The sequence below is a fragment of the Aedes albopictus genome, chromosome 2, assembly GCF_035046485.1.
Source record: "Aedes albopictus strain Foshan chromosome 2, AalbF5, whole genome shotgun sequence".
NCBI lineage: Eukaryota > Metazoa > Arthropoda > Insecta > Diptera > Culicidae > Aedes > Aedes albopictus.
The window spans coordinates 59,917,632-60,165,449 of record NC_085137.1 but is presented as its reverse complement, the minus strand read 5'-3'; the positions used below and the strand labels follow the sequence as shown (position 1 = coordinate 60,165,449).

General features: G+C 38.5%; 6 protein-coding genes across 18 annotated transcripts; 5 read left to right on the top strand and 1 right to left on the bottom strand.

The window, feature by feature from the left end:
• Nucleotides 1–9,520: 9,520 nt before the first annotated feature.
• Nucleotides 9,521–61,353, bottom strand: LOC109407327 (suppressor of hairless protein). Its single transcript, XM_019680320.3, has 5 exons — nt 60,837–61,353; nt 50,288–51,230; nt 33,533–34,081; nt 22,927–23,469; nt 9,521–10,906 (listed from the first exon to the last, which is right to left on the bottom strand). Exons 2-5 carry the CDS (start codon nt 50,543–50,545, stop codon nt 10,625–10,627), a joined length of 1,632 nt encoding a protein of 543 aa, XP_019535865.2. The 5' UTR covers nt 50,546–51,230; nt 60,837–61,353; the 3' UTR covers nt 9,521–10,624.
• LOC109407329 (uncharacterized) lies at nt 18,358–22,913 on the top strand. Of its 2 annotated transcripts, none has more exons than XM_029871288.2 (3): nt 18,358–19,063; nt 19,150–19,601; nt 22,330–22,913. In XM_029871288.2, the coding sequence occupies exons 2-3, from the start codon at nt 19,231–19,233 to the stop codon at nt 22,781–22,783; spliced, it is 825 nt and encodes a 274-aa protein (XP_029727148.2). In that variant the 5' UTR covers nt 18,358–19,063; nt 19,150–19,230; the 3' UTR covers nt 22,784–22,913. The 2 variants fall into 2 exon arrangements, with proteins under 2 accessions (XP_029727148.2, XP_029727147.2); XM_029871287.2 differs by having other exon boundaries at nt 19,132–19,601.
• Nucleotides 61,354–106,418: 45,065 nt separating the features above from the next.
• On the top strand, nt 106,419–107,298 carry LOC134288655 (DNA excision repair protein ERCC-5 homolog). Its single transcript, XM_062854097.1, has 2 exons — nt 106,419–106,572; nt 106,909–107,298. Exons 1-2 carry the CDS (start codon nt 106,504–106,506, stop codon nt 107,296–107,298), a joined length of 459 nt encoding a protein of 152 aa, XP_062710081.1. The 5' UTR covers nt 106,419–106,503.
• Nucleotides 107,299–108,247: 949 nt separating this feature from the next.
• Nucleotides 108,248–109,142, top strand: LOC134288653 (DNA excision repair protein ERCC-5 homolog). The gene is made up of 2 exons (XM_062854094.1): nt 108,248–108,401; nt 108,753–109,142. Exons 1-2 carry the CDS (start codon nt 108,333–108,335, stop codon nt 109,140–109,142), a joined length of 459 nt encoding a protein of 152 aa, XP_062710078.1. The 5' UTR covers nt 108,248–108,332.
• An 11,366-nt stretch (nt 109,143–120,508) lies between these two features.
• Nucleotides 120,509–132,290, top strand: LOC109407326 (DNA excision repair protein ERCC-5 homolog). Its single transcript, XM_019680319.3, has 5 exons — nt 120,509–120,789; nt 120,841–121,016; nt 121,353–122,831; nt 129,893–131,111; nt 131,183–132,290. The coding sequence occupies exons 1-5, from the start codon at nt 120,702–120,704 to the stop codon at nt 132,193–132,195; spliced, it is 3,975 nt and encodes a 1,324-aa protein (XP_019535864.3). The 5' UTR covers nt 120,509–120,701; the 3' UTR covers nt 132,196–132,290.
• Nucleotides 132,291–143,080: 10,790 nt separating this feature from the next.
• Nucleotides 143,081–247,246, top strand: LOC109421643 (sodium- and chloride-dependent GABA transporter ine). Of its 12 annotated transcripts, XM_062849731.1 has the most exons (11): nt 143,374–144,744; nt 170,262–170,891; nt 170,976–171,204; nt 211,977–212,164; nt 212,304–212,438; nt 232,554–232,776; nt 232,841–233,108; nt 233,179–233,520; nt 245,850–246,191; nt 246,250–246,426; nt 246,492–247,246. In XM_062849731.1, the coding sequence occupies exons 2-11, from the start codon at nt 170,423–170,425 to the stop codon at nt 246,729–246,731; spliced, it is 2,613 nt and encodes an 870-aa protein (XP_062705715.1). In that variant the 5' UTR covers nt 143,374–144,744; nt 170,262–170,422; the 3' UTR covers nt 246,732–247,246. The 12 variants fall into 12 exon arrangements, with proteins under 12 accessions (XP_062705713.1, XP_062705711.1, XP_062705712.1 ...); XM_062849729.1 differs by lacking the exon at nt 246,492–247,246 and adding an exon at nt 143,081–143,216 and having other exon boundaries at nt 144,487–144,744; nt 245,850–246,426; XM_062849727.1 differs by lacking the exon at nt 246,492–247,246 and adding an exon at nt 143,101–143,216 and having other exon boundaries at nt 144,317–144,744; nt 245,850–246,426.
• Nucleotides 247,247–247,818: the final 572 nt, after the last annotated feature.

The following is a 247,818-nucleotide window of genomic DNA, read 5'->3' as shown; positions in this document are numbered from 1 at the left end:
GTCAGTGTCAGAAAAACGAATGATAAGTGAAAAAAACATTCACCAAAATGAATTTTGTTTTGATCCCTCAGTTGAGAATTTTCAAAATTCTCGTTGATTTTACGCATTGAAAGTGAAAATTTTAAACCCTGCTCCAATATTTTCTCCAGGAATTCCTCCAGGAATTCCTCCAGAATTTCCTCCAAGATTTATTACAGGAAGTATTCCTACAAGGTATATACCAGGAATTTCTCCTGAAATTACTCCAGGAAATAAAAATTACAAAAAAAAATAACTTCGAAAATTCCTCCAAGAGTTCCTTCAGGACTTCTTCAAGTAAATCCTTCAGGAATTCCTCTAAGAATTTCCCCAGGATGCTCTTTTAAAATTCCTACACATGAATTCCACAATACTACATGAATTCTTCCAGAAAGTACTCCAGGAATTCCTGCAGGATTTATACAGAAATTTCTTCAAGACATTCTTGGACAAATTCCTGGTAGAATTCTTGGAGGAACTCCAGAAAGAATTTTTCAAGGATTTCCTGAACAAATTCATAGATAAAATCTTGGTGGTCCTGAATTAATTCATGGAAAGGAATTATGGACTTTTGGAGCAATTCCTAGAGGAGTTCTTGGATGATTTCTTGATGGAATCCCTGGGAGGAATTTCACAAGGATTTCCTGGAAGAATTCCTGAAAGTATTTATTGAAAAATCCCTAGAGGTATTCCTAGAGTAATTTATAAAGGAATCCCTGCCCAAATTCCTGGAGTAATTCTTGGAGGAATTTTTGACAGAAGCATTGGAGCAGGTTTTGGAGAAATTCTTAACAGAGTTACTGTCGGAATTCCTGAAAGAATTTCTGGAGGAATTCCTGGAGGAATTCCTGGACGGATTCTTGGAGAAATTCTTAGTAGAAGTTTTTTTAGGAATAACTTAAGAAATTCTTGGAAAAAATCCTGGAGGAATTTTTGGAGGAATTTCTGGAGAAGTCTCGGAGCATTTCCTCGGAGAAATGCCTAGAGTTGTCCCAGGAGTATTTTCTTGAGGAATTTCTGAAGGTTTCCTGAAGAGTCTTAGAGGTATTCATGAAGAAATTGGTATTAGATTTTTTAGATGAATTCTTGAAGGAGTTTCTTGAAAAAATCCTGGAGAAATTCCTGAAGGGATTCTTGGCAGAAGCCATAGAGGGACCCTTGTTAAAATCTTGGGAAAGGTTCAGTACTACCCTACTGTAGGGTTTTTTGGAGGAATTCCTGGAAGAATTCTTGGAAGAATTCTAGGAAGATTCATTTCATTTATTTAGTATTGCATCAAATTCAAGAAAAAACTGAATCAACAATATTTCTACTAATACACGGTTCGTGGCTGCCACTCTCCATCCTCGGTCGCGCCCGATGCTCGCCAAGTCACGCTCCACCTGGTCCGCCCATCGTGCTCTCTGCGCTCCACGCCTTCTTGTGCCAACCGGATCAGTTTCTAGGAAGATGTCTTGGAGGAATTCCTGTATGAATTCTTGGAGAAATTTCTTGAGGAATTATTGGTGGAATTCCTGGAGGAATTCTTGGGGGGAATTCCTGAAGATATTATAAGAGGAGTTCCTGAAGAACTTCCTGGTGGAATTCCAGGAAGAGTTTATCAAGGAATTCCTGACAGAGTTTCTGGAGTAATTCCTGTAGGAGCTCCTTGAGCAATTTTGGGAGAAATTTTGCCGTAATTCCTTAAGAAGTTCTGGAGGAATTTCTGGGGATATCTCTGAAGAAATTTTCGTACGAATTCTTAGAGTATATTCCTGTGGAATTAATAAAGGTTTCCTGGGGATCCTGGAGGTATTCATGAAGGAATTTCTGCAGGATTTCCTGAAGTAATTTCTGTTGGAATTCCTTTAAACAATTCTTCACGAATTCCTGGTGGAATTTCTGGAGAAATGCCTGAAAGTAATCTCGGATGAAACTGTGGAGTAATTTTTGAAAGAATTTCTGGACGATTACTTGCGAATTACTGGAGAAATTCTTTGAGGAATTCCTGGAGAAACTCTTGTAGGAATGCCTCTGCAATTTCATCTAAATGTTAGTTCGAAATTTCTTCATGGCCTACTTAGTAGTTCCTCCAAGAATTCTAAAAGACGGGCTTGATGGTCTAATGGCTACCGCTTCTGATTCATATGCAAAAGGTCCTGGGTTCAATTCCTGGCTCGTCCATTTCCTCCTAGTTTGTATCTTTCTATCAACTTTCTTTCTCTGCTACATATACATCTCATGTATATTCGTATGTTCGTAGTGATCGCTAGAACCAGAAACGAATGGGAATAAAAACCAATGCCCTGTCTTCCAACTTTCATCACAGCACAGCACAGTGTCAATCTATCATATAATCAGATAATCTTTACAATCATCTTCACACAATCTACTACTTTACGCTTGACATCTATGCACCAATGCATGAACCCTGTGCCAAACGGTTCCGGGTCATTTGGCCGAACGCCATTTGGCCGAAAGGGTCATTTGGCCGAATGCCGTTTGGCCGAAAATAAATGATGAACTTAAGTGACCATGTCACTATTCCTCGCATCAGTATAACTCGAAAGAACAGCCTATGATTCAAGGAAGGAAAAATCTTTGATAAAATATTGACAGATTCAACGCCAACTCATCCCTGAATGTCAAAACTAGAAAGAATAGCCTATGATTAAAAGAAGGAAATATTTCTGATGATCATATTGGTAATTGGAATGTCAAAAACTTCCTTTGATTATTTTGAACACAATTCGGCCAAACGGCTTTCGGCCAAACGACCATTCGGCCAAATGGCGTTCGGCCAAAGGGCATTTGGTCAAATGTCCGGACACCGGCATGACCTTGTGCAGGCGCAGAGAACTCATCGACCTCTTGGCAACAAGCGATTGCAAGCGATTCCCCACATTGATCTGCGACCTTATTGCCTACACTAAAATGCAAGATCACCAACGCTCTTTTTTCCATTCTGAAACTGAAATTTTTAATAAATTATACTGATTTACAAAAGAAAGAGAAGTCATGAACTTCTATAAACAATAAAAATTTGTCAGCATAATCACGTGGTGATTTCGAAGGGTGCTACAAAAATTTAGGTGAAACAGTTGAGTTGAAGCAGAAAATCGAGACTAATTGTCTAAAAATAGGGAATTTACTAAAACACAAATATCTTGCATTAGTTCACTTGAGGAGTTCTTGTACATAGCAATTCTTGAAAAAAAAATCCTACAGAAATACCAGCAAAAATTTCTGCAGGAATCTCAACAGGACTTCCTGGAGGAAACCCAGCAAAAACTTCCGGAGATGTCACAGAGGAATGCCTGGAAAACTATCTGAAGGGGTTATTATAGAAATCTCCAAAAGAATCCCAGCAGGAATTCCTGAAGGAGCACCAAGAGAAATTCCTAAATCAGTCGTAGAACGAGTTTCTGGAGGAATCTCGCCGGAATTCTTGAATGAATCTTAAAATGGCTTCCCGAAAGGCTTTTTAGAAAAAGCCCTATTATATAAATTCCTGAAAAAATCCACGAAGTAATTCTAGGAAGGGCTATTGGAGATATCGCTGCGGAAATCTCTGGATGCGTCTCTTGAAGAGTTCCTTAGAAATTCCTGAAAAAGGTTCAGCACGAATACCAGCAAGAATTTCTGGGGAATCCCAACAAAAACTTCTGGGGATGTCACAGGAGGAATGCTTGGAAAATATTTTGGGGAAATACCTGAAAAGGATCTTTTGAAAATCCCCGGAAGAATTACTTGATGGAGATGGGTACTGCACCATCTAAAGCCCTAGACGCGTTGTCAAATATTCTTCCTTTACAGGATGCTGTTAAAAGTGCTCTGAGACTAAGAAGGTCCTCGATAGCCACCGGTAGTGATCTAAGAGGACGTATGACCATTTTAAAAACTTTTAATATCCGTCCAATATATCTAATGAATGAAGATTTCATGGTAAAACGTAAATTTTTTTGATCATTCATTTCGAGTTCCCGACGTGATTCGTCAGGATTAGGTAGCTGGAAAACCAAGTTTTCTATCTGGCTCAACCAACTTTTTACTGATGTTTCGAAACAAGATAACATGGTAGGGCTGGAATACATGGCCCTGGAGTTAACGTTTCACTACCATTAGGAAGGTGGCCGACAGTTTTTCAGGCCGAAGTTTATGCCATTTTGGAATGTGCCGACATCTGTCTCAAGTATTTACACTGAACTAGTAACAGGCCACTGCCCTTGCAAATATTACCTAAATATAATTGGGAAATTACAAGATAACAAATGTCGTTTCTGTAAATTTGAAAGCGAAAGCTCTGAGCATTTATTGTGAGAGTGTGCTGCACTTTATCAAAAGTACCGCGGTTACCTTGATAAGGGCTTGATGGAGCCTTGGGAAATCTGGGGCTCTTATCCCAAGCAGGTATTGGATTTCATACGAAATGCAGTACCTGATTTGGAAACACGCCAATAGCTGTGAGGATGATCATTTCTCCATAGTGATGAGTCTTTTCAGTACGGCAAAAATAAAGGGGATGACATCACAACAGATTAAATTAATGGTCGCAGTAGTACTATGTCCAAAACAGGAAAAAAAACTATTTTTTGTATGTACTAACGTCTACGAGGGGAAGGGAGGTGGTTCGAGATGAGCACAATTTAGACGACCCCAACAGAAATTCTTAGAGGAATCCTAAGAGGAATTTTTGAAAGAAGTTTTGAAAACCCTCCGGAGGATTCTCTGGTAGAAATTTTGGAGAATTCCCAGGGAGAAACTTGGGAAATCTACAGCTGTGATTTATCAGAATAAATTCCTGAAGCAATCTCTGTAACTATTCCCGGAAGAAATCCCTGGAGGCATCCCTTGAGAGAAAAAGCAAATTTTGCATTGGGACAAGATTCACTTAACCCTCTAATACCCGAATTTTTTATTTTGATCTAAATATCATTTTTCGTCATCTAAAATCGATTTAACCATGTTTTGGAAGGTAATTCTTTTGAATTCGCGTTTTTGATTTTTCTTTTTTTTCAACTTTTCTTAACTTTTATGTTTTTTCCTGAAAGCCTACTTGGCATACCGATTTTTGAGACAAAAACATTTGAAGATGTTATGGTTATTGTTAATATATTTTTATTTTTTTTTAATGCAACATTGTATTTTCCGTGTAATTTTATGGAAAATCATTTTAGCGTGTATTCAACTCCTTTAAACTCATTTACTGTAATAGAATGATCGAGAAAAAAAAAATTAAATATGCTACTTGTTGCGTTTCAATACAAAAGCAACAATGACATCTAAAAGGTGACCAGTACATTTATTTTTCAATAATTTTTATAAAATGTAAATACGCATTTAAAAACACCAAAAACCATTTTGATATATACAAAACAGTCCTAAATAGCAGCCTAAAAATTATAAAAGTTTTGATTGCAAAAAGAGAAAAAAAATATAAAAACTGCTCAAACTATGCCCCGTCTAAAGGAGGTGTTGGGTATTAGCGGGTTAAAGAAGTGATTTCTACCACGGCGTCACATGTTTGGGAATATTCTTGTTATAATCACATCGACAGGCAACGTTTGATGTTTGTTGTATTACTCGTTGGACTGGTAAAATTGAGATTTTTTTTCCATCAGCTTTTAACTACAAATAAAAGTTTAGTTCCGTTAAAAGTAAGTAAAGAGAAACAGGGATGAATCAACATGGGAGTGATTGTTAAAGGACTAGTCTTGTTGAACAAAAGGGTCATCAAATTCCAACAATATTGTAGTTTGCAACTTATCCGTAAAGGTGGCAACACCATCTGCAATAATAATTGTATAATAATTGTTCTACAAACTTACGTTGGGTGATAATAATGTTCAAAAAAAAATTCAACGTAGGTTTGTAGAACAATTTTTATACCACACGAACTAATTTAAATTTCCCAACAGACATTCAGCTTAACAAAGACTACAGACAAACCAAATGATTGTAAGCTTACACAATGACGAAAAACAAAAATCAAGAGCTAACATTTTATAATAAAACCCCCCAGTTTCCCCTGAACATGGCAGTAAACATTGTCGAAACGTAGAGACGAATTAAAACCGTTGTCGTACCAAGGAGTTTGGTGACTGCATAGCTGAGAAATCCAACATCTAGTGCATCCAAACAGTCAAACACTCAAACCTCCAGACCACAGCACAATAGTTATAGTTTTGATTAGTTTTTATAAAATTATTTGATGCAAGAATATTGAAAGGGGAATATATTCTTGTGCACATAAAAACCCACGAATGGTCCACAAAAAATTGTCCAAAAATCAATTGATAACTGTTAAATACTTTCATACCACTATGTGTAGAATGATCCACAAAAATAGGAAAGGATCAACGAAAAAATAGAAAATAGGACAACGCTCCTTTGAAAATATAATAACAATCCATAAGATATGAAAAATGATCCATAGAAAATGGGGGAACGATCCACAAAATACAGAAAATGATCCATAAAATTTTGAAAAAGATCCATATTTATTTTGAAATAAACCATAAAATTAGGGAAATGATCCATTCAAATATGGACCCGATAATTCCATGGACGACTTTTTCATAAAATTCACATTAAAAGGCTTATTTCAGTATCATTACCTAAATGCTATGGTTCATTTCTAAAATATTATAAATCGTTACCAAAATTTTATTGATCGTTTCCTATGTTTTATGGATCATTCTCCTATTTTTCATGGATCATTTTTCCTATTTTATTGATCGTTCTCATATTTTCTTCGAGTCGTTTTCCTGTTTTCTACGGATCATTTTCTATTTTTTTAATTGATGGTTTGCCATTTTTTATGGATTTCAGTATACATGGCAGTATATGAAATTCTGGAATTTTTTATTGCTAAATTTTACGAAAAGAAGGAACAAATACAAAATTTTTAATGGATCCAAGTGACTGCTTTATGTTTTTTTTGGTATATAGGGTATCGGGATGCTTCGTTGGCATAGCCCCCTCGTTCGGCCTATCTCAACGTTAACCAAAAACTCAAACAAACACGCATATCTGGATATCGGAAAAGCTATGCGGCAAACAACTGTAACATTTCGTTTCAATTTTAGCACTTTTGAGCGTTAAAAATGAATGAAAATGTCACTTTGTTTAGCTTTTGTAGACGCCATGATTCTTCGGCTTAGTGGGTAGTCTATACACATGATCATAAATGGCATGATTCTGGAACATTTCGAACTGACTTTTCAATAACTGAACATTTGATGCGACGGTCAAAGACGCTATTTTGAACTTGTATATTTGTTTTCAACGAATAATAAATATTTTACAAGTTGAATGTGGGCCGAAAATTGAGGACATTTTTTTTTACTATGTACCCAAATCTTGGCCCATCAGTAAAGTGACGTCAACAACACCGATAAAGTGACGTCAACAACATTGCTTGCGTAAAAACCAGAAAGAACGAACAGGAAGAAAGATTTTGTGTACGGTGACTGTAAAAATATAACACAATAATAGGGTTGCGTTGTTTTCGTTAATACATCAAGGAAGAACTAAAGTTTAAGTAATTTATTTACAGTTTTTTGAAAATTTGGCTCCAAAATGTAATGTACAAGTAAGATTGGTGAACAAACAGAGAAAATACTTCAGTAGAAATATTGGAAAAATGAGATAATAAGTGGTTCTAGTGCATGGCAAGCAATAGGCCAACGTTGTATCCACTAATAGGCCAATTTTTGTACCATAGACCAACGTTGCATACCATCGCATCGAGTCTTTTCAACTTTATAAAGTAAATTCTTGAATATTTACGTTAGTTTACTTCCAATTGGAGAAACATGCATTACCTAGAGTGTGTAATAGGGTCAACATATTATTTCTAGTGCTATTAATTCATGAGTTATGGTCAAAATTGTCAATGCGGCTTGCAAATTAGGCCAAGGAATGGTACATATACCCTATACCTACTTCAATAGAACATTGAAAATTTATCATTGAATCATTTGGCGAACTTTCATGGATCGTTTTATAAGTTTAACGGCGCAAACAATGGGCTGCTTTATGTAAGTCTTTGTCGTATCTTTTGTGAGCGAGGGTTAGATATGTTATGCAACTTGAAATTCTCAAAATTTGTCGAAAAACTTCATGTCTTTAGAGTTGTATACCTCACCTTCGTATAGCAAAACCAAGTGGTTTCGAAGTTGATAATCTGCATAAATATCTTCCAAATACCATAAGCAAAGCAAACAAATTGGCCAGATTTCGTAAAAAGTCATTCATTTTTTTTTTTGTTACACTCCTCGTCGGAATGGCAGTTCATCCGAGTCTTTACCGCAGTCTTCCATACCGTTCAGCGTTAAAAAAGTTTTGTTCAAAGCCAACTAATTTATGCTTTTTAGGATTGTAATCCTGTTATGTGGTAAAAATTGCGAAGCTACTTGGAGATGAACCAGCCTCGGGCTGAAAATCTCCCTAATAAAACTAATAATAACAATAATGCGAAGCTACCTGATGCTATTACATCCAGTCATTCAAGATTTCAAAACAACTCAACCGAGTTTAGAATGATCATGGTTCTCTCTAGCCGAGGTCAATGGAACGACTCCACCGCGTGTTGTCGTGATTCCTCACCGTAATGAGTTCGTTGCCGTAAGCGGAACTTTGCTAGCGTCTGCTATTCCTGTTCTTCCGAATAACTTGTACCTCTGCCATAATTATTACTGTTTCTGTCGTCGGCGAAAAGAAATCCTCCCTCCCCCACAGCACAAGGAGCCCAATCGACGATTTGCACTCCGACATTTGCCACTTGCGGTTATTACCTACTAGATTTCACTACAATGGGTGGGAAAATCCGTCTCATGCTTAACGTTCTTGTTCTTGTTGCTCCACTCTCCCAGAAATAATTGTTTCTTGATTGTTTTCAAAATATATAAATTATAGTCTTGACTACTACCGGCTGCTCATTCAGTTTTAATAGAAGGTGCATATTTACATATAATTCATTGGATCTTCTTCGTTATTGCAATCAACGCTCATTGTTTGCTCAGTAATAGTTAACTCTTCTTGGATGATTCCATTTCTTCTTGGTAGAGCCTTTTTTCAAGCCCCTACAAATTAAGACCCACAACTACCACCACCAACACCGAAGTCTGATCTTCATGCTTCACGGTGGCTGACTGCGTTCGTCGCTGTTGTGATAACTAATCTGCAATACTAATTAGATCGCACGCTCTTCTGTCCCATCGCAGTAATTTTCCCACCATTTGGAGTCGATGAGAACAATAGCTATGAGTGAACGTAAAAAAAAGATGAACTTGTCCATAAACCAAAGCTTTATCACAGTGTTAATTTTAAATTTCCCGTTATGGTTTAGTGTATAAAAAAACTCTGACATCGAATCTGTTCTATAGTTATAATCTCATTAGGATCGACTACCAAGCTAGTTATAGAATATGAAACCATTCATAAAATAACATTTTTAGAATATCAGTGAGAGATGGAAAAACAAAACTTGCTACCAATTCCAGAACAACTATGCAAAAAATACCCGAAAACAATAACAAAACAATAAAACAAAAGCACAGTGACATAACAACTTCACCTTTGAGAAATTTAAGACATTCAATCCGAGCAATCACCAGAGGAGGAAATGCAACAAAAAAGGGCACCTGAGTTGACCTCTGTTCGACACTGGCACTTAAGTACCTCACACGAGATTGCAGCGCTTTTGCCGCTAACAGTAGGTAATTGGCGCCTGATTGAAAATCTGTGTAACCAGTTATTGCAAATGATGAATAGAAAAGGGGTGATGGCGAAAGGGTAGATTGGGGATACAGCAAACGGTAAAACAAAACAGAAAAATTCTTTCAGTGCGTAAAAGATAGGTTTTTTGTCTCTACTTCTTTGGCAATTTTATTCCCAGTTTAAAATGCTTAGACATTTTTCAGTTGGTTGTCTTTTATCTAGAAAAGAACGATTATCTGAACGGTAAAAGTGTGTCTTTCTTAGTGTAGTTACGCTAGTTTTATAGAAAAAAATGTTCGTTGTCAGATTGTTCCTTCTTGAAAAATAATAATAATATAGTCACTATGTTTCCGACGATTTTCAATTTTAAATACTTTCACTTTTTATTCTTTAAAACCTGCATATATCACTTGTTTTCAATGTCTGTCTGTGTGATCAATCACGTAATCTCTCGTCTTAAAAATAGTAATCTTCTTACAAAAAATCTGTCAAAATACGACTTTCCTTTAAAAATAGAGCAGGAAATGATAGTCTACATATTTTATTCTCTCACCGCTAATACGAGAGAAAACTTCTTAGGAAAAATATACTTGAATGTGTCCGATTCTCCTGCACGCGCACACTAAATATATAGAAATTTGTTCATTGACCTATACATGCTTTCTTACACTCACGACCCTCGTTCAGTTTTGTAGGAATAAAAGTTTGAGATTACTCACTGTTTGTGTTACTCATACGGTGTGCTCGTAAAATACTGTATATAAATTAGCAAATATGTATACGATAGGTAAATCACCGGATCCGAACCGGATCGGGACCAAAAGTATAAAACAATAAATAGTTGTTGTTACCCTCTCCTGTTTTCCTGGATACCGGAAAGTGCTAGTGTAGATACGGCTTGAGTTTACGGAATTCCACCACCATGCGTGCTCCAGGCCACGTCCGAGATCGGCGGGAGGGATCCGGTGGAACCGGGCCCGGCACCCGCCGCCGTTACGCTGTTCGCGCCGGCACTGTTGCTGTTGGTGTTGTTATTTGCACTGTTGGTTCGTCGCAGGACGTCCTCGGCTCCCGAGCAGGGCTGCCGCGGTCCGGGTTCCGGTGTGTACGTAAAGGTTAGGCCCGTAGCATAGATGATACCGTCGTTTCGTACCAGCGAGATAGGCACTTGCGTGGGCTGGCGGACCTGGGGAGGGAAGCAGGGAGAATAAGATCATTAGTGGATTGCGAAAATCAATTATTGTACAAGAAGGAGCAGTAAAATACAGCGACCAGGCAAAGTACCCAATACAGTCATTGCACAATTATGGGTCACTCTGTCACAATTATTAGTCAGTCAGTTTACCATGTTAATCAAATGGAAATGACCCATAATTGTGGGTGACCCATGATTGTGCTATGACTGTACCAGAAATTATTGAAATGCTTTTTTTTTTGGTTTTGTGTATTATCGAAATGTATTAAACTCCTGCTGGAGATTATTCTAGATTATGTCTTCCTTCTATAAATAGGGTAATTGTTCCCTTCGTTGTGGTAGTACCTAATGTTGCGGTAGTGGCGTTTGAGCACTTTTACGACTGAAATGTTACCAAAAGACATTTTTAATAGATGTATTATGCTTAAATTATGAGATTGTACTATTTGTGTGCTTAAGATTTGCCCAAAAATCTATTAAAAAAAAAATTGTCCTTAATATTTCTGCTGCAGTGTTCCTATTGTTGCGGTAGTGTTCCTAATGTTGCGGTATCCCATATGATTTCAATGGGATACCGCAACATTAGGAACCGAAATTAAATTTTACCTCCATAATAGGAACAGGGTGCCTATTGTTGTGGTATGCGATTTTTGATCGAAAACAGAGAGAAACGATAGTTATCATATTTTTCCGGGCAAATTTGGATAGAAAACTACCTACTAACGTTTTGAAACCCTTCATTAAATAAAAAGATCATATTTTTTAAAATTAATTTACCTTATTACCACAACGATCGGCACACTTACCCTAATAAATATATTCATGAAATCCTTCAGAAGCTCATTTAGAGATTCATATAGGATCTGGGATTTCTTCGGGAGTAGGGATTAGTTTTAGGATTTTTATCTAGCAATTTCATCAAATTTTTTTTAAGTATTCTCAAAAGAAACTACTGGAGGAAAATCAGATCAGACGAATATCAAGGGAACTTCCATAATGAAGCCACAGACAAACAGACATACTACTCAAATCGGAATCATCGCACGATTTAACGGTCATTTTGAAAATATAGTGTGGTTCGGACTGTGCTCGCATGTGTCATGGTGGCGCTGCTGTGCCTCAATTTTGCAGAGAAATGAACGCGACGCCGATCAATGTTTACATAAAATGAATCAGTCATGAACCTTCATTCATGTTTTATGAATGGATGACGCCACGGGGGAGTCGTCACCTGCTAAATTGTTACATCCAGCCGAGGGAAACAACACCTGCGAATGAATGCTTCGGATTGAGCATTATAGAGGGTGCTAGTGAGATGCCAAACGATATTTTTGAAACAAATTTCTTGTAAGTAATATGTCTGTTTGTCTGTGATGAAACTCTTGGAGAAACTCCTCATTGGAGATGAATCAGCCGCGGGCTGAAAATCTCCTTAATAAAGCTAATAACAATAATAATAATAATAAGAAACTCCTCAAAGGCTCCAAATAGGAAAGGAAATCCTGAAGCGTTTCTAGAACTCCTGGAAGGTTCATTCTATAAGGAATACTTGCAATAAATTGGTATGTAATTCTTGAGAAATCCTAGATCAAAGTCATTCTTGGAAAAAGGACTCCTGGAGAAATCCCACAAGAATTTCCCGGAGAAAATCCTGGACCTATCCCTGAAGGATTTGCAAATAGAGTGCTGAAACATCTTGGTATACCAGATGTAACTCTTGAAGAAATATAAGGTTTCTAGCAAAATGCCAAGAATCAGGAACTCTTCTAAGTATCCTGACGAAAACTTATCATGGATTAACTATAAGAATCCAAGAAACATTATTGGAGGATCCCAGAAGAAACCCCTTAGGGAAACATGATCCTAGTTTTGAAGAAATTCTTAGAGATTACAGGGACAAATCCTATGAGATTTCCTAAAAGCATCCAACTTGTTTTGTTAGTTTCAATAACAACTTAATAACAGTGAATTCGGAAAATATTTCAATAACAAATTTTGATATTAATATGTTATTAATAATAATCGGAGATCAGATTTTGCTATGATATCAAACTCGTTACTAAATAAGCTATAATAATTATTATATAAATTCATTCGCTTTGTCTCACAAACCCGCCAGTGACATGAGGTTCATCACTCTGACGTATGAAATATTTTCAAATGATCGAACAATACTATATTCAGCTTTAAATTCATTCTAAGAGATTTGAAGTCGCAAGATAATCGAACTTTAGTAATTTCTCTATTATCAAATACGACGAGCTTCGATTTCCACCTGTAGATAATTTATAAACTGTTATACTTTAATTGTTTTCGGAGCACTTGTGACCTTTGTTTTTTTTTCAGCATATAAACTGAAGAAATTTTTGAATGCTCAAAAGTTTTGCAGAAAATTTTTGGGATATTGGAAATATTGTACAGATTATTTCAATTTTCCTGAAAGATTGTTTTAAACCCTCCGATTTTTCCCTGGATTCAAGAATTTTGCTATAATTTCTCATTAACTTCCTCTGATGATTCCTACAGGACTTTCACCAGAATTTTTTGCAACTTTTATTCTAAAATTCCTCTAATTATTTCTCTAAGGATACCGTCAAAAACTCCTTTTATGTTTATCAAATGACTTTGTCATAAAATTCTTCCAAATATTTGTCGACAGATTTGGTCATAAACTTTTCCATAAATGACTCCAAAAATCTTTCAGAAATTTCTCCGAGAGTTTTTTGACGGAATCTTTCATGGATTTTCAAAGACTCCACCAGAATTCTGCATAGAACCCCTTCAAGGGATTCTTCACAATTTCCTGTGATCATATGTCCTGAAGTTCATCTTAAGATTCCTCTGAAAATTTCTTTGAGGATTTCACCATGAGTTTTTCCGAAGAATTCTCCAGGAGTTTTTCAAAAGATTCTGCCAAGAATCCTAATAATCGCTCAGAAGAATTAACTTCGGAATTTCTAAGAAAATTGCGCCTGCAGTTCTCTTGAAGACTTCTCCAGGGATTTATCGAAAGGTTCCTCCAGAACTTCCAAGTACTTATCCGAAAATTATTTAAGGAATTCTTAAAAGGAGTCGTTCAGGAATTTCCCTTTTAACTGAATACAAAAATAGAAAAACACAAAGGGACAGGTCATAATTGTCGGATTGTTGCAGTGATTTCAAAATTTGTTACTGTTGTGCTATTGCTGATAAGTTGTTCAATAGTACATCAATAACTAAACTTATACTTCAACAAAACATGTTATTTAAATGTAATTTAGTTAATGTATATCAATAGCTTTATTATAACAAAATGAGATTGTCCAACAAAATTTGTTATAGTAAAGCTATGCCTTGATAATTTAATAATAACAAAACAAGATATAAAAACAGGTTATGTGATTTCGCAGTTATTAACTTGCTATTCTCTTCTGCTCGGGTTTTTCTTTTCTTGATTCAAATGGGTGAACATAATGTTTACCTTACTATCGCTCTTCTTACAAAACTAAGTTCAAACCTTCTGCCGGAACGATTCCAGGGTACATACTACACATATTATACATATACAGTAGTTTCTATACGAAATCACCATTGCTTCAAAGATTCTGTAATTATATTGATGTTCTAGATTCAGAAATCTACTGCGAACTTTTGCCCCACTGTCAAGGTTTTAACAATGTCCCTTTCTGCAAGATACACTAGTAGTTTATTATTTACTCGAGTGCACCTGTCGAACTACTATGGAATAACGATTCTCCGACATCAAGAGGGGTTGAGATTCTTCTTCTTCCTGTTACTACAAATTCTTATTTCAAAAGGTCTTAAAATTCTATCAAAACACTTAGAAACACATTTTTTCGCATAACTCTGCCACACCATAACGAAATCGTTCCAGTTTTTATTGACGAGTAACTGACCTGATTATTTGTCGAACCCACACAGATTTGTTTGGATGCTCAGAAAAAGACCCACTGCGAACTTTTGCCCCGTGCAAACTTTTGCCCCGCATTAGAGTAAGGTGGGGCAAAAGTTCGACCTTAGTTGAAAATTCAACTTTTTTCAGGAAATCAAAGCAGATAAAAATAAATGAATACCATGTGGTGATTCTGCCATCCATGAGCTAAAAATTTGCTGAACAAAGTTACGCCAACCGTCTTTTCAATTTTGAGTTACAACACTTTTTGTATGTGTGTGTCTTATTCGAACTCTTGCCCCACCACTGGGGCAAAAGTTCGATTCTAGTGTTTGTTGAATTTCACTAACCGTAGCATACTATTTCGACACATTGGTAATCTGAATACCTAAAACCAATTAATATTTTATGTTGGAACTGAAATACACTTTAAAGTTCGATCTGGATTTTACCCAAATCAGGGTTAAATTTACTACACCAAAAATTAGTAGTTTTCCGCCAAATTCAGATGAAACAACATTTTTTTTTCAACTTTGATCGAATTTTCTCATTAATTCCATCATTTTTAGAGATAATGTACATATTTTGCAGAATTTTAGGTTTTTACCTAAAGTTGCTACATGACTCGAACTTTTGCCCCACAATTCGAACTTTTGCCCCACTATGTGTAAAATACGATTTTCAAATCTTTTTTGCAAAAAGTTATACATGCTAAAACATTTTCAAAATATACCTAGTTACGCCCCAAAATAAAATATCGAATTCGATTTCATTACAATTCCATTCCATGCGTTGGAAGGACCATCGTATATTACAATTTTTTGATCTAAAACCAACATTTTGTCATAACTTTTCGAAATATTGATCAATTTTCATAATTTTTGGAGTGAAAGACTCTTTTTCAAAAAGGCTTCGAACAACCTTGATACCCGAAAGAAATAATTTGAATTGAGCTCAAAAACTTCAAAAGAAACTCTTGCCCCACTCGAACTTTTGCCCCACTTTACTCTACTCTACGCAGTTGCGAAGAAATGGTAAGTGAAATGGCAATTACTGTAGAAGATTTCTACCAGGAATCGGCAAAGAATTTTCTTGAGCGATTGCTTTCAAACACGAAACTAGGATTATTATCAAATCCTTCTAAACTCGGGATAGGAGAATGTATTGAAAATCTTATTTTGCTATGTGCTAATTCAATTGTCCCTAGTAAGAAATGTTTATGTTGACGTTTTGGAATTCGAAAGTTTTGACATTCAACGGTTTAGCATTCGACATTTTGTCCCTGAGCCAATCCGTGCAGGATAAAACTAAGGGAGATCTTCGACGGTGTTCAGGAGGGTTGCGTGACAAAACGCCAAAATATATAACGTCTAAAGACAAAACGTTGAGTGCCACAATGTCAAAAGGAACAACTTAGTTAGCGAAAAATTGTAACCTGTTCTTATCATTTTTCTTGTCTTCAAAACCAATCTATGACAAAAGATAGAAAACCAAAGGTCGAAGCACAAAAGGTCGAAATTTCAAAAGGTCAAATGAACAGAAGGTCAAATGGACAGAAGCACGAAAGGACAAAATATTGAGTGGACAAAAGGTCCAAAGAACAGAACGTCGAATGGACAAAAGGTTGAAAGTAGTACAAAATATACTATGAAAGAAAGTAATGTTAGTGACAGTATTGCGAAGTTCAAAACATTAGCCTACATTTCAAGCTGAAATCGAAGTAGGCAACAACTCATTTTTCCAATTTGTGTCATAGGTGTGAAGCTTGGTTAGTTATTATGGCGTCAAAGTTGGACCCGCCTTTGACCCAACATCCGAAACTTTTTCAGTCAGGCGGATTTTTTCATGGATATTCGTTCCGTGCCGAGCTAGTCATTCGAGTGACAAGCATACACAATGAACGAATGCTGAGTTGAAGTATAATATTGAAAACAATAATACTTGAAATAATAGCCTATGGATAAAAAAGGAAGAAATGGATTGAAATTTTCTCATTTCAAATTACAATATTTTAAAAATAAAGTAGAAGAATGGCCTATGTATTGAAAAAGGACTCATCTCTGGGTGATATAGCAACAGTCCAAACAAAATTATTTACTAATGCAGTATAATTCGGAGGAACTACTCATCAACTCAAGAAGGGATGATCATACATTAGTATCTGAAGTGTCAATAATTACTTTAGCAACAAAACTGAAAAAAACAAGCTGTGAATTGAAGAAGGAAAAAGTCCTGGAAAAAATAAGCTAAAATGCCAATAAATATCAATTTAAAGAACAGTCTATGAACAAAAGAAGGATAAATTGGCTATGAAAATGATTAGCCGCTGCAAAAAAAATCTATAACAACATTACATTGTTTCTGTTTATGGGCGATGATCCACAAAAAAGATTTTTTCGTAAAAGCGAGACATACCCCATGCCATTCGATCTTTTGTCCTTCGACCTTTTGTCATAAAGCCCTTCCTAGCGTATGTATTATTGAGGGATTACGTGTTTTTTTTACGAATAAAGAACGTTGGAAATATACAATTTTAGCGCTACGTTCTGCCAAAGCCATCAATCAAATAATACCAATTTATTGTAATTTTAACCAGGACAACAGGACAAAAATGGAATCAAATTGTTTAATTTTCGGAAATGATACAATCACCAATGTAGGCAACGTTCACCCAAGAGATAATCTTCATTCTAGAATGCTGCCAATTGCAAGCCGAGTTTGTACAGGTGGTGGCCAAAATATTTGGGATTGGTATTTTTTGTCAAAATTAAGATTGACATAACTTTGCGGAAAATGAAACCAGTTCATAAATTTAAAAAGCAATTGACGGGAAATTTAGTTTAGTTTTAAGGTATTGTTTATTATTTTAAAACCGGATCTCAATTGATCCCCTTTGAGCACATGGTTAATTTAAAGGGAAAATAACTCCAGAAGCTTCTTATTCATTTCCTTTTCGAATTTTCTTGTATTTTTGATGAATATGGTGTATTTGAAAATAAAAGGTTTCCTTAAATTTTTAAGAATATACCGTATTTTGAAAATGGGGAGACTTGATTCCCCCTTTTATGGTCTGTAATAAAATAATCATTATCTGACAAGTTTTATCATTGAATATACTAGAATCCCCCAAGTAAATAGAGCCTTCGAATAGAATTTTATTTTTCACATATATAATGTGTGTGTTACCCTCAAGGGATCAAGTCTCCCCATGTCACTGTTGTATATACTACGTTGTATTAAAAAATATTATAACAGCCTAATTTGGATAAATACGTTTGATAGTATTCTATTTATACTATGTGCTGTGAAATTTGGACACGATATGGTTCAATTTTTACAAAGTTCTTGAGATTTTTCGGAATCGCCTAAAAGATTTCTGAAGAACTGAAAACAAACATCAGCCATCAAAAAATAATGCAATGCACAATCGAAACCATTTGTAGCCAAAACATTGTCGTTTGTCCAGATGTAGATTTTGAAAACAAATAGGTATGCTAGAAGAAAATTGTTTTTGATTCCGAGAAAATATGGGGGAAACAAGTCTCCCCAGTCTCCCCTACTTTTACTGTATTTTTTTTAATCGGTGCATTTTTCGCAAAGTTGCGTTAATTTGAATTTAAACAAAAAAAAAATGCCTATCCCAAACATTTTGGCCACCCCCTGCATATTGCTTTAAATACTGGTGATCATAGGATCACAGGTCAGAGCGTATACGAGTTTTATATTTCATTTGCAGGATACAAAAACTAATAAATCCACTAAGTCATGTCAAAAATTATAAGCCGACTCATTTCCCACCATTCAAACCTAATCATTAGTTCCGCTAGTGGTTGCCAGAGCGCTTCGAGTCCAAAGTTCAAACAAGAGGGACTGATACCTACAGTCAGCGATGAAGCTTCCACCGACGTCATTGATAATAAACTGATTTGGATGCCACACATTCACTGCTATAGCAACAGGTTTTCCCATTATTAAATCGATAACATCGGAACAACCACCCCGGCGGCAGCTAGTTGGCGCATCAACAATGCTAACTTACCTATTAGTAGTCAGTCTTACTTACTATCTACTATCGGCGAAAGAGTGTTTCCTTTGAGACGCAGTATTAGCGCAGTCAACATCGTTACCACACGCCACTGCACTGCACAAAGTAGTTGTTACTGTAGATCTAAGTTCTCTTATGAATATTTAATTTCCTCCGACAGCAGCGATTGTCGATTGTTTCCACGCTGTTTTTCTTCCCCCCAGCGAGGAGGGTAAGTTAACGTGAGAAAAAAAAACTTGGTATCTTCATCGCCAGCGCGAAGCTCCATTTGCCGCATAGTTATAATTTACATTGTAGGGCACGAAGGAGCTAGAATTGTTCGTCAGTTTTCCCACTGTGTGTAAGTACTTTCTAAGTTAGAAAGAAAAACACAGAAACATGGATGATTTATTCGGGAAGAAAAAAGAAGTGGTTCCCATACTTGACCTGTCCCGGTCAACGGCCGCCAGCCGCGAGGAGTTCAAGAGGATGTACGAGAAAGTTCCGGACTACAAGATGCGCCCCATCAAGGTGCGGTCCGACGAGATTCGCTTCAAGGACAAGGACTCGAGCTACAAGATGCCCAAGAAGGAGCTCAAAATGTTGCTGAAGAACGGGGGCGACCGGGACAAGTTGTACACCTACATGGATCCGATTCCGTCGGAGATGCGGAACCTGGTCATTATGGAGCTGTGCAGTGTGTCGATCGATTGGAAAATGTTAACACCGCAGCGACCGAAGACCAAGATCGAGGAGGAGTACTTCAGCAAGTGAGATGTTTTTTTTTAAGTTTAATAACTAGGACACTTGCATACTCCAAATTAGGTCTATTGAACTCATGTTTCTATGCATGTGTTATATTCGGCACAATCGATGTTCTCTCGTACAGTATGATTTAATATATGCAGAACAGACGTGCATAATATCGATAACATCTCAATTATGAGTAACCAAACCATACGATATACCAATGCAAAATTTGCGAAGAAATAATAGTTGTAGGACAATAATTGTCCTAATATTTTTCGGTTGACTGGCCGAAGTGATAAGTTATGAAGATACGTAAAATCTGAAGATCATAACCACAAAACACATTCTGGAGTTTGGAAGACACTTGTTCGATCTTAAAATATAAAGACTGAAATTCGATTTACGTTCACTGGTTATAAATTGAAATTACACCGTGTCCAATAAGTTCTCATACAAAATTCAAATTAAGAAAATATCATTTAATTTCATATATGTGATTCATATTTTCAAAGTGAATACATGTATTGAAAGGCCACATAATACTGATTAAATAAAGCATACGGTTTGGAATAATTTAATTTTCTATTTGTTTTTATAAGCCTAGCAGTACACTTCTGTTTTATGAAATCCGTTTTCTCCGGCACGCATGAAAAATGTTCGAAAAGTTTTTCATTCTACAGTAGCAAAATAGAGCCCATACGGATAAATTTTGAATTTGTAACTCAAGTTATATACCAAATGCATATACTAAGGCTTAAACAATACCGTTTTAGTGATGATATGGTAAGAAATTTGCAAGTAAGCTCAACTTGGGCTGATTTTCATGAAAATAATCGTTATATCAAAGATAAACATCATAAAACCTAAATTTTGGATAAAATTTACTGCAATAGGAATACAAGCATTTTTTAAAAGTGAGAATGATGTGAATCAATCAAATAAGATGCACGCATGCTTCTTCAACACAACAAATTTCATTAAAACAGATAAATGGGCATTTTTGTTTAATTTACGTTTTATTTTATACAAAATAAAACGGCTTCGTGCTTTACCAATACAGGATCTCCTATTTTTTCTCTGTTGGTCATAGTTGCTACTAGCAATGGGGAGGACAGTTTTAACTTATAACCATTACTCGTTAAAATACGATGAAATACCAATGAAGTGGCGTGCGTGCCAGCTGAAATGGACTTACGACACATAAGCGATCAGCAGAGAGGGATAAAGGACAGTTAGTTCCAAAACATATGCTGTATTTGATGTGTGTTAGTTGGCCTTTCAATAAATAAATTTACCGTCAAGGCGTCATTCACCGTTGGGGCTCCATTCACCGTGTGCCTTCGAATATTTTTTCATTATTTCCATATTATGATTGAATGATATGACAGTTTCCCTTCAATTTCACCAATACAACACTAATGTATTGTTACCATGTCAAAACACTCATTAGAAACATTTAAAAGTATCATTTTGACACTAAAGTGAGTTTACATGAAGCGGGTTTCTGCTCGTTCACTGCATTCATAGTGAAAAAACGAAAACTGCGCTAAGGTGATTTAAGCGATAAACTAAATGTAGTAACGTTTTTATTCCACCAAGAAGCAGTTAAATTCACATATCAGGTATGTATTTTGCATTATCGAAGTAAGTTTAACAAGAAAGTACGATTACTCGTACTTTTTAATTGAAACAAAAAGGCACGGTGAATGGGTACCCTAAAAATCAATGATCTCCATTCACCGTGCCCCATATTGTCCCATACATGATGATGATGATGATCAGTCTGGCCACCCCACGAACATTTGCCCGGAAACCAGTTCATTTAACTTCCTTAGGCTACCCCTCCGAAATCCCCATATATGTCATGTTCAAATATAAAAAGTAATAATAAGGAACGAACTCACCGGATAATCCTGACCAGCTGGTTTTCTGTTTAGCTTTGGTCTCAGCATTTCCGAACTCGGAATAACGACGGACGCGAGCACCACGATGCGGGCAATGTGGTCTCTTGCCACCGAGCCATCGTCGATCGTTTACACAAAGTGCGAACAAAAAACACAAAGAAAAATACGAAAACGCGGGAACGACGAAATGCGGCATGTTTCAGCCTCCGCGCCCTGCTTGTCACTGCCGTGCCCCATATTGTCCCATACATCTAGAAAAATGGAAAATTTGAATATTCGTTTTTCTAATAAAATCTTGCAAGTTATTACTTGAAATGAATTTAAACGAAGAAAATTCCCTTGGCTGGGTTGTTTTGATCATTTTTAAACAAAGTAGAATAAAATTTCTCATACACGGTGAATGGGTCCCTACTACCACGGTGAATTGTGATCTACCACGGAATTAGGCGACCCTACTACGTTTTACTAATTGTACTATATCACCAAAATTTTCTACTTCTGTGGATATTGCTTTAGTTTTAACCTGTAATGAAGGCAATTAAAAGCGGCACCAACAATGTTTATATGACTGGTGTCAAATGACAGCCCTTATTTGCACCGAATCCTCTTAGATCCACGGTGAATGGTGCCTTGACAGTACTTTGAAAATCCTAATTACAGATGTGAAATGACTTGAATTTGATTTTGTATGAGAACTTATTGGACACGGTGTAGTAACCAACTATTAAATGAATTAGGTACAAATTGTTTGGTGAAGATTCTATTAAAAATGACCATTTGAATAAACTTCTGTGTACATATTTAACTGTAATTTTCCATTTTTGTTTTCTCACGCAACCGCTAGACTAATCGAGCTGGGAAAGTTGCAGATCAAAACCGAGCAGCGTGACAAACGTGAGAACCAACTGTCGTCATCGGTCCGAAAGGTGAAGAACAAATCCGGAATCATCGAGTCACGTGTTTTCACCTGTAACGAGTGCCTCGAAGAATTCTGCAACGGAAAAGTCTGCTTGGATTTCAACTACGACCTCTACACACGGGTGGCTCCCAAACCACCCATTCAGAAGACCAACTCGCAGCAGCAGATTGCAACGACTAAAATGCTGGCCGATTTGAATCAGAAAAGTATTGACAGTGGTAGTGGCAGCTCCAAGAAGGGGCGCAAACCGGTGCGAAGGAAATCTAAATCCAAATCAAAATCAACCGAGGAGGATGATGGCAATCAGAGCGGTGGAGGTGGAGTTACCGGAGGAAAGAAGAAGAGTAAGAAATCCACTAGGAGTAAGAGCAAAGATTAGACGAACAATAACCCATGAGTATCACGAAAAGTATCAAATTATTAAAAGTTACCTCTTCCAGTTGCAAGCGAAATAAATTCATGCTTTTTAGCTTATTGAAATAAATATGTTTTCAAAAACATAGAAACAGAAAGAACACTTACCCATGACCACTCCCCTCGAAACTGTGAGATGTCCGGTACCACACAGAGTAATGATTCCGCACATCGGTACATGGTTTCCGCTTCCACGTCGCCGAACCACGCCTGCAGCGACGGCGTAAAGTTGTCACCGGTAATCTCGAGCATCGCCACATCGGCACCGCCGTTCAGGTGTAGCGAATTGACTATTGGCACTGGGGTGACCGGTGTCCGCACCGGTCCCATCCCCTCGTAGAACTGGTACTCAGCCTTATCGGTGGAGATGATCGTCCAACAGGCACCGTCGTTGATCATCTCCTTGTTGGGTTCCTTCGGACAGGGCGTCGCCTGGAACTGGATGATTTTCTCCTGCGACAGGCACAGGTACATCCGTTCGGTGTCTTTCATATGGAATGCACATTTGTGTAGCTGAGATACGGGATCGTCCGCTTCGAGCAGGGCCATCTGTTTGTCCACCTTCCGGATCACTAACCGGGGCAGGGCCATCCCTGTCACGGAGCAGACTAGCTTAACCGTCGCACCATAGTGCACATACCCGTCGCGAACCTGCAATAGACGGTTGGAGAAAGTGACGGAAAGTTGATGAATACATATTACTAATAGTTATATAACATTCATTATGTAGTATGCAACCCAAATTAGTTGTATTGAAAACAAAAACATGGCATAATAGTTAGCTTTTAAGCTTAATAATGGTATGAAAAGATGCCTACAAGTAAGCTAATTTCAGAGAAATTGCAGAAGGAATTCCTTAAATTAGAGGAATTCCAGATAAATGAACGGAGTTATTCTTGAAACAATACTTAAAAAGGGCCTACAAGCACCCTTAATGAAACTCTTACCATTTTATATGAATAAACAGATCCTGCTAGCATACTTGGAGGTATTTTTTGGGGGTTCTTCTGAAGTAAATTCTAAAAGCAATCCCACAGAAATGGCAGAATACTGGAGAAACGTGTGTTTGAGCGTATGAATTTGCTTACGAAAATGAAAAACTCTGATTTTCATCTTGTACCGACTTTTCGAACCCTCTAAGCAGAATACCCTCTTCAGTGGATAACTGACACTGAGGAAGATTACAAGTGGTAGTCGAAATACGCGTATCTGTCAAAGGATAAGCAACATAGGGCGGAATTAAAAGTTACGAAATCTGATTTTCAGTTTTTTTGGATTCTTTGACTAAACTCCAAAAGATAATACCTACTCATAAATCCACTTGAGAACCGTTCATAAACCATTTAGACTAAATATAGCTCATCTCAGACTTTTTACAAAAAAAAATGAAAATTTGTAAATAGTTTATCCAGAACCATTCCTCTCCCACTCCCTCTACGTATGGACGGTCCTTGTTTAAATATAACTGCAAAACTTCAATTCTTTAGCGGTTTTAATAGAGAGCATTTCACCGAACATCTATAAAAACTTGAATGTTTTCCAAAAGGTGCTTTTTATTGAACTCTATGGTTCATCTTCTTTTGTTATTGGCATTACGACTCAATTAGACAAAACCGGCTACTCAGTTTAGTATTCTATGCACACTTTCACAGTTTTTTTTTTGTCTTTATTAAAGAGATTTTCAGCCCTAGGCTGGTTCATCTCCGACTTCCACAGTTATTAAATGTCACGCCTAAAAACCCACGCCTTTACAGCTGTGGCTATACGGGCTCTTAACAAACTAATGGTGTAATTCGGATTAAAAAAATGTGTTCTTTATGAAAAAAGTGTATCAATTTCTTGTCGCATCCGATTTTTTTTTTTTATTTTTTTCGATGTTGTGCGAATCGGAACAGTGTAGTTTCCCAAAAAAAAAATCGATCAAAGTTTAGACCAGCTCTACAAAATTATTAGCAAAAAACGCTTCCACGAAATCGAAAGAAAATTCATCCAAGTTTCCGCAATAAATCCATGATAATTTGTTGTGATTTGGAACAGAAGTTTGCTAGATTTGTAATGTATCATCCCTAGCAAGGATCAAGATAAGAAAGGGACTAGGAAGCTGATTTAACACAACCAACTATATTTTGTGCAGCTAAATGTTGATCAAACGTATTTTTTGCACTTTACCCTTCCACTAACAAAAACCAAATTCCTGTGACATCTAGGCCTGAAAGGATGTAAATGTCCTCTATGTACTTTTTTACGTGTCCAAGACTGAACCAGCTACGAATTTGTGCGACTTGCTTAATGCTAATGAAAATTTGCAACATAAATTAGGTTTTTCTCTATATTATGTTTCAAGAAATTCGACATTTCGTTTTTCAGGAAATCTATTCTACCTCAATGATAATGTAAGTGTTGAAGAGTGAACAGAGATGCCATATTCACAGATTTTTATGCTCTATGATTGAGAATTACGAAAACGGCACAATAAGAGTTACCTCTGAGCTTCCCCCAAGAAGTCGTTCTGATAATTCCTCCAATGATTCCTTCGGAAATTTTTCCTGATTTCTTTATAACTCCCATCAAAGGATTTATCTAGGAACACCTTCAGGAGAAATCAATTCTGGTGCAAATCCAACAACAGCTTTTGAAAGCAAGAACGATGTCATGGATAAACTCCAGAAGGAACACTTGAGAGGAATCTTCGACAAAAATCCCTAAATTAATTTCTAGTAGGGAATCACAGAAGGTACTCCTGAAGAAACTCTTTAACGAATTTAAGAAGAATTTCCTTAAAGAATGTCTGAAAGAACTGATCAAAGAATTCAAGAAGAAACTGATCATTTAAACCCAGAAAAACTGTTGGTCGATCCTCATGAAGATGTCCAGAGGAAACTCCAGACGAAACTCATGGAGAACAGCGTTTCTGGAGAAATTGCAAAACACTTTGTAAAAGCTCCCATAGGAACATGTAAAGAAATCCCGGAAAAATTCTTGGAGGAATTTTAGAAAGAACAGCTGGATAAATCTACAAAGAAACTGCCTGAGAAACTTCAAGAGTATCTCTTGGGGCAAATCGAATTTCATAAGGAATTCCAATCAATGAAGAAACTTCTGAATCTCCATGGAATTTTGCGGAGGAAACCTTGGTCAGAGCAGGGATGAGAAATGTACTGGAAAAAACGGTTACCGGTTGTACATTTGACATTTTTTCCAAATGAACATCACAGGCCCAGCCAAACTCAAACTGTTCGAAAAATAAATGTCATAACATTTTTTTTCCTGCAGCCTTCTTCCTCGAAACGGTTTCCAAGTGCGAGAGCGCCAGTACTCGAGCACAACGACGACAGAAATTTCTGTCTTTCCCATTTTCGCATTTTTCTGCGTTCCAAACCGCTTCTAGACAAACTTCTTTACATGCATCACAAGGCTAAGAGTGTGCTCTAGCTATTTGTGCAAATCGAATTAAGTTATTTATTAAAACAAGTGAGTTATTAGCAGTTGAAAATATTTGACATTTTTCGCAATCACCCGCCTCAGCATGACTGCTCATAAAAATTTTCGTGGGGAAGCGAAAACCGTCAAGCGTCTGCTCGACTGCCGTCGGCGCAGCGTCTGATGGTATTGGTGCTGCCGTTGTTTTGTTTTTATTTTACTGCCAGTATCGATGAACGGTAAACAGAAAAAAGTCTTATTCCCATGCCTGGGTCAGAGTTTAAAATCTTCATTTTTAATGAATGAAATTCAACGTGAATTGTGAAAATTCTCAACTGAGGGATCAAAATAAAATTCATTTTGGTGAATGAATTTTCTCACTTATTCATTCATTTTTCTGTCACTGACAATTTTTACTGAGGAATATAACTAGATCGTAACTCCCGATTATACTTCCAATCACCTCAAAACTTGTGTATAGTAGTTAATTAGAATACAAATTATGTGCTCTATTTGTCCATTAAGACGGATTATGCGTCTGTTAACAGGAATTGGACATTTTACCACGTGCGAAAAAATATTCGTGACAGAGAATTTAATGAAAAAAGGAAGGCATTCAGCTGACAATGAATGCAATTAAACACGAATGAAAAAATGTGAATGTCAATCTTCATTTTCAATGTTCGATTTTTTACACTCTGACCTTGGTTAATTATTTACGGAAATTCCATTCCGGAAAGAGCGCATTAAGATCCCATGAGACAAGAAAAATGTTTGGCCAAACATGCACAACAAACGACCAACACAACGTGAATCATGGCAACCTCGGATGAATGTCGGACTACAATGACAAATATTTGTCGTTATGACAAACAACACTAGTTTACAAAATAAAACGAAAGTCGTGAACTTCTATCAATGACCAAAATTTTTGAGGCATAACTTAGCGCTGATTTCGAAACCGTGCTTCAAAAAATTTTAAGTAGAACAGTTTTTGAGTTTTAGCTCAATTTCGAGTTTTACCACTTTTCAAAATATGGAATTTAATGAAATCCAAATATCTTGCGTTTTGTTCAACTAATTTTAAATCTTTTTCCATAAATTAACAACTGAATATAATACCATTCGATCATTTGAATGCAGGTTTTGCGTCAGATTGATGAAATTCAAGATATTGGCGAGTTTTGGGGACGATGTCTTTAAATTTTAGCAAAATTTACAAAAATATATGAAGAAATGTATTTTTTTCTATGAAAAAAAAAAACAATTTAAAAAAATTTTCTCAACGTTTATTTGACATACCATATGTAGGCGAGTTACAGTAAAAAATTCAGCTTTATCGGAGCATTGGTTACGGAGAATGAGATGTATGAAGTGAGCGACATTGCTTAAAAATAGAACAAAAATCGATTTCAAATAATCAACCTTGTGTGGAAAGTCAAAAAAAATTTCGCTGTTGTAATTTTTTTTTCTCGCGTTTTCGAACTCAGGGCATGATTCTACACCAAAAAACGATCATCAGCTTACCGAGTTCAAAAATGCTGTAAACTAGTGCAATCTAATGACACCTTCAGACAGACAATTATATTTGTCATTGTAGTCCGACATTTATCAAAGGTGGCCATGATCCACGTTGTGTTGGTCATTTGTTGGGCTTGTTTGGCCAAATATTTGTCATCATAGTAAACAGTCTAATGGCACCTTAACATTCATGGAGTAATTATAGAAGCCACCCATTGAAGAATTTCTATAGTACATCACATAAAGATGGTACATCATATAAAGAATGCCATGATATTCCCAAAAAGGATTCCCAAAAAAATCCCCACAAATACACTTCTTAACGAATTTTTAGAGATGAACAAGTAAACCTTATTGGAGGAATTCCAGAAGAAACCCCTCCCAAGCAGCACATATGTTACAGAAACAGTCAAGGAAGCGAACGTTTTCGTTGCTCAGAAGTCACTCACTCTGACTTTTACTTTTTATGTAACGAGGTAATTCACAATGACTTCTATGCATCCAAAATTTTCTTAGGCTTGAGTAATCTCAAAAGAACATCTGAGTCCCTATATGTTACTTTGAAGAATTCCATGAGGTATGCTAAAGTTGCCTCCTACACCCAATTATCCCATGTTATATGGGAATCTCATATAACATGGCACAATTATGCGTAGAACGGCAGCATAGTTTTCACGGTTCAGTGGCATGTTTATGAAATACAAAGCAGCATAAAAAAATAAACCGAGCCTTTTTCGTCGTATAATCGAATCACGGGTAATCGAACTCCCGGATAGTTGAACCCCCGGATAATCGATTCCGACCAGTAATGGCTGGTATGTATTGAATTAGGGGGACCCGTGCCCACCCCTAGCAGAAAGTACATAGGTATACATAGTCAGCTTGCACTGAATGTGCTATGTTACAGTCATGCAATAACTTGTTTGTTTGTTCAGAATATGTTCCAAATGTGTTGCGCAAAACTTACGCGTCTTTTAATTTTGACAGTTCTCTAACTTGTCACAAGAAGCTGCAATGAAGTAACTAGTAACTTCAGTAGCTTTTATGGTGTGTTGAGCAGCAATTCTCTCATAGAGCATTTGGTGTAATATGTAAGGTTAGAAGTTAATACTCCCGGTATCCATGGTTCGAGTCTGGACAAAATCTTTTTTCTTTTTATTCAAGTTGCATAACGATTCAGAATCTGCGCTTTTTGGGTTTCAAAGGAGAAGCAATTGTGTTCTATCGTCTATAATACGGACAGTGAATAAATTGCACTAAGGTTGCTATTACTGGGTTTGAAGCAAGTCGTGTTGCTTGGTACATTTAGAAATGTCACCAAAACTCCTCATATAAATAAAATAAAGTAATTACTCCTCACGAAATTCTTCCCGGTTTTATTCTAGTTATATTTGCTTGGAAAATAACAGTATCCTAACAATTATCTTCCTACAAACATCCCCCCCCCCCCCTCAAACCATCTATATTCGACATTTTATTTACAAACAATGCCGAAGCCGCCTTTTTTAATATATTTATCCAAGTATTTAGTTTGTCTAAAATCCCTCAAAGGATAATACTACAAATACCATGATAGATTTATTCCAAATAGAAACCTAGAATATTTCTAAATGTTGGGATATTTTCAAGGACGAACGATTTAGAATCCCAGGTCAACAATGCATCAGAACCTCAAATGCATAAACCTCAAAAAGTAAATTTCTAACAATCGAGTAATTTTTATTTTATTCTTGCTCACTTGTAATAAGCTCAAAATAAGAAAATCCAGTGCGCCTAATTAATTTTTGCATTACTCAATCGTAGTAGGCTACTTTACACCACGTGATAGTGCGCCATAACGGCCTACTTTTCCTCATTTCATTACGCAACCAGCACATTATGCAACACTTTCTTGGTTTTATAGTATAGTACATTATGCAACATCTTTCGGTTGTATAATGATATGCCTATCCAGTAAATAGCCGTTCATAAAAGACGTATAGACGTAGACTTAAGCTACACCTTCTTCCCCCTGTGAAGTCTACGTGGTTTACGGTCCTTAAGGCCTTTTCTTGTGTCATCACAAAATGGCTTCTTCAGAATCATCATCCAAATTCAACTTTACACAGTATTGCACTAATACATTTACGTAAGAAAATCGACGCTTACCTTTTCCCTAAAATTCTCCACTTTACGCCAGATATTTTGAAAAGAAATATAGAACACACTATTCCAATTAAAATTCTCTTTCGAACTATCTATACCACAAAGAAATATTTTCACTCAAACTTGAAAATTATTCAAATTTGTCTCAATCGCACCAAGAGTTCGATGGCAATGTTTACCACCCACCACAGTACAACGACGACGGCAGCAGCGCAACGCGACGGTGCCGTCCGGCGCACAATCATCGATCATTGAACGCAGTGATGTCGATCTTGCGGGCCAATTCATCAATAAAACCAATCAAAATCATTGAAATAGTCAACTCAAATTTATCGATTATGCGTCGTAAAATCAAAAACTATTCTTCGAATGATTATTGTTGTACTTTGAATCACATATGATAGTAATAAAAGCAAATAATTTTTATTTGTGGAATCTCCTCCGCACTGTCCGCCAACACTGCTGCTGCTTGCAAACATCAACAACGGAAGAACATACTAAGAGTATTTGATCATTTTTAGCTTATTACACATAAAATTCGGTGTTTTTCGTAATATTGAGACATGTTTCATTGTTGTTTAGCAAAACAGAGTAGTCTACTGCTTGAATTGCTTTTAAATGATTAATAATCTTGAAATGTTTACATTGGTGAAAGCGAGACAAAGAGGTGCTATTTTTGTTTGTTTGTTTATAGAACAAATGTAAAAAGGCAATACCACTACTGTTGCGCTCGATGATTGTTAGAAATAAGAATCGAAAAAGAAGTGCTGAAATAGGAGTGATACGGGGAGTCACCTTAATTGTAACAGAAGCAGCTGTAGTCGATTAGCTGATAGCTTTCCAAACATTTCGCGACCCCGACCACTTGCAGATGCGGTTTGATTGTTTTATAAAGACTGAGGTGTCTACTGCCTGAGGGATCATAAGTTTCAAGTTTAGGAATCGATGCACTTGCCCATTCAGCTGTACCTACCGCACCGCTAATGGTTGGTCTAGTATGTCATGAATCAAATCCTTTCTAAGTTGCACCCACTGATTGTGTTTTTCGTACTTAGTTACATATCCCTTGGGCCTTTTGGCGGTTGGAACATAATCGAACCAACAAATCACTAAAAAAGCTTTTGGACGACGAAGATTGAAAACTTGTGACAGTCATTGCTTCGTTCTGAATCGCTCATTTGATCAAATAACCCTTCGATAATAGGCTCCACATGCTCTTTCTCGTGGAAAGCACTTATGTAGCAATAAAATATCAAACTTCACAGTAGTTTTCAGTAGTTGCAAAAAATGTTGTATGCAACAAGTTACAAAATGAGGATTTTTTCAGCAATCATCGTATATAAATGTACAACACTTGTGCTGGAAAAATTCTCATGTTGCAACTTGTTGCATAAACAACTATTTTTATGAGTTGTGAATCCTTTAAACCGTGAGTAGGAACAAAAGTTGGCCATTGTGGCGGCCATATTGGGATTGTTACAAACTTGTCCTTAAAAGGATGTTTGAAGAAGTTCTTTGAAACAAACTGGAATACATGGCATTTTTGCAGACTTATCAATTTACGGAACTGTATTATGAAGCAAGAAATTACAATTAGACCAACATTTGAAAAGAGCGGAACAACCATTGCACGTCTCAGCTTCTTCCGTTCCTCCTAGGTATACTTCAAATTATTCATACAAATATAGCCCGTTATCAGATGGAGAGGAGACTGCTCTACCTGTTACTGGTCAGAGATTACATGAATAATGGGACATACGCTCAGAAGGAACGGGTGCCGCGGAAGCATGAACAAATTACATCACGCTTTCAGGAGGGAGAGGGGGTTTTTCAGAACTTAATGATCCATACAAAAAAAATGTAGGGTCCCATACAAAAAGTGCGACATAGGGGGAGGGGAGGTTGAACAATGTCGATTTTTGCGTGACATAATTTGTGTAACATCCCAGACTAAAAAGCCAGAATTAAGAATCAGGTAAGAGTTTTGTCAACCAGTTTTCGACCATATCATGGAATTAGATCACATTAGAAGCTGTATCACGATGAACAAGTCAGTGCAGTGGAAGTTCAGTACCGGCATTAATTTACAAATATTTGGAATTGCAACGTTGGAGAATAAGAAGTTTATGGACACAAATAAAAACACTGCAGAAGGAACAATGAGATCACTGATTTTCTATTCGCGCCTTTTGATCGGAAATGGATACACTGCATTATTTATTATTTAAGTCGGTAAACTAATGATCATATTATGGCGAAACTGGACCCATTCCCTTAATTTTTGGTATTTGATGTTTTATTCAATCAATATTTCTAAAATCAGTTTACATACAGAGTAACATGAAGAATCAAAATATCCCTTCAATTTCTTGAGATTTGTGCTAACGTTAGGGGCTTCCCATAAACCACGTGGTCATTTTTTGGGAGATTCCGAACTACACCACACAACGTTTTTTTCTCTCACAAAAAAGTTCAACAATCTATAACTTTTCATAGAACGCATCAAAAAATCTCAAATTTTGACTGTTTGTCAACCTATTATGTGTGCATCATTGGTACAAATTTGGGCTCGATTGATTAATATTTCGCAAACTTAGAACCGTTCGGGTAAAACACTATTTTTCAGACAACTCATTTTTGAGCTGTCATATCTCGGAAACCAGTGAACCGAATTGAATGAAAATTTGAACGTACACTACCAATATGTAAATGCTTCACAAACTATTAAAACATAGGTAATTTTTAAACGTTGAAAAAAAAATGATCATGGATTGACACTTTTTGGATTTTTCTCGAAAAATTATATTTTTTTTTACATCAATGTCAATAAATTTTAGTGTTGATATCCTAAGATTTTCCACTTCTGTTCTCAAGTTATCTTCAATCAGATATATTAGAGCCTATTTAGATTGAAGGAAGAACACATTTAGTAATTTTGGTGTGGCTTTGTAAATTTGACTTATTTTCCTCTATATGGGTAAAAATTTCAACCCGGTATAACTTTATTCGCCGTAAGAAAATATTACATTTTATAACGTCGTATTAAGTATCAATATATTGTTGCTAAACGTTAAAAAATTCATTCAATTCGGTTCACTGGTTTCCGAGATACCCGAATGGTTCTAACTTTGCGAAAAATTAATCAATCGAGCCCAAATTTTTACCAATGATGCATATATAATAGGTTGACAAACAGTCAAAATTTGAGATTTTTTGATGCCCTCTATGAAAAGTTCCAGCATGTAGATTTTTTTTTGTGGGAGAAAAAAAGTTGCCTATCCCAAACATTTTGGCCATCCCCTGTACATGTTTATAATTTGTATGGACCGTGATCTTTGCCCGAACCCCCTCTCCCCCTCCCCCCTACATGACCACGTGGTTTATGGATGGCCCCTTAGAACCTCGACATACATTGTTATTTTTTGGCGTCGACGCAATGTTACAAAAACTAGACAAAATCACATAGAACAAAATAACGAAAAACGTATCTTTCCCCTGAAGAAGACACCATTCAAAGCGTCGAAACGTCGGGTTAGATAACAACTCGGCAAATCGGAGTTGCACAGAATACAGTCGATTCTTCCCATCGATAAAAATAAAAATCCCCAAAATTTCATAAACTACCCACCTGAAACTCCTCCGACTCGCTCTCGTTGTCGTCGAGCAGGTGTATCGTAAACGCACCCCACTGTGTCGAGCTGGCGTGAAAGTGACCATCCTCCACGTGCAAGTACCTCGTCGAGACCGTTTGTGACCGCAACCGATTGAACAGTGCCACTTTTGTACCACTGGCTATACACAAATCAGCATTTTTGAGCGATTGTTTCTTCTTCGACGGTTTCGATATCACTTTGATCCGCTTCGACTGAAACACCCCGATATCGTGCCCACTACCGTAGAACATTTTCACCGAGAGCATAAAGTGTTTTCGTTTGTCCGAGTCGGAAATGAATAGCGTTTTGGCGGCACAGTACTGTTTCGAGTTGTTCAGATCGAGCGGTTGCATGTCCTGATCGGAACTTCCGATACCGATGAAGGCACATAGTTGGGTAGATTGTTCACTTTCGCCGCGGCGCAGCATCTGCTCCTTGCGTAACCGCCAGCCTTCGCCGAACAGGTATATACAGGGCGGTGGGCAGAAGAACCGTTTTTCGTTGCCGTAGGATTTTTGGGCGACCTGGAAGGAGGGGAAATGAAAGTGGAGTCGAGTTAATACAATAGTTTTACTGAAAGGGCCAATTAGCCGTATGAATAAATAGGCTCGTCCATAAACTACGTAGATTCTTAGGAAGAGGGGGTTATGGTCAAAGTCAACGGACAGCGGCATGAATCCATAGATTAGAATGTTGTCATAATTTGAATTCGATTTTTTTTTAAATTGCTTGGCATTGCAATACTTGTGCAGCAAAAGATTATAGAAATGGATTTTTTTTTTATAAAGCAATTCATATTTTATGTGATGCAGTTTGATAATAGTTATGGAGCATAATATTCTCAATAAATTTTATCTATTTTCTATGATGCAATTTTATTTTTTTTATTGTGCATTTTGATTTTTCTATGGAGCAATATTCAACTTATTATAGGTACAATTCCATATTTAATGGAGCATTTTCATTTTATTATGAAGCATTTGTGATTTATTATGGAACATTCCAGTATTATTTATTGGTGCAAAATTTCATTTTTTATGAGATTTTTGTTTTACCGGACATTTTCATAAAATATGGAACGTTTTCAATTATGTATAGAATGTCTTGCCCATTTTCATGGAACATATATTCAGGGATTGGCGGCATGCACCGTGCGGTGCGAAAAAAGCGTGTGCTTCACACAATCGCAAGTGCTCGTCTCCCGTTTTGCCGAGAGACAAGAGACGTATGAGTGAGAGCTTTCGTAATTGTGCGAGAGACAATCGCAGCACTAGCTCAACGGCGTAGGGAGTAATGCACGGTGCTTGGGACTGCGCTTGTCTCCAAACAGAAAAAAATCAATTAATATATTAATTGAAGTGTTTGTGTTTTCGGCAAAGTTGTTAAGCTTGTCAAGGGTTAACAAGTGATGGGTCGTTTGATTCGAAATTTTTCCAATCATGCGTAGTATCAAGCCAAGTGCAAAGTACGGAGACAAGCACCGAGAGGGTGCATACGACAGAGCGTGAGAGCTCCAGCGCGCGGCAAAGTAAGCGAGCAACACACAACCGATTGCGCGTACTCGTCTCCTTTTAGTTTGTTGTGCTGTCTCGTAGCAGAGTGTGCGGCACGCAATGAGTTTTGAGTCGCACCCTATCCCTGCATATATTCATTCTTCGCAATAAGCGCAATCAGCTTTTGCCGAATAATACCTTCTAAGAAGAATTTGAAAGCATTTGCGTTTCAACTTCGTATGAGTTTATTTGGTACTGTATTACAATATTCATATCACTGTGACTTGACTTTCATTTGAGCCAGTTATAAAAAACACAATGAATGGTGTTTCTATTAAAAATAACGTAGACTTTCAAACTGGATGCACTCCAGCAATATGAAAACAAAGCACCTTCGAATGCCCATCTGTCTGCCGTTGCCTGTAATAATTTAATTCAATCAACCCAATCTAGCACTGTTTCCTCTGTGTCGTGGCCTCCTCACACATACCACTGAAAACTAACTATGGGATCATTGTAAATTTTAACGCAGCAGTGATTCAATCAACCACAGCAAGTCTTGCGTGTTGTACGCACCAAATGCTCATCCCCAAGCCACGCCATGGAGCCCCTACAATGCGATCCCTAATGAGATTAGTGATGCCCCAGCTCAGTGGGTATAATTTCCAGTTCCATCTACCGGGTGGCCCACATGTCCCGGGCGCGGTTCCCGGATTCCCAATTTCGCGCGCATTATTTCGGTCGTCCAATTATCATTCGCCGAATGGTGGATAGGAACAATTTTGCTGCTAAATCTCCTAGAAAATGACGCTGTAAAAAGGGAACGGGACGTTAATATGTCTCCCGAAGGCGGATAGATTTACCAAAGTGCGGTATCTACCGAAATAAAAAAAACACGGCAAAGACACATCCAACCTGAACCATCTCGATGGAAGCAATTTTTCAATTATTTGATCATTTTTCTTAATTTTTGATTGCTTGCTTCGGTGGTGGATAGAAGATTCGTGGGAAAACCAATCTAGCACTATGAATGCAAAGGGTAGCTAACCAAGGCATGATCAACACGGCACGGAGATGAAAACGCGGAAAAGCAACAAGCAAAGAGAAATGGAGGCCGCGGGAATCGTGGGGTGTTTATGACTGGCTTATAAAATATCTCGTTGATGATCGTTTGATGATGATCTGTTCTGGGCTCATTTGAAGGTATTGCGGTTGTTGGGGCGAGGGAGACCTGGTTAAAGTCTACGCTTCATAAAACATAGATTTTTTGTATGAACAAATTACTACGAGACCAAAATTCGGTCTACATGGTTGATGAAAGCCCCCCTTCAAAGATTCAAATGAACCTTCAGGCCTACGTAAATTGTAACTACAACTGTATAAATAATATAGGAGTAACTTCTCTCGATGCACCACTTTTTAATATATTTGTACGTACTACTTGAAAATGTGGAGGCCAAATATTTAGGATGATTTTTGTAACATTTCTAAGATCTATAACCAGGTAACCAATAAGCATTTGAGTAAGCCGTATTTCTGTTTTACTTCTGCATTCGACCTGTTTACTACCGTATCATAGCAGTTTAACGGCTAAACTGTCCTAAATTAGCAATTGAAATGCTACTTTTTCTATTCCCGATCAGCCTAGATAGCCGTGTAGTGGCAGTAGCAGTTCCCTCAACTGGCTAAGAATATCACTACGGATTGCCTAATCCGGTGGTAAAAGTCCACCAAACAAGCGACCCCTAATTCATGGTGTTAAGCGTACCGTGCCTAGGAATGAATGGTTAGGGGGGTCTTATAAAAACTTAGCCGTGAACGGAGCCTGTGGAGTACCAGGGCACCCTCCACAGTATGTTGCCCTTACTGTGTTAAACGGAGCAATGACGCAGTGGACCTTATTTGTCTCCGGGATAATCGGCCACTTTTCTTACGTCTCAATTCCGAGGCTTAATAAAAGTGGGTAAATGATTTTTTTTTTATGACAGGAATTAAGTTCGTACAGGTAAACCTTCATCACGCAAAAGGTGCTTCTGCTGTGTTGAGTCGAAGGTTTAAAAAAGAAGGACTGGAAGTGGCGCTTATTCAAGAGCCATGGTCCAATAAACGAAAGATTCTTGGAGTTCTGACACAAAATAGTAAAATATTTTATTATGAGCAACAAGATTCACCCAGAACCGCTGTCTTAGTACGCAAAACGTTAAAATGCTATCCTATTACAGAGTTTATCAGAAAGGACATTGTTGCGATCATGGTAGAGGTACCAACCACTAGGGGTAAAACTGAGATCGCTGTGGCTTCTGCTTACTTTCCTGGTGATGTTCCTGAGGCACCTCCTCCTGAGATCGCATCATTTGTCCAATTCTGTAAAGAAAACAACAAATCGTTTATCATTGGCTGTGACGCCAATGCACATCACACGGTTTGGGGTAGTACGGATATTAACAGTCGAGGTGAGTCACTATTAGAGTATATGTCCTCGAACAATATAGACATTTGCAATAATGGTGATAAACCTACTTTCTCAAATGTAATCAGACAAGAGGTCTTGGATCTAACACTGTGCAATGCTGCAATCTTTGACAAGATCACAAACTGGCACGTGTCAGATGAGATTTCTGTATCTGATCATAAACACATAATCTTCAATTGGAGTCGTGGAGATTATTCTAGAACCGCATTTAGAAATCCCAGGAGGACAAACTGGGATCAATATGTAGAATTGTTGAATACGCATCCATTTACAATGGGAGAAACTATTGATTCAACCCAAAAGTTAGAATCATTTTCTCAAAGGGTAAATGAAAGTATCATCAATTCCTTTAACAGAAGTTGTCCCACCATACAATCGTCTTCTACTAGAGACGTGCCATGGTGGAACTTAAAACTGGATCGCCTTAGAAAATTTTCTCGCAAAATGTTCAATAGAGCGAAACAAACGGGAGATTGGACTCAGTACAGGAAAGCCCTGACTGATTACAACAACGAAATACGAAAAACGAAAAGAAAATCTTGGATGCTGACATGTGAAAACATAAACAGCACTCCTGTAGTTGCAAGACTACAGAAAACGCTTGCAAAGGATCATTCAAATGAATTGGGAAATCTGAAGCGCGACGATGGAGCTTTTACCAAAACTCCTCGTGAAACTTTGGATTTAATGATGGAAACCCATTTTCCAGGTTCGGTTCTAAGTGTGGATTCCAATGATACTATATCTGAGGAAGGTGAAGGATGTCCTAGTATAAACTCATCGGAGTCAACTAGTACAATAAACACCGCCTCAGATTTAGCTGATGAAATCTTCACGAAGACCAGCCTTTTAAATCTGCAGGAGTTGATGGAATATTTCCAGCACTGATTCAAAATGGAGAAGCGGTGTTGGTTCCACCACTAATTGAGATGTTCAAGGCTATTTTAAGATTGAATTACGTTCCATCAAAATGGAGACTTGTAAAAGTTATCTTTATACCAAAAAAGGGGAAGCGAGACAAGACGCATCCCAAAGCATACAGGCCAATTAGTCTTTCTTCAGTTTTGTTGAAGACTATGGAAAAGGTTTTGAAGGATTTTATCAATTCTTCTTACATAAAAGAACATCCCCTATCTGACTTCCAGTTTGCTTATCAATCTGGGAAGTCTGCGGTTACGGCACTTCATTCGCTAGTAACAAAGGTGGAAAAAACGTTTTCAGCAAAAGAAATAGCTCAATGTGCCTTTTTAGACATAGAAGGAGCATTTGATAATGCCTCCTATTCATCTATGAAGCGTGCCATGGAGAACAAAAACTTCGACCAATGTATCATACATTGGGTTTATACTGTGCTTGCAAAAAGAGAAATCACCTCTGAGCTGGGAAGTTCTTCTATAACAGTAAGGGCAACGAAAGGTTGCCCTCAAGGAGGAGTCCTCTCACCACTATTGTGGTCCTTGGTTGTAGACGATCTTCTAAGAAGCTTGAAGGAAAAAGGTTTCGAAGTTGTGGGCTTTGCAGACGATATAGTCATAATAGTGAGAGGAAAGTATGACGAAACTGTTACGGAGAGAATGCAAAGGGCTCTAAACTATACACATTCATGGTGTATTAAGGAGGGCCTTAGCATCAACCCGTCAAAAGTCGTAATTGTCCCTTTCACTAGGAGAAGGAAGATCAACCTAAAAGCTTTTCGGCTTGGAGGGATACAAATTCATCCTAGTGATCGAGTCAAATACTTAGGCTTGATACTGGATGCTAAACTGAACTGGAATGCTCAAATTGAGTCCGTGATCGGTAAGGCAACAAGTGCGTTCTGGTTATGCTCCAAAACTATTGGCAGGAAGTGGGGCTTGAAACCAAAAATGACAATGTGGATTTATACTGCCATAATCCGCCCAAAAGTGACGTATGCTTCGTTTGTCTGGTGGCCAAAAACAAAAGAGGCTACCACGCAATCAAAGCTTGCGAAAATTCAACGTCTTGCGTCCATTGCTGTTACAGGAGCGATGCGAAGCACACCATCAAAAGCTTTAGATGCGATTCTCAATCTGCTACCTTTGCACGAGTACGTGCAATTAGAAGCAGAGAAGGAATTGCTGAGATTTGAACGGGTTGAAAAGTTTATGCCAGGTGATCTTGTAGGTCACCTGAGCATTTCACAATACTTCCAAAATAGGCCAGTAATGAAAATGATTAAAGACTGGATGAAACCTGTGGAGAACCATGATGTTCCTTACAAGTTGCACGAAACAACTCGTGCAGATTGGGAAGTCGGAGGTCCCACTGTTCGTCAAGGGTCAATCAAATTCTATACAGATGGCTCAAAAGTTGGAATAAAAACGGGAGCAGGAATCTACGGCCCTGGAATACAAATTTCAGTGGCGATGGGACACTATCCTACGGTGTTTCAAGCAGAGATTCTTACTATTTTGAAATGCGCAAGTATCTGCCTTGAGAGAAAATACAGATATGCAAATATTTGTATTTTCTCAGATAGTCAAGCTCCACTAAAAGCATTGTGCGCTTACAAATGTACTTCAAAGCTTGTCTGGGAATGCATTCTTTCACTGCGCAGGCTGTGCCAAGGGAATTCAGTAAACTTATACTGGGTTCCAGGTCACTGTGGCATTGAAGGGAATGAAATGGCAGACGAGCTTGCTAAAAGTGGTTCCAATTTACAGTTTGCTGGCCCAGAACCATTCTGTGGTATTTCAAACTGTACAATTAAAATGGACCTGAAACGCTGGGCTGAGCAGAGGGTGATATCCAATTGGATGGACGTCAGAAATTGCAATCAGTAAAAACGATTTATAACACCAAATGCTTATAAAACCAAAAAGCTCTTAGAGCTCAACAAGAGAGCTCTATGTATATACACTGGCCTAGTAACTGGACACTGCCCGAGCAGGTATCACTTGAAAAATATTGGCCATATTCAGAGTGATATCTGTCGTTTCTGTAATACGGAACGTGAAACCTCGGAACATCTGCTTTGCAGTTGTGGTGCTTTATACACGCGCAGGCAAAGATTTCTAAATAGTGGTTTCTTGCAACCCAGTGAGATCTGGTCTGCAAAACCTGGGAAGGTCTTGGAGTTTATCAATTCCATTGCACCTGACTGGGAGACGACGCGTCGTGGCAGTAGCTGATTACTTGACACATGGTAATTAGCTGGCTAGATGCGAATATCAAAACGGGACATGCCACAAAAGTTCAGCCTATTGGACGCAGTGGCTTAATTTCCCAAACAGGGGAGGAAAAAAAAAAAAAAAGCTACTTAAAATTTGACAGCAGATATGTAGCATTTCAGATGCACGGTATGTTTTGGTCAACAAGCAGCATAACTGCTACTTTATTGCTATAAAACTGCTAAGTAAGTAAACCCACAACACTTTCTAATTCACGTGCCCCGGCTGTATTTAGATGCCATTACTATTCGCATGTCCTTTCATTTATAGAATAGCAGCCAAAAAAACAATGGAAAAAAATATGCTCTGGCAAAAAAATTCCATGGTTTTGGTTAGCTTCGTATACTCGATATAATTATCAGCACATGCCGAACCCATAGCATCTCTAACGAAGCAACTTGCGGTGTAATATTCAAGCAATAAATAGATCAAAAAACCAACGCATATTATCTTATTATCTTTAGCTTACGTCGTAGCGCGGTTCAGCACCATCGTCAACCCGAGTCAACCAACTGGGATCTCTTTCCCGATTTGGTTGCAGACAAATTTCATGGATACTCACCATCCATTGACACTCCAAGTGATTTAGATGATGCCGTTGATACTACAACGGCCTTCATCATGGAAGCTTTTGAGGAAGCTTGCCCTCTGAGGTCTGTGAAGATCCAGGAACCCCTTGGTGGAACTCTGATCTGGCTCAGGAAACAATGTAGAAAGAGTAGGAACACACGACGTTCTGCTGGATCGGAGGCTTTCAGGTTGGCTCGCAAGGCTAAGCTCTTCGGTCTGCTGTACGATCCGGCCGGATAAACCTTTTAACAAATGTTTCCAGGCTGAGTGAAGCCAGTCGAATGAACAAAATCCTTGCAAAATCTAAAGATCTTCAAGTGAACGAACTTCGTTTGCCAAATGATTATTTCACTTCCTCTGATGAGGACGTTTTGGAATGTTTATTCAGTATACACTTCCCCGGATGTGTCGATATTACATCTTCGGATGATGTTTTTTCTTGTAGCTATGATTCTTTAGCTTCGGCTCGGAGTATCATAAGTTTAGAATCGATTAAATGGGCACTAAATAGCTTTGCTCCTTACAAATCTCCTGGGGCAGATGAGATTTATCCTATTTTGTTTCAGAAGGGATTTGATCATTTCAAACATGTTTTGAAACAACTACCTGTTTGCAGTTTTGCTACAGGGTATATTACCAAATCCTGGCGGGATATTACTGTAAAGTTTATTTCGAAAGTGGGTCGTGCGTCGTATGAAGAAGCAAAGAGCTTCAGACCTATCAGATTGACCTCTTTTCTTCTGATATGCTTAGAACGCATTTTCGATCATCACATCCGTGATGTTCATCTGGCCAATGTGCCTCTTCATGTGAACCAACATGCTTACCAATCTGGAAAGTCAACTGTGACTTTTTTACACAAAGTTGTTTACGATATCGAGAAGGCATTCGCTCAAGAGCTGTCCTGCTTGGGTGTTTTCTTAGATATCGAGGGTGCCTTTGACAACGTGCCTTTCGATGCCATATTGGAAGCCGCACGGGGTCATGGTATATCACCTATGATTTCAATTGGATTCACCAAATGCTCAAAACCGACATCTCTTCTCTACATTGCGTCAAGCGGCGATTAGGAAATTGAGTGTTTGTGGATGCCCCCAAGGGGGAGTCTTCTCACCACTTTTGTGGAATCTTGTAGCAGATACGCGCTATTGAGGCAACTCAATAATAGCGGTTTTCCTACTTATGGTTTTGCCAACGACGACCTAACATTGTTAGTCGGTATGTGTATCAGTACCCTTTTCGACCTGATGCAAAACGCTCTTCAGGTAGTTGAGGGTTGGTGTCGCCAATATGGCCTTTCGGTAAATCCGAGTAAAACATCTTTTGTTCTTTTCACGGAAAAGCGAAACCGTAATGATGTTCGACTTTTACGTCTTTTTGATTCTGGAATCAATGTGACTGAACAGGTAAAGTACGTTGGAGTCATTCTTGATTCCAAGCTTTGCTGGACACCTCATGTTGAGTTCAGAATCAAGAAAGCTTGTATGGCCTTCGGGCAATGCCGGCGAATCTTTGTTACAACTTGGGGTCTAAAACCCAAGTATATCTAATGGCTTGTGTGGCAAAAGAGCGTAGTGAGAACGGCCCAATCAAAATTAGGCCATCTCCAAAAGATTTGCTTAATGGCTATGTCTGGAGCGTTCGCTTCAACTCCCACGGCAGCGCTCGAAGCTCTCTTTGACGTTTCCTCACTGCACATTCATCTCAAACAAGAAGCACTTTCTTGCACTTACCGTCTATGGGTACTCGGTTTACTAGAGGAAACTCCTGTGAACCACAGTTCAACACACACCTCGTTGTTTCCTCTTTTGGTGAATTGGGACAAAGTTGTCCTTGCGCCAAGTGATCTTGCAATTGCTTGTAATTTTCCATATAGGACATTTTCCACGAAATCCCCTTCTCGGGAAGAGTGGACATCTGGTTATCTGGAGAGAAGTATTTCAAACGGCATTGTATGTTACTCTGATGGCTCCCTTCTCGAAGGTCGAGCAGGTGCTGGTGTTTATTCTCGTGAGCTAAGGCTGCATCAGTCTTACTCACTTGGTAGACACTGCACCGTTTTTCAGGCCGAAATCTTTGCTCTTATGTACGGAGTGCAATCACCACTTCAGCAGCACGTAATGGGCAAAGTAGTATACTTCTGTTCAGATAGCCAGGCTACTATTGGAGCATTTGCTTCGGCCAACTCTAGGTCGAAGATAGATATCGCTTGTCGAACTCAAATCGAGGTGCTGAATTCAGCAACACTGTTCACCTTGTATGGGTATCTGGCCATTCTTCCATCGCTGGAAATGAATTGGCTAATGAGTTAGCTCGCACTGGAGCATCACATGACTTTATTGGCCCTGAGCCAGCTATTCCGATACCCAAGTGTTGGGTAAAGCTTCAGATTGACACCTGGGCTGCCACTCAGTACAAACAATACTGGAATAGTTTAGAGTCATGTCGTCAAACATTGTATTGTACTGAGCCATCTCTAGGGGTGGCAAAGTATCTAACAAATCTGTTAAAGCAGAATTGCAACATTCTGGTCAAAGCATTATTGACTGGCCACTGCCGACTCAGCTATCACATGCAAATATTCAGCAAGCTGATTCGTTTGCCTGTGATAGCTGTGAATCCGATTATGGAACTTCGTAGCATTTAATATGTAACTGTCCAGTTTTCGCGCAACTGCGTTTCCGAGTACTCGGAAAACACTTATTAAGTGAAACTGACTTCAGAAACCTGAATCTTCAGGACGTTCTGTTGTTCTTGACCCGCTGTGGTAAATAGCTAGGTATAGGCTCTTTTGAACCCATTGTGGTACGCTTATGCGTTATTACAGTGTCCTTTTCAGGACGCTATGTGAACCCATTGTGGTACGCTTTTGCGTGGATGTCGATCCTATTCCCTTACCTGTTCTTTCCCCTGTCCTATCCTTTTTCCTTCCCTTCGCAGTCAGGTAAAGGATGAACGAACAGGCCCGTGTTCATGGCGATGGCACAAATTTCCCAAATGGAAGAGAACGTGCCTCTGGAGCCGACATACTGATATCTGATACCTGTATTTAGATGCCATTAACATTCCCATATTCTGTCATTTATAGAGTAGCAACTAAAAAAACCTGCTCTGGCAAATATGTTATTAACTGAGAGCTTCCTCTGCCAATGAATATTTTGCATATGTATATTGTATGGAAGGCACGAAAATGCCAAAAAAAGGCAAGGGAATTTCCATTACGAAAAGTTCCTGTGAACCCGTCACCCTCTGCTTGGCCATGCTGAATACCCACGCATTCACAGTTGTACATATATGGGCAATCAATGCATAAGAATAGTTTTTTTTTTCTTAAGTAATTTTTTTCGATCTCCGGGTCATAACCTGTTCGAACTTTTCTTGGCAATGTCTATCATATTGTGTCCGGAAGTAAATTCATAAAAGGATTGATCTACATATCTAGCGGATACACCAGCTTTTTACTGTCCAACCAATTTTGATTGCACTCTACCAGCTACTGTTGTCTATTATTCATCAAAACAGATGACTGAACTTCATGGAGCATGACTCGAAAGCAGGAAGCTCAAGTGCGCGTGATGAACAGCATCGCAGGGGTTTTGTTACAGCAGAAGCCAAATACCAGACATACACACAAATCGTGCAGCATCATGTGAATCCACGGCTGGCTGGGACGGAAAAGACGAGGGAAATGATTGAATTTGGTTTAATCACACTCCGCCCGATGCACCACATACTATACGTGATACATGTATGTACACATCGGCATCGGCAGCAGCGGCGGTAGCGGGCGGCGGCCACCACCAGAGAGATTGGTTCCCAGCCATCAACCCAACCGAGTCTCATCCATCCACCCATCCATCCATCTCTTTCGCTCTTGATTAGTTTGGAGGAATTTTCTCACGGTCGATTCTTCTCGTTGTCGTCGTTGTTGTCGTCATCGTTGCTCTCTTCACTGTTGGCCGCGCCGCGCGGACTTCGACTGGAGCTGGCTGGGTGATGTTTGATCGTTTGGTGCTGGCTGTTGTTTGCTGTTGGTGTCGCGCTTTTGTTGCGGCTTTCTGATGTCTGGTCGGAGCCTCTTCAGTACTGACCAGCACCACTACCACCACGATAACCTCCTAGCGGCGTGCTGGGGTGTAGACTGATGGAGACCGAGTGGATCCCAGCACTAAACTGAACGACAACCGGCTTTCCGCCACCGGTCGTCCGTCCCCATTCGTCCGGGTTGGATAGAGCAATAAACTACTTAAATTCGATTTATGTGCGGAACTTTTATCGTCTCAGCGCGCATTTTATGGGGAAAATATTTCGGTATAGTGTGAGAACGCACAGCCGGTAGCTGATCGAAAGGTGAATTTTGGTCAAGAGAAAAAGAAGGTTCGCATCATTTATGCAATAGATATCGTCGCTGTAACTGTGCGAAACATTTATTTGGCTAGACTGAAGTGAAGACTTTCTTCAGGATGTAACTGGGACTCACTTTCAACTCTTCAATATTCTATTACAAAATTGAAGAATGTTTCAATTTTATTGTACGTCTGAGTAAGGTCAACTTATCAGAAAGCTGGCTCCAGCGGCACGTTATCCTCCATTTGAGATATTTGTGCCATCGTCAACCCAGGCCAACTTAACTTCAGCATGTACGATTTTTGAATGAGCAATTTCAATTGTGATCATTTTCAAAAGTAGGGAAGTGGAACCATTTCGGCAGGGTTCCTATTTTGGTCATTTTTCTGCTATAACTCAGCCAATTCTGAACCAATTGGCACAATTGTTGGAACGCGATGAGATACGTATAGTATCTAACAGTGTACAAAATTTCAAGTCAATTGGTTTAGAATTGACTGAGTTATAGCGAAGAGTGCCCAAAACACCGGCCGCTGCCCAAATGGTTCGCTACCCTATTGGTTCTCCATGTGGAACACCAACTAGCATTGGGCAAATCTGGTTGAGACATCGATTTTTGTGAATAGATTCGAATCCGATCAGCAGAACCGATTCACCGATTTAATCAAATGCTTTGAATCGATGTTTTCACATTCATTCGATATTATAAAATATTACAAAACTATAAATGATTCGTTTACTGCATGTAGTTCAAGTTCATGGTATGTTTTATTTTTCGAAATAAATTCAATATCCAAATTTGAGATTGCACATCGAACATTTCGCGACACTGATTCGAAAATGGATATAACGTTGAGACAGTGCATACTGAACAAAAAGTTAATATTTTTGCATCGAAAGAAAAATCCTGAGAATCCCCAGAACTCTGAGAAGTATTCCCATATAGTTCTGAGATAAATTCTCACAGACTGCTGAGTGAAATTCCCCCAAAATCTTTAAAGAGACTCCTCCAGAGTTCTGAAACTCGAGTTTCTCTACAATTATTTGAGAGATTTCTCCAGAGTTCTGAAAATGATTACACCAGAATTTGAGCGACATTAGCTAGAAAAGAAAGCAAGACTTTTTCGGTATCCTGGTAGGAATTCTCTCTGAATTAAGGATTTTCATAGAACCCTGAGAGAGATTACTCCATATCTGTGAGATGAATTGTCTCAGAATCCCGAAAGGAATTCTCCCAGAATGCTGTGATAGCTTGTCTCAGAATCCTAAGAGAAGCTTTCCTTGGGATGCTCCATGCTCCCAAAATGTTCCAGAATCCTAAGAAGGATTAGCCCACAATCGTAAGATGAATTCTCCCAGAATCTTGTGAGGATTTCCAAGAGCGGTTCTTCCACATTCTTGAGATAAATCCATCAAGAAATAAGATTTTCGAAATTATAAGATGAATTTCCAAAGAAACTAAAAAGATATGACCCAGAATCCTGAAAAGGGTAGCTTAGAACTCCTGAATTCTAAGAAAGGTTCCCTCCAAATACTGGACGGGATTGCCAAAGAAACCTGAGAAATACTCTATCAGAAATCTGGAAGATAGGATTCCCCAGAAGTCCCCTAAAATCCTGGGTTGAATCCTTTAGAATGCTGAGAATAATTCTGGCAGACCCCCGAAAGGTATTCCTCAGAATTCTACGAGAGATTCCCTCAGAATCCTGAGAGGGATCATGAGAGGAGTTCTACTACACTACACTACTAGAATCATATGTGGGATTCCCCCCAGAATCCTAAGAAACATGCCCCCAGAATTCTGAGAGTAACTTCGCCACAATTTTGAGTATGATTCTCCAAGAAGTCTGAGAGGAGTTTCTGAGATTGCTGAGAAAGATTTCCTCAGAATTCTGAGTGGGATCCTAAGTGAAGGTCTTCCAGAATGCTTAGAGGAATCAACCCAGATCATCCAGAATTTTTTTAGAATTCTGAAAGTGATTTCACCCTTGGTAGGAAACCCTGGTAGGAAATACTCCAAAATCGTGAAATGAATCCCCTTAGAATCCAAAGATTCCCTAGAATTCTTTTAGGTAATCCCATATAATACTGCTGAGAAAAAATCCTCCAAATTTTTTAAAGGGACTCTCCCATAACTCTGAGGATACCGCTAAAGTTCTGTGGAATATTCCTTCAAAATGCGGAAAATTATCACACCAGCATCCTGAGAGACCTTATCTTAGACAAGGGAGAAAGACTCTTCCAATAGAAATACTTCCTGAATTCTATTAAGGATTTTCCTAGAATCCTGGTAGAGATTACTCTAGTTTTCTGGTATGGATTTTCTCAGAATCTTTAGAGGTATTCTTCCAGTATCCTGAAGGATTTCTTCAGATTCCCGAAATGGATTCTCCTTGAATCCTGTGACGGATTGCTTCAGAATTCTGTGAGTAGTTTTTCCCGAGAAAAATTCTTCTGCAGTAATGAAAGACATCCATTGGCGTAAATAAGAGGTGGCCAGGGGGGCCCTGCAGAATAATCCATTCCGGAAAAATCACGAGATTCAGGCGATAAATATTGTTTAAGCAGTTCTTGTAATCTTCCTCAGTGTCAGTTATCAGTTGTCAGTGTCCGGAAGATTACAAGTGGTAATCTAAATACGTGTATCTGTCAAAGGGTAAGCAAAAGAGGGTGGAATTAAATCACAGACAAACAGACATACTACTCACATCTAAATCATCGCACGATTTAACGGTTATTTTGAAAATAACGTGTGGTTCGAACTGTGCTCGCATGTGTCATGGTGGCGCTGATGTGCCTACATCACCTCTCAATTTTGGAGAGAAATGAATGCCGAAACGATGCCGATCAATGTTTACATAAAATGACTCAATCATGAACCTTCATTCATATTTTATGAATGGGTGACGTCACGGGGGAGTCGTCACCTGCAAAATTGTTACAACGAGCCGAGGGAAACAACACCTGCAAATGAATGCTTCAGATTGAGCATTATAGAGGGTGCTAGTGAATGCCAAACGTTTTTGAAGCAATTTTCTTCTAAGTAATATGTCTGTTTGTCTGTGAGTAAATGGTACAATAACTGATTACACTCATTCGAAGTAATCAAAGCTAGTTGTTTTGAGAATGTGTAACTAGAGGCCCCAGATGCAACAGCTTTGAACATCTTTTATAGGAAATTTGTTAATTTTATAAAATTCCCCCTAAAACCATTCACCAGAATTCATTATCCATGATTCCATATCTTACAATGAAAAATCAATAAACGAACTCCCTTCTACAGGAAACCTACGCGTCCTTATATTTATATCTCATCCAAAGTATTCGGAGGAATGGTACATTCTGGTAAATGGGTCTTTGTAGAATAGAAATATGGGAAAGAGTTTTTAGAGGGCATGTTTTCACTTCAAGTGTGAATAAAGCATTTCATATGCTCTTTTCTCAAAGCCATAACCAATTTTATAATCTGATCTGATCTGATACTATTAAAACTCAAACCTGTACGCTAAAAAGTTCCTCAGCACCTCCGTGTTTCCCCTTTGACACCGACTAACGGAGCAAAAACTGTCATTAAAAATAAATCTCTCCATTCTACCACCGCGCGCGCGGGGATACGGCCCTATGACCCCAGTCAGTGGTAAAAGCTAACCGCAGCTGAAACACGTGTATATATATAATGGGCTAACGATAGCCTCATCAGACAAGCAAGTACCGACGACGAGAAGCTTTTTGATATGTAGAATCGTATTGTATAGGAATATAAGTGAACACACAGTAAAAATAAGAAAACTAATTCATAACACCACTTAATGATCCATGATAACTAAAGGACCTTAACTGAAGTAATGAGTAAAATCATTTCTGGAAAATTTCCAAGGAAAATCTGAAATATTGCCTAGCAAAATTCCATGCATCCTAAATTTCAAGAAATTTTTTACCGAAATTTTAAAAGAATTTCTCAATGCAATTCATGGCAAATTTTCTGGGGAAATTGATGAATAATTTCCGAAAGAGTGCTTCTAGAAAGCAATTCAGGTATTAGAAGGAGAGTAATATAATAGCTTCCTAGAGGTATTCCTGTACATATTCTGATAAATTTCTTGAGCAACAGTTGCTCTTTGTTATACTTTACAGCTTAATCCACGTAGGAGTTCCTTCAATAATTTAATGAAATTTAATAATTTCTCACCTGCAACCTGAGCCAAAATTGCTTCATTGGGTATTAGAAAGGCAATATGAAATGTTGTAGTTAATTTCCAACATGGTTTTCGTTACAATTTCTATAAGGCTTTGGTCTTTAAATTAGAGCATCAAAAAATCACTGACTTACTAAAAATGATGATATCCAAAGCAAAGAAGGCTAATCTATTGTGTTCACATTAATTACATACCTAATTTCGAAGTTAATAAATGCGTACTTTGTATAACATACTCAAAATATTCAGTCTTCTGTGTACGCTTTAATGAAATACACTGTACTGTTGATTCGACCTATGAAGTAACAGGAAGGCACATTTCACCTCAAAGTGACACCGCGCGCAACCCAAAATGGCATTTTTGCTCCGGCACCCGAGAAGCTGAGCTCACAGACTAACGTACGATATACGGGTGCTGCTGTTGATGATAATGATGATTGAGAGATGAATAAATAATTACCTTTGCATGCAGTATTACAATGACCATGTTGTTGCGATCCCGCAGGTACTTCTCCATCGCTTCCCGCGTCAGCCGTCGCTCCTCGATGGGACCCCGGAAGAGCGAATTGCCGGATGGTCCCATACTGCCAGCGTTCGTGTTGGCCGAAACCGGTATCACAGCACCGCCACCGAGCCGTGGAATGAGCGCACCGCCGTGGTGCGTAGGTGGACTCGGTGGCGTCTGGCCGTACCCCGGAATTCCGTACTGATGTGGCATGGTGGTGGATTGGAATGCGAGAGTATATGTGTGTGGTTGAACTAGTTTTTTTTTCTTCTGCTTTTGTATCCTGATGTATGGAGGGCAAAGGGGGACAAATCAAGGCCGCTATTCTGTGTCGCCTTCGCAGTTCGTGGGAACCAACTAATGGATCTCTAGCAATGGCAAATTATCTCACTGGAATGGCTTCTCTAAGAATTCCACCACCATCAGCAGCATTTTAACACTTTTGACATTTTTGCTCATTCATTCATCTTTTTCACACACTACGTATGGGAACACCACCCCAAGACACGATGAGACAGACGGACGAGATCCGGATCATGGCTTCTCGCTACCAGCATCGGCAGTCACCGCAAACTCTTCCTGCAGCTTTCACGAACACCATTTCTCTAGCACTACTGTTCGCGGAGGTACGAGCCTATGATAGACTCCCTATATTGTTCATTCATAAAAAAAAATCCTACGCACGCACTATGTAAACCACTCCCGAGATCTATTCCGATTATCAGTCTTTTAAACTTGGGCAAAAAACTACACTTTTGTTCATTACAGTTCTTGAACGTCTCTGCAGATGACGGGGTCCTTTTCTCTACATACTACACACAGCTTCTGTTGCGCAGGGTATTCCAGAGCATGCACACAGTGAAAATCGATGCTGGCCAGCAATGTTGTTTGTCAAAACCTGCAGAGAAACAAGAAGCGAAAAAATAAAACATTTACGATTCTGCTGAATGAAGTAGAGAGTGTGTTCATTCTTCTCTCTGGAGGGTTTTGTTCCGAGCAAACCGGAGGAAGTGATGCCAAAAAATGTTAATAGTTAGTGGATGTTATAAAACTTTTTAAGAGAATTTCTACAATGGTTGTTTAGTACTTAATGATATAAGGTGAATCATGAAATTTGGATATGCTGATGACAAAGTTGGAAAAATTGACGCATAACTTCATTAGACACCAATGGAAATTTTAGCAAAGTTGCTAGTACATGTCTGTACTTTAAGTTTCTGGCGGCAAAACATTAACGAAAGCAATATATAAGTTGAGAAAATCACGATTTTCAATCGCCTATAGAAATGCAATTTGCACACCGAATATGTGTTTTGGACATCCTCAGATAAACATAATTTGGACAAGGCTATTACAAAGTTTTTAGGAAGAGTTATTAGCAGTCTGAAAAAATCTAACCCTTCATTGCCAAGAATAAAAGGACTTCCTAAAGTTCATCTACACTCAAAACAAAATTGCGAAATGTTAAGAACAAGAATTCCAAAACATGTCTGAAATTCCACGGTAGATCTGTCAAGAACTCCCAACAATTTTCAAAACTAATGTAGAAATTAACCGTTAACAACGATGAAATTTTTTTAGTAACATTCGAGGTTAAAGCACTATTTCAAAGCATTCCAGTTAAAGATACTATCAACCTATTAGAAGATTGGCTACTAAACCAATATAAAGATTCAGATAGGATTAAAAAAGTTCGTAAATACATCAAATTAACCAAACTTTGTATGGAAAACTAGTCTTTGTTCAACATGTCTACAAGGGACCATCCATAAAAGACGTAGCTTTTTAGGAGGGGAAGGGGTCACAGATTTTACAACGAGCCATGTATTAGATACGTAAAAATAGACTACGAGGCGGGAAGGCCAAAATCTGCCATTTATGAACGCTCCCCAAACAACTTAATGGCGTCCCCATAGGCAAACCTCTTCCTCCATTTTTTAGTGTAAATTTTATGGCAAATTTGAAAAAAAAAACGCTTAGAAAACAACAAATAGCTTCCTGAAATCTAGTGGAGATATGTTCAAGATGTCTTTAGTATTGTTAAGAAAAATGTTTGACCTGACATTTGAACAATATCAATAGTTCACATAAAATATTGAATTCACTTGCGAAATTCAACAGAACAATCAATTACCATTTGGACATACTTATAGCAAAACAAGAATAAACACTTTCTTTCGAAATTTACAGGAAACCCTCTCACACACAATGCACTGTTTCAAATTAATCAAATCACTGACATCAACACTAAATTGCAACCTGTAACCACATGAAAAGGAAAAACCCGATACAATCCACCTATGGTGAACAGAACCCTTCTTACACTTATTAAAACTATTGTTGTATTATTTGTATTTAACATATTTATTTTGTGCGATGGACCAAAAGTTCTAGAAAATATTGTGGATTTGGCATCTAGTGGATTGGTTTCCAAAATAGCATCATGGACCATGGACTAAACTACCAGAAATGCCAGACACCTTCTAGAACCTTGTGTGAAATTTAAAAAAAAATAGCTTACATATTCTGGAATATTGTATCTTTTGTTAACTGCCAAAAGATCTTGAATCGATTAACAAATGGATAAGAAAATCAGCGAGATACACTTTGTCTAATATCTCTTAATCAGTCGAATAAATTAGCTCAGAAGTACTTGGTATTCATGGTTATGGTGTAAAAAGGACAAAAATAATATATCTACTATGCTAATCAGTTTTGGAATTAGCTAGTTATTTTGGCTGTCAATAAATTCAAAGCTTTCATTTAACATATTGTTAGTTTTCATAGAATTCCTGTTTATTTGTAATTTGTTATTTATAATTTTATTGAAAACGATGACCTGCTAGTATACACTTTATATGAGGTCAGCATTATTGATTGAACAATAATTTCCCATAGACTGGTCAAAAGCTCATGCAAGATAACAAACGAATATAATAATAAAAAAGAAATTTATTGAAATACTCTTCGAAAGATATCTCAGTTACCAAATGTACAATCGAAATAAAATTTCAGGGCCTTTTACAAGGATACTGTAGCTTTCATTTGGTGCTAAGAGAACCCAAATCGGTTGACAGACGGCTGAGATATTTATTATGATACACTTGGTCAAAAATCTCTCAAAAGGTTAACCTGTATTACTGCCAAGTACTCTTTGAAAGATATCTCGATAACCAAATGTCAAATCCTAATAAAATTGTATAGGGTTCTACTAGGATGTTATAGCTTTCATTTGGTGCCAGGAGAACCGAAATCGGTTGACAGACGGTTGAGATATTTATTATGATACACTTGGTCAAAAATCTCAAAAAGTTTAGTTGAATAAATCCTAAGCACACTTCGAAAGATATCTTTGTAACCAAATGTCCAATCCTAATAAAATTTCTGAGCAGTCTACGAGGATGTTGTAGCTTTAATTTGGTGCCAAGAGAACCCTAATCAATTGACACACGGCTGAGATATTTAGTATGATATACTTTGTTAAAAATCTCAAAAAGTTTAGTTGTATAACTCCTAAGTACTCTTCGAAAGATATCTCAGTAACCAAATGTCCAATCGAAATAAAATTTCAGAGCGTTCTACTAGGATGTTGTAGCTTTCATTTGCTGCCAAGAGAACTCAAATCGGTTGACAGACGGCTGAGATATTCATCAATATGCTAAATGTCAAAAATCTCTCAAAAAGCTAACCAATATTACTTTAAAGTACTCTTCGAAAGATATCTCGGTAACCAAATGTCCGATCGTAATAAAATTCAATAGGGTTCTACTAGGATGTTGTAGCTTTCATTTGCAACTAAGAGAATCCAAATCGGATATCAGACGGCTGAGAAACGTGCGTGACTTTTTTGTAACATACGCACACACACATACACACACACACACATACACACACACATACATACACACACAGACATTTGCTCAGTTCGTCGAGCTGAGTTGATTGGTATATGAGACTCGACCCTGCGGGCCTCGGATCGAAAGTCGGTTTTTCGAGCGGTATTTATACCCTTCTTATGGGTGTAAGAAGGGTAAAAATGAACTGTTACACAAAACAAATAACACAACAGATCATCAATAAATAGGCACAAAAACTATACAGTTGTTCTTTGACTACTCTGACACAGAGAGAACCTACATTTAAACGTGGAGCTGGGAACTACAACAATGACGACGAAAAATTCCGATGAATTATTCAAATGTTTGATTTTGAGTTGTTTTTCACAAGTAAAACTAACCAATTTCGAACTCTTTTAGGATCTACGAAAAACCCGAAAGACAACCTAACAAAATCCGGTGTAACGTGTAATCACTGTGACAAAATATAAGTAGGATAAACTCTCAATACACGATTAAAAAAATACGTAGCGGAACTATCAAAAGCACACAAAGACACAGTCAAAGGGCTCACTCGTCATTTTTTAATCTACAGTTGCTGAACATATTTTTAATGAAGGACATTTGCTGAATGCTTCGAACATTAAACTCTTGAACAATTTGAAGAACTTGACGTTGTAAAGGTTTAGAATTTTTCTTAATTCCTTCCTTTTGAAAACGAATCCAAATTAATTTAAGATTCAAGACAAGTCAGTTTTTTAAGGATCATTTGGCGCCATTTATTGATTTTTTTATGCCATTTCGTCCGATCAGGAAAAAAAATCTCATCGAAAACATGCTATGCATCGGGTTGAGACAAGTGAATGGCTTCTTGAACGGTAACGGTAGGCTTCTGGATCTCGTGTTTGTCAATCTACCGGAACACTTGGATCTGGTAGAACCCCCCGTTCCGTTGCTACCGATAGACGATCATCACCCTCCCTTAGTTCTGCTTTTGGAAGTGGGTAGCTACAACTCCACTCGGCTAGATGAAAGCACAGACAAACAGACATATTACTTAGAAGAAATTTGTTTCAAAAATATCGTTTGGCATCTCACTAGCACCCTCTATAATGCTCAATCCGAAGCATTCATTCGCAGGTGTTGTTTCCCTCGGCTGGATGTAACAATTTAGCAGGTGACGACTCCCCCGTAGCGTCATCCATTCATAAAACATGAATGAAGGTTCATGATTGATTCATTTTATGTAAACATTGATCAGCGTCGCGTTCATTTCTCTGCAAAATTGAGGCACAGCAGCGCCACCATGACAAATGCGAGCACAGTCCGAACCACACTATATTTTCAAAATGATCGTTAAATCGTGCGATGATTCCGATTTGAGTAGTATGTCTGTTTGTCTGTGATGAAAGTTTGGACAACTTCAACTACGACTTCAACCGGTGTGACTTCAACGAATTGCGTGAAGCATTTGCCGCAACTGATTGGGATGTAGTGCTGCGCAACGCAACAGTGGACGGAACTGTCTCAGCATTCTACGGAAGACTACATGCTGTTTGTAACGATTTCCTGCCTCGTAGACGACGAACTTCCAGTTCACTCTTCAACAAGCCGTGGTGGACTTCTGAGCTTCGACATCTCCGGAACCTACTCAGAAAAGCACGAGGCCGCTATTTCCTCTCTAAATCTGAAAGCGATAGAGTCAGCCTACGTGAGTTAGAGTCAACCTACAAAACAGTCATGCTATCGACCTACGAGAACTACTTGTTGATGGTCCAAGAGGATATCAAACAGAATCCCTCGCGTTTCTGGGATTTCGTGAAGAAGCGGAAATCGTCGGCTCGTATCCCTTCCAACATCAGCTACGACAATGTCCAAGCCGGTTCAAACGAGGAAGCCGCTAACCTTTTCGCGCGGTTCTTCGAGGGTGTATACAGTAAAGTGTCGCCTGTAGTACGTCGTGATTGCTTCTCTCATATTCCTACGCACGATATCAATCTTCCTGTCATCCAATTTTCTGCTGAAGAAGTTTTGGAAGCAATGAGAGACCTCGACACTAAGAAGGCATCAGGAACGGACGGCATACCTTCACTCCTCCTAAGAGAATGCGCCGCTGAACTCGCGACCCCGGTTTCAAAATTGTTCAACCGCTCGCTTCGTGATAGAACGTTTCCGTTAGCATGGAAAGTTGCATCCATTGTTCCCATCCATAAATCTGGCAACGTTAACCGGGTAACAAATTACCGCGGTGTCTCCATACTGTGTAGTGTGGCCAAGGTTTTCGAAAAACTTATGCATAACGTCTTATACTCTGTCGCATCGCCGTTAGTATCTGACTGTCAGCATGGGTTCATGAAACACCGTTCGACAGCAACAAATCTCATGTGCTACGTTTCTCTGCTGTCCCGGAACATTGAAATGAGGCGGCAAGTCGATGCAGTGTATGTCGATTTTGCCAAAGCATTCGATACCGTACCTCACTTATTAACAGTCGAAAAACTCAAACATATCGGCTTTCCAAGTTGGATAACCGAGTGGGTTATGTCTTACCTATCAGACCGTACCGCGCATGTAGTGGTTAACTCGGCACAATCTCGCATGTTTTGCATTACGTCTGGAGTCCCACAAGGAAGTGTTCTTGGACCACTGATCTTCAACATTTTTGTTAACGACTTGTGTTTGTTGCTTTCGTCCTTTAAACTTTCGTTTGCTGACGACCTTAAATTCTTCCGTGTGGTGTGTTCACCCCTCGACTCTGCCGACCTCCAGGAGGACATCAACACAGTGTTAGTTTGGTGCAGTGATAACGGCATGCGTGTAAATAACAAAAAATGTAAAATCATATCGTTTACTCGCTCCCACAATCCCCGTCACTACCGTTACAATATGGATGGAGAACAACTGGAACGTGTAACGTCAATCTGCGACCTTGGAGTCGTCGTGGATGAAAAGCTCAGCTTCAATGAACATGTAGGAATTGTAACAGCAAAAGCGTATTCTGTGTTAGGTTTTATACGTCGGCATGCTTCAGAATTCACCGACGTGTATGTCCTTAAAACACTGTACTGTTCGTTAGTGCGGAACATACTAGAGTACGCATCACAGGTTTGGTCTCCACACTATGTGCTCCATATCACTAGCGTAGAGCGCGTGCAGAAGAAGTTTCTCCGTTTTGCACTGCGGCTACTTCCGTGGAATGATCCAATTAATCTCCCTCCTTATTCGGAAAGATGCAAACTGATAGGTTTGGAAACACTATCGTCCAGGCGAGAGAACACGCAACGTTTATTTGTCTTCGACATAATCACGGGAGCAATTGACTGCTCCTCGCTTCTTGAGCAGATTCCGCTCAACATTCCACCCCGTCGGTTCCGGCATTCTTCTCTTTTGGCTGTCCCCTATCACCGAACAAACTACGGTTACAATAATCCACTTGACTCTTGCATTCGCTTGTTTAATGATGTTTGTGATGTGTTCGATTTTAATATGTCAAAATCTGTTTTTAAAGCCCGACTTAGAAGAATTGTTTAGATCTTAAGATAAGTTAATTGTTTTAGTATATAAGTTCAGTCTGTACGATGTATGTCGAAGACGGTGATATAAATAAATAAATAAATAAATATTGTTTGATAGGTGTGTACTAAAATTTCCGGAGGAAATTTTGTCATAAATGAAAAAACGCGATTTTTACACATTCTTGGCAGTATTCTATAGAGAATGACGAGTCTCAAAAGTGTTTGAAAAATTAAAGGAAGAAAACAGCGCTCTTTTGGAATATCTAAGTAATGACGAAAATATTAGCTGGAATTCTAGCAAAATTTTATTATTTTACTTCTCCTATTTAAAGAATTCTTAGGTTCGAACGAACCATCATGTTGTACTCAATCGGACGTTTCGATGTATTTAACATCTTCTTCGGGGATTTAGAAGAGCTGTGAACATGAAATTCAAACATTGGAAACAATTTCTCAAACAAACAGTTAACATTTTCCTTTTCTCAGTTCTTAACAGATTTGAAGAACTAAATCACTGTTCGCACTGTAAAGATAATCGAATGGTTAGCCACTGCTGCAAGTGACCAATCGATCAATATTTCATTTCCCAAACTATCTTTAAGTTCTTCAGATATGTGTTGTTGAAAATTCGAGGTGTGGCTACATCACATCTTCACCTTAACGGATGCAAAAGAAAATATTATGGTTCGATATCCCTAACCATATTTTCTGGACAAACCAAGTCCTGGATAAATTTTAGTGTGGAAATAATGTTCCAGCAGATATCATCTCAAATATTTCTCAACGAATTTTATTATAAATCTTTCAGAAATACTATCCCTTCAGGAGTTCCTGCCTAGGTTACTCAAGCCTTTTCTGTCGGTATTTATCCAGGTGTTTAAGGCTAGTTTCTACTTCATAAGTACATTTGTTATAATCGCCACTCGCATGCACGCGATTCCGTCGATCCCGTTATCGCACTATCAGATGACTGCGTGAGAATGTATGGCAAAATGGGAAGTTCGCTCACGTTTTCATCGATATCTCATTGTTGCGGTCAATGCACACCTAAATATTTGCATGTTTTGAAAAGCCCAGACTCTCAGCTTCCTAATGATGAGTTCAGATTTGAAATCGGTAGTTGCGAACACAGCGAAAATCGTGATTTAATGATAAAATTGAAAATGGCAGTTAAATCTAAGATGGCTGCCAAAAATGTTTCAACTTCAAATGAAAGGTCTATACTTTCCCTTCATAGATATGTAAGGTTTGTCATGTTACAACCAGTGCACAAAATTTTCGAGCAGACGCGTTGAAGGTAACCGGGCGGCAATTGTCATTCACTTGCCTGCATATTCATAGTCAGCTGCTCGATACTCGTTTGTCAACTGAATGAAAGTCAATAAATATGTGTTAACATCTTACGAAGTGTTCAATTGCTAATAAAGTATTAACGTTTTGATTTCATTTGATAGCGCTGTACATAGATCTTGTCCCATTCGATTGTTGTAAAGTGTTTTTGGTGGGAATCGTAGCCATAAACGTTATGAAGATGTTTCTCGATCGCTGACTACGAATTGACTGACTGTGAGAAGAGGAAAATCAACAATGAATATTTTTGTTTCGAATATTGAGTGCAGAATTAATCAAATTCGTGCTGTTTCCTGTCGAAGACTGTGAACATTTTGCACCCTGGTTACAACATGAATTATCAAGATATTACGCGATAAATTAGGTGCAATTTGATGAAAAATCGTCATTTTCGTCACCTTGTCAGCCCCTTGGCAAGCAAGAAGTCCATCAATTTAACTCAACCAAAGTGCTTTTCATCATTTTTATCATTTTCTAGCGAAAAAGCAAGAAAAATTTAAAATCTCAGACTTTATGTGAATGGCAGCCTGGTTTCAGCGAGAATTACCCAGAAGTTCTCGAAAAATTCTTGCAGCATTTTTATTGGAAAATTTTGCTGGAATTCTTCCGGGAGTTTTTCCTCCGGGAATTCTACGAGGATTTCTTAAGTAATTTTCCAGAGATTTCCCTGAGAGTTTCTACAGAATTTTCTTCTGGTATTCCACCAGGACTTGCTTTTGGGATTCATTCGGTAATCGGTGCTGGTATTCTTTTATAAATTCCTGCAGGGATTTCTCCTACAATTCGTCCAGAAATTCCAGCAGAGTTTTGTTCCATGAGCTCCTCTATTAATTCTTGCAGGGATTTTTCCAGAAATTCTTGTATGGATTTCTTTAGAAATTCCTTCAGGTATTTCCCTAGTATTTCTTTAGGGATTTCTTTGGACATTCCTCCTAACATTGCCTCAGGGTTTTGTGTATTCCTCTAAAGATTTCTCTAGAGAATTTTCCAGGATACTTCTATAAATTCTTCCAGAGACAACCAGAGCAGAAACGAATGACTACCATTATACCAAGACAAGAAATTGACAGGTTATGGTGGTAGTAAAATACCTTATTTTGATGTTGTGTATGTATTGAACTACCGATATTCGTAGAATACTGCTGAACAGATATGCAACTGAACAGCTCACTGCTTTTGAAAGTAATAATCTAACGTTAGTTTATGAGGATAATGAGTACTATTTGGGTTTCGATGGGTCCTATCTGCCGTTCTACACCCGATTGTCCCATGTTATATGGGAATCCCATACTCGAGCAAAAGCTTTATATTTAACAGGCTATCGTTTTTGAATAAATTATAATTACAATTCACGATTTCGTTTCAGTTGCTTTCGTCGCTGTTTCTACTTATAAACACAGCCACCACCTTGGAGACGAATTGAACCATGCAACAATCAAAGCTTATCGGTTCATACGTTCGTGAGTTAAAAAGCTCCAAAGGGAATACAATGTCATCTTCATATATAGAAAAAATTTATGAATGAGATTTAGTGGGTTACTTGATTTAGCATCAAAGGGATAAACAATTTCGAAGAACAAAACTAAAGATAAAATTTGTAGCCAATTAAAAAGAGACATGTTGGAAATAATTGTGTAATTTCTAAATCTTTTATAATGAAGTTTACTAAATTTTGCACCCAGCACCTGGCACCACTACCGTCGGGATACTTCATTCAGCAGGTCTACTGGATGGGGTATCTACTCGAAAAATCGCCTCTGCTCAACACACATACAAAACATAATAGATAGGTGTTTAACTTACCAGTGAACACTGCTCTCCAGAAACGCGTAGCAGCATTCGTTCGAGTGTCAAATTGTAAAAAATAAACAGAAAACACTATGCAACATAACCTAACTTTAGTTTATCCGTCGTCTGTAGGCTATACACTTTCTTCGATTGAGTGGAATGCTTCAAACCAACAACCACTGAACGAACGGCAGATGTCTGTGGCTAGAGAGGATGCATCTCCCCCCGGCAATCAATGTTTATACGCACAATCTGGTCACTGTTTTAAACTTCTATACAATGGTCAAGTTCAAGGCTTCGCCACTAATCCATTCATAAATTCCATTTGATCCAAAAGGGCAAACGCCGTGCGAAAGTTTTCATTAATCAATTCACCAAATTTCACCGTGTCAGCACACTCAATTTTTACCGTCCATCAACGCATAAATTTCCACACCGAATTTATTATTTTCACTCCGATGAGAAGGAAAACAGCGCTTTCTGTGAGAGCCGAAACCCGCAAAACCCGTCGTCGTCGTACGCGCGACTACACTCAACAGCACTCAACGCATCCACGATAACGTATGAACGAACGAACGGGAGCGGTGGCGGTTTCGGTTACCTTGGCTTGCAACTCGCGTCGTAAAACCAAACAAAACCTCTCTCCAGTCGTCGCGCATCGACCGATCGACCGACCATGTCGTAAACACAACCGAACCAACACCAACACCAACATCACCGCACGCAATTTCTCTCGCGTACGCACACCATCCAACAGACAGCGGCAGTGTCGGCCAGCTACAAAATACCAAAATAGCAAAATACCGCTTTTTGCCGACGACTGCGACGGCAGCACAAAACGGAGTTTGTTGTAAAACACCCTGCTAGTGCGTGTGTACGCGCGAGCGTTTATGAATGGTAGTGAGATCGGATCGCGGTTCCGAATGAAATGAATCGAGAGAGCGAATGAACACCTGTGTTGATTCCCATGCACACTGTTGCCGTATTTGTCGGATTGTTTTGACATGGTGTGACCCGAGTAGAAAAGTGGGATAATTTCAAATCTCTATCGCGGATCTCCGCCTTCTGATTTTGTTTTGACAATTTTTGTAATTGTATTTGTAATTTATTATCATAAACGAAAGCCTGGCGGTGTAACCATTAATCAGGTCATTTAGTATTTATAGTATTTATTGTTTAGTATTTTTAGTAATTATTGTTTTGTTATTAATAAAGTGTTATTTTAACATAAGTATAATGTTGTTTGCTCAAACTTAATTCAAAAATCCCTCTATTCTAAATCCTGCTTTTTTTGCAAGAATCGGTATTAATTTGAAAAAAAAAAGAAAATTGTGCCAGATATTTGTGTGTGAGTACATTTAGGATTTTGAAATACTTATGAACTCTAGAATGCACAATAATCTCTTCCAGGGAGGAATAAGTTCAATAAATCTTTAAGTAGGTCAAAATAAATATAAAGAACATTGTAATGATTTTTTTTTTCAAAAGTTTCTCTACAAGCTTTTTTAAATTACTAAATATATAATCAACCCATAATTCACATGTCTTAAGTATAATTGCAATGCCCTTGAACCGCAGACTATATAACTGTGCATGGACGGTACACCTTTCTCTTAAAAAATAAAATCATGAATTGGGATTAAATACAATTAAGTCCAATAAAATCTAAAACATTCGCCAAGTTGCAGATTTTTCAGGGAATTCCAGTACAAAATTCGTACTTGATTTAATCCACCTATGGTGAACAGAGCCCTTCTTCTTCTCTACGTCCCCACTGGGACTTGGTCTGCCTCTCTTCAACTTAGTGTTCTTTAGAGCACTTCCACAGTTATTAACTGAAGGGCTTTCTTTGCCTGTCATTGCATGAATTTGTACATTGTGTGGAAAGTACAATGATACACTATGCCCAGGGAGTCGAGAAAATTTTCCCGATCGGAACGGGAATCGAACCCGCCGTCTTCGGATTGGCGGTCTATAGCCTTTACCATTAGGCTAACTGGAGACTCTGAACCTCTTACACGAATTGAAATTATAATTTTGGTCATTCAACAAAATAATGTGAATTTGGCACTAAATTAGTTTCCAAAATAGTACCATTGACCTTGAGTGATCTTCAATCAACCTAGATCCCTTTGCATCATTCATTGTCGTGCATGTAAAATAGCAAGTAAATATAATAATAGAATAAAAAAGCTAGGATTTACTTACATGTAATAGTATTTTTATTACTTGCCTGCAGTGCTGAAAATGTCATTCCGACATATCTAAATTCAGTTACATCCAGCTCATTTTAAAAGCTCAACCTGAGAATATGTTATATGAAAAACTTGTGCGTCTAAACTAGCTCTACAAGAAAGTCACGAAAAACCGATCTTTTTCGAATATTTAAGGTAAATGTCACGGACTACCTTCGAAAAATGCAAATTATATTCATGGTGAATATCAATTGGCATTTTTCGAAGGTAATCCGTGACATTTATTTTAAATTTTCAAAAAGAATGGTTTTTCCGTGACTTTCTTGTAGAACTGGTCTAGCCGCACAAGTTTTTCATATACCATATTCTCAAGTTTAGCTTCTAAAATGTGCTGGATGTGGTTGAATTTAGATATGACGAAGTGATATTTTCAGGACTGCTTGCCTGTACCACAGACAAACAGACATATTACTTAGAAGAAATTTGTTTCAAAAATATCGTTTGGCATCTCACTAGCACCCTCTATAATGGTCAATCCGAAGCATTCATTCGCAGGTGTTGTTTCCCTCGGCTGGATGTAACAATTTAGCAGGTGACGACTCCCCCGTAGCGTCATCCATTCATAAAACATGAATGAAGGTTCATGATTGATTCATTTTATGTAAACATTGATCAGCGTCGCGTTCATTTCTCTGCAAAATTGAGGCACAGCAGCGCCACCATGACAAATGCGAGCACAGTCCGAACCACACTATATTTTCAAAATGATCGTTAAATCGTGCGATGATTCCGATTTGAGTAGTATGTCTGTTTGTCTGTGCCTGTACTATATTATCTGAGAGTTCTACTAGAGTGTTATGGCTTTAATTTGGTGCTAAAATAATCTGAATCAGTTGACAGACGGGTGAGAAGATAATTATGATACACTTTGTCAGCAATCTCTCAAAAAGTTAAGTTGTATTACTCCCAAGCACTCCTCGAGAGATATGTCGGTAACCAAATGTCAAATCGAAATGAAATTTCAGAGCATTCTACCAGAATGTTGTAGCTTTCATGTGGCGTTAAGTGAACCCAAATCGGTTGACAGACGGCTGAGAAATTTATTATGATACGCTTTTGTAGGAAGAATAATTGAATTGAAAATTAGAAATAGTTGAGGTGTTAGGAATTTCATTGGAACATTCATATCAGTGTAATAGGGATTGTTGGATTCTGCAATATGGACTTATCCACCGATGAACCGAATTCATCGCGGTCCGAGAATTTTGACACTAGAGCGGGGTCTGTTCCAATCAGAATCGTCCAATTCTGATTGGAAACGGCCCCGCTCTAGTGTCAAAATTCTCGGACCGCGATGAATTCGATTCAGAGCCGATGCACACGAGCGTTACTTGACGCTGCGTGAATTCACGCTGCGTCGCCGCAGCGTTCCTGTGGGGCATGCGTTGACATTGCGTGACGCACACGGTGCGGCGCGGTTGCGGTGCGGTAGCGTTGCGTTCTCGTGTGCATCCTCCCATTTGATTGTGTGTAACTCAGGACGCACTTGCGTGCACGCTGCGTGGACGCGCCGCCCGTGTGCATCGGCTCTCACATCGGTGGATAAGTCCATACCAACATCCGAACTGTCGGCAACGTCGACGGTGCGGTGGGTAGGCATCCGAGTGGCGCGCTTGCATGAATCTGAGCGAGAGAGAAACTTCAGCGACGGGAGAACGAAAAGAATAGCAACAGAAAGAAGGCTTGTGAATGGAAGGAGTGTGCATTGAGTTCAGTTTGGAAACGGAATTTGTGGGAGAATAATGTGATGGTGTTCAAGTGAGTTTGTGATACAAGTGCGGAATAAAAGAAAAAAAATGAGAAACGCAAATAAATTTAATTGTTTAATTTATTCGCCGAATCCTACAATGGCGCAAATCGGTAGGTACAAGTTACTTATATTCATGAACGGAATGACAGAGGACCTGAATGATTGCTGTGTTAACCCGAGATTAATTGTTTAGTGTTCGGTAAAGAGGGATCAAAATGGCGGGTTTTCGGCATATTTATTTCTAGTAGTTGAGTTGTTTTCCAGCTGTTGTAATGTGGCTGGATGTTTCCTAGTTTGAGGAGGTAAACAACAGAAGAATTGGGAGCAGGATTGTGAATTGTGGTGACTGGTTCATTGACAGGGTTGTATTTTATTTGGGTGATTTTCGTGAAATTTGATGGGCGGTCGCGTGCGGATGTTGTGATTTTTTTTCCAGGCGATCCGCAAGCGGCAAGGTAGGCGTACTGCTCATCTTTTGCAAGTGTGTTGTTAGCACAGACAAACAGACATACTACTCAAATCGGAATCATCGCACGATTTAACGATCATTTTGAAAATATAGTGTGGTTCGGACTGTGCTCGCATTTGTCATGGTGGCGCTGCTGTGCCTCAATTTTGCAGAGAAATGAACGCGACGCCGATCAATGTTTACATAAAATGAATCAATCATGAACCTTCATTCATATTTTATGAATGGATGACGCTACGGGGGAGTCGTCACCTGCTAAATTGTTACATCCAGCCGAGGGAAACAACACCTGCGAATGAATGCTTCGGATTGAGCATTATAGAGGGTGCTAGTGAGATGCCAAACGATATTTTTGAAACAAATTTCTTCTAAGTAATATCATAGACAAACAGACATACTACTCAAATCGGAATCATCGCACGATTTAACGATCATTTTGAAAATATAGTGTGGTTCGGACTGTGCTCGCATTTGTCATGGTGGCGCTGCTGTGCCTCAATTTTGCAGAGAAATGAACGCGACGCCGATCAATGTTTACATAAAATGAATCAATCATGAACCTTCATTCATGTTTTATGAATGGATGACGCTACGGGGGAGTCGTCACCTGCTAAATTGTTACATCCAGCCGAGGGAAACAACACCTGCGAATGAATGCTTCGGATTGAGCATTATAGAGGGTGCTAGTGAGATACCAAACGATATTTTTGAAACAAATTTCTTCTAAGTAATATGTCTGTTTGTCTGTGGTAATATGTCTGTTTGTCTGTGTTGTTAGTGTCGAGTTGTGCTCAATAAATACTAGACTGGTTTGACTCGGAGCCATTTTAGCGTCGAAAATCGGGATAAGCTGGGCGAGCTGTGACATGATTTTTATCATACCAGTGATGTGCTTAGGGTCCATAAAGGAGCGTGAGCAGCAACGATTTGTTTAGGGATTGTCGTTATGAAAACTTTCAGGATCGTGGATTTGTTGAGGTAAATAAACGAGTTGCATTCGGCCACAAGCTGCATTGATTGTTATGTATCAAATTTATGAACAAGAATTACGATCCCGCATCAAACAGTCGTTCAAGGCAAAAGTTTTCAATCAAATTGTGAGATGTTTATATATTGGGATTTATTTCCGATAGATGAACACTGAATGTTTATCTACTTGTTTTTATTTGACCAATATTTTAACATAATGAACCTCAATCCAAGAATTGACATAATTAATCCCAGCACGATCGGAGGTTGTGAATGAACAAACGAATGGCAAGAAATACTTAATGAAGGAATGGGATATTTTCTGGTTTTGATGCTTTATTGGAAAGTTTGTGCTTGGAAACCTCAATCCAAGAAAGTTTTAAGATCGGAGATTGTATGTGAACAAACCAATAACAAGAAATACTGACTGAAGAAAAGGAATATTGTCTGGTTTTGTTGCTTTATTGGAAATTTGGAGTTTGAAAACCTTAATCCAAGAAAATTTTGAGATCGGAGATTGTGAATGGACAAACCAATGACAAGAAATACTGAATGAAGAAATAAAATATATTCTAGATTTGATTTCGCTTTAAAACCTCAATCCAAGAAAGTTTTGAGATCGGAGATTGTGAATGGACAAACCAATGACAAGGAATACTGACTGAAGAAATGAAATATTTTCTGGTTTTGATCTTTATTGGAAACATTGAGCTTGAAAACCTCAATTCAAGAAAGTTTTGAGATCACATATCGTGAATGGACAAACCAATGACAAGAAATACTGAATAAATAAATGGAATATTTTCTGGCTTTGATGCTTTATTGGAAACATTGAGCTTGAAAACCTCAATCCAAGAAAGTTTTGAGATCGGAGATTGTGAATGGACAAACCAATGACAAGGAATACTGACTGAAGAAATAGAATATTTTCTGGGTTTGGTGCTTTATTGGAAACATTGAGCTTGAAAACCTCAATCCAAGAAAGTTTTGAGATCACATATCGTGAATGGACAAACCAATGACAAGAAATACTGAATAAATAAATGGAATATTTTCTGGTTTTGATGCTTTATTGGAAACATTGAGCTTGATAACCTCAATCCAAGAAAGTTTTGAGATCACATATCGTGAATGGACCAACCAATGACAAGAATTATTGAATAAATAAATGGAGTATTTTCTGGTTTTGATGCTTTATTGGAAACATTGAGCTTGAAAACCTCAATCCAAGAAAGTTTTGAGATCGGAGATTGTGAATGGACAAACCAATGACAAGGAATACTGACTGAAGAAATGGAATATTTTCTGGTTTTGATCTTTATTGGAAACATTGAGCTTGAAAACCTCAATCCAAGAAAGTTTAGAGATCACATATCGTGAATGGACAAACCAATGACAAGAAATACTGAATAAATAAATGGGATTTTTTTTTTGGTTTTGATCTTTATTGGAAACATTGAGCTTGAAAACCTCAATCCAAGAAAGTTTTGAGATCGGAGATTGTGAATGGACAAACCAATGACAAGGAATACTGACTGAAGAAATGGAATATTTTCTGGGTTTGGTGCTGTAGACAGGATCACATATCGTGAATGGACAAACCAATGACAAGAAATACTGAATAAATAAATGGAATATTTTCTGGTTTTGATCTTTATTGGAAACATTGAGCTTGAAAACCTCAATCCAAGAAAGTTTTGAGATCGGAGATTGTGAATGGACAAACCAATGACAAGGAATACTGACTGAAGAAATGGAATATTTTCTGGGTTTGGTGCTTTATTGGAAACATTGAGCTTGAAAACCTCAATCCAAGAAAGTTTAGAGATCACATATCGTGAATGGACAAACCAATGACAAGAAATACTGAATAAATAAATGGAATATTTTCTGGTTTTAATGCTTTATTGGAAACATTGAGCTTGAAAACCTCAATCCAAGAAAGTTTTGAGATCGGAGATTGTGAATGGACAAACCAATGACAAGGAATACTGACTGAAGAAATGGAATATTTTCTGGGTTTGGTGCTTTATTGGAAACATTGAGCTTGAAAACCTCAATCCAAGAAAGTTTAGAGATCACATATCGTGAATGGACAAACCAATGACAAGAAATACTGAATAAATAAATGGAATATTTTCTGGTTTTGATCTTTATTGGAATTATTGAGCTTGAAAACCTCAATCCAAGAAAGTTTTGAGATCGGAGATTGTGAATGGACAAACCAATGACAAGGAATACTGACTGAAGAAATGGAATATTTTCTGGGTTTGGTGCTTTATTGGATACATTGAGCTTGAAAACCTCAATCCAAGAAAGTTTTGAGATCGGAGATTGTGAATGGACAAACCAATGACAAGAAATACTGAATAAATAAATGAAATATTTTCTGGTTTTGATGCTTTATTGGAAACATTGAGCTTGATAACCTCAATCCAAGAAAGTTTTGAGATCACATATCGTGAATGGACCAACCAATGACAAGAATTATTGAATAAATAAATGGAGTATTTTCTGGTTTTGATGCTTTATTGGAAACATTGAGCTTGAAAACCTCAATCCAAGAAAGTTTTGAGATCGGAGATTGTGAATGGACAAACCAATGACAAGGAATACTGACTGAAGAAATGGAATATTTTCTGGTTTTGATCTTTATTGGAAACATTGAGCTTGAAAACCTCAATCCAAGAAAGTTTTGAGATCGGAGATTGTGAATGGACAAACCAATGACAAGGAATACTGACTGAAGAAATAGAATATTTTCTGGGTTTGGTGCTTTATTGGAAACATTGAGCTTGAAAACCTCAATCCAAGAAAGTTTTGAGATCACATATCGTGAATGGACAAACCAATGACAAGAAATACTGAATAAATAAATGGAATATTTTCTGGTTTTGATGCTTTATTGGAAACATTGAGCTTGAAAACCTCAATCCAAGAAAGTTTTGAGATCACATATCGTGAATGGACAAGCCAATGACAAGAAATACTGAATAAATAAATGGAATATTTTCTGGTTTTGATGCTTTATTGGAAACATTGAGCTTGAAAACCTCAATCCAAGAAAGTTTTGAGATCGGATATTGTAAATGGACAAACCAATTGCAAGGAATATTGAATGAAGCAAAGCGTGTCTGAAAGATGACACTAGGTATGTCGGAAAGATGGCATGAGATATGTCTGAAAGATGACATGAGATGTGTCTGAAAGATGGCGCTAGATATGTCTGAAAGATGGCATTAGATATGTCTGAAAGATGACATGAGATGTGTCTGAAAGATGACACTAGGTATGTCTGAAAGATGACATGATATGTCTGAAAGATGGCATTAGATATGTCTGAAAGATGACATGAGATGTGTCTGAAAGATGACACTAGGTATGTCTGAAAGATGACATGATATGTCTGAAAGATGGCATGAGATGTGTCTGAAAGATGACATGAGATGTGTCTGAAAGATGACACTAGACATGCCTGAAAGATGACATGAGATATGTCTGAAAGATGGCATGAGATATGTCTGAAAGATGACATGAGATATGTCTGAAAGATGACATGAGATGTGTCTGAAAGATGGCACTAGATATGTCTGAAAGATGGCATGAGATGTGTCTGAAAGATGACATGAGATGTGTCTCAAAGATGGCACTAAATAGGTCTGAAAGATGACATGAGATGTGTCTGAAAGATGACACTACGTATGTCTGAAAGATGACATGACATGACTGAAAGATGGCATGAGATGTGTCTGAAAGATGGCACTGGATATGTCTGAAAGAGTGCACTGGATATGTCTGAAAGATGGCATGAGATATGTCTAAAAGATGACATGCGATATGTCTGAAAGATGACATGAGATGTGTCTGAAAGATGGCACTAGATATGTCTGAAAGATGGCATGAGATATGTCTAAAAGATGACATAAGATGTGTCAGAATGATGACACTAGATATGTCTGAAAGATGGCATGAGATGTGTCTGAAAGATGACATGAGATGTGTCTGAAAGATGGCACTAGATATGTCTGAAAGATGGCATGAGATATGTCTAAAAGATGACATAAGATGTGTCTGAATGACGACACTAGATATGTCTGAAAGATGGCATGAGATGTGTTTGAAAGATGGCATGAGATGTGTTTGAAAGATGACATGAGATGTGTTTGAAAGATGGCACTAGATAGGTCTGAAAGATGACATGATATGACTGGAAGATGACATGAGATATGCCAGAAATATGCCATGAGATGTGTCTGAAAGATGGCACTAGATATGTCTGAAAGATGGCATGAGATGTGTCTGAAAGATGACACTAGGTATGTCTGAAAGATGACATGAGATATGTCTGAAAGATGGCATGAGATATGTCTAAAAGATGACATGCGATATGTCTGAAAGATGACATGAGATGTGTCTGAAAGATGGCACTAGATATGTCTGAAAGATGGCATGAGATATGTCTAAAAGATGACATAAGATGTGTCTGAATGACGACACTAGATATGTCTGAAAGATGGCATGAGATGTGTTTGAAAGATGGCATGAGATGTGTTTGAAAGATGACATGAGATGTGTTTGAAAGATGGCACTAGATAGGTCTGAAAGATGACATGATATGACTGGAAGATGACATGAGATATGCCAGAAATATGCCATGAGATGTGTCTGAAAGATGGCACTAGATATGTCTGAAAGATGGCATGAGATGTGTCTGAAAGATGACACTAGGTATGTCTGAAAGATGACATGAGATGTGTCTGAAAGATGGCACTAGATATGTCTGAAAGATGGCATGAGATATGTCTGAAAGATGACATGAGATGTGTCTGAAAGAAGACACTAGGTATGTCTGAAAGATGACATGAGATATGTCTGAAAGATGGCATGAGATATGTCTAAAGGATGGCATGAGATATGTCTGAAAGATGACATGAGATGTATCTGAAAGATGACACTAGATATGGCTGACATTAGATATGGCTGACATTAGGTATGTCTGAAATATGCTGTGACATGTGTCTGAAAGATGGCACTAGATATGTCTGAAAGATGGCATGAGATATGTCTCAAAGATGACATGAGATGTATCTGAAAGGTGACACTAGATATGGCTAAAAGATGACATGAGGTATGTTTGAAAGATGACATAAGATGTGTCTGAAAGATGGCACTAGATATGTCTGAAAGATGACACTAGATATGTCTGAAAGATAGCATGAGATATGTCTGAAAGATGACATGATATGACTGGAAGATGGCATGAGATATGCCAGAAATATGCCATGAGATGTGTCTGAAAGATGGCACTAGATATGTCTGAAAGATGGCATGAGATGTGTCTGAAAGATGACACTAGGTATGTCTGAAAGATGACATGAGATGTGTCTGAAAGATGGCACTAGATATGTCTGAAAGATGGCATGAGATATGTCTGAAAGATGACATGAGATGTGTCTGAAAGAAGACACTAGGTATGTCTGAAAGATGACATGAGATATGTCTGAAAGATGGCATGAGATATGTCTAAAGGATGGCATGAGATATGTCTGAAAGATGACATGAGATGTATCTGAAAGATGACACTAGATATGGCTGACATTAGATATGGCTGACATTAGGTATGTCTGAAATATGATGTGACATGTGTCTGAAAGATGGCACTAGATATGTCTGAAAGATGGCATGAGATATGTCTCAAAGATGACATGAGATGTATCTGAAAGGTGACACTAGATATGGCTAAAAGATGACATGAGGTATGTTTGAAAGATGACATAAGATGTGTCTGAAAGATGGCACTAGATATGTCTGAAAGATGACACTAGATATGTCTGAAAGATAGCATGAGATATGTCTGAAAGATGACATGAGGTATGTCTGAAAGATGACATGAGATGTGTCTGAAAGATGGCATGGGATGTGTCTGAAAGATGGCACTAGATATGCCTGAAAGATGACACTGGATATGTCTGAAAAATGACATGCGATGTGTCTGAAATATGACACTAGATATGTCTGAAAAATGGCATGAGATATGTCTAAAAGATGACGTGAGGTATGTCTGAAAGATGACATGAGGTATGTCTGAAATATGATGTGACATGTGTCTAAAAGATGAAACTAGATATATCTGAAATACGACATTAGGTATGTCTGAAAGATGACATGAGATGTGTCTGAAAGATGACTTGAGATGTGTCTGAAAGATGGCACTAGATATGTCTGAAAGATGACATGACATGTTCCTGAAAGATGACATGACATGTGTCTGAAAAATAACATGCGATGTGTCTGAAAGATGACACTAGATATGTCTGAAAGATGGCATGAGATTTGTCTGAAAGATAACATGAGGTATGTCTGAAATATGACGTGACATGTGTCTGAAAGATAACATGCGATGTGTCTGAAAGATGGCACTAGATATGTCTGAAAGATGGTAGTGTAAAAGATGACATGAGATGTGTCTAAAAGATGACATGAGACGTGTCTGAAAAATGACATGCGATGTGTCTGAAAGATGACACTAGATATGGCTGAAAGATAGCATGAGATATGTCTGAAAGATGACATGAGGTATATCTGAAATATGACGTGACATGTGTCTGAAAATGATATCTAGTATGTCTGGAAGATGGAATGAGATGTGTCTGAAAGATGACACTACAGTAGACGTTCGGTCGGTGCAAACGGTTTAACTGCAATGCTTTTTAACTGCAAGTCCGGTAAGTGCAACAAATTTGCAGTTATCGCACTGCCAAGCGTCAAAATGGTGCGCCATGTTAGCCCTAATGAACAGTCGAATGAATTTTTCGTTCATTTTACGTCAATTGATGGCTTGTTGACACTGTCAGGCGTTGCAGTAATCGGATTTTGTTCGCTAAGTGAAACGTAAACATGTTGCAGTTATCGAACGTCTACTGTACTTATGTCTGAAAGATGACATGAGAAGTGTCTGAAAGTTGACACTACACACCATAAAAAAAAATCTCAATTTTAATAATGACACAAAAGACTAAGCTGACGGAATTAGCTTGTACATAAACTTAAATGTGACACATTTTTACAAGTTTGATGTTGAGCTTACAAAAAAAATTTTTTTCAAGTTGGCAATGTTTGAGTTATTCTGCCTATAATATTCAAACACATGACCAATATATCAGTACTTTGCGTAGTGAATTTACACGATTTGTGACAGAAACATGCAATGTTTACTGATACTGAACTGTCAAACAGCATCTACCAAAATCAGTGTTGGGTCTTGTGTTGGGCCATATGAAAATTGGATAACTGCCGTCGTGGAGTAGTGAGATTTTAGTGTTATATATATTATACATATAAACAACTGGATTCCATTTATTAAAATTAAGAGTTTGTCATGTAAGTTGATAGCGATAGTTGAATATTTTCTGAGTATGTGCTCTGAACATAGTTTTGTAGTCAGTGATAAAAAAAGCAAAATATTGCGTTGATTATTTTGAAGAAAAATTAATATGTGAGCGCTGATGTATGACAATTATATGCGAAAAAGTCTGATCTATGTAGAACAACTACTAAACAAATGTTATTTCTAAGCAAAACAGCTTAATTGTTATTTTGACTATATTATGGATTCATAAAACACGTTAAATACAACCTTTTGTCTAGTGGGAAATTTGTTAAGTTTGTGCCTAGATCGGTGCAGTCTCTGGTTGAAAACGGTATGTAGTCTTCTCTCATATCTTTACTCGTGTCCTTCTTTTGAGTTTCAAAAATAGTGTAAGTATGTTCCAAAAAATACAATTATCTTAATTTTTTATTGATTTTTTTAAAGATCATTATTATTTTTCTCCACAGGTTCATTTTGTTTTTTATATTTAGGTGGAATCGGAGCATCTAGCATTAAGATTTTGCGGAAGATACTGAAAATACTATACTATAAGCACAATGCTATGTTATGTAAGATCAAATAATTAAAAAAAAAATCAAAAAAATTCAAAGAAAAGCGAAATGATCATAAGAATTAAAAACATCAACATAGAGTAGGGAAGAAGGAGGATGTAGGAAGAATAATTGAATTGAAAATTAGAAATAGTTGAGGTGTTAGGAATTTCATTGGAACATTCATATCAGTGTAATAGGGATAGTTGGATTCTGCAATATACCAACATCCGAACTGTCGGCAACGTCGACGGTGCGGTGGGTAGGCATCCGAGTGGCGCGCTTGCATGAATCTGAGCGAGAGAGAAACTTCAGCGACGGGAGAACGAAAAGAATAGCAACAGAAAGAAGGCTTGTGAATGGAAGGAGTGTGCATTGAGTTCGGTTTGGAAACGGAATTTGTGGGAGAATAATGTGATGGTGTTCAAGTGAGTTTGTGATACAAGTGCGGAATAAAAGAAAAAAAATGAGAAACGCAAATAAATTTAATTGTTTAATTTATTCGCCGAATCCTACAGCTTTGTCAAAAAACTCAAAAAATTGAGTTGTCTAACTCCAGAGTACTCTTCGAAAGATATCTCGGTAACCAAATATCCAATCAAAATCAACTCAATAGCATTCTACTAGGATGCTGAAGCTTTCATTTGGCGCTAAGAAAATCCAAATCGGTTGACAGACGGCTGAGAAATTTATTATGAGACACTTTGTCAAAAATCTCTTAAAAACCCAAATTGTAGTACTCTTAAACACTCTTCGAAAGATATCTCGATAACCAAATGTCCAATCAAAATAAAATTCAATAGCGTTCTACTAGGATGTTCTAGCTTTCATTTGGTGCTGAGAGAACTCAAATCGGTTGACAAACGGCTGAGAAACGTGCGCAAATATTTTGTAACGCACACACATACACATACACACAGGCACACATACAGACATTTGCTCAGTTCGTCGAGCTTAGTTGATTGGTATATCGGCTCTCCGGGCCTCGGTTCGGTTTTACGAGCGGCCTCGAAATTCGAATTTACGAGCGATATTATACCACAGACAAACAGACATACTACTTAGAATAAAATTGCTTCAAAAACATCGTTTGGCATCTCACTAGCACCCTCTATAATGCTCAATCCTAAGCATTCATTTGCAGGTGTTGTTTCCCTCGGCTCGATGTAAAAATTTAGCAGGTGACCACTCCCCCGTGGCGTCATCCATTCATAAAGTATGAATGAAGGTTCATGTTTGAGTCATTTTATGTAAACATTGATCGTCGTCGCGTTCATTTCTCTCCAAAATTGAGAGGTGATGTAGGCACAGCAGCGCCACCATGACACATGCGAGCACAGTCCGAACCACACATTATTTTCAAAATGACCGTTAAATCGTGCGATGATTTCTATTTGAGTAGTATGTCTGTTTGTCTGTGATTATACCCTTCTTATGAGTGTAAGAAGGGTAAAAACAAAAATTTTCCCGGAGCTTCATCTAGAATTACAAAAAAACAGTTGAATAATACAACCTAATTATGAAATATAAATCTTAAACTTTTTGACAGAAATACCTTTAAATTCTTCCAAAATAGTAAAAGGAACTTTGGCTGATCAGTTAGGTTTTCTATTCTACAGAAAAGTTACTTTTTCTGTGGCTTAGCTGGTTAAAGCGTCGGTCTAGCGAATATGAAATCGTGGGTTTAAAAACAACGAGAACGCAATTTCTTTCACAAATTACTCCTACAATTTGGCAATAAGAGAATTGAAGAAGGCTGAAGAGAATTGTAGAAGGCTTAGAATGTTGCTAATTGACAAATTGAGAGATTACCCAAGTAATCACGTTGTTGAAGCTGTACGTATTGCATAAATATCGCACATATCCCTTTCGAGACGGAGCGCAAAAAAGCGAAATTTTCATACAAATTGCTCAACTTTGGCTCTCCAGAACTCTTAGACTTCCCAACAAAACAGCAATTATTTTCCCTTATTTGAAAGAACTACTCTTTATCTTCCGATTTTTAGCTTTGACTACCTAGATAAATCGGAAATAAAAAATATGCGACAGATAAAACTTTTTCATGTTTTACGGTTTTTGCCCACTTTTTGTTTACTTTGTTGTGGTAAATCTCACAAGCAACGTAAACAAAAGTTTTTTGCACACATACAACTATAAGTAATGGCTGAATTATTGAAACAGTTTACATCACATAAAACAAAGTCTAAACAGATGAAAAAAATATGCAAAACTGTTACCACAGACAAACAGACATACTACTCAAATCGGAATCATCGCACGATTTAACGATCATTTTGAAAATATAGTGTGGTTCGGACTGTGCTCGCATTTGTCATGGTGGCGCTGCTGTGCCTCAATTTTGCAGAGAAATGAACGCGACGCTGATCAATGTTTACATAAAATGAATCAATCATGAACCTTCATTCATGTTTTATGAATGGATGACGCTACGGGGGAGTCGTCACCTGCTAAATTGTTACATCCAGCCGAGGGAAACAACACCTGCGAATGAATGCTTCGGATTGAGCATTATAGAGGGTGCTAGTGAGATGCCAAACGATATTTTTGAAACAAATTTCTTCTAAGTAATATGTCTGTTTGTCTGTGCTGTTACCGCTCAACAGCACAATTGTGCTGGTTCGTCACGAAAGGAATATATTGACATGCATTACTTCATATAAACCATTAAAGTTGAATCAAAGTGGGAAGTGGCGCCACTAATGTTGAATTACGATTATACCAGTATAATCGTAGGTCAGCTGTTGGGATGATTTAGTTCCGGGGTGACTACATACACATTGAGAGCAGCCTTTTTTGTGGTCAGCTTCAATGCTGTAATTTTATTAATTTCGTTTTAAATACATTCTTAAAAAAATATCTTAAATATTACTTACATTATAATATTTTTCTACCATCCCCAGAAACAAACTTCCCAACACTTTCACTTCTAATTCACTTCTGTTTGTACTGCTATATACATCAGACGATACCAGTGCTGCCAGTTTCACAAAAGGCAAAAACCACCACAACATCAGCCATAGTGGCGCCACTTGCCACTTTATTTAATTCAACTTTAATGGCAATGCATGTCAATATATGCGCTTTATATATGCAATACGTACAGCTTCAAAGCATGGTTACTTGGGTAATTATCAATTTTTAAGTATACAGTCAGGTCTTTTCTTACGCGGTTTTCATTTACGCGGCCGCGTAAATGAAAACTCCATACAAAAAAAAAATCATCGTCTTATTTTTGCATGATTCGTCGAGAAATGGTGAGACTTTTTTTACGCGGTTTTTTGAAATTTGAACTGAGTTTTTTTTACGCGGTACGTATCGCGTAAAAAACCCTGACTGTAATAGGAACCTCTTGCTGCTCTACGTAATAATAAGTATACTATTGTAAGGACGGAGGAAACTGAGCTGGGATGAGTTTCAAACCTATAGGAGAACCCATCACAATTCCATACAAAACTCGAATTCTTTGGGAATTATTTTCTTTTAATGCTTATGATGTTCAGGACCTATAAGTATTTGGAAAGCTTTTGTGGAGCACGTTGGCACTGAATAGCTGTTGAATGACCTTTAAAACACTTATAACAATCCCACCTAACCAAGAGCTCATCCGTTCGAGGTATGGAACCTAGCCTTTATGATTTTAATACCCTATACTTAAAATCATAGGCGAAACTACCGGGGGTGCCGGGGTTGCCAGGCACCCCCTAGAATTTTAATACATTGCTGTCAAATATGGGGCGATGAATGTTGAATGGATGAACTAATGAATATTTGTTTGTAGTGCACCCCCTGGCAAAAACCCATAGTTTCGCCCATGCTTAAAATATCACATAAGAACCTTAATCGCAAAGGTTTCAAAGTAGTATACAATAAGTACTCATTTAAGACACCAATTGGCGATATGCGATTGGCTTGACGATTGGTGGTCACAATCAGGAAGAACGAAAAAACAAAAGAATGTTCGCGAGCGAAGCGTGTTCACAAGTGCGGAAGACAGATATTTTCCCACGCCTGTTCTCCGCACACACCACAAACCTGTCGCGCATACGAACGAAGCCTTCTTTCCCCGATTTGCCGAAGAGGGATCTCTTCATTACAAAACAATGAAACTCCATTAGCTGGCCAAGTGATTTGAATTAAGTCATCGCATATTTTAAGGTCAAATAAAAAAAATATTTCAAAAATTCAAAAACACTGTAAAGTATTTTTTGAACAAGAAATTATATATTTACATATTTACAAAGGTATTAGTAATAGCTTACCAAGTTAAACTTATTGTAAAGTTTTTCCAGTAAAATAATTTATCAAAATAAACAAGTTAATCAATGTTATGTTCAATCTTTCACTTTGCATAAAATCTTTTCGATTGCCTCTCAAAACTAAGAAGGCTCGTCTAAGGAAAATAGGGTAATCTCACGCCACGTAACCTGCAAGTTCTTTACAAAGGCATTTAAATTTTAAAAACCCTCACTTTCTGCATCATTTATTCATAAATACATATAACTTGACTCTACTCCTGCCACGGAGCGGAACCGAAGGCAGCTCAAAAAATACGACGTACTTATATCTGCCTGTGCCCCTTTTAACTGCTCGTCAGGAGTCCTCTCAAGTTTTTGTCCAAAAAATACACTCCTCTTGCGTCCTCGCTCGTCCGTCCGCGCGAATCGTCGTATCTCATGCACGTAAACCGTATTCTGCTGGTTGGTTGGTTGGTTGGTAGGTCCATCATCCATCCACCACACTACTGACTGACTGCTGCGCTGCTGAGAGCAACGAGACGTACAGACAGAGCCAATACATTTACACATTCAGCACGCAGTTGGCAGAAATTCCCACGGTTCCCACAATGTAAATTTATACGGCCAAGAATATTTCCACACGAAGCCAACTGTGAAACGATTTCGTCGCAAGGGGGGATTCGGGGTGTGATGCTCCACTGTTTGGATGATCTACCCGGCTAATATTAATGTTTGTATGATAATGAGCGATTCAGTGGCTCATGTCCACATAAATCGGATATTTTGAAACAAACTAAGTAAGTATCAAGGTTCTGAATCCAAACTTCTGATACTACACCTCAAACTAAATACATGTTCTCGAAACGTTCTCCAAATGGTACTAAAAATGATGAAATTTAAAATTTAGGTTAATTTTGTGGTAAGGATTAAGATAATGTGAAAATCTGGATATCCTTGAAGTTAATTTCCGACCAAAGCAACCTTCAAAGGTCACATTTTACCCCATTCTCACCAAAATGTATCCCTTCTCTTTGGTCTCTGTATGCGGACGAAGTACGGGAAGGCGAGGGAGTACCATGGCTGCTGTCGGATGATGGTGTGATGGATATTTGTAGCTTGGCTCGATATGACCGACCATGGTATAGGATGCTAAAGGTAACACATTCTGGGTGCACCACCGAAAAGCAGTCAACACACAGCAAATGCGAGATATGGAGCCGCACCACCATCGATCGCATCATTTATGTTGGGCCGTGGTGGTCGGTGGCGGCAATCTTCCTATGACGTGTATTTAGCCTTTATCGATACCGTGTGGGGGTGGGTTCAAGTTGCGGCAGGATGTGCCTTACAGTTCAATAATTTGATGGGGTGAGCGTGGGCTGGGCATGAATCAATATCGGGAAGTGAATCAGTAGCAACAGATACTCTTGATTGATATGCTGGTATGGAAAGTGAATTATTAGTGTATTAATATGTAGCACAATCGCATAATCTATTTTGTGCTAAAAAAGTTTTATTAATGAAAACGAAAAAATGATTCAGAACCTAGATTTTTTTATAAGTATGTATATATGTTCAGAGATATCCTCCTCCTCTTCTTGGCGTAACGTCCTCACTGGGACAAAGCCTGCTTCTCAGCTTAGTGTTCAATAAGCACTTCCACAGTTTTTAACTGAGAGCTTCCTCTGCCAATGACCATTTTGCATGTGTATATCGTGTGGCAGGCACGAAGATACTCTATGCCCAAGGAAGTCAAGGAAATTTCCTTTACGAAAAGATCCTGGACTGACCGGGAATCGAACCCGTCACCCTCAGCATGGTCATGCTGAATACCCGTGCGTTTACCGCCTCGGCTATATGTTCAGAGATATCTTATAATTATATAGGATCCATTGATATTATACACAGCGAAAGTTCTTGAAGTTGCAACCTAGAATACTCATAAGTTTCATAATTATTAGCATGACTACATTTTTTTTTCTTAGTGAAGCCTAGAAGATGCGAGGCTGCAAAATGGTGGGCCTTCAACCTGGAAGGAGCGTCCAACATTGATCTGGTCATCATAAGTTCCGACCTCATACTTTTACGGGTCAATCGGTGAAAAAGATCGCCAGCTAAGAGTTATGTGCATGGCTGGTAGTGCAACCTAGGGACTGTCGTCCTTCTGACTTTAGCTAGATTGAGGAAGTACGACATCTATTCACGTGGCCTTGGTGTGGCTCAAACAGCGTATGTTATGGCATCCAGCGACTGAGTATGAAAATGCTGTATCACGTTAGCTTTACCTAAGGTGGCATCCCACCAGCGCACTTTAGGTTGCACAACCCCGGTAAGGTAGTACCCAAGTAACCAAAATTTCGGATAGGAATGTTTTCTTTTCCTCATCTGTAGAGCCTTTTAGCCACTGTGTCCATTATTTAGGAATATTGTGGTATGACCCATATTTAATTTGGTGCTAGTCAAATATCCTGTCACAATTGAGCTGTGATGGACAATGGTTCATGTAACACCTTATCCCAACTAGGCACAACTCGTTTTATAAAGTTTATTACCCTGTTGGGGTTACTTCTCCAAATTTCCAAGGGCTCTAGAAACCCTTTACCTTCATTAATTACGTCCATCATTTTTCGGGATTTCTAGATCCCCCTCGCACCCCTCTGTCACGCTATTTTGCTATACCTTATGCATTAGCGTGGTTCAAAAAATCGTTTTTGCTCCACACCGCTTATTCGAATCGTAACCAGATTCTATGCCTTCTCCCAAAATATGAGCTCCTTTGGAAGTAAATTGAGACTGCACAAGCCCTTCAAAGTTTGTATGGGAATTACTATGGGTAAACAATGTTTTTCATTCAATCGACCATAGCATTTCCCCAAGTGCCCTAGAGGATTAGTTGATCCTTAGTACTCCTAGGCTACTCTATCAGCTACAACTTTGCCGAAGATCGCATTCAAATCGGACGCCTTATTAATTAGTTATCGATTTGTATCCAACTGGACAAACGTTAGCAATGATCCTCCAGCTTCCCAGCAGGCAACATTGCTGCATATGGTGCCAAAGATAGCACACTGAAGTCATGGTTACTATATTTCACTGCACAATGCAGTGATGCCCATCGAATAGTTTAACTATCATGAGTAAAGATTTCGATTCTGGATAAAAATAAATAACTAATTAATGAGGCATGCGGTTTGAATGCGGTCTTCGGCAAAGTTGCAGCTGATAGAGTAACCTAGAAATACCAAGGGCGAACTAACGCTCTAGGGCACTTGGGGAAATAATACGGTCGATTTAATGAAAAACTTCGTTTTCTCATAGTAATTCCCATACAAACTTTGAAAAGCTTGTGCAGTCTCAACTTTCAACCAAATGAGCTCAAATTTTGGGAGAAGGCATAGAATCTGGTTTCGGATGGAATAAGCGGTGTGGAGCAAAAACGATTTTTTGAACCACGCTATTATGCATGTACTGTCACACTTTCCTGGACCGCTCTCCCCATCTCCAAATGTAGGACGTAATTAATGACATTCTCTTGTAACAAATAAAGACATTGGAACCTTATAAATGCCTCTCCTCCTCTTCTTGGCGTAACGTTCTCACTGGGACAAAGCCTGCTTCTCAGCTTAGTGTTCAATGAGCACTTCCACAGTTTTTAACTGACAAGGGAAGGTTACGATGATGTCCCCCGGGGATTTCAACCGGACTATTTTTGTTGCATTCTACATGTGGAAATATGAATAAAGCCAAAGCCTTTCGGGTGATGGGCCAGTGGTGTAGTCAGGAGGGGCCCTCAAAGGGGCAATTTAGGCCAAATATAACATTATTGAAAATGCTCAATCGTCATCAAAATGCAAATTTCAAAATGTATTGTAGTAGAAACAGGCAGAATATGCATGGATACTTGATTTCGTAATAAACTTTATCTACCATAGGCGTTGTCAGGGTGAGATGGGTGATAAATAAAGTGATACATTTTTAATCAAATAGCTTCAACTGGTTCTTACCCTGGCAACGCCTATATTAGATTAAATTTGATACGAAATTTTTATGTATTCATGCATATTCTGCCTGTTTCTACTACAATACATTTTGAAATTTGTATTTTGATGACGTTTGAGCATTTTCAATGATGTTATATTTTGCCTAAATTGCCCCTTTGAGGGCCCCTCCTGACTACACCACTGGCCCATCACCCGAAAGGCTTTGGATTTATTCATGTTTCCACATGTAGAATGCAACAAAAATAGTCCGGTTGAAATCCCCGGGGGACACCATCGTAACCTTCCCTTGTGAGAGCTTCCTCTGCCAATGGCCATTTTGCATGTGTATATCGTGTGGCAGGCACGAAGATACTCTATGCCCAAGGAAGTCAAGGAAATTTCCTTTACGAAAAGATCCTGGACCGACTGGGAATCGAACCCGTCACCCTCAGCATGGTCATGCTGAATACCCGTGCGTTTACCGCCTCGGCTATATGGGCCCCTATAACCTTATAAATGCACACTTTGGTTTTCGTATCGGGCCCCACGTTGGACGCCAGTGTAACAAATAAAGTTTTGCGGAACACTACAAATGCATCGTGTCCCACGTTGGACGACACATTACTGACAACTGTTAACAGAAGCCTACAGATGTTCATTTATAGTTCTCGTGTCACTCCCTTTTGTGGGCTGATACAAAAATAAAACGGAACATTACAAATGCACAAAACACAACATGCAAAACATAACATAATTTATGCCCAGTCATCCATATGGATAACGAAGTCCGAAGACAGAATGACGAGGTTTCATAATTGTTCTTGGTCCACCACTCATCCTAGAATTGTATTTTGTTTGGCAGTTCACCTTTTAGTTCGCCGCATCTGTTGCTGCATTCATAGCTTGTTTTGGTCTAGGAATTTCTAATCCTAAGGAGCACCCTGATTCGGGCTATAATACAAGACCGTCTACATTTTGATGTCCATGCTAGGGAACGATTTGCGCGTCTTATACTTGATCGTTGCCCGAAACGGTCTGAGCACTACAAATGCTAAATAAATACTGGGGACAGATTCACAAACCAGAGTATAATGTTTAGCGCAAACTAACAAAACGTACACAAATAAATTCAAAGGTAACATCCATGCAACAATCGAAGAATTTTCCATGAATTTGAGAATGTAATTCATGGAAAATTCTTAAACTATTTTAAAAACGTAACACCCTATATAAGCTAAGCAGTTTGCTAGAAATTGCTCTTTAGCCTTCTAAGCAGTGTATAAAATTGTCATTTTCAATGAGTACAATCAATATGAATATTCAGAATTCTAAACCGAGGGATCAAAATCAAATATATTTTGGTGAATGAATTTTCTCACTTATTCATTCATTTTTCTGTCACTGACAATTCTCACTGGGAAATGTAACAAAACCGTAGCTATCGATTATACTTCCAATCATCACAAAACTTATGTTTAGTAGTTAATTACCCAACTAACAATCGCCAGCCGCAAACAAGCATGTATGCTGAGTTGTTGCTTTATACTAGTAATTATAGCTGAACTAAAATTATGCTGTACACATTACTGTACAAATGCTATTTCAATTGAAAAAGTAGCCAATATTGTTATTAACAATGATAATTTCAAACACTTTTCAAGCGTTTAATAAGATTTTTATTCGACTCGCAGTAATTCCTCAACAACATAGTTTAACAAGACTTTTTTCTGCTTCTTGTTGAGTTCATGTAAAAATTAGGACATGTATCTGTATAATGTGTTTTTCACAAGTCAAATAAGCACTTTCGACTCATCATACTTCGACTCAGAGTACATGATGAAAAACACGTGTTTTTTACTGAACAACAGCTTAATTAATCTGTTGTTCAGTCGTTAACCATAATGTTGTGCTAATTCACCACTGCTGAATAGGAGTCGAAGCCTTATCAATATTAAACCACGGGAAGTTTACGTTTTGATTTGAGCGCTGCAATTCATCATCTCTAGGATGGCGCAGATAGGAAGCATGCGGCTGGCAATCGACGGGTCTCGAGTTCGAATCTGCATTTATGTGTAGAAATTATTTCACATATTTGTTCACTTAATCATTTTTGCTAAAGCTGAATAACAGCTTTACTATATAGTTGTAAAACGGTTTAACAACAAACAGTTCAGTTGGTACACAACACTATGCTTTATAGTTTCTCCAAATTTGTGTGAACAAAACCCGAATAAAGGTTGTGCCTGAACATTATCCAAATGTTATTCAGCATCATGCTGAATCAATTCGTCGTAAAGGTGCTTGTAAAATGAGTGATTGTTAGTTGGGTAGAATACTAATTATCTGCTCTATTTGTTCATTAAGTCAGATTGTGCGTCTGTTAACAGTCCGTGAGATACACGGAGACAAATTTCGTTCGTTTGAAACAAAAATATTCATGTTTATTCGGTAAACTGATAAAATATTTAAAACTAAAATATTAATTTTTAAAACTAACTCAATTACATATTGATTTCTACAATACCCAGGCCCGGATTTAAGGGGGGGGGGGCAAAGGGGGCAAGTGCCCCAGGCCCCCCGATTGAGGGGGCCCCCAATAATTCCGAAGCACTATATATATTGAGTTCTACGAAACCATATAAAATCCACTTATTCTAGACTAGTTGTAATTGGGTTTCTTAAGGTATCCTGATTATTTCATAATCTAAATTTGGACTTAAGAGCAAATCAAAATCCTAAACTTCATAATTTTTGGTGCACTGGAACTATTTTTAGAATGGATATACAGTTTCTGTGTGATTTTTTCTTCAGTATGAGCTACCATTATAAAATCATTAAACTGTTTTGCCAATTAATTCATCAATGCAAAATAATTTTGCCCTTTCATCGGAAATAAAAAAAAAACAAACAATAGAATTGTTCAGTATTGAAGTATATTTCCCATAATGACTATTTTGAGGAATTAGTTTTAACACTTAATTGCAGCAAATTCATCTCTAGGTAGTATTCAACAATTAGAAAAAAAAGATGCTTCTTGCTAGTTTTGGTGTGCGCTAGTTTCTTTAAAACCTCGTGAAAGTTTGTATTTGGTTTAATAGAAAAAATAAAAGTGTTTCTAAACAATACAAATGTTTTTCAGAGTAAATTAAACGGTATTTTTGGGTAAAAAGAAATGTCATTTCATTGATAATTTAATAACTCAATCACTTATTTGACAATGATTATGCATACATCTGCTGATTTTACGATTATATTCTAAAAACATTTTGAACCCACCTGCATCATGTTCGTCGAAGACAGATGTTATCATGGGATGATAATGATTCCTGGAGATGTTTGGGAAATTCGGATCAATTTTGCGAACATAGTTTCCAAAAATATCTCGGAGCAGCGGTTATACATATCTATATTTTGTGGTTCACCGAAGTTTTAGAAAATTTTTTGCTACATGTTCCTCCTATAGCCCTAACGCAAAGATACACTTTTTATAGAACATCAAAAGTACGCAAAATTTGGCCTGAATATTTCAAAGAACAATACTACATCATAAAAGCATTTTCAAATGAAAGAAATGAAAGAAACGTAAATATTTGAATGAACAAAACAAATGCGTAACAGTAGCATAGTTTCTTCTGAAATCACAAAAAAAAACAGTTAAAATTTTAAAAAAAATACGAATTACACAACATTGACAAAAAAAGTTAAAGATTGGTTTATATCTTTAAAATCTTGCTTTTGGGGGGCCACTCTATAGGGTTTGCCCCGGGCCCCCCGAAGCCTAAATCCGGTACTGACAATACCCATTGAAGAGCCCCCCGTTCCGCCATCGAGAACATAAACAAAACTCTCAAGTTCCAGCTGCAGCACCAAACAAGATTTCCTCTTGCAAAAAAAGTCAAGTTTCACCTAAAGTTTCCACGAAATCCAATTGATTTCGGGAGCGTATGTTATCTACATGATGTTGGCATTGAAAAAGCCACGCGGGAAGTGGGTTTTCCTAGAGAAGGAAATGACTTTGTAAATTTAATTGGAAAACAAATATTTCCGTAGGGGCCGACCTGCCACAAAAAAAAAACAAAAAAATTTACATTTGTTTCTAACATAACCTGTGAGAAGATGCATGTTTGTTTCAAAAATGGATTGAATTTGCTTCAAATGTGACGTTCGATTTGCTCCAAACAGTTTTATTTTTGTTGCCAGAACAAATTGACAATTTATTTGAGTTTACCTGAAATATTTTTGATTTTACCATTCTTTTTTCTGCGTGTATTGTACATTTTACGGCTTGCAAGTTCCGATTCCCGTTCCGGTCGGAAAAAAATTCGCGACTCCCTGGGAATAGTGTATCATTGTACTTGCCTCACAATATACAAATTCATGCAATGGCAGGCAAAGAAAGTCCCTCAATTAATAACTGTGGAAGTGCTCAAAGAGCACTAAGTTGAAGCGAGGCAGGCCAAGTCCCAGTGGGGACGTAAAGCCATAAAAGAAGAAGAAGAAGACTATTTGCAAGGAGATATTCATGACAGAAAATTGAATGAATAAAGGGAAGCATTCAGCTGAAATGAATGTGGCCAAACACGAATGAAAAAATGAGAATGTCAAACTTCACTTTGATTCTTCGTTTTTTTTTACACTGTGCTTCTAATCAGCTTCATTTCTAAGTAATTTCGGAACCTTAAGTTCACATAAGTAAGCTGGATAGCCTTCTAAGCAGCTTCTGATGGAATTTTCTCAAAATGAATGTAAAAACAAAAATGTACCTTTAAGATTTACCACGGCCTTTGTTGTTTGGTGACATGACCAACTCATTTTATATGACACACTCCCATGAAAGATTTGAACCGGGTCCTTCTGAGTGATAACCTGCTGTCGTACCGCTACGCTGCTATAGACTCCTGAAATAATGAGTGTATCTGCGCTACTGTACAAGTGTGCAAACCCACTGTGAATTTCATAGCAATTGCGGTGTTGAGGTAGAGTATAGGGCTCTTACGCAAAGGATGCCGGTTTGAAACCAGTTGGCGCAATCTTTTTTTTTTTCATCTACCCTTCAGTTCATTTCTTTTGTAAATTCAAATTTGCTGTTCATAAAATATTAGACTTTAAATGCAAATACATCCATAAACACAACTAAATGCACCCATATGGAGAAACTTGCAATGTTAAGACTTCAGAGGACCGAATATTAACTCTGATCACTATCTCGATGTCAGTAAGATTCAAGCACGGTTATCAACCGTGGTGAACTCAAGAATTCCGCAACCGTTGTGTTTCAATATCCAGCGCTTCTCAGCAGATGCTGCGACAAATGAGTACAACCAGAAGCGTGATGAGCGAAAAAGGGAAATCATCGTAGATGACAAAGTGTAAACGATCAATGCGGTGACGCGTTTAATATAGAACGATCGTTGACGTATGTGCATTACTCTTACTATCGCGACCAAATAAATCATAATTGGGATGAAGACCGTATCGTGTATTTTCATATAACTAGTGGATCATATCACCTACCAAAGGTGGCTCCAAGATCCACACCTTCCCTACCTTATTAACAAATACTCCTTCCCGAGGCAACTGTGGGGATGCTGTGGATTCCACGGTTTCTAGTAACAACGGTTGTCGAACTAACATTCCTTCCCCTTTCCGGATGACCGTAAGGACGTGGCCGGCGCCGTTATTGACTTTAAAATATTGAATTCTCGAATTGTGCACATTGAGAGTGTGTACACACTGTGTAGCTAGTCCCAAGCACCATTCATTAGATTTCTATGTAACTTCGATTGTTCTGGTCAATCACGGAGTAGCAACTGCGAAGTGTACGATTATCTTTGCTCTGCTTTGCTGTGATTGCGAAGTGTGCATGTGTATCCCTGTCTAGTTTGGGTAGTGGCTACGATTAGGATACCTCAGATCAATTTTCAGCGTAAAAATAGAATGACTACGGTCTTTACTCTTACAAATTCATGCCAAATAGTGTAGCCCAAGTGCAGTCATGGCTCTCGTTCGTAGGGTAACTTCTGTAAAGTTTACGTTGTAAACACAGTTTTGCTTCATTCATTATACATGAAATGATAAATTCGCGTGTCGTGCCTCGAGCATGCTATACTTCAGGATAACGTCAACATTAGGTTGAATCTTTACTTGCGGATGCCTTCAAACAAGTTGTTGCATAATGTTTTCAGCACCTTTATGCTGATTTTTGGCAGTGTTGCTTTGATAATTTCATCATCTGAAGTAACTCAAATATTAGTTTGAGAGGCTTCAGTTAGATGAAATGCTTAGGTACTACAGTTCATGCGGATACTTAGCTTAACATACAATTGCACATAACCTAACTCTGCTTGTGCAGAATTTGCCAAGTTGACTGATTGGCATGTGTCAAATGAGAAATCTCTATGCACATTTGAGTGTTCAGTCGCAAATTTTGCGTATTCAGGCATCCCTGCTCAATAGACCTGGAAACCTGTACTAATTTGGTTGCGACTACATTTCATGAATAACTTGCATCCATTATAGGCACTCCAAGTGAGGTTCATTATAGTTTTGTTACTATTGCTTTAAAGGTAGCTTGTCCTCTGCGGTCTGTGAGGACCGCAAGAGGTATTCCCGAATGGAACTCTGATCTGGTGAAGATCAAATAGGGTTTCCCTTCTCCTTTTCGGCTGTTCGAGTCCGTATGAAGTTGATCATCATCAATATTAACTTCTTTTCTCGATCAGCCTAGCTAGCTGTGTAGTGTCGGTAGCGATTGTCTCAATTGGCTAAGAATAACACTACGGACCGCCTGTTCCGGTGGTAAGAATCCACCAACAAGTGACCCCTAATTCATGGTGTGATGCGGCTTTATGCTTACCGTGCCTAGGAATGAATGGCTAGGGGGGTCTAATAAAAACCTAACCGCTAACGGAGCCTGTGGAGTACCAGGGCGCCCTCCACAGTATGTAGCCCTTACTGCGCTAACCGGAGCAATGGTGCAGTGGACCTTGTGTTTCTCCGAGACAATCAGCTGCCCTTCTTTAGTCTCACTTGAGGCTAAATAAGGGCGGGATTATGGAGATGTTGTTAATTAGTTTAAATTTTCACCTATATGGTTTCGCATTATGCGATTTACACAGTGTATTCTGTGTATCCTCGCCTTTGGCGTTTTCCAATCGATACCGATTTGGTTTTATTGTTGCTGTTCTTTGTTGTGCTGCTGTTGCGAAGAGTTTAATCTTACCTAGTTTGGGTAGTGGCTACGGTTAGGATAGCTCAGATCAATCTTCAGCATAAAAGAACAGCAACGATCAATCTTTGCAGACTTATGCAAAATGGTACAGCCCAAGTGGCCTTGGTACAAGAACCTTACTTTCGTAAGGGAAATTTCTATCTAGGAAACCTTGTGAACCCGGTGTTTGCCACTTTCAGTAAACATGAAATGGCAAACTCGCGTGTCATGCCTCGAGCCTGTGTGCTTGTCAACAACGCAATAGTTGCTACACTCATCTCTGAACTAACCACCAGAGATGTATGTGCTATCACAATTGATGTATCTGTTGGAAACCTCAACAGGAAATACGTCTATTGTTCTGTGTATTTACCACATGATGAACCATCCCCTACGGATGCTTTCAAACAAGTCATCGCATACTGCACTTCAAAAGGCCTTCCGCTAATTGTTGGCAGTGATGCTAATGCTCACCATATCATCTGGGGCAGCTCAGACATTAACTTGAGAGGCTCCAGTTTGATGGAGTACTTAAGTAGTACAGATCTTGCATTACTTAACATAGGCAACCGCCCAACCTTCATGGTATCTGCTAGAGAGGAAGTGTTAGATATAACGCTTTGCTCTAGCAGAATTAGTCACGAGCTGACCAATTGGCATGTGTCAGATGAAGAATCTTTATCTGACCATCGCTATATCTTTTTTGAACATTTAAATGTTACTTCGCAAACATTGCGTTTCAGGAATCCTCGGTCAACAAACTGGGATCTTTCTACTGATTTGGTTGCAGCCAAATTTCATGGATATTCACCATCCATTGACACTCCAAGTGATTTAGATTAGGGGTCGCAGTACCGACCACTTTTGGTGAGTACCGGTATTTCGGTACTGGGGCTTACAGTACCGGTAGTACCGGTAAATTACCGGTACTGGGAAATTTTTCACTAAAATGAAGAGTAATCTACTTTGCACAGAAAATCAACAATTTACCAGGCATTTGTGAATTACGGTTTTCAGGGATTTCAGAAAAGCTATCCAGAAAACAAGAAATTAAACAAAAATTATAGATAAATAAAAAGGATAGAAAGTAATTAGTTGTATGAAACTTATTTTGGAGCTATTGTTTAGCTTCTGTGCAGTTTCACAAGCAGTATTTTGGTCAGTTCAAAATGAAACAGGAACAACCTTACATGTACAAAAATCAAATAGCTGCAAGGTGAAGACAGAAGAAGATATAAATAATTTTTCTTGATGATGCTATCAACGGATTATAAAAACTGCAGAAATAACAAGAAACCCTGATCTAACAAATTTTATTCTAAGCAAGTAAATCCAATTCCAACATTCAACGTTTATCAAACCAATCATTGCTATGATACCCTGTATTTGCAGAATTGTTGCATATATAAAATGTTTGTTTGTCAAAGTACTTGGTTTCAATTGTTTTCATTCAATAATTCCATTGTATATTGGCTATACTAATGATCGGATTTCAGTACTTCGAGAGAGATTTCGCGGTACCGAAAGTACCGGTACCAATGCTCAGTCAGTACCGGTATTTCGGTTCCAAAAATTGGTCGGTAATACCGGTATTTTCGATACCGGTACTACCGGTACTACATCCCTAATTTAGATGATGCCGTTGATACTACAACGACCTTCATCATGGAAGCTTTTGAAGAAGCATGCCCTCTACGGTCTGTGAAGATCACAAGAGGAACCCCTTGGTGGAACTCTGATCTGGCGAAACTCAGGAAACAATGTAGAAAGAGTTGGAACACACGACGTTCGGCTGGTTCGGAGGCTTTCAGGTCGGCTCGCAAGGCCTACAGGAAAGCTCTCCGGTCTGCTGAACGATCCGGCTGGAAAAACCTTTGTACAAATGTTTCCAGCTTGAGTGAAGTCAGTCGGTTAAACAAAATCCTTGCGAAATCTAAGGATTTCCGGGTGAACGAACTTCGTTTGCCAAATGGCGATCTGACTTCCTCTGATGAGGAAGTTCTGGAATGCTTATTCAGCACACACTTCCCTGGATGTGTGGATATTACATCTTCGGATGATCCTGATGTCTTTTCTTGTAGTTATGATTCTTTAGCTTCGGCTCAGAGTATTGTAACTATAGAATCGATTGAGTGGGCTCTTAATAGCTTTGCTCCTTTCAAATCTCCTGGGGCAGATGGGATTTATCCTATTTTGCTTCAGAAGGGATTTGATTATTTCAAACATGTTTTGAAAAAACTACTTGTTTGCAGTTTTGCTACGGGGTATATTCCCAAATCCTGGAGGGATATTACTGTAAAGTTTATTCCGAAAGTGGGTCGTGCGTCGTATGAAGAAGCAAAGAGTTTCAGACCTATCAGTTTGACCTCTTTTCTTCTGAAATGCTTAGAACGCATTGTGGATCATCATATCCGTGATGTTCATCTGGCCAACGTGCCTCTTCATGTGAACCAACATGCCTACCAATCTGGTAAGTCCACTGTGACTCTTTTACACAAGGTTGTTTACGATATCGAGAAAGCATTCGCTCAAAAGCAATCTTGTTTGGGTGTTTTCTTAGATATCGAGGGTGCCTTTGACAACGTGCCTTTCGATGCCATATTGGAAGCCGCACGGAGTCATGGTATATCTCCAATGATTTCCAATTGGATTCACCAAATGCTCAAAAGCCGATATCTCTTCTCGACATTGCGTCTAGCAGGGATTAGGAAATTGAGTGTTTGTGGATGCCCCCAAGGGGGAGTCTTATCACCGCTTTTGTGGAATCTCGTAGCAGATACGCTATTGAGGCAACTCAATAATAGCGGTTTCCCTACTTATGGTTTTGCCGACGACTACCTAACATTGTTAGTTGGTATGTGCATCATCACCCTTTTCGACCTGATGCAAAGCGCCCTTCAGGTAGTTGAGGGTTGGTGTCGCCAATATGGCCTTTCGGTTAATCCGAGTAAAACATCTATTGTTCTTTTCACGGAAAGGCGAAACCGTAATGGCGTTCGACCTTTGCGTCTCTTTGATTCTGAAATCGATGTGACTGAACAGGTAAAGTACGTTGGAGTCATTCTTGATTCCAAGCTTTCCTGGACACCTCACATTGAGTTCAGAATCAAGAAAGCTTGTATGGCCTTCGGGCAATGCCGGCGTACTTTTGGTACAACTTGGGGTCTAACTTGGGGTCTAAAACCCAAGTATATCAAATGGATTTACACAACTGTGGTTCGGCCAATATTGGCTTATGGATGTCTTGTGTGGTGGCAAAAGGGTGAAGTGAGAACGGTCCAATCAAAATTAGGCCATCTCCAAAGGATGTGCTTAATGGCGATGTCTGGAGCGTTCTCTTCAACTCCTACGGCAGCGCTAGAAGTTCTCTTTGACGTTGCCCCACTACACATTCATCTCAAACAAGAAGCCCTTTCTTGCACTTACCGGTTACGGGTACTCGGTCTACTAGAGGAAACTCCTGTGAACCGCAGTTCAACACACACCTCGTTGTTTCCACTTTTGGTGAATTGGGACAAAATTGTCCTTGCTCCAAGTGATCTTACAATTGCTTGTAATTTTCCATATAGGACATTTTCCACGAAATTCCCTTCCCGGGAAGAGTGGACATCTGGTTATCTGGAAAGAAGTATTTCAGACGGCATCGTATGTTACACTGATGGCTCCCTTCTCGAAGGTCGCGCAGGTGCTGGTGTTTATTCTCGTGAGCTAAGGCTGTATCAGTCTTATTCACTTGGTAGACACTGTACCGTTTTTCAGGCCGAAATCTTTGCTCTTATGTGCGGAGTGCAATCAGCACTTCAGCAGCACGTAATGGGCAAAGTAATATACTTCTGTTCAGATAGCCAGGCTGCTATTAAAGCACTTGCTTCGGCCAACTCCAGGTCGAAGATAGTTATCGCTTGTCGAACTCAAATCGAGGAGCTGAATTCAGCAAACGCTGTTCACCTTCTATGGGTACCTGGTCATTCTTCCATCGCTGGAAATGAATTGGCTGATGAGTTAGCTCGCTCTGGAGCATCACATGACTTCATTGGCCCCGAGCCAGCTATTCCGATATCGAAGTGTTGGATTAAGCTTCAGATTCACACCTGGGCTGTCACTCAACACAGACAATATTGGAATAGTTTGGAGTCATGTCGTCAAACCAAATTGTATAGTGCTGAGCCATCTCTACGGGTGGCGAAGTATCTAACTAATCTGTCTAAGCAGAATTGCAGCATGCTGGTCAAAGCATTGACTGGCCACTGCCGACTCAGCTATCACATGGCGAATATTCAGCAAGCTGATTCATTTGCCTGTGATAGCTGTGAATCCGATTATGGAACTTCGTATCATTTGATATGTAACTGTCCAGTTTTCGCGCAACTACGTTTCCGAGTATTCGGTAAACACTTATTAAGTGAAACTGACTTCAGAAACCTGAATCTTCAGGATATTCTGTTGTTCTTAACCCGCTGTGGTAAAGAGCTATAGGCTCTCTTTCGCTTTATGCGTTATTACAGTGCCCTTTTCAGGGCACTGTTTGAACCCATTGTGGTACGCTTGTGCGTTAGTACCCTCTTCCAGGGTATTTTTCCTATTTCCCTACCTGTCCCTATCCCCATCCAAATCCTTTTTCCTTCCTTTTCCCTCAGGTAGATGATGAAATAGGCTGTTATTTTGGCGATGGCACAAATGTCCCAAATGGAGGATAACGTGCCTCTGGAGCCGGCCTTCTGATACCTGATAATCCCTGTCTAGTTTGGGTAGTGGCTACGATTAGGATACCTCAGATCAATTTTCAGCGTAAAAATAGAATGACTACGGTCTTTACTCTTACAAATTCATGCCAAATAGTGTAGCCCAAGTGCAGTCATGGCTCTCGTTCGTAGGGTAACTTCTGTAAAGTTTACGTTGTAAACACAGTTTTGCTTCATTCATTATACATGAAATGATAAATTCGCGTGTCGTGCCTCGAGCATGCTATACTTCAGGATAACGTCAACATTAGGTTGAATCTTTACTTGCGGATGCCTTCAAACAAGTTGTTGCATAATGTTTTCAGCACCTTTATGCTGATTTTTGGCAGTGTTGCTTTGATAATTTCATCATCTGAAGTAACTCAAATATTAGTTTGAGAGGCTTCAGTTAGATGAAATGCTTAGGTACTACAGTTCATGCGGATACTTAGCTTAACATACAATTGCACATAACCTAACTCTGCTTGTGCAGAATTTGCCAAGTTGACTGATTGGCATGTGTCAAATGAGAAATCTCTATGCACATTTGAGTGTTCAGTCGCAAATTTTGCGTATTCAGGCATCCCTGCTCAATAGACCTGGAAACCTGTACTAATTTGGTTGCGACTACATTTCATGAATAACTTGCATCCATTATAGGCACTCCAAGTGAGGTTCATTATAGTTTTGTTACTATTGCTTTAAAGGTAGCTTGTCCTCTGCGGTCTGTGAGGACCGCAAGAGGTATTCCCGAATGGAACTCTGATCTGGTGAAGATCAAATAGGGTTTCCCTTCTCCAGAGGGATTTGAGTGTTTTAAACATGTTTTGAACAACTCCTTTTTTGTAGTTTTTCTATTGGGTATTTTCATGGCGTGAAATTACTCTATAGTTTGATTCCAAAAGGGTGTGTCCGTAGTATGAAGAAGGGAATAGTTCCAGATTTATCCGGTTAACCAAGTTCCTCATTGTCGTTTAATACATCCTTGATGTTCGTCGGGCTATCATGCCTATTCATGTAAACTCACATGTCTCCTAATTTGGGAAGTCAACAGTGCCTCTTCTACTCAAAATTGTATAAGTTTTCAAGTGCTTTACTCACTCAAAGGAAGTTTTTGCTTGAATGTTTTTTTTTTTTTTGAGGATGCTTCCGATAACGTGCCTTTAAATGTCGTATTGAAAGTCGCATTACGAAAAATATAATGAAGCACTACAAATGCATATTAAAATATATTATATTGTAGTAGAACCTTACAAATGCGTAATAAATTAGGACATCACAATTAGACAAATACAACACAGAACATAAATGTTGCCCTGTAACCCTATTGGATAACCATATTTCCGATGCCAGGATGACGAGGTTTCAGAAATTTTGTTGGTCCATCAGTCAATCCTGTAAAAGTTTTTTGTCTGGCTAGTTGCCTTTTGTTCGCAGCATTAGTTGCTTTCATAGCTTGAGTTTTGTCTAGGAATTTCTAATCCTTAGGGGGCCTCCTGAATAAAATGTAATTATAAGACGTCTACACTTTGATGTCTCGGTTAGGGAAGTCTTCTAGTTGATTTCAGAGCCCGAAATGACCTAAATGTAGGCCATCAATAAGAGACAGGTGATATCTCAAAATGCTCTACTACTCCAGAGCACTATAAATGTGCATTTCTCTTAGGGAAATATTAACAGGTTAAAATAGAACACGTAACACAAAAATAAAACTTGTAACATATCACAAGCAACGTGTTATAAGCTATAGGCTCTTTTTACGCTTATGCGTTATAGTACCCTTTTCAGGGCACTGACGAGTTGTGGTGTGGGCTATGAACCTTAGTTACGCTTAAGCATTAATTCCCTCTTCCTATTTCATCATCTTTCCCCTTCCTAATCCCATCCCATATCCCATTCTTCCTCAGGTAAACGATGAAATAGGCTCATATATATGGCGATGGCACAACAGGAGTCCCAAATGGAGCATAACGTGCCTCTGGAGCAGTCCTTCTGATATCTGAGTACGTGGTTTTCCATCGAAACGCTTGATGGATAGAAATCAAATTAACGGGTTGGGTATGAGATTTCCTCGTCCTTGGTAACCTCAGACCAAAGGCGCGACCACGTCAAATTTCGTGGGTAGGACAAATGGCATCATATAAACTTTTTTGTAGCAGGTCTTAAGCCACTTTCAAGTCTTCCAAATTCAATATTGAAAATGCTTAACTTAACTGCTTAACTTAACAACAATTCCAAAACATTTTATCAAAACGTTGAATTTATTGTGAATTTCATGGAAAATTTGGAGAAATTTTATTTGGGAATTCTAGAGAAATGCCTAGTGGGGATTTCTGTTGAATGCTTTGAGAATTTCTTAAATCTTGGAGGGAAAAAAGAGAAGCACAACGTTGATTTTTTTTTGTGGAATCATTGGAGTAATAAGTTTAAGAATATCTGGAAAACTTACTGTTGCAATTTATAAAAGAAATCCATAGACAAATCTTGATAAAATCTTTGGAGCAGCTTGTTTTGATTTTATGAAAAAAAAAGTCTTGATGGGAATTGTGGAGAAACAACAATTCGATTCCCAGGAGCGATTTCTTCAAAAATGTCTGGCCATTTTGCGTGGATAGGACATGTCCTACCTGTCCTACCCACTCCTCGCGCCACTGCCTCAGACTGATTGATGCAGAGTGATGTGCTGTAGAATTTGATGTTTAATATTGCTCTTGAAATAGACAGCTTCAAAGTGTGTTTCGTAATGGAAGAAGTTTGAATGTGTAGTGAATGAATGCATCTTTATGTAAAAGATAATATGTGAACTGCTACATCAGGGCAATGTGACTTCGACACTATGGTTTGAGTCCACGAAACTTTTCCAGGACTTACAACCATCAAGGATGTTTATGGTAAATTCTAGAATAGAACCGAATTTCTGCCATCCAAAAACCCATAGCTAATGTAATAAAAGTTTGCTCCACCGACCCACCATGGGAATAACATATTTAGCTATGTTTGAATTAATAATTAATTATTGTAACCTAATTTCCAGTTTTGCTTTTTCGTCAAAAGTGACCAAAATTGCTGGTCAGAGAATAAAGAAACTGCGCTGACTGGTGCTGCGTACTGACTGGCAATCAGCAGTAGAGGAGAGGGACCAGCAAAGAAAGAAAAAAAAACTTTCCCACAATCCAAGATAATGCCAAGAAATCTCCACCTCATTCTTCTCCACCTTCGAAACGTAAAGCTTGATGTCTTGCAAAAAAATAAAGTCAAATAATACCCGAATATGTGCTGTATAAAACCTATAAACACAAAGGCAAAACGCACGTGAAACCCACCACCGCCGTAGGTATAGACAGACTCGTCTGTGGTATAGACACACAGGAGAAGCAAATAAAAACAAAAACTCTTACGCGCCTCGAATTCCGGGGAGTCAGTCACGTTACTCAATAGCATGCATCGCGATCCTGCCGCCGCCCAAGGGGCCCAGAGGTTGAGATGATCAAAATAGACTGGAATTCCATGTGCAATTCGTGTACCTTATTAACTTTCTGCTGGAAAATAAACTTTTGGTAATCTAGCTAAGTTCAACTATCGATTATCAAATTAATAGGATTCTGCATTATCAGAATTTTGCTCTCAAACTTGTGGTTTCATAATAATCAAGAAGTATTTTGGGGGGGGGAATTATACAAGCTTATTTGTATAATTTTAGAAAAATTTCTTTTTAATATCGAAACTAGCAATCTATGTGGATTTCTTTACTATTTTTTAAATCTTTTGTTCATTAAAGCTTTTGAATTGTTTTTCCAAACTATTAGTAGAATCAGTTTTAGGCTCCTTCCTAGTGAATCACCCTGTTCATGAATTTTCTTAGAAGTATTTTAGGTCACTAGAATTAATTACTTGGCAAATGAAACCGATTTATAAAACTCACATAAAATTTCAGGGTGGGGAAGAACCAGCCTCGGCCTGAAAATCCCGATAATAAAGAGCCAATAATAATAAAATTTCAGCAAAAATATCTATTAATGCCCCGTTTTAAAATACTTATACTCATAATTGGAATTATACCGCGTTTTTTTGACAAATAGCTACGTGTGGGATAATCTATTAGTAATTAAAATATGAAAACAAAAGATTTCTTCAACTTATTCAAAACATATTTTCAAAGTGAGATACATAGATCTGCAATATTCATTTCTTTTACAGTGGAGCGGACCTGGTGTGATGGTTAAAGCATGTGAATATCACGCTGAAGATCTGGAATCGAATCCCACTCCCAACATACTCACAAAGTTCTTCCTTCGGAAGAGAAGTAAAGCGTGAGTCCCGGGATAAACTAGCATCGGGTTAAAAAAGTTGTTTTTTTATTTAATTTTTTTTTATCTGTATTAACGAGATTTTTAGCCCTAGGCTAGTTCACCTCGGGACCCATGCTTTACTTCCCTTCCGAAGGAAGAACTCACATTTTGCGAGTTTATCGGGAGTGGGATTCGATCCCAGGTCCTCGGCGAGATAGTCAAGCGTTCTAACCATCACACCAGGTCCGCTCCACATAAAAATCTTGTTATTAAAGACACGAAAAACATAAATTTATTCTACTGAAACTATTTTTAAACAACCCTACTGACCATCCTCTTCGGGTCGGCGTGGCGTCGACGTTTCTTTCACACGCGAACTTCCCACTTAGAACGCAATCCGGCCACGCTGGCAGAAATATAAGGCGAATTCAGTAAAGCGTGAAAGAAAACATAAATACACATGGAAATAAATTAGTTCTTCCCTTTTTCATTAAAAACCTCCACTTCAATGTCTTGAGTTACACATGTACGTACATACAGCTTGGGCTCACACAACAAGGAGAAGCACCTTCTCAGCCCTTTAAACCCTACCGTACAGGTTTCTTTGCGCTAAGGGCGCTGCAGCATTCCACTGGTCACCCACCCATGCCCACAATGCGGACGTCCACGACGACGGCGACGACGACGCCCGCTATCGACCGTGTCGGTCGCTGTCGCTTTAAACCTCAAGCCCAAAAGAAAATCTCGCAAGTCTCCCAAGTCGGGGGGGAGACTTCCTTTTCTTTTTGGGTAATTTAAACTTGCCTTTGAGAGGTCATCTTTGGCCTGGCCCGCCCTGCTCAACTTTGAAGGGAAAGCCCCCTGGGCACAGTATAATAAAAGTGAGTCAATCTCGAGCCGCGCGGTAGTGGTAGCTTTGATTGCTGTGCTCCTTCAGGTGTAAAATTTATCATTGTGGGAAAATCTGAATTTGGAGCTCTCCCACCACACCGGTTTCCCTCTGAGTAGATTTCTGCATTTGCGATGGATGGGAGGTGGTGTGCGAGGCCAGATGTAAGATGACGATGATGACTCCACGTCTTGCGAGCAGGTGGTAGCTTCTTAGGTTTTGAAAAATGATTTCTTGAAGGAAGGTATCTTCAAATGGGCTGGGAAAATCAGAACTGCGGAAAGATGACAATGAGTCCGGTATTGATAACGAACTGTGATAGTAGTGAAGTAGAACTAAAATTTCTTAAGAAAGAAAACATGTATTAAAATACTGGATAACTGACTGAATTCAGTAGAATTGTCAAAATTAGGTACAAAATTGTTAGTAAATCTTCAAATTTATTATTAATAGCTTTATTGGGGAGATTTTCAGTCCGAGACAGGTTCAATGCCAATGTTAAAAATTGATTAAATGGTTTAATAATTCATGTACATTTATTAATTGTATAATTCTGCTGAAACTGTTGGTCTCTATCTCTAGCTACTCTCAGCTAGAGAAATGAATCAAATAAATTATTACAAGAAAATTTAACAGATGTTCTGGAAAGGAAACCATGAATTCTTTAATATATATATATATATATATATATATATATATATATATATATATATATATATATATATATATATATATATATATATATATATATATATATATATATATATATATATATATATATATATATATTCTGTACATACAGGGGATAGACAAAATGATCGGGACTGGCAAAATTTTCACTTTTCTAAAAATATCCAATTAGCTGAAACTTTTCGAAAAGTGCATCAAATATTTTCAAATTTACACTGTATGTTCATCAACTAGTTGTGCATCAGTGGACAAAATTTGGAATAGATCGGACTATTCTGCAAGTTATAAAGATTCTAGAAAAAGGCATAATTATCCGATAGCCAACTTTGAGCTGTTATATCTCCGGATTCAATGAACCGAATGCAATGAAATTTTGTCCATTTATGACTTTTACAATGAGCTCTGAAAAACGTTTGACTCAACGTGAAATTATTACCAAGAGAAAAAGTTCTAGCGATTTCATAAGCTTTATGATGTTTTAGTAAATTGGTCTATTTTTAATATGCATCTCATTACTTTTTCTATTAATTGCCGGCTATGTTGTTACTTTCTTTCAAAACGTATCTGTATTCAAGACAATTAGAGGGAATTTAGATGAACTATTGAATTTTGAAACAATGTTGTAATTTAAGAAAATTTTTTGTTTTATTATAAAAATAATCTAATCGTTATAATTTTCTTGCGTGTTAAGAATTTTAAGTTAATTAAAAAAATCGAAGCTATAAGTCATAAATGGTCAAAATTTCATTGCATTCGGTTCATTGAATCCGGAGATATAACAGCTCATAGTTGGCTATCGGATAATTATGCCTTTTTTTCTAGAATCTTTATAACTTCGTGCAGAATAGTCCGATCTTTTCCAAATTTTGTCCACAGATACACAACTAGTTGATCAACCTACAGTGATAATTTGAGAATATTTGATGCATTTTTCGAAAAGTTACGGCTTTTTTTTATTTATTTTTTTTTTTGAGAAGGGAAAATTTTGCCTGTCCCGATCATTTTGTATATCCCCTGTTAGAATCACCCGTAACGTGGGTAAGTCGCCTTGGAATGATGCGTTTCGACGTAAGATCTACAGCATCAAAACTTAATCTTATCGTTATCTCGCGGTCGTGAGGATCACACGTTTGCTTTGTAAGCGATTAGCCATGGGTTCAAATCTGAGCCACCCCTGAAACTTTTCGTCAAACCGATTGACACTGACCTTCCCATGAGCGAATTCTCTAATGAAATGGACAAGTGGATAACCAAGCCACAGCAAACAAATGGACTTCCCTCTGATGGACCGATGAACTAAATACAACATCATTTTAATATCTGCCTTTTTGTTATATAAAAAGATTAAGAATTACGCTATTTTATTTTAAGATTTTCTTACTAAGCTTTCAATAAAAGGACACACGTTCGAAATGCCTCCGCTACGGTTGCGGCTTAAGTTCGAATGAGCTCATTTATTATATATTTTGAGAGAATTTTTTTTAGTACAACATTGATAGCACTCTTAATGCCGAACACACAAAATAGGGATATTACAATCATCAATAACAATATCACGTGTTCTAACGCGAGGTGTAGATTTCTTTGTCCTAAGCTTGGCCCTAAGCATTTTAAATTTATTATGTAAAACTTGAAAGTACCATATCATTTTTTCAATTTCAATTTAACGTTAAGTAAAACTTGAAAGTAACATGTCATTTGTGTATGAAAAACCATAATATTCACGAAAGTCAGACGATTTTGTAATAAATTGCCTACTTTAAGGCGTTTACTGCGAGTCATTATGTAGGTAATTGAACTTTATTTTATTAGTTACATTAGAAGTACACCAGTAATAAGAATTTGAAAATTTAATTCAGATTTATCATCATATTTTTCTTGGAAACAGCCTATACCCAGCATATATTCAGGGAAAATAATTTGACAAAAAAATACATGACGCTCAAAAACTTTGTCTACTTCGACTTCAGGATGTTCTGAGGACATTACAAACCTCAATATACGTCGTAGATCACTTCCCGTTGCTTTTCGAAAGTGTACAGATAGAACCGGGGCAGATATAACAAAAGTAGGATGAACACTAATCACTGTAGAACCTATAGATCATAAAGTTATTCAGGGCTGTTTGAAGGACCTTACATATCTGTAAATTTTTGAAAAGTCACTCAAATGGTTTTCGAAGCTCATGTGGATGCATAGGACAAAAAATCTACACCTAACGTGTACTAAAAGCTTATGCAAGCGAACACAGAATATGACTTACACTTGAAAATTTTATGGAGGCCTCAAAAAGCTATACGCTAGTTCTTTAATTCGCAACCCCCTGACTCGGCCTAATATACAATAAAACATGGAATCAACCATTTTTCAAATTAAATAATTTTAATTTTAACTGCCTTGCTAAAAGAAAGGTTATGCAAATTTTAGCCTTCCTGACCCAGAGGTCCACCGGAAAAAAAACTGTTCACGAGGCTCCAATTGGGATTTTAAATTTTGGAAAATGTATTAATTTTTTTTGAGCCTCACGATTTTTTTTTTAGATTTTTAGCACTTTATTTTGGTACCTAAAATCACAGATAACAGATGATTATGCTAGCATGAGCATACTCCATGTGTGTAATCACCTGCAACAATAGAGTTAAGAAACTATAGAGGACGAATGTCGCTGCTGTTCCCTTTGTTCTCGTTCGGAAACATGTCGGGTATCTATCTGTCAAACTGCATACTTTTTTGCTTTGACACTTATAGCCCGGCCTATCTCCACCAGCAAGAGATGTTTCGGCAGCGACGCCAGCGACATTCGTCCTATATAGTTTATTAACTCTATTCCTGCAACCGCCATTTCAAATGAAGGAACCCAACTAGCAACCATTTGTAGATGGCGCAACGGGCGCAGCATCATAACGTCCGAGGCCATAATGTCCCAGGACTTTTTGGCGCATTTTTCCGGGGCATAACGTCCAAACATGCAAGTATGTCACGAAGTCCAAGAAAAGAAGGCACATTGGATATTATGACGCAGCCAAACTTTTGGATGTTATTTCGCAAAAAAACGCGACTTAACGACCGGGACAATATGGCCTCGGACGTTGTGATCCGGCCCCGGCGCAACGATCGTTTTCAGATCGCTTGAATTCAACTGTCAAAAACGTTTTATGTTTACGTTTGCTTTTTTTTTGTTTTTCACGTCGATCGAAGGTGGTCATCGGCGTCGATGATATAGTGGAAAGCGTGATTACTTTCAACACCAGTCGGTCTATAGGTTCAAGGGAAGTATAGCCGTTGATTCCGGCAAAATATGCTGATAAATTCGACATGTGGATGTCAAGTTTCAGTGGATGTATCCCTGGTTCATGACTGCAATTGATGCTGAATGGTGTCGGTGGCCTAGCAAAAAAAAGATCGAAACTATCGAATCCCTCCCCCGACAAACTCGTAAAATGTGAGTTCTTCCTTCGGAAGGGAAGTAAAGCGTGGGTCCTGAGATGAACTAGCCTAGGGCTAAAAATCTCGATAATACAGATAAAAAAAGATCGAAACTGGCCAACCCGCCAGGGGAAGGGTTAGTTTCCTAATACAATAAGAAGGATTATCGACTGCTAACCTTCGAAATTTAATATGAAACTCATAGATGCACCATGCAAAAAAGCCTGCCTCGCCGGAAACAACAAGCACTTTGTCGATGGGAAGAGTGCAGGCTTACCGTAAAAGAATACTGTTGCAGTTACAGCCCGGCAGCCAATTATTACCCGACGAGGATCAGATTAACGAGGGCAAAGTGGACGACACTCAGCCCCTAAAAACTCTGTCGTTAGCCACTCTCCGGTTGCCAATCGTTCCTGCATCAAATGAATGAAAGCACTGGCTTCAACGGGAATAATTGCTGAGCTTATTCGATGGTGATCGCTTTGTATTTAGGCGCATTCCATTCATCGTTTTTATTAGTTACTTTCGATTAATGCGATTCATAAACACGATGTAAACAAAAACAAACAGTAATCAAAACACTGCTTTTGTTTTGAATTGAAATTTGCGCGCGCAAATGAATTGTGTCAAATGATTCATACTGTCGCAATCAGTTGTATAGATGGCAGTAGTGAGCAACCAGTTTCCAACGTATTTGAGTTAAAAAATTTACACAGGATTTTGCAGAAAAAAAGTTCTAGCATAAACATCTGTTATCTGTGCTAAAATTAATTTCAAAGAGATTTTTTGAAATCACCTTTTGACAGCCGGGCAACTGCTTGACAGCTCCGCCCAGTACAAAATGCGACGAGGGGTGAAACTGATTTTTGAATAGGTTTCCGGGCACCATAGTTCATGAAAATTTGGGTTTCGGCTCAGATTCAGATTTTAAGCAGATTCAGAATATGGAATTATCTCAAAACCGCTAAAGAAGCCAATTTTTCGGTTTCTTAGACTATTCCCACCAGTGCGTAGCAGGTCGGTGAGTAATAGAGGTGAGTAAACTGGTTTCGCTTCTGATACCAACCCGTTTTCGCACCGTGTGTACACATCACCGTTGGTAAAATATCACCTTATCTCCCCACCGGTGGTGAGTAATGAATCCCTGAAATAACTTCTGGGGAAATCCCGGAAGGAATTTCCGCAGGAATCCCGGAAAGATTTCTCGGAGAAACCCAGAAGAATTTTTCAGAAGAAATCCCCGTAGAAATCTTGAAAGAAATTTCCGGAGGAATCCCGGAAGGAATTCCTGAGGGAACCTGAAAGCAATTACCGAACGGAATTCCCGGAGGAGTCCCGGATAAAATTCCCAGGGGAGTCCCGGAAGAAATTCTTGGGGGAATCCTGGAAGAAATTTCCGCAGGAATCCCGGAAGAAATTTCCGGAGGAATCCCGGGAGAAATACCCGAAGGAATCCCGGAAGAAATTCCCGGGGCAATCCCGGAACAAATTCCGGGGGGAATCGCGGAACAAATTCCTGGAGAATCCCGGAAGAAATTCCCGGAGGGATCTCGGATGGAATTCCCGGTGGATACCCGGATGGAATTCCCGGTGGAATTCTGGAAGAAATTCCCAGGGGAATCCGGGAAAAAATTCCCGAGGAAATCCTGGAAGAAATTCCTGGAGGAATCACGGAAGAAATTCCCGGAGGAATCCCGGAAGGAGTCCCCGGTGGATACCCGGATGGAATTCTCGGTGGAATTCCGCAAGGAATTTTCGGAGGAGGAAATCCCGAGGAAATCCCAAATGGAATTGGGTTGTTTAGCGAATAAAATATTGCTATTTCTATAGCATAATCGATAGAGCTCATTTTTCTGAGTATAACGTGATATTAATGGATTCCAAAAGCTTTGTTTTGATGGATAAAATTATTTTCGTGGATAGAATGACAGTTCAATCGATAAAATGACAAATAAAAAAAAATCTCATATAAACTTTAAATGCATTTTATAAATAGTTCTCGCACTCCAAAAATTATGAAATTTTGGATTTCAACTAATTATCAAATAATCCGGATACCCTAAAGAACCCAATTCCGAGGGAGTCGCGGAAGAAATTCCTGAGAGAATTGTGGAAGTAATTCCGAAGGGGAAAATCCGGAAGTAATTCCCGTGTGAATCTCCGAGGGAATTTTCGGGGAAACCACCCGAATTCTTGAAATTCTTGAAGTAGAGTAGAGTAGAGTAGAGTAGAGTAGAGTAGAGTAGAGTAGAGTAGAGTAGAGTAGAGTAGAGTCACAGACAAACAGACATACTACTTAGAAGAAAATGGCTTGAAAAACATCGTTTGGCATCTCACTAGCACCCTCTATACTGCTCAATCCGAAGCATTCATTTGCAGGTGTTGTTTCCCTCGGCTCCATGTAACAATTTTGCAGGTGACGACTCCCCCGAGCCGTCATCCATTCATAAAACATGAATGAAGGTTCATGATTGAGTCATTTTATGTAAACATTGATCGGCGTCGCGTTCATTTCTCTCCAAAATTGAGAGGTGACGGTGGCACAGCAGCGCCACCATGACACTTGCGAGCACAGTCCGAACCACACTACATTTTCAAAATGACCGTTAAATCGTGCGATGATTTCGATTCGAGTAGTATGTCTGTTTGTCTGTGGTAGAGTAGAGTAGAGTAGAGTAGAGTAGAGTAGAGTAGAGTAGAGTAGAGTAGAGTAGAGTAGAGTAGAGTAGAGTAGAGTAGAGTAGAGTAGAGTAGAGTAGAGTAAAAGGCATCAGGTCATAAAAGGCTTCCAAGATTCAAAGGGAAGCTCGCTTCCAAATGCACACATTCTGGGGTTGTTTCACAGGTTGTGCAAGCTGATGTACTATCGTATCAAGCCGGTGTTTGTGTTTGACGGTGGTGTTCCAGTACTGAAAAAGCAGACTATCGTAAGTCGCAAAATAAATTATTCCACAATTGTTAACAATAGTCGATTTTGAAAACTGACATTGAAAAGGCCCTGTTTTAGGATTTGGGGTTAATGTAGAAGTTAAAAGACTAGATGAAAAAATCCATACATGACAATGATGTTGATTACTATCCTTCATTTTTCCATTACTCACTTTTGTATTGTCAAACTCGTAATTCTGTTAATTTATTACTCTGTCACAATGTTTGAATATCCAAACTGCAATTTCCTTGACCTTATATATGGTACATCCAATAGGTTATCGTTATGAATAAATAAAACAATTACAATTATTAATTTTTGATCTTTCTTCCAGGCCAAGCGCAATCAAAGCAAGAGCAAATATCACAATGAAGCCGATCGACTGCAACAATTGCTGCTGGAAACGTTGGCCAAGGAAAAGGTCGTTCAGCAGGCGCTGGGGTCAGCTACCAGTCTTCTGGTTTCGCCCTCAAAAAAGCCCGGAAACAGCAGCAAAACAACGGACGAACCCGATGAGATGTTCAAACTGCCACCCTTGAAAGAGGATTCACCGTTCAAAAGTGCTGCCGATAGCTCCCATACCGATCTGGACGAAAGTGGCAGCTCGTGGGACGAAAAAACTTCCAAAAGCTATTATCATTTGAACTTGAATGCCATTGATGTGACGAGTGTGCATTTCAAGAACCTGCCGGCAGATGTGAGACATGACATTTTAAACGAGTAGAGTAGAGTAGAGTAGAGTAGAGTAGAGTAGAGTAGAGTAGAGTAGAGTAGAGTAGAGTAGAGTAGAGTAGAGTAGAGTAGAGTAGAGTAGAGTAGAGTAGAGTAGAGTAGAGTAGAGTAGAGTAGAGTAGAGTAGAGTAGAGTAGAGTAGAGTAGAGTAGAGTAGAGTAGAGTAGAGTAGAGTAGAGTAGAGTAGAGTAGAGTAGAGTAGAGTAGAGTAGAGTAGAGTAGAGTAGAGTAGAGTAGAGTAGAGTAGAGTAGAGTAGAGTAGAGTAGAGTAGAGTAGAGTAGAGTAGAGTAGAGTAGAGTAGAGTAGAGTAGAGTAGAGTAGAGTAGAGTAGAGTAGAGTAGAGTAGAGTAGAGTAGAGTAGAGTAGAGTAGAGTAGAGTAGAGTAGAGTAGAGTAGAGTAGAGTAGAGTAGAGTAGAGTAGAGTAGAGTAGAGTAGAGTAGAGTAGAGTAGAGTAGAGTAGAGTAGAGTAGAGTAGAGTAGAGTAGAGTAGAGTAGAGTAGAGTAGAGTAGAGTAGAGTAGAGTAGAGTAGAGTAGAGTAGAGTAGAGTAGAGTAGAGTAGAGTAGAGTAGAGTAGAGTAGAGTAGAGTAGAGTAGAGTAGAGTAGAGTAGAGTAGAGTAGAGTAGAGTAGAGTAGAGTAGAGTAGAGTAGAGTAGAGTAGAGTAGAGTAGAGTAGAGTAGAGTAGAGTAGAGTAGAGTAGAGTAGAGTAGAGTAGAGTAGAGTAGAGTAGAGTAGAGTAGAGTAGAGTAGAGTAGAGTAGAGTAGAGTAGAGTAGAGTAGAGTAGAGTAGAGTAGAGTAGAGTAGAGTAGAGTAGAGTAGAGTAGAGTAGAGTAGAGTAGAGTAGAGTAGAGTAGAGTAGAGTAGAGTAGAGTAGAGTAGAGTAGAGTAGAGTAGAGTAGAGTAGAGTAGAGTAGAGTAGAGTAGAGTAAAAGGCATCAGGTCATAAAAGGCTTCCAAGATTCAAAGGGAAGCTCGCTTCCAAATGCACACATTCTGGGGTTGTTTCACAGGTTGTGCAAGCTGATGTACTATCGTATCAAGCCGGTGTTTGTGTTTGACGGTGGTGTTCCAGTACTGAAAAAGCAGACTATCGTAAGTCGCAAAATAAATTATTCCACAATTGTTAACAATAGTCGATTTTGAAAACTGACATTGAAAAGGCCCTGTTTGAAAAGGCCCTGTTTTAGGATTTGGGGTTAATGTAGAAGTTAAAAGACTAGATGAAAAAATCCATACATGACAATGATGTTGATTACTATCCTTCATTTTTCCATTACTCACTTTTGTATTGTCAAACTCGTAATTCTGTTAATTTATTACTCTGTCACAATGTTTGAATATCCAAACTGCAATTTCCTTGACCTTATATATGGTACATCCAATAGGTTATCGTTATGAATAAATAAAACAATTACAATTATTAATTTTTGATCTTTCTTCCAGGCCAAGCGCAATCAAAGCAAGAGCAAATATCACAATGAAGCCGATCGACTGCAACAATTGCTGCTGGAAACGTTGGCCAAGGAAAAGGTCGTTCAGCAGGCGCTGGGGTCAGCTACCAGTCTTCTGGTTTCGCCCTCAAAAAAGCCCGGAAACAGCAGCAAAACAACGGACGAACCCGATGAGATGTTCAAACTGCCACCCTTGAAAGAGGATTCACCGTTCAAAAGTGCTGCCGATAGCTCCCATACCGATCTGGACGAAAGTGGCAGCTCGTGGGACGAAAAAACTTCCAAAAGCTATTATCATTTGAACTTGAATGCCATTGATGTGACGAGTGTGCATTTCAAGAACCTGCCGGCAGATGTGAGACATGACATTTTAAACGAGTAGAGTAGAGTAGAGTAGAGTAGAGTAGAGTAGAGTAGAGTAGAGTAGAGTAGAGTAGAGTAGAGTAGAGTAGAGTAGAGTAGAGTAGAGTAGAGTAGAGTAGAGTAGAGTAGAGTAGAGTAGAGTAGAGTAGAGTAGAGTAGAGTAGAGTAGAGTAGAGTAGAGTAGAGTAGAGTAGAGTAGAGTAGAGTAGAGTAGAGTAGAGTAGAGTAGAGTAGAGTAGAGTAGAGTAGAGTAGAGTAGAGTAGAGTAGAGTAGAGTAGAGTAGAGTAGAGTAGAGTAGAGTAGAGTAGAGTAGAGTAGAGTAGAGTAGAGTAGAGTAGAGTAGAGTAGAGTAGAGTAGAGTAGAGTAGAGTAGAGTAGAGTAGAGTAGAGTAGAGTAGAGTAGAGTAGAGTAGAGTAGAGTAGAGTAGAGTAGAGTAGAGTAGAGTAGAGTAGAGTAGAGTAGAGTAGAGTAGAGTAGAGTAGAGTAGAGTAGAGTAGAGTAGAGTAGAGTAGAGTAGAGTAGAGTAGAGTAGAGTAGAGTAGAGTAGAGTAGAGTAGAGTAGAGTAGAGTAGAGTAGAGTAGAGTAGAGTAGAGTAGAGTAGAGTAGAGTAGAGTAGAGTAGAGTAGAGTAGAGTAGAGTAGAGTAGAGTAGAGTAGAGTAGAGTAGAGTAGAGTAGAGTAGAGTAGAGTAGAGTAGAGTAGAGTAGAGTAGAGTAGAGTAGAGTAGAGTAGAGTAGAGTAGAGTAGAGTAGAGTAGAGTAGAGTAGAGTAGAGTAGAGTAGAGTAGAGTAGAGTAGAGTAGAGTAGAGTAGAGTAGAGTAGAGTAGAGTAGAGTAGAGTAGAGTAGAGTAGAGTAGAGTAGAGTAGAGTAGAGTAGAGTAGAGTAGAGTAGAGTAGAGTAGAGTAGAGTAGAGTAGAGTAGAGTAGAGTAGAGTTGTGACACCGGAGCTTTACGGTTTTCGGATGTAGAAAACATACACTGTAGAACTGTGGTCTAGAACTAACTTTATTACTAATGCTAAGCCTTATATATATGAATGAATGTACAATACATTCTACCTGATTTGACTCATTATCTTTTGGGTCCCTTTCTTATTATCTCTACTTTGTTATCGCCGCCACTATCGGTGCGTCACTATTTTCATTACAATTTATGGGTCTCTTTCTTGGTCCTTCGTAGAAGATTAGTTTATGACGTAATTGTCTTGGGTAGCAGAGAATTATCAACTATGCGCATATTGCAACTAACAATATGCCATGCGGTGCGCTGTATAACTTAAGGAAAATGACAACTTGAGTTTGAAATGCAAATTGATTGATTCGCGTTCGTTACATTCCGGACCCCGTAAATCTACTAGATTTACAATAATAATTGTCGATAAGCGATTTATTACTTATTATATGAAATGATATTAATATTGTCTTTTTACTTAGGACTAGACATTTGTGTTGAATTTTGGATACACATTTCCTCTATACAGGTTCATTTCTGTTTCTTCTGTTTCATTGTTTGGTTGTTGATTCTCTTCTGAACATCTATTATTTTCCATTTTGTTTACCGTCTCCCTTCTAATGTTTTTATGCGACAAAAAATTAGTTAATGAGTCCCAGAATGATGCTATTAGTTTCCAACTGAAACCATAGATGTCATATAATATCTGACTATGTATGATTGTATCAACAATAAATTTTAAACCTCGAGCGAATAGGTAAATACCGATGAATGTTGACGTAGTGTTTCCCAACCATGTGCTCCAAGACAACACTTTGTTCCAGTACTTATGTATTGCACCATCAATTATTTTCTCAGATAATAAAGCATCAAATCTAAAGCCTTGAGTATTAGGATTTTGTCCAGCTAAAATTTTATAAACTACAGAAGATGCTACACGTCTTTCGCCTTGTTCATATATCATGTTCCTCATTTTGACCAAACTTTTGGAATCATAAACCCCACTCTCCATTAAGTTTGGCAATGGCGTGTATGACCAGCTGGTAACAATATCAGTTGATAGTTTACTTGGCGCAGTGGTTTCTCGTAATCTTCCATCTGTGGTGTACCATCTGCTCCCAAATTTGAATTTGGCAGGAAGTAGAGGAGTACACTCTATTTCTGTTCCTAATGTTTGTAAAACGCGTGTAACTGGAGCTAAAAACATTGACACATTATTGTAAAAAACGGGAATTTCTTGATAACATTGCTCAGTAAATCTTGGTGTAATGTAAACAGGTTTACACTCCAAAACGTGCAAAACTTCGCCAGCGACTACTGCTGTGTAACCATTTCTCTTCATTATGCTGCTGACGAATTCATTCGGGTTAAGCCTAGCCAGTGTAAGCTTAGTTTCTAAAAGAACTTTATCTAACTTACACATTTCAGCCATAACCATATTGTAAATATCATTTAAAGATTGACCAATATAACTTTCTACAAGAGTAATTTTGGAATTAAAATAAGTAAACAAATCCAAATTTTTTCCACTGTTTGCTTTTCGTGTAAATGGAGATCTAATACTCTCTGTTTCAATTATTAAAATTCTAGGATGATCAGTAGTAAATCCGTTGTAACCACAAATGCGAGTATCTTCTCGTGTTTTGATCGAAAATACTTGCTTTTCTGAAATAGTGCTGTAAACCACTGAATGAGTTTGCTTTATATTACCCTCTAAACTTGTAGTTTTATTGACAAGTCCTTCATAAATTACTTCAAATTCAGTTGTTTCACAGGACTGATTCAAGTCTACATTCCAGGTCAAATAACCTTCTTCGGAATCTAGACATGTTCCAATTGAATACGAACACATTAAACCATTTTTCAAATATATCTGATCATTTTCAAGGTCAATATTTGCAATATAGTCGTATAGAGCAATCTCGTACTCATAATAAACTAGTGCCCCAGTCCATGTATAGAATGGTGTACTATATGTGCCTCCGTTGCATGAATTTCCAGTCACGCTACCTACAATAAGCGTTTCACCCCTTGTAGTGGAATTTAACTTCAGCTCATTAATTTGTCTGTCATGAGTCAGCGATACAATTCCTAAAGCGTGTACCTTTGTACATTCTTCTGAATTGAACTCTTTGACGATGTAAGAATATCCATACTGATAATCTGAAGTATGCGAAAATGCTCCACAATGTCTTATGGACCTTCGAATTATTACCTTACATTGAAGAACTTTAGTTAAACTTTTTACATTCCTTTGTAAAACCTGTATTGTTATTTCTGTTGAACTCAAATTACTTTTCTGAGGAATACAAGAAGCTACATCAAGAAGCGAGTAACTTGTCATGTTTACCTCTGGGTTGGCACAATCAAATGCTATCAATCCTCTAGTTTCGAAACCAAAGATTAATGTAAACATGTATACAAGCAACATAAACGATATGAAGTTACTAGGATTTTTTGTTCTTATGGTTTTATTCGAACGTAGATTGCACATTTCTTCATGATCATCTTGATTCGGGATTAAATCTGGTGAATCTAGTTTCTTCGGTTCTGAAAGTGGAATTGTGTCATGACTTCCTTGAAAGTTTTGAGTTTGTTGAAATAAATCATCATTTGTTTCTAAAGATGGCTTTGGCTTTTGAATTTTCCGAACATCTAAAACTGCCACTTTGACGGCTGGTCTTTCATAAATACCTTTAGATGTTTTAATTTCAGCAGATCTTACTTGTCCATCTTTAGCCATTCTAACACTGATTACTCGACCTTTCAGCCATGTTCCAGGAGGTGCCTTATCATCAGTTATTACAACAATATCGTCAACTTTAATAGGTTCAATTTGATTAGTCCATTTATTTCGTTTCAACAATAATGGAAGGTACTCTTTCGTCCACCGATCCCAAAAATATTTCCCATAGTTTTGAACCTTTTTCCAATGATGTTTTTCTAAGTGAATTGCAGTTGGATCATAAGGTGGTACATATTCTCCAGCACGACCAATTAGAATATGAAATGGTGTCATTATTTCGTCGTCGATATCTTCTACTGGTATGTGTGTTAATGGACGAGAGTTTAGAATAAATTCTACTTGGATCAGAGCAGATCTTAAAATTGCTGGTCGTGGTAAACGACTACCATACTGCTTCAGCATTTTATATAGCGATAACTTTATGATTTTAATAAGCCTCTCCCATACTCCGCCGAAATGGGATGCCGCGGGAGGATTGAATGTCCATTTTAAGGCTAATGCTGCCGCATCACCGTTTCTCATTCTTTTATCAATATTCACAATTAGTTCTTTTAATTCATTGTCAGCTCCAACAAAGTTGGTGCCATTATCGCTGTAAAGGTGCTTAATTTTTCCTCTTCTGTTTTGAAAATTACGCAAACAGACAATAAAAGAATCTGTATCTAATTTCTCAGCCATTTCGATGTGAACTGCTCTACTAGACATACATGTAAAAATCACACCCCAACGTTTTTCTCTTGATCGTTTTACTGCAACTTCAAATGGACCAAAGTATGCGTAAATGGATACAAGAAAGATTCGGTCCGATAATCTGGTAAGGGTGCCATCATGGGTGGTACTGGTTTTGCGTTAGCAATAATGCATTCTTGGCAATATTTCTTGACCTTTTTCAAAAGTGACCTTTGTTTAATAATCCAAAACTTTTGAAGAATAGCTGCAATCACGACATTGTCATTCTGATGCAAATACCGTTCATGATATGTCTTTACAATTAAAAAAGAAATATTATGTTCATATGGTAATATAATTGGCTTTCTTGCTGATTCGGGTATGCTTCTTGCGTGTTCCAATCTTCCTCTTGCTCTGAGTACTCCATGATTATCAAGCATTGGACTCAATTTTCGTAAGTTGCTGGATTTTTCAATTTCTTTACCTTCTTTCAGTAATGTTACTTCCTCTGCGAAACAATCCCATTGAGCTTTTTTGAATATCGCGTTTTCAACCCATTTTACATCATCATAATTAGTGCTACGATCAAAATCTGTTTTATTTTTAATCCAATCGGTAAACTTTTTTATTATTAGAGTTCGCTTAACCAAACGCCACCAGTCCGAAAAATAATCGTCCTGAATAAAAGAGTAAGGATGGTTTACATAGTTTCTCAGCTCTTCATCAGTTTCCATACTTACTGTCCAGTTTGGCCAATAACTTTCTGATTTTCTTAAAAACGATGGTCCATTGAGCCATAATGATGCTCCCTTTTTAATTTTTGTACCTTCATCAGCAGGGTTTAATGATGATTTTATATATCTCCATTGATCCATTGAAGTTGTTTCTAAGATTTCAGCAACTCGATGAGCTACGAATTGCTTATACCGCCTATGCTGACTATTAATCCAGGCTAGGACAGTTTGACTGTCTGACCACATGACGCATTTTGAAATCGAAATTCTTAATTCTTTCTTTACGGTATTCAACAATCTTATCCCTAATATTGCTGCTTGCAACTCTAAACGTGGTATGGATAACATTTTATTCGGTGAAACTCTTGCCTTTGCTGATACTATATTCACATCAGTGCCATTTGCAGTAACACTTCTCAGATACACAACGGCAGCAAAAGCATTTTCCGAAGCATCTCCGAACATATGCAACTCATAAAACAATGCATTTTTCAAGGTCATACATCTTGGAATCTTAAAATGGGTGACAAGTTTAAGCATATCTATCCAAGAGTTCCAAAAATTTGATAAACTATCTGGTAACTGGCTATCCCAATCAGAAGATTCTTTATGCCATTTTTGTAAAAGAATTCTACCATGAATTGTGAAGTTCGAAATTAACCCTAAGGGATCGTAAATACTCATTACAAACGAGAGAGTTTCTCTCTTTGTAATCAACCTTGTGAATTCCGATCGATCAAGTTTTAATTGAAATTCGATCAAATCAGTTGTTGTATTCCAATAGATACCCAATACTTTATCAGTTGGTATTTCTTTATTCTCGAACCATTTTATTTCTGAAACATGAAGTCTTTCTGAAGGAATAACGTTGGCAAGCTGTTGCGAATTTGTAATAAAATTTCTTAGATGAAATCCAGCATACTGTTGAATATTTATAACACCCTGAACAACTTCAGATGCTTCTTTAATTTCATCAAAGCTATCCAAATAATCATCAACATAAAAGTTATTTTCAGAAGCCTCAGAAGCCTTTGGAAAATCATCCTTAAAAAGCTGTGCATTATAATTTTTCACTGCTTGAGCACAAGCAGGAGAACACGTTGATCCAAAAATCATTGATTCCATCACATATACGCTCGGATCCCTATCGGCCTCACATTGTCTCCAAAGGTATCTTTGTGCAGGCTGATCTTCCATAACAATTTTTATTTGCTGAAACATTTCTTGTATATCCCCTGTAACAGCGATTTTGAACTCTCTGAATCTTAGCAAAACACCGAACAAAGATTTTACTGTGTCAGGACCGGAAAGCAGTGCTGAGTTAAAAGATACTCCTTCTACTGCTGCAGCTGCATCAAAAACAATTCTTGATTTAGGTGGGACTTTGTTTTTATTTGTCACAATAAAATGAGGCAAATAATAGGTGTTTGGATGTTCCTGTAGTAGCTCACGTGGGCTAAGCTTACGGGCATAACCCTTTTTAACAAATCCTTCAAATGACTCAATTGCCCATTTTCTTAGCTCTGGTTTCCTAGCTAATGTCTTCTCCAATATTTCCAAACGTTTGAAAGCATTATTAAAACTTGGAGGGAAACTCATGCTTTCAGTTTTCCACAATAATCCTATTGAGTAATGTCCGTTTTCATATTTAATTGTATTTTTAATAATTGATTCAGCTCTTTCTACTTCTGCTGATTTTGGTAATTTATTAACGACGTTGACTCCAAAGTTTTCAGTAGAACAATAATTTTCAAAAATTGCTCTTAAATCTGTACTTTCATGCTCTCTAATGCAAAAAGAATATGAAGGCTCACCTCTATATACCTTACCGAAAATCAACCATCCTAGTTTGGTACGCGCTGCCATCGGCGAGTTCTCGTCACTTATCCTTCTGTCGGTCGTCAACAACAAATGAGCGTGCTCCATACCAATTAAAATCGTGGGCTTGGCGTTGACGTATCCCTGAACTGGAACATCAGCTAAATAAGTGAACTCCTTCTTCATGTGTTTAATATCCAATGTTTGCGTTGGAAGTTCAATGTCCTCGATGGTCCTGACATCCTTCATTGAATAAGTTTTTCCTCCATGTCCGCGTATCCACAGCTGTACTCTTCGGCTAGGTGATTCCTTTGAAACGTTCTGCGTCCAGGTTAATTCCAGTGGTTCTGACCGTCCATGGAGCCCAAGTTTATCCGCTACCGATTGATCCAAAAGGCTTAATGACGAGCCGGGATCAAGGAAAGCGAATGTTTCCAAAGAGAGGTTTCCATTCTGCAACGTTACTGGTACTATTTGATAATATACCGTTGATTTTCGACTTCCATGATGATTATTGTTAGTTTTGTCCTTCTCCAGATTTTGATTTTCCTTGGGTTTCTCGACGGCTGCTTTATGCAATAAACGATTGTGCATTCCCTTGCAACCGTCTATTTTGCATTCTCGCTTGCTTCTGCAAAACTTACTACCGTGTCCTTTGTTCAGGCAAGAAAAACACAGTTTCAATTGTTGAATTCGTTGTTGCCTTTGCTCAACATTGAGGTTTTTCAATATGTTGCACTTGAACGTTTGATGCTCATGCTTACAAATGTTGCACTGCATTTTTGAAGGATTGTTATGAATATTGATTCTGGGCTTTTGTTCCTTTCTTGTAGGTGGTGCTAATCTCCGTAATGTCGTTGCGTGAGTTTGCAGCCACTTATTCAAATCATGGAGAGTTGGCTGACTGACATTTCTTTGAAGCGCTTCTGTCCATGTTATCTGCATACTAAATGGTAGCTTTGATACTATGTCAGTAATTAACCGATAATCATGAAGGAATTCTGGCTTGGCCAATGTTTCCATTGTCACAACCAAATCGTCCAATGCGTTAGCAATATCGATAGTATGGAGTTTGGGTTGATTCAATGTTTTTATCAGCTCGTTCAATAATTGCTGATAAATAGCCTCCGGTCTCCCATAAATTTCTTCAAGCCGTTGCATTATTCTAGGAACATTAGCAGCCCCTATCATCAAATTTGACACGCTCTTGGCAGCTTGGCCATACAGAGCTTCTTCCAATCTTGATAAATTTTCGAGATTGGTAAATCTACCTTCGGCAGATGTGTCCTTAAAAATGCTTTTGAATTTCGGCCATTCACGAGCCTCTCCACTAAATTTTGGAAGCTTGATTAATGCTTGCCTCGTCGCATTTAAAGAACCTTCAGACTGACGTCTGTTTGCCACATCTTGTTGAATTTTCAGCGATTCATTTAGCTGGTTCGCTAAATCAAACTTCACTTTTACGTCCAATAATGTCGCTCGTTCGATTTCCAGATATTCGCATTTGGCGCAAAGGAATCGCTCTTCTTGTGACGGCGTATGCTTAAGGTGCACACAACTAAGGTGGAACCACCTATCACAATCGTCACAAGACACCATATTATCCTTGGTGTCAGCTTCCTTGCATAAACGGCAGTTTCCGTTCTTATTTTCCACGAATTGGAACATAGCTTTTGATTTTGCCATCGCAAATGTTCACTTTACTCTCACCTGGTTGTTTGCTGCTACTTTGCTTCTCTGTTTCCTTTTGCCGGATCTGCGCGTTCACTTCTGATGACAGCTTCTAAAGGTATTTCCAAACCTTTTTGTTAATTCACACACTGCAGTTTCACTATTTTCAAAAATGTCCAATGTCCTAGTTTCACTTGAATTACCACTCTGGGTTTTAATATTCAACACACAAGGTATTTTAGACACGATTCGTGAATATCTATTCACAACTTTCGAATGTTTGCCACTATTGGCTCAAGATTTGTAACAGTTAAATTTTGTGACAATGCACAACACTCAGACTGCACTCCTGGCGACAGTAAACCACGTTACAAAATCAATCACTGTAGCTATTTATTACGACAACTTTTTATATTGTCGGAGTCCTTTCCACTTATTCTAGTTGATCTCCGCGCGCCGGTATCACTGCACAATTTCAACACAACGTCGCGAGTACTTTCCTCTCTGGAGCCACCAAAATGTGACACCGGAGCTTTACGGTTTTCGGATGTAGAAAACATACACTGTAGAACTGTGGTCTAGAACTAACTTTATTACTAATGCTAAGCCTTATATATATGAATGAATGTACAATACATTCTACCTGATTTGACTCATTATCTTTTGGGTCCCTTTCTTATTATCTCTACTTTGTTATCGCCGCCACTATCGGTGCGTCACTATTTTCATTACAATTTATGGGTCTCTTTCTTGGTCCTTCGTAGAAGATTAGTTTATGACGTAATTGTCTTGGGTAGCAGAGAATTATCAACTATGCGCATATTGCAACTAACAATATGCCATGCGGTGCGCTGTATAACTTAAGGAAAATGACAACTTGAGTTTGAAATGCAAATTGATTGATTCGCGTTCGTTACAAGAGTAGAGTAGAGTAGAGTAGAGTAGAGTAGAGTAGAGTAGAGTAGAGTAGAGTAGAGTAGAGTAGAGTAGAGTAGAGTAGAGTAGAGTAGAGTAGAGTAGAGTAGAGTAGAGTAGAGTAGAGTAGAGTAGAGTAGAGTAGAGTAGAGTAGAGTAGAGTAGAGTAGAGTAGAGTAGAGTAGAGTAGAGTAGAGTAGAGTAGAGTAGAGTAGAGTAGAGTAGAGTAGAGTAGAGTAGAGTAGAGTAGAGTAGAGTAGAGTAGAGTAGAGTAGAGTAGAGTAGAGTAGAGTAGAGTAGAGTAGAGTAGAGTAGAGTAGAGTAGAGTAGAGTAGAGTAGAGTAGAGTAGAGTAGAGTAGAGTAGAGTAGAGTAGAGTAGAGTAGAGTAGAGTAGAGTAGAGTAGAGTAGAGTAGAGTAGAGTAGAGTAGAGTAGAGTAGAGTAGAGTAGAGTAGAGTAGAGTAGAGTAGAGTAGAGTAGAGTAGAGTAGAGTAGAGTAGAGTAGAGTAGAGTAGAGTAGAGTAGAGTAGAGTAGAGTAGAGTAGAGTAGAGTAGAGTAGAGTAGAGTAGAGTAGAGTAGAGTAGAGTAGAGTAGAGTAGAGTAGAGTAGAGTAGAGTAGAGTAGAGTAGAGTAGAGTAGAGTAGAGTAGAGTAGAGTAGAGTAGAGTAGAGTAGAGTAGAGTAGAGTAGAGTAGAGTAGAGTAGAGTAGAGTAGAGTAGAGTAGAGTAGAGTAGAGTAGAGTAGAGTAGAGTAGAGTAGAGTAGAGTAGAGTAGAGTAGAGTAGAGTAGAGTAGAGTAGAGTAGAGTAGAGTAGAGTAGAGTAGAGTAGAGTAGAGTAGAGTAGAGTAGAGTAGAGTAGAGTAGAGTAGAGTAGAGTAGAGTAGAGTAGAGTAGAGTAGAGTAGAGTAGAGTAGAGTAGAGTAGAGTAGAGTAGAGTAGAGTAGAGTAGAGTAGAGTAGAGTAGAGTAGAGTAGAGTAGAGTAGAGTAGAGTAGAGTAGAGTAGAGTAGAGTAGAGTAGAGTAGAGTAGAGTAGAGTAGAGTAGAGTAGAGTAGAGTAGAGTAGAGTAGAGTAGAGTAGAGTAGAGTAGAGTAGAGTAGAGTAGAGTAGAGTAGAGTAGAGTAGAGTAGAGTAGAGTAGAGTAGAGTAGAGTAGAGTAGAGTAGAGTAGAGTAGAGTAGAGTAGAGTAGAGTAGAGTAGAGTAGAGTAGAGTAGAGTAGAGTAGAGTAGAGTAGAGTAGAGTAGAGTAGAGTAGAGTAGAGTAGAGTAGAGTAGAGTAGAGTAGAGTAGAGTAGAGTAGAGTAGAGTAGAGTAGAGTAGAGTAGAGTAGAGTAGAGTAGAGTAGAGTAGAGTAGAGTAGAGTAGAGTAGAGTAGAGTAGAGTAGAGTAGAGTAGAGTAGAGTAGAGTAGAGTAGAGTAGAGTAGAGTAGAGTAGAGTAGAGTAGAGTAGAGTAGAGTAGAGTAGAGTAGAGTAGAGTAGAGTAGAGTAGAGTAGAGTGGAGTAGAGTAGAGTAGAGTAGAGTAGAGTAGAGTAGAGTGGAGTAGAGTAGAGTAGAGTAGAGTAGAGTAGAGTAGAGTAGAGTAGAGTAGAGTAGAGTAGAGTAGAGTAGAGTAGAGTAGAGTAGAGTAGAGTAGAGTAGAGTAGAGTAGAGTAGAGTAGAGTAGAGTAGAGTAGAGTTCGCTTACACTTTATTAAAAAAAAACCATTCTTTGTTCCCAGAAAATTTACTAGTTTGAGTTTTTAAATACCCCTAAATTAAAATTAGTTTGACCCTGCCTGTCACTGTTTTGGATGAATACCATTTGCGAGAGAAACGAGCACGCAGTGAGAGAGAGCGCTAGAAATGAACAACGATTGTTTTGATCTGTGGTTCGGTCGGTCCGTCAGTCGCCTTCATGTCATTCAAGAAAACACAAGAGTTTACCACTGGCGCGTTTTGCTACAGAATTTTAATTTTGTTCCGTGAAAAGATGTGATTTTGATCGAAAAAGCTTTTTATTTTATTACTAATCGTGATCCGTACGCGTAGCGTTTCACCATTGCGTGTTATTAGAATTAAAGTGACCCGCGATGGGAGTTACGGGTTTGTGGAAACTGGTGGAACAATCGGGCAAACCGGTTCCGCTGGAGACGCTCGAGAACAAGGTGCTCGCTGTGGGTATCTTACATATAGATGTATGAAATTATCTAATTATATTTAATATTTTAGATATATCAATTTGGTTGCATCAGGTCATAAAAGGCTTCCAAGATTCAAAGGGAAGCTCGCTTCCAAATGCACACATCCTGGGGTTGTTTCACAGGTTGTGCAAGCTGATGTACTATCGTATCAAGCCGGTGTTTGTGTTTGACGGTGGTGTTCCAGTACTGAAAAAGCAGACTATCGTAAGTCGCAAAATAAATTATTCCACAATTGTTAACAATAGTCGATTTTGAAAACTGACATTGAAAAGGCCCTGTTTTAGGATTTGGGGTTAATGTAGAAGTTAAAAGACTAGATGAAAAAATCCATACATGACAATGATGTTGATTACTATCCTTCATTTTTCCATTACTCACTTTTGTATTGTCAAACTCGTAATTCTGTTAATTTATTACTCTGTCACAATGTTTGAATATCCAAACTGCAATTTCCTTGACCTTATATATGGTACATCCAATAGGTTATCGTTATGAATAAATAAAACAATTACAATTATTAATTTTTGATCTTTCTTCCAGGCCAAGCGCAATCAAAGCAAGAGCAAATATCACAATGAAGCCGATCGACTGCAACAATTGCTGCTGGAAACGTTGGCCAAGGAAAAGGTCGTTCAGCAGGCGCTGGGGTCAGCTACCAGTCTTCTGGTTTCGCCCTCAAAAAAGCCCGGAAACAGCAGCAAAACAACGGACGAACCCGATGAGATGTTCAAACTGCCACCCTTGAAAGAGGATTCACCGTTCAAAAGTGCTGCCGATAGCTCCCATACCGATCTGGACGAAAGTGGCAGCTCGTGGGACGAAAAAACTTCCAAAAGCTATTATCATTTGAACTTGAATGCCATTGATGTGACGAGTGTGCATTTCAAGAACCTGCCGGCAGATGTGAGACATGACATTTTAAACGACATCAAAGAGACCCGGAAGCAAAGCTCGTGGGGACGGCTGCATGAACTTCCGGTGGAGAGTAATGATTTCTCGTCGTTTCAAATGAAGCGATTGCTGAAACGGCGTGCGGTGCAGGTGGAACTGGAGGAAGCCGAGAAGGAAATGGGAGGAAAGTGTCTCTCACTGGCCGAGCTGGAAGCGCTTCTTTCTGAAGAGGGAGTGGACACTTCTTCTAGTCAGGCAGCGCAGAAGATCGCTTCGGATGAGAATACGCGGTTTTTGCTGGTCAGAGACGTACAGAAGGCGATTGAGAAGGCAAAAATCAAGGAGGAACAAGAGAAGAACGCTCCAAAGCCTCCGAAGCTATCCCGGAGTACTTCTGCGAAGTCGGAAGTAATAGACGTTCTGGACGATAAGGAAATGGACGAAGAACTTCAGTTGGCGATCAAAATGTCCCTAATGCAAGACGAAGACCCCAGCGTAAAGATAAATCTCGAACAGGATGAAGTCCAAATGTCCAAACAGCAGAAGCAAGCTCTCGGCAACTCGGCCATGACTCTGGCTAGAGACTATATGCTGGAATACGGTGGTATGTCAAATGACGACTTCCGAGAGTTGCTCCACCAAACGCAAGATGTTGATCCGGGTGAGGTGGAGCAATCGTTTACGCAGATGTTCAACCACAATTCGGTATCCATACTGAAAGGAACGGACGCCCCGGAAGACAAGGAAGAAGTGGGAGAAGTACTCGTTTCATCAGACACCGATACTGATTCGGATTTCATTGACGTGCCGACGGACGATTTAGATGATATGACACCGGGTATTCTGTTACCGTTGAATCCCAGCAATCACCTGAAGCCACTGTACAGTACGGTTGTGGATTTCCGGCTGGAGGATCTGCAGATGAATAAGGACGGCAAAAAGGTGGTGGAAGTTGTGATCGATGAGACCAAGATCGGGACGAAGGACGACGAAGATATTTTTGCCGATGTGTTTGGGAAAAACGTTGGGATTAAATCAGGGCAGGGGAAATCGTTGGAAGTGGCACAGGCTTATACAAAGGACATTGCGGATGCAGGAGAACAACCTGAAGCTACAATTATTCCTAAGGTTAGTATATTGCAAATAGTATGAAGGGCCGATACTTCTAGATTTGGATAATTCTCGGATACTTTTTCAAAACGACGTATAATACATGCAAACCCTATGTTGATACGTCGTTTTGAATAAGTATCCGAGAATTGTTCCTGTTCGGGTTTGTCACTGTGACCAGTAGCATGGAGCAAAAAAAACAAATCCTCGCTCCAGGCGATTTTTTGGATTGCATTTAGGTCCCAAAATATTATTGATACTTTTTACTTCATGAATCAATTGCACAAACCTCTAGGCAACGTTTGACGCACAGGTTCTTTTAAGTATGAACTTAGTATGATTGATATAGTGATGATTCAAAGGACCACCAATGTATGCGGGCCACATACACGGTATTAGGAACAATGCTATGTTTTACAATTTTGATTTTAACAATGGATTAAACATTTGGAATTCCATTAATCATATTTATTATTCATAATACACACAATAAGCAATAATATAGCATTTGAAAAATCAAGATACATGGATTATTGATTTTTACAGGGCTATTTTAAGTGAAGATCATCCTTAAGGTCACGGTATTAGGGCATGGCACGGTAAGGGAATAGGATCGTCATACTCGCAAAAGCGTACCACAATGGGTTCAAACAGCGCCCTGAGAAGAGCACTGTGATAACGTATAAAGCGTAAAGAGAGCCTATAGGGTAGAAGCTTCAGTTTTGGCCAGCCCGGAGTTTTGGCCATAGTGCGGTATTTAGCCTGTTACGATCTAAATCGGCATAAATTTATTTTTTACTAGTAGATTCTAATATAATATGATGATTACAGCTGTGAAAACCATACATTTTGATTAAAAACTGGAAGAAAAAAATATTTTTTCTTAAAAAATCAACTCCCATATATCTATTTTGGCCAGGGTGCTTCTAATTTGGCCACTCCCATAAGAAATACACGTGATTGGCCAAAATAGAAACCAAAGCTGAGAATATGGCCAAAACTGCGGCAGTGCCTCTATTTTGGCCAGTGCCACTTTTAATACGAAAACCAAGTATTAGCTTGATTTCTGCATTTTTCTAATAAAGTATAGATCGAAACCTTACATTTAACGCATTGATTAATTTCATTGCATTACTGGTTGTTTTTATAAAAATGATTTCCCTTAGACTGGCCAAAACCGATGCCCGCACCCTAGCTGTTTACCACAGCGGGTCAAGAACAACAGAACGTCCTGAAGATTCAGGTTTCTGAAGTCAGTTTCACTTAATAAGTGTTTTCCGAGTAGTCGGAAACGCAGTTGCGCAAAAACTGGACAGTTACATATTAAATTGTGCTCATTCTGCGAATGGAGTGACGTGAGAAAAGTCGGAGTCGTATATCGAGGTGAGAAATCTCGACTCGAATGAGGTGACTCTCCATTTGATTTACACGGCGAGTCACTTCATTCGAGAGTGGATTCCTCATCTCGATATACGACTCCGACTTTTCTCACGTCACTCCATTCGCAGAATGAGCACAAATGATACGAAGTTCCATAATCGAATTCACAGCTATCACAGGCAACTGAATCAGCTTGCTGAATATTCGCTATGTGATAACTGAGTCGGCAGTGGCCAGTCAATGCTTTGACCAGCATGCTGCAATTATGCTTAGACAGATTTGTTAGATACTTCGCCACCCGTGGAGATGGCTCAGTACAATACAATTTTGTTTGACGACATGACTCCAAACTATTCCAGTATTGTTTGTGCTGAGTGGCAGCCCAGGTGTCAACACTTGGATACCCGAATAGCTGGCTCAGGGCCAATGAAGTCATGTGATGCTCCAGTGCGAGCTAACTCATCAGCCAATTCATTTCCAGCGATGGAAGACTGGCCAGGTACCCATACAAGGTGAACAGTGTTGCTGAATTGAGCTCCTCGATTTGAGTTCGACAAACGATAACTATCTTCGACATAGAGTTGGCCAAAGCAAGTGCTCCAACCCGGGTAGAGGTGAATAACAAACCAATAACTAAAGAATAACATATTTTGTCATCATGTCTAAATTAGCAATTCTTTAGTTTTTTTTATGAATAGCTCAGGATGACACATAAATAACAAAACATGCTATCATTGTGAAACTTGTTATTGGCAAGTTATTGTTGAATATTATAATAACATAATAATAACAAATATTACTATCATACTATCAGCCATCATATCAAAACAATAACATTTTTTACCATCATAATAAAATTTATTATTATTTTGACATTATTTTTGCTATTATTTTATTATTACAATGGCAAAATAAGTTATTCTTTAGTTGTTATGCCATAGCAATTTAGTTATTATTTTTGTTATTTTAACTCTTATTTCAAACAAACTAATGGCAAATTTTGTCATTTAAACATTCTATTTTAATGGTAAAATTTGCCCTTCATTTGCCATTTCACTCTACCCGGGAAGTGCTGATTGCACTCCGCACATAAGAGCAAAAATTTCGGCCTGAAAAACGGTGCATTGTCTACCAAGTGAGTAAGACTGATGCAACCTTAGCTCACAAGAATAAATACCAGCACCTGCTCAACCTTCGAGAAGGGAGCCATCAGTGTAACATCCCGGGTAGAGTGAAATGGCAAATGAAGGGCAAATTTTACCATTAAAATAGAATGTTTAAATGACAAAATTTGCCATTAGTTTGTTTGAAATAAGAGTTAAAATAACAAAAATAATAACTAAATTGCTATGGCATAACAACTAAAGAATAACTTATTTTGCCATTGTAATAATAAAATAATAGCAAAAATAATGTCAAAATAATACTAAATTTTATTATGATTGTAAAAAATGTTATTGTTTTGATATGATGGCTGATAGTATGATAGTAATATTTGTTATTATTATGTTATTATAATATTCAACAATAACTCGCCAATAACAAGTTTTACAATGATAGCATGTTTTGTTATTTATGTGTCATCCTGAGCTATTCATAAAAAAACTAAAGAATTGCTAATTTAGACATGATGACAAAATATGTTATTCTTTAGTTATTGGTTTGTTATTCACCTCTACCCGGGATACAATGCCGTTTGAAATACTTCTCTCCCGATAACCAGATGCCCACTCTTCCCGAGAAGGGAATTTCGTGGAAAATGTCCTATATGGAAAATTACAAGCAATTGTAAGATCACTTGGTGCAAGGACAACTTTGTCCCAATTCACCAAAAGTGGAAACAACGAGGTGTGTGTTGAACTGTGGTTCACAGGAGTTTCCTCTAGGAAACCGAGTACCCATAGACGGTAAGTGCAAGAAAGTGCTTCTTGTTTGAGATAGATGTGCAGTGAGGAAACGTGAAAGAGAGCTTCGAGCGCTGCCGTGGGAGTTGAAGCGAACGCTCCAGACATATGTGCTCATTCTGCGAATGGAGTGACGTGAGAAAAGTCGGAGTCGTATATCGAGGTGAGAAATCTCGACTCGAATGAGGTGACTCTCCATTTGATTTACACGGCGAGTCACTCCATTCGAGAGTGGATTCCTCATCTTGATATACGACTCCGACTTTTCTCACGTCACTCCATTCGCAGAATGAGCACAATAGCCATTAAGCAAATCTTTTGGAGATGGCCTAATTTTGATTTGACCGTTCTCACTTCGCTCTTTTGCCACACAAGACATCCATAGGCCAATATTGGACGAACAACAGTTGTGTGCATCCATTTGATATACTTGGGTTTTAGACCCCAAGTTGTAGCAAAGGTTCGCCGGTATTGCCCGAAGGCCATACAAGCTTTCTTGATTCTGAACTCAACATGAGGTGTCCAAGAAAGCTTGGAATCAAGAGTGACTCCAACGTACTTTACCTGTTCAGTCACATTGATTTCAGAATCAAAGAGACGTAAAGGTCGAACACCATTACGGTTTCGCTTTTCCGTGAAAAGAACAATAGATGTTTTACTCGGATTTACCGAAAGGTCATATTGGCGACACCAAGCCTCAACAACCTGAAGAGCGTTTTGCATCAGGTCGCAAAGGGTGCTGATGCACATACCGACTAACAATGTTAGGTAGTCGTCGGCAAAACCATAAGTAGGAACACCGCTATTATTGAGTTGCCTCTATAGCGTATCTGCTACGAGATTCCACAAAAGTGGTGAGAAGACTCCCCCTTGGGGGCATCCACAAACACTCAATTTCCTAATCGCCGCTTGACGGTTTTTGAGCATTTGGTGAATCCAACTGAAAATCATAGGTGATATGCCATGACCCCGTGCGGCTTCCAATATGGCATCGAAAGGCACGTTGTCAAAGGCACCCTCGATATCTAAGAAAACACCCAAGCAGGATTGCTTTTGAGCGAATGCCTTCTCGATATCGTAAACAACTTTGTGTAAAAGAGTCACAGTGGACTTTCCAAATTGGTAAGCATGTTGGTTCACATGAAGAGGCACATTGGCCAGATAAACATCACGGATGTGATGATCGACTATGCGTTCTAAGCATTTCAGAAGAAAAGAGGTCAAACTGATAGGTCTAAAGCTCTTTGCTTCTTCATACAACGCGCGACCCACTTTCGGAATAAACTTTACAGTAATATCCCGCCAGGATTTGGGAATATACCCTGTAGCAAAACTGCAAACAAGTAGTTGTTTTAAAACATGTTTGAAATGATCAAATCCCTTCTGAAGCGAAATAGGATAAATCCCATCTGCCCCAAGAGATTTGAAAGGAGCAAAGCTATTAAGTGCCCATTCAATCGATTTTAAAGTTATGATACTCCGAGCCGAAGCTAAAGAATCATAACTACAAGAAAAGACATCAGGTTCATCCGAAGATGTAATATCCACACATCCGGGGAAGTGTGTACTGAATAAATATTCCAAAACTTCCTCATCAGAGGAAGTGAAATCACCATTAGGCCAGACGAAGTTTGTTCCCTTGAAAATCCTTAGATTTTGCAAGGATTTTGTTCAATCGACTGGCTTCACTCAGACTGGAAACATTTGTACAAAGGTTTTTCCAGCCGGATCGTTCAGCAGGCCGAAGAGCTTTTTGGTAGGCCTTGCGAGCCGACCTGAAAGCCTCCGATCCAGCCGAACGTCGTCTATTCCAACTCTTTCTACATTGTTTCCTGAGCTTCGCCAGATCAGAGTTCCACCAAGCGGTTCCTCTTGTGGTCTTCACAGACCGCAGAGGGCAAGCTTCTTCAAAAGCTTCCATGATGAAGGCCGTTGTAGTATCAACGGCATCATCTAAATCACTTGGAGTGTCAATTGATGGTGAGTATCCATGAAATTTGGCTGCAACCAAATCGGTAAAGAGATCCCAGTTGATTGACCGGGGGTTCATGAAACGCAAAGTTTGCGAAGTAACATTCACATGTTCAAACAAGATGTAGCGATGGTCAGATAAAGATTCTTCATCTGACACATGCCAATTGGTCAGCTCGTGACTAATTCTGCTGAAGCAAAGCGTTATGTTTCACACTTCCTCTCTACCAGATATCATGAAGGTTGGACGGTTGCCTATGTTAAGTAATTCAAGATCTGTACTACTTAAGTATTCCATCAAACTGGAGCCTCTCAAATTGATGTCTGAGCTGCCCCAGATTATATGGTGAGCATTAGCATCACTAGCAACAATTAGCGGAAGACCTTTTGAAGTGCAGTATGCAATGACTTGCTTGAAAGCATCCGTAGGGGATGGTTCATCATGCAGTAAATAAACCGAACAATAAACGTATTTCCTGTTGAGGTTTCCAACAGATACATCGATTGTGATAGCACATACATCTCTAGTAGTTAGTTCAGAGATGAGTGTAGCAACGATTGCGTTGTTGACAAGCACACATGCTCGAGGCATGACACGTGAGTTTGTCATTTCATTTTTACTGAAAGTAACAAACACCGGACTCACAAGGTTTCCTAGATAAAAATTCTCCTTCCGAAAGTAAGGTTCTTGGACTAACGCCACTTAGGCTGTACTATTTTGCATAAGTCTACAAAGATTGATCGTTGCTGTTCTTTTGTGCTGAAGATTGATCTGAGCTATCCTAACCGTAGCCACTACCGAAACTAGGCAAGATTAAACTCTTAACAATCACAGCAACAATAAAGCCAGATCGGTATCGATTTGAGTGCGCCAAAGGCGAGGATGCACAGAATACACTGTGTAATATGCGAAACCATATAGGTGAAAATTTAAACTAATTAATAACATCTTCATAATCCCGCCCTTATTCAGCCTCAAGTATGAGATTGAAGAAGGGCAACTGATTGTCTCGGAGAAACACAAGGTCCACCGCGCTATTGCTCCGGTTAGCACAGTAAGGGCAAATACTGTGGAGGGTGCCCTGGTACTCCACAGGCTCCGTTTGCGATTAGGTTTTTATAAGACCCCCTAACCATTCATTCCTAGGCACGGTAAGCGTAAAGTCGCATAACACCAAAAGTTATGATGATTAACCTAGGCTTGTTAGGGGAATATCTGTAAATAAAAGAAAATCGGGTTAAGTACGGTTCCTTTGAATTCCACTAAGAATTTGCATCCTTTGACAGATACGTATTTCGACCTCAACTGTAAGGTCGTCTTCAGTGTCTTGTACTTGACTCGACTTGAGTCGAGTCAAGTACAAGACACTGAAGACGACCTTACAGTTGAGGTCGAAATACGTATCTGTCAAAGGATGCAAATTCTTAGTGGAATTCAAAGGAACCGTACTTAACCCGATTTTCTTTTATTTACCAAAAGTTATTTAAATATTACCAAGTGATCTGACGAATGGCTCATTGCTATTTATTTACCAAGACAAAGCCCCTAACACATCTTCCCTTCCCGTATCCAAACTCCTAGTGATTTTTCGTAGTAACGCAGAGAATTCCTCGGTTATTGGCCTAAGCGAAAATCGTCATCACTTCCTTCCCTATCGTCAATTGACCTTCATTCGGACGCGACCGGCGCTGGTATTCCTACATTACCCAACTAACAAAAGTAACAGTTTATTGAGCAAACTATAATGCACATCGCCTTATTACCTCAAAAACTCTGTGCATAATGTCAATAGCGCTAAATGCATACTTTTGTGTTTTTTTTAGAAGACGGAACCACCAGTTGCACCCAAGATTCCCGGCATCAAGGTCAAGAAGGTTGACGACATCAATGCCCGACTACAGGAAGAACTTCAAAAGCTCAAAGCTGCTCCAGCCATAAACCTTGATGATATCGCGTTGAGTATTCCACTAGAAGATGACGAGTTAATTCCGGTCAAAAAAATACAAGAAAGTAACAACGAGGTGAACAAACCGGAGAATGTGCGTGACATTGTGAAACAGCAATTAGAGAAACTGAAGTCACAACCCCCAGTAATAAATTTGGACGAAATCGAGCTGACCGACAATCTGGTGAAAGATGTTCCAGATAAATTGGAAGATCAACGTACTAAAGCCAACTCGGATGACGAGGACAGCGATGCAACCGTGGGATATTCACCAATGAAGGCACTACAAAAAGTTTTGGAAGCATCGGAACAGTCTTGTGCCGATGTAATACAATCCAATGAAACTGAACCTGAACCTGGAAAGCAGACTACCGCAGCGCAACCCGTTTATGGCACTCCTAAAAAAGGAACTCTTGAACACCTGGTGGTGGCCCGCACGCCTGGCAGCGATTCCAAGAAATCCGAACCGGAAGAAGACGTTCCCAATGTTCCAAAGCCATTCTTCGTCAACAAAACACCTACCTCGTCATCAAAGAAAAACAAACCATTCGAATCGGGAACCCCTGGTAAATCCACGAAAGTGTCCAAAGAGTTGTTCCCGGAGCCGGAACCGATACCCTCCACTAGCAAAGGTCCAACGGCTCCAACGGCTGAAACCATGATCATCGATATGGCCGACAATTTGAAGGAAAACAAAACCCCGCTGGAGCTGAAAAAGATGGCCCTGAATCTCGCCCAAACCGAACGGGAACTGGAGAAGGAAAAGAATCGACAGTCCCGACTGGGCACTTCAATTACCGAACAGATGCAGGACGATTGCATGCAGCTGCTGCGGCTGTTCGGTGTCCCGTACATTGTGGCACCCATGGAAGCGGAAGCGCAGTGTGCTTTCCTCAATCAGATCCAGATCACCGATGGGACCATAACGGACGATAGCGATATCTGGTTGTTTGGCGGGCAGACGGTGTACAAAAATTTCTTCAACCAGCAGAAGCTGGTGCTAGAGTTTACGGCCGACAGCATCGAGCGGTTGTTCCAGATGGATCGGAAGAAGCTGATCCAGCTGGCTTTGCTGGTGGGCAGCGATTACACTACGGGTGAGTGTTTTGAAGTTCATTTGAATTGTTCTTTATTGATCATCTTTTTGTGATCTTTTATTATCTAACAGGTATCAGTGGTATCGGGGCGGTCACGGCTATGGAAATTCTCGCATCTTTCCCCGCCACACCGGAAAAGGATGGTGAAACATCCGAAATGATGTCACTCCTCTCTGGCTTGCGAAAATTTCGCGACTGGTGGAACCATGGCCGTAACAATTCCATTGGTACCCGGATAACCCTCAAGTCTAAACTGAAGAACATTGAGTTTACCGAGGGTTTTCCGAGTTCCGGAGTGGTAGAGGCGTACATGTTTCCCACGGTTGACAGCAATAAGGAACCTTTCTCGTGGGGCTATCCGGATGTTGAAAGTTTGCGGGATTTTACCAAACAAAAGTTTGGATGGCCACAAGCCAAATTCAACGACGTTATTATGCCGGTGATCAAACGTTTGGACGAACGGAAATCGCAAGCCTCGATCAAAAACTATTTCAAGGTTCAAAGCGCTGTGGCCACCAACCAGTTAAAGGTGAGCAAACGTGTGCAGAGTGCCGTCGATGTGATGGCCGGAAAGATTACGGAAGAACCGGCCAAGAGTCCCAAGAAAAAGGTAACACGTAAGCGTAAACCAAAGGCTGGTGAACCGGAAGTTGCTTATCCGGATGCAACTCAGTCGACATCTTCTGAAGTTATATGCTTATCACAAGATAGCGATGATGACTTTGCCGAACCGAAGAAAACTCGAGGTAGGAAGGCTGCTGGCAGCACTGCCAAGAAATCCAAGCCCAGAGCAAATAAAAAGGCTGCTACCGAACCGGAAAAGCCTGAAACCGATAAACCATCCACCTCCTTGGTCAACATTGGAAGTATTATCTCCAAAATAAATGATCAATCGGCGGAAAAGTTGGGCGACGAAGCTGTGGCAGCAAGAAAAAAAGCTGCCAAGAACAAGATACCGGACTTCAATCCCGCCATTCCGCAACGTTTGAAGGACGAAGAGGAAATGGTAAACCGCAAACAACGAGCAATTGAGCTGTTTAAAAAATCCCAAACCGAATCCAAAGTCAAAAAATCGCGCAAGTAATTCCTGCCCAAGGTAGGTTGTATGTTTCAGTTTCACTGATGGTTGCAATTGTTATTAATGAATACAAAACTGTTCGTAATTGGTCTCACTGAAAATCTTTATCTACATCTTCATAATTTGCCTTGGCAATGATAGATGACTTCCCTTGAGACGCGTAGCTTGTGAGCATAGGCGTGAATAGTTGGGATCCGGGGAAATCTGTTATCGCACGTGTGTATTCCAGAAATTCGAAAAATACAATTTTTGTTATAGTATCAGGTATCAGAATACCGACCTGCAACCCCAATTTCATACTGCCCCCAACAGCCGATACGAATCCTATGCACACCTATGCCTGCAATTCTCGAGTCCGACAGCGGCAACGGACCAGCAGGCATATCGAAATATTAGCTAATTGTTTACATCCTTTCCGGAATTGTACCGAACACGCTCCGTTTGCGTCACACACGAGGTATAATTATGTTCATCTCCATAAATCCAAGACATTTTCAATTCATCGGCAAACCCAACAACTACATCAGAGCAACTGTAGGTATCTACAGTTCCAAAGCACTACTGTGCAGGAGCTTCGTGTCGGATTTTAGTTTGGGACAGTTGATTGGAATAAATGATGGCAAGCGACGACGACCGCTGATGAAGGCTGATTTAGCGGCAAACTTCAGGGATGTGGATAATTTTGCACAATCAAAAATTTAAATCTCGCTTTGGATGTTAATCCCGAGCGACTGCCGCACCGTGCTTTCCTCCGGTATAGCTGATAGTTTTACCTTAGATAGCTGAAACAGTCGGTTTTCTTCAAACGGAAAGCGTGGGATCGTCCCTTGTAGGTTGATCATGTAAATAGCTTCTTCCGGAGATTTGGGTTAATCACTTGAATAAAAAAAGTTGATGATTTTATCAAGGGTCAAAACAATTCCAAAGATCATTTACCTAAGCTTTCGAGGATCGTTACCGGACCATATGCAATGCATACACTACGAGAAATAAGTATAAAGACAGAGCCGATTTCCATTTTGTATCATGTTTAGAAATCAATAGGCTCTTTTTCTAGCGATTTGATTGTTTTGGAAGCTTGGCTGCAACCTTAAAATAACTATAGTTAGTTATGGGCAAGTAGGGGTAGGCGGAGCAGTATGGACACCCGGGGCAGAATGGACACTCTCAATATTCAAACCCACTTTCAATGCAGAGAACACATACCCCATTTATCAGCAATGTAGTTTCAGCAGAGGAACATTCGAAATTAGAACTATATCTGACTTTACACAAAAAAGCTGCATTCTCCTTTTTTTTTGTGTAAGAAAATTATAAGTTAGATACCATTTAAAATAAGGCTTTAAGAGAATTTAATTTCAAGTCGATTGAAAACTGAAATGTCTATAACACATTTGATTAGTTGAGCTGTATTTACATACTTAACCTGTTCATGTTTACTTATTTATACTATCAAAAAACTAGTTTGAAAATTTCTCCTCTCATTGGGGTAGAATGGACACTCATCTATAAGGGAGAAACTGTAAGGGAAAAACACAATCAAAATCACAAACAAACCAAATTCTGATTTTCAAAAAACTCAACGTATCAGATGGGTAAATTATTGGTTAAATTGGGAAATAAAATTCACAGCTCAGGTGAGATTTGAACTCACGACCCTCATTCGCTAGACAAGTGCTTCACCAACTAAGCTACCGAGCCAATTAATGACACGGCATCTTAGTTGTCATAAGGTCATTCAAATCTCATCGATCTATATAATCTTTCCCTAAACCGCAAATATAACCATCTTTTTTGTACATATGTTGTACATTGTACAGGCATCGCTTCCCCCACGACTGTGTAGAGCAGTGATTCCCAAAGTGGGCAACATCGCCCCCTGGGGCGAAAACTACATCAAAGGGGGCGAAAATTTGAAAACTCATAATTGGGGGGCGAAAATTCCAACAAGGGGGCGATTTTTCAAAAGCTGATGAATAGTTGAACCCTTTAAAATTAAAATATAACCAGTCACAAATATCTATTGATTTGTTGAAACAAATTTCCAAAAAATTGTTTTCTCTTCTCAGTATTTGTTAAGGGTTTCTTATTATTTTCGCAGCTACTTTTTGAAAAGTTGAATTACCAATTACAGAATGTAGTTAAAACAACTGGCCTAGAATAAGTAGTTCACGTTATTTGCTGAGTCTAGAAGTTCTTATTGAATAATTTTTCAAACATTTTGATTTTTTTCCAGTATTTGTCTTTTGTTTTGCTCTGGGATATTCCGATAGAATTAGAAAATATATTTAAGATATCTTATCTTATGCTTTGGCTATGTAGTAGATTTTGCAAATATCTCACTGTTGCGACGTGTGCTGATCTATCTGTGCAGACTCTTTAGACTCCATGGTCGAATACCCCTTGACCGAAGACAACGCGTGACAGATAATTTGACAACTAAATAGAGGAATATAGGTAATTGACGTCTTGATGACTGTATATCTCTTTATTGTTGATATTTCTCGGTGAACGAATAAAACAAACTTGTTTTTTTGCGTGACGTTTCGGCCTAATCACATTCCGGCCATCTTCAGACGCCTGAAAGTTTATTACAAAAAAACACGAAATTAAAACATTAACATAACACAATTTTTCATTTTACATTTTTTCACCCCACAACTCACAATTTGATCGCCGCAGCTGATGCTACCTCCTATCCAGCTGGGAGATCACGTACCACTGATCTTCAGAAGATGGCCGAAATGTGATTAGGCCGAAACGTCACGCAAAAAACAAGTTTGTTTTATTCGTTCACCGAGAAATATCAACAATAAAGAGATATACTCGTTAACGGTGATTAAATCCAACAAGTAAAGTCTTGATGACTGGTAGAAGTAAATTCTCACGTCAAATTGTAGAAAACATGATATTTATGAAAATTATGACTTATTTTTTTTCTGTATTGATCCAATAATTACCGTAATTAATTAGGCGAATACTAATAACGTAAAACTTACCCAAAATTGTACCGCCAAGCGCTTGTGAAGTGAATTCGGACCAGTAAAATCGAATTCGAGGTTAGAAGGTATTGTAAGTTGGAGGTGCATAATGAACTTGTACTTTAATTTCATTTAATTTATGGTCTTTCAGCATTAGTGACTCATTTTCTGAGGACATATCACTTTATTTGTTGGAGTCAGCATAAAAACTGGGAAGACCGATGTAAGTTTTTGTAATTTTCTAACTGAACCGAACCAATTAAAAAATCAGCTGACAACTCTGCATTACACCTAAAAGACATGGTGTTGCGGCTCGTGAGAATCCCGAAAGTTTTCCCCCAACACTTACAGTTCAAAATAGTTTTTCGAGATAACATGCTTTGCCTACATCATTGCTAAAATTTGCGACACTACTCGGAATGTTTTACTTAGCATCTTTTAAAATTTTGTGTTGCCTACATGGCGCAGAATTTCAAAATCTATGTCTAATTTCTATACCTATTATTGGTAAATTTAATAACGAAAACATTTAACTTTCGATAAGGCCTGTTTGCAACACTTTTGAAGTTTCTATTACGATATGTACATATTGTATTTCAAATTTCAAACTGCAAGTAAATTAAAAATAATGAAAATTTGTGGTAAAAGATCTTGGTGCGTTGGGATATTTTTGAAAAATTTAAAGAAATGTCGTGACAGCAGATGGTCTACAATCATTGGAAATCCGAGATTTAGCTTGATTGCAATGCTTCAAATTTTGTTTAAAAAAGTCAAACTTAGGGAGGCGAAAACTTATTTTGTCAGCTTCAAGGGGGCGATAGCTTCCACAAGTTTGGGAAACACTGGTGTAGGGGACCCTAATAAAAATTCCAATACAATCACCATAAACTACCATTGAATAATGATAATATTGGCTGTTCAACAACAAATTATATTGTGTTCGTATTTTCCTGCTGAAAATGCTGTATTGGAACTACAATACGTGCACAATAAAATCAATGGCATTAGAGATTCCAATAATGAAAACACCATAAATTGAATGGTAGTTGACTTTACTCCAGAAAATTTGGATTTTTTTATGGTAAAGATACATAACAACCCCCATTTTTTATTGTAAAAGTGACATTTACAATACATGCTATGGTGGAAAACCATAAGGTCTGTTGTTACTTTATCGTTTTAAACAATTGAAATAATGGTAAATACCATTCATTTCAGCGTGTTGTAACAATACATTCTGTTTTATCTCTATGATCTTTTTTATCAGGGGAAGAACAATTGCTACCTGGAAGGCGATTTTGTTTGATACGACGCGCAGGCAGTCAAGAAATTCCCTACTGGAACGGGAATCGAACCCGCCGTCTCCGGATTGGAGATCCATAGCCTTAACCACTAGGCTAACTAGAGACCCCTAACAACACTTAATTTGAAAGAAATACCCGTTTCTGACAAGAACTTCGGATAACCTATTCAACATAACATCTGTATTCATCAATCCAGAACAATAATTGCGTAACACAATCGATCTATAGCTTCTACATTTGGACACTGTTCTATTGAAGATTGAGAGGCTGGTCGAGCATTATGAAAGCAGGAGTGCATAGGTCGTGTAGGTCTGTTCTAGAATTCCCACATGAATTCCTGAAAGAATTTCTGAAAAAAAAACCAGAAACATTTTAGAATCCATAGATGGATTTTCTGAAGAAATACCCTAAGAAACACATGAAAAAACCTAACAAAACCTATTGAGGTATTTTGAGAGAAAACAATCCTGGAGAAATCCCGTAATAAATTCCTTGAGGGATTCATAGAGAAATTCCTAGAGGTACGCTTGGAGGAAATCCTGGAGCATTTCCTAAAATACATAGAATACCCGGTGGAATTTCTGCAAGAATGTCTGTAGAAAAAAATCTAAGGAACCCGCGGAGGATTTTCTAAGACTTTCTTGAGCGAATATGTAAAGGACTGTGAATCAATCTTGAGAATTTCCCTAATAATCCTTGGAGAAAATTAATTAGAAATCATTTGAGAAAATTTTTATGGACTACTTAATTTCTGATTCATAATGTATCCGTGAATCTTTTTAAAAAAAAAACCAATGGAGTATTTTTGAGTAAATTCATGGATGGTTTTCTAAATGAATGCTTTGAAAAATTTCTGGAGGAATCTCAATGAAACAAATATGAAGAAATTCGTAGATGAATTTCTGGAACAGAAGATTTTTTGAAAGCTATCCGTGAAAAACTTTCTTAAGGTGTTCTTCGAGAAATTTCTGGAGGACATTCGAAAATCTAAAGGAATTCCTAGAAGATTTTGTGAAAGATTTTCTGACTGAATTTCTTAAGGATTTTCTGGTTTATTTTTTCAAGTGAATCTTCGAGGAGTTTCCAAAAGAGTCCCTGAAAGAATTTCTTCAAGAATCCCTGGGAGATTTTTTCAGGAATTCGCAAAAGATTTTTTTAATGAATCCTAGGATGGATTGCTAAATCGTCAATGAAATAATTATCAAAAAATCTGTGGAAGTTTTTTTTTAAGTATTCGTTGGAGAAATTTGTAAAGAAATCTCTGGAGGAAAATCTGGAGATGTTGCTGGAGAAATGTTTAGTCGAATTTATAGTAATGGGATATTTTCTGAAAATATCCTTCGAAAAAAATGTGAAGAAATCCCAAGGGCAGTTTCTATAAAAATCCCTGCAGAAAATTCCCGAAAGGATCTCACATTTTTTTTAAAGAGTTCTTGCAGCAATTTTTAAAGTAAACCCCTGCGATTTTTTGGAATAAATCTTTGGAAGATAGGTTTAGAGAATGCTTAAAGGAATTTCCGAAGGATTTTTCTAAAAAAAATCTAGAAAAGTCCCGAAAAATAGGGTAAATTTCTGAAGGATTTTCTAAAGAAATCCCTGGAGGAATTTCTGCAGAAACCCATGCACAACTCTCTTACACAACCCTTTGTGAAACTTCTAGAGGATACATACATTACATTTATTTGTTCAACATCATTAAGAAAAGACATAATCAACAATAGTACGCCACAATACTTGGTTTGTGCCTGCCGCTCTCCATCCTCGGTCGCGCCCACTGCTCGCCAGGTCACGCTCCACCTGGTCCGCCCCTGCTCTCTGCACTCCACGCCTTCTTGTGCCAACCAGATCAGTTGCAAACACCAGCTTTGCAGGGTTGTTGTCCGGCATTCTTGCAACATGCCTTGCCCACAGTATCCTTCCAGCTTTGGCCACCTTCTGGATGCTGGGTTCGCCGTAAAGTGCAGCGGGATTGTGGTTCATCCTTTCTCCGCCACACACCGTTCTCCTACACAGCACCGAAGATCGTCCTTGAAGGCCGTTCACACCAAAATCCGGACAAAGTATTTATCCGGTTTCTTAGTCAAATTACCACGGAATGGGCTGAAACTTTCTATGCTCAAGACTGATACATAGACGAACGAAAATAAAATACATACATTGTTCTCTAAATCGCCTTTCGTATTCAAGATGGCACCATCTGAGTTAGCACGCAGAAAATCTGTTTTGCGCAAAAGCTTTGAAAATTCGCATTCTTTATTAACAAGTTCTCCCAAAATCCCGATGAAATGTAATGGACAATGAAACATATTGCATCAGAAACTTCAAAACTTCAAATAAAATTGGAAGAATGCCGCCAAAAGCGTCTCTTACGTTTTCTGATAAAAAAAATACATGTGACCTTGTTCTGGCCAGATTTGGCCAGTTGCCATTACGTTAAAGATACAATCGCTTGATACGATCAAAACAACGTTGCTTATGTAACCAAGGATTGTTATTCACCAAACCGTCCACAGCTGCGACCAATTGAATCATACTGCTCTATTACTGGTCTATGGTGAAGAAAGACCACAAAAAGCCATGTAGGGGTGTCAACGATCCAACAATTCTCAGTGACATATTGCTTAGGAAGTAAATCGGCAAGTTCACTGTGCAAAGCTTCACGAAAGGTGTAAACAAGAAAGTACGCGCAGCAGCTAATGGAATCAAATCTATATGAGTCTATATGCTGTGGTGTTGAGTATTATATTTGTCTATATTAGGGTTCATTCAAATATTACGTAACGCAAAATTTGGCAATTTTAGACCCCCTCCCTCCCCCACGTAACAAATTTTGTATGAGAGATTCCGAAATTTTGTATGAAGCGTAACACAGCGCTAGACCCCCTCCCTCCCCCTTAGCGTTACGTAATATTTGAATGAACCCTTATGAATTAAAAAATATGGATCAAGAGCATGCTGTTGTTTTTCTAGAATATTTTTTCTGTGTCCGGATTTAGATGTGAACGGCCTTTAACACGCGTCGCTCGAAAGCTCCGAGTGCTTGCCGGTTCTCCTCGAGCATCGTCCATGTCTCGTGTCTGTAGAGAACCACCGGTCTTATTAGCGTCTTGTACATGGTATATTTGGTGCGGGGGTGAATCTTTTTTGACCGCAGTTTCTTCTGGAGCCCGTAGTAGGCACGACTTCCACTGATGATGCGCCTTCGTATTTCACGGCTCGCGTTATTGTCAGCCGTTAGCAAGGAACCGAGGTAGACGAATTCTTTTATCACCTCGAAAATATCCGATACGATAGACGGGTAACATCGCTGCCAAGGCTTGTCCTGCCTCGCTCAGTTCCACCTACCAGCATGTACTTTGTCTTAGCCGCATTCACCACCATTCCGACCTTTGCTGCTTCACGTTTCAGGCGGGTGTACAGTTCTGCCATCGTTCCAAATGTTCTAGCAATAATGTCCATATCATCCGCAAAACAGACAAATAGGCCGGATTTCGTGAAGATCATACCCCGGCTGTTGAGCTAGTCTCGTCGCATAACACCTTCCAGGGCGATGTTGAATAGTAGGCAGGAAAGTTCATCACCTTGTCGTAGTCCGTGTCGAGATTCGAATGAACTGGATAGTTCACCCGAAATCCTTACGCTGTTCTGCACACCGTCCATAATTTTCCATAGCTATGTGCGGTCGATATTGTCGTATGCCGCCTTGAAGTCGATGAACAGGTAGTGCGTTGGGACCTGGTATTCACGGCATTTCTGGAAGATTTGCCGTACGGTGAAGATCTGGTCCGTTGTCGACCGGCCGTCGATGAAACCGGCTTGGTAACTTCCCACGAACTCATTTACTTCAGGTGAAAGACGACGGAAGATGATCTGGGATAGCACTTTGTAGGCGGCATTCAAAATGGTTATTATTATTATTATTATTATTATTATTATTATTATTATTATTATTATTATTATTATTATTATTATTATTATAGAGTTTTGGCACTTCTCAGCAAAAATTGCTGGAAACTTTCACCTACCCCGGGCAATCGGAATGCAAAAGGGAATTAGGCTCTGTGGATCTCATTAGCCGGTTTTTTAGCTTATCCTAATGAGTCTGCTTTTGGATGTACTTTCAGTTGTGATGATTCAGGAACCGCCTAACTATACTACAGGTTCCAAGAATCACCGCTTTCAGGATGCTGTTCAGGTCCTTCTTCAATTCCAGCTCGTCTAGGGACCTTAGGAGAGATTTAGGGACAACTCCGGTTGCCGAGAGGACAACCGGAACTATACGGACGTCCTCCAGGTGCCACATCTGCTTCAACTCCTCCGCTAGGTCGTGGTACTTGGTTATCTTGCCGGAGAACGTTGATTGGACATTATGGTCTAACGGTACAGCGATGCCGATGAGAGTTACTCGCTTCATCCTTTTGTCGAAAACCACAATGTCAGGCCGGTTGGCACGAATGAGGAAGTCCGTAATGATCTCGCGATCCCAGTACAGCTTTATGCAACTATTTTCCAGAACCGGGTCCGGCTGGTACTTATAGTAGGGTACAATTTTGTCGACCAAGTTGTGCTTTAAAGCAAGCTGTTGGTGCACAATCTTGGCAACTTCGTTGTGACGATCGAGGTAAGCTGATCCAGCTAACACTGAACAGCCTGCAACGACATGCTCGATCGTTTCTCCTTATTATTATTATTATAGAGTTTCTCAGCAAAAATTGCTGGAAACTTATTTTCAACTAAAAATTTGGAAGAGGAAAAAACCCCTTTGAGTGATTTCCAATTCAAAATGGTGATCGCTCGAAAGTTCTCGCACATTAACTTGTCGCCTTTCTTGTGGATGGGACAGATTATACCTTCCTTGCTCCGGTAGCTGTTCGGTTTTCCAGATCTTGACTATTAACTGGTTCAGACAGGTGGCCAAATTTCCGGGCCCATCTTGATGAGTTCTGTTGCGATACCGTCCTTACCAGCCGCTTTGTTGTTTTTGTGCTGGTGGATGGCATCCTTAACTTCCCTCAGCATGGGAGTTAGTTCGTTTTCGTCCTCTGCTGCACCAACATAGTCATTTCCTCCGCTGTCTCGATCCCCCGTGCCTACATTCTCTTCGCCATTCAAGTGCTCGTTGAAGCGCTGCTTTCACCTTTCGATCACCTCACGTTTGTCCGTCAGGAGGCTCCCGTCCTTATCCCTGCAGATTTCGGCTTGCGGCACGTAGCCTTTGCGGGATGCATTGAGCTTCTGGTAGAACTTACGTGTTTCTTGTGAACGGCACAGCAGTTCCATTTCCTCGCACTCAGCTTCTTCCAGACGGCGCTTTTTCTCCCGGAAGAGACGGGTCTGCTGTATCGCTCCACATTCTGTCGGGTTCCATGCTGCACCATTACCGCGTCCTTCTCCTCCAGAACCGCTCTGCCCTCCTCGTCGAACCAATCGTTTCGCCGACTTCGTTCTAAATACGTACCCGATAGTACTCTCGGCTGCGTTGTTGATGGCTGCTTTGACTGTACTCCAGCAGTCCTCTAGAGGGGCCACATCGATCACACCCTCGACCGGCGAACACGTCTACCATAGAAATATCATGTGAGATTGCAACAGAAAGCTATGGAAAACTCTTATAGAGAAGTAGGTGAAATCAGTAAAGGAAAGCTCCAGTAAAAATGTAATCATAGTGCCTGTTGTTAACCGGGAAGGAATTAAGTGTTAACATTCTAGAATATTTAAAGTTTCACAGGATGGTTGTTGACTTTCTGGAAATTTCTGCTATAGCCGTGATGGTCCAATAGTATGACCGAAGCGATGATAAAAGAATAATCAACGCAATTTGTTAGAGTGATAGACAAAATTCCAGAAAGTAATTTTAGAATATTTATTTTAGCAATCCTTTTTAGCAATCCTTTGAAAAAATCTCGCTCGAACTATAAAGAAACTGTTAATAATGAACTTCTGGTGGTATCTCTGAAAGAATCATTGGATAAATATTTCAATAATTTACCTTCTTCTTTTTATTCTTGACTAAACGTTTCCACTGGAACAAAGCATGCTTCTTAGCTATGGTGTACTATAAGCACACAGTGATTCAAATGTTCCTGGACCGATCGGGAATCGAACCCGTCCCCCCGTCCCCCAATGTCCATGCTGCCTACCGACGCCTTTATAGCTGTGGCCCCATTAGAAATATTGGTTTGATCCTTGGTCAAATTTATGGTGGAATCTTCGTGGAAATTTATTACTGAATTTTTCATCAAATGCTGAAATGATTCCAGAAAAACTCTTTTTGAAATTCCTAAAGGCTTTTAACAGAAATGTTTATGCTTAATAATATCTAGAGGGTATACTTGAGAAATTCTGTTGAATATCTGATGAAAGCACAGTTAGACCAGACGACAATCATTTCTTCTTTACCCTTGATTTCTTCACGTGAAATTATGGTCAAAAATATCTGTTGATTAAAACTAAACCGGCCCATTTGCCATCACTGTTTGCTGCGCAGCCGGTGGCGGCCTGCGCGTGGTGACGATGACGACATCACCATCATCCCATCCGTCGTTCGTTCGTCGCGTCGCGTAGCACTAACTTGCGCGACCAATCAAGCAACCCATATGCAGGTAGTCACTCTCACTAAGTCGTTTGGTTTAGACGCGCGTTCGTGATGAGCATATAGGTAGCATACCACCGCGCAGCAACTTGGTAGACTCCGGACCGGATCGCGCGCGCGAACTCAGTACTCAGTCCTCAACGCGCGAGGGTAGGTATCCCCCATAATCGACGTTCGGCACGGTACCCTCGGTATAGCCTGATGCGGCGGCGGTGATCTATCTAGAAGAGTGTGTATTTATGAGGTTTGAAAAGGTAGCTGTGTAGAGTGAAAGAGTCAACGTGAGTGAGAGTGAAGGTATGAGAAATATATGCCAGTCGCAGAGTCATCAGCGAGCCGTGCGGCGGGTCAAACGTTTTGGCGAATCCTAGGGCAGATACTGATCGCGAATGCTATTATCAGAACGGTTCCGAAGATCAACGCGCGCGCGTCGTTGTCCTGTCCCTGGGTCGTGCGGCCTACGAAGAAAGTGGTGCGCTCTTTGTGGCGGTTTCTGTTTGAGGTTTATGAGCTGATGTCTAAGGACCTGGCACTGTGTGCAACAAGTGTTCCCCCGGTCAATAAGTGTTGGTTTGTTAAAAGTAGTCCATCTTTTGAAAACAAGTGATAAGCGAATGGTTTGATTAGATTAGAAGGTAGTATCGTTCGTTTGTGCGTTGTATCGGTATGCATTCGTCCGAACCTTCGATTTGCTCCTTCGTCTCTGAATGCGAATGTTTGTAGTGACCGCCGGGTGTCGTGAGCAAGTGTTGGAGATCCAACGCCTATCAATACCAAGCTCGTCCGGGTGATGCTCTATGGCAAAGAAAAGAAGTTAACGGCCATAAAGCGAGAGAGTCCAAACACACATGGGTGGTAAAAATAGTCAACAAGTGTCAAATTTATAGTGAGGAAAACGGAAAGTAACGTCACACACGCGGAAAATAAACGGAAAGTGGCTCTACGGCAGAGTAGCAGAGAAAGAGAGAATACAAGAGCTGCCCAGAGTGACCGCCTCCGATGCTGGGCTGTTGCAGATAGATAAATTACCGACCAATTATAGCATGAAAAAATAAATAGATCAGCTCATTGTTGGAGTTCGCCGTCACTGGGAAGAAGCCGACCACAAACAAGAAGAGTGGTGATACAAATCGCATGATAGCAATATTAGCACTAATTAATAGCTCTCTAGGTGACCTACGTAGCAAATTATGGCTACGAAGTGTCGCGCTTGTGAGTCCGAATAGTAGTTCTTCTCTGTATTGTTACAGCTAGTCATAAAAAGTGAATACCATAAAACACGCCGCGCCGCTGCGATAGTGAATCCCAAATTAATTAACCCCTAAATTCGTCAGAGCAATAACCAGGGTCCAAGGGTCTTTTTGTGTCTGCTCATTGAAACCTGCAGCGTTACGTCAATTCGGTTCCGGTGTATTTTCAGCAATTTTTCGCAGTTTTTTTTGTGGCACCTGCGTTTAGGCAATTACGGAGAACACCCAATTAGTCACTGAGCCCGGCGTACACAGTTGGCTGGTTGGCTACTACCTAATACCAGCTGAATAAGTGCCCTTGAAAGCCAACCAACCGACCAGCAAACTCAATCATCGATAACCGAAAGACACAGAGCAGCACCTCACCTACATTGGGCACAGGGAGCGCACGGCTACAGGCGATAAGATCGGTTTCTTATCACTTCAAGGTAAGACTATCGTCGTTCGTTTGATGTTGGTTTCCTCTTGTTCAATCATTGTCTGTCCGTCCGGTGACCGTTAGCGTAGTTGTGAAACATGACCGTGCCTTCGTCATTGCGAATTTTGACTGGATCACACTGGCCAGTGGAAATGTTATCAACAAACTGTAAAATAGAACACAGGACCGGCTCTACCCAATTTGGCATAACAGCGTCTGCCAAAGATTTTTTTTTTCTTAAATTAGAAAGACACATCGACCAATGTTGTATATTGTATGATAATATAGGGTGTTCGATAGGTTCGAATAAACGATCCAATTGAATTTATTTGAATTCTTCAAGCAATCTGTTGGCACGGTATCGCATGTATTTGGGAATCTGGCAACTGTTCTATCCAATACGCGATAATTGAACGCACTAGAGTTGTAAGGAAATTCAGTGTTAAAAGTTGTGCGTTGACTTGTGCAGTTCCTCCCTCTGGGAGTTTGGATTACGAAACTATCATTACGAAACACAATGAATTTTAATTAATATAGCATTGAAGTTGCCGTGAAATACGCTGCTTTCAGTATGTGTTTCCCTAAACCCGAAGAAACTCGCATCAACAGAGTCCTTAAAAGATTTACACAACAAATCATTGAAGATATTTCTGTAAGAACGTTTTAGGAAATTTTCAAATAATTCAAGCAATTTCTGAAGAAATTCTTGGAGAAATTATCCGTACAATACTTGGATTACCATCCAATCCATTCATTACTACTGTCGCAGCTAGAATTCTTGGAGGAGTTCCTGCGGAAGTCCCTGGTGAGAATCAAGTGTGCCGCTATGACAATCGATTGATTGATTGATTTAGCTATATTATAGAGATTTTCAGCCCTTGGCTGGTTCGTCTCTCTTGACAATCGAACATCCGGCGGAATCTTCTGAAGATGACCGAAAAACACCAATTGAATCACAAAAAGATAAAGTAAACGGTGATTAAAGCAACGATAAGAAAAATCCCCGGGAGCAACTCTTGAGAGAAGTCTTTATGGAGCTTTTGAAAGAAAACTTGAACGATTTACTATCGCAATCCTGCAGGAGAATTCACAAACAAATTTCTCAAACAATTTTTGAAAGAATTTTTTCAAGGAATTCTTGGAGGAGTTACTGAACATTCCCTGACATCTTGGTTATTTTTTTATGGAATCCATCTGAATAATTCTAGAGTAATTCCCTAAAGAATCATTGGAGGGTCTTCTGACGAAATACTTGGAGAAAATTTTGGAGGAATTCCTGAAGGAATCGCGAAGACCGTATGGGCCTTCTCAAAGGAACCCTAGGAGGAACTTCCAAAATCTTTAGAGAAATTTCTGTAGAAATCGTTTGAAATAGTTCTAAACAAATATTTTAAGGAATTTGAAAAGGAATTCTTGGATAAATGACACGTTCCACGCAATTCTACACCGCGGTTTTCTGGGCTCCTACTGTCGATTTTGATTCTTTTTGCACCAAAATGAAGATCTAGGAACTGTTTCGAAAAAGTAGCAAATTTCTTGGCGTCCAGTTAAAACTTCCGTCACGCTGTATTTCTTGATTTCTTTCGAAGTGAAAAGGTCCGATTCCCAATTAGAAAGGATAAATTGAATCTACTATTCAAAGCTAATCGTTTGATATGCTGGTAAGCATGTATTTAACAACAAAACAATGTTAGGAAGCAAAAGTTTGCTTCTCGCGGGCAAAACGTAACGCATGGACTGTGGCAAATTCTTGATTGAATACTTGCAGACATATTTCAACGGATTAATGAAGATATACACAGTATCCAATAAGTTTTCGTACAAAAACTAATTGATTCCATTTTACTTCTGTAATTAGGATTTTCAAAGTAAATTTATTTATTGAAAGGCCATCTAACACTGACCAAATACAGCATATGTTTTTGATATAGCTGTCGTTCATCCTTCCCTGCTGATCGCTTATGTGTCGTAAGTCCATTTCAGCTGGCACGCACGCCATTTCATTGGTATGTTGTCTCATTTTAACGAGTAATGGTTTCAAGTTGAAACAAATTAATTTCCTGTCCTCACCATTGCTAGTAGCAACTACGACCAGCAGAGAAAAAATATGAGATTCTGTATTGATGAAGTACGAAGCCTTTTTATTTTGTACAAAATAAAACGTAAATTAAACAAAAATGTCCATTCTCACTTCTCAATTCCTATTGTGGTGAATTTTGTGTATTCTTTAATATAATTATGTTTATTCTTTAATATAACAGTAATTTTCAAGGAAATCAGCCCAAGTTTACTTGCAAATTTCTTACCATATCGTCATTCAAATTGTATTGTTTTAGCCTTTTTTTGTTTTTATTAATGTGTATTTTAACTTAAAGCTAATTCTACACTCTGTTTTAGCCTTAGTATATCCATTTGCTACAATACTTGGGATAAAAACTCAAAATTCAACCTTATGGACTCTATTTAGCTACCATAAAATGAAAAACTTATCAAACATTTTTCTTGCGTGCCGAAGCAAACGGATTTCAGAAAACGGAAGCGTACTGCTAGGCTTAAAAAAATAGAAAATAATGCTATACTAAGCCGAATGCTATATTTTATCAGTATTATGTGGCAAATATAGATCACAGATGTGAAATAAAATTATATATGTATATTTTAAATTTGTATTTTAAAATATCCTTGAGTAAATGAATAAAAGAGATAGTCAAAGATATTCTTGAAATCATAGTTGCAAATCAGAGAGAAACCGTGGACAAATCTAGCCCAACATTTGAAAAGGGCAGAAGAGCGAAAATGTAAACAACTCACTTTTCAGCATAATTTAATGAAACAACTCAAAAACATATGATTTTTCCTTATATTAGCTTTAATAATTAATATATGAGATAATCTTTGGAAGAAATCCTGATGGATACGTTGGATTGTTATAAATTCCCTAAAGGAATCTCTGGAGGAATACGACAGGAGGAATATTCTGTTGAAATTGAGCGAGGAATCCTTTAATCAGTTCCTGCAGCAACTCTTTGAAGATACTATAAGGCGTTATTGAGGGCATTTCTGAAGAAATAATTAGGAAAATTCTTCGAATAAATTCTGAAGGACTCTCTGCAAAAATTGTTGAAGGATTGCCCGCAAGAACAGGTGGATGATTTTTATGGAGTTTTTGCAGAAATTCCCCGGAATTTTTTTGAAAAACGTTAGAAAAATTCGTAAATGAAACCTTGAAGAAATAACCGAAGCCAGTTTTTGAGAAGTTCTTCAATTAGTTCTTGTCATAATTTCTGAGATATCCTTGATAACTGAAGGTATCTCTAGCGAAACTTCAACCGTAATTCCTGGAGAAATTCCAGGAGAAATCTCTCACGGAACTTTCGAAGAAATACATGAATGTTTGCCTGGCCAGCGAGAAAACTCACGGAGATATTCTTTGAGGAACTTTTTGTGGAATCTCTAGAAGAACTACACGGTGTTCAATAAGTTCGGATACACAGTAAAATTGAATTTATTTCCCATCTGTAATTCAGATTTGCAAAGTGAATGTATTAATTGAAAGCTCACATAATACTGATCAAATACAGTACATGTTATGAAATAAACTGTCCTTTATCCTTTTGTAATAATTGCAAATGTGTCTCAAGTTCCTTTCGGCCGGCACGCACGTATGTCATTGGTATTTCGTCTAGTTTTTATTGAGTACTGGTGTTAAGTTGAATCAAATTAGGTTGCTGTCATCAGTATTAGTGGTAGCAACTATGGCCATACGAAATAATCTATAAGATTCAGATTGGGTGAAGTACGGACTCATTTTATTTTTATCTTTAAAATTGCTAAAATTGCCGCTGTACCTGTTTTATTGATTTTTGTTTTGTCAAAAAGCAAGGCTGCGTTATATCTCAGTTTAATCCATAATTATCTTTTCCAAAACTTGATTATATCCCTATTGTGGCAAATTTTAACCAAAATTAGCTTTATATAATGTATTTATGCCTTTTTCATAGATTTAAGCACATTTTGACTAAACTTGCAAATTTATCACCATATCATCACTGAAATAGCAGTGTATAGCTTTTGTCTATTAATTTAGTTATTTTTATTTAGTATAGTGAGATGTAAACTCAAAAGTCAACGTTTTGGACTTCTGTAGCTTGAGCAACTTATCGAAAATTAGTCCAGCGTGCCGGAGCTAACAAACTTTAGATACATCTAAGGCCGTTACAAATATTTTTTTCACTTTTTGTCCCATCACTCTTTAGCTGGTCGAGGGGGGGGGGGATAAAAATAATAAAGCATTTAATCTGAAAAATATTAAAAACTTATCGGATTTGTTAAATAATGTTTAGCAAGACGCGATATTTTGATAAATATTTTTCTATCTGCCCCCTCAAAATGCCAAATCCGGCCAATTTTTTTTGAAGGGGGGGGGGAGACAAAAAGTCAAAATTAAATTTGTATCCGCCTAATGCTTATATAAAAAAGCAGAAAAAGACTTTATTCAAAACCATATGCTATATTTGATCAGTGTTGTACGACCTTTCAATAAATACATTTACTTTGAAAATCTGAATTACAGATGTGAAATTAATTCAAGTTATATGTTGTATCCGAATTTATTGAACACCGTGTACAATACGAATAGTTGCGCTTAAATTACTTACGCAATTTTCCATAACTTAGTGCCATATGGCTTTTGAACAATTTCGCTGAAGATCTGAAATTTCTCTAGGACGTCAGAATAATACGAACTATCATGTCATGCTCTATATAAAATGAATACTGGCAACACGTATCAGTGAAATTGCATATTTTACTCCATTTGAGAATTTCAAGAGTTCTGACGAACTTTGCTGAAGAAATGAACTTTGTAGGTGATCTGGAGCATGAGAACATCTAAAAAATACACAATAGCGGCATATAGCCGTATAATACTGTATCACACTTTCCTCGATTTGAGAATCATTAGCATTCTGTACAAATTTGCTGAAGACATGAACTACTTTGTGCTTGCACACTAGGTTGTCCCAAAATTGCACATGGTCGAAAAGCTTGGGGGCTCACCCTGCAAATGATAGCTAAGGGTGTTAGACACACACTTTTGTATGACGGAAACTTTCAAAAATGACGTCTAGAGGTCGCCCCGGCGAGATTTTTGAAAAATGGCCATTTTTCGTAATAAATTTCATACAAATATTTTTTACCGTATAAAAATTGGCAATACCCACTATTTTTATATTTTTTACAGCTTGATATGGATCCAAACTTCTTGGGAAAAATAATTAACGACATGTTTTGCAGGTAACTTTTTGATACTGAATTTTTGAATTTACTAAAATTTGTCATATTTTGATATACTTTGCATTTTACCCATCATAAAAAGTATCTGAACCTAATGCTAATTTAAAACAATTTCCATAAAAAGATAGAAAATTTTATGAGGAAAAACTTTGCCGAAGACAGCATGGCGTTTTTTCTATTCGTTTTGGAGTTATTAACAATTTACTATTTGGTGAAATTTAAATTTTTAGGTATTTTTCTAAAAATGTCACATAAGAACTTCCCAAAACACATACAAAGTAAAAAATCACATATGCTCAACAAGTTTTTCTTCTTGATTGTGTTATGGAATTATGGTGACATCATTATTAGATTTTAATTTTTTGTTATTAAATTCTTTCATATAGAAATTAACTAGCAAAGATTTCTTAAAAAGTTAGCTCTCTTGGCAAGCTTTGTACTGCCTATTGATTTTTTAAAGATATTCTCCACATAATTTCGAGCCATATTTTCGCGTTTATCTTACTTTCCTGTCGATATTCTCAATTATTTTTCTACATGAAGACTTATGAGTCCTGGACCAGTGAAACAGTCCAGGAAACAGTGGCAAAGTGAATAAAGGTGAATACGTTGATCCATGCCAAATTAAAATCGCGATTACGAACATCTCATAAAATTTTCTATCTTTTTGTGGAAATTGTTTTAAATTAGCATTAGGTTCAGGTTTTTATGATTGGTAAAATGCTCAGTATATCAAAAAATGACAAATTTTAGTAAATTCAAAAATTCGGTATCAAAAAGTTACCTGCAAAACATGTCGTTAATTATTTTTCCCAAGAAGTTTGGATCCATATCAAGCTGTAAAAAATATAAAAATAGTGGGCATTGCCAATTTTTGAACGGTAAAAAAATATTTGTATGAATATGAAATTTATGACAAAAAAGACAATTTTTCATAAACCTCGCCGGGGCGACCTCTAAACGTCATTTCTGAAAGTTGCCGTCATACAAAAGTTTCTAACACCCTTATCATTTGCAGGGTGAGCCCCCAAGCTTTTCGACCATGTGCAATTTTGGGACAACCTATTGCACACTCAACTCTACTAAAAACTGTTCATTTGCATTTATTTTCAAATCAACAACAGAGTTTGTTATAATGTTGATACAAAGATGATCAACTTACATATAAATTACATTTACAACTGAGCTGGTTATAACTTTGGTATAATACAAACTTGTTTGCAGACCAGTTTCATTAAATATATTTCAATATAAAAAAACTCTGATATAGCTACCAACCATTGATATAATTGTGTTACATTTTTGTTATGACTTTATGACCGGGAATTGATTCGTGCTAAATGCCGTTGCCGTTGAATCACTTCGTGATATTTCTATGAACGGTTTCTTGAACCCTTCGATCGGGTTCTGGGATTACATATTGTAGGCCCAGGGTGCCCTATCCACAAGGGCGTAGCCAGCTTTTCGGTAAGGGTGGGGGCAAGCCCCGTTAGCACATTCGTACCTTCTAGCTTTTATAACTAAACGCAATACGATGAAATTCAATAAAATAACATTATATTCTAAAACAATTATTTAACCCTTCAGCAGTCACTCTGTTGTATTTTGTACAAAACGTTAAAAAAGATCTTCATACATCAACGTGTTTCTGGTAGCGATGACCAATTCCTGGAAGATTAAGGATTTTTATTTACTCGTGCGTTATTTTGCTCTGATTTTTGTTTTGTTAACATCTACAAAACATTCATGAGAAATTATAGCTGAACTCTTATGAGGACTATCTTAGAATTTCCTAGTTCCTGTATGAATCCTTTTCAAATTATCTCCCAATACTATTCGCTGGAAAAATTCTTCCAGAAAATCTTGAAATAATTTAAAAAATCATCAGGTAATCCTGGAGAAGTTCTTGGGTGCATCACTGAAAAGATGATGGAAGGATTTTGGAAATTTTCGAAGGAACTCCTCAATGAATTCTTAAAAAGAACTCGAGAGAAATTTCTGTAGAAATCATTTGAGGAATTCATGGAGCAATTCTTGGAAGTATTCCCGGGGCAATCCCTGGAAGACTTTCTGAATAAATCCCTGAAGAAACACCTGGATGAATTCCTGGAGCAAATCCTACAGGAACGCCCGGAGGAAGCCCTGTAGAATCCCTGGAGAAATTGCCGGAGGAATTTCTGGAGGAATTCCTATATAAATTATGGAAGGAATACCTAGAGAAATATCTGAAGAGATCTCATGAGGAAATCCCAGAAGTAATCCTGGATTAAATTCACGAGGATTCCTTGTAGGAAATTCTGAAGAAATTCCTGGAGGAATTCTGGGGATTTGATGAATTTCTAGAGGTAATCTTAGAGAAATTTCAAAAGGAATCCTTGGAGGCATTCTTCAAGAAATCCCTGAAGGAATTCCTGGAAGAATCCATGATGCAATTCATGGGAAAAACTGTAGAGAGAATCATGGCGGAATGCCTGAAGAAACTTCTGTACAAATGCCTGGCATTATTCCTGGAAGAATTCTTGGATGAAACCCAGCAAGAATTCTTGGAGAAATCCCTGGAAAAAAAACATGGAGAAATCGCTAAAGCAATTCTAAGAGGAATTGCTGGGATATTTCTGAAAAAAAAAATCCCTTGAGAAAATCCACTAGGATTTCCTGAGAGACCCCTTGGAGGAATTTCTGGAGGATTCCCTGGAGGCATCTCTGGGAATATCCCTGGAGAAATTCGTGGAGAAATCCCTGGAGGAATCTCTGAAGCAAATCCTGGACGAATCTCTAGAGGAATTCCTGGAGAAATGTCTGGAGGAAAGCCTAAAAAAATCCTGAAAGTATTCCTGAAGAATTTTCTGGAAGAGCCTCTGAAGAAATCATTAGAGGATTTCCTGAAGAAATTCCTGGAGGAATTCTTGACAAAATTTCTGAAGGATGTCCAGGAGCAATTCCTGGAAGAATTCCTGATGAAATTCATGGTGTGTTTCCTGGAGAAATTCCTGGATAAAATCCTGGATGAATGCCTGGAGGAATTCCTAGAGATATTCTTGTGGGAATTGATGGAAGAATCTCTAGAGGAATTCTTGAAAGAATTACTGGATGAATTTCTAGAGGAATCTCCAGAGGAATTCTGGGAAATTTCTATTTATTTTTCTGTTATTTTTCCATGTCTAAACAAAATCCATTGAGAAAATTCTGGAGGCATTTCTAGCGGAATTCCTGGTAAAGTCCTGGGAATCCTTGAATTGATTTGTGGAGAAATCGCTGAAGGAATACCTAAGGGAACCCACGATAAATTCATGAAGGTATTCCTGGAGAACTTCCTGGAAGAATTTCTGAAGAAATCCATAGAGAATTTCCTGGAAGAATCCTTGGAGGAACTTTTGGAGGATTTCCTGGTGGAATCTTCGAAAGATTTCCTGGAGGAATCCATGGGAAAACCCCTGAAAGAAATTATGAAAAAATTCATGGAGAAATCTCTGAAGTAATTCCTGAAGCAATTCCTGATGGAATCTCGAGAGAAATCACTGGAAAAATGCCTGGAAGAATCCCTAGAGGAATTGCTAACACAATTTCTGAAGGATACAATTTCTGGGGTAATTCCTGAAGGAGTTCCTGGAGAAATTCCTGCATAAAATCCTGGAGGAATGCCTGGAGGAATTCCTAGAAGTATTCCTGTGGGAATTGCTGGAGAAATCCATGATAAAATTACTTGAGGAATCTCTAGAGGAATTCGTGAAAGAATTAGTTTCTAGAGGAATCTCCATAGGAATTCTGAAACATGTGTATTATTTTTATATTTCCGAGGAAAATCCTTGAAAAAACTCGAGGAATTTCTAGCGAAATTTTTGGAGAAATTCCTCGAAAGAATTCCTGAAGAAATCCCTGGAGAAATCCTTCAAGGAATTTGTGAAGAAATCCCTGGAAGAACCTCTAGAGGAATTCCTGAAATAAGAAAAGATTCTTATGAAATCTCTAGCGGATTTACTGGAAGAATCCTTAGAGGAGCTTCTGGAGGAATTCCTGGAAGAATCCTCGAAGGATTTCCTGAAGGAATCCCTAGAGAAATCCATGAAGCAATTCATGAAGGAATCTCAAGAGAAATTCCTAGATAAATGCCTGAATGGAGAATTTCCTGGAAGGATTTCTGAAAATATCCCCAGAAGATTTTCTGGGAAAACTCCTAGTGAAATTTCTGACATAATTTCTGAAGGATAACCAGGAGCAATACCTGGATCAATTCCTAGAGAAATTGTTGCAGGAATTCCTGAAGAAATTCTAGGGGTAATTCCTGGAGAATTTGCTAGAGGAGCTGGAGAAATTGCTGGATAAAATCCTGGAGGAATCTTTGGAGGAATTCTTGCAGCAATTACTGGATGGATTGCTAAGGGAATCTCTAGATGAACCCTGTGAACTGACTGAAAAAATCCCCTGCAAAATTCCTGGAGGAATTCCTCGAGGAGACCCTGGAGAAATTCCTGGATAAAATTCTGGAGGAATGCCTGCATGGATTTCTGAAGGAATCTCCTGGAAGAATTAAGAGGAATTTCTGGAGGAGCCCCTGAAGTAATTCCTGGAGGAATATATGGTAGAATTGCTGGAGAAATCGCTAAAAAAATCATAGAGAAATCTCTGCAAGAATCCAAGGAGGAATCCCTGAAGGAATGCCTGGAAACCTTCCTGGAAGAATGTCTAGTAGAATTACTGGTGGAATTCCTGGAGGATTCTCTGAAGTAATTCTTGAAAAATCTTAAGGATTTCCTGGATAAATTTCTGTAGGAATTCCTGGTGAAATTCTTGGAAGAATCTCGGAAGCAATTACTGGAGGAATCTCTGGAGGAAAGCACGGAGGAAGTCCTGAAGGAATGCATTGAGAAAACCTTGAAGGATTTTTTGGAGGAAAAAATCTTGTTGGAATTCTTCAAGGGATCCTTGGAGGATATCCTAGAGAAATGCCGGTCGGAATTCCTGAAGAAACTTCCACAGGAACTCCTGGAGAAATCTCTAGAGGAACTTCTGGCAGAATTTATGGGGGAATCTCCAGATGAATTACCGGAGGAGTTTTTGGGGAAATCCTTGCAGGAATTCGCAGAAGTATCCCTGGAAAAAATCCTAGAGGATTTCTTGAAAAACATCGTGCATTAATCTAGTGACCGGTATCAGAAATAGTTCCAGAAGAAATCGTAGATGGAATTCTTGGAGAAATTTTGGAGGAATCCTTAGAAGAGTTCCTGAAGAAACTCCAGAAGGAATCCCGGAAGCAATTTCAAGAGGAATTCCTAAGGGAATCCCTAAACAGTTCCTGGAGGAAGTACTGATTAATTCCTGGAGGAGTTTCTTAACCCTTCGGAGACGGCATTTTCCCCTCTCTGGTTGCAACCTCGATAGTCTAGAACACGTTTGTGATGTTCGATTATCTCGGATGGGCATATACAACCCAAAGGGTTAAAGAATACAAGGAGGAATTCCTGAAGGAATCTTAAGAAGTGTTCCTGGGAGAATCTTTGGAGGATTTTTTTAAAATAAGTTGATCCAGAAAGAATCACAGAAGTGATTCCCGAGTTAAGACCTGCAGAATTTCTTGGAGGAATCCATGGAGGATATTCTAGAGGAATGCCTGTAGGGATTAACGGAGGAATCTCTAGAAATACTCCTGAAGGAATCACACAGCTAATCGCGTTCGGTAATTTTTACCGAAATCTCAACCGCTGAGCGTTCGGTAATGGAATTTTACCGAAATTCTGTAGAAAAATAACAAATTCCGGTAAAATGTTATCGTTTATCTGTCAAACTCTAACGAACTTCGGTAAATGTTACTACCTTTACCGATTTTTTCCTGTAAAACAAACTTAACGGTTGAGATTTCGGTAAAACATTACCGAAGTCGGTGATATTTTCTAACTGTGCACTAGAAGAATTCCTGGAGGAATTTCTGGAGGGATCTCTAGAGGCATTTCTGAAGGAATCCCTGGATGAGTTTTAAGGGGTATCCCTGCAGCAATTCACAGAGGAATCCCTGGAATAATTCCTGGAGGAATCTCTGAAGAAATGTGTGGAGGAATCCATTTAGAAATTCCTGGAGGAATCCCAGGAAGAATTCCTGAAGAAATTGCAGAAGCGATTCCTAGAGGTATCCCTAAGAGAATCCCTAAACAGTCCCTGTAGAATGTACTGAATTAATTCGTTATTTCTGGAGGAGTCCCTGACAGAACTTCAAGAGGAACTTCTGGAGGAATTCTAAAAAGTGTTCCAGGGGGAATCCTTAGAGATTTTTTTAAAAATAATCCCTGAAGTTGTTGCTGAATGAAACGCAGAAGAAATTCCCAGAGGAATTCTTGAAGGAAAACCTGGAGGAATTTCTGAAAAAAAAAATTATGAGGAATCCCGGAAGCAATCCCATGAGAAAATCCTTAGGAAATCCCAAGAAAGCTTTCTTAACAATTTCTGTTGGAAAAAAATATGAAATCCATGTCTGCAATAATTATTGGACGAATTATTGTTGGAATCTTTGAATGTTTTGTACAAAAGGAACTCCTGGATTAATTTTTAGCTAATCTTTGGTAAAATTCTGGTATTCCTGCTGTAATACTTCGAATTATTCCAGATTGAATTATTGGAGCAATCACTAGTGGAATTCTTGAAGGAATATACATTACATAGAGAGAAATCCCTGAAGAAATCTCTGAAGGAACACTTACAGAAATACCTAAAAGAATTTCTGCTGACGGGAATCCCTGGAGAAATTCCTGGAGGAATTATCGATAAAAGCCCTGGAAAAATTACTGGAGGAACTGCTATAGATATCCCAGGAGAAATTTCCGGAAGAATGTCTGGTGAAGCCCATAGAGGAATTCTTTAAAAATTATCTGGAAAAAGGTGGGCTGAATTCTTAAAGCATTTCTTGGAACAAACCCTGAAACCATCAATATCGGAACCCTGCAAGATGCCCATGAAATAATTCACAAAGGAGAAACTCCTGGAGAAGTCCCTTTTGTAATTTCTAAAAAAATCCCTGAAAAAATGCTGATAAATGCCCCCCCCCCTGCTCCCTCTGGCTACGCTCATGGGTCGTGGTTGGGTCTACCTTTTTAGGATAGCTTTCGGTGGAGGAGCATTTCATATTCAGCCGCTGGATGCCATTACAGTACAGATGCTATTTATGTCGCATCTCCTTGGTGAAGAAACGCTCGTTTAAATTGACTCCTTGTCTTCACGTTCCCTGTCAGCATGCAAACAAAGTTCTTACCGGGGTTGGTTTCCTGATCTTATCAATATAAGTTGCTGGTAAAACATTAATGACATCAATGAGGCCTATAAGCGTTACCCAGACTGTACCGTAATTTAGTTTTTTAATAAAATGCTTTCTCAAAGGCACAAAATTATTCAAAATTTGTTGAAACAATAGTTGGTATGGATCGATAGGGATTTGTTTGTAGCTAGCATGATCTTCTACTGAAAATCAGATTTCTTACCAGTTCAGATGTAATCACAGAAAGATTAGTAAAAAACAGAAAACCGTATCGCGCGCTAGACAGATAGTTGCCATCAACCTGATGTTGTGACACTTTCCATGCATACTCGCACCGGCATCCAATATATTTGTCGTTAAGGGAGTTAGTTAGTTGTCCAAGCGGAGGAGCGTGGGTGGGAAAACTTTTTAACGACTACCGTCCGGGATGAGTAACAAGAGACGACAAATAAAACATACACGTTCTATATCCAATAATACAGAATTCGTGCAGTTCATATGCCTAGATGTAGGTATGTGACGCGCGGCGAGTTCAGCTCGGGTCGAATATCGTCTCATATGGGACTCGCCATCGCAGCCGGTTCACGCCACCTTTTTTTTTCGCTATCTCGCAGTCTCGAAATCGTCTGTACAGACCAACAACGCCGCCGCTGTCATCGTCATCAGAGAAAGTTAGTATTCACTGGCTTTGGCCGTTGAAAACAATTTCGGGGAACAAGTGGCTCAGGATTGGCAAGCTATGGCTATTACCTACATGAGACAATCAATGTGTACGCACGTGATTCGAATGCTAACTGGAGTAGGTATAAAGTAATTTGCAATCCGGGTCGGAAGCCAGCAATGAGATGTCAGATTTGGCAGCTTAACGCCACATTAATCCCTCAGGGTGTGATGTGTTTGATAATACCTAATCATTTCTGGCACGTTGTTTTCTTTCTCACATTTCACAACAATTCGCCAATCTAACTAAATAGTTTCGCCGATAACGGCTAATCATTTACGTTTCTCTGCTGAAATGGAATCTCGTGTTTGTCAGGTTAGAACTACAGGAATGATTTATAAAATTCATAGAACTGTAAAATGGGTATGGTGATAACATAGAACTAAATTCATAACCTAATTCAATCACACTCAAGGTGGTATGATCCTTCGACAGCTTGATACTCTCTATATAGCGGTATCATCGAACCTGCTGCTTCATAGCTCATCCGCCAGGGAAACCGATCGCTAATCAATCATTGCGTGACCAGAAATAAATTGCCAACCGATCTACTGAGCTCTGGGGTTGATATGTGAACCAATTAGAAGAAACGTGTACGCTTTGTATTTCATTGCTAATTAGTTGACATAATTTCACACTTCAACGGCCACTCGGTAGACGCGCCTGTCCAGCATATTTAATGGAACGGAACTCGATCGGTTTGCTCTTGAAGTGTAATCTACAATGTTTATATTTCTGCTTGTCCCTGTGTACCCCCTATCACTTTGTTTATTCGTGATTAATTTGTAACTTTGAGGTGCCGCCCTTGCTTGTAGGACCATAAAAGAATATGGCATTTGTTAATTATTTCATGTAAACAGCAGAGGTGATGATCTTTTGAACCCAACGTTAAGAAAGAATAGTGGTCAAATAACACAATAGGTACATAAAATTCAAGTATGATATACACTGCCCCAGAAAGTATGGACGCACTTAGTCTTCAGTTGTCTGGTCCTGATCGATGGTTCTCGTTTCGGGCTTTGTTTCGACTGTATCACGATGAACATTGGAATTCGAAATGACAAGTTTTTTGGTCATATCTCGCTCTGTGTAAGTTAGGGGTGATCAATAAACCACGTGGTCATGATAGGGGGGGTTAGGCCAAAGACCACGGACCACGGTGTTCGGAATCTCCCAAAATATGACCACGTGGTTTATGGACAGCCCCTTAGAAGATTTTTTCTTGTACTCAAATACCTTCATTATACGTTTATCCAAACGAGGCTTAGCAGGACCTTAATTTTTTACCAAATTTTTACTTATATTCAAACGTGTTACCCATATTGTGCTTCCTCATTACTGCTAGCACGGTTTTTTCACTAACTCTCTCCATATTTTATTTATTTCCTAAGTGACATTTTAAGCTCTGTACATCATTATTTACATGTACATACTTTCTGGGGCGGTCATTAATAGTAATATCAATACAAGCCGAATTTTGTACCAAGTTCAAGAAAATTGTATCCTCCACGGTCCTCCTAAATTTAGTTGGCGATCCACTACTGGTGACTCGAGACAGATATTTTAAGAAACGCTGTTCTAAAGTGTCAGAAAGAAAACACAACAATTCTACGAATTATTAGGAAACTTACAAAATTCTCCATTGGTCCACCCACTAGAAGTGTTGGAGTTTCGTCGATCAGTTTCGTCAAGTCTATCAGTATATAGATGTTTCGTAGGGTTACTGTAGCTTCTTCATGCACTCATTTATAAATTCTCAGTTCACAAACGATTTTATATAACAAAATTTGATAGTTTAGAAAATATAACGATCGTCGACAGTCAGAAGTTTCTGTAGAACAGTCTGCAACGACATGTTCGATCGTTTTTATTCTACTTCCTACAGGGGTCCTCCACGTCTTAGTACTGCCGGTAATTCTTCTTCGCAATTATCCGGTCCTGGGTGAGTACCATGAAACCTTATGTTTCCGAGAAGAGTACCATGAAACCTTCTGTTTCCGCACCAGCCACGCGTTGGACGCCGCCTTATCGATGTGCTCGAGTTCCAGTTGGTGGGGGTGCGTCCCATACAGCACTTTCGGCTTCCACGTTACGATCATCTCGTTGATCGTCTCGTGGCGGTTCTGGATTAAATACTTGATTAGATGAAACTGGCCTAAGAAACCTGAATCTTCAGGATGTTCTGTTGTTCTGAACCCGTTGTGGTAAGTAGCTATAGGCTTACTTTACGCTTTATGTGTTTTTACTGTGCCATTTTCAGGGCGCTATTGTGGTACGCTTATGCGATTATATCGATCCTATTCCCTTACCTTCCTTTTCACTATCTCATCCCTTATTCCTCCCTTTCCTCTCCCTCAGGTAAACGATGAATAGGCTCGTATTCATGGCAATGGTACAAATTTCCCAAATGGAGGAGAATGTGCCTTTGGAGCCGACGTACTAAATTCTCCACTGGGCCACAGGGTGTTATATGTGTTGTCCGTTGTCTAATGTTAGTAATGTGTAATTGTCAACAGTTATTCTTGTACTCTTTACCCCACTTTTCAGTTGGTAGCCATAGTTGCATTGGTTGAGTGCTCTGCTGAGGGGGTTCCCATCGCGTGCTGCATTAGCCTGATGACGTTCACGTCTACCTTGTACAATTGGAGTCGATGTACGCAATGCTCAGGTTCCTTTGCTTTTCAGTGGTTTGTCCCACAATAGAGGAATTCCACGGAGTCATGTCAGTCGATCCTGAGCGACCATTTCAAAAATATCTGAAACTTTGCACAGTTTTTCAATTTCATATAAATCGCCATTTTTTGATATTAAACCTTCATATTCACTCACGACTAACTTTTCAAAAGGGTGTATGCGAAAATAGTTCTAAAATATTCTAAAAGCTGTACAGCAAAAACGGATTGTTCGATTGTTATAAATTTTTCAGCAAAGTTAGATAACTAAATGATGATTCCTTAGAAAATATACACTGTAAAAAATTTCTTTTTCTACTTTGAAAAAATATGATATTTGTCACAAAAACTCAAATATCTCAAAACCCTATCTTTTTACCAACTTCAATTTTTTAGGGGAAATGGCCCATTATATCAGCTATCTACCATAAAATTTTGGTGATGGTAAACTGATAAACAAAAAAGTTATGACATTTCAAACATTTCACAATTTTTACATTTAGTAACAAAAAAAAATTTTTTTCTGTGTAAATTATTTCGAGAATTATATTTTGATGCTGATTTTATTGTAAAGGCTACCGCCTGAATTAAACAAGTTGTTTTCATGATACTTTAGTTTGATTATTCGTAATTACTATAGTATCTATTTGAAACTTAGACGCGATCCAGTGTTGTGATCAAAAATATTGAGATTGTCATACTTTTTATTGTACGTGACTGGTGAAAAAATCCCTTGATAGTGTTGAAAAGCTGTTGATTATAAGAAAAATGGAATTGAATTTATTTTTAAGACAAAAGCTGTATAATAAAAGTTTTTTTATACGCGTATACGTCTAGTTTATCCGCAAAAAAAATCCCTCTTACACACTTATTTCTGAATTGCCTGTTCGGTACTTTTTTGACGAGATTATAACAGCAGTACGATCTCGGTAGTTTCGGTAATCGATTTTACTGAGGCTCAGTAAAACAACTGTCAAAATCGTATGGAAAAGGTAAACAATGCATTTTTGCTGAACGAGTTCGGTGCTCAGCAGTTTTAATCTCGTCAAAAAATTACCGAACTCGGTACACGGCGTGTGTATGGGAAAGGTTAGCGATGCCTATTTTTTTGTAATAAATTTCTTATACCAGACACACCGTGCGGTAATCAAAATTAAGTGTGTAGAGAACAGACTTTATGATCGGAAGAATGCGAGTAACTTCAACAACAACAAATGCATAAGAGGTACATACCACAGACAAACAGACGAAACGCCTAGAACAATTTTAGTGAAAATTCATCGCCCAGTTCACACTATCACCACCTGGTGGAAATGTTTCACGAAACACTGCGTTGTGCAATATCGTCATCAGAAGGCGCTAGTGTGAAACGTCAAAGGCAAAGAAAAACGATGGGCGCTCTTCTTGTTATGAAAGCCACAACCAAGATTCAAAATGATCGTTGAAGGCGTGGTCAATGAAAATTTCGCCAGTGTTACGTTTGTTTGTCTGTATACATACCTGACAATGCTCACGAAAAAAAACAAAAAAATACTACCGCTATGAATATTAAAAATTGTATAGTATTTTTTTTCTTCAGCCACCAACACCAAACAAGTAAGTTAAAATTAATAAGTGATTTTGTTTATTATAATCTAACGAACAAGATGAACAGTCGCTTTCTCAAAGGTCTTCAACTCAACGCTCTCTTGTAGACCGTTTGATGAAAAAAAATGTTCAAAAGAGTTACGAAATCTCACCGAAAGCACCATAGATAAACTGAAAGAGACTGGTTATGCCCAAATGTCCACATTGTGTACAAAATTACGCATTTGCACGTCCTGCCGTCTAGAATTTGACAAACGAGCCATCTGTATATCATCGGTAAAGCAGGGCGCAGGAAGTTCGAAAACGACAACAACTGAGAAATTGCCATCAGCGACATCTGTTTAAACAATTTAATTACGCCCCTTTTCAAAAATGCCCTGTAATATTCTTCAACATCTATACCCATTTCAATATTTTTAACGTTGCAAAACACGCTTTCAACATTCATCTTGAAGAAGAGGGAAAACACTTGTCCTCAAATGTAACAGCAAATTAATGAATAAACGACTAATGCGCGGAGGGCGTGATAAAATCGGAACATTACGGTACATAGTATATTATATTATATGTATATATAATATATAATAAAAACAACTTGTTTTACTCACGCAAGGCCATTAACAATAAAATCAGCATCAAACTTCAATTTCCGGCCGAAATAATTTACACTAAAAAAAATTATTACTAAATGTGAAAATTGTGAAATGTTTGAATTGTCATAACTTTTTTGTTTATTTTCATGGTAGATTGCTAATACAATGGACCGTTTTCTCTAAAAAATTACGTTGGTAAAAAGATAGGGTTTTGAGATATTTGAGTTTTTGTGACAAAAATGATATTTTTTAATGTTAAAAAAGATTTTTTTCACAGTGTATATTTTCTTAGGAATCGCCATTTAGTTATCTAACTTTGCTGAACAATAAAATCAGCATCAAATCGCGATTCCCGGCCGAAATAATTTACACAGAAAAATTTTTTTTACTAAATGTAAAAATTGTGAAATTTTTGAAATGTTATAACTTTTTTGTTTATTAGTTTACCATCACCAAATTTTTATGGTAGATTGCTAATACAATGGACCGTTTTCCCTAAAAAATTCAAGTTGGTAAAAAGATAGGGTTTTGAGATATTTGAGTTTTTGTGACAAAAATGATGTTTTTCAATGATAAAATAGATTTTTTTTCACAGTGTATATTTTCTTAGAAATCACCATTTAGCTATCTAACTTTGCTGAAAAATTCATAACAATCGAACAATCCGTTTTTGCTGTGCATATTTTTGAATATTTTTGAACCATTTTCACATACACCCTTTTGAAAAGTTAGTCGTGGCTCTAAATAAAAATTTGATATCGAAAAATGGCGATTTAGATGGAACTGAAAAACTGTGCAAAGTTTCAGTTCAATAGAAAATCATGAATTAAAAATTTTCCTTAATTTTGATGCTGTTGCTTGGAATCGCTCAATAACTACATCTATGATGACGTGGTCTTTGTAGCCTTCCGTGTTTTTGCGACACTCTTTTTGTATTCTACAGTCATCAAGTTATTGGCATCGCAGTGGTATTGTATCACGTATTGTATACTCCTCACTATGATCGACGATATCAGCTTGTACAGACATGGGGTCTTCAAGCACCATGCTAAAGCATTCCGCCATGCGCTCGTGGATCGTCGTGAGTTTTTAATACAAAAAAATGTGCGCGAAATCGGGTCCTGATGCAGCCCCTTCTAGTGCACCAGGTAGCTTCACGTCTATATTGAGAGGATACTACGACCGTGATCACGTCTCCAACTTTATTACACAGTCACTCTTCTTCTGCCAACCATATCTCGTCTTCGCTGTACTGGACAGGGTTCTCCCAAAGATTGGCCAAGAACTGCTTGACGTCGCCGATCTCCAGAAGGCCTTCTCCATAATCAGGCTTGTCGTTCCGGATATAGTTGTAGAACTCCTATTGGTTAATGCTGAACATCCAGGTTTGGTCCTTCCGCTTCGAACGTTCTCCAATCGTTGCATCCCCGCGGGTTTTTTGTGTGCTGGGGCGTGTGTGACCTTCACCGTCTCTTTGCGAGCGCGTCTGCAATCCTGTTAACAACAACCACCGTTGCTAAATACACAGTAAACTATAGATCCTCTTAGTTCTGTACGACCTCCAAATTCTTTGGCAAAATATCCTGGTTTAGGATGCTTAATGGACTTCTAAGCAATCCGTTATGAATTCCGCAGCTTTGGTATTCGGTGCCGGGATGTCTCACAGAAGTGCATGACTGCTGCGGCCATGTGGAGTGCTAGTTCATCTCGTAGTTGTTGTCGTTACATATCCGCTGTTGGTCCTGTAGCAATAGGTGCAATCAAATCACGACTCTCACCTCTGTGTTCGATGCATCCAGCCCAATAGAACACCTATTCGACGTATCGCTAGATCTTTTCTTCTCTTCTTTCAATTCCCACTGCGCTTCCAGCTTGACGTACTCCACTTCTGCAACGGTAAGCATATTATGAGACATAATTGTTCGCTGCCGTGAAAAGCTTGTTGAAATCAAGCTGGTTCGCAAAGCGATGGAATCTCTAGTTGGTCATTTTCAGCATTGTGCAGCAGACCTGGTGTGATGGTTAAAACACATGACTACCACGCCGAGGAACTGGGATCAAATACCACCCCCGACAAACTCGCAAAATGTGAGTTCTTCCTTCGGAAGGGAAGTAAAGCGTTGGTTCCGAGATGAACTAACCTAGGGTTAAAAATCTCGATAATACAGATAAAAAAAACCAAAACAAGAATTCCTGTTCTGACTGTTCTGAAGATTCACCGTGATCCACTGGTGTTGGCTACCTGTTAACGTGAGTTACTGACTTCGATCAGCCACAGCACTATTGTTATTCAAGTGCAGCTGGGCCTTGGTGTTTGCTATTGTTGCCATTTCTGCCGTTGTACGGGCTGTGCTCGTTGACTTGCACCATATATTTCGGCGCATTGCACTGGAAATTCTGTTGTACAATAGGTAACATTAGTAATTTTATATGTATTCGTTTTCTACCACTGGAGTAACCTGAAGAAGAATGTGACTGAATAGTACTTTGTTTAGCTAAACGCCGATCACAGATAAACAGACGTAACTCTCAGAGGAAATTCATCAAAACTTTTGCCCGGTGTCATTTTCATGAGCACACTACCACCTGTTGGCTGAACCGCGCGCGACACTGTCGGCCATGATGGATTTCGATTTGACGTTTTGCTGACATGCACACTACTTCACATATTGCCTGTAATTTTCGTTTGCATCATTGAGCAACGTGTACACTGGCAAACGTCAAAGCGATCGAACACTAGTGCATCTGGTGGGACGATCGCGCAAATCAAATCAAATTTGAATTGATCGTTAATTGGTGCATCACAGAATTTTCATAGGAATCATTGACTTTTTAATTTTCAATGATTGTTTGCCTCGCGTTTTTGAAGTGATAAAAAACGGGAAATTTTGCAGTCACGCAGTAGAAAAAGTATCATCACACTCACCACGAGTGAGCATATGGGATGATACATTTTCATCCGAATTTGCGCTTTGGTAACTGAGTTTTATCACTTTGAAATTTCGAGCGAGATTTCAATGATGCTGATGACGCACTACGCGTCGTTAAATGCATGTGCCAAGCCGTTTTGAAGAGTGTTACGTCTGTTTGTCTGTGCGCCGACCATGATAAGAGAAAGTGTATTAGAACAAACTGTACACGGTATTTTAATCAAGAGTTTGCACAGCTAGTATTTAACCCTCTACTTCCCATGATTGCTGTAGTGCACCATTTTTGACAAACTCGAGACAAACGGAATTAGATGAACATGATGCAATAGTTTTAAGAATATGATTGAAATCTCAACTGCCAACTATTTGTTCTAATAGTAAAATTATTACTTAACAACCAAAACATCTAAAACGCTTTCGTTGATTTCGGAAAAATATCCAATTTGAAACACAGAAGTTTCTATGGAACTTTTTGTAGTACTTCCTCTAGAAATTCCTCTAGAGTTACTCCGGGTATTCTTTTATGAGATCCTCCGGGAATTCCTCTAGAAGTTCTTCCTGGGAGTTCCTTTAGGAGTTCGTTCGGTAATTCCTCTAAGAGCACCTCCGGGATTCCTTCACGAATTCTTCAACGAGATCATCCGGGAATTCCTTAACTAATTTCTACAGGAATTCTTTCAAGAGTTCATAGAAATTGCACTGGAAATACCAGTGTATATTATCGGATATTCCGATAATAACTCCAGGAGTTTCTTCGGTAATCCCTCCAAAAGTTCTTCCGGGAATTCTTCTGGGAGTTCTTTGGCAATTTCTGTAGCAGTTCCTCCTGGAATTCTTCCAGGAGCTTCTTTAAGAGTTCTTCCGGAAATTCTTCCAAAAGTTTCTCCAACATTCCTCTAGGAGTTCCTGTAATAATTTCTCTAGGATTTCCTCCAACCAAGAATTCCTCCGGGATTTCCTCTACGAGTTCCTTCAGGGATTCCTTACTCCGGGAATTACACTAAGAGTTTCACCGTGACTTTCTCTAAAAGTTCTTCCGGGAATTTCTCTAGAAGTTCTTCCGGGAATTCGAATATCTTCGAGAACACCTTCACGAGTTTCACCGGGAATAAGTTATCCAGGCAATTTCACTACGAGTTGCTCTATAAGTTTTTTTTTCTAGAAGTTTCACTAGGTATGCCAGGAGTTTCCTCCAAGAATTCCTTCAAGAAATCCCCCGGAAGGACAGGAGTTTTCCAGAACGTTCCTCCAGGAGTTCTCCCAGGAATTTCTCTAGAAATATCTGAGTTCATCCGGGAATTCCTCTACGAATTCTTCCGGGAATTTCTTCACTAATTTCTTGAGAATTCTTTAGAAGTACCTCCGGGAGTTCCTCTACGAATTCTTCAGGGAATTTCTTTACGCATTTCTTCGGGAATTGCTCTAGTAATTCTTCCGGGAATCCCTTTAAGATTTCATCCGGAAACTCATCTAGGAATACCTCTGGTAATTTCTCTACGAGTTCCTCCTTGAATTCTTTTCCGAATTTGTTCGGCAATTTGTCTAGGAGTTCCTCTGAAAATTCCTCCGAAAGTTCCTCCGGCAATTATTTTACTAGTTGCTCCAAAAGTTATTCTGGGAGTTGCACAAAGAATGCCCGGAGTTTCCTGCGAGAATTCTTCTAAGGGTTCCTCCGGCAATTTCTCTAAGAATTCTTCCGGGAGTTTCCCCAAACGTTCCGCTAAGAGTTCATCAGGGAATTCTTTTAGATGTTCCTTTGGAAATTCGTTTAGGAGTTCATCCGGGAATTCCTCTACGACTTCCTCGGGGAATTCTTTTAAGAGTTTATTTTGAAATTCATCTAGAAGTTTCGCCGGGAGGTCCTCTAAAATTTCTTCCGGGAATTCCTTTAGGATGTCATAATTAGGATGGATATTTTTTTGGGCAGCTGATTGATGATTCACCATAATAATTACTTCAATAAATTTGCAAAAAAAAACATGTGAAAATAAAAAAAAAAATAACTAAACCGTAACTATAAACAGATCATTGCATCTTCATCATGATGAGTTACTAAAAAATAAAACACTGATGTTGATTAACCGTTATGTGGCCGGCAAATTGTTTGCTTTTTTCTACACCGTGTATTTTAAATGGGTGCTGGGTACCCGGGTACCCTGCCGGCCACATAAGGGTTAACGGATTTAACAAAAAATTATATATTATGACCACGTCGTTTCACGCCGCCGCCGGCGGCCAAAAAAAACGCAAAACGCCGCCGCCGACAGATTTCAAATCGGTGCACACCTCTAAAAAAATATTACTATATGTACTGCTTGAACAACTGCATGATTATGTTGCTATTGTTATTCCTTTACATGTTAAAACATAAACACATGCATGTGGTTCGTTGGTTATAACTATTTTTACAAGCATCGGATCGCTTTACGGTCTTCAACAAAGTTTTTCAGAACATCCTAGGCTATCATTTTACAGTATCGGTTAAAAAGTTTCAGACAAACTTTTTCAACTTATAATAAAATTGCAAAAAAGTATGTTTTCTCATACAAAATCCCATACAAATTTCAATTGCAATGCGCAAAATGTAGACGAAACCGATCGTGCTCAAATTTTGCACAGATACTCAGGACCCGAAACGAAACCAATAAAGGTATGATCTGAGAAAACGGTTCCGATGACCCCCGCTAATGTACACACTCGATTAGGATTCTCTTTCAGCCAGGGGCGTCGGAAATATCTGGCGGCTCTTTTCACAAATAAAATCATTTAATGTCAAATGAGAAAGTACATAAATTGCCTTTTATCCCGAATACCTACAGTGTTATCGACCACAAAATTTCAAAATTTGTCATTCCTTTACTTATTTGTGTTACATAGAATTAAACTATCTACTACAAACAACTTTTTATTTGTGTCCGTCTACCGCATAACACGCATCGGACCATAACCATATCGATAACTCCTTCACGCACCCACCAGCATGTAAGCAAGCGCCACGTCACAAGACGCCACTTGTTGTGTCTCACTTGTGCGTTGTTTTTGTTTGTCTAAAATTAGCCGGTCTCCCCTCAGCAGACGACCGGTTGACCATTTCTCGTGACCAGCACACAATAATGGTTTGCAGATAAAGCTGTTTTACCTAGACCCTGACCGATGATGCGATCCTACTGCTGGCTTCTGTGAACTCTCATGTTCATCTATCGCCTGTTTCGAAGATATTCTTTGTGGCATTTTTCACAACCATCCGTATCCATTACACATTAGCGAAAGTGAAAATACTGCAAGCATTGTGGTGGAGCCGCTTGGTATTTTGTGCGTTTTTTTAACCTACTACCACGAACAAAGCGGAAAAGAAAAAGACAAAAGGGGGCGTAATAATTATGGACTCGACGGAGACGCGACGTATTCTATTACCCATCTACTACGACCGTTCGTTGTGTAGTGGACTACTTTGGCGGGCAATAATTCAGAGAGATTGCGTGCTTTTGAAAATTTCTAGACAACATTCACGGGAACGAAGAAAAGTGTTTATTTTTATTGATTCGTCCATCTGTCTTTCCTTTCTGTCTGCGATTATTTTCGTGAACAGTGCTATGGTATTGTGTTTAATATGTTTCGCTAGAGTTTTAATAGGGACTAAGCGATAACGAGCGGTTCTATGTTTTTTTGCTTTCTTGTTTCCTTTTTATTTATTTGCCTCATTTTCCTGGTTCATTATACATCGATTGGTAATATGGAAATAATTTCGTATGGCCAAGAAACAATCAAGACTTCTATTTTTACTAACGTCTTCGTGAAATGTACTGTGATACCTCATTATCTTTAAATACTTCACAGAACTCAATTGAACGTAGTGTAGTCTAGTCGGTAATCATGATAATTTGTCGCTGTCGACTGATGAATTTGTGCACCCGAGCGCTGATGTTTGCGGCACACCACGAGTATCAAGATGATTTGTTTAAACGGTACCTCTACAAACGAACAGAATTTCGTGAATTTTTGACAAAATTAGAAAAAATCGAGTTTATTAATTACACGAAATGCAAAGCTTAATGTATAGTTATGACTGGGTAAATTAATAACAAACATGTTTGAAATATTGAAATATTGGCTGATTTTAGAATGTCATCTCGCTTAATATGCACCACGTCAGCGTGGTTTCGCTGGCAATATAGTAGGTGAACGAAATCTCACATTTCAGTAAATGCAATAACTCAAGTTGCATTTCTTTAATTCTGCAGGATCATAGCCATGATGATAGTTCGTTCGATGAATATTACTAGTCCCTAGCCGTTCACGACAAGACGACAAGAACAGTGTTCTTTCATTACTTTTCTTATTCTCTCTTACTTTGATGTATAAGATTAACAAAAAAAAGTAAATAATGATGACACTATCATGTGGTGATCAAACCTAACAATATTAATATCATTGTAAGGCATGAATGGGCATTCGATTAATTTCTATTTTCATTCTACTTCAATTGCAGATGATCACGCTAGATGTGCGCTACTGACAGACAAACGCTCCCAAAAATGACCACAATCCACCAATCGGATACCTGAGAGAGCACCTGTTTGTTCCGTTTCTGAATTCTGTGATATACTCGTTTTAAGAAGTGGACGAAATCGCGCTCAAAACACGGGCACGATGGACCACCCACATGACCAGCAGAATCAGCTGGAAACGCACTCGCTCAATCCGGTTCCGAATCGGCGAGCAATTAACGATCTGCATTTCAATGCAATCAACACCAACTACAAGAACCAGAATAAATTGAACAACAATAACGTAGTGGTACAAAACGATGATTCCAAAGTGTTGCTACTGCCATCAAATCATCGTAAATTCATCATCGTTCCATCGCAGCCGGGTAGCGCCATTAGCAGTAGCGGAGGAACGGCTTCTCCACCCCCGACCTCACCGACGCAACCGACCGGTTGCAGTAACAATAATAATAATACTAACACCTGTAGCCATACTAGTCCGCATGTAGCCAAGTTCGAGATCGGGGAGAGCTCGTCAAGTGGGCCGCCCAGTTCGATGCTCAATCCAGCTTACCCGCTAGGACCAAGTTCCAAACCAAAGCAATTCCACAGTTTGAGATCGGTACGTTCTGGTAGGTAAATATTGGAAGACGAGATTTTCTCCCCTCCCTAACCCCAACGCGCACAGAATGACATCGGAATTGTTCATCCCCTAGCGACGGACCGGACGGGGATAGCCGATGCCCATCTCAGCCCGACGACCATTATTCGGACCGGGTCGTACATCTTCAGCGAAGCCGGCGGAACCCCGCGGCTGTTTTCCGATGCCACCTCGATACGATCGTTGGCTTCCATTGGGGTGGGGTCCACCGATGGCCGGAGGATGGTGATTCGACGAGTGCCAAACTCACCCACCGAGCTGCTGACTATCATCAACCCGCCAACGTAAGTGTGAAGAATAAATATGTAGTAGGTAATATACTGCTGGGCAAAAAAATATGGCCAGCTAGATTTTTTTTAATTTTACAAATGAAATAGAAAAAATATGGTCGTGGTCGATGGATCGTCGACTTTTGCGTTCCAGCATATGTAATAATCTTCACTAATAAGGGGCCGTCCATATATCACGTGGACAGAAAATTCATGGTTTTTGACCCCCTCCCCCCTCCCCGTGGACAAGCGTGGATTTTTCATTGACCCCTACCCCCCTCCCCCATTGTCCACGTGGACATCAGAAAAAAAGTTTTTTTTATGCAATTCTGCATTATAATTTCTATTTTATACAACAAATTTTGGTATCATAATGGCCATTTTTTCCGAACTGGTTCATTATGCAACAAAAATGAGTAGCATAATGAAAAATAGTTGCATAATGTTCATAATGCAACTCATTTGAATGAAAAATAGTTGCATAATGTTCATAATGCAACTCATTTGAGTTGCATTATGAACATTATGCAACTCAAATGAGTTGAATTATGAAAAAAACATTGCATAAAATTTTGTATGGAACATTTACATAAATAACTAGGGTATCGCGCTACTTGGGCGGTGGTTTTCTTCGTCTGTTATTTTCGTCTGTTTTCCACTGTAACTCGGTCAATTTTAAACCGATTGACTTGAAATTTTGTACACGGGTAGATACTATACCTATCTCACCGCATTCCAAGAATTGTGTCAATTGGTTCAAAATTGACTGAGTTATAGTGGAAAACAGACGAATATAGAAGCCACCGCCCAAGTAGCGCGATTCCCTATTTTCACATTTGTAAAAAAAATAGAAAAAGTGATTTTGAAAAGTTTTTTTTAACCCTTCAGCGCGCGCGCTGTTGTAAAAATTAAAACACCACCAAAAAACCTCGCTTTTCGTATATAGCGCGAGCGCGGTGCAGTTTCGGTTGCTTGATGGCGCGCGTCCTGGAAGGTTTATTTTTTTCGTAAATCATGTCTTAAATATAATTGAAAACTTTATAAAATACGAATATTCTATAGCTTTACATAGAATACAAACAAGTAGCACAAAATAGGTACCTACAAGTTCTCAACATTGTTTTTAATTCAGCTTAATGTTTTTGAGAGTGCGGGTTCGATTCTTGCTCCAGTTGGTGAAAAATTTTCGTCAAACGAAAATTCTTCATTGGGCTAGTCATTGGGTGTTTTTGTGTAATGTCTATCGCCTAATGTTAGTGATTGTTCAATGTTTAGTCTGTACAGCCTCTGGTTGAAGACGGTGTTTTTTAGAATATTTATTCAATCTATGATTGTCTGATTGTTTTGTTGAGATAAGGTAATTTTAAATCTTAGATTTTTGTTGAGATAAGATTATATTTCTTTCTTACAAAAACCAAAATTTACAGCAACTAAATTGTATTGGTGAGGCTTAGACTTCAATATCCATTAGAAACATCTTAAATTTTAAAGGAACCTACAAAAAAAAGTTTTTGAGATAAGTCTGCAAATCCCTACATGTATTTTGAAACTTTGAAGTAGCTTATAAAATTGATATGAAACTTAGAAAAAATCATACAGAACTTCAAAGAAAATTTTCTGACTGAAACACCAACATTTGCATGGTCTACACTCCATTTTAAATCTCCAGTATATTCCTCGATGAAGAAAACTAAGTAATTAGAAATTCTGATAATTTAAAACAAATTAGTCTGTGAATCAGTACCATAATTTTTTCCCTTGAAGAAGTAACTTACAACTAAAAGACAATGTATAATAAAATAAAATGTATGAAAGAACTGTTGAAGAGAATCTCATCAATAATGCGACATAATTTGTTTCGTTTGTTGATTCTTGTTTCCTAATTTATATGTTAATGTTGTCCACGTGGACATTTGACGAACCCCCACCCCCCTCTCCGTGGACAAACGTGGACTTTTCGCTAACCCCCTCCCCCACCAAGCTGTCCACGTGGTATATGTACGGCCCCTAATGGTTGCTGATTGCATCAATTTGTATCTAGTAATAACAAGGCTGTTACTAGAAGTCTGAAAAACAATCCGCGCAAGTATGAGAGTAGATTTATGCTAAATTTGGTTGTACTTGAGAAGCTGCGCTATAACCTAGAATGCACTATTTGATTGCTGGCAGAGAAGAGAATTGTCGGACAAAACAGACACATAACAAGGAACAAAGAAGGTGCGACAATTACTCTTTATCCCAACCGGTAACAGACAATTACATGATCTCGAAATTTTTTGTTGGTGACAAACCAGAAGCAAAATTTGTGGCGTACTTTTCAACTCGTGAATAATTGATTATTAATAACCCCATTGAGAAACTTTTTAATGATGGATTTTCAGCAGCATTGCAGTGTCTACTCACTGTCGAAAATAGCAATGCAAGGCTTTAAAATCACTAAACTCGTGGAGAGCAATCTTTGTCCTATTCTGTTCAAGTTGGGACAAACCTATGTCGCATTGGGTGGATTTTTGCAACAAATTCAAGTTGCGACATTGTCATTATTGTTGCGCGATGGCCGAATTTGGATTCACTGATTGCTGGTTGAAAACTGTAGGGTGCTGGCACTGGTTTTGGCCAGTCTAAGGGCCTTCATTTCCAAAAAAAAAAAACCATAATTCTATGAAAACTACCAATGTGTCAAATGAAAGGTTTCGATCTATACTTTATAAGAAAAAATCAAAAATCAAATTAATAGGGTCTGGGGCCATTTAGGCAGGAGCACCTATTTTGGGCACTTGCTGCTATAACTCAGTTAAGTTTAAACCGATTGACTTGATTTTTGAGACACGATCAAATACGCACAGTATCTAGCCATTGAACCTTTTTACTTACATGGTCCAACATGTTCTTAAGGTTTATATCATTGGGATTGCGTTTAACTCTTTTCAACTAGTTGTTTTTAATTTTTATCAATACCGAGAGATCAAAGTATATCCAAGGGCAATGCCTTTTTATTCTTATAGTTTTTGAAACTGTTCTGGTGCAACGGGACAATATTTCACTATACGAATTTTGTATTCTTATCAAAGTGGTCGATACATCATCGATGACTTCAATTGAATTCAGAAAATTTCTAAATTCGAACTCCAATTGCCGATGGTTCACTATGGATTTGGTTATTACTGTTAGTTTTTTATCAATAGATGTTTTTAAAATAGAGATAATTAGCGTATGATCACTTCTGTCGGTGAAAATCGTATCGTTGCGAAATCCATCCACATCTTCCAACCGGCACACTACATGATCTAAAAGATTATTACTAGACGGTCTTGTTGTAAAGGTATTAGGACAAACCATGCCGTACGACTCAATCAATGTTATATGTTATATATTTCATAACAACATTGTTTTGTGTAAGATTAATTGGAATATTTAAATCGCCTAGAATAAGACATGAGTGATTAGAATTGCTGTTACTGATCCACTCTTCAAATTTGTCCAGAAAACAGTTTACATCGAAAGAAAGGGGCCGATAAACTCCATGTATGTTATATTGATGTTCGTGCACTTTTAACTCAACGTGTATATGATGTAAGCCGTCAAAAGTTTCAGAAGTAATCAACCGACACTTTAGGGAATCGCGCTACTTGGGCGGTGGCTTCTATATTCGTCTGTTTTCCACTATAACTCAGTCAATCTTGAACCAATTGACACAATTCTTGGAATGCGGTGAGATAGGTATAGTATCTACCCGTGTACAAAATTTCAAGTCAATCGGTTCAAAATTGACCGAGTTACAGTGGAAAACAGACGAAAATAACAGACGAAGAAAACCACCGCCCAAGTAGCGCGATACCCTATATGTTTTGAAATTTACATTGCTAAACCTCCACTGGATGAATTTCTGCAAGAAAAAACAGATTGATATCCAGGAATATCGTAAAGTGACGTGTTATCTGCTTTTAACCACGTTTCCCCAATCACAAGAATGTCTAGTGGAACATCACATTGGTCCAAGATTTCCAAAATTGCATCAAATTTACTGATATCATTCATCCCTCGTATGTTCCATTGGAGAAGCCTCAAAGATTTATCTGATTTATTTGTATTGTGATTAATAAAATCGTCTATACAGTAGTGATAGTAGTTCTGTAGTGAATTAGCCATTGTTTTGTGGTGTATTGGCAACGAATGAGGATGACAAAAAAAGGTTGTTATTGAGTTATTGAGATTTTTTTTTTTTTACTTATTCGTTTATTTGGAAGGCTCGGGCGCCACATGGGCATAACTGAGCCGAAATCTTTTGTTTTTACAATGATTTTACATTTTACAATTTATTACTGCCTTAAAACTATGTTAGTTTGGGAAGCCGAAGTACTCGCGGCTGTTTCGAGGTTAAGGATTGAAGAAAAAAAAAATTGGGAAGGACGGATTTATGGGTTTACAACTAAATTATTTGCTAACTTATACTAAAACTTTGATGGGACAAATTGTCCATTTTTGTAACGGAACCAAAAAGAAAGGACTTTATCGGTAGAAAACGACAAGAAGAGGATAAACGGAAGGGGGTGACGACAGACAGGGGCGAACAACAAAACCAAAAGGCGGACAACGAAAACAAGGAACGTACTACATCAAACTCTGACATCAACACGTTTCAAAAACTGGTAAATCAGGTTCATGTATTCCAAATCAAGTCCTGCCAACACTTCTCTAACGGGTTTCTGTTGTTTTCCTCGGACCCGGAGAATTTCATGCAGCTCAGATCTGACCTCAAGATACTCATTGCATCCCCACACGACATGTTCGATATCCTGGTAAGCCACGCCACAGACACAGAGATTGCTTTCTGAGAGCCCGACACGGAAGGTATGTGCGTTCAACAAATAGTGGTTGGACATCAACCGACACATTACACGAAAAGTTATTGAGATTGCTTGAAAAATTTATGCATGTCCAATCTATTGCGAATTTCTATGGGTTTTGAGTTTTCATCTGATTTTATTAAAATGACACCACCCCGACCTGGCCAGACATATTTTAGGTTCAACTTTTTTTGAACTTGCCGTAATTCGTTCAATAATTCATTTGATAATGGGGTTAGCTCATCGTTAAGTGTAATGACAGAAGTTCTGCTACTATGAGCTAAATTGGAGTTAATCATAGTCGACACTAGTTTACCAAACTGCTTTTTCATTCTTAGCACTTGGTCTTTGGATTTTTTATCTTGGAAAACTATCCTAATTGGCGATATCGGATTTCTATCACTTGCATGCATTCTCGCTACGGAAACAACTGAGTTTTTACTTGATGCGGCTCCTATTTTGCCAAGTATTGTTGCGGTAATTTCAGATAAATTTTCCGACTTCCTGAATGGGACACCAAACATAACTACATTGTTCACAACGGATTATTTTGCCTGTCTATTTCTGCCTCTTGTTTGTAAACTAAAGCAGATAAAGAAGATTGTGATGATCTCAATTCATTGACTTCTTGTATCAATCGTCTGTTTTCATCCTTCAGAACTTTGAAGTCAGCCAAAATCGATTCAAATTTTGTTGAGAGAAATTCCTGGGAAGTCTCAATCGCACTTGTAACCGTTTTTACTTGCTCTATTACGGTCTGCATATTGACACGCACAGCACATTTAAGTTCATCGATAAGCTGGGGAATATCACTCTGAAATCTCATATTGATAATGCGTTCGTACATGGCAGAACATCTGGTGGAACAAAAATAACAGTCGCTTTCGTTTTGCTTAATCGTTTTACCTATTTTTTTTAGGAAATTTGAGGTGAGTTTTTGCGAAACAGTAATTACAGGTGAGCAATTTGTTTATATCATTACCTGTTTTGTGACAAGTGGTACAACAGTTGTCCGAGTTCATCTTCAAAAACAGATCTTGAGCACTTTAGATAATTGGCTTCTTTAACGGTGTTGAGATAATTCGATATTCTGAATCTGCATGTCAAACTTAGTCGAAATCCAAATTTTCATTAATTTTGGAGTCCGGGAGCCTATTTAAAAATCAGTTTGAAGTTTGTATGGGAGCGATTTGCCGAATCACCCCTCGTCGCAGTTTGTACTGGGCGAAGCTGTCAAACAGTTACCCAGCTGTCAAAAGGTGATTTCAAAAAATCTCTTTGAAATTGTTTTTAGGTACCAAAACAAAGTTCTAAAAATCTGAAAAAAATCATAGTGACTTAGAAAAAGGTGCTCTTTCGCATAAAATCAAAAAATCTATACATTTTTTTAAATTTAAAAACCCAATTACTACCAAATAAACATACAATACAAAAATACCAACACACAATTCACGTGAGAAAAGTACGCACACGCAACACAGAGAGGGGGATAAATATGTGCAAACACAAACTGTAACTCAAGGCACACAATTGCAAATACGAGCGATCTGAATTTCAAACAGTATCTCAGATTGAGTGGGATATGGATGTATTCGCTGATTGGAAACAGAGCCTCTACTGTAAGCTAACCCTTCAAATCATTGAGCTGGACAAATATCTCTTAGACTTGCGAACAAGTCAGAATCAGATGTGACCTACAGATATAACACTATTTCAAGTTCCCACACTATACAGCAAAAAAATAAATTTTAAAACACTGATGTTCTCAACTATGAATGTTCGTAGGCGTTACTAGTGATCAGAAAGTCCAACAAAACTCGAAAGTATTGCGAGAATTGATAACGTTCGCGCGATTTCAAAACAGTCAGCAATAATCGAATTTTCAAAAACTTCCCAACATTCAACTAGACAACCCACTACTGATACATAGAATCATACAAACAGTGCAAATATCCAAAACGGTTTAAAAATTATAAAAATAGTCGTTTATATCTGTTACCATTTGCGTGGCTCAAATTTTTGAATAGTTCACACGAGTGAGAGAACTACATATACATAACTACAAAAGGGTACAGGTCGGACTCGATTATCCGGAGTCGTGTTCTGGGGATTCCTAAAATAATATCTTACAAATGGGATGCTGTAAGAAGCCGAAATTTTAACTGATCACTAATCAAAGTTGGCTTGACAAAATGACAAAAATTCAGCTTTATAGAGCATTTTGTTCCCCAGATATATGTTTGAGAACCATCAGAACCCGACTCCGGATAATCGAGTCCGACCTGTAATTGGAATCACAACACTACTACTGGTACTTGCTTATTATTCTAGATACAATTTAGATTTGCTTTTTGTATCACTAAAAGTTACAACTTGCGTAAATCTTCAATATTACAGATGCACTAGACCATTTGACATGATAATACAATACCATCACTTATATTAACAGAAATTTTCACCAAGAAATGTAACACAAAACAGCCAGATATTGAGGATGCCAAGCAATCACCATAAGCCACGCACACATTTGGAACAGTATTTCTTATGGGAGTGACCAAAATAGAAGCACCCTGGCCAAAATAGATATATGGGAGCTGATTTCACAGCTGTAATCATCATATTATATTAGGATCTGCTCGTAAAAAATACATTTATTCCTATTTGGATCGCAACAGGCTGAAAACGCACTATGGCCAACCTTACTGGCCAAAACTAATGCTTCTACCCTAGGCTATTCTATCAATTTATTTTTTCAAAGAATTTGTAAGCATAGTAACTGGTAATATTTTCATCAGAAATTTTTCCTTCTTTTAATCATAAGCTGTTCTTACAAGTTGTACTGTTATATTAAACAGTGACATGACCACTTAAGTTCATTATTTTTACTATTGATAATTCGGCACCAACATTTCAAAAGGGCGTAACTGCATTTGGAAGTAATACCTTCTTTCAAAGCTGTAGGTCGTACTGCCTCCCTTATACTCAATGACTCGTGAGAACCGCTAAGTCGCGTGCGTGTTGCGTATAATCGCTGTTCAATTTTCGTATTAAAATAGTGTGAATTGTACCCTAATTCAAGCAAAAATTGTGTTCAGTCGAAAAAGAATTCTCGGTTGTATCAAAAAAGTATGAACTCTTGTGAATAGCATTTACACGCTGCTCTAAAACGTCGAAAATATTTTCCGATTTGTGGTCATTAACGACGGCCCATTATTGTTGTCATCTGCTTGTACTGCTTGAGTTACCTGTACGGACTATACAATGGCGCGCAGATTTGATTGTGGCAAATGCTCTTCGGCTATCGGCGCATGGGACGAGAGGATTGAGTGTGACGACTGCGGCGTTCAAAACCACTTGAGTTGCACGAATATGAACCTATATCAAATGCGAGTTTGCGTTGATTTCAACAATGTCCTCTGGTTGTGCGAAGATTGCCTCTCGTCATTCCGCAAGCAGCGATCTGCACCAACAAATCAAAAGATCGCGAAGGACCTGCTTGAAAAAACTCCGGAAATCAATGTGGAACATACAGTGTATCAGCTTCAGTCCGAATTCGCAAATATTAAGCAGAGTTTTGCCGAATTGAAACGAACGATAGCTTGTGACCAAAATTCCGATAGGAACCCGATAATTCCTACTACATCTACACCACAAAGAAATTGTGGCTCCGAAAACATCCCATCGCTTCAATTGAACGATTCCTCTCAACTGCAGATGGGATCTAATGTTAAAATGGCTTCTGCTGGATCCCGCAAATTATGGATATTTTTTACAAGGGTCGCTAAACACGTTTCAACCGACACCATGCGAAAAATTGTGGGTGACTCTTTGCAGCTAAATGGCCAACCCGAAGTTATTAAATTGGTACCGCGTTGGAGCAATTATGAAAATCTACGCTTCATCTCATTCAAAGTTGGCGTTGATTGGCAGTACAGAGATAAAGCTCTAATGGACTCAACCTGGCCGGCGGGACTGCTGTTTAGAGAGTTTGAACATCGTGCATCTTCTTATTGGGAACCATGAACATTTAGAGTGTCGTTGAAGTGCTTTGTTTGGACTGTTGTGTAGAGTGTAGAATTGTGTGGTCTTGTATTGTGAGCTTGTCTGCTGTACTAAGTATGTTTAAACTATGTAACTAGAGAGTAAGATCATTGGGGCTAGTTAAGCCTGTTGATCAAGGAATTAAAATAAAATAAAATAAAAACCACCGTGGTTGTCGGAAAGAGGAGAGTTTTTCCCATCTGGTACTTGTTGTGAAAAACATGGAAATCATAACACATGATCCACAGCTTTAAAAGAAGGTGATGATTCCAAAAGCAGTTACGCCCTTTTGAAATGTTGGTGTCGAATTATTCTTCGGTCACCCTGAGTAGATGGAAACATCAAATGAATACCATATTCAGTTATTACTGATTGATTACTGAAGAGCAAAAACTGATTTTGATTTGATTGATAGGTATAAGAAGTAAAACATCAAAAATAATATCAAAATCTCTTATGTCGTATTGCTCAAGAATTAAGATATTACAAGATCAAAACAATATCACACAAGATTTATCTAGAAAAAATATTTAAAAAAATTGCCAACTTCCAGCATCGAAGCATGCTATGACATCAGATGTCGATTCGAGATATGATTTAGATATTCTTGTCAACTTGGGATAAGATCTGAAACCAATAGTTCAATAGTCCATTTTACGAGCCGATTTTATGAATTAATTTTGACAGGAGGTAGCGTCCAATAACCCGTGAAAACCAATATCATCATCAACATTGTTGTCACTTCGTAAAACGGCTCATAGAGATTTATCGATAGCTACACCAAAAAAACAGTTTTATTGAGTAAATCGATAATAAATTTTCCGATAAATTGATACGAGCTTAAAATAGCTGGACTGTATTAAAGTATTCCAAATTGTAACTGGCTTGCACACCAGGGTAGTTTGTCCAATTGGGTTGTTTAGCGAAGAAAATATTGCTATTTTCTATAGCCTAATCGAAAGAGCTCATTTTTCTGAGTATAACGTGATTTTATTGGATTTCAATACCTTTGTTTTGATGGTTAAATCAATAAAACAGTTTTAATTATCATGACAGTTCAATCGATAAAATGACAGTTCGACCCGAACGAAAAAAATTCCCCAAGCAAACTTTAAATGCATTTTAAAAATAGTTCCCGGACTCCAAAATTTATAAAAATTTGGATATAGACTAATTTTTGGGCGGAGAATCTGATTATGAAATAATCTGGATACCCCTAAAGAACCCAATTGTCAGGTTCAGGTGACAATTGAATATAGGTTTAATGAAATATCTTAATAAATTCCTGAAGAAAATTTCGGAATGAAGCCATGGAAGATTTTTTGAAAGAATCCGCGAGGAAATTTTTGGCCGAGTAATCGGAGAAATTCCCGAAAAAAATATTTTAGAAAACTTTTTTAAAAGAAGAAATTTTTGATAAATTTTCTAAAGAAATTCAAAGATAGATTCTCCAAACGAATGCCTGGATAAATTTCTGAATGAATATCCAGAGGGATTTCAGAATTTACCCCTGGGCGAATTTATCAAAAAATCTCTGAAATGATTTGCGAAAAATAATGGAAGAATTGGTGATTGCAAATTTAAAAAAAGCTTTGCAGAATTGAAATAAAAGGCGACCGAGCAGATAGTGGTACAAACCTACACTTCTCGTACAGAGAGATCGTTCGACAAATATAGCACAACACATAATTATGCTCTTTCAAGTGCTTTTTTTTTTTTTTTTATATATCTGTATTAACGAGATTTTTAGCCCTAGGCTAGTTCATCTCGGGACCCACGCTTTACTTCCCTTCCGAAGGAAGAACCCACATTTTGTGAGTTTGTCGGGAGTGGGATTCGATCCCAGGTCCTCGGCGTGATAGTCAAGTGTTCTAACCATCACACCAGGTCCGCTCCCTTTCAAGTGCTTGTTACGAATACCTAAATTTCCAAAGGAACCTCTGGATGAACTTCTGGAGGAATTTCTGCCCGAGCAGAAGAGAAAAACAATTGCATAACAAAATGCGTTATTTTGGCAAAATAACTGAGTAATGAAATTTGTTATTTTAATGTTATTATCATAACATATTATGTTATAAACTTGCGTGTCATAAGCGGCAAAATAACAAATATCATAACAAAAAAAAAAATGTTCCTAGAAGACCAATTTAATAACATGTTTTGTTTGTGTCAATAACAACTTAATAACAATGAATTTGGAAAAATATTTCAATAACAAATTTTGATCTTCAAAAGTTATTGATAACAAACCAAAAGCAATATTTTTGGACTACCCTTTAGATAGAGCTATCCTAATTGCGAATTATAAGATATGAGTCTAACTATTTCCGAGGAACTACTAATCCACCAATTATTACAATATTCTGAGATTTTCTATAGAATGGATACAACTATATGTAACTGGATACAAAAAATGATAAAAAAACAGGACATAATTGTCGAAGTGTTCATAAAATATTAAGCTGACAGGAATAATAAATAGAATAAAAAGATAGTATGTATGAAATGCTGTAAAGAACGTAAATCTCCAATGTTGTAGTTACAATTTAAAAACTTGTTATTGTTGTGATATTGTTTATCAAATATTTGTAAACTCTCAATATCACAATAATAACTTAGATTGATCCATAACAAAACATGTTATTTAAATGTTGTTTAATGGGTGCATATCAATACCTGGATAATAACAAAATAAGATTGTCCAACAAAACATGTTATGGAATAGTAATTCCTTGATAAGTTAATAATAACAAAACAAGATATAAAAACAGTTTATGTTATTTTGTAGTTATTATTTTGCTATTCTCTTCTGCTCGGGTGTGGCAATTCGTGGAGGAATACCAGAGTACATCCTCGGAGACATTTTCAAAGGAATCAGTGAATGAATTTCTGAACTTTTTTAATTTTTGAGACATTGATGTAGATAACGTTATAGTGTATGTATTTACATACATTTATTTGTTCAACATCATTAAGGCAAGACATAATCAACAATAGTACGCCACAATACTCGGTTTGTGGCTGCCACTCTCCATCCTCGGTCGCGCCCAATGCTCGCCAGGTCACGCTCCACCTGGTCCGCCCATCGTGCTCTCTGCGCTCCACGCCTTCTTGTGCCAACCTGATCAGTTGCAAACACCAGCTTTGATGGGTTGTTGTCCGGCATTCTTGCAACATGCCCTGCCCACCGTATCCTTCCGACTTTAGCCACCTTCTGGATGCTGGGTTCGCCGTAAAGTGCAGCGAGCTCTTGGTTCATCCTTCTTCGCCACACACCGTTCTCCTGCACACCGCCGAAAATCGTCCTTAGCACGCGTCGTTCGGAAACTCCGATTGCTTGCAGGTCCTCCTCGAGCATGGTCTATGTCTCGTGCCCGTAGAGGACCACCGGTCTTATTAGCGTTTTGTACATGGTGCATTTGGTGCGTGGGTGAATCTTTTTCGACCGCAGTTTCTTCTGGAGCCCGTAGTAGGCCCGACTTCCGCTGATGATGCGCCCCCGAATTTCACGGCTCACGTTGTTGTCAACCGGCAGTAAGGATCCGAGGTAGACGAATTCCTCCACCACCTCGAAAGTATCCCCGTCTATCGTAACATTACTACCCAGACGGATCCTGTCGTGTTCGGTTCCGCCTACCAGCATGTACTTTGTTTTTGAGGCATTCACCACCAGTCCGACCTTTGCTGCTTCGCGTTTCAGGCGGGTGTACAGCTCTGCCACCGTTCCAAATGTTCTGGCAATAATGTCCATGTCGTCCACAAAGCACACAAAATGTCCGGATTTTGTGAAAATCGTTCCCCGCCTATTGAGCTCGGCTCGTCGCATCACACCTTCCAGAGCGATGTTGAAGAGTAGGCATAAGAGTCCATCACCTTGTCTAGATAGTTCACCCGAAATCCTTACGCAGTTTTGCACACCGTCCATCGTTGCTTTAATCAGTCTAGTCAGCTTCCCAGGAAAGCCGTTTTCGTCCATGAATCTCCATAGCTCTGCGCGGTCAATACTGTCGTATGCCGCTTTGAAGTCGATGAATAGGTGATGCGTTGGGACCGTTGGTATTCACGGCATTTCTGGAGGATTTGCCGTATGGTAAAGATCTGGTTCGTTGTCGACCGGCCGTCGATGAAGCCGGCTTGATAACTTCCCACGAACTCATTCGATTTGAGTGACAGATGACGGAAGATGATCTGGGATAGCACTTTGTAGGCAGCATTCAAAATAGTGATCGCCCTGAAGTTCTCACATTCCAAATGGTCGCCTTTCTTGTGAATGGGGCAGATTACCCCTTCCTTCCACTCCTCCGGTAGCTGTTCGGTTTCCCAGATCCTGACTATCAGCCGATTCAGACAGGTGGCCAACTTTTCTGGGCCCATCTTAATGAGTTCAGCTGCGATACCATCCTTACCAGCTGCTTTGCAATAGTGTATGTCTATTGCTCAAAATATTGGCTTTTGAATCAACCATACATATTTTTGGAGACAAAAGATTTCGATCGTAACAAGCTAGCCACATTTCGTTATTTAACTAGAACTACTAATATACACTACTCGCCATAAATATGGAATCGCATATTGCAACACTCATACTGAATATTGCATCACCCTAAAATGTGATTATTTCAGGTCTTTGAGACACAAATCACTTATGACCCCCCTAATTCTCTTTGAAAATGCAACTCGTACTCACAACCAGGTACTCCATTTGTTCTCCTTATATTGATGATGCAAAACTTTTTAGGTGCTGCAATATTGACTATTTCAACAATGGGTAGTCTGTGCCAAAAACTCCTAGCTTTTTATCGAAAGCTCAGTTTTATATGTTTTGGTACATTTTGGTGAACAATTTAAAATAAAATAAAAATTATATTTGCTTTAATTTTATGTAAAATTCGATTTCGAAAATATTTCGAAAATTGAAATGCCCACTAAATCGAGGTATACCTGTATCACGGAAACACACAACCAAGATTGCTTCCGAGTGAATGCGCTGCCTCGCTACCGTAAACTTTGTGTTAAAGAGTCACAGTGGATTGTCCGGATGCGTAAACATGTTAGTTAACGCGAAGAAGCATGTTAGCCAGATGAACTAAAGCCTGTACCCGCAATAATCGGGACACAGAAATACAGCTGTAACTTTGTAACAGATACATTAAAGTTGCTCGAATTCGGCCTCATAATATCTTAAGATGTGTTCATTTCACCTACAAAATTCCATGTGAATCGGTGCAGTATTTTTTGTTGTAACAATGAATAAGTAGCCTGTGCGCCATTGAATTTTGTACAGCCCCTAGTTTTGCTTGTCAGCGCTGTAACTTTTGAATTTGACAAAGGAAATGGCTGAAATTTTGAACACAAACCTCCTAATCTAAATTCGTTGCATAAGCAAAATTTCATAAAAATCGATGCACTATCAACAATTTTATAGTCGAAACATGTATTGGGACTAAACGTGATTTTAGCCCCTTAGACAGCAATTAGTCAGCACCCTTTATTGTTTCGATTGTACTATTGAAAGTACTACACCAATAATCATCAAATTTCGCAGACATAATATACACATAATCAACTACCTTCTGTGAAAATTTCATGAAAATTGGCAGAGAAATACAAAAGTTATGCATAGGCAAACATCGCACATGAAAAACACGAAAAATTTTCACTAACACTCACCCCTATCAACACCAGTAGCTTTCAAACCAATTCATAAAAGTGGATGAAACTTCGCAAGAAAGTGTCTCTATAAGTATCATAACTTCAAACAAAATTTCATAATTATCATCACAGAACTTTTAACTGTAGCGTAAAAGAACCATCTACTATGCGAATGAAAATTGGTCATGATTGTACAAAATGCTTCAAGGCACGTCTGTTTGTTTTTTATCCACAATTAAAAGTAATGCATTGATTTTTATGAAACTTGGCACAGATAATAAACACACACCAAAGAGTTCCCAGTCAATTATTTGGCCAATTTTACCGATTCATTACAGAGCTGCAGCCGTACTTCTGTGTCCCGATTATTGCGGATACAGGCTTTATCACTGATGTAATTCCCGACTATGAGTTCTAAGCATTTTAGAAGAAAAGAGTGCAAACTGATCGGTTACACCATTTTGAAAAGCAGTATATCACCAACGCATACTACATCTTGATTGGATCGATGCGACACGACGTGGTGGGAATTTTTCAATTAAATATATTCCATTGGGATGATGTGACAGTGCGGTTTAATACCATTATAGCATCATTCACTATATTGCTTGAGGGATCTTCGTGTCAGAGAAATTATCGAAAAATGTAGCGACGATTAGTGCTGGCACGCAACCGACCCGAAGTGGTTGGCTGAGGCCGTCTGCGAGACTTCAATGCACAAGAGCTTTTTGCGATCTACTATCGGAGATTCAGAGGAATCTAAACCATTATTAGATTAAGTAATTGAATGAGCTACCGGCAATGGAATGGGACTAGATCGTTCGTTGTGGCAATTTGAATGATAAGGATCAGTTTATTCTATTTTATTGTTACATATATCATTGTGAAGAAGTGTAGTGTGTGTTTGTATGTAATTTCTTTGAAATACTATGAAATATTGTATACAGCAATAAAAAGAAAATTTAATTCAAACAGTTGGAATTTCATTGAAAATTACATCACACGTATTTTGAGTCGAACAAAACAAAAAGTATCCGAAGTTTGTTCAAAGTTGATTTTTTAAACCTAGCTTGCATCTTTAACGAACAATTATCTATGCGTTTGTGACATCACTCGAATTGCAAAAGAGCAACGGTTTAGAAAAACCGCAAAGCAAAATGTCTACCCGGGTAGAAATGAATGGCAAACCAACATCAAAAGAATTACAAATTTTATTGTCATAACTTATTTTGTCATTCATGAGTTCTTCATAAAGAGTTTAAAATAACATGTCAATAGCATAAAATGATATCATATCAAAATATGCCATTCGCTTGTCATTTATCAAATTTGGAAGAATAACTGCTGAATGTCTTATTTTGCTATCATAACAAATTTTGCAATTGGTGAGATATTGTTGACCTCTTACGAGTTTGATGAACCATCGCAGTTTTGGCACTTATTAAGAACAACATAATGGTAAAATTTGAATTTTGGTTATTCTAATGGTAACTTTTGATATTTTTTTTTGTTGACAGGCGAATAACTAATTTTGATATTGTTTCGTTTTCAATAACTCAATAATGGTATATTTTGCAATTCTCAACCTTGATTTTTTTTTGTTCTTGGTTTGCCATTGTAATGTAAAAATTTGACATTCTTTAGTTATTTCATAGAACAATGTCAGTTATTATTTTTGCCCTTTTGTCACTTGTTTCAAACAAACCAATGGCAAATTTTACCATTCAGTAATTCTTTTTGAATGGTAAAACTTGCAATTGTTTTGTAATTCTTTTCTGCCCGGGTACGACCTACATTTGGATCGGTAGAGAGACATCGTGCCCCATCAGACCATCCTGACCATGGACCACAAAATTATCAAGCCTACGCAATAGCATAGTGAAATTGCCCTTTTTGAAAGATTCTCTCACTTTCAATTGTCGCCACTTGCTTCAAGAGAGATAATCTCGTATGCTAGTCTCAATGGCACGAGGAATATGGAGTAGGTTGACTGTTGATTTACAAATAACGTTTAATCGTTATCATTTTTTTTCTCGAAATCCAAAAAAAAAAATTCTGAAAAATGCCGTCATTAGTTCCTTTAGTAGATGATTCCTCTGTGACATAAACCGGAAATTAAAATCATGAAATTTAACAACATTTTAGAGTCAATGGAATTTTTAGCATAGCATCAACATCTTTTTGGAAATCCTCATTTTTTTATAAATTACACCAACATGAATTCCGACTGAGAGCCTTCTAGAAAATTTCCAGAAATAATTTGTTTACGGTTTCTCTTGAGGATTGATGGATGCTCCAACTAAAATTCACGAATAAAAAAAGATTAAATAAACCATCCTACCCCATATTCCCCCCGTGTGAGTTTGGATCTCCGTGAAACACCAAGCCGGCTAGTGCGTTGCGGATTTCAGTACTTAGCATTCAAATGTGCTGCCCGTGTTTAAAGTTTGTGTGGTACACAACGGGACTGAGAGCTCTCAATTGAGGAAATTGTCATCAGCCGGGACTGACTGACTGACTGACCGGCTACCCGGCTGAATGGCTTGGCCAGCCGCTGCTAAATGACGACCGTCCCCGCGAAGTGGTATAAGGTGTACTTTATGATTATGGAATTATCATCATTCTATCCGAAAGCGGGCGTACATGTACGGCGGCGGTGGCAGAGCTCACTATCAAATTGTGCATTTTTCGCTGTCAAGCGAGCACAATTGCATTCGCGCTGCATGCAAATGTTCAATTTTAACTTCGAATGCAAATTGATATTGTTACATAAGGGAAACGAGGATTGGGATTACACAACAGAGCAAAAAAAAAATAGATCATTCAAACAAACATGATTAATCATTGCTGCCGTGTACATTTCACAGGTCCAAGAGTGGCGGGGGTGTATCTCTGCTGCAGGTATGTACGTCCTAAGCCAGCGCGCGACGGGCTTAATTAAAATTGACATCTCCTCACACAAGCGTTAGCCGGGTATGTAAAACAGATATATTACCTACCGCAAGGCACAAAAAAAAAACGACAAAACATAGTTTGAAACAGTTTGGACGAATGTGGTTAGAAGTAGTGATCATGGATTGCAAATTGAATTAGACAGCAATATTTCAAAATGATGGCAGCCGCCTGTCATTTATTGTCTACTTTGCATTAATTGGCTTAGCCAATCTACCGCCCACCTCGGGGGATATTCAGGTAGCATTTGATTATCACTGCTTGCTTGATTAACACAAAGAGATGAGCCTCTCTTAATAAAGTTTGGGGTAAATAATGTACAAATAGCATATAGGACTGTTGGCAAATAAAGTTTTTAGCAGATGTCATTATTTTTATGTTATTCACGAATAATTCCCTTCATTCAGAGTATCTCTCTCTCTCTCTCTCTCTTGGCGTAACGTCCTCATTGGGACAAAGCCTGCTTCTCAGCTTAGTGTTCTATGAGCACTTCCACAGTTATTAACTGAGAGCTTCCTCTGCCAATGACCATTTTGCATGTGTATATCGAGTGGCAGGCACGAAGATACTCTATGCCCAAGGAAGTCAAGGAAATTTCCTTTACGAAAAGATCCTGGACCGACCGGGAATCGAACCCGTCACCCTCAGCATGGTCATGCTGAATACCCGTGCGTTTACCGCCTCGGCTATATGGGCCCTTCAGAGTATCTATTTTTGCTGGACAACTGCCATTGAGCATTACTAGCCAAAAACATGAAAAAAAATATGCCGTTTTCGATTTGATACTTTTTGCTTCTTTTATTAAAATTACACAAAAACCAGAAAATAAATACAAAAATTCTTAAAACTATTGGCTCATCTGGATATGTATATTTTTAAATTTGAATGAGTTTTAGTTCATGCACTGTATTTCGTGAATCATTTACTTTTGGATCAACACATAACCAATTTTCCTCACCGAACTTTTGAAAAGAGTGTATAAAAACTTAATTCAATCCGATTAAAATTCCGTTAAAAAATATCTCAATTTTTCTGGCTATCTTAATCAACTTGAGGTCTATACTCGTAACAGTAGTTATATCCTAAAGATTCTACTATCTATGTACTTTTGGGATATTCAGGGTCGCTTAAGCTGTTCTGCAGTTTAGTCCCAGATATCTTAAGCTGTTATGGCTATGAAATATAATACCACATATCCAACTATAATCTTCTTCTCCTTTCTGTCTCTATGTCCCTACTGGGACTTGGCCTGCCTCGCTTCAACTTAGTGTTCTTTGAGCATTTCCACAGTTATTAATTGAAGGGCTGCCTTTGCCTTTGCGAGATCGCGAAGCGATGGAAGAGCTGTACCGCGCTAAGGACACACGAAAGTTCTACGAGAAGCTGAACCGCTCGCGCAGAGGCTTTGTGCCACAAGCTGACATGTGCCGAGATAATCACGGGGATATTCTCACGAGCGAGCGTGAGGTGGTCGAGAGGTGGCGGCAGCATTACGATGAGAACCTCAATGGCGACGTTGCAAGTACCGAAGGTGGCGTGGTAACAGATCGTGGAGTATGTGCACAGGACGAAAGACTTCCGACCCCTGACCTCCAAGAGATTAAGGAGGAGGTTGGCCGGTTGAAAAACAACAAAGCCACTGGAGCAGATCAACTACCAAGCGAGCTTCTAAAATACGGTGGAGAAACACTGGTGAGAGCACTACACTGAGTCATTACCAAGATTTGGGAGGAGGAAGTATTACCGGAGGAATGGATGGAAGGTATCGTGTGTCCCATCTACAAGAAGGGCGACAAGTTGGATTGCGGGAACTACCGCGCGATCACACTACTGAGCGCTGCCTACAAGATACTCTCTCAAATTTTATGCCGCCGTCTATCACCGATTGCAAGAGTGTTCGTGGGGCAATATCAGGCTGGATTTATGGGTGAACGTGCTACAGATGTTCGCCATCCGCCAGGTGTTGCAGAAATGCCGCGAATACAACGTGCCCACACATCACTTGTTTATCGATTTCAAATCGGCGTATGATACAATCGATCGAGAACAGCTATGGCAGATTATGCACGAATACGGATTCCCGGATAAACTGATACGATTGATCAAGGCGACGATGGATCGAGTGATGCGCGTAGTTCGAGTATCAAGGACACTCTCGAGTCCCTTCGAATCTCGCAGAGGGTTACGGCAAGGTGATGGTCTTTCGTGCTTGCTGTTCAACATTGCTTTAGAGGGTGTAATAAGGAGAACGGGAATAAACACGAGTGGAACGATTTTCACGAAGTCCGTTCAGCTGCTTGGTTTCGCCGATGATATTGATATTATTGCTCGCAAATTTGAGACGATGGCGGAAACGTACATCCGACTAAAGAGTGAAGTCAGGCGAATCGGATTAGTCATTAATGTGTCGAAGACAAAGTACATGATGGCAAAGGGCTCCAGGGAGGAATCAGCGCGCCCGCCACCCCGAATTTATATCGACGGTGATGAAATCGAGGCGGTTGAAGAATTCGTGTACTTGCCCGAGCAGAGGAAAATATCAAAATAATAACAACGGAATCACAAAACCTGTTTTTATATCTTGGTTTGTTATTATTAACTAATTAAGTCATCACCGTTCCATAACATGTTCTGTTGGGCAATCTTACTTTGTTATGATCGTGCTCTTGGTATATTTTCTTTAAATTACATTTCAATAACATGTTTTGTTGTAGCACAAGTTCAGTTATTATTGTGTCATTGAGACTGTATAAATATTTTATCAACATAACTAGCATCAACATATTACAACATAACTAGCTTTGCAATCAAAACTACACCTTCAAGATTTTCGTCGTTCACATCATTCCGTGAGGAACTGTGAGAGAAAATATTATTTTGTCATCAGTTGCTCTTTTTTTCTGACATTACGTTTTGACTGTGACAGAGCCAACTTATCAGCCTTTTGTTTTATAACGACTTTGAAAAGTAAACCTGTTTATTTTTTGTCCCAGTTTCAGTTAGCTATGAATACGAATATAGAGAATGTAATAGAGTGTTAGCCATTTTATAAACATTTTGGATCAACTGGTGGAATTCAAGGACGAACAACACATTTTCGACAAAAATGTAAAAAAAAGTCATAAAGAAAAAGAACTCTACTGATTATTTTTAGACATTTTATTTTTATTGATTTCACTGCATCGAGCCCACATAGATTCACTTGGATAAATGTGTCAATCAATCAGGTAATAATGTAAATTACTCCTATAAACAATGAACCACTTCAAAACGTCGATAGTTTTTCATCTTAAGTTGTTTGGAAAATAAACGAAAACTATTGTTTCTCTCTGTTTTCGATAATAAATCGCTTGCGACAACAATAGCGTCCCAATTATGAATGAAACATTTAACAATAGATCCTATTGTTGCGTATCCCATTGAAATCATATGGGACTTTGGAGGAGTTCCTATCCGCAACAGAAAAAAAAGCAAATTTTGTTTTCAGATTGTTATCAATAACTTATTCATACCAAAATTTGTTATTGAAATATTTTAAAAATTCGCTGTTATTATGTTGTTTTTGAAACTAACAAGACATGTTATTAAACAGGTCTTCCAGGAACATTTTTTTGTTATAATTTTTGTTATTTTGCCGCTTATGACAGACAAGTTTATAACAGGATATGTTATGTAAATAACATGAAAAAAACTCTTTCCGTTACTCAGTTATTTTTCCAAAATAACACATTCTATTATGCTGTTGCTATTCCCTTCTGCTCGGGTGGGCTCACTGGTGACCGCCGACAACGACACCAGCAGAGAAATTCTGAGGCGCATTGTGGCAGGAAATCGTGCTTACTTTGGAACTCTACGATCGAATAAAGTTCGCTGTAACACGAAGTTAACTATCTACAAAACGCTGATTAGACCGGTCGTCCTCCATGGACACGAAACATGGACCCTACGTGCAGAGGACCAACGCGCCCTTGGAGTTTTCGAACGGAAGGTGTTGCGTACCATCTACGGCGGAGTGCAGATGGAAGACGGGACTTGGAGAAGGCGAATGAACCACGAGCTGCATCAGCTGCTGAGAGAACCAACCATCGTCCATACCGCGAAAATCGGGAGGCTACGGTGGGCGGGTCACGTCCTCAGGATGTCGGATAGCAACCCGACTAAAATGGTTCTCGATAGTCATCCGACCGGTACAAGAAGACGTGGAGCGCAGCGAGCTAGGTGGGTCGACCAAGTGGAGGACGATCTGCGAACCCTACGCAGAGTGCGGAACTGGAGACAAACAGCCATGGACCGAGTGGAATGGAGGCGGCTACTATGTACAGCAGAGGCCACCCCGGCCTTAGCCTGATCGGTAAGTAAGCCTTTGCCTGCCATTGCATGAATTTGTATATTGTGAGGCAAGTACAATGATACACTATGCCCAGGGAGTCGGGAAAATTTTCCCGACCGGAACGGGAATCGAACCCGACGTCTCTGGATTGGCGATTCATAGCCTTAACCACTAGGCTAACTGGAGACCCGACTATAATCTATGAGCCAAGGAAATAAATTCGTAGGTCTGCAAGGCAGACCAAATCATTGAATCTCACGGTAACAGAATTTACACATTTTTGTGTACGAGTGGAACAGCCTCACCGCTGAACGATTTCTGATAATGCATATCATCACTGACGTCTGCATACTTTTGAGTCAGGTTGCTTCAATTGGCAGAACGGAAGATTAGGAAGATGAGGTACCCATTCCGCACGCAGCGTGCTGGTAGCGAGTTTTGACAGTGTCAAACTTCATTTAATTTCCGTTATTGTTTTCATTCATATACTCTTAAGGCTCCTCCAAACCAACACGACTTTTGACCGCGACAGCGACTTTTCAGGCGAAGGTTCATTGAGGCCGAACTGTGCATTTTCAAGGGCACAAGTGAGAAAATTTTATCGAATAATCATCACCACTGATTAATCAATCGTTTAAAATTTCATCGCAAAGTGTTGTTAGGTTTTTCCAATATGTGCTTTTGAAGGTGCACTTCACGGCTTCAATGTTGACTCACCTGAAAAATCGCTGTCGCCAGCGACATTCTTGTCGGTTTGGGGGAGCCCTTAAGTTTCCGTAACTCGCGCGGTTGGCCACCACCGTCAGCACCACGCTAATTCTGAACACAAAAAGCGGATTTTTTTCAACATGCAATCGCTAGAGGGTTAATATCACTTGAGGAGAATTGCCTTTTGGCACGGACAGTTTGTGGATGATTTAGAAAGATACTTGGATAGTAACGGGCTTGGTAGTCTAGTGGCTACCGCTTCTGATTCGTATGCAGAATGTCATGGATTCAATCCCTGGCCCGTCCCTTTCATCCTACTTTGTAACTTTCTATCCACTTTCTCCCTCTTTCTCTCTTCTCTACATATACAACTCTTGTATATTTATATGTTCATAGCCATCGATAGAATCAGAAACGAATTGCAAAAAATTCGATTCCTTTCCTTTCAACTTCCACAGCACAGTGTTTATAACGCCTATAAGTTATGCAACCCAAGCGAACTGTGCCGCTTGTCCTTCATATTCACCACACAATCTATCACCATACGAACACTATAAATATCCCCTATCCATGGATCGCATCACCGACCCAACGGTGACTCCCAGATGTCCCATCCTTCCCGTCTAACAAATATCCCAGTCCGTGCTGGTTGTGGGGATACAGAGGTGATCTCGGTCTTTAGTAGCAACAACCAGCACACTCTAACATTTATTTCCCTTCCCAACTGACTACAAGGACGTGGCCGCCCGACTAGAAAAATCTATCAAGTTTATAACACATTGTGTTATGATGTTATAAAAATTTTCTATAACTTATTATGTTATAAACTAGGTGCAAGATGATGTTAAAAAACTAAAATTGTAACAAAAAGTACACCGGTCTAATCAAAATAATAATCTATTTTGTTATGATCTGATCAATATTATAACAAAATATGATATAAGTTCTAGCTTCAAGAAAATTAGTTCTTATCATATTTTGATACAACTTTACAAAATGATTTTCTGAATGTCAAGTAATTGCAACTAAATTATTTCACAATGAGTTATTAAACAACATTTATAATATAATATGATATAATTGAGATATAATATCTCGCGTTTAGTATCATACAGGCGTATCTACAATGATCGATTTCTCTTCATCAATTTTCTCTTTGGAGTATTCCGGAAAATACGACCAATATTCGGATGATCTCTCGGTGTAATTCGGTGAAAGACCACTAGGACTAGCATCTAAAACAACAAAAATAAACGAAAATGATTTGCTGGTAAAGTTATTAACGAAAGAGAAAATCGATGAAGAGAAATCGATCATTGTAGATACGCCCGTATGATACTAAGCGCGAAATATTATTTTTTTATCTGTATTAACGAGATTTTTAGCCCTTGGCTAGTTCATCTCGGGACCCACGCTTTACTTCCCTTCCGAAGGAAGAACCCACATTTGTGAGTTTGTCGGGAGTGGGATTCGATCCCAGGTCCTCGGCGTGATAGTCAAGTGTTCTAACCATCACACCAGGTCCGCTCCACAAGATATATAGTATTTTTAAACCCCAAATATATTAAAACTTGAGTATATCACAATGAGTTATAAATATCAGGGTTTGTTATAATAATGTTATATTTTTGTTAGAATCTTCTAGTCGGGCGGCGCCGTTATTGATCAAAAATGTATGAGCTGCTTAAATTGCACTTTGAGAATAGAGTGTCCCAGCCCTTATTCATTCCGATCTCAATTCCGATCGCAATTGGTACCCAGCTCAGATCAATCACGGAGGAGCAACCATTGACATGTATAGTCAGATTTGATCGTTGATGATCGATTGAGAATGATACTTGGATGGGTCGCTCACGAAGTCTTTCAGATCACTCAACGTGGAACCGAAAACGACTGTCGTAGTCGATCAATATCGGTAAAAAAAACTGTTACCGTAAACCGGGGTCAAATTGATCTCAGGGTCGAAATTCATCAGACGTTTTTCAGTAAGCTACATTAAATAATTTCCTTCCAAGTACATATCGTACTGTTGGACTCAGATACTAAACGATAATTAAAAGGAAACTATTTAAAGTATGCTTTATTTAACTGAAAAACGTCTGATCAATTTCGACCTTGAGATCAATTTGACTCCGGCTTACAGTACTGAGACTGATATTCGGAAATTGTATGAACCATTCCAAAATACTTTTGGGATGTTTACTGGACCTAGGATGACTTTCGGGTTTTTCGTCAGTTTTGTTCTCTTTGTCATGACGAGTTTTTGACAGTCAAATTGCCTGAAATTATACCTGTTTACCCTACCACCTTCCGGTTTCCGCGCAAAAGACCCAGCACCAGGATCAGCAACAAAGAAATGTGATAGCAGGCACCGAACAGTTGGAAATCATGATATTGAACGGCGGCCATCCGGGCGTTAGTAGAGTGGGTCGATTGTTAGCATAGCATAGCCGACAGAACACATCCTGGGGTGGCTGTCGATAGAGACGTTTAATGCGCCAGAAAAGTTGCCGGGGACTTGACAAACCTTTCATTTAACGAACTCTCGACACCTGGCCAGGTCCTTACGATCAGCGGGGATGGTGAGGAAATGTTGATTAGATATCTACTCAGAATATGTCCAAGAACTTGGCCCCGTTAGTAGAGTGGGTCGATTGTTGTCATGAAAATAGCATTTCGCATGTGTGTTCATGCTATTGTTGATCGATTTCTTGTCGTGTTAGTGGGAAGATGAGTGATTTGCTGTATCGCGTAAGTCTTCACTGGAGGAAAACGTCATGCAATTCAGCTAAGCAACGCAAATTTTCGGAAAAAAAATAACAATATTCTCCATTCCTTGCCTTTTCAACAACATAGTTTCCAAAAGGTTTGCTCAAACAACGTCAAATTAAGTAAGAAATCATGATACCCACGCTTCTTTTTCTTCTTCTTTTTCTTTGTGTAACATTCCCACTAGAGCAAAGCCTTTTCCTCAGCTTACTGTTGAGTAGTTCCACAATTATTAACTGATAGCTTTCTCCGCCATGTCCATTTTACATGTGTATCTGGTGTGGCAGGCATATCTTCGTGGTATACATACATTCGTAACTAATAGTGATTAGGTAACTGAATTATGATGAGTACAGTGCGGCGCAACTTCAGTATGTAGAATTCGATTCGAGAACACAACATATATGACACTATAGTCTCCAGCAAGCATCCAGGAATGAAATACATTTATTCGAAATTTTTTGTATAAAGAAACCATCATATGCAATTCAGGAAAGAAGCTGTTGTAACTAGAACAAGGATCTTGACAGGGTATAGTAACGATCTGGATGTTTACAATGTTATTGTTTGTTCTCCATCCCTTGTAATGGCCCTGCCATCCTTAGTGCTCAAAAAGGATCAGTAGAAACTTTCAGGTGCGCGACCTCTTTTTGCCACCAGACGTAATTTTCGCGATCCACCATACAGATTTCTCTCATTTGTTGTCTGTTACAGTGTAATATTTGACTATCCCTCGTGACTCCCTGGATAAAGGCCGACGACACCCCTGGGGGTCGCGACGCACAGTTAGGGAAACCATGTCATACACAGATACAAATAATGAGGTTTACACGTCATGTAAACTTCATTTAAGTCCTATAAAGTTCGTGTTAAGATGGTTTGCATAGTATATCATGTAAGTTTGTGTTATATATCATGAAATTACTCCGATTCATGCGGAATTACATGACATATAATGGGAGTTTATATATTTAATGACATTTCGTATATTATTCGAAAAAAACCTAAGCTTTATTGCAAACGAAAGTCCACGAATACGGCTAGAATCCAATATTGAATAGTAAAAGTAACAAAAAAAAAACATTAATTCAACACTTCGACAATGATTTTTCATAAGGGCCTAACTGATTTGATCGATTTCTCTTCGTCGACTCTCTCTTTCGCTAATAACTTTTTCAAAACAAACAAAATCATTATTCTTTTTGTTTCTATAGCAACATGTAGTCGTCTTCTTCGCATTTCAACCAAAACAATATATGAAAAACTCATTACACATTCTGTGATAACACAAAGAGAGGATCGATGAAGAGAACTCGAAAATGTCAGTTAGGCCCAAATGAAAAATCAGTGTCGACTTAACTAAGTCACAATATCTTCCCTGCACGTGTGTGCTAAAACTGGAATCACTATTTTGACACCTGAAATTTGCTAATTCAATACTAAATAATATAAATTGATCTTCAAACCCATACGCTAATCAAATTAAACCTGTGCCAAATGTGTGACGTTATCCAGCTTATCAGTTGGCATAAGTTTTCTTTCCGAAAACCGGATTCATCGACGAGATTCACCATACTCCCACGATGTGTGGGTCAATTATTTGAATTAGTGATGTTTTAATTATCAGTTCGGTGTTATTACTCGTCGTCCACTCGGTCCTACCAAGGAGTACAATCGCTCAATTACGCCGGGGCAATGAAACAATTTTCTTTCTCTTTATGTCGGTAATCGTGAGTTTTATTGAAGCTCTAACTAGTGACCCACGTCATGCGATAAGAAGCGAAATCAGGGCTTTATGTCGCTGTCGACAGAGAACAACGCATCGTAAAAATCTTATATTACCTTGGGAGATTATAGATGGAGGTAATGAGGATACATTAATGTCATATTTTTAGTGCTGTGAGAGAAATATGATGATTCCGGTGACTAATGGGGTTTGATTTAAAGTGTGCTAACAAAAGCTTTTGCATCTTTGAAGAGCAATAGTCCAGGTAACCAAAAGGCATTTAAATAAGTCCAATTAAGTATGCACACAGCATTTGAATTGGCTTGCAGCCCTGTCGAGGCTCCTGAATTGCGTTGTTGTCATGAATCAGCAGAAGCAGTCCCGGCCCGGGTAACAATGAACGCTGAACAGTGAAAGTATTAGCAAAACAATGGCTGGGTAAGTTTGTCAGTGGCTGAACACAATGACAGCTGAGTATTGATCTGAATTGTGGCTTGTACAACATCTCAGCAATACATAATGGTTGAATATCAAGTTGAATAGAATATTATTCATCTGTGTAACCAGCTTTAAAACATACACCAACAAGCAGAATTGATCATCTTTTATTCAACCTTTAATCAACACATTTTTGACAGCTGACCCAAGCAATTTTTCTGCAACCTCAATACAGCGTTTTGTGTGTATCTTTTAAAATACGTTTCAAATTTATCTATCTAGGGGAAATTGTATATTTTCGGCAATTTGAACTTTTCGTCATGGGTTTTTTTCTTTTAAAAAGCTTTTGAACTCAGAGTTGGCCTCAAATCCTTCCCAACCAAGCTGAATTATATGACCAAGTTTCAGGAAATTTGGCCGACACAAACCCCCCATGACGAAGAGATCAAACCTGCCGATAATACCCATCGTCACTCTATATGGTCGGGGTTCTGCTAAACCGAACCAAAGATCATTTTTTGAAAAATTGAGTTTTCTTAACCATTGGATGAAGAAGTTGATGATCCTCCTTCCATGTAAAAATGCAGTAATTCTGACAGCTCTTCGTGGAGTTAATTCAAAATTTCTGTTTGGCAGAACATACAAAAAATAAAATTGCATCCAGCCAGAGTGAACTGTAAACCATTCCATAGAATCATCGAAATGTTCCAGTTTTGGTCCAGATGATGAACATTTCAAGTTATGCTCATCGCCGTCAAATTTCTAACTTCCAACCGACTCATAGTAAAAATCTGTGGGAGAATTGAACACGTTATTAGAAATACGGATGTTGGAGGATACAATTATGTTTCGATGGTGCTGATCGCCATTTTTCCAAATCACATTCAACCAGACCGAACCAAATCCACTGCATTTTGGAATCTATTTATTCTCAACAAAACAAAATTCAACTGGTTTTAAATACCTGCGTTATGTCGACACACCTCATACTGATAATTTAACACAGAAGCCGTCATTGAACAACAAGGCTAATAAGAATAATAAAGCTTGAAAACAATCAAACACTTGGTTCGCTTTGGCTGATCGAAAAATGGCGTTTTCACGAAAACCATGCTAGAGAAGAATGTTTAGAACTTGATTCAGACTTAACGACTGACCTTCAGCTAAGTAAAATGCCCTAGAGGTAACGTGCTTGGTTATCACTTTAAGGACCCAATTTCGAATCTCTTTAATATTTTCGATTTTTTTTTGTCTTGGTTCACTTTGGCAGATCATTTTCATGGTTTTCTTCGACCAGTATAAATTTGAAGTACACAAATTGCGCCATTTTCACATCTCAGGACCTCAGGACATGCAAAGACATCATTTTACATAATCACTCTTGCTCTGTGCCTGCACATGCACCGCCTATAAAAAAAAACATAGGTGGGAAGGGCTGAGCTGGGAGGGCTTCCGCCGTTCATATTTCAAACAATTTTGAGATCTCCGTACTACCATACTATACGCATCGTTTCTGATTGATGTGAAGGATTGTGAGTGATATCGATTCCAACTTCATAGACGATGAAAAATCGAGATTTTTTTATTCACAATCTGACTGGTTTTCTCTGAAACAAAGAAACACAGTCAGCCACACTGAACTAAATACCATATTCCAATGTTTTTGTTCAGCCAGAGTGAACTGAGTGCAAAGCACTGAGTAATTAAATGTAATCATATCAATGATTTCAAATAATTTACATGTATTCTTCATCTCTGATGGTTAATAAAGGCTTGTAAGTTACATGTGTGTGGAAAACTTTCAAATTATCTTAACTGTTGTTTATTTGTGAGTTGTTGAACTTTAAACTCAATTATCTCGGAATAAACTTTTTGGCACTTAGTTCGGTTTAGCAGAACCCCGGCCATATATAAAAATGCAGTGGCATACGTGGGACCGCGCATAACTTAAGAACGGAAGGTCCGATTTTGGTCGTCCTATTTTTGTTCTATTAGTTTTCACCCAAGGAAACTTTATGAGGCCAAAAACATGGAAAAAATGAGAAATTTTGAAAATCAATCTTCCATACATTTTGACCGGGGACTTGGTCTTGGCCAGAACTTAAACGTCAAAAAACGAAGTAGGCAAACAAAGTTTGCCGGAGTTAGCTAGTAGTTTGTAAATCTCTAGCATCACTCTAACATAAAATATTTGCTTAAGTTCGTTGGCTTAGGATGCTTTTGATAAGCGGAAAAAACTTTGATTTCAAAGTTGTGAAAATTTGCACTTGAGATCTGAAAAGTTTTGCAAAAAAACAGTACGATTTTGTTCAATCAATTTTGGACATGTTTGTGATTCAATATTATTGTGCGATATGATTCCAGCAAATAATTTCTGTTATAGATATAGTATACTTTCCGCTTGGCAACGTTTCATTCCAATCGTACGAGTATACGGCGAGCCGAATTTCCTGCAAACACGCTTTTGGAAACCCTTTTAGCACACAGATGTTTGCCTTTTCCGATTCAAACCATTAAAAAATATTTGCTCTGTCTAACTATACAGTCTTAAAAAGTGATCCCAATATACTTTAAAGCCTATTGACGAATCCAATTGGCATACCTGCAGCTACACTCAACACTCAAGGTGAATGATTTTAACTGATGTGGACACTTGGCAGGGAATACGTACCTTTCTTACATACGTTTCGATCGAATGAAAAATAAATTTTCTCGTGATGTATTGGAATTCCAAAAAAAAAAAAAAATTAATGGATCACAATGCTTTTGTTTTTACTACGTTTTCTCAAGTTTCGGAAGCAGGTGAGTTAGTCAACCATGTTTGAATCAGTGTTGGTAAACTCACACTCAAAGCACACTCATGAGCCGCTCCTGCGTGAGCAAACTCGCGCGCGATTCTGAATCGTTCTCTCACGCGCGAGATTTTCATGCAAAATCTCGCTCTCACGAGTCAAGCGCCAAAATCTCGTTTGCTTGTAAAGCGAATTCAAATCAATTTGAACGACATTCAATGTTGTTGTACGCTAGATATGCTTTTGTTCTATCATGCAATCCTAAAAACTTCGATGTAAATAGTAACAACACCAAGAAATAATGCAATGAGTGAAATCACGAGTTAACTCATGCATGATTTTTTCGGCGGTGAGATTGGCGAGTCAAGAATCGCGCGTGAAACAACTCAACCATGAGATTTGAGAATTTGAGTTTTTACCAACACTGGTTTGAATTAGTTACACATAGAAATCAAATTTTGTGCTGCACTTTTCTTTATTAGTTTTTCCTCATTTGATACTGAAAATAATTAATCATAATAGTAGAATCAAGAAAAAGTAGCATTTTTTTTACTAAGAACTTCTTGGGACTTTGAAACATTTTATATGATTATGAATCATAACGAACGTCATACTTATATGTAATAAGTAGCAACATAAACACGACAAAGCTACAAGAAATATACAGTAGCAATCATACCATATCATCATAATTAAAACTCCAGTTTTGACCGGTAGTGGATGCTTCTAGGGCTATGGACTATGTGTGGCGCCAGAGTCTAAGGGGAGGCAACACATCACATTGCGTTAAGCGATCACAAGCCAAGTGATAAACAACACTCGTCTCCTTGCGCCGACTTCATGCCGACCATTGCGCGAAGGGGAGATTGTGATAAAACACTCTGATTTCGGCACTTTTTTAAATGACGTAGACTAATTCATCTTAACATCTATGTTCTAGAATTTCTTTTTTTTAATGTTGCGTTATAACGGAGTAATTTGTGGATCGTGTACTGAAAGTTATCATTTTACTAGCTTTATAACTTTTGGTTTTTGTGAAAAAAATAGCTATTCGATTGGAGGTTAAAGATGGAAAGCCATGGCAACTTCCATTACTGACCACTCTCATCTACTTCCTCTAGAGGAAAGGGAATGACAATGATGATAGGACACTTAACGAGAAGTCAGTGAAATCGATTCATGATTCCTTACAAAATTACACAGATCGAAAAAAGAGTGTAAAATTCTGTGACATATGATGCACATAATTGGAGCGTGGGATATCATAGAAGTTTACATGACATATCATGTAAAGTTCATGAAATATCATGTAAACTTCCATTATATGTCATGTAATTCAGCATGACTCTGAGAGTTTACATGACATATAACACAAATTTACATTATATTTCATGTAAACCATCATAACATTAAGTTTACATGAATAAAATGAAGTTTACATGACGTGTAAATCTCATTATTTTTATCTGTGTAGGAATAGGGTGACTAAGGGTATTATCGGCAGGTTTGTTCTCTTTGTCAAGGGGAGCTTTTGTGGGCCAAATTGCCTGAAATTTGGGCCTATAACTCTACTTAGTTGGGAAAGATTTTATGCCAACCCTGAGTTCAACAGGCTTAAAAAGACCTATGACGAAGAGAACAAACTGCCGAAAATACGTAAGGAAATGGTTTTTTTTTAATCTAATTCTTCCTGATTTGTGCCACTGATACAGTGATACATTCATACTATAAATGCTTTGAAGTTTTTTTTTTTATCTGTAATCGAGAGTTTAGTGTTTCGAAACTTCTGCGCCAAGGTAGCTCATTCTATCCAGTTCTCTCTACTTACTGATAAGAAACGGATGGCAGCAGACATAATTTGCATCTATCTCTAGCGAGCTCATCCCGGCCCATATATCGCAGTGTTCGTTCACGGTACAATTCGTACACCCGCGCAGCACCTAACGTAATTTATTTTCTTTCGGGATTATCACCTGCGCGCGGCAGTGGTGGCTGCCGCTGCTGACGTCTCCTCCGGCGGACCATTGTGATTGGCGTAACATATAGATATACTTTTTAGAGAGCCATCCCCAGGCCGTATCTTGTTGTTTGACCGCGAAACAGCTAATCCAGCGCTTCTAAATCTTTGCAAATGTAACGTCGGAGACGGCCGGAGATCCGTCAGTAGGCTGCCTATCATGACCGGCTAGAGATCGGATTCCGGCCTCGTCTCGTGGACGTGAAGAGATTAAAATTGAAAATCTGACGAGTGCGCTCACGTGCAGCGCTGCTGGGGTGCTGGTTGCAGAGTTAAAATTTGTGTTGTAGTGAAAATTTCGTGCGTTTCGGTGACAATGTCAGAAATTTTACTTCCGGTAACATATTCTTGAGTGCAAAAATACCTAAAAGTTTTAACGATGGAAAGGAAAACGCAAGTGCAAATCCGGGAAAGTGATTCCAAGCAGAACGGTGCTCCGAAGCTGATTCACTATGGGCACATGGAGGAAGTGGACGATCTGTTTCCGCTGACCAACACTATTGGCAGCTACCCAAATAGTCCGATTTTCGCAAGAAAATACACCTCAAGAGCGTAAGTATCGTTGCTTTCAGATGGTAAATATAAAAAGAAGTGGGAATTATGGCCAAAGCTACAGGTCAATTTATTAAAACCTTAGGTTTCATAGTGTAACCTAAACGAGATTAAAATATAAAAAATAATAAGGCATAGAGCAGACGTTTTTTTAGATCTTTAACCCTCCTAAGATGTTAAGTTAGCCGCATCACAATGGCGTAGTGCACGTTCAGCGAGATTGTCTTGGTCATATTGACCCCAATATCCTCCTAGGGTTCAATTAGCAGAAAAGTTTTGTTACAAATGTTAAACAAACAATGACTGTACAAATAAATTATCCATAATGTTCATCATGCCTGCTAACATCTACCAAAGCATTCAAAAGTTTAAAATGATTCAAAAAGTATCAAACACAAAAATTACCTAATTCGTTTTGAGCAGGTTTTTTACCTGCACCGTAGTAATCTTTGAAAAAATATGGCTTATCACCATGAGTTTTTCAGGGAATCTAATCAGTCCTACCAAAATCATGCAAAGAGTTCCACTAGTATAAGAAAACTCTTGAATACAGTTTTGTTGAAGAACTGCGGGGAAGTTTCTGAAGGACAACAGATTTCTAAAGGTTGCTAAGAGCCAGGAAAAGTTGTAAAAAAAAACCATTAAAACTATCTTTTATGATTTTTTTCTAATTTTCAAAGGTTTGGCGTATTCCAAAAGACAATTGTACAGTATATCACCTCAAATACTTCTACAGGAAGCATTTGACGTTATTCCTACTGAGAACTTCGACGGAACTGTAAGATGAGTTTCTAGTGCAATTTTTCCTAAGATGACTGATGAAGCACAAGAAAGTGATTCAGACAAATTGTAAGTCAGTGATTCTAAAAGCGGGTGGAAGGCGAAAATCAACCAATCAAAACTGGTGGTGAAAAATACGAATTCTTCAAACCAGCAATTTAAGCTATTGAGAAACAAGTCCAGGGTTTTTAATTTCAGTCAAAAAAAAACATGGAGAGATTAACCACATTACTGCTATGCAAAATAAGTGAGGAAAACTGATTGGCATAAGAAAGCGAAGATGGTAGCGGGACAGATGGGTGGACCAGGTCCATGGTTCAGGATGGGTGGACTATGAGTCGGGCATGTATGACAAACAATGTACAAAGTATAAGGAAAGCCCGATATTTTTATAATAGTTTTTCCAAGAAGGAATTTATGGAGGATTGGAAGAAAGTACTTCTGGAGAATTCTCAAAAGCAATACTCGGAGGACTCCCAGAAGCAACTCTTGGAGGATTCCTAGAGAAACTTTTGGAGGAAACGCAAAGATTAGCTGATTTTTTGAATTTCAAAAGCAACTTCAGGATGAACTTAAGACATTTTAGTTAAAATTCAACATGATTTTCTCATATTGGAATGAAGGAATTCACGAAGAAACTTCAGAAGGAGTTTTAAAAGAGACATGTAGGTAAATCCTAGAAGCAGCTCCTGAAGAAATCGCAGGGGTCAGAAACTCTTTTTTCGAAAAATTCTCATCGAATTCCATTTAATAATCAAGAATAGTACGAGATAACCTAGAGGAATCCCAAAAGGAACTTTTCGGGTATATCTAAAAGAAGTTCTGGAAAAGTTCAAAGTGATTGCGTGAAAAAATTCTTTGAGATTTCCTAAAAGTATTCCAGAAGAAACTTCTACAGCAATACTTGGGGGAATCTAAAGAGTGCAGCGCCCAGTGGCACAGCCGAAAGCTTTTCCCGACAACTGCTGTGGGAATCAAACCCACGCTCTTCAGCACGATGCGACTGCCGCACGACCATAAAAGCCACACAGTAATGAAATATGCGTTACTCTTGTGTTCAACGATATACAGTAAAGCCTGTATCCGCAATAATCGGGACACAGAAGTACGTCACTAGCTCTGTAATGAATCGGTAAAATTGGCCAAATAATTGACTGAGAACTCTTTGGTGTATGTTTATTATTTGTGCCAAATTTCATAAAAATCGATGCATTACTTTTAACTGTGGATGAAAAACAAACAGACGTGGTTTTAGGCAGTTTGTACAACCATGACCAATTTTCATTCGCATAATAGATGGTTCTTTTGCGCTACAGTTCATAGCTCTGTGATAATAATTATGAAATTTCGTTAGCAGTTATGATAACTATAGAGACACTTTCTTGCAAAATTTCATCAACTTCGATCAATTGGTTTGAAAGCTACTGGGGTTAATAGAAGTGTTAGTGAAAATTTTTCGTGTTTTTGATGTGCGATTTTTGCCTATTCATAACTTTTGAATTTCTCCGCCAATTTTCATGAAATTTTCACAGAAGCTAATTTATTATGTGTATATTATGCCTGCAAAATTTGATGATTGTTGGTATACTACTTTCAATAGTACAATCGAAACAATAAAGGGAGCTGACTAATTGCTGTCTGCGAGGCTAAAATCACGTTCAGTCCTAATACATGTTTCGACAATAAAATTGTTGATAGTGCATCGATTTTTTTAAAATTTTGCCCATGCAACAAGTATAGATTGAGATGTTTGTGTTCAAAATTTCAGCCATTTCCTTTGCCAAATTCAAATATTACAGCGCTGACATGCAAAATTAGGGGCTGTACAAAATTCAATGGCGCACATTTTACTCTTTCGTTCCTAAAACAAAAAGTACTGCACCGATTCACATGAAATTTTGTAGGTGAAGTGAACACATCTTAAGATGTTATTCGACAAAATTTGAGCAATTTTAATGTATCTATTGCAAAGTTACAGCTGTATTTCTGTGTCACGATTATTACGGATACAGGCTTTATGTAAAAAAAGTTTATCCACCCCTAGTGAAAAATCAGATTTCTTCCACAAAATCCACCAGAAAATTAAAATACGGTTAATGTTTGTCCAGTTCATATTTATTTATGTAATAACAAAGCGCATTCATAAGAGTTCGAAATAATATAGAAATTCACTTGCATTTGAGACATGATGTTGAAGAAAAATTGAAGAAATAACGCAAAAAAGTATATCCACCCCTCTGGGACACGAAGATTAATACTTCGTGTGACCACCTTTGGCTTCAATAGCGGCTCGGCATCGTCGGGGCATCGACTCGACAAGCGTAGCTGTAGTTTCCGGCGTGTCTCATTCATTTGAGATTACCTGCCGAAATTGCTGAATACTTGTTGGTTTTTGCTCCTGGACCTTAATTTTCGAAATTTACCAGAGATGCTCGATCGGATTAAGATCGGGAGACTGTGCTGGCCACTCCATAACCTTGATACGCTTTTCCTTGAACCACTGCGAAACCAGCTTCGAGGTGTGCTTCGGATCTCCGTCTTGTTGGAACGTATATCTGCGCCCCAACCTTAGCTTTTGTGCAGATGCTGGTAGTTTTCTCTTCGAAATGTCCAAATAAACCTCCTTGGTCATGATTCCATCAATGAACTCTAGCTCTCCAACACCAGATGTAGCCATAGATCCCCACACCATGACTCTACCTGCAGAAAAAATGAAAATCATGATCAGTTGGATGAAAAATAAATGTTGGTAAAGTAACTCACCACCGCCATGTTTGACAGTAGACCGTAAACACTCCTTTTTCAAACTTTCACCGGTTCGCCGCCATTTCCTTGTGATACCATCAGATCCAAATAGCATTGTCTTCGTCTCGTCTGACCAAATCACAGTATTCCAGTCATCACTGGTCCACGAAATGTGGTCCTGGGCCCACTTCAATCTTTTTTTGATATTTTTTGCGGACAACCATGGCTTCTTAAGTGCTACTCTGCCCTTGAGACCTTTCTTATGAAGTCGATTTCACACGGACTGTCTTGTATAGACTGATATTGATGCATATACAAGACTGCCACGATATTGCACTGATTTAGTTACAAAGTTGTAAAGGGTTTCAAATTTAAAAAAAAAATCGAAAATTATAAAGAAAATGCCATGAAAGCCCCCTAAAATCCTCTGAAAACCCTCAAACGTCCCAGGAACCTCCTGAACCGCCTTCTAAAAACTTCTTGAAACTCCCTAGAGATCCCTCTAAAATATTTTGAGATCTCCTTAAACGTTTGAAACGCCTTGAAGCTCCTCTGAAACTCCCTTAAAATCGGTCTAGCTGTTCTCCTCTAAAATCCTAGGAATCAGTTCAACACCCTTTGCAATGCCTTCAAACTTCTGAAACCCCCTTGAAAGTCCTATGAAACCCCATTAATTACCTTGGAACCCCTTCAAAATCATTCTGAAACTTATACGAAACTTTACAATTGCAATTTTGTAATAGATAATTGAACATTCTGACTATCGAAATGGACCGTTCTACAATTAGAGAGAACTGGTCAACATCATTTTGGGTTCTAGACTTTCGGTACAAATATTTGATTGTCTCTTACCATTTTTTTGTCAGCGAAAGATTTTAGAATTCACGCTTGAAAAAGACACATTTAAATAACACTAGTTTATAGCATTTTTGAACTCGGTAAGCTGATGATCATTTTTGGTGTAGAATCATGCCCTGAGTTCGAAAACGCGATGGAAAAAAATTACAGTAGAGCGGAAATTTTTTCGACTTTCCCTACAAGGTTGATGATTTGAAATCGATTTTTGTTCTATTTTTAAGCAAAGTCGTTCCCTTAATATATCTCATTCTCCGTAATCAATACTTCTATTGAGCTAATTTTTTTACTGTAACAAGCTTACATATGATATTTCAAATAAACGTTGAGAAAATTGTTAAATTGTTTTTTTCTTATTGAAAAAAATAAATTTCTTCCTATATTTTTGGATTTTTTGCTAAAATTTAAGGACATCGTCCTTAAAACTTGCCAATATCTTGAATTTCATCAATCTGACGCAAAACCTACATTCAGATGATCAAATAGTATTATATTCAGCATTTAATTTATGGAAAAAGATTTAAAATTGGTTAAACAAAACGCAACATATTTCAATTTTAGTAAATTCCATATTTTAAAAAGTTGTACACACTTAAAATAAAGTACCATATTCAGCTGTTCTATTTTCGGTAAAAGTTCAGGTTACCGAATGTTCAGCAACATATTACCGAAGTTAGTCAAAAAATTACCGAACGTTCGGCAAACTCTACTGAATCATCGGTAATGTTTACCGAACGTTCGGTAAAAAATAGCTGAACTTCGGTAAACTGTGCTGAACTTCGGTAATCTGAACTTTTACCGAAAATAGAACAGCCGAACAAGTGACTCTGAAATAAGTGTGTAAAACTCGATATTGAGCTAAAACCCAAAAACTGTTCTACCCAATTTTTTTGAAGCACGATTTCCAAATCAGCGTTAAATTGTGCTTCAAAAATGTTGGTCGTTGACAAAAGTTCACGACTTTCGTTTTATTTTGTAAACTTGTGTAATCAATTTGGGGGTTACGTACAAAAGGCTGAAACACGAAAGGCTGAAATAACAAAAGGCTGAATTACGAAAGTCTGAATCAGAAAAGGCTGAAAATGTCAAAAGGCTGAAATAACATAAGGCTAAAATAATGATTCGACTAGTTTTCAAACGGCGAGCCTAAAGGCAACATTAACATCACAGACAAACAGACATAACACTCTAATTATTCATATCGTACACATATCTTAATGAAAATTTGCTAGTTGGCCGACCACTCAGCCCTGACGCTTGCATTGGTTTTGCTTAAGGTTTGACATTTGACGCACACTACCGCTTATTGGTTGATGATTCATTGGACGAACATGCTGCTGTTATTATGTTCGAAATCGGAAAGCGTTAGGACTATTTTTCCGCGCTAAAGTATGCATTATTGATCGCCTACATAACTATGACAGTATTTCTCCAAAGAATAGCATATATTAAAAGAAGGAAAAACCTCTGATCACATTGTTGGCAGCAGTAATGGCAGCCAATCTCCATAACAGCATGACTCGAAAGAATAGCCCATGCTCAAAAAAGGAAAAATCTCCAATTGAAATACCATCAGTCATTTTTGTGTTAATTGGTATGCATCATTAGCCTCTTCACTAAGCACATTCTATGACTAGGACTCATATATGTAGCTGATCTGGTTAGCGAGCGGGTAGTCATTCTGAGGGTGACGGGTTCGATTCTCCCTCGGGCCAGAAACTTTTTGTAATAGAAAGTTCCTTGACATCCGCGGGCATAACGTATCTTCCTGCCTGTCACACGATATACAAATTCAAAGTGGTTATTGGCAGTGAAGGCTCTCAATTAATAACTGTTGAAATGCGTATAGAAGCTGAAAGCAGGCTTTGTCTCAATTGGGACGTTGCGCCAGAAAAAAAGAAGAAGTACTATAACTCATTTCCTGCATTTTTGCAATTTCAGCCTTTTGTGCACTCAGCCTTTTGAAATTCAGCCTTATGTTAGCATCCCCAATTTGGTTACCTTGCCGTCAAATTTTAGTTACAAAATGTTCGAAATTTGCTCACTTTCCCTCGAATTTAGCGCTTTGTGAGATGTTTACAAATATGTAAAGCGTTTGTTCTTATAATGACAACATTAGTTATTATTTAATTATTTTCCTGTACAGAGTAAGTTATTATTTTTATGTCAGTTTTTATTTCCAACGAAGCAATGTCAAATTTTGTCATTCAGCTATTGAATTTTTCAATTGCTAAACTTGATCTTCTTTTGTTATATTCTTTTGCCAAGGTTACCTTACTTGGTGAGATTTAAAGAGCCACTCAAAACTGCATAGCACTGATTGTATAAAATCCTCGCGCCGCTCGGGCGGTGGCTTCTATTTTCGCCTGTTTTCCGCTATAACTCAGTCAAATTTGAACCAATTGACACAATTTTTGGAATGCGGTGAGATATATATATATATATATATATATATATATATATATATATATATATATATATATATATATATATATATATATATATATATATATATATATATATATATATATATATATATATATATATATATATATATATATATATATATATATATAGGTATAGTATCTACCCGTGTACAAAATTTCAAGTCAACTGGTTCAAAATTGACTGAGTTATAGTGGGAAACAGAAGAATATAGAAGCGACCGCCCAAGTGGCGCGATACCCTAACTGACTGTATTTTAGTTCACCTCGTAAAGCTACTTAGCGGCTATGCATCTCCATACTTTCAATCTGTTGAACATTGCTGGAAACGCTTCGACCTCTACATGGTGTTCATCTATGTTCTTATAAAATGACCTAACAACTGATTTGAGTATAATTTATTGAAAAAACTTGTGTGATTCCACAAAGAAAATTTTATTTAAAAAAAAAGAGATGCCTATATCAAAACCTTAACAATCATTGAGCTCCGGTCTGCCGTGGTGAGGGATAAATAACGCCGCTAGTGATGGTGCTGATTGGAAAATCAAATAAACGGCTATTATTGATTTCTTGGTTACGATCTTAACAAACAGATACTAGATCATTACACTCGCATGAAAAGCATTTGAACTTGAATAATAGTGACATCCGTTCTACAGATTTCGCACTGCAGTTTTTTCTTGTGCCTACATTTGATTCTCATAATGCTATCCGAGATAACCGTGTGATCATATTACCATCAACCGCAAAGATCGCTACAAGATCAAATCCCTTCTTATGACTTGCGGTTCACCAATGAATGTCGAAAGCCCATCATCGCAAGACCGGGTTTAGACAACAGCAGTGGAATTGAACATTTCATTTATTTCCTCGTGATTGATCGTTTATCGATCGATTAGAGTGAAGCCGGATATAGCGATACGTCGAATGCGGTCTACCAATTGATACCGCAAATAAGGGGATGTATCATATTTAGCGCAGCGTTATCTCAATTTAATTCTGATCGAATGAGCAAGCTCGATGCCGTGGCGTTTCGAAAAACGTGAGAGAAATCGAAACGTTATTATTATTATTGCGATGATTTTGTTTGGTACGATTGATTGCGATTATAAGATTTTCGATTTTCCTCCTCCCGCCAGGCCCCCGGATGAACCGTACGAAAATGACAGCTACACGGGCATCTCGGACGACTCGGACATCGATAACCTGAAGCCCCGGAAGCAGCACTGGGCCAACAAGATGCAATTCGTGCTGGCATGCATCGGCTACTCGGTTGGATTGGGAAACGTGTGGCGGTTTCCCTATCTGTGTTATAAAAGCGGTGGCGGTAAGTTTCGGAGAAGTTAGCAATCTACAAGGTTCATCAACTATACATGGTTCCTATGGAGTCAACTGTATGTTGTTGTAACATTCTCAATCTAAGGTGCTGTAATGATGTTTCCAAAATGTTCTGGGCTTTTTTGCAGGGGTTTTTCTAGTACCGTATTTTATAATACTGCTAACCTGTGGCATCCCAATGCTGTTCATGGAGCTTGCCGTCGGACAGTACACAGGACGAGGGCCGATTGGAGCGCTAGGGCAATTGTGTCCGCTGCTAAAAGGTGAGTTTGTCAATGCCATTGACTCTCGTGGTTTCTCTAGAGATTTCTTCAATGATATTTGATATGCTTCTTTAACCCTTTGGAGCCGGAGGGGTCAAACATGACCCCAACATAGAAACGGGTGTATAAATTCACCCATTCAATAAAACAGGATACTGTCTCCGCCAAAGTTGTTGCAAATTGAGTCCTCTATTAAGGAAAAATGAGAATATTTGTATTTGAGACTTTATTGAGAACCTAGCACATCCTGAACACAATGAAATTTAGTAAAACGAAACAATTGATATACCAGTTGTTCCAAAAGCTGAATTCGAATATGGGTTAAGTTCATATGTATTTATTTAACTTACGTCAAGTATATCAAAAGGTGTTTTATATTCTGAGATGTTCTAGGTATTCCAAACTGTCCTAGGCCTTCAAATCTACAAGAATAGTTTTATGTGTTTTCGCCATAAACAATAGCATTGCATAATCTACTGGGATCCGTGAAGTTCTTCACAGTTACAATATCATTTATAGACACTATAGGGATATTCCAGGTCAGCCAAATTACCTTGGAGATCAAAACATCAGGTCTACGCTCGTACCAACAGCCATATCTGTTATACTGAATAACGTTGCATAATCAAACGCGGTTGCTGAAACAATCTGAGGTCTACTTGTTTATAATAAACCTTTGGGATAATAAGGGTCGTCCAAAATGTTCTATAATGATATCCTTCAAATCTACAAGAATAGCTTTATGTGTTTTTGCCATAAATAATAGCTTTGTATAATCTGCTGGGATCCGTGAAGCTCTTGAAATCTCAAATGTCATTTAGAGACATTATAGGGATATTCCAGCTTAGCTTGAAGTCTATTTGTTTGTTGTAAACCTATGGAATATTGAGGGTCCTCCAAACTATTCTATAATAATTATCAAGTTCTTCAAATCTACAAGAATAGTTTAATGTGTTTTAATCATAAATAATATCATTGCATAATCTGCTGGGGTCCGTAAAGCTCTTAAAATCTCAAATGTGATTAAGAGACACTATAGGAATATTCCAGGTCAGCCAAACTATCTAGGAGTTCAGAGCTTCAGGTCCACACTCGTAACAGCAGCATAACGTGGCATAATCAATCGCGGTGACTGTTCATGAGTCATTTCAAGATAATTTTGAGGTATTCCAAATGAACCACACTACACTTAATCCTGTTTTTACACGACCTTTTTTATGCGATTTTATTTTGCACGACTGGAAATTCGTGTAAAAAGATTTTCTTGAAGTTACGCGACTTTTATTACGCGATGCGGAGGGCATATGCGGAGAGCAAATCGCATAAAAAAATCCGTTGGATTTTTATTGCACGATATCTCGAAGTTACACGAACTTTTTTAACACAAACTTGTTAACTCAAAACAGCAAAAAGGATATTACCTATTACCCCAGCTAACACAAAATCCTATATGACGTTGAATAGGATGCTAAAGTGGAGGCCATATGCGTACCTGCTTTCATTGAACCGCGTGAAAAGTGTACGTGTACGTATATCGCCTCCACATCATATACGATCGTGTGTTGACTGGGACAGCTGTAGACTCCATGTAATATATTGCAGGGCAGTGTGTACGATGCTGACTATCCCGAAGCTATGTCATAGTATCTGATTGTATTAGCTCACACCAGTAACTATAATTGACTATACAATATAATTCTATATAACCAAGACAGAAACTTCAATTGCTGTAGATGCTAGATTTTGAACATCATAATAGTTTGGACGACTTAAGATCTGATGATGTCCATTGAACATTCAGAAAATTTACGGGACATAATACATTACAGCTTGGATGACCAAGGACTAGCATTGGGCAAGTTTGGCTGAGACATCGATTTTTATGAAACGATTCGAATCGGTCCAGCAGAATCCACCGATTTAATCGAATGCTTTGAATCGATGCTTTCACATCGATTTGATATTATAAAATGTTGCAAAACCATAAAATAATCCAGCATAGAGTACAAATTATGGAGTATTTGTCTAAATAAATCCATTATCAAAAATTGAGATTGTTCATCGAAACGTCTCCGAAGGAATTCCTGGATAAATGCGTGGAGGAAATCCTAAAGAAATTCCTGGAGGTATTCATGCAGGAATATCTTAACGAAACCCTGAAGGAATTCCTGGAGGAATTCCAGGAGAATTTCCTGGGGGACTCCCTGGAGAAATTCTTGGATGAATGCCTAGAGCACGGGTTCCCAACCGGTGGTCCGCGGCCCCCTGGGGGCCGTGAAGCTTGTTCAGGGGGGCCGCGATGTTACCAAAACAATTGTTAAATTTTTATTATATTTTGTGCAAATTATACCAATTTTTAATTTTGTATACCGCCACAATTTGAGGAACAAATTTTCAGTATAAAACGCCTTCAGAAGAAAAAATTTTCGACTGCGCCGCTATCCGTCAGCTACGATTGCAAATTAATTTTACATTATTGTTTACGAAATATGAGTGTCGAATGAAAAAACGTATTATCGTCGATTCCTCGTCGAAAATCCCTCGCACAGCAAATTGCTGTCTCAGTTTCGTTCATTTAATTCATTTTTTTCCTATAAATTTTCATTGGGCCCCAGATGTTTTGACAGTTCTTAAAGGGGCCGCCACCTCAAAAAGGTTGGGAACCCCTGTTTGAAAAAAATCTCGAGGAAATCCCTGGATGAACCTCTGGAGGATTACCTAGAGGAAATCTGAGAGGAATTCCTGAAGAAACATGTTGAAGAATTCCTGGAGGAATCCTTAGATAAATTTCTGGTGAAATTTTTGGAAAAACTTCTGGAGGACTTTTTGGAAAAATCGCTGGAGGAATCCCTGAAGCAATTTCTGGAGGAAATGCCTGGAGGATCTTCTAGACAAATTCCTGGCGGAATCTCAAGTGGAATTCCTGGAGAAATCCCTAGAGGAATTCTTGAAGAAATCCCTGGAGGAATCTCTGAAGGAATTCTGCGAGAAATTCCTGGAGAAATTTTAGAAGAAATTCCTAGAGGAATTCCCCGAGAACTATTTCTGGAGGAATTCGTGGAGGAATTTCTGGAGGAATCATCTAAGAAATTTCTGGTGGAATGTCTTGAAGAATCTTAAGAGGAATCCCTAGGAAGAATCCTAAGAGGAATCCCTAGAGAAATTCCTGGAGGACCTCCCAGGGGAACTCCTAGAGGAAATCCTGGAGGAATCCCTGGAGAAATTATTGATGAAATTCCCGGGAAAGTCAGTGAACAAAAGCCTGGATGAAATCCTGGATGAATGCCTGTAGGAATGCCTGGAAGAATACCTGGAATAATTCCTGGATAAATTCCGGGAAGAATTCCTGGGGGAGTTTCTGAAGGAATCGCTGGAGGATTCCTCAAGAAATCCTTTGACAAATTCCTAGAAGAAGGTCAGAAGGAATTCATGCAGGAACCGCTGGAAAAAATCTTGGAATAATTCGTTGATAAACTTCAGGAGGAATTCCTGGGGAAATTTCAGAAGGAATGCTTGAGGATTTTTTGGAGATTTTTCTGAAGAAATTACCGTAGGTATTGTGGAGGTATTCCTCAAGGAATTCCTGGAGGCTTTGAGCAATCCCAAGAGGAATTCCTGAAGGTGTACCTTGAGGAACTTCTTGGAGTACCCTTGAGGAAATTCTTGGAGACTTGCCTGTAGGGTTCCTGGAGAAATCTCTAGAGGAATCCGTTGGGAAATGTCTAGAGGAATTCCTGGAGGAATCCCTGTTTAGGCCTCTCCACTTTTTCAAAAATGTTCTCTGATTTTCAAGTTTACCCCCATATTTTGATTGGCTTCCTTAAAGAAGTAACTGGTCAAAATTTCAGCCAAATCCATTGAAATTAAGAAGTGCATCAAATCAATTTAGTGTTTTTCGACTATTTTCGAACTTCTAAAATCATAACTACACTAAAACGTGTCAAAAATTCACAAATTGAACACAAAAGATTCCTCCAGGAATTCCTCCAAAAAGTGCTCCAGTAGTTCTTCAATGAAATCCTCCAGGGATTCACCACGATATGTTTAGTATGGTGAAATTTTCAGGATGAATTCCTGGACGAATCTTTAGAGGAATTCCTTGAGGTATCTCAAGAGGAATACCTGTAGGAATCTCTGGAGGAATTCCTAAAGGAATCTCTAGAGAAATTGCAAGAGGAATTCCTGGTCGAATCCTAAGAACTTTTAGAGGAATACATACAGGAGTTCCCAGATGAATCATGGAGGAATTTCTGAAAGAATCCCTTGTGGAATTTTTGGAGGAATCCCAGGAAGAATTCCTGAAGAAAGCCAAGGACCAATTTCTGAGAGAATTCTAGGAGGAGTTTCTGAAGAAATCCCAGAAGGAAGTACTGAAGAAATCGCTGAAATTCCAGAGGAAATACTGAAGCAACCCTAAAAAGAGTAAGCAGAGGAACTTTTGGAGCAATCCCTGAAGCAGTTCCTGAAGAAAGAGGAATTCTTGATTCCCTCTAAACAGTTCCTGGAGAAATTCTTAGAATAATTCGTGGGGAAGTTTCTGGAAGAATTCCAGGAGGGATTCCTGAAGGGATCCCAAGGATCCTCCTCTCAGAGGCAGTTTCAAAATAATCCTGGAAGTTTGTTCCGAAAGAATCATAGAAAGAATTCCCAGGTGAATCCCTGGAGCCCATGACCCCATGATGAATCCCGGAAGCAATCCCATGAGGAATGCCTTAGGGAATCTCACGAGAACTTTCTTAGCGAATTCCTGGAAGAATTTCTGTAGGAACCGCAGGGTAAAAATTTTAAGAAATTCATGTCTGAAGTAATTTTTGGACGAATTATTGAAGGAATATTTGGATGGACTCCTTATGGTTTTTTATGATGTTCCTGGATTTATTTTTAAATAATCTCTAGTAAAATTATCTGAAAGAATTTCTTGAAGATATTTCTACAGAAATACTTCGAATATTTGCTGAAGTTGCAATCTCCAGCGGAATTCTGGAAGGAATATATGTAGAAATCCTTGAAGAAATCTCTGAAGGAATACCTGCAGAAATACCTTAAAGGATCTTTGGAGAAAATTTTGAATGAAACCTCGAAAACAGCACTTAAACCATCACTGGAAGAACCTTTAAAGATATCCCAGGTCAAATTTCCGAAGAAATGTCTGGTGGAATCCCTAGATGAAGTCTTGATGGAATCAGCAATTCAAGATGGAATCACTGCAGCAAGCTATGGAAAAATTTCTTGAGGAATTTCTCATACTCATGTTTTTTTTTATGTCGGGTATATTATCACTGCGACCATATTTGATCTTTTGTGATATACAAACCATTTTAGTAATTGTATGGTTTACGAAAACAGATACAAATATTAAACAGACATTTTGACTCCTCAAAACTGCAATGCCTATTTGCATATTAACATATCGGGCACCCATGTCGCCCTTTGACTACCTGCAGCGACGCCGCGCTCACAATTTTTCATGATGCGTGTACTCAGACACGACGCGACCGCTCCCGTCATCTCAAGTCATCTCAAATCAGCTCACCTCTCACCCCCCCCCCCCCCCACCTGGGCTCCGAAGGAAGAACTCACATTTTGCGAGTTTGTCGGGACATTAGGCAACGGACAACACGGAACACCCAGTGGACCAGTGGACTGATGCCGCTAATCGCACGGCCACGAAACCCACTAACATACATGATACAATAGAATACATGGACTCAAGAACACTTTGGATGACCTAGGATTTCCCGACTGACCTGATACTGTCTATTGAACATTCAGAAGACTTAGTGGACATGATAAAATAAAAATCGTAGCTTTGTGTAATGAAAGAAGCTACTGTTTTTTTTTCTGTTCGGATGAGCCACTGCGACCAGTATTTAGATCTTTTGTGGCAATACCCGTATCCTTAGTATTTAGCGCATGTCGTATTACTCCGATTTCTGTACAGATCTAGTTTTGTTACCTCAGAGGTTCGAGAAGTCGAATGTGATGAAAAAGTACCGTTTTCACAGGGAAATAAGTCCCAGCGAAAGTGCGCCCTTAATCACACATAATCGATTCTATTTCTGAGAAAAACAAAACGGTAGAACTGATATTTGTCCATGCAGCGGAACTCTGGCTTCATCCGTGTCTTGCTTCTAGTTTAGTCCCAGGACAACATTGAAAAACCAGGGGCTTTAGGCTAGTTGCAAAACGCTGTCAAATTAGAGAATTCGTTCGGTAATAAGAATTCACGTGAGTCCTTGTATCACCAGTACTTATAGTCCTTAGACCGTTCGCAATGCTGTTTTATTTTGTATGGCGAGTTTTAAAATTTTTAAAACTCGCCATACAAAATAAAACAGCATTGCGAACGGCCTTAGTAGGTTATTACGCAATTAGATACGCAAAGCATGTTTGTTTTCCTTACATCAAGTGTAGTCTCGGCGAGGACAAACCGAGTCTTTAACTATCCGTAAGGCAAAATTAATGCAATTTTAGAAACTGTCACTAGTAACAAGGGCTTTGTACCATAAATCCTTATTACCAAAACGCATTACCCTAGCTTAACAAGCTGGATGTCACCAAGGTTCAGTTTGGTAGATCTTAGTCCGTAACGCAACCCAAAAGGGAGATCTACCCACGTTACGGGCTCCGTTAAAGATCGAGCATGATTTAAACCCCCTCAACCATTCATCCCTCAGCACGGGTCGCCTGACACCTTGGATTGGGGTTCCCTGTTTAGTGGACTTTTACCCCCGGAACCGTAGTGCTATTCTAAGCCGGCAACTACACGGGCACTGTTACATTCGTAGACTTTAGGATCTAAACTCAAGAACAAGTTTGGCTGACCTAGGATATCCAGAAAAAATAGTTTGAATCATATTCTGCCCTTTTATGCTATTGAGCACCAAAACCACAGAAATACGTACAAAAAACTCTATAATAACACTTGGAAAAAAATCTGGCTTCAAATGGTTGAATTCATCTAATCATTTCACCAAGGATTTTTTGCACGGATTTTTCCCAAGGTTTTCGTGAGGAATAAAAACAAATCAGTACTAGTGCAGAAAAATGTTAAGTTTTCTACTTTAAAATTTTGTTATAAATCAAGATTGAACAGGAACTAAACTTACCTAAAAGCATGGTCATTAGAGTGGGCCATCGGAACCGTTTTCTCAGATCAAAGCTTTTTAGATTTCGTTTCGGGTCCTGAGTATCTGTGCAAAATTTGAGCACGATCGGTTGCGCCTACACTTTGCGCATTGCAATTGAAATTTGTATGGGATTTTGTATGGGAAAACCTACTTTTTTGCATTTTTGTCATAAGTTGAAAAAGTTTGTCTGAAACTTTTTAACTAATACTGTGAAATGATAGCCTAGGATGTTCTGAAAAACTTTGTTGAAGACCGCAAAGCGATCCGATGCTTGTAAAAATAGTTATAACCAACGAACCGCATGCATGTGTTTATGTTTTAACATGTAAAGGAATAACAATAGCAACAAAATCACGCCAAGCAATGCCAACGCTATAACTTTTTTCATAAGCATCAGATCACTTCGCGGTCTTTGACAAAGTTTTTCAGGACACCCTAGGCTATATTTTCAATTTATCGGTTACATGGTTTTAGAAAAATTCGAGCTTGTCGTGAGAGAAATGCAAAAAAGTGTGTTTTTGAATGTAAAATCCCATACAAACTTCAAACGCGATGCGCAAAACGTAGACAAAACCGATCGTGCTCAGATATTGCACACTTATTTGGGCCCTGAAATGGGATCAAAACAGCTTTGATCTGATGGGATATCATTGAATTTTTCATTTTTCCATATAAACGATGACCCACTCTAATGGTCATGTAGCTGCCAGACTACATTAACTATATTGATCTTTGTTGATATACAGTGATATATCAGTGATACATTGAGAACTACTTCATACATCCATTTAAAGTGTTGCACCAACTCGACTGCACGCAATTTCAATTACATAAATTGCCATGTAAATATTTGCTGAAGTTCCCACCTTATATTCAAATTGGTGATGATTTATTGTGACAGATTTCAGCCGTATGCAAATAATTCCCAATATGGCTCGATCGATTTTAAGAACAGCAGCTCCGGTGGTCACCGTGGCATGCGGTATCTGAACAAGTAATGTTCATGCATTATTAATAACGTGCTCATGCCACTACTTAGTGACTTATAATTCTTGAATAATTAATAACAATAAACTCAGATCTTGTGTAAGATTTGTTTTTAAGGATACTATGAAGCTATGTAGTTCCTTAGTTTAAAAACAAATTATAAAACCTTAAGCGCACTGTGCAGTTTTTGGCACTTTGATCAAATAGAAGAGTTTTAAATATTCCATGTTTTATGAAACTCACTGTAATATTTTTCGACGACATTCTGTCTAGAGTAGACGCAGTGACACACGCTTACTTTAGATGCAAACTTTATTCCAATCATTCAGGTATAATAGGACAGATCGGTGAAGTACTAGATTTGTAGTAATGATCTGAATTTTAGTATGGTGAGAAGGTCAATTTTCCGTTTCTGTAATGAAATGGTGCAAAAAGCGTGGGTATTATGGTTCCTTGCCTAATTTGATGCTGTTTGAGCAAAACTTTGGGCAACAGTGTTGTTGTTTTCTCCATTTCTTGCAACATGAACAACATAGTTATCCAAAGTTTTGCTCAAACAGCATCGAATTAGGCAAGGAACCATAATACCCACGCTTTTTGCACCATTTCATTGCAGAAACAGAGAATGGACCTTCTCACCATACTAAAATTCAGCTCATTACTTCAAAACTAGTACTACACCGAACGTGCCCCATTAATAAACCAGGTGACGACTACTAATCGCTTTATAAATGCACCTCACCGGGTGCCAACTATCAACAGTCAATATTCATTAGCATCGATAATCAAGTCAAAGGGAGAACTTAAAAAGCTTCCTGAGTTGGCGGCTCATTACTTAGTAGTCCCCGCACAAAGTACCTTTGGGGTTTCGTTTATTCCAGTAGTCTGCCCTTAAAACAATTCTGGAAGGCAATAAAAAATGACAACCTCACCGAACGAGCAGGATCGTAAAACAATTAGGAAATCGATCGTCAATTGAATTGCATTGGCGGCGCGCGCATTATCGTGATCGACGCGAGCTTGCGTCCGGAATCGGTGATAGTTGCGAGTATGATTTACGACCGCGTTGACCTTCGGCGCAAGCGACCCGCACCCCGCGGGCGGCATACTTCATTCATAAATCAACAAAAACCGATGCCGCCCCCTACAAGACACGTGCCGTCGCGCCGGATGGTCGACCGACCGGTGGTGGCGGTTTTTGTTTCATTCATAAAAAGTGCTCTCGTCTAACACGGGAAGCTACATTATTTGAGCAACTGTTTTAGGTTTCATTTCGCCTAACGATCGCGGTTGTTGTACGTTTGTACTATCTGTTACACGAGGAGATATCATTATGACTCTTGTCACTCTGTAAGTTGATTTACAGCCGGTGTGATGTTTTACAGGTATTTAAAACAGAGTTTGCCTCATTTTTGTTAGCTAACATTTGTTTGATGATATTGCTAATAACTTGGCGTTAAGCGTTAATATGTTTTTTGACGATTTGTTTAAAATTAGATTGGTCAAGTAATCATTAGTTCTTGATTAGTTAACGCTTCCAGTTATCCCAACACGGTGCCACACTTTGAAAGACTTGTATCACCGTATTAGCATAGACTAATTTCAAAACCTGAAAGTCCCAAGGAAAAAATGAATTTCATGGGTCCAATCGGTTACACAATAATTTTCATCGCCGTGTATTTTTTTCCGCGTAATTTGTCATTTGTTTAAATTATTTTTAGAGTGTCATACCGATCTTACAGCAGAGGACCGATCAAAAATTATGAATACAGTACGAATTGGGTACCGTTCCCAATTGCGCTTCCCCCGTTGATATTAGGGTTAGTTTTCCAGACAGGGTTCTATTAGTCCTCTGCCGAATAACTTTTCGGATCAGCTGATCGCTCATTTCATGAATGAAAATTTGACAGCAGGTCGCACCGTATCCCGTGAGTGTTGATAAATATCAATGTCAACACTGTTGTCGTTTCGTAAAATAAACTATTGCCGGGCACAGCACAATAAATGTTCCGATTCTCCGCTTTGCGACATACATATGTACATGATCTTGAAGTATTCCGGTTAGCTCCACATAATATGTACAATCAGCAAAAAAAAAACTATCGAAAATCATGAAAATACTTTAAGGATTTTTTGCTTTAACTAAAAAATATGGATGCCATAAGAACAGGGTATTTTAACCAATAGTGGATCTCTTAGTAGCTTTTGTTTTTGTTATGATCGTGAAAGCATTATGAATTGTTTTCACCAATGGTTGCGCAACAAGTTCTATGTCTTTCCTACATATTACAAACAAAAACCGAACGAAAACACCTTATAGGTATTTCTTATTAAATAATTATTTGAAATCTCGATCAAATTATCCTATAATGATTATATAGTGATTATTCAACCCCAAACTAGCCAAAAGCAATTGGAACAGGACTGATAAAGTACATATCTGACAGAGGGGCACCATCTCACTGACAACCACTCCCGAGCAGAAGAAAATAGCTGAAGAATACCAAACTCAGGTATAGAAAATCGAATACCTACAACCTGAATTAGGTATTAGGAAGCCCTGCATAAGAAGTAAAATACCTGAAATAATAACTGGTGTGTATTCTGTGCATAACACGTGAATAATGACATCAGGTATGGCAATACCTAAATAATAATCGGCAATTTTTCCATACAAATAATGATTTTTCGTTGAAGTATTTTATCAATACCTACTAAATACCAAAGAAAGTTATTCTCAGTACCAGGATAACCGATCAATACCTTATTTTAGTATGATATCTGACTTTGGTATACTGCAGTTATGTGTCAGTTATTCGTTCCTGCTCGGGCTATATTTACATTTCTTCTTCTTTTTTCTTCTCTCTGTTTCGTGTCATGCACAATGGTATGAAAACGTAATATTGGCCAACATAAATTTACATATGAGGGGGTTAGAGGCAGAGGGGTGTAAGTGACCAAAAATTCAAAATTGAGATATATATCCTACGTGACTCTACGAGATCAACTTTGTTTGTTGCCGAAGACCCGTAATTTTTAAAAATGTTCTAGCATGTTTTCACATTGAACGAAAAAATGACGCTTAACCATGAATGAGATTTGTTTGGAGGCAAAGGGGTGTAAGTGCAATATATAATATAAGCCTGCACTTCCACAGTTATTAACTGAGGGCTTACTCTGCCAATGGCCATTTTGCATGTGTATATCGTGTGGCAGGCACGAAGATTATAATAATATTATTTCTAAACAAAAAAAAAAAATAAAAATAAAAATATTTCTAAAAAATCAACATATTTTACTTTATCACGAGTCGATGTCCATATATGATCTCTTTGTATCTTGTCTTATGTTATGCGACCACGGCACGTGCCGAAGATAGTTTGCAAAGTTGATTTATTGACTGATTTGTCTTTATTTAAGAGACTTTCGGCGCAGTTTGCAAAGTAATAACTTTACTTAGTTTCAATTAGTTATTTATACTTCCAAGTACATGTTGGCAGTGATGGTTTAAATATTTTGGCTTGAAGTTCAATTTCCAGCACACAAGTTCTTCAAAGAAAACAAGATTTCTTCACGGGTGAGTAATGGAAAATTGCAATACATCATAATTTTTGTCAGTATTTAGATTGATGTAATTCACACAAGTTTTGTGTTATATAGTTTTTCTTCATATTTTTTTTGTCAATAGTAATCAAACATCAAAGTAATACAAACAGGAGAAATGGCTCCTGTTATTCTGAAAACATACGAATGTATACATACAAAAATATTACGCAGGATGTGCACTATGGATTCATGTACGCAGTATATTACCTCAATGAAAATGCGCGATTACGTCAGATCTGGTTCAAGTTTTGAACGTTCAGTTTAATTTTTGGTATGATGAATAGGTGCGCGTAAAATCGCCAAATGCGTTGAAGTTTTCAAAGAAGATTTCTAGGAAAAAATTGGTTGGCAGTCTAACAAATTACGTTGATTAATTACTTATTATCACCCACATTTTGTTCCGGCTATTGGACCATCTTCAGGACTCGATACACAAATCAACACAATTTTGTATAATTTAAAAACTATCGGGTTGAAAAGGGTAACACTGTCTGGTACACTTTTGTGTCATTCGTTACATCTGACATGATTATTTCCAAATGAAATAACGAGCCTTCCAAATAAACGAATAAGTAAAAACAGTTTTAAAAATTGATACATTTCTTGGCTTAAGGTGAAGATCACCAGCGGTCACTTTCCAAAAAAGTATTTTCTCAAGCACAAGTTTATAGATACCAGTGTTAGCTTTAGTCTGAAAATGCTACTCAGTGTTCACTAAGTAATCAAGCAGCAAGAAACAATTTCTAATCAATTTGTTCGATAGATTCCCTGATTACTGCTCAAGAAAATAGAGAAGAATGAAAGACGGCCATTGTGGCGGCCAGATTGATACTCAGGCAGCCCTGTCCATAAAAAATAAAACATGTGTTAGTAGTACACATTTTCCTTAGTTTTACATTTTTACATTTTCATTTTTTTTACATTTTTAGTTTACATCACAAACAAACAAAAAATAAACTTGGTCGAACAAGGTGGCCTTTTTGTCATATCAGGGTTACATCGAGTTAGACCTTCAATATCAAAGTAGACTTCATAAGCTTTTTTGATTTAACCATTTTTTTACCTGTATTTTCAGTAAGGAACAGATAATATTGCTTTGAAGTCATCTTGCTTGTTAGTATCGTTAACTTACAACAACATTATATTTTCAATTTTGGGACACTTTTTGCATAGTAATATTTGAGTCTACATATAGAGGTGCAACCTTATTGAGGATTTGTTTGGTGGCAAAGGGGTGTAAGTCAGTAGTTTAGTGGTAAAGGGGTGTAAGTGCCATTAATAAAAACAACCCAATTTTCATATTCGAAGAAAAACAAGGTATATAATGATTCTGTGCATCTCCAATGGTGGAGTCACTTGATAGTAGCATATTCGAAGCGATTCCGAACTTTTTGGGTTGTTGTTGATTTTTTTATAAGATGTCAAAGTTTACGTCCATTATCTCAAAATCAGGTTTTGGTCACTTACACCCCTCTGCTTCTGACCCCCTCATATTTAGTTGACTGTGGTAAAGGACGCACAGTTGACATTCGCTCAGTGCAAACGCTTTAACTGCAAGACTGCTAAGTGCAACAATTTTGCAGTTATCGCACTCTTATCTATCAAAATCAAAACCTCGACAAAGTTGCGATGTTTTACGGATGCACTACAGCTGCAATACGATGTTTTAGTCTAATGTTTTAGTGTAATGATCCTCGGTTGGACTAAGAATTAAACCTTTTGTCTGGATTGGCTTTCAGAAGTAGGAACTATGTACATGACTTAATATAGACCATGTGGTATACAGCCCCTACCATGCACAGTTTTCATAAACATTTTTTTCTGGACACCTTCGTTGGTTTGACCACATCAGATATTGTGACTTACTTCTAACATATAAATACTTACTTGCTAAAAGTAAGTTGCAATGACTTCTGTGCAACAAAACGCTGCGATACCGTGACTCTTCTGTGGCAAGTGTGTTACTTGAGGGTAAATATGTATCCGGTAAATAGTACATTTCGGCATACGGTTTTCCGGTAAATAGTATATTCCGGTAAATGGTACATTCCGGTTAATGATACATTCCTGTAAATGGTACTTTCCGGTAAACGGTACATTCCGGTAAATGGCATTCCGGGTATTGGTTTTCCGGGTAATGGTATAGAATCCCATTTTCTACCTTAAATTAGTCAAGAACTTAGTTTATGAACTTTTCATAACCATTTCTGTGTCTTGCCATTCGACTATCAAAGAAAGAATTGAAGTTGCACCAAAAAAAAATGACGATTTGAACAAAAATCCGACTCAGACTTCATTTGAAAAGTGACCCCAAACTTTTGCACGATGCAGCATACTAAGGGGTGACCCTAAACTTTTGCAGGGAGTGTAAACCTAAATCGATAATTTTAAATATGTTATGAACTTTATCGCTAAAATCTAATGAATGGCTCTCAAAGAGTATAGAAATAGGGTTCAAATGCAATTTTAATTTTAAAATTTGGTCGACACAATTTTGAATTACACGAAACACAATTTTTCGTACAGATTTAGGAAAAAACATGTAAATTGAGGTAAACTTTTTGTACTAAAAATTTCATATGGAATTTGTGAAATGTACCTACGAATTAAATCTAACTCTTTATCTTTCGATAGAGTCTAAGAACGAGTGGAATCAATGAAAGATGACTGAGATATGACCGAAAAACATTTCCATGTTTTTGAGGGGGTGATCCCAAACTTTTGCACGGGAGTGTATAATAGGTTGACAAACAGTCAAAATTTTGAGAATGTTTGATGCACTCTATGAAAAGTTACAGCATGTTGAACTTTCTTGTGAGAGAAAAAAAAGTTGCCTATCCCAAACATTTTGGTCACCCCCTGTAGTATATACTTTATGGAATGATTAAATGGAAATTTATAAAAAAGTAACTTGTAGGTTTTTCTTGTTTTTTTTTTTTGGAAAAATCTCAGAATGAATCCTTGACGAAATCAGGATTTTATAGAACTTCTGCCGCAAATTTTTACTGAAAACTCTGGCTGAATTATCAGAAAAAAATGTTCCGTAGTGTGCAGTTCCGTGTTAGATTTTCACTTCGATTCCGTGAAGGCGCCTCGTTGAAGAAATTGCGGGCGCAGTTTTTGCAGCTATTTTCAAGATTCTAGGAGAATTGTTTACAGAATTCTTGATGAAATATTTTGAACTGGTAGGTTTTTAGACTGACGTTTTTTTTTTTGTTGAAATCTTCACAAAAATATAAGGAGCGTTATAAAAAAAATAAAGGTTTTTTTTCGGGAATAATTTTAGGAATTTCTCATGAAGTTCCTAAAAATTCTCAACAATTTTACCGGAAGGTCGTTTAGAACCTAATCAGCGTTTGTTCCAAAATTTTCACTACAAAATATACCAAAAGTTTTTTCTAAAATTGCTCCTTTTTCCACACGTTTATGTTGCTCTTTGCAGACATGTACCAATTTGCTGGTACGGCTGAACGTACATGGAAAATCTTGAAAGTTAGAAGTCACAGAATACCTCCGGCAACACATTTGGTTCGAAAATGTTTTTCGTTTTTGCAGAAACCATTTTTGAACAAAATTTTACAAAAAAAATGGTTTCTGCAAAAACGAAAAATATTATCCACCTGGAAAAAAATCAGGAGATACCTTGACCCATACTCTCCATGTGCACGAAAACCGATTTTGAAAATATTGCTTCGTTATTTTATGAAAAATCAAAAACCAAAAAAATGAGGAAATGCTCCCAGTCTAGCGGATACGGAGTCGTGGGTTCAAATCCCATCAGATCGCGAACAGAATTTAGTTTGCCAATTAATCAACATTCTTTGTCTTCTAATTTTCATGTTTTTTTCTCTAGTATGCTCCTTTTCACTTTCAAAAACTGTTTCTGTTCTTTAAACAGTACACGACCGCAATCACTTCAAAACTGTTGGTATAATGACAAACCATATAGTTCTGATTAACGTTTATTTAAATTGCTTTTCAAAAGCCTTGCTTGAAGGTTCTTATACCTTGAGGGTGATCAAAAATCGGTTTTTGCATACTGATAGTACGTATACTAGCTAGTATACACATTCCAAACTTTATGAAGGTTGTATCACTAAAACGAAAATTCTAACCTATTGTACCGCACTCCCTCCATAGCACAGTGGTACCGCCATAGGCCAAAAATCGAAAAATTGATTGTCTAATTTATGAGTTTGTATAATTTTTATAAATCAATAATGTTCCCAAGAATGCAGAAAATCCATTTTTATGTAAGTTTCTGTTGCATATTTTGCATGAGAGCGTGGGTACTGTTATGCAATTTTACATTCTTTAAATTTGTCGAAAAATCACATGACTTTTGAGTTGTACTCCGCGTCTTCGTATAACAAAAGCAAGTAGATTTTCAATTGGTTTTCAACGCAGAGAATCAGAATAGATGTTTATCTTCCAATTCGAAGCGCAAAAAACCGGATCTGGATGTTTTTGGACCAATGGGGATGTGAGTTATAGGCACATAATTTTACCAATAGAATATATACGTAATAAAAATTCATGTAACATTTCAAACATGTTCTTAACCACATTTAATCAATCATCCGCCAGCAAATGATCAGATTTGAGTAGGAGAATCAATCAGTGAAGGTTGTAGCTGCAAATATCTGCATACAAGCTTGCAGGATGTATTGGAAGTTACCCGTTATTTTTATAAAAAATATGTATTAAAATAACTACAAAATTATATATATACTAGATTTTCTGGAATTGTCTTAAATGCGTACCAAAATGACTGAAATTTTTACAGGAGATATTTCAAAGGTTTTTATAATAATTGAGGATTATTTTATTTGAAAACAATCTTTGGAAATGTTTTTTTATTATGAACAAAAAATACACTTCTGGAGGTATTGAGGTATTCATACCTCAATAGTTGCATAACAACCATTCGTATTTGGCCTCGTCAAAACTTACCTCTGTAATTGTGGAATTTGATAAGAAGTTTTGCATTTGCTGCCAACATTTAAAAAATTTCCTCAAAATCCATTCAGTACCTAATACTGTAGTGCTGGAAGAAGAAGGAGTAAATACACTCTTTTAGTAATATTTACTAAAAGAGCGTAAAGCCTGTATCCGCAATAATCGGGACACAGAAATATGGCTGTAACTCTGCAATAGATACATTAAAATTGCTAAAATTTTACCTGATAATATCTTAAGATGTGTTCGATTCACCTGCAAAATTTCATGTGAATCGGTGAAGTACCTTTTGTTGTAGCAATGAAACAGTAGAATGCGAGGAATTGAATTTTGTACAGCCCCTGGTTTAACTTATCAGCGCTGTAACTTTTGAATTTGATAAAGAAAATGACTGAAATTTTGAACACAAAACTCTCAATCTACTTTTCTTACATAGGCAAAATTTCAAAAAAATCGAAGCACTATCAACAATTTTATAGTCGAAACATATATTGGAACTGACCGTGATTTTAACCCTTCAGACAACCAGACAACAATTAGTGTTATTGTTTCGATTGTATCGTTGAAAGTACTACACCAATAATCATCAAATTTTGCAGGCATAATATACACATAATCAACTACCTTCTGTGAAAATTTCATGAAAATTGACAGAGATATTCAAAAGTTATGAATGGGCAAACAACGCACATAAAAACATGAAACATTTTCACTATCACTATCCCCTATCAACACCAGTAACTTTCAATCCAATTGATAAAAATTGATGAAATTTTGCAAGAAAGTGTCTCTATAAGTATCATAATTACTCACAAAGTTTCATAATTATTCTCACAGAACTTCGAATTGTAGCGGAAAAGAACCATCTAGTATGCGAATGAAAATTGGCGATGATTGTACAAAATCTTAAAAACACCGTCTGTTTGTTTCTCATCCACAGTTAAAAGTAATGCATCGATTTTTATGAAATTTTGCCCAAATAATAACCATACATCAAAGAGTTCTCAGTTAATTTTTGGCCAATTTTTATTGGCTCAGTACAGAGTTACTGCCGTATTTTTGTGTCCCGATTATTGCGGATACAGGCTTTATTTACTCCTCATATTCCCTTCTCAAATCGGAATATTTGATAAATTCATTAACGTTAAATCTTAGTGTACAAATTGATTTCTTTTAAAATAGCAGGCGCTGATTAAATTGCAATGACGAGGGGTATTTGTATATATTTCTTTTATTGGGTTAGAGCTATACATGATTAAAATTCCATGTACTATATTACTGGATAGCAGTTGCAATGCAATTGTAAGAAACAAATACGACTGGACAGATACTTGAATCTTTTTTATTGTGCAAAACGCAGGCCCATGAATAATATGACTTATAACTGTGTAAAGCAATATTTGTATGGTTGAAAAATTTCCTTTTGCGTACGTTTTGTGAATTAATCCTGAATATTTGTTTGAAATAATTTCCAGAAGTAATTGACTCTGTAATTGCACTATTGTTACTATTGTTTCAGAATTATCGCTTTTTGGCATTAGGTACTGTAGTTATGCATACTAATTCGATATGTGATGATTTTTTTCTGTGTTTCGACAATGCAAACTACCTTATTTCTGAAAAAATATTCAGTTTCATATATTTATTTTATTGCAGTAGAAATAGAACTTACTAATAAAATCAAGCTTGCTATTTGATGAAAACATTCGCGAAATGATGCGATTTGCTTTCGACAACGAACATGTTTTCACCCATCCTCGCTTTATTCAATCAACCTCCCACACGAGTAGCACACGAACGGGCTCAACACTGATCAGCATAGTTTACTCTTCCTTTTCGCCGTTGAGCCGTTGCGTTCTACCCAGCATCTCTTTTCATCGCTTTCGATGCTTTTCAACAGCTTATCGCGAAGCATCGTTGGCTGGAAGCTTTATTAGTATGGTATCGGTACATGCGAATGTTGCTTCTGTGTGCGTGTCGAGCGTTCGTGCCGTAGCTTCGCAAACCAACCTATTCGGTATGGTTTGGCTGTTCGGGCGAGCGTGTGGCGGCACAGTCAGATGTGTGCAAAATCGTTTGTGATTTACATCATGTTCGTTTTGCCACCTCTTTGCTGCTGGTCATCGCTGATCAGTGCACAGTTCAATCGCACGCGATAAATATACAGTTGATGAGTTGTGATGAGCACTAGTGAGGTGATAATTTGCATCATTGAATAAAATCACAATTATAATGCTAATACTGATTCTAATCACAAGAATCTATTATGCTACAGTCGTGCTATACATGTTTTAACGTGCAATACTTAGCAGCAATTCCTCAAAATTCAACCCAATCTTGATAATAATTAAAAATGTTTGATTACTGATTTCTGTGCAAAATAAAGGTTTTTTATGCAATTCAGTATTATAATTTCTGTTTTATACTACTCATTTCAGTATCATAATGCCTTACTTTTTCGAACCGGTTCATTATGCAACTGAAATGAGTTGCATAATGAAAAATAGTTGCATAATGTTCATTATGCAACTCATTTGAGTTGCATTATGAACATTATGCAACTCAAATGAGTTGTATAATGAAAAAATCATTGCATAAAATTTTGTATGGAACTCGTTGCAAAACTCGATTTTTTCAGCACTCTTCGTATTTATCCAACTCGGCAAGCCTCGCTGGATAAATGTACGACTCGTGCTGAAAAAATCAACTTTTTGCAACTCGTTACATAAATAACTATTTTAAATGATATTTTCATTTATCATAAAAAAGGCCGAAGTTCATATTTTTCAAGTGATGATCATGAAAATAAACTGGAATATCATTTTTAGTCATAACATGCTATTTCTGGTCACTTATAATGATTCTGCCCTTCAAAAAACAAAGAAAATGATTTATGACCGCTTCCCTGAACAAATGGAACCACTGTGCATAGGAACAACGCAAAGCGCAAAACTTTAAAGGCGAGTATCAATCTGGCGAACAATTCCAATAACTTAGCGCGAATTAGTAGTTAGTAGGAATAAAAGCTTATTCTAGGAATAGTAAGCACAAAATCTTACTTTTTGAGCATGCACACCGAGGGTTCATGATACACCCATATAATGTAATCAACGGCATATAATGCCGTTGATCACAGTAACAGTTATGTCCCTTCTTGTCAAATTTGATATCCTCCGTCCGTGCTATATCAAACGGCACTATTCAAAACGAGACACTTTATGTTAAATGCCTTCGAATCATCGCTCCTGCAGTCTCATTGTTCTACATTTCTCCATGGTGTGTGTGGGCTCATTATTGGTATCCTTCACAATCACTGCTACCAACGGATCTGAAATTATCGACAAATGATTTCAGCACTTCGCGAATACATTAGACGACGAACCCCAGAGCTCAACCCTTCTGATATTATGCAACAATCTCCTTTCAACCACAGGTACCGGCCTGGCCAGCGTAGTCGTATCCTTTCTGATGTCGACCTACTACAGTGTGATCATTGCCTATGCCATCTACTATTTCTTCACATCGTTTCGACCGGAGCTACCGTGGACGGATTGCTCGCACCGATGGAACACACCGGACTGTTGGGTCCCGGAGCGCATGAAGCACAACATCAGCCGACCGGAACTGTCGCGAACACCCACCGAGGAGTTCTTCGAGTGAGTTTCTGGTTGTTTTTAATTTGAAATTCTTCAAGTTTTACTACATATCGTTCAATAACAGGAACAAAGTACTCCAGATAAGTCACGGCATCGAATACCCCGGCGGAATGCGGTGGGAACTGGTGGCATGTCTGATTTGTGCCTGGATCCTGGTCTATTTTGCCATCTGGAAGTCGATCAAATCTTCGGCCAAGGTTCGATACCTGACGGCGACGCTTCCGTTTGTGCTGATCATCGTTTTCCTCGGGCGCTCTCTCACGCTGGAAGGGGCCGACAAGGGCCTGAACTACTTTTTCCGACCCAACTGGGAGGAGCTGGGCAGGGCGAACGTAAGTGTTAATTATTTCGTTTCCGAATGAATATAGATTGTTAATCTGAGTTTTATCTTCGAATTCCCAGGTATGGATCAACGCAGCGGCGCAGAACTTCAATTCGATTGGCATTGCGTTCGGGTCGATGATATCCTTTGCCAGTTACAACAAATACAACAACAACATTCTACACGACACGCTGGCCGTGTCCTTTGTGAATGGTATCACTAGTCTGCTAGTGGGAATCTTTGCCTTCGCCACCATCGGTAACATCGCCCTGGAGCAGAACACAACCGTGGAGGATGTCATCAGCGGTGGACCCGGGTTGATCTTTGTGGTGTATCCTCAAGCGTTGGCAAAGATGCCAGCGGCACAGATGTGGGCCGTTCTGTTCTTCTTCATGCTGCTGTGCCTAGGGTTGAACAGTCAGGTTGGTATTTTCTGCTTGTTTGATCTTTGGCGCAAGTTAACATTATCTTTTATATAAAGCTTGTATCTGCAACAATCTGGACACGCAAATACTTCAATAGCTTTGCAAAACATGCATTAGAATTGATAAAATTCGAGAACCAAAATGGTTTGCAAGCAAAATCCACTTAAAAACGGTGTATTCTACTTGCGGTGCGTTGTTCACGATCCCTCATTATTTTTTGCCACTTTTTGGTCTATTTCATACCACTGTGGTAGTAAAGGGTGATACGGTCAAAATTTGGTCACACAATTTGTTTCATAACTTGAGACTGCGTACACCAAAACAGCTGATTTTTGGACCAGTAATGGTACATTATATGTAGCTTATACCATAAAATTTTCATCAAAATCGGTTTAGTATTTGCGGAGATATTGTGAATCCTGAAAACTGCAATTTTAAAATTTTGTACAATGAGGTTTAAAAAATAAGAACACATTTTTACTCTTTTATTTATAGAGCCAGAAATACTGAACCAATTTCAATGAAAGTAAAGTACACATATCAAAATGTTGTGTAAAAATTTAATTCAATTTTATCCAGCCGTTACAAAGTTATATTTGTTTAGGTGGTAAAATTTTGTCAAATTTTGTCAAGTCAAGTCAAATTTTGATCACACAATTTTTTTCATAACTTTAGATTGCGTACACCAAAACAGCTGATTTTTGGATCAGTAATGGTACATTATATGTAGCTTGTACCATAAAATTTTCATCAAAATCGGTCTAGTATTTGCGGAGATATTGTTGAACCCTGAGATCTGAAATTTTAAAATTTCGTGCAAAGAGGATTCACACATTTTTACTGTTTTATTTATAGAGCCAGAGATTCTTAACCGATTTCAATGAAAATTTTTCTGTATGTGAAGTATGCATATCAAAATGTTGTGTAAAAATTTCATTCAATTTGATCCAGCTGTTACAAAGTTATATTTGCTTAAGTGGCACGGTCAGTTTTTTCATATTCAAACTGATACAACTTTGAAAGTATTCATACAAAATGGCTCAAAATTTTACTAAGAACATATTTTCATAATAGTACTATACTGTAAAATTAGTGTAAAGTAGTGTGCTAATGAAATAATAAATTGCAAATTTGGGTTTCTACCACAATTTCTTCTTGAATTTTTTTTATGGTTTCTTACAGATCTTTTTTCACCATTTTTGCCGGAATTCTTCGTTGAATTTATCTACGATTTGTTTATGGAGGTATGCCGAAGATTCTTTTAGGATTTATACAGGAGTTTCTTCCGAAAGTTTTCCCGGATCGACTCCCAGAGTACCTCTCGGAATTTTCCGGAGTTCCTTCCCGAAATTCTGAGAATTATTACTGTGATGTCTACCGAAATTCCTCTCACAATTTCTGTCGGAATTTTTACGATGTTTCTGCAGGAATACATCTCGGGATGTCTTCAAGAGGTATTCCCAGTACTGCACCCAGAAATTCTCGCAGAATTCTTTCCGGAGCTGCTTCCAAGATATTCCCAAAGTTTCTCTTCGAATTTTCACGAGACCCTTTGCAAAAATTTTTTTCCACAGAATTTTCTGGGTTTACTCTTGTTTTTTTTTGCAGGATTATTCCCGTGGTCCCTCCCAGGGTTTTTCTTAGTTCCTGTTGGAATTTTTCCAGTATTTCTTGCAAGGTTTACGTATAGTAATTTTTCAGAGAAGTGTCTGTTTTCCCAGTAGGGAATTTCTACGGGATTTCTGCAGGAGTATACCCCGGGATTTCTTCAAAAGGTTTATCCCGCTATTCCTCCAAGAGTTTCTTGGCGGAATCCTTCTGGAGTGACTCATAAGATATTCCCAAAGTTTCTTCAAGGATTTTTTAGTGGTTTTTCAGAATAGTTTCCCAACAGTATCTCCTGAGATTTATGCTAGACCCCTGCCAAAGTTTTTCCAGATAATTTGTCTCATTTTCCCCATTTTTCTTCAGGATAAGATAAAAAAAATTACATGAGGGAGAAAATTTTCTATTCAGAGGGTTTTTGCGTATTTGCTCCCATAAAAAGTTTTTTCCGAGATTTCGAGTTTTCTGAGAGTTCAAGAGGTTTTCCCGATATGCTTTCACGGTTTCTCGTTGGATTCTTCCCGGAGATCCTTCCAATTTGTTTTGTCTTTATTAAAGAGGCTTTCGACCAGACGCTGGTTCACTTCTCATTCCAAAAATTATCTAAAGTTCCTTCAGGAATTTCTCTTAGTGGTTTTCCGGGATAACTTTGCAACAGTTTTTTTGTGAGATTTTTATAAAAGTTCTTCTGGATTTCCTCACGAAATTTCTTTAAGAGTTCCTCCTTGAATTTCCTTAATATTCCTAAATTCCACGAGAAATATCAGCAAAAGCTCTGGCGGAAATCCCAGAAGGCACACCAGAAAGGTCCAGGGTAACTTCATAAAAACTGTGAGGGACATCCCAAGACCAACAACATTACATTGCACGCACACCATTTTCAGCCAGACGCTGTACAGACTAAACATAAGTAGCATTCCCAAGTAACATTTTGATGACCATTTAGTAGAGATATTGAGAACCGTCATAGAACTTAATATCTTTCATTTTTGATTTCTGATGGTTTCAAGAACCTCTTCTAATCTATTTGACTAAAACATGTTCTTTGAGTTAAGAAATGTCCCAGCAGAAAGTCCTGTAGAAATCCAGGAAGAAACTCTAGAAGATAGCTCATGGAAATATCTTAAAGAAATTACAGGAGAAATTTCGTGAGAAATCACAGGAGAAATTTCGTAAGAAATTCTGAGGAAACCTGCAAAAAAAAAAACTGTAAAAAACTCCTTAACTCATACTTGGAAGAGCTGTAGGAGGAATCCTAGGAATAACTCCTGCAAAAACTCTAGGAGAAATCACGGGAAGATTTCTTGGGGTAGTCCCGAGAGAAACAACAGGAGACACTCCGCAACATCAAGTTTAGTGATTCAGGAACTTCAGTAAAAAAAATAGTATTTAGAGGTTTAATTTGTTGGTACTCCCTGAGATTTCCAGATATTTTTTCAGAAAGGAATTCGTTAAAAAAATAGCTCTAAGTTTATAAAACTATCGCAGAATTCTTTCAAGAACTTTGGATTACGAAGTTCCTCTCGAGCTTTCTTCAATAAGTCTTTGCGAAGTTTCTCGCCACATTTCACCTGAATTCCTTCAGCTATCCTAGGAGATATTCCGAAGAAAAAGTTCTGCAAGAACTTCGGGAGCAGCTATCAAAGAAAACCCAAAAGGATCATCCAGAATCTCGGGACAATTTCTGGTAGGCGTTCCAGGAAGAGCTCTGAGAGTAATTCCGAGAAAATCTGTGAGACACACCTCAAGTGGATCATTGCAAGATATCCAGTAAGCAATTAATAGGAAATGCCTGGGAAAAGCTCAGAAAGATCACAGAACAACTTCATGAGAAGAAAAGGAAGTGAAATTCCAGGGTGAATTCAGAAGAACCGAGAGATATCACAGGACCAACAAAGAAGAAATCTTCTGAGAGAAGTTCCGGGAGAAATCTCTTGTAACACTTCGAAACAAATCCCTCAAGACTCAGTTGAATATCCAGTAGAAATGCAGGGAGAAAAATCCCGGAAGGAAGTCCCACAGAATATTCGTGAAAAACTGCTTAAAAATCCTCTATTAGAAATTCCAGAAATAAGGATCTTGCAGCAACTCTGGGAAATATTGTTTGAATCTTGGAAGAATGCTGGAAGGAATTTTAAAAATAATACAAAGAGAAAAAGCCTGAAAAAGTATTGAAGGAATCTTGTTTGCAATCCTTTCAAACTTTCAAATTAATCCGCGTCCACACTGAATCGTCGGCTTGCCGAAAACAGCTGCTAGAGAGAGTTATCTGCTTGTTGCTCTACCGCAGTTATCCTGACTTCTTCTTGATTCAGTTTGCTTTTTGGAAGAATTTTCAATGTATTCACGTACCACAAGCTTCCAGTTAAAGAGCCTTCAGCACTACGGAAATATTTGTTTTGAAAATTCGTGCCTCTGGAGCCGACCTACTGAACTCTCCACGAGGTGAATGTAAATTACACTCACCTCGTGGAGAGTCGCTTTCACAGCTCTGTCACGACTTTAGGATTCGTGTGCGACCCTTACTCTATTCGGCAAAGTTTTAGACAAAACCACAAGGCAAAAGTCGTCCATACATCGTTTCTTGATTGCACGCTTCTGAGCTGAGAAAATAGCAAGTGAGTGTAACTCTCTTTAAGTGAGTGTTCCTATCCCTGGCTACAAGCATGTAGTAAAACCTCATGTTCGAAAGAAGTGAACACTACATATTCAAAAAAACTGCACAGCAATCGAGTTCCGAAGAGGCCTTAAATCTTAGTTTAGGTTCACATTGTGAAAGCGTTACACATAAATCAAAAAACTCCCGACCATAAACAAAATGCCCGACTTATTCCCGCATATTTCCCGATGAATTTCGATTCCCGACTTTTTACTGAATTTCCAGAGTCTGTGGCCACCCTGGATAGCTCTCAAAACTTGACGAAATTATAAGAAAACTTCCAGAAGAAATTCTGAGAAAATCTCTGGAAGAAATCCTGCAGAAATCCCATGAAAAACTCCTGACGAAACCCTGGCAGGAACTTTAGTAAAAATCCCAGAAATATCTCTGGAAGAAATCCTGGAAGTAATATCTTAGGAAGTACACCCTGAGGGAAAACCGACGAAAATGTATTGGGCGAAACGCAGGTGGAACTCTGGAAGCAATAGTTGAAAAATCTCTAGAAGAATCCCTGGGAAATGCCAAAAAACTCTAGGAGAAGACTCTAATGACTGGGATCTCGAATTCTGAAGAACTTCAGGAATTCTTGGAAGATTTTCAAGAAATATGCCATGAGAAACCCTGTAAAATTTAAAGAGCCATATTAACCAAAAGTTCTGAAGAAATTCTTATGTAGGAATTTCTAGATGAATTTTAACTTCCTGATTCATGCGCGTCCACCCAAATCTACACAAACTCTTTCTGGAGTTTATCTATGGATGTCTCTAAAATTTGTATCCCAAATTCGTCTTTGAATTGATTTCAGGATTTTTACTGGCAATTCCTGCGGGATTTCTGAACATATTCATCTTCAATAGTTTTTCGAGGTTTTCTTGAAATAACTCTTCCTGACGTACCACTCAAGATTCCTTCCGGGATATCCTCCCAGAAAATCAAAACACTCCTCGGATTTTATCACGGAACTCTTTCTGGAACTCATTTTAGAATTTTTCTCAAAGAATCACTTCTTGAAATTGCTTCCATGATTCATCGTTGAATTTTCCTGTTTTTCGAATTTCATCCGAAATTCATCTCGAGATTACTTCAAGAGTTAAGCAAGAATTGCAAAATGCAATATACTTTTGCGAAATCATTCTTGGTGTATGTTAAATTTCGTTTGAGATTATTGCTTGAATTACTTCCGGCCTAAGAAGACTTTTCCAACAACTCCCTTTGGAATTTATTCTCGAAATATCTTTCGTATTTTTTTAAATACCAACCTAAGTCGCATTTCCTCAGAAATTTTCCAAGAATGTCTTCCCTTCCTTCCAAAGATATTTTTCCTCACACTTCTAATGAAATAAACATATTTATAATGAAAAAATAAATACGTATAAAGGTAAAGAGATTCGAGAGAAAAACATCTGTAAGAAAACTTGGAAGCAAATTTGGAAAATATCCGGGGAGAAATTCAGGTAGGAATTGTGCAAGATTTTTCGAAAAAAAAAACCCGAGGGATATTACATAAAAACTCTGGGAAAAAACCTCAGTAAAAAGAAATCCTAATGAAAGTTTTGAAAAAATTCCGGGAGAAACTATAGGAGAAATATCAGAGAGAAAATTGCTAGATAGATTTTTAATGATTCTTTGGGTATGACCTCTCGAGAAAATTCTGGAAAAAATTTTGTGAGAAACTTTGGATATATCCCTAAATATCCTGAAAGGAATCACTTCAGAGAGAACTCTCAGCGAAACATCGGGAGGTATAGTAGTCGTGGAAAAATACTGATAAAAATTCCGGGAAATCTCTAAAAGAAAGCCTGGGAAGAATCCCGCAAGGAACTATTAAAGCAATTTCGGGGAAACCACTGAAAAAAATCCCTTCAGTAACTTTTGTAGAAATACCGCAGGGTGCTTCGAGTTTTTTTTTTAGTTTTCATTAATGTGTATTATGTGTAACTTAAAGCTAAAATTCTACAGTCTGATGCTTTGAATGTCTAATCGGCAGATCCTCTGGGAGAAATCCTAGCATGCACTATTTGAGAAATTTCAGGAAAACCCTCAGGAAAAAAATCCCGGGAGAAGCTATAGGACAAATTCCATGAGAAATTATAGGGGAAACTCCTGCAGAAGTCCCGTAAGAAGCAGAAAAAACTAGGAGTGTGTAATGTCTGAGACATAACCGCAATGTTGACGTAGGACTAATTTTTAACGCATAATAAAGAATTTGGGGCTCACAGATGAAGTAAACGTGTATCTATTCAGCAAAAATAACGGCCAGAGTAAAATCACTATATGCTAAAGACTCGAAATCTGGCGATTGTTGCTGGTAATGATGATTCCCGTATCATGACGATGATGCTGCCGAGCAATGCCTTTAAAGTTGAAGGATTCGTCATTGAAATAATCGTCATCATTGAAAATTCGAAAGCAGTTTTCTCGTACAAAGCTGAAATTTCCGCAGTGAAAATGTATTCACTGTATTGCGGCTGAAGATTGGAGTACAGTGAACTTATTTTCACTGCAGAAATTTCAGTTTAGAATGAGAAAACTGCTTTCGAACTTTCAATGATGACGATTATGTCAATGACGAATCCTTCAACCTTAAAGCGCATTTGACAGGTATCCTACTCGATTGGAATGACATTGACAGTAAATTTGGAATTTCAAATACCAAATATACAGCGGTGTATATTTAGTATAAAAATTAAACTTTATCGATAAACTAAACTATAAAAATTAGAATTAGTTGAATTTTTAGAAATAATTGAATAATGCTCCAAATAACTCTTTCGGAAGCTTTGGGGCCCTTAAAAGAACCATTTTGGTATAATTCATTGCCACCCATGCCGCCACCACCAATTGATCCGAAAAGAATCGAGGCTTCATTGGACAGAGGGCGGTGCCACCCGCTTGCTCATCCGTTGAAGCGGATCTTTTTTGGGATCTTGCTGCTGCTGCCACCGACAATCCATGAAAGAATCGGGGCCCCGGCAAACAAAAAGTGACGCCAATCGAATTTTCGTTTGCCGAGGCGGATTTTTCTTTGGATGTTGCTTCCGCTACTGCCTCCACTGCCGATGGATCCGAAAAGAATCGAGGCTTCATTGGACAGAGGGCGGTGCCACCCGCTTGCTCATCCGTTGAAGCGGATCTTTTTTGGGATCTTGCTGCTGCTGCCACCGACAATCCATGAAAGAATCGGGGCCCCGGCAAACAAAAAGTGACGCCAATCGAATTTTCGTTTGCCGGGGCGGATTTTTCTTTGGATGTTGCTTCCGCTACTGCCTCCACTGCCGATGGATCCGAAAAGAATCGAGGCTTCATTGGACAGAGGGCGGTGCCACCCGCTTGCTCATCCGTTGAAGCGGATCTTTTTTGGGATCTTGCTGCTGCTGCCACCGACAATCCATGAAAGAATCGGGGCCCCGGCAAACGAAAAGTGACGCCAATCGAATTTTCGTTTGCCGAGGCGGATTTTTCTTTGGATGTTGCTTCCGCTGCTGCCTCCACTGCCGATGGATCCGAAAAGAATCGAGGCTTCATTGGACAGAGGGCGGTGCCACCCGCTTGCTCATCCGTTGAAGCGGATCTTTTTTGGGATCTTGCTGCTGCTGCCACCGACAATCCATGAAAGAATCGGGGCCCCGGCAAACGAAAAGTGACGCCAATCGAATTTTCGTTTGCCGAGGCGGATTTTTCTTTGGATGTTGCTTCCGCTGCTGCCTCCACTGCCGATGGATCCGAAAAGAATCGAGGCTTCATTGGACAGAGGGCGGTGCCACCCGCTTGCTCATCCGTTGAAGCGGATCTTTTTTGGGATCTTGCTGCTGCTGCCACCGACAATCCATGAAAGAATCGGGGCCCCGGCAAACAAAAAGTGACGCCAATCGAATTTTCGTTTGCCGAGGCGGATTTTTCTTTGGATGTTGCTTCCGCTACTGCCTCCACTGCCGATGGATCCGAAAAGAATCGAGGCTTCATTGGACAGAGGGCGGTGCCACCCGCTTGCTCATCCGTTGAAGCGGATCTTTTTTGGGATCTTGCTGCTGCTGCCACCGACAATCCATGAAAGAATCGGGGCCCCGGCAAACGAAAAGTGACGCCAATCGAATTTTCGTTTGCCGAGGCGGATTTTTCTTTGGATGTTGCTTCCGCTGCTGCCTCCACTGCCGATGGATCCGAAAAGAATCGAGGCTTCATTGGACAGAGGGCGGTGCCACCCGCTTGCTCATCCGTTGAAGCGGATCTTTTTTGGGATCTTGCTGCTGCTGCCACCGACAATCCATGAAAGAATCGGGGCCCCGGCAAACAAAAAGTGACGCCAATCGAATTTTCGTTTGCCGAGGCGGATTTTTCTTTGGATGTTGCTTCCGCTACTGCCTCCACTGCCGATGGATCCGAAAAGAATCGAGGCTTCATTGGACAGAGGGCGGTGCCACCCGCTTGCTCATCCGTTGAAGCGGATCTTTTTTGGGATCTTGCTGCTGCTGCCACCGACAATCCATGAAAGAATCGGGGCCCCGGCAAACAAAAAGTGACGCCAATCGAATTTTCGTTTGCCGAGGCGGATTTTTCTTTGGATGTTGCTTCCGCTGCTGCCTCCACTGCCGATGGATCCGAAAAGAATCGAGGCTTCATTGGACAGAGGGCGGTGCCACCCGCTTGCTCATCCGTTGAAGCGGATCTTTTTTGGGATCTTGCTGCCGCTCGGTGCTGTCCGTCCGCTGCTGTGTGTGCCGATGAAATGATCGAAATGAGTGTGTGCACCACTTATATAAGTTTCGTCGTGTCGCCTCACAGAACTATGCTTGATTGTGATTGGTTGGGTAAGACTGATCTCGAGCTTTTACTAATTTTTAGCTCCAGCCTCAGTCAAGGCACATCATTCAATTGAGCCCCAGCTAGGAAGCATAAATTTGTGGTGTTGTAGGTTTAAAGCTTTTACCATAGTTGATGACGTCAAACCCGACATCAACCTATCATTCACCTATTTTGATTTTAGCCACCAAACCTAACATAGACCCAATAGTTGATCGATGTTGGTCCAACAGTGGCCCAACATTCGATAAAAATTGACCCGACTTTAACCCGACATTTGACATTTTTTCAGTCTGGCGGAATCCAGAAAGAAATCAGAGGGAACAGCTTTTATACCCCTAGATTAGCAGATGCAGCTCCTCCCATTCGGCTGGCTTTCCAGAATATTTCATTTGCATGGCCCGCCCCGCCTGCTTCAGACGCTTCAAACGATTAATCAACCCAGAAATGGAATAGTAGTTTACGCAACAAGGTGCAGAATGTAGATTTTTACAGCACGAGTCGTACATTTATCCAACGAGGCTTGCCGAGTTGGATAATTACGACGAGTGCTGGAAAAATCGAGTTCTGCACCGAGTTGCGTACAACGTTTTTTGCAATTTCATAAATTACCGCTTGAGGATAGTTTTTAACAAAATTTTTCATCAAACTGTACACTGGTGTTCATAGCCATGTTTAAGAAAGTCTGATCATAACAGGTTATACTGTGCATTTGTCACATTTTTTCAGAGCTGCGTCCAGAAATCACCAAGAAGTTGATCAAAACTGAAAACAGTGCTGTAATGGTTCATTACGCAACGCAAATCAGTGCTGTAATGAATCATTACAGCACTGCTAATTTGGTGTGGGAAAGTAGGCCTTTTCCTTTCAGGTTTCCGTGAGGTAAAACAGCCTATTACGATGCGAAATTGCAAAAAAAAAATCATTAAGCGTTTAAGTTATCAAAATATTTGATGATTTAGATCATTTTAATTCGAAAATTGTTAGAGTTAAACAATGTTTTACGGAAAATAGTTCTGATAGGGTAATGCGTTGCTGAATTCTGGGTGGAACCATTAGTGGCCGGAATTCAATCATTCATTTTTCGGGTAAACCACACTTTTCTCGATTGATGGAGTAAAATTATCTGATTTACAACTCTTGAAGAATCATTTTTTGGTGATCCTGATAAGGACCGTTTGATAAAGTAATGATTTCAGGAAGAAAATGGCATGAAACCGCCTTGCCACGCAATGCGTGTTGGTTTTCTCCGTGCTAATCCTGCAGGATGCCACCGAAAATTGGTAGGCCGCTTTCTGCCGTGCATAAGATTTATGACGTTATCAGCACGATAGCCGAGAGTCGCCGATGGGTAGTGCTCAGGTGTGGAGGTGACATCCACCCTGCTTGACTGATCCAACGAAAATGACGAAAGAAATCAGAGGGAGCAGCTTTTATGCCCTAGATTGGCAGATGAAGCTCCTCCCATTCGGCTGGCTTTTCAGTATATTTTATTTGCATGACCCGCCCCGCATGCACCAGACGCTTGAAACGGTTAATCAACCGAGAAATGAGAAAATTTCCATTTAACGAATAAAGTAATCATAATATTGTAAGGTTAAGATCATTTTAACTCGAACAACGTTATAATTTATCGATGTTTCACGAAAAATGGTTCGGATAGGGTTGATAAATTCCGGATGGAACCATTAGTGGCCGGCATCATCATTCTTGCGGGGCCACCAAGCATTCAATCTTTCACTTTTCGGTTGCACCACACTTTTACCGATCCATGATGGAATGAAATAATTATCTGATTCACAACTCTTGATGAATAATTTTCTATGGTCCTGAAAAGAACCGATTGAATATTGAAAGATTTTAGACAAAAAATGACATGAATTTATCATGCCACGCAATGCGTGTTGGATTCCTCCGTGCTGAATGCTGAACGCCGTCGAAAATTGGCCCGCCGCTTGTTGCCCTGGATGTTCCTGATGCTATCATCAATGCGCCACCGCCAATCAATCGGCGAATGGACCGAGCCCCGAGGACAGCGACGCAACTCGCAAATTCGTATGTCGCTGATCTTTCTGTGGATTTTGCTGCCTCTGCCACCACCGCCGAGCAATCGATGAAACGTATTCTTTCCTTCGTCTGCCGCGTTAGACGGTTAGAAGGCGAATGTGCAACAGCACCCTTGCCGACAACCACCGACGCCGAGCCAACACGGCCGTCAAAGAATAATGAGCGAAAACGCAAACGAAGAAAGTGGGCAGCTGTCGTTCGATGCGTTCACCTCGAGACGACAAAGGCAAATGAGGGAAGATGCGAAGAAGCAGTAGCTTTTATATTCGACGGGAGCATCCAAAATGTGCTCCAAAATGTGCTCGATCGTGATTGGCTGGAATAAACATGGGTTCACTTTTTCCAATTTTTCAATAGTTTGTTATTGAAAAACAGCAAATATTATTATTGGACATAATTGGTGTAAAGATTTGCAATCGATTGGTGCCAAAATTTTGAAAATTCAACAAGAAATGGCTGAGCTATTGACGCTCAAAATCTCCACTTTAAACGTAACGCGGCTGATTTCTGAAAATTTAGAATGACACCCGGTATAGAAAAGAGAGACGTAGTCCTACGTCAAAAAAGGCAGGAGAAACTTGAGAAACTATAGAAAAGATCTAAGGAGAAACTTCGGGAAAGCCATCACGAGAATTCCTGTGATTCTCTGGTGTAGACCTTACCAGAAGGTTCTGGAATTATTAGAGAAAATCCATGAAGAACACCTGGAGAGACTTTGGTAGACATCGCGAGAGGAATATTGATCAAAATACCTGAAGAGGAACTCCCACTGGAGGAGCTCTGAGTGAAACCAAAGAGAAATCTTGGCAAGAAATGAACGTCAGAAAGGACTCCTGAAATGTTTTCAAAGAAGAATTTCTGGAAGAACCCCTGGATAAATCGCGGGAAGAATTTTGAAAGGAACTCTAGTACGAGTCCGAAAAAAAAAATTCCGGGAAAAATCAAAAAAGAGTTCCAAGAGAAATTTTGAAAGGAATCGATAAGCTGAAAATAAAAATACCTTGACGGAGCTCCTACAATTTCTTTCTTGAGGATGAATGTATAGACAAGTCTCGGGTGATTCTTTACTCCCACAGATTTAAACCAGAAGTTATCTGGTCCCTCACATACCATAACATGATTTTTATTTATGAAAATTCTTCAGCGAACGGCAATGATTTGAACCACGCATAATATTCATCCCTTCAAATTTCAGTTCGCCATCGTCGAGGTCGTCGTCACGTCGATCCAGGACGGATTCCCTCGGTGGATCAAACGGAAACTGGTCTACCACGAACTGCTGGTGCTGATCGTCTGTGTGGTATCGTTCTTCGCCGGGCTTCCCAACCTGATACAAGGCGGTATCTACTTTTTCCAACTGATTGATCACTACGCGGCATCGATATCGATCATGTTCTTGGCGTTTTTCGAAACGGTGGCCATCGCCTGGTTCTACGGAATCAATCGGTTATCGAAGAACGTCAAGCAGATGACGGGAAGGTATCCATCGTTCTACTTACGGTTCTGCTTGCTGATCGCTGTGCCGGCAATGTTGATCGTAAGTTGATTTGAACATTAAGTTAGTGTTTCATTATATAACCCTTGATACATTTCAGTCACTGTGGATCTTCAGTTTGATAAACTACGAAGCCCCGACGTACCACAACGGAAAATACATCTACCCAGGGTGGGCTCACGGTCTAGGATGGGCCATCACAGCCGCCTCGTTAATATGCATTCCGGCGTTTGCCATCTACCAAATAGCTCGAGCCGAAGGGGCTACGTTAGGACAGGTAGTAATATCCTCCCAGTGCTATCGCAACAGCAATCCCTAATCACCTTCCTCCCTCTTTTGCAGAAAATCATGAATACTCTAAAGCCCAACCTTTACGAGTGTAAAATCTGCGGCGAGCATCACTGCGATCATGACTTCCCAGAGGACGAATACGGACGGGAAATGGCTCTCGTCGACTCTACTTCCGGGGCACCGTTGATCCTGCAAGCTCCACCGCCGGGAAATCCACAGGTGACGGTCAATGGCGACAGGAATCACACCGCAGGAGACAACTCCCAACCGGAAGAAGCGGGAAGGCGGTGATTCCCGATGCTGTGCACCCACTAGGTTTAGAACTTTAATTCTCACACATCAGTCACGCAACAAACCAACAGTCGCACAATCGAAATACAAACGCTGATCGACGGAGTTCCACAATCGAAGATTTAGAGAAAAGACAATTGATAGGTAGATAAAAATACAATTTCAAACCATCAGTGCGGAAGAAAGAGAGTCGCGAGAAACATATTCCTAGGATCTAAAGAAACTATTTGTTAGATTGTTACCAAGTAAATTCAATGTGATGCTGCTGATTTTAGAAACCAATCGAAAAGTTTATCGACTTTTGTTTTAATAAGGAACATAACTAACTATAATCAATTGAAAAGAAAGATACAATCCTTCGCATCGCATGTGAAGAGTGAAGGAAATAAACGAACTTAGGTTTCACACCGTCAATAAGCGATTCACGAAAAGACAGTTGAACTTTCGAAAAAGGAAGGAACGGTTGTACATTTTTTTGTCCGAATAAATCTGTCATATAGGTAGTTTAAAGTGAACTGATGCGTTTTTTTCTGTTTGAGAAAGAATGCCTGCTACCTTGAAACCTAGGTTATTTGCTCCATGTCCACGGTAATAGGCTGCCACAGCAACCCACGATTTTGTTCACGATCAATCGCACCTACCAGGATCTCGTCGATTACGATGAGGAACTGTGAATAGGAACGGTGATAGTAGGTATACATCCTTGCCTCACTCCAGCAAAGACTCGGATGGGATCGAACAAGTTACCGTTGTGCAGTACTCTGCACGAAATGCCCTGTACTGTGCTTCAATGAGGCCGATGATTTTCTCAGAGACACCCTTGCGTCTGAGGGCTTCCCACATGTTTTCGTGATTGAGACGGTCGAAGGCCTTTTCGTAATCGATGAACACCAGGTAGAGAGATTCTTGGAATTCATTGATTTGATCCAGGATGATACGGAGCGTGACAATACGGTCCACGCAGGATCGTCCGGTACGGAATCCTGCTTGCTGGCGTCGGAGAGTTCCGTCGATCTTCTCCTGTATCCGGTTAAAGATCACTTTGCAGAGGACTTTGAGAATGATACACAGTAACATGATGCCCCGC

Coding starts and splice junctions, on each gene's coding strand:
- LOC109407329 (XM_029871288.2), top strand. CDS start 19,231: ATGGATGATTTATTCGGGAAGAAAAAAGAAGTGGTTCCCATACTTGAC. Junction 19,602..22,329: donor GAGGAGGAGTACTTCAGCAA/GTGAGATGTTTT, acceptor CGCAACCGCTAG/ACTAATCGAGCTGGGAAAGT.
- LOC109407327 (XM_019680320.3), bottom strand. CDS start 50,545: ATGCCACATCAGTACGGAATTCCGGGGTACGGCCAGACGCCACCGAGT. Junction 34,082..50,287: donor TTGTAATACTGCATGCAAAG/GTAATTATTTAT, acceptor CCCTCCTTCCAG/GTCGCCCAAAAATCCTACGG. Junction 23,470..33,532: donor GCGAGTCGGAGGAGTTTCAG/GTGGGTAGTTTA, acceptor CGTCTATTGCAG/GTTCGCGACGGGTATGTGCA.
- LOC134288655 (XM_062854097.1), top strand. CDS start 106,504: ATGTACTATCGTATCAAGCCGGTGTTTGTGTTTGACGGTGGTGTTCCA. Junction 106,573..106,908: donor TACTGAAAAAGCAGACTATC/GTAAGTCGCAAA, acceptor TCTTTCTTCCAG/GCCAAGCGCAATCAAAGCAA.
- LOC134288653 (XM_062854094.1), top strand. CDS start 108,333: ATGTACTATCGTATCAAGCCGGTGTTTGTGTTTGACGGTGGTGTTCCA. Junction 108,402..108,752: donor TACTGAAAAAGCAGACTATC/GTAAGTCGCAAA, acceptor TCTTTCTTCCAG/GCCAAGCGCAATCAAAGCAA.
- LOC109407326 (XM_019680319.3), top strand. CDS start 120,702: ATGGGAGTTACGGGTTTGTGGAAACTGGTGGAACAATCGGGCAAACCG. Junction 122,832..129,892: donor AAGCTACAATTATTCCTAAG/GTTAGTATATTG, acceptor TGTTTTTTTTAG/AAGACGGAACCACCAGTTGC. Junction 131,112..131,182: donor GGGCAGCGATTACACTACGG/GTGAGTGTTTTG, acceptor ATTATCTAACAG/GTATCAGTGGTATCGGGGCG.
- LOC109421643 (XM_062849731.1), top strand. CDS start 170,423: ATGGACCACCCACATGACCAGCAGAATCAGCTGGAAACGCACTCGCTC. Junction 232,777..232,840: donor CCCACCGAGGAGTTCTTCGA/GTGAGTTTCTGG, acceptor GTTCAATAACAG/GAACAAAGTACTCCAGATAA. Junction 246,192..246,249: donor CTGTGCCGGCAATGTTGATC/GTAAGTTGATTT, acceptor GATACATTTCAG/TCACTGTGGATCTTCAGTTT.